Source organism: Rutilus rutilus (genome assembly GCF_951802725.1).
Source record: "Rutilus rutilus genome assembly, chromosome: 7".
Classification (NCBI taxonomy): domain Eukaryota; kingdom Metazoa; phylum Chordata; class Actinopteri; order Cypriniformes; family Leuciscidae; genus Rutilus; species Rutilus rutilus.
This window is the reverse complement of record NC_140221.1, coordinates 16,773,446-17,061,803: the sequence shown is the minus strand read 5'-3', so window position 1 is coordinate 17,061,803 and position 288,358 is coordinate 16,773,446. Positions and strand designations below refer to the sequence as shown.

The window sequence follows — 288,358 nt, the reverse complement described above, 5'->3', positions numbered from 1 at the left end:
AACAGACAGCATTCTGTATAAAGAAAGCTGGTTTCAGACAGACTTCTAAGGCATCATAACATCAGTAAATTACACCAAATTCAAAAGAACTTTATAAATATTGAATCTGCCCTATCCAAATTGGCAGTTTCAGCCCCTATATGGTCTACCAATGTGATCTTATTAGTGATCATAGGTGTTTGTATGTAAAGTGTGGTTGTAGCAGCACATATTTGTACATTTGCATAGACACTAAAAAGTAATGACATCTGACACCTGAATGGTATATTTTATGTATGAACATACACATACATATATGAATTCTTAATACTAGACTAATGGGTTGAATTTATTATATTCAAATCAATAAACAAATAAAAATTTATAATCAAAATTAAAATGTCAGTTTTTAAAAATGTATGTATATAATATATTTTTTTACAGAAATTACTGTCACTGTACATTACGCTACATTACATTTCTATTGTTTAAGAGTGATTAAGTTTAGGGTCTATACAGGTGCAAAATGTAGCTATACAAATACATTATATTTATAATATAAATATAATATCAGTGATGTTATTGTAAAAATACAAAGTTCTGTCATGAAACTATAGGTGGCACAGGCTGATAGGTCCTTAAAGGTGCAATGTGTGATATTTCTGAGGATCTATTGACAGAAATGCAATATAAGATCCATAACTATGTTTTCAGTGGTGTATAAAGACCTTACTTAATGAACCGTTATGTTTTTATTACCTTAGAATGAGTCATTTATATGTACATAACCGCGGCCACCCCTTCTATGAAGGTCGCCATATCGTGACGTCATGTTTCTACCGTAGCCGACAGCGAACAGACAGACGCGTTTCATCACTAACTTGAATGAGAAGCAGCAGAAAAAGACGCGGCTTCCTACGTCGGCCACCGTAGCCTCTCATTCGAGTTTGAAATTTCAAGGAAAGGCCGCGAATTATTGACCGATTGCAATTCGCAAATCTCACCACTAGATGCCGCTAAAAATCACACACTGCACCTTTAACTCAATCTGCTTGCAATCACAACATTCTCTATAGGGCACAGCTGATTGGTTCCTGCTGATACATCAGCAGCCAATGAGCTTGCAGCTCAACTTTCAAATACTTGCAGCACTCTTTCAGAAACCCTCCACCTTCCCCAGCTCCACCTGTATAGATCTGCTACGGGTAATTCATGTATGCTACATTATACAGCAGCAGAATGTCTTACTTGCTCACAGCAGCATGTTGTGTATGTATTGTCAGTAGTAAGTCCCGTACTTGCTCTGAAGCAGCAGCAACAGCAATAATCAACAAAGCAGCAGCAGCAATGATAAAAATCAACAGCAGAAGAAATAATCAACAGAAGCAGCAGCAGCAGCAGCAGCAATGATCTAAAGCAGCAACGTCAGCAATAGTCAACAGCAGCTCAGTGGATCTATTCCGCCAAGACCAAACATATTAACATTGACATATTTTGTCATATATTACAATGCCAAACACTCATATTGTCATGATACAACTAAAGGATGAAATTTTTTTGTTAATTGAAATAGATCTGGAATAAAATAAAACCCAAATATTAGATCAAAAACCCAATGAAAACTTGAAAAACTTAAATGAGAAATGTTGCCTTGGCAACTACTGAAATAAATTTAAGTTGAAATACTAAAACTACTAAAACTAAAACTGAAATAACAATAAATATAAGACATATAAACTAAACTAATGAAAATGACAAAAGCACAACAAAATTACTAAAACAAATTGACATAAACATGAAACCTGAAAGTATAAAAAAGACAAATTCAAACACACACGAATAGTTACAAAGTCACAGGAGAGAGGCTGTGTATCCTCTGAGACACTTTGCTGCATGGGCTGTTGGGTAATAGTCCTCAGTGTAGTTTGCACCAGGTTTGGCAAAAGGGTGCATTAAGGGTTAAAAAATGACACCCTACAGTCCAACCAATCATTTAACTACAAAGCAAATGATTGCAATTTACTATGCTTTAAATCATCTGAGACCATGTGGTTTATTGTTAAAGTGAAAATGATGTGTTGGGGTTGCCTGAATGTGTCACAATATTAGAGACGAAGACCAAGTTATCTGTGTATGGTTTAACAGCACCTTCCATAGCACACATAACTCATTCATTCCCCCGGTTCTCCTCTCTCTCTCTCCTTGGTTATGGCAGGGGGTAATAAAGGTATAATGACTGAACAACCTCAAACGCATTTTATCTCGGCACGTTCTGCGTTGCCTGTGAATGATTCGGTCATTAGTCCGAATGACAAGCCCGCCCGTGACTCTTCTCCTCTGATTTATTGACACAAATGTAAACTTTTACGCCACTCACTTTTAAATAGCCTACCCAAAGTTGACAGAAAGGGATTCTTCATCTGTATTTAAAAGTGTCCACCAGTGCAGCGCTATTACGTTGTGGAAGGTATCGGGGCAGTGTTTGAGCCCTGGTAAGTACGGAGCGGATTGATGGGGTGGAATGACTTCCCCGAGCACTAGGTGATGGATGAGAAGGGGGCTAGGCTGACAGATGATCTAACAGGTGTTCATAACCAGTTTGTAAGAGCTTTTTATTTATGAGGGGCCACAGACAGCCCTGCTGTGGAGCAGCCACACCAGCTGCAGTCACAGGCACCTCAGAGGCCAGATGCAGCGTTAGCCACCCTCAAATTCTGTCCAGAATCATAATTAGCCAATCATTTGCCAGGAGGGGTCACATGGGTGGCAGATGAAGAGGAGGGAGGGGTGGAATGGTTGGAGCGGTGGCATGCTGTCTGTTAATAATCAAAGTCGTGCAATGGTGCCTATGGCAGATTGCGGCCCCGTGACACAAAAGACGCCAATGCTATTGGGTTTGGAGCATATTGTCTCGATATGAATACTAAAGAGAAACAAATTAAGTTTTGTATGATCTCGGGCTTGCTGCATTCGAACCAGTCTTACCTTAATCTAAATGTTCTGCTTGGGTTTGAAAAAAAAATTAAAAATCAGTTTTTAAAGACACTTTTAGAAATTAATATGTTTATTTCGTAAGAGCGCATTAAAAATAGCTAAAAATGCAAGTAGAGACATTTATAATGTTACAGAAAAATTCTCTTTCAAATCAATTTTGTTCTTTTAAACTTTCCATAAATCACAGAATCCTGAAAAAATATCCATCAAGGTTTCCACAACTGTATTCAGCATTGATATGAATAAGAAATGCACCAAATCAGCATATTAGATAATGAAGTAATGGCTGTCAGGTTAATATATTGTGACTAATCTTATGAAAACTTTCACATAAGAGATTTTCAATGTGATTTCCTTCATTAAAAAAAAAATTGTGTATTGTAGTTGGGGTCTTAGAAACGGCAACTTTAGATAATAAATAATAAAAATTATAATAATAATTATATATACACACACACATAATATATATTATATATATTATAATAAATAATAAAATAAATACATTACAGAACAGAACAGTCACATTTTTGGAAAGTGCATGTTTATGTGGTCAAACAGGGATTCGGCTTCAATAATATCGGCCTGCTGGGATTTGATTTGATCAGAGGAACAGACGAAGAATATGAAGGTAAAATAACAAGGTCGTTTTGCAATTATTAACGCAAAAACATAAAACAGTAAAACTTAACAGAACAAAAGGGTTAAAGAAAGAATTAACATCAGTATGTGATGACTACATCGCATTCTCAGTGTGGGAGGGAGCCCTAGCGATGCAGGTATACTCTGTGGGGATATTCATGAAGCTCTAATGCATAGCACAGGAAAATGGATGACTGCACGGCCCGTGGTGACGTGTTTGTTCTATAAAGCATAGCCTGGAGGTGAGGGAGCGGAGCAGAGAGGGTGTCATGGCCGTGATGAATGGCCAGCTGGTAACATCTTCACTCTTGACCCCTGGCACGTTTGAATAAGCAGTGCATTAAAATGGAGATCTCTGGACCGCTTTTGTTTGTCGAGTAAAAGCATCCATGTTCAGAAGACACAGAGAGCGACGCTGGTAATTGAGATGCTGGGGAACACGGCGGAGAATATTATACAGAACTATTTTCAACATGGTGGATCTTGATGATATTATTGAAAGCTATAGAGCATTTGTGTTTTAAAAATGTGCACTAAAAATGTGCAGTTGTAAAAAACAAACAAAAAAAAAACATGGTTTTAATGTGAGTTTACAGTATTGGAAAACACAATTTTCTGTAAAAAAACAACAACAACATAATACTATATTTCTACAGTGCATGTGTACTATGAAGGTACCCAGCATGCAGTGCGGCATGAATAATTTATGCTGTGGAGTTTCTTGATTCTTGTTGGTTTTATCTGTGTTGTTGCTTAAAACTTTTTTTTGCTTCGCTTTCTGCAGTTTGTGTTGTTGGTTAATTTTGTAATGTTGGTTTATGTTGCATAAGTGTTTTTATTATTTGCTTAGTGTTACCATTGTTGTGTTTTGTATGTCAAGTATTGATATCTGTGCATCATTAAGTGAAGCTAATAAGATGATGTCATCTGTCAAAGAATCTCAGCAGTTGCTTCACTATTGTGAAAGATCCATCTACAAACAGTTATGAATTTTAAATAAGTTAGTGGTAAATATACATGCTTTAATAATACTAAAACAAAATCTTCATATTCATGCTAAGAATAGTTTGACTAAACATTCTAGCTTGTCATCATTTTAACAGATGTTGGGAACGCAAAAGTTTTGCAAACGAACACAAAGTTTCTCAGGGGAACGCAAAGGTTTTCGCCGGCGAACGCAAAGTTTCTCGGGGAACGCAAAGGTTTTCGCGGGCGAACGCAAAGTTTCTCAGGGGAACGCAAAGGTTTTCGCCGGCGAACGCAAAGTTTCTCAGGGGAACGCAAAGGTTTTCGCGGGCGAACGCAAAGTTTCTCAGGGGAACGCAAAAGGATTGACTCATTATTTCATTTGATGGTGGAAAAATAATATGAGATAGGAGGAAAAATAATGAGTCAATCCTTTTGCATTCCCTTAGAAACTTTGCGTTCGCCCGTGAAAACCTTTGCGTTCGCCCGCGAAAACCTTTGCGTTCCCCTGAGAAACTTTGCGTTCGCCGGCGAAAACCTTTGCGTTCCCCTGAGAAACTTTGCGTTCGCCCGTGAAAACCTTTGCGTTCGCCCGCGAAAACCTTTGCGTTCGCCCGCGAAAACCTTTGCGTTCCCCTGAGAAACTTTGCGTTCGCCGGCGAAAACCTTTGCGTTCCCCTGAGAAACTTTGCGTTCGCCCGCGAAAACCTTTGCGTTCCCCTGAGAAACTTTGCGTTCGCCCGTGAAAACCTTTGCGTTCGCCCGCGAAAACCTTTGCGTTCGCCCGCGAAAACCTTTGCGTTCCCCTGAGAAACTTTGCGTTCGCCGGCGAAAACCTTTGCGTTCCCCTGAGAAACTTTGCGTTCGCCCGCGAAAACCTTTGCGTTCCCCTGAGAAACTTTGCGTTCGCCCGCGAACGCAAAGTTTCTCGGGGAACGCAAAGGTTTTCGCCGGCGAACGCAAAGGTTTTCGCCGGCGAACGCAAAGGTTTTCACGGGCGAACGCAAAGTTTCTAAGGGAATGCCAAAGGATTGACTCATTATTTTTCCTCCTATCTCATATTATTTTTCCACCATCAAATGAAACATCCCTCTTCAAATAAGATAGGCAGCTGAATTGCAACTAAAACAATGAACAAATTATAGGATTCAAGCCGCTACGTTCACAGAACACACCAAAAAGAGAAAACACACAAACCAATATTAAGAAGGGATTCCAAAACATTGCAAATCCCATAATTAGCAGCTATTATAGAGAGTGTGGAAAAAACCTGCCAGTCTATTATAGCAGCTGAATGAAAAGCCATTTAGGATGGACCACCACCCACTTGTCAATCGGCCCTATTCATCCAAATCCCTAAGGGCTCGAGCGGGACTATGCCGAGGCCGTGAGGAAGATGGAGTGCTGCTGTAGCCGCCCCCATGCTGTCCTTCAGCGGGCCGGGCTGGAGTCTTCAGCATGGTGTTTCTCAGCAACACCACATGGGGGGTGAATAAAGCCACATGGGTCTATTGAAGGCAATAACAAGTGCCAAGCAGGGCCCTGACCCACAACACCCCACTCCACTGTCTAGGCCATCCTCGCTGCCCTGGGAAAGCCACGTGTCTGAATTGGAGCCATCTGCCTCAATTTGCCTAACATATTTGACCACAATGGCTGACCAGTTATCCCTTACAAAAGGGCTACAATAGGCCATCTTCAAACAAGCAGAAGAGCCTGTAGATGCACTGGGCTCCATTCACCTACACAGACCAACTGGACAGTGTGTCTCATGTCTGACGATCGGAACACACATCCTGCCACCAACATCTTGGCAGAGTCTCAAGAGACGTGGATAATTACCATCAACAGAAGAAAGGGAGTTTATCACTAGACACTTAAAATCCCTTTCTCCCTCAGGCTAAATCAGGATTAAATGAGTAATATGCTCCAGGGCCTCCTCTTCTGACACCGTTTTTTTTTTTTTTTCATCCGCTGTGTGTCAAAAGCGTCTGTTAGAGAAAAAAACACATATAACGTGTGAACAATGGCATGCCTAGGAATAATAATAGTAAATCATGCTGAGAAACAATGATCAATTACCTAAAAAAACCCTATGTTTATGTTATTAATATTTCTGTTTGAATTAATAATAAAGCTTAATAACTTATAGAACAGGGGGTTTTAAACTGGGGTTCAGGGACCCCCATAGGGCTGCAAGGGAATTCTAGTGGGTCGGTGGAAAAATGTAATTAAAATTGTAATATATAAATAAAAATAAGATGAAACAAAAATGTATTAATTATTAATACAATTAATTAATTATTAATATAAATAAATACAATCTAAAATGGAAGTATAGTGAGTAGTAAAAAAAATTATAATGCAATATAATAGAAATTAAATCTTAAATATTTTCCAAATAATATATTAAACATAATCATAAACATATTTTTTTTACAGTATAAATTGGGTCTGCCATGGGGAATTCTAGGGTAAACTGTAAAATAAATGATTAAAATAAACAAACAAACAAATAAATAAATAAATAAATAAATACATTAAATAAATGAATTAAAGAATAAATAAATAATCCAACAGTTGCATAGAGGGTAGAAAAAATATGAACAAATGTAACATAACGTTAGCCTCATAGCATAATTGCCTAAGTAATATTTAAAAAATAAAGGACTTAGGCAATTATGCTATGAGGCTAACGATAATTGTAACAAAATATTTTCCAAATAATATTTTACACATATTTATAATAATCTTTTTTGACAGTATGAATTGGGTCTTTATACATTTATACATGTGGACCCTCAGATAATTCTAGGGGGTCCGTGGACAATTTTTGAGTAAAAAAAGAAAAAAAGAAAGAAAAAAAGATTAAACTAAATAAATAAATTATTAAAACAAATAAATAAACCGAAAGAAAGAAAGAAAGAAAGAAAGAAAGAAAGAAAGAAAGAAAGAAAGAAAGAAAGAAAGAAAGAAAGAAAGAAAGAATGAATGAATGAATGAATGAATGAATGAATGAATGAATTACAAGCAATGTGATAATGTAGCAAATAAAATATTTTCCAAATAATATTTTACACATTTATAATATTAATTTTTCACAATATTTATTGGGACTTTATAGATGAAAATAAATAGCTGCCTTTTAAATTTTAGGATGGTGGTCCCTCACACAATGCTGATCATATTTAGGGGTCCGTAGCTAAATTATTGAAAAGCCCTGATATATAATATCTCAATAATATGATGAAATAATATAATAACATAGACCTGATTATCCTGACTATGATGTGCTGAGCTGTGTCTCAGCTGTGTATATCGTCTAACAGCAGGTAATGGCAATTGCTGTATATAACAAAAATCATAGCTCTCAGCATTTAGCCTGAGACTTCATGGTGACCAGCAGCTGAGAAGGGAGAGTCATTCAAGCTTGCTCTCTTTTGACATGGAGTCCTCAATTAAAGTCTGCTGAAGCAGACACAATCCTATTAGGGAGCATTGAGTGAGAAAAGAGGGCTGGCCCCTCCATTTGTGCTGCCAGAATAATTACCACGGAGTTGGTAAATTGTATGGAGGCCCCACACAGATACTACTAAATAGGTTGGTGAAAAATGATGTGGTTCTTCCACAACAAAACAGCATGATAACCCACATTAGAATCATATCTTGAGAAACACGTCTTCAATACCACAAGACAGAGACAGAACAAGATCTCGCTGCCATGGTGAAGAAAGTTACTTTATTACAATATTGTTACTCTTTAAAAAATAACTAATTGCATTACTACTTTTTATTATTTTTCTCACCTGGGCTGGGTTAGTTTTTTAAATAAAAAAAGACCCTTTCACAACAAAAGTGAAATTAATAAGATTCCGGCTGAAGAAAATGCAAATTAGCTGTACAGTAGAGGGTGCAGCTCAAACAAACCTTTCAGCTGTGCTTACAGAAGAAGTTAAAGTCTTCATTTTTGATCACCAAAATGACATATTTAAACATTCTTCATGCCTTAAAATAGCTTGAATGTAACTCTACACCCTAGCCTCATTTAGTATCACGGTTCTAAGAATATGCAAATTATCCCCGCCTCCACTCACTCACACCAGCTCAGAGATCCACTCGTTGACGATCACACATTGTCCTGATTGGTTACAAGGTAGTTTGTGACGTCAGAAACACCAGCGATTTCAAGCTGCATTTTTGAGATTGTCTTTGGTTCACTGTTTTAAAGAGAAAATACTCAGCAATGATGTTGACTTTGAATTTGGTGTTGAATTTGCACATGGTTTTAGGGCTGGGCGATAAAACGATAACGATATGTATCGCGATAGACACGTAATCAATATCAATAAAAAATGCGTTCAATAATTTTTTTTTTTCTTCGTCGGAAGAAACCAGAGGTTGCGAAGCAAGTTTGGTTGCATGAACAAAGGCGCTCTCTGGTAACCTAGCAACGTAGGGGGTGATACGCTATGTAACAGTATGGTTGCGCCATATCGTTGTCTCGTGTTGGATTCTTCAGTAACAGAACCGGCGTGGAGTGATAAGTGGAAAATGAGTGCCGCAGTGATTGTTGATAAAACAGGAAAAGTCGGCTCGCCAGTGTGGCAGTTTTTGGGATTTTATAAGTCTGACTGTAGTCAGACCAATGTCGTCTGCAAATTATGCAAGACCGTCGTCGGTTTCTCTATGTTTATATTTAACACTTTGCACTATTTTATTACACTTTATTAAGCATTTCTGTTTATTAATGCATTAATGTTAAGAGATAATTGTTAAGTGTTCATTGTGATTTTAGACTTATGTTTACATTTTAATTATTTGACTGTTTTCCATGGTTGTGTTGACATTTCTGCCTTTATAATTGAGGGGATTATAATCAGAGGAAGGTTAGTTTAAAATAAAAAATGTTTAAATGTAATATATTTGTCTCCTGGTCCTTATTTTAAATAGGTCATAAAAAGATCAATAATTATGATATCGACCGATATGAAACACTTGTATCGTGATACAGTTTTCAGCCATATCGCCCAGCCCTACATGGTTTGTCTTAAAGCATAATATAAACAACATTAAAAACTTGATTTTCACCACAGAGGGACTTTAATAATAAATAAATAAGTATATCTGTGTAATTTAACATTTAATTTTTACAGTTTTGCATAATATTCTGAGATTGCATTTCACTGTTTTTAATCATTTTGAAGAATACTGAATCTGTTTTGTGCAAGTGAGATGAGTGCGTGCAACTCATATTCTAGAACTACAATAACCATCATATTTAAACAGTAGTTTTTTTGTGCAGGCACTTCTTGTGTAAATACACAATATTGTTTCATTAAAGTGTTATGTTATGGTAAGTCTTGAAACAAATATGAACACAAACGACTATATTTACGTTGCAATTTTGCATGTAACGTCTCTTTTTCTTATTTTTATCCTTGGATTTTGTTCTTTTCTTTCTAAGTTACAGTTGAATAAATCAATATGGCTTTGCACTGTAAATGAATGCCTAAAAAAACTGTTTTGCCCAGCACCAGGAGCAAATGGATTGTTATTTAAAGCCAAGTACTTTTGTCAAGCTTCTGCAAATAGAATGATGGATGGCACTCGGAGCTTGTGCAAGTGAATGAATTGCTTCCTATTTAACCTCAACATCCACATTGTTAATGATTTTTCTGACTTGGATTTCAAAAAACATGGTGCTGCTCCATTGAAGTAAAATTAAAACTCCAGTATACCATGCTTTTCAGAACAGAGCACTCATTACGTGCAGCTAATGTATTGGCATAAAGCAAGAAACATCACGTCAAGTGCCGCAATTTGGCTTTTTTCTTATTCAGCCTGCTTTATTGCTATGGGCAATTTGTACCACTCAGCATGACAGTGTCAACTGAATCAAGATTAATTTATATGCAAAGGAACACTTAGCAAGCACTGCAGTAAGCAAACATATTGTCTCGATCGCTGAGCTGGAAAAGAGGCTTTGGAGGGAGAGACTGTGTCAGAATTAAGGAGCATCAAATGTAATTGCTAGAGCTGGTTAAAAGGCCAAAATGGCACAATTCTTTGCTAGGACTGAGAGTATAAGTTGTGTTGAAGGACTAAATGGAAAAGTAACCAAATAAATAAGGGAATGTTGTGACTAGCAAACACATCTTAGGCTTATTTGAAGCCGAAACAAACATGCTCTATCCAACTGTGAGTTCAATGATCATATAAAACAAAAGAAAGAAGAAAAAAAGAGATTTTCTTAAGCAGCATTTTTGACTTGTTTTCCAGTACAAACATTCTTAAATCAAGACACATTTACTTGAGAAGCAAAATGACTTAAGATATGAAGGAGCCGTTTACACAATACACATTTTTCAAATAAAAACGTAAAACCTTTTATGCGTTTTGGCCATTCATTTACACAACAACAGCGTTTTTGGGGGCCTGAAAACGTAAGCTTTTAAAAACGGGCTTCAAAGTAAAAGTAAACTACAAAACTACAATTTGTGAAAATGTCATGTACATTAGGATTACATGTTCAGTCTAAAGGCGTGTGTATTTCAAATAAGACTAAGGAAGTTCATTTTAAGATCTTACATAAAATATACCCAGTGAATGATACTGTTGCAAAATATATGGATGTTGTCAGTTCTTGCTCATTTTGTGGGAATAAGGATGAAACACTGATCCATTTATTTTTCCAATGTGAAAAAACTCAAAACTTCTGGAATAGGTTATATCTTCATATTGGCAAGCACCTTGATTCTTCCAAATCCTTTTGGTTAAAGGATATAATCTGTTACTATAAAGAAGATAAAGCTAGTACTTCAATTAAACTACATTGTCAAATTATTTATTTATTTTTTGGAATTTTTTTTATTCACAAGCAAAAATTCTCTAAATTCTCTAAATCGCAGCCTACTTTTCCGCATTTCTTAGTTGAAATTGATACATTTCTGAAGTCTCTAAGGTTAATTAAAAACAAGAAAAGTGACAGATTCTTGAAATGTTATGAAGATATTTTGGAAAATACCACTGATGCATAATGTAGGCTATATGTCTTTTTTGTTTATGTTAATTTTGTATGTGAAGCTTTACATATACTTGATATTATTTAATTCCTGTAGAATTTCTATTTGTTCTGTCTTTTATATCTGCTTGTTATCTGATACATATTCAATAAAAAAAAAAAAAAAAAAAAAAAAAAAAAGTCTATAGATGTAATGTTTCTTTACAAAGTGACATCGCCAACTACTGGCCTGGCATGAATAATACAGCGATTTTAGTCATTTTTGCGGACCCGTGCGAACTGTACGCAAAAAAAATTCTAAAACACAAAGGAAAAACTTACATAGCCTACATGGTTGTCTTGCAGACGTCAATATAATACTTATTTGCAGCTGTATCATACAAATAAATAGTTAAAAAATCATATATTGTTTTTTTTTTAGATTATGTCTCTCACAGTGGACATGCACCTACGATGACAATTTCAGACCCCTCCATGATTTCCAAGTGGGAGAACTTGCAAAATAGCAGGGTGTTCAAATACTTATTTTCCTCACTGTACATGTTGTACTGTACTATATGGTGTATGTATATGTTTTTTTTATATAATTTTTTTTTTCAAAAAAAAAAAAAACTTAATACCTTAGAACATTTTGCTTCTCAAGTAAATGTATCTTGATTTAAAAATGTTTATGTGTACTGGAAAGCAAAACAAAAACACTGAGTATAAATTCATTTTTTGCAGTGCACCATGTGTTTTTCTTCTGATGTTTACATATCGAGTTACTCTGAAAAAAAAAAAGATATTTCTAGCCAAATCTGTCCCACTGTCAAAACAAATGTAAAAAAAATGCTGAAAATATATATAGTAAGATCCATGCACTGTCAATAGAGCAAATATGACACTCACAGCTCCATGAAACCAACGGGGAATTCATGCAGAATGACTGAGGAGACGTCAGCAGACGCCGCTGGCATCTAAACACCGGGCTTCGGCAGCCACTGAGGGGAGGCAAGAGTCTTGTGATCTGCTTGAACATGTGCTCCATTTGCCAGCCTCAAATCCCCCGTCAAATTCACAATCCAGACAGACACCAGAACGTGACGTGAAGGTGCCAAGGGGCCTGCTTCCATTTACAAATATTTCACATAAACAAATTTTCAAATAGCTTTATTCTGAGCAGCCTTTCTGCTCTATTAGACGTAACACACAGCTGTCACAAACGCTCAGATACATCATCAACAACCACAGATAAGAGATATAGATTGAGAAGAAGCGCTCACCAAAACGTCCTTGGAGAACGTTGCTGCTTTTACACCCTGAACTCCGACCAATTTAAAGCTTTACGGATTCAAGCAAAGTAAACAAAACCTCACGTACCATCCTTCAGGCTATAATGGAAGACATCAAGAACATATCAATTTGACCCGCATAATCCTATAAGAACGAGGAACCTGTTTGTGGACAGCTGCATAAAATGTCCATAGACTTTTCTATTTATCAACAAATCAATATTTATGAAAGTATAAAGGAAAGTGTTTTTCCTAAAGAAATGTTGATTTTTTTGTTTTCTCCATTTTTAAACATCTTTTGCCTCCAGTAGCTCATTTTAAATGGCCCTAGATTGTGAGGAGTGAATTTAAAAAGTACCAGTATGGTACAAGAATAATAATTCTTGTAAATAAATAGATAAATAAAAAGTATTTTATGACAAATAATCTTAAAAATATGCATTTATATAATGTCTCATTGTTGGACAAGTACTTCAGAAGAATTTCATGTCAACTACCCTTGCATAACAAGTACAGATTTTTAATTAATTGAATTAATTAAAATAAATACATGTAATTAATTGAATTATTATTTCATAAGAAATCATTTTAAAACATACATTTATATAATATCTCACTGCAGGACAGGTCAACTTCAGAAGTATTTAATGTCATCTACCCAAGTACAGAAAAAAAATCATCTTTACTTTTCCTCTGTTTTGGATAATATTAACAAGTAATCGCCATCTGTCTACAACGGTTGTGCATTTTGACCTTGTCGCTGACATCCAGGAATGGCACGGCAAGACTGGTCTTGCTCGTCATGCTACCAGACATAATCTCACATAACAGTGCAATTATCAATTTCACAGTAATTATTCAGCACAACACACATGCCCAGCCTCATTTATGAGGTCATTTGCATAGCTGAGCAGTTTGTTTGTCCTTTTTAGGTTTGGTCTGTTTCACATTAGTGTTTGGGTTTCACGTGAGCATCTGTCGAGACGCTGTTCTTCTCAGGTGAGTGAATTTTCAGGTAGACTTGCGTCACACTGCACCCAATTACTCACAGAACACTCCGGCATTCCTAACGCTTGAAACACATGAGTCTTTTTGTCTCGTGTTCTCTTGGCAACAAACCTGTAGCTGGAGGTTTGCTAATAATCACTTGAGGCTGATTGATCATACATTCGCTGTGCAGTCTCTACCTCCACACCCTCTCTGGTTAGACCATCGATTCAAAGCAAGACCATTGGATTCCATTCTCTGCTGTAGGGCTGACCAATTAAGACTCTGACTGCACTGCATCAAGATCAATTCTATCTGGATGTGAAGTAAATAATGGGTTGGATGAGGGAGCAAAAGAGAAAACAGCACATTTTGATGCCTTATATGTCATTTCATTTTTAGTGTATTAAATTCAGGTATTTATTTTGGATTCCATATGTACCAAATCTACTAGATGGTTTTTGAAAGGCATGAAAGGTGCATTAGCATTGGCCACACTTTATGTTAGGTGTCCTTAAAGTCCCCCTGTTGGCAATACTTTTATCCCTTAAAACTCATCTTTGATCACCAAAATTACAAATTTATGCCTTAAAATAGCATAAATGTAACTCTACACCCATGCCTCATTTAGTATACAAGGTTCTATATATATGCAAATTAGCCCCGCCTCCACACATTGGCGTGATTGGTTACAAGGTAGTTTGTGAGGTCAGAAACACCAGCGATTTCAAACCGCGATTTTGGTTCACTGCGGTTTTAAGGAGACTGTGTTGACTGATGAATTTGCACATGGTTTGTCTTAAAGCATATATTAAAAACACCACATGACATATAAACAACATTAAAAGCTTGATTTTCACCACAGGGGGACTTTAATTAATACATACTTGCATCAAAAAATAATAAGTACTATGTACATATACAGTGAGGAAAATAAGTATTTGAACACCCTGCTATTTTGCAAGTTCTCCCACTTGGAAATCATGGAGGGGTCTGAAATTGTCATCGTAGGTGCATGTCCACTGTGAGAGACATAATCTAAAAAAAAAAATCCAGAAATCACAAAATATGATTTTTTAACTATTTATTTGTATGATACAGCTGCAAATAAGTATTTGAACACCTGTCTATCAGCTAGAATTCTGACCCTCAAAGACCTGTTAGTCTGCCTTTAAAATGTCCACCTCCACTTAGTGATGTATGTCTCGAGACCGGTCTTGGTCTCGAGACCGGTCTCGAGACCACTTTTACGTGGTCTCGGTCTTGTCACGGCCTTGACGGTCCTTGGTCTTGGTCTTGTCTTGGTCTCGGACCTCTCGGTCTTGTCTAGGTCTCGCTGTCTCAGACCGACATCGGACATAGTGGTCGGGGGATTTAGCAATAGGCCTACAATACTACAATATCCACGACGACACAACGTTCGATAATGCAATATTATTATCCGCAACGGAACAGATTGAAGCGCGCGTCCGAGTGAAGACAGTGCGGTGTGTGCGCGAGCCACACGAGAAAACACTTATCCGCGCCACTGATTGCAGCGGCAACGAGCACTTTGATCACTTGATTTAAAAAACACATATCAGTGACATGATGGGTTTTAACTTCATTCAGGAGATTTTGGGTAACTGCACAAATGACAGATGACGTTGAGCGCACCGCAAACGGTGTGTGTGTGTGTGTGTGTGTGTGTGTGTGTGTGTGTAACCATAGCGACAAAACGACCAACTTTCGGATCCTGCACTTAAGCCTATAATTTCATTTTTAAACATTTTATTATGTATTTAAAAGTTGCAGAATGGATTCATTTGGAGACTCCGAAATCGGCAGAGATAGGCAGGCATTTGCTTAGATGAATTTGTGTCTTTGATATCTCTCTCTGTGTGTGTGTGTGTGTGTGTGTGTGTGTGTGTGTGTGTGTGTGTGTGTTGTTTGATTACAGTATTGTATTTAGGATGGTGGTGTTAGACTAAATAAATGGTCTTTTAAATATCATCTGCATATCTCCGTTGTGTTGACTAAACATTAGGCCTAATCCAAGTTTATAATTGCATATCTTTAATTTGATGTTACAATTTCATCTACACATTAAGTATAATTTCAATTGGTTACATATTTCTTATTCTTTAGACAGTTGTTGGAGGAGCAAGATGGTGTTGGAGGTGTTTGATGTTTTGTCAGATGAACCAGTCAGTACCAGTCATGTCAGTCCTCAACAGTACACAAAAGTTAAGGGAGTCTCAATCCTCTAATAGTGCAGTAACAGCAGTCATGCAATTGCTACACATAGTTGATCTCACCCAGTCTGCAAAAACATTTACAGTGAGCTCACAGTCACACACATGACATGGTCTGTCTCTGTATAGTTCTGCCTGTGTAGTTTAAGTAATACCGTCTAATATGTATTGAATGTAAACTGCGGCTGAACCCTAGTATGCTTATGTTCTTGAATTCATAGTTATTGCTTAGCTTCAACACAACGACTTGGTCTTGGTCTTGACTTGGTCTGTCTTGGTCTTGGTCTTGGTCTTGTCTTGGTCTCGATACCCTCTGGTCTTGGTAGTGTCTTGGTCTCGGTTTAGGCGGTCTTGACTACAAGTCTACCTCCACTCCATTTATTATCCTAAATTAGATGCACCTGTTTGAGGTCGTTAGCTGCATAAAGACACCTGTCCACCCCATACAATCAGTAAGAATCCAACTACTAACATGGCCAAGACCAAACAGCTGTCCAAAGACACTAGAGACAAAATTGTACACCTCCACAAGGCTGGAAAGGGCTACGGGGAAATTGCCAAGCAGCTTGGTGAAAAAAGGTCCACTGTTGGAGCAATCATTAGAAAATGGAATAAGCTAAACATGACTGTCAATCTCCCTCGGACTGGGGCTCCATGCAAGATCTCACCTCGTGGGGTCTCAATGATCCTAAGAAAGGTGAGAAATCAGCCCAGAACTACACGGGAGGAGCTGGTCAATGACCTGAAAAGAGCTGGGACCACCGTTTCCAAGGTTACTGTTGGTAATACACTAAGAAGTCATGGTTTGAAATCATGCATGGCACGGAAGGTTCCCCTGCTTAAACCAGCACATGTCAAGGCCCGTCTTAAGTTTGCCAATGACCATTTGGATGATCCAGAGGAGTCATGGGAGAAAGTCATGTGGTCAGATGAGACCAAAATAGAACTTTTTGGTCATAATTCCACTAAACGTGTTTGGAGGAAGAAGAATGATGAGTACCATCCCAAGGACACCATCCCTACTGTGATGCTTTGGGGGTGTTTTTCTGCACATGGGACAGGGCGACTGCACTGTATTAAGGAGAGGATGACCGGGGCCATGTATTGCGAGATTTTGGGGAACAACCTCCTTCCCTCAGTTAGAGCATTGAAGATGGGTCGAGGCTGGGTCTTCCAACATGACAATGACCCGAAGCACACAGCCAAGATAACCAAGGAGTGGCTCTGTAAGAAGCATATCAAGGTTCTGGCGTGGCCTAGCCAGTCTCCAGACCTAAACCCAATAAAGAATCTTTGGAGGGAGCTCAAACTCCGTGTTTCTCAGCGACAGCCCAGAAACCTGACTGATCTAGAGAAGATCTGTGTGGAGGAGTGGGCCAAAATCCCTCCTGCAGTGTGTGCAAACCTGGTGAAAAACTACAGGAAACGTTTGACCTCTGTAATTGCAAACAAAGGCTACTGTACCAAATATTAACATTGATTTTCTCAGGTGTTCAAATACTTATTTGCAGCTGTATCATACAAATAAATAGTTAAAAAATCATACATTGTGATTTCTGGATTTTTTTTTTTAGATTATGTCTCTCACAGTGGACATGCACCTACGATGACAATTTCAGACCCCTCCATGATTTCTAAGTGGGAGAACTTGCAAAATAGCAGGGTGTTCAAATACTTATTTTCCTCACTGTATATATATTTGGTCGTATGGGTAGGTTTATGGGTTGGTTAAGGTGTAAGCAAGGGTCAACAGTGTAATTATATATGTAATTACAGAAATAAGTGCATTGTATCAATTTATTAATTCAAATGTTAGTACATATAGTTAAAGACACCAGAAATCAAGTGGGACCTGTTCAGGGACCATTGTAAATTGTAACATAACACATATAATTATTTCTAATAATAGAGGTGTAACAAAATATTGTGTCACAATATATCGCAATACAAAAATGCAACAATGTGTATAATTGGATAGCGACAATATGTATTGTGTGTATAGTTCACACAAAATGAAATGGTAAAGGTGCATCAAATAGCCTATGGAAAACACAGAAGGTCACACATTTGAACTTCAATGTTTAGTTATTAATAATAATGGTAACACTTTACAATAAGGTTCATTAGTTAACTACCTTAGTTACATGAACTAAGACTGAACAATACTTCTTCAGCATGTATTAATCTTAGTTAATATTAATTTTAACTGAGTATTATCACTATCATTATTAAAATCAGATTTGTCAACATTAGTTAATGCACTACTAAGCATGAACAAACAATGATAACATTATCAAAGATGAATAAATACTGTAACAAATGTATTGCTAATTGTTAGTTCATGTTAGTTAATACATTAACTAATGTTAACTAATTAACCTTATTGTAGAAGTGTTACCATAATATTAATAATAAATGAAAAATAAAATATATTATTTAACAAAATACAAAAACTTTTTCAATATATGTAGTCAGTCTAACATAATTATGCATTTTTAGCGAATTATGAATATTTCTATTCTGGTGTCACCATTGCCCTGTGCTTGAGGGAAAAGTCCAAACCTATCCCGGATGTAATACTAATATTACATAATACTAAATTCAGTATTTTAATGTTACCTGTCCATTATATGTCTAAGGCCTAAAAAACATACCATTTTAACCCTATTTTGGCTTTATTTAAAGTATTGTGAGAGTATCGACCCAAATTGTGACATGAGTGTATTGTTACACCCCTACATAATGATATTCTTCTGAATAAAATCGCAAACAACCTACGATCCAACAGTCCACATCATCTACATTCAGACTCAAATGATACTGGATGCCATTGAAATGCCATTGTAGAAATCATTAAAACCATTCATCTCGAATGCTGGCAACAAATCTATAACTGTTGATGTTATTCATTGCCCTTTTTTCTAAATCATTGATCATCAGCGTTTGTCTAATTGAAAAATAATAAACAATTACTCAGAGGCATATGGTAAGGTAATTGTTTTCTAATACTGTAAACATTAACAGCGAATCATACTTTCCAAAATGTATCGGTAATCATCTGCATAAAATCAATAGCAGGGGATGTAATTTGTATGATAATGATGGAGACTGTGATAACAAGTAGAGTTTGAGCAGGATTACCATCACAGAACTGTTCTTGTGTGAATTACAATACATTACTTCTGGACCTGTGTGTTTAATATGAGAGGAAGGTGATCAAAAACACACAACAAATCCAATTTCAAAAGAATTCTATCCTTGCTTCCTTCTTTTCTTTTTTAATTCCTGTCATTATTTTGAAAGGTCAAAAAGCAGACAAACACATCCAGGTTTATCAACAGGAAGTCTTTACCTCCTCCGACCAGACACATATTAAATGCTCCTGCCCTGAGAAGGTTAACAAATTGGCCTGTTACAAATTCCCAGTTTGAGACTATTGCCCAAAGAAAAGGACAGAAAATCATTTGGGTTAAGCCTATTAACTGCCTGCGGGTGAATGCTTGACAGATACAATCACATAGCGAGCAATTCTCAGAGTCGTGACGGAGGTTCTAAGGGAAATGAAGAAAAAAAAAAAAGTCTATGTTGAAATTGTGTCGTTACACTGTTGTCGCGTCGTTCAGGACCCAGGTGGTTAAGACGGTTGCATTTTTTATTATTCACAGGAAATCTCGAATTGATTCAGCACTAATCCTGATGAGAACAACAGCTGTTTGGAGCATTATCCATACACTGAAATGCATCTAAAGAACAACAAAAATTGGATTTAAAAATATGTTTGCCTGTGCAATTCCACACCACATTCAGCCAGAGGTAAGAGCATTGCTTGAGCGTAGCCAAAAGCACCCTCAATAGAGTTGTGACTGGCAAACAGCGTGGCATTTTCAATCTGGAAAACATTTGCTTAATTGAAGCATTGAGAATTAGTATATGAATGGATGCATTGTCAAGATAGGACTAATTACTACTCTGTTGGTGAATCACTCAAGAAGAACCCTTGTGCTGGGTGACATTTTGCATCAGAAATGTTAAAAGCCTTTTCACCTATTTACATTAATCATATCAAGAACTGTGGACAAGTACATGTTAATGCACTGCTATGTCCATTATGTATATTACCAACAAGAGCAAGAAAGGAAAGCGATGAGCAGCACAAATGAACAAGCCCGACTGCGAGAGGACATATAAACAGCCATTTTAGGCGCCCACTGCTTCAATTTTCCCCAAAAGCACTCAGACTATCTGGCTCGTGTCAGTCAGAACGTGAGTGACAGTCGAGGGGAGCTCAGGGTGGGTTTTGCTATTGCTTTGGATTTGCTGAGTCATAATTAAAACAGAACCAAATGGAATTGCGGAGAGGGAGGTCAACGGATTGGCAAGAAGAGGATGAGGCCAGACTGATAGGCACCAAATGAACAAATTATGATGGGCCCCATTCGCTGTGATGAGGTCAAATGCACGACTCCATTGGCTGACAGTTCAATTTCCTCCAAATGTCTCTCATTTCAAGATGAGTTAATTATGAGTGAAAAGTTATCAGTCGCTCACCTATTGAAAAGAGGGATTAAATGCATTTTTCTCAGCATTCTAATGTCAAACTGTTATTTCAGCTGGATAGAGGGTCAAACACAATAACGGTGCTGAGCGTAGCCGCTACAGGATCGCTGCACAACACATAGCAGTTTGCCTTGAAAAAAGGGACAAGAAAAACACTAAACCCTACTGCCGTGAATATTAATAATGCACTCCCCTGGTATATATTTTTATTGGTAACACTTTACTCCCAAAATAGTTAATGCATTAAAGAGCATTATATGTGTTACAGTATTTAACAGTATGTCTTTGTTAATAAAAATATAACTTTTAGTTCATGTCAGCTCAGGTTCATTAAATAGGCCTAATATTAACATGTACAGCTTTTGATTTGAATAATGTATTAGTAAATGTTGCAATAATTAGGATTAATAAATGCATTAGAAATACTTTTACTGTCAGTTCATGTTAATTCATGTACTGTAGTCTGTTATTTTAGTATTAATTATATATTGTTTTTATTCATATTTTGAGTTAGCTTTTTTATATTTAAATATTACTAATAATTAATTTTTTATTTTATTTTTCAGTTAGTAATTTTAGTGCTTTAATTTTAGTTGCCTTGATATTCATCTAATATTTGTTTTATTTTATTTCAGCTTTATTTCAATTACCAAAAATGTTTTAAAAGTTTTAGCTTTACTTAGTTGACGATCTTATAATAATTCTGACTTCAGTTAACTAAATTTAACAAATGGATGCTTCTTGTAAAGTGTTACCTTTTTATTCATCTTTTTGTTAAACAGCATTATAACTGGCTGTGTACACACCAAAATACTGCAGAAAGAGGTTCAATAGTTTAAGGCAGAGTTTGACCTCAAATGCCAGGCTGAGATTAAATTATGACACCGGGAGCATAGCTAATATTTTATCATTAGCGTGACTACATTTCATGATGGTATTAGGGGCCCAGTGAATGATCGTGCATACTAGAGAAGGACTATTAGAATGTTGTAAGTGTGTCCAACATTTTAGAGGAAGAGACACTAATGATCGTTTAGAATTGGAGGTCACCGACTCAGTGTGTCCATGGACCTCCTCAACTCGTTCCCAGATCCTAAAAACATTCATTACGGACCAAACTACTCTCAGATGATCTTGCTTCAATTTTTTTTTTTCGCGGCTGACAAAGCTCACTCCTGTGCAACCATCTCAGTTACTTAGTTGAAACCTTCTTCCACACCTTGAGCACTATAAAATTATGATTTTCCTCTAGAACAATACAAGAGGCGTAATCCACATTGCCACAACAGTAATTTCAGTGTCATACCGCTTTAAGCCATGAACACTGCCGTAATCATTTTCACCCTCTAAAAAGCCATAAAATACACTGTTATTTCAATAGACAGAAGAGACTCACACAAAAGAGAGATTTTACACAGCAAACAAACAATGAAGTTAGAACCATAACCACTCAAATATCCACCATTCAGCAATTCATCTTGGTAATAGAGACAGAAGCAGGGTAATGTGTGGTGGTCTTGAAGCGTGAGATTGAGGATTTCTCTGGCACAATGCATAATTCATGGCCCTGGCCAGCAATGTGTGTAAGATGAGAATTTCACAGCATGCTAAGAGTAATGGGGTTGTAAGAAGAGGTGGACTGTATTAAATTTCGTTGTATTTTCAAGTAGGCCTATCCCAGTTTTCGAGACAAAATTTCACTTCATAATTTGCAGAATCTAGGCTAGAAGACTGATATTTTTGTGTTTTCCTTTACAGTTCCTTTTACGTCCATCTTAATGTTTATTCTGTTTCTGGGGTGTTTCAGATGTGAAATTCAGGATGAAAGCGCATTGATAACAGGCTTTTAAACTCTCTAATGACGAAAAGCCTGAGTTAATTCGAGCTGCAGATTTAATTTGTTCAGAACAGGAAAAACAATATAAATCATTTTTAAAACCATTAGATGCTGACTTACATTAATAAAGTCATAATTTGGGCATTATGCTGGTTTGTTATGGAAGCAGCAGGGTGAGCTAGCGCAATTAGCATCGGTAATAGGGAGTTCAGGGTGCGGGAGATAGGCGGCAAGGACATGGTTGAGCAGGACGCTGGTCACAGAGGCCAGTTTTAGTCTGTCTGCGGTGTTGTGTGTATGTTTGTTTGTCTCGCTTTTGTTAATGACAGAAAATGGTTTAATTAAATGATTTTATTTAATCAGACACTGTTATATTACTTCATTGTTTGCTGGCGTGGTATTAGTCTGACAGAAAAATCCCATTGATCCTCATTTTCCAATGGCTGATCACATTATCAAAACAGCTTGAGTTAACCAGAGCAGAGGTGTAATGGTTATGCAAAAGATATCCTCTTTGTGAGAAAAAAACTTTGGGAACATTAGAACATAGTAAAATCCTTACAAATGTTTGTTGCCATTGTTTTAAATGAGAAGCTTTCAGGGATGCTCCGATCAGGATTTTTGCAGCCGTTACTGACTACCGATCTCTTGTCGTCATGATCGGCCGATACCAATACCAATTCCGTCCAGATCATTTAATCTTTATATAAGTGATATGTAAGCTCTCTGTTGACTGGCACTGTTAACCATTACACCATGAAGGCATTTTAAATTATTTCACATCTAAGTGGCATAGGCTACTTTAAAGTAATGGCGTATATCTCTAAATATATATATATATATATATATATATCAAGTACATGGTCTCATTTGATAGAAAACCTTTCAAATTTCAAAGAAAATAGATTTTGATCATGTTTGGAGGTTCTTATGTAACAAAACTGCTGAGAAACCCCCTTTTTGGGGGTGCAATTTATTGATTAATTTTGTTATATGCATGATTATACTTTTCAGAGGGCCGACATTTCTTTATTTAAAATACTTTTTTTTATTGATTTCATGTAATATTCAAATTTTCTGAGATTTTGAATTGGGGTTTTCATAAGCTGTAAGCCATAATTATCAAAATTATAACTTTTGCACGATATTCAAATTTTTCGAGTTTCATCTGTATGTGTAACGATTTGGCATGCTTGTCGTGGTTGTTACTAGAATCATGACACAGAATATCAAACAATAACTTCTTTAATGAACACAGAGAGAATACACAGGAGTATGCACTGAGAAATATCGCACTAACTACTCACATGAAAGATGAGAACCGACAGTGAATTGAACGAAACGGAGTATAAACACACAGAGAAACTTAATTATAGACATCTGAATGTAATCAGTAACCAAGGAGAATAATTAGGATGAAATCAAGACTAAACTGAAGCACAAGAAACAAATACACGGAGACGGAGACCTCACCACAGCCACAAGGGACAGAGGGACAGAGGTGACAACGGAGGACTGGCAGAACGGGGAGACACCGGAGGGAGCAAGGACCAAGATGGAACCAGAGGAAAGGAGGATCCTACTGGAGCCGAAAGGGTGGAGGGTTGAGGCACAGCCGGAGGCCCGGAAGTCCGCGGCGAAACCAGGGTGACGATGGACCAAGGTGGAGCCGGAGGGACGAGGGAGGGCAGAGCCAAGGTGGAGCCAACGGGCTGACAGGCCAAGGTGGAGTCCTGCGATGAAGCCAAGGGATCCGTCTCGCCAAACTTAGCTGGTGGAGAAGAGACCCGAAGCTGAGACAATGGAGCTGGAGGGAGACAGCAGCGAAGGTGAAGCTGAGGGGTTGTGTGAGACCAGCTGGTCAGGTGAGTCCAGCCTTGATAATGGAGATAATGGGGTGGGTAGGTGACTGGGAAGGACCGGGATGTCAAGGAGGTTACCTAAAGTGCTTTCAGGAGCAGGAACTAGTTCTGACCAAAAGTCAATGAGCCAGTGGACCTTAGCTGGTTCTTGAGAGGATTGACTCCAAGGTGCAGATTTTGAGATGGGCTCTGGCCTCAGGAGGGAAGCGGCCTCTGGCTCTGGCTACGGGACGGATGCGTTAGCTTGCTCTGGCTCTCGGGTGGGAGGCGCAGGGTGCGAACTACGGGGGAGCTAGGGGGAGCTCGGCTCCCCTTAATAAGACATGGGCTCCCCTGAAAACGTGATTTGTGAAATTTTGGGGGGTCTCAAAAAATATAGACAATGTGTTATTTTGACGTGCAATTTCAGTTTTGTGTAATGTGATCATCAAGGATTATTATGTGTAAAATAGCAAAAATATCATTCATTCATGCAGGGTGGTGATTTAAACCTACCGGTAATTCACTTCAATAAAGATAACTATGCATGCTATTCTTGTCATGAGCATCAAGGTGTGGTGGCGCTGCGGTGCAAATTCCACTCATGTTAACTCACAGATTCGTCGAAAAAAATATAAACGAGGCCATTGATCTGCGCGCAAAGTCCTTGAAATCCATTCTGTGTTAAGGTAAGGCATGTTATTCCCAAAATGTGTTGTGGCTGGGTTGTTATAGGTCTGCATGACTCTCGATGTCTTAGGCCTAATTGACCGGAGGAATTATGATATTCTTCTGTAGCCCGACGAATAATTTAACCGTTGTTCATGTGAACTCAAAGACAGCCTATTTATAGACTATTTGTTGGTGGATGTTTGCTGTTTGACCTATCGGGTCGATAAAGTGTAATAGGGTAAATCCTGTATAGTGATTTATCCTATATACTGTAGTGCTTGCATAAAGCAAGTAGTGCATACACTTGTGACTTGTAGCTGTTATATATATGACGTGAACAATCCATTCATTGCGTCTGTCACGTGACAGATGAACGAAAGACTCTGAAGGTAAAATAATTATTTATGTTCCTTGTAAATTATTTTTGACTGCATTATAATGATTTCTTAATTCAGAATATAATCAAGATTGCGTAGGTGGATGTGTTCGGGGGATTTGCCTGTTAAAAGTATAACATTTAAAGCCCCTTAGATGAACGAAATGGCTCGAGAAAAGATTCTTTCATTTTGAGGGACGAGATCAAACAAGAGAGTCAGTAAAATGATTCGAACTTCCCATCCTCGTATGGCACGCGCATAACCAATACCCCCCCCCCCCCCCCCCCCCCCCCTTGAAAAAAAAAACAAAACAAAAGTGGGCTCCCCCAAAAGACACGGTATAGTTCGAACACTGGGGAGGCGGCACACGCACGTGGTCCATGGAGGGTGTTGGCTCAGGGTCTGTATCCGTGGTGGGCTCGGGCGTCAAACTCAAGTCCGCGGTGGAAGATCTCTCTAACTGTCCCGGACACTCCAGGTTGAGACAACTAGTTCAGTCTGAAGCCGGGAGAGAGAGCTGCTGGTGATGGTATATGTACCGAGAAGTCAGAGTTAATGGTGATGATTCTCAACGACTCCCGAAGTGAGGGAGGCTCTGCATACCTGCAAGGTGTAATCGACAAACTCAGCGAAAGGTTGATAATCATCCCCGAAAATCAGCAACTGGCCGAGGGTGCCATCCATCCCGCTCCAGAAAAGTTCTTTCAGGGTCTCATCGTCCCAGTGCGCCTCATTGTAGAGTTGTAGATAGCCCTCCACATATTCCTCCAGTGTCCAGCCGTTCTGGAAGAAACAATCCTCTTCATCAGTTTAGCTCCGTTCTTCTGTCACGCTTGTCGTGGTAATTAGTTGATATTATGACGCAGAATATCAAACAATAACTTCTGAACTGAACACGGAGAGAATATACAGGAGAATGCACAAAGAAATATCGCACTAACTACTCACATGAAAGACTAGAACAGACAACGAACTGAACGAAAAAGGGAGTATAAACACACAGAGAAACTTAATGATAGACAGATGAATGTGATCAGTAACAAGGGAAACTAACTAGGATGAAATCAAGACTAACCTGAACTGAAGCACAATAAACAAACACAGGATAGAAAATGCAACTAAACAACTAAAAATCTTGACAAGATTACGTTCAGTTTTGGTTTAGTTTCAAGGTGTTCTGTTCCTGTTTTGCCTGCCTTAGTTCTCTAGTTAGTTTCCCTAGTTCCTACACCTGTTCAGTTTTATCCTTGATTACTCTCCCCATGTATTTAAGCCCTGTGATTTGTTCAGTTCTTAGTCCGGTGTCGTCAATGTTTTGTTCAGGAAAGTTTGGGAGAAGCACGTTCAGATTAATTAATTTTAATTAATGGTAGGCATGCTGTAAGAAGTGTATTTGTGCAGTATTCAGCAAATACTAGTAAACCATTCCATTATAAATACATCCTAAATCTCTGCAGTGTTAAAAAGCATACATGCATTGAATAGACATGAGCTCATTGTTTCCTACTCAGAATTTTCCCTTTATTTCCTTTAATACACTTGAACATAGAGCACGCAATGAGTTGCAGCCCATTAAAGCTATGCTTGATAAGTCAGAATATGTTGCAGAACGCTGGCCCCATCTACAGCACTTTCACAATGGTTTGGCGTCCATCAAACTCATTTTGAAAAATAGAGGCTGGCTGAATCTCCTCTGTGCGTGACATTCACCACTTATCGCTGCTTTTTATGAACTCATCGCTTAAACTAGCGAGCAATTCTTATAGATCACACTGGATCACTTCCAGGTGTTACTCAGCTTCCCAAAGCATTTGTAATAAATGATTCAAATGATTTAAAAACTGCATGTTTTATTAGATGTATATAGTCTATATTTATTAAATATGTATAGTCAAGAAGGAATTCTTGGAATGTGATTAGAAGCTGTTCAAACTATATAAAATAGGCCTATAGCATAGATTATATTAAGCCCCTTATGCCTAAAATTTGATTTATTTATTTCTGTCTCTTTATGAAGGTTGCCATATAATAGATCTTGAGTGCTGCATTTTTGAACAGATAAATGGTAAATTACAGAGAAGGTCATAAGAGACATACTTAGCACAAACTTCCTGGAAAATGCAGCAATTTCACCAACAGTGACTGTCTCATCAGCAACAATGCAAGGAGTCACCCACCCTAATTTGAAAATGGAAATGCAAATAGTGTGGTCTACCAAGGGGCCCTTCCATTTATTACTCTAAATAGGTTTCATTTAAAATTTGCATGGCATCAGCCTTATTTTGTAAATGTCGCGCCCTATGAATGCTCAGTGTTCTTTTTGGTAAGTTTGTGCTCCTTCTCATTAGTATGTAAATATAAAGTCAATCGGTCTTCTTCTTGACAGTAAACTGCACTTCTAGTGCAGTGTGTAATCAGCTTTGACTGCTATTCACCATTTATCATAAAATGCCAAATAATAAATAATGGGAAAGACAGTACACTCTGATAGCCCTGTTAACAGGGTGATATCCATTTAATTACATATCATCATTTGCATTTAAAAGGTAAATAATACAATAGGCTGTGCTTTAAAAACATTAAAAAGACTTTTCTGAGAATATAGAATCAAGGCCCCAATGCACCTCATTCAGAGGTATTGTTTCAATGAGTTTAATCCTTTGACGGTGACAATGCTTTTGGCAGCTGGGTTAATATATTATATATGTGTATAAGGCATATAATAGTCAACTTAAAAAATAAAATAAAAAGTTTAAAACACGTGCCAAGTATACATATAATCTTTGTATTTATGTTGATTTCACTGGGTTCTCACTTGTATACTTTTTTTTTTCAAAAAAATAAATACAAAATTTTATGAGAAAATTGAATGACGCTAACGTGTCATGAGGTGTAACCATCAAATAGAAAGTAATAACATATTCTCTTTACACCTTAAATATATATATGTTTGTATACATCTTAATCATCTTTATTTTTAATTTAAATGTTTTTAAATACACACACACACACACACACACACGTTTATATATATATATATATATATATATATATGTATGTGTGTGCGTGTATTTAAATATATGTGCGTGTGTGCGCGTGCGTGTGTGTATTTAAATACATATATATATATATATATATAAAAAAAATAATAATTGACAAATACTTCACGCAGATATCAACGTAAAGCCTTTTAATAAACGTGGAGAGTAACAAGCAGCAAATCAGGAGCAATAATACAACTCACACTAACCAAAGACGAGAACCAACAAGCAAAAGAACCAAATAGGTAGTAGGCCTATATATACAGGGACACTCAAGGAGAACTAAACCAGACACAGGTGGGGCTAATCAGAAACCAAGGCAACTAACAGGGAGTAATTAAGGTCAAACTGAACTGAAACAAAAGACACAGGAACAAAAACACAATAACACAGAACATAAAACTGACACAAACCGTATGATATACAACCTGTTTTTTTTTTTTACATAATTGTCCACCATTTATAACACAATTCTTCCCCGCCATTGATGGAAATTTTCAGCAATCCATGTTTTCACTATTATAGGCTAGGGGGCGCTATTACACATCTTCTGAAAGAGTATAGAATCTCCGGATCCATTCCAAAAACAACCGAAGAAGCAGCAGAATGTAAGCACATGTAAGCTAACGCGATCATCAAACATTAAACTGAATATAAATAAAAACCGCCTGACTTTACTAAATGAAATGTTGAACCCATGAAGATGTACAGGACTGTGCAAGCTTTTGGGGTGTTGATGGACACGATCTGCTCCATTTATGTTGTGGTCATCATTCTGAATCAGATCCAGACTAAGTCTTTGACAAAAATGCAATTTTCTCAGCTTTTTGTTCAGAATTTTGCTCTTTTTAAGAAACTTACCCGCATTCAAGTTGGTAAAAAAACATGCAAGCTAGAATGAAATGTTTTAGTTTGTTTAAAAGCAGAGACTCTCTTTCTTTTGATATAATATATGTTCAGATATTCATACAACAAAGTATTCTGGGGACCATTAAAGTTTTGTGAAAATGATTTAAAAAAAAATGCTGGCTCTGGCTGCAAATAATAATAAATAAATAAAAACGCTGGTAGGGAAAGAGTTAATAAGCAGTAAAGCAGTTGTTTTAAAATATATATATTACTGGTATTCCAATAAAGTTTTTTGTTTTCTTCATTACACTGTGACTTTTAAATGTTTTGCCCCTCAAAAATATCAATATGAATTTTAATTCAGAAATGTTAAAAACATGCTCATCATAGAAGAGTTGTATTCAAGTCGTTGTAAGTATGATTTTTGTTTATTGAATAAATTAATAGAGTCAACAAACATAAGCGTCATGTCACTGCAGTTGTACTTTGATATTGCAGAGGATTTTAAGTTTATTGCAACTTTAACAGGGCCTTTATTCAATGTCTCTTAAACCCTGAATAATGATCTATGTAATAAGTTGGTGAACTACAAATATTTGATGACAGACTGGTAATCACTCCTAGCAAAATGCTTGGCCAAATAACAATACATATACAGTGAAACAATGAGGGGTATTGGATGTTTCCTTGCATCTATTTTGCCATGAATCCTAATTAAGGTGGCATAAACCTGAGTGTGTGGTCGTCCCAGAAAAGTGACTGAGGTTTGATTGATAACGTGGAAACGGTGAGCTCAAGCTGCCAGAGTTTCTACACTTTCTTAAATTAATGGCCATCCCAACAACCTTAATAATGCAGCCCGGATGATACACCACCCCCAACTCTACCACCTCCCCCCAATTTCAATTTTCTAGAGGCATGGAAAATGGGAGAGATCATTCATTTATCTTGTAATAGCTGGATAATAGATCCATCACAATGGAACATCTGCACATCGCACACACAAACACACTGCCTCTAGCTTCATACACTTACACACACACACGCAGCACAAGTACTGACACTACACGTTAACACAGCCTCCCTCTTCCTCTTCCTCTCACAACCGCTGCCTGTTAAATCAATATCTCGAGAAGAATGAAGCCCACCTGAGTTTCAAAACAGCTGTTGATATATAGCTTTATATAGTGATACAGATATGAATGTGAGACATAAAATGTTTTATGGTCTCTGCAATGATGCACTAATAATGTTAAGGCACTAAATTGATGTTGGTTCAGAAATAAAAGTCAGTTCTGCTGACACAAAATGTGTGAATTTAAAACGTGAAATAGCTTTTTCAGATATTCAAAATTAGTTTTATTATACAGTATATATATATATAAATTTCATTTTCCATGCAAATTTACCCAACATTATGTGTAACAATAGGTAATATAAGCTTGCATTATGATCATAGATGTTGAGTTGGTTATCTTTTGGGCGTTGAAAGCTAGAATGGGTCTCCTGTAAAGTAAATGGTCCTGTCAGCAGGCCTGTCTGTGAGGAGGGAAAGCATTACGGGTTTCCTCAACCTGTCAGACTGGCCCAGCTTTCCCCATCAGCCTGCTGAATTAGCACAAAAACAATGGTGGTCTTCTTTCCTCAACCTGCCAAGCGTTCAAAACGCCCAGCAGAAAACATACTGAACAATTATAGTTCGACCGGCTGCTGCTGAGAGAGTATAGATTAATGTTACAATACAAGCTAATAAACTGTTTATTCAGTTCTGTTGTTATTATTGCTCATATCTGCGAAGGGTTAGTTCACCCAAAAATGTGCAATCATTTACCCTCATTAATATCCCTTGTGTTGTTCCAAACCCGTAACACTTTCATTCATCTTCGGAAAAACAAATGAAAACAAATGAATATTTTTCATAAAATCTGAGCCAGTTCTGTACTCTCCATTGACAGCTATGCAACTACCACTTTGAAGCTTCATAAAGTTCATAAAGAGATCGTAAAACCAAACTATATGAACTGAGCGATTTAGTCCAAATTTTCTGGAGACACGATCGATTTATATGATAAACAGATGGAATTTAGGCTTTTATTCACATTAAACATTTATCAGCGGACATAAACAGAAGCTCAACCAAACCTGCTTGACGTACGAGAACAAACCTCATTGGTTCTTTCGGAAGCTCCGACGTGCTGCGTAACACGAGAATGAACCTCATTGGTTCTTGAGGAAGCTCCAACATGCTGCGTAAAATGAAAATTAACCTCATGGCTCTTGCAGAAGCTCAAACGTGCTGCGTAACACGAGAATGAACCTCATTGGTTCTTGTGGAAGCTCAAACGTGTTGCGTAACACGAGAATGAACCTCATTGGCTCTTGCAGAAGCTCAAACGTGCTGCGTAACACGAGAATGAACCTCATTGGTTCTTGTGGAAGCTCAAACGTGTTGCGTAACACGAGATTGAACCTCATTGGTTCTTGAGGAAGCTCCAACATGCTGCGTAAAATGAAAATTAACCTCATGGCTCTTGCAGAAGCTCAAACGTGCTGCGTAACACGAGAATGAACCTCATTGGTTCTTGTGGAAGCTCAAACGTGTTGCGTAACACGAGAATGAACCTCACTGGTTCTTGTGGAAGCTCAAACGTGTTGCGTAACACGAGAATTAACCTCATTGGCTCTTGCAGAAGCTCAAACGTGCTGCGTAACACGAGAATGAACCTCATTGGTTCTTGTGGAAGCTCAAACGTGCTGCGTAACACGAGAATGAACCTCATTGGTTCTTGTGGAAGCTCAAACGTGTTGCGTAACACGAGAATTAACCTCATTGGCTCTTGTAGAAGCTCAAACGTGCTGCGTAACACGAGAATGAACCTCATTGGTTCTTGTGGAAGCTCAAACGTGCTGCGTAAAATGAAAATTAACCTCATTGGTTCTTGTGGAAGCTCAAACGTGCTGCGTAACACGAGAATGAACCTCATTAGTTCTTGCACGTCAAGGAAACATGCTTGAGCTTCCGTTTACCACAACTGGTGTGTGTTGATGAATGTTTATATGTGAATAAAAGCCTAAATTCAATCTGTTCATCATATAAAGTGAGTCTCTTCAGAAAATTTGGACTAAGCCACTCAACTCATATGGATTCGTTTTACGAGCTCTTTATGAACTTTTTGAAGCATCAAAGTGGTAGTTGCATAGCTGCCAACGGAGGGACAGAAATCACTCAGATTTTATTAAAAATATCTTCATTTGTGTTTTGAAGATGAACGAAAGTCTTACAGGTTTAATGACATGAGTGTGAGTAACGACAGAATTTTCATTTTTGGGTGAACTAATCCTTTAATAATAACTCCAATCCCCATAATATCCCATTATATTCATTTTAATATGATCAAGTCTCCATCTCGTCCCGATGACACAATATTCCTACACTTTTCTCATGTCCAATCCAAACAGATAATTGTGGGGTTGGCTTTTAGCACTTGGCCTAATGTTTAACACTGAAGTGCTCTTAGAGTCAACAGTCAAGCTCATTCATTCAATTAAGCAGGAGTGAACTATTGCACCTATTCACTCTGCACCAGTGGTTAATGAACATTTCCAAATGGCCATGACCAGGTGTTTAAGAAGACTAATGTACTAGGCATTAAGCATGAGCAGTTGTTTCCCGCAGATTGGCCAGCACTCACCTCAGGGAAATGACACTACTCTGTTTTTTTGTCCCCTCCGTGTTTACCTTTCACATTCGGCAGCAAACAAACCATGTGATGGTCTGTACACCCAAGCGGAGCATTATTCCTAATTAAATCCCTGGGATGTGTGCCATTAGCAAGATTCATGCTCAGCTTCAGGAGAGTTCATTCCGGCTGTTGACTATCCATTGATTATTCATACACAATCTGATTGGAGCCCATTAATGGAAGATAAAGTGGGAGGCAGATTCTGTGAGAGCAGGCAGCAGAATGATGGTGGTCCTATTGAATGCTTAGAGAGATGGAATGGGACAGAATGGGGGGCCTTAATATCAGTGAATTTACACCGCTGCTTCATAAATGGAGGGTGTGTTTTTGTTTTGACAGTTTGCTAAGTACTCCTAATATAGCATGCAAACATATTTCCCCCCTTAAATTTATAGATCAATTTCCTGTGAAATACAAAATATAACAAATTCATGTTATGTTATACATATAAATGTTTGTTACAGTAACTCTCAGCAATCCAAAAGTGTCTTAATTCATATCTTTAACCCAGCTACAGATAAAGCATGTCGTAGCATTTGAAAAATAACCATATCACTTTAAATTTACACCAGTTTGAATTGGTAGTCTAATGTAAAAATATAAAGTTAGGAAGTGACTTGATTTTTTTTTTTTTTTTTTTATAAATCTAAAATACTAATATTAAACATATTTACATTATATATAAACATTTGTTAATTAATTTGATTGTGTGTGTGTGTGTGTGTTTTGCCATGGTTTTGTCACTATTTTTTATTTATTTGTATATTCATCATATACTATTATTTATTTGCTAATATTTCTTCACCTTTTTTCTTTTAATATATATATATATATATATATATATATATATATATATATATAATTTATTTTTTTGTTATTGTTATAACTCATAAAGGACTTATAAAGGTCCAGGTTCTTTCTGTCTCTACCTTTGGGTTAATCATACAAACCTATATATATACAAATATATATGTGTGTGTGTGTGTGTGTGTGTGTGTGTGTGTGTGTGTGTGCTCACGTTTTGTGGTTATTCTACTATTCTATTTTTTTTTTTTTTTTTTTTTTTTTACCAATGTCAATGGATGGCTTAACAATGTAAAAAATAAAGTAAAGAAATATAAAATTCAGTTTTGTTGTGCCAAAGCTCTGTTTATTCAAAAAAGTTTCCCATAAACCCACACAATGCTCATGGTTTATGATGATTTATGTAAGTTAACATTATTTTCACCAATCTACTGGTCAATGGACCAACAATGGTAAAAAAAGAAAAATAATGAAACACTAAAATCAAACTAAGCTCTGTCTATCCAAACAAGTTTCCCATAATTCCATAAACCCAATACATGTTTAACACATTTATATGAATTTACTGCTTAATATATGTCTATTTTGTACTACTGTGACGATGGAACAGCAGGAACAGTTTGACAAGGGCTCCTCCAAATGGTAAATAAATGCTACTACAATTACATGCCGAGCATCTGAATTCCTGCACTGCTACATGAACGTGAATTTGTTACATACATTGAATGATTACTAAGGCAAATTTCTTTCAAAATGGCCAATTCAAAATGGAACACCAGACACGTTCAAATGGAGGATTAATTAAGGTTTTTGTTTTAGGTAAAACAGATCAACAAGGAAATAAGCTTGTTTAATAATGCATATAGGCCTATATATATATATATGTATGTGAAGAGTTCATATGCAAAAGCCTCTAAGTGCCATCTGAAATTTTCTTCTAGAATGATAATTTTTATCAAGCTTGTATATTTAAGTTCAGCAATTTCACTTAAATGGCAATGAAAATTACCTATTAATTGTCATTTAAGTGAAATGACTGAACTTAAATATACAAGCTTGATAAAAATTATCATTCTAGAAGTAAATTTCAGATGGCACTTAGCCTAGAGGCTTTTGCATCTGCACTCTTCATATATATATATATATATATATATATATATATATATATATACACGTGTGTGTGTGTTTAATACATGCAAACAAACAAAATCACTGCTCCACCAATAGATAGCAAAACTAACTCTTGACCCTAAATAATCAGACCTCAGCTCCAGTTTACCAGGACATTCAGATCTAATGAGATGAAACAGTGAGCCATGCTTGTTTGGACAGCAGTTTAGGTGGGATGGCCTGCATACATTCATCAGAGCAGAGGGTGCTTTATTGGGAATTCATTAATCACAACAGACCTAATTATAAATTGATCGCATGCTCATGCAAGATGAAGAGGCCTGTCTTGCATTTCTGATCAGCAGGGGAGGGCCAGCAGGGCCTAAGCATAGTAACTGACAGAGACTCAGAGATCTGCTTCTATCCGCTAACACAGAGCTGGATGAGAAACCTCCCCTCAGCACACCTGCCACATGCAGTCATTACAGAACAAACATCAGGAGTCCGGCCCTCGCTGCAGCGTCTAGGACTTGCCCACACCGACTCATTTGACAAATCTTACTAGAATCAATGACTTTTCTAGGTCCTTATTTGCTGATGCAAACTTCCCATTCATAACCTTAAGATGCAGTTTGCCACATATGTGCATTGTGCATTTGACACAACGTACGCTCATCTCCAGAATTTCCCTATGTCGCAGTAGCTTACTAATATTTGAATATCATACTAATACGTAAAATATATGGTAACACTTTACAATAAGATCTCGTTTGATTTGGTAACATTAAATGCATTAGCTAACATGAACTGAAATAGGCCTAGGCTATATTATGGGGGTTATCCGTTTCAGGTCTTTTGTATGTGCTTCGTTAAAGAGCTGTTTTTACTCAACATGCCTTCAAAGGGGCGAGCAAAGGTAAGCATAACAAATGCAGATTAATATCTAAACTTTTTTTTTTTCACTAACATTCGGATATTAAAACAGAATAAAACGCCAACAATTCAAATAATTGGCTATAGGGTAGCTGATTACCTTAATCCTTGTGCGTACTCAAGGACATTTTTGTCTTTTTCAGTTTTGTTTTTCCTCAGTTTTCATTTTTCCTGTGTTAATGCCAACTGCATACATTTTGGCAGAGCAGAGGTGCTTATTTTTATTGGACTTATACTATATCACCCTCATTTTCTTTAACAATCAGAGTTATATTAAAAATATCATTGCTCTTCCAAGCTTTATAATGGTAATGAATGGTGGTCCTGATTTTGAAGTCCAAAAAAGTGCATCCATCCATCATAAAAGTGCTCCACATAAAATAACTAGCTTCCGCCAGACAGCCTACGCAAGTCGGCTTGCGCCACAAGAGTAACCCGTGACACGATGTATGACCATAGACAGTAAAAGAAATGGACACAGCGACCCCATTGGATTCAATGGAGAAAAGTGAAGTCAATTAGAAGCTCTTACTTCCTGATGGCTGAGTGTACTGCGCAGACTCAAACTGAGCTTGACGACGTAGATGTGACGTGAGCAACCTGTCTGTCTTAGCTGTGCCAAGAGAAATCTGAATCGTTCCCTTCCGAAACTTGCAGAGACGGAGAGTGTGAGTAGGAGGTGTCCATGAGCTAGGAGCAGGAGAAACTTTTGCTAAGTATTCTGATAAATTATTTTGTCATTTTGCCTCCACGTCCCCCCGATTGCCCGCGAGCTTCTCCTCCTGTCCATACGGTAATTTCTCTATTGTGCGACAGAGAGTCGCATGGTTACGACGCAATCGTTAGCCTATTTTTACAAAAACTGCTTCTACGGGGCCATAACGTAAGACACAAGGTAATGGAGCCTTTTATACATTTTCGTGTTTCTTTAGAAATAAATAATGGACAAATGGAGTCTTTAAACGCCTCAGATGTGAAGTTATTCGCTGTCAAAGTGACGCCAAAATGAATGGGAGTCAATGGAATGCTAACAGCAGGTGATGGTCTGCTAATCAATGGCGGCGCCCGGGGAAGCTTCAGTTTTTTCCGAAACATTGTGTATGACGTAGGATGTAGGAGTATCGTAAGCTTTGACGCCTCTCGCGGTTCAAACAAATAGGGCTGTGCAACAAACTCAAGCTCCTCTTCTCTTAGATCGAAATCCTCCGACATTCCTCTTTAAAATTTCTCATTTTAGACTTCTAATTCGTGACTGGTGTTTTGTTTTGCTCTATCCTCTACGTTTCCGCCTTCGTCAATGCGTCATGCGTCGGGTCAAGTGTTACTCTTTCACTGTAAATCGTTGCGTACGGCCGTCTGTCAGTAGTTATTTTAGTTTATAATGTTTTAAATATGGATATTTTTCTTACACATACGCATCGCTTCACTTCAGAAGGCCTTTATTAACCCCGCAGAGCCGTGTGGAGCACTTTTATGATGGATGGATGCGCTTTTTTGGACTTCAAAATCAGGACTGCCATTCATTACCATTATAAAGCTTGGAAGAGCAATGATATTTTTTAATATAACTCTGATTGTGTTTGTCAAAGAAGAATGTCATATACATCTAGGATGGCTTGAGGGTGAGTAAATCATGGGCTAATTTCCATTTTTGGGTAAACTAACCCTTTAAGGACAAAAATGTCCCCTTTGAAACCCATTAAAACTGCAATTTTTAATCCCAGGGCTATTTAACTATAAAATGATGCAGTTTTTGTTAATAGGCTTTCATTCTGTTGGCAAGGCTTCAAAATTAAACATTTTACTATTTTTTACTATAAATGATGCAGCTATAGTGGACCAGAGTGTGGTTTGTGGATATTTAAAAAATTGTGTGTGTGTGCGTGTAATATTTGAGAGAGAAAAATCCTACTGTACTGCACTAGTACTGTACTATTTTATATTAAATAAGTTTCATAAATAATTTTCATCATGAACTTTGTCTGTACCACTTTTTAAACTTTTTTCAATAATCTGCCAAGGTTCTTCTTTAAAATGAGACCAAACTTAAGTCTGTGCTCCCAAGCTTAAAATTTTACATACATTTAAATTAACAATTATTAATTAATTAATTAAAAGGATAGTTCACCCAAAATGAAAATTCTGTGATCATTTACTCACCCTCAAGTGGTTACAAACCTCTATGAGTTTCTTTCTTCTGCTGAACACAAAAGAAGATATTTAGAAAAATATGGGTAACCAAACAGTTGATTGGCCCTATAATTTTTTTTTCCATACTATGGACGTCAATGGGGCCCATCGACCTTTTGGTTTAAGCACGGCCCCTCTCATATGCCTACCTGTGTACGAGAAGCAAGTATAGGTCTCTGCAGGACAGTAATAGGAGTTACCAGATGAGTGGGCGAGGCCATCAAACCAAATTTTTGAACTCCTTCCAGCGGTGAAAAGCTGAGACGCCAGTCCAAAAAAAAAACAAAAAAAAACCTTATAAGTTCACCTTATTGGTGCGTTAACACAATGTGCTAAATACGAGATTCCAACTATTAATAAGCGTTCACATCTTTATAGAACTCGTAATTACAACTTGTATCATGGGAATTTTCTGAGAGCTCCTACTTGAAGCACGTGACAGCTGCAGGTCGAGATGTGTTCTACTTGAAGTGACGTTGCGCAGGCCGATCGGTGTATGACATCAAAGTACAGCAAGAATGATTCTCTCCAATCACTCTCAAGGTACTTTGATGTCATACACACAGATACAGTAGGTCTGCACAGCATCACTTCAGGTAGAACACACCTATTTGGGTGCTGATGATACTGTTGCCATAGAAACGCATAATTGCATGTCCAAGGACGAGAACAGCTTTGAGTAGAATGACATGTGTGAACGCAGCATAATAGAGTGGTGCGGGTATGACGTCACTTTGTAGGCCAACCGGCAGTTAGCATCACACTGGTTCCTTCGAGAAAAACCCAGGGGGCCAATGTTTCAGAAAACACTGAAGCTTCCCCGGGCGCCGCCATTGATTAGCAGACCATCACCTGCTGTTAGCATTCCTTTGACTCCCATTCATTTTGGCATCACTTTGACAACGAATAACTTTACATCTGAGGCGTTTAAAGACTCCATTTGTCCATTATTTATTTCTAAAGAAACACGAAAATGTATAAAAGGCTCCATTACCTTGTAGCTTATGTTATGGCCCCGTAGAAGCAGTTTTTGTAAAAATAGACTAACGATTGCGTCATAACCACGCGACTCTCTGTCCCACAGTAGAGAGATTACCGTATGGACAGGAGGAGAAGCTCGCGCGCAATTGGGGGGACGTGGAGGCAAAATGACAAAATAATTCATCAGAATACTTAGCAAAAGTTTCTCCTGCTCCTAGCTCATGGACACCTCCTACTCACACTCTCCGTCTCTGCAAGTTTCGGAAGGGAATGATTCAGATTTCTCTTGGCACAGCTACTAGAAGACAGACGGGTTGCTCACGTCACATCTACGTCGTCAAGCTCAGTTTGAGTCTGCGCAGTACGCTCAGCCATCAGGAAGTGAGTGCTTCTAATTTACTTCACTTTTCTCAACTGTGTCCATTTTTTTTACTGTCTATGTGTAACCCCTCTCACTGGGTCCTTCACACCCCGCTCCGTGCGGGTCTCGAACCCGGGTCTCCGGCATGAGAGTCAGGCACTCTAACAAGGAGGCTAAAGACTGCAGCCTCTAGCATCTTTCGCTAGAGCGTCTATTGAGATCAGAGGAGTGAGGTTTACTCACACAGCAACTACTAGCTGGCCTCCGTTACACTCACCCCCCTAAACCTCACTCCCATCCGGGTCACGGCACCAATGTAACCCCTCTTACTGGGTCCTTCACACCCCGCTCCGTGCGGGTTTCGAACCCGGGTCTCCGGCATGAGAGTCAGGCACTCTAACAAGGAGGCTAAAGACTGCAGCCTCTAGCATCTTTCGCTAAAGCGTCTATTGAGATCAGAGGAGTGAGGTTTACTCACACAGCAACTACTAGCTGGCCTCCGTTACATATGGAAAAACCCAATATGATTTTTTCCCATCAAGTTTTTGATTATTGCAAAAAACAAGCTCTGTGATCAACAAGTTTATGATACTTACATTTTGCCCATCACAATGATTATCACAGATGAACACAACTTATATGAATTTTGAAGCCTAAATGCAGTCACCAGAAGTGAAAAACTAAGTTAACTACACCACGGTCCCACGATTTCAACGTCACCATCTCCAACAACTCAGTTTTTATCTCAGTTTTAAGACTTTTCCCCAGAAAGTCTGAGTTAGAATACTTTATAAGAGTACAATTATAAGCACAATGAGGCTGTAAAAGCATACTGAGCTTACCTGTTCGGCGTGATGACGTTTAATCTCCTCGACAGCCTCTCTAATCCCCTTTAGCCACTTGTTAGCAACCGCCTTTTTTTTTATTCTAGGATGGCATTACCAGGACCCTAGTTTTTTGAGGCAGTGCCACCTAGCCAATTCTACTCCATCAGAGGAGACCTGATTTAAACCTGAATAAAAACAGGTGTAAAGACCATTTTTTAATTATCTTTCCACCTTATTTTTAACGTAAGAACATGTCGGCCATTTAGGGGTTGGTTAGGAGAATATATCGAATAAATCTAGATAATTAAAACAGTAAATCATGCCTGAAAAATAATAACCTAAATACAGAATTGAACAGTAAGTGCTATAAAATAGTATAAACTGCAAGTGCATACAAAAATAACTTGGGTCCTAGAAATGTGGTTCAAATGGCGCTTTTCCACAGCTCGGTTCGGCTCCCTTTTTGAGGGTTTCCCCTGTGTACAGATCCTAGTACCTGGAACTTTTTAGTACCACCTCGGTTGAGGTTCCAAGCGAGCAGTATCGATCAAGCGGCGGCAACCTCCCGCGGTTTCTCTTGAAGCCAACACGGAAGTGACTTAAACTGCAATTCATCGACTGGCCGCTAGAGACAGGCTCCAAGAGACAGGCTCCAAAAGGGAGACAAATCTGGATCTCCCCCATGTTAAAATGCCCAACTTTACAGCAGAATTTTTTTTTTTTACAGCCTGGTACAAAAAGTGGTTTTGGTCTATACAGCTAATTCTGCCCTTCATGAAAACTGTGAGGGGAGTGAATTTTTTATAACTCATCCGTTTAAATTATATTAAGCCTTAAACTTCTGCATAATAAAGGGCGTGGCCACTTGAGTGACAGGTGGATTGCCACTGTTGTCATTAGCCGTTTGTCAGCTAATTCCATTGACTGTAGTAATAATGATAATAATTAATTCCAGCCACTAAACTTGGCATCTCTGCTGTGTTTGTGCTTTTTTCCGTATTATTTCACAATTATAATAATATGCTGGCAGTGGGTTAATTCTAACAGACCGTCCAAGAAGTCTGGGCACCCTTTTTTTGGTGAGTGAAATTCGAATATCATTTCATTTATTAATTTTATTTCAAATAATTTATTTATTATTTATAATTTTTGTTAAAACATTACACTCCAGAATCCGACAGACTGTGATTACCTGTAGGCTGAAACCATATAAAACAGTCTGAAACGTTGTCAAATAGCCTATGTTACGCCTGCATTTCATAAATAGCGAAACATTTACCAACACAGACTATATTGGAAGTTTGTTTTAATTGTTGACATGTTCTCAGAAATATGTGAAGGAGATAGGCCTGTAATTAGGCTACTCAAGAATAGACAGTATGGCTACAACGGAACAGAATGAGGACTGTGATGTCCACCACCTTTTTTAAGCTAAAATACATTTATTACGACCTTTGGGATTAGTAATGAATCAGCATAGTCTGGGGAATTAACGCTACAATATTTAACGTAAGCTATACGCTAACTATGTAAAGTGGTGATAACATTATATAATTAACGTTATGACAAGTAGGCCTAACGTTATAATTAGGAGACATCCAAATACACACTCATAAATTTGGGTTAACGTTAATTGATTTTAGTTGATTTGCTTCAAATTGTTTGTTTGAGATGCAAGTTATTAAGCAACGAATGACGTTAATTCTGACTCATGACAACTGTTTACGTTTATAAAGTTTAGTTAGTCATCTAGTGTTGCAAATGAACGTTACCACATGTATTAAAAGTGCTACAGCGTTTTAAACCTTGTGTAGAATAATACCAACTAGATGCGAAAGTTCGTCGAGACAAGTTGGCTTGGAAAAGTTTGGACGAGAAGTTTAAAGTAGTTTGAAGTATTACTTGATTTTGTCTTTCTCGATCCTTTTATAACAATTAAAAATATTTTGTTGCCGTCACATGAAAAACTATCAAATGATCAAATAATTGTTCTGGGTGGTTGCTAGGTGGTTGCCATTGTGTTCTGGGTGGTTGTTATGAGATAGATAGATTAGAAATATTACCGGTAGATAGAATGGAAAATGAGTCTCGCTGGATTAGAAATAGTAGGCTACATAGAATGGCAGCTAAATAAGTCTGATAGATAGATTAGATAGATAGATAGATAGATAGATAGATAGATAGATAGATAGATAGATAGATAGATAGATAGATAGATAGATAGATAGATAGATAGATAGATAGATAGATAGATAGATAGATAGATAGATAGATAGATAGATAGATAGATAGATAGATAGATAGATAGATAGATAGATAGATAGATAGATAGATAGATAGATAGATAGATAGATAGATAGATAGATAGATAGATAGATAAGGAAGAAAGAAAGAAAGAAAGAAAGAAAGAAAGAAAGAAAGAAAGAAAGAAAGAAAGAAAGAAAGAAAGAAAGAAAGAAAGAAAGAAAGAAAGAAAGAAAGAAAAAGAGAGCAAGAAAGAAAGAAAGAAAGCTTAAATGAGTCTCAATGAATTAGAAATTGTAGCCTACATAGAATGGCAGCTAATGGAGTCTAATTAGCCTCTTCAACTGTCAAAATTTGAGTTTAGTTTGGAGTTAGAAAGAAAGAAAGAAATATAAGATAGATAGATAGATAGATAGATAGATAGATAGATAGATAGATAGATAGATAGATAGATAGATAGATAGATAGATAGATAGATAGATAGATAGATAGATAGATAGATAGATAGATAGATAGATAGATAGATAGATAAGTTAGGAAGAAAGCAAGAAAGAAAGAGAGAAAGAAAGAAATCTTAAATGAGTCTCAATAAATTAGAAATAGTACATAGAATGGCAGCTGATGGAGTCTAATGAGCCTCTCCAACTGTCAAAATTTAAATTTATACAGTTGAAGTTTAAATAGCAGCTAGTCTTGGCTCAATTTGTACATTCCGCAATGAAAGTCTATGGGATTTTTCCAATTTTTGATCAGCAATTTTAGGTTAGTCTGATCGGTCTGAAAAGAGCAAGCAACTCGAGTCAGAACAGTTTGAAGGTTTAGTCTGAGTTTAGTGGTTGTAGCTTGAACAGTTTAGGAGGAGTAGCGTGGAGAAATTTTGGCTAAGAATAATAATAATAAGCTTAAATACAATATCAGTATGTTGGCTTTTTCAAGCCAACTTAATAACATATAATTAAATAGCCTAGTTATTTATCTCAAAAGTAAGCTGGAAACGTTCAAATCAGTTCAAAATATCTTCAAAATACCGCCAATATCTATCAGATGATGTCACCAACGTCTCCTCACTGACGTCACTCACTTCTAAAACTTGTCTGCCGCCATCTTGAGTACCTGATTCACGTCAGTCGCAAAGGAACTAGCTAGCTATGCCTTCAATGTGTTGTGCGGTGGGGTGCAACAACAAAAAAGGAGCCCCCAAAATATCCTTTTACAGGCTACCTCAGGACGAAAAAAGACGCCGTAATTTGCGGGTGGGACATGTCCCCACCACTTTTGAAACATCTCGTGGCACGAATGTACCACCAATACAAATAAACAAAACATCTCCAGTTAACTAGCAGAGCATTCATTTCGTTCGTTTGTTAAATAAGAGGCGAGCTAGCGCTGAAATGTGTTGTTTCTGAAATCAAGTGATCAAAGTGCTCGTTGCCGCTGCGATCAGTGGCGCGGATACTGTGTTTGTTTGTGGCTCGCGCACAGTCTTCACTCGGACGCGCGCTTCAATGTGGAGAGACTCTCTAACTGCACACAAACGTGTCCTTGCCTGATATACAACCACTGATAAACATAATCGGTTTTGATAAAAAAACTAAAAAAAAAACGATATGAGTGCGGATTAGAACCCAGAACCTCTGACACGCTTGGCAAAAGTTCTGCCCCTGGACCATTTAAATACACACTTAAAATAGTTGGATCAACATATAATATCATTGAATGCCAGGATTGGTAGTTCGGTAGCAGCAGACAGAGGCTGGAAGTACGCATCAGGTATCACGCAGGGATCACACCCTAACGATATTATTTTTTGAAAGTAGCATTTCTTTTCATGGCAGTCGAGGTGTGAAATGTTGTCTTTCGTAACCATTTACTGTATCCGTACGAAGCTGTAAATATAGCAAGCTAGCTAGTTAATGCTTGTCAGTACCATAGACAGTACTAGCAGAGAATGTCCGTAGACGGGCTCTGGTACTAGGTAGGTACTCAAGATGGCGGCAGTCAACTGGAAAAAGAGCGGATGATGTAAGAGGTCACGTGACTGATACTCATGTATAGACAACTTGATCACGTTGAGCTAGGCAGGCTTGGTTTCAGCAACCAGGCACCTCAGCTCCACTCACGTCCCGCCTCTTTTGCCCATTTTCAGTTACCCGGGAATGACACGCAGTGACGCACTGCCAAGATGGCGACGGCCGGTTCCGCCCACTTTAGGCTTCAAAAATGCTCTTCAGAAACCTACGGGTGATGTCACGGACACTATGTCCATATTTTTTTACAGTCTATGGTATCGATACTAAAATGTGACGTGCAAACACTGCAGATCTCTTGATTGGTCAGAGAGAATCGTTACTACCAGCGTCAAAAGAAATGGCAGTATCGTGGTAAGTCGACGAGATGGCGGCGCAACTATAACAATAAGTCTATAATCGCAAGCGGTACTAAACTGCAAACTGAGCCAAAGTAAAGTGAGCCCGAGTCGCACCACACAGTGGAAAAGCGCCAAAAGACTCTGGTGGCGGCCCTATATTGCAGGATCATGCTATTCCAGAAAGCACATCAATCGCCTTCTGATTGGTTAAACAAAGAATCCATTTTTATTTTACAGTTTAAAGAGATCACAGATACAGGGCAGTTATTTCAGATATCATTCAAAGACTACACTTATTTTCAGTATATTGTTCCATAAACAAAATTGCTTACAGTATTGTTCCATCCATTATTTAAAAAAAAATCTCAAGTAAAATTGAGTAACAATCAAAATACTGATAAAATGCATTTGCTTATAAACACAATGTTAAAAAATGCATTTGTTAGTTTAAAAAGTTTTAGTTTAGTTATTTTTCCAAGGAATAATTAGCGATTCGTATATTTTGCTATGGCGATACAGCGATAGGATGAGATAAGAGTAAGAAAGCAAAAGCAAATACATTTGTAAAGTCTTTGTTCAGCAGACCGACAGAAGGTCTGAACTACATTCCCATTTATGCAACAGTAATTTCAAGCAGTAAACATGGAACACAAATGTTTCTCTTTCATTTGAGTGGTTTTGGCTCACAGCACACAAATGAGACTCCGTCCCTCTTCAATCTCATCCTGCACCTTGTCGTTGGAGGTGGCGATCTCAGCCTGGGCTGAAAACATGGCACAGAGAAAAGTGAGAACAGTGCCTCCTATGGCTGTGTAGAAGGCCCAGCCCAGAGAACACAAGCCCACTTTGTATGGCGAAGCATCCTGGCCACAGTAGTCAACCACCTTCTTAGAGCCCCAGCCTGCAGGATAGAGCATCAGACCTAGAATGAGGAATAGACCTGCAAAGAGGAGAGCGGGAATGCTGTAATTACAAAGACAACCACTTCAAACAAACAAATAGAAACACATCCATTACATGAATGTCTAATAATGGCATGAAAACCTACACTTTTACATTTTCCAAAGAAAATAGGAGTGATGTTCTCGCCAGTACAATACTAGGATGTTGTCACATTTTAAAGAAGGATAGATTTAATAATTCATTTCAACAGTCCGCTTACATCAAAATTGACAACTATAATATAATATAATGTATTACGTTTTGTAAGTGTGTGTATGCAGTTATGTTGGCTGCCACCTTAAATGCTCGAGCTGGATTCTGACTGGCAATGTTTTTATCTTTCATAAAAAATAATTCTGAAAGTTATTTCAATATCATTAATCAGTCATTATTGTTAAGTCCATGGTGTGTCTACTTCTCAATTCTCATAGAATTTGAATGATGATTAAGGCAAGACGTGGACAAAAGTAAAACCCCCTTTTTCTATGCACTGGTCAATTTTTAGGTTTTGGGTTGGGTAGTCTTCTTTCAGACCATGTGACCAAAATACACAACTACATGTGTATTTTATTACACTTTTATATGTTTGCTTTCAATTAAAACGCATATAAGGCATGCATTGATCTAATCTCCACTTCGGTAGCACTAAAATTCACCAAATTTTTACAGAGGGGTTTGTTCATAGATCACTTGCTTGAATTATATATAATTTTATTATTTCAACAAATAAATGTGATTTGATTACATTGTATCACTTTATTCAATTTCTGTACCAGTAAAATGCTGTTAGACCTACCTGAAAAACCTGAAAAGCACTGTTTATCTTATTTGTATCTTTGCTCTATTGTATTTATTTGTGCTATTCGTTGTAGTTTTTGATTATTTGTTCTTATTTTCATTATTTTTATTTAACATTAGTCCTATGTTCCCCTAAACATAGCACATATGAACTGTGAAACACATATATTTATGGACTGAAAACTGAATGCTACCCTCATTTTTCTCTTTAAAGTTTAAACTTTCCTCAGAGACATGCTCATACAAAACTAGAAACTGAGATTTAGCCTTGTTTGTCCTGACAACAACCCTGTAGCCCTTTTGAACCGTGTGATAACATCATCAGAATATCTTTACAACATGAACGTTTTCCCTGTAATAACTAAGGGTGAGCCATGAGTCACGATTTCAATTCAATGTCATTTTGTGCCTCTAATGAGCTATGCGATTATGCTTTAAATAGATATTTGCCTTAAACTCTGTGATTTAATTGTAAGTACTGTTTAAAAGTCAAGGCAAGAACTCTAGCTGATCTAATCTTCATACCAAACAGAGCCAGTCACTGTGGACTTCTCTATTTTATTCCGTGATCTTACTCTAAATAGGCAAGTGAGATCCTGTCTCTGAAGTCATGCTGAAGTCACGCACTCACTATTCCCAAATTACTCAATCACCGTGTCGTAAATCTTTCAATTAAATTATACACGAGCTATGTAATTTGCTTGTGCCTGTTGTTGGTCTTGGTCTTCAATAAAATGAACCACAATATTTTTATTGTACCGCAATACTTTATTGTTCTAGTGTTTCCAGACATGACTGCAAGTAAGGTGCATTATCAAGACTGATCTGTTGGTATTGTGACTCAGAGTGCCCTGCCACAATAAACATTACAGCTCTGTTCCTTTGAGCTGGTTTGAGAAATGGTAACAAAAGGAGGTTGGATTCCTAGGGCTGTATTCACAAAGCATTCAAGCCGGCATGAAATGAAAATAATTTCTAGATTTTTTTTCTAAATCCATGCAATAGATTGTGAATGATTCATTCATGCATGTTTCATTTTTATTTTATTTACCTCATATCTTTTAATCAGAATGTCATCAGACTTCTCTCTAGTGACAAATGCCGGAATTCTCCAATTATTTAGTCGGCTTAAACTCATCCATCCAACTTGCTGTAAGAGCGGATTTATTTTAGCAAGCAAATCCCACATCTCAAAATCCGATAACAGCCAAAGGAAAGAATCAAGTCCCCACCCTATGTTTTCTACTTTGATAATCCATTACACCCCCTTGTACATCAAAATACAGAGGCAAAGATCTGTCCCTACTTCTGTTTCATTGCGACTTTAAAAGGATAGTTCTGTCATTAATTACTCACCCTCATGTCATTCCAAACCCGTAAGATTTTCGTTCATCTTCGGAACACAAATAAAGATCTTTTTGATGAAATCTGAGAGCTTTCTGTCCCTTCATAGACAGCTACGCAACTACCACTTTGACGCTTCAAAAAGTTCAAAGAGATAGTAAAACTAATTGTAACAAATGTATGTTGATTAGGGAAGAAGGAGGCGGGAACTGGCGAACATTTAAGACCATACTTTAATTATAAAATAAATAGACTGCCGCACACAAACAAAACATAATGTAAAATAGACCAGGCCTGGTCCTCTCTTGTCCTTCACTGTCGTCACCCCTCCTTTTATGCATCTGGATCTCCTCCTTGATAGATATGAAACGTGTGGCGTTCATTAGCAATCACAGCTCTCGACCTCGTCCTGCTTGCCACACCATATGAATTGAGCGGTTTAGTCCAAATTTTCGATCGATTTAATTGCTTTATATGATGAACAGCTTTATATATAGACTTTTATTTACATTTAAAAATTCATCAACTCACACATCACATCAGTTGTGGTAAACTGAAGCTCAAGGATGTTCGTTTGATGTGCGAGAACCAATGAGGTTCATTCTCGTGTTACGCAGCACGTTTGAGCTTCTGCAAGAACCAATGAGGTTCATTCTCATGTAACGCAGCACGTTTGAGCTCCCGCAAGAACCAATGAGGTTCATTCTTGTGTTACGCAGCATGTTTGAGCTTCTGCAAGAACCAATGAGGTTCATTCTCGTGTAACGCAGCACGTTTGAACTCCCGCAAGAACCAATGAGGTTCATTCTTGTGTTACGCAGCATGTTTGAGCTTCTGCAAGAACCAATGAGGTTCATTCTCATGTAACGCAGCACGTTTGAACTCCCGCAAGAACCAATGAGGTTCATTTTCGTGTTACGCAGCACGTTTGAGCTTCCTCAAGAACCAGTGAGGTTTGTTCTCGCACATCAAGCAGGTTCGGTTGAGCTTCTGTTTATGTTCGCTGATGAATGTTTAAATGGGAATAAATCCTAAATTTAATCTGTTCATAATAACGAGATCGAGTCTCTTCAGAAAATTTGGACTAAACCATTCAATTTATATGGATTAGTTTTACGATGTGTTCATGAACTTTTTGAAGCGTCAAAGTGGTAGTTGCATAGCTGTCAGTGGAGGGACAGAAAGCTCTCAGATTTCATCAAAAAGATCTTCATTTGTGTTCCAAAGATGAATGAAAGTCTTACAGGTTTGGAATGACATAAGGTTGAGTAATTAATGACAGAATTTTCATTTTTGGGTGAACTATCCCTTTAAGAATATAATCAACTACCATTTTCTTATTTTTTAAACTAAAAGAAGAATGTATATATTTTTCTTAAGGCTTTTATACATTTATTTGGTTGCAAGTAAGAAAGACACACTTATGTTTAAAATGTTTGAGATTTTCAAACATTGTGCCTCTGTATGGTGGAGATTTAAATCAGAAATAGGACAAGCTTAACAAGGTTTTATAAACATATTGGAGACACCAGAGAGACACTGAAGTAACATTTCCAATGCCGTAATATTTAGACTGTCTTTTCTGTAATAGGATGATGAGAGTCCTGAAGCTCATAATTAGATAGCATGGTCTTTGAGGTCACCAGAGGAATGTCAAACCCTTGAATCTGTGAGTTCAGAGCATTCTGTGGGGTAACTTGAGTGTCTCACTTAAACACACTCCCTAATTTTCTGTTTAATTGATTGTGGTTTTAAGCTAAAGATGGCCACCACAAAAGACTGCCAAGAATCTAGGAAAGCAGTGCTTCTGTATACTTTCTCATCTTACCTGCTATTCCCTGAAGCAGGCCACACACGTTGAATATGCTCTTCTTCAAGATACTCTGGAAGCACATGCTGAAAACCGAAAGGATGCCCACAACAGACAGGAGGAAGATTCCGATGACTAGAAATATAACAGTTGCCTGCCAGAAGCCACTGGCTATTTCCATAAAGTCTGTGGCGTAGGGCCCACACTGGACCACCTTCTGCTGTGCCATCTTGATGCAGCGGTTATATATACCCAGGGTGCGCTGGTCGCTGCGTTGAGAAGCGGTGATGGTGAAGTTGAATTCAGAACCATCTGGATTTCCCACGAGCCATTCAGCGCTCATAAATGCCACCAGTTCGGCAAATGCCACCACAATGCTCATCAAGGTCCATAACATAGAGCGGCATGTGACTATGACGTGACACATTCTGCAGAACCTTGATGCCGGCACTTGAGAGGAAACGCTTTCTTCTCTGTTGAGGTCAAGCAGCACGTCAGTGAAGGGCCATTGGTGTTATCATCACAGCTAAATCAGCCCCATATCTCTTCAAACTGCAACTCCTGAGAACTTGAACCATCTGGAAAGTATCCATGTACTGACACAGAATTAACAAATCTATGAAGAGAAATAAGGAACATTTGTTTAGAAAGTTATAATCAAGACCATAAATCTACATTGCTCAAGAGCTCTGAATCAGCAGCACACTGACCTCTGGAACAGAAACAAGGAAATGTGGTTTTGAATACATAAAGCTCTCTCTGTAAAATCTTGCACACAGCACACTCTAAAAAATTATTAAAAACTATAAATTGGGCCATTTTGGCAACCCAGCACTTGGTTGTTTTTACCCAGCTGGGTTAGGTCAAATTTTCAACCTAACATCCTGGGTGTGTTTTTTTCATAACTCATGAACAATTATTCTTTTAAAGTGTTTTTTTATTTTTTAATGAATTGTTTAAAGTGAAAAAAAGCAATCACCCTACTGCAAGGGAGAAGTTTAGGAGTGAAACTGTGAGGACTGAAACTGAGGTGGAAGACATGTTGGAGCCATAAACAACACAGTATTGAGAAACGCTGCATTAAGTCGGCATGAAATGGAAGTAGGGGTGGGCGATCTGACGATTCTATATCATGATCAATCTTGAAGATGTCCATGATCTTCTTCTAAGCGAATAGTAGAGATCATGATCTTTTATGTCCTCGCAATAATGTTAAAATACAGCAATGACTGCCTAGATGACTGTGCTGACTGGCCAAATTGTATCATGTGTCTCAATCATGTGTCTTTCATGCGTGGTGATGCATTAGAAAAACAATTCAACAGCAGTAGGGATGTGCGATGAATCAAATTTTAGTTTTGGTTTTGAAAACGTGATAATCAAGATACAATGACCACTGAACCGCATGCCGTTCATCCGTCAATCCGTCAAATTGCGAAAGAGACTGATCCCCAATCTCTCTGTGCGCGTTGTGAAATGGAGCTGAACACGGTCGAGCAAAGTATACTTGGAGTTTCAGGCGCGCACATAAATGGTCAGATATACACAAAAACATGTAAAATGTCCATCTTGGCGAGTATTTACATAAAGACAGTCAGTTATGTCTTAAGTAAATAAATAGTTGGGGAAAGAAATCAGATGTGTGTCATTGTATTAGATCCATGTATTCGGACTTAAAGCCTAATGCAAATACCTGCTGATATCTGTGTCATTAATGTTAAACAAAAGACAAAGACAAAATCACTCACTGCTCTTGACTGAATAACTTAAGTAGTTTTAATAAGAATCAATGTAGGCTATATTTAATTTAAACAGTGAAGACTACGCAGTGTTTTAAAGTTTAACTCAGAATTGAATAACTATTTTGACAACTGTTCCAGTCTGGATATTCTTGATAGTACATCCCAAAATTGAGAAGATCGCGATTCAGATCATAGATCGTGATTGTTTGTTATAAGCTTGTGATGTGAAATTTTGGGAAGATCGCCCACCCCTAAATGGAAAATTCTTCCTTATTGTGATGTATATTTGAGTAAAACAGCTTCTTGAATAAGTAGGGCATAATAAAATGTAGGGCAGGACTTGATTTTATCCATCGGGAATTAGGGCTGGATGATAAAATGATAACTAATTATTGCGATATAATGTTCCTTGACAAAATTATAATAAAATTTGATAAATGTTCGATAAAATGTTTATGCACAATGTATGTGTATGCCTGTTGCAGACTGTCGCACTGGTGCCAATACAATTTGCCATGAGTCATGTGACCACTAAAGACCACTGAGATATCCAGTGAAAAGCGCTGGAGTTTGGTGCAGAGTTGTCCCATTCAAACCATAAATCAAATGCCTCGTGATTTAAACTATAAAGCCAGAGGAAACAGCGCTGACACCATCAACAACACTTACGCTGAAAACATAGTGGGCTTTTCAATCCACAAATCACTATAGCAGTTTCTGTGCATTTGTTTTATACTAGGCTAAATGTCTCATAAAGTCAGAATATTATAATTTTACCCAATAAAGATTATTACAATTTTTACAGTATTTTTTATGAACATAAATGTACATCTGCATCCCAACTTAAGCTACTGCTATTGTCAAAAGACAAAAATATGTAATATCAATTGCTCACATGTTTGGCAAGTGTTTATCGTGTTTTGATGAGAAAACCACAAAGTCATGGCTTCTACAACTTTCACTAAGGAGCAAAAATCTGCCTTCAAACTAGATAGAAATAAAGATTTAACATTTATCATGATAATATCGATATTGACTGATATATATATATATATATATATATATATATATATATATATATATATATATATATATATATATTTATTTATTTATTTGCCATTTCACTCAGCCCTATCGGGAATTGATTGGATAAATGTGGTTTGCTATTGTTGTAATCTCATGTGAGTTACAGGTTGTCCTAACCCTCACACCAATAAACACGTCATCAGAGAAGAAAAGAGATGTTGTTATAAGAGGGAGGGGAAATTTAAATCAAGTATAAAGATGTACACGGATAAATAATTTATATTAAATACAGCAATAATCCATAAAAAAGTGTCAATTTTGTGAACAGGGGTGAACATTCTTCTACTTTCTCTAAAAATCTTACATTTTTTTATTAAATGAGATCGTATATTTACATTTAAGTGTTTGAGTCATTTCACACTGACTATCACAGCACATTGCTGCAAGCTATATGAAACTTTCACCTAGTCTGTGTTATGACAGGTCCTTACTGTGATACCACAAGATTGTGTAAGTAGCAAATGCCTGTTTGCACAGGCATGTAAGATGGTAAAATAAAGAATGTGAAAGAACAAACTCTACTTCTCAATGAAATCCTAATCTAAACACAAGAAAGGCATGACATTTCAGACTTAAAAAAACTCCTAAGTAAACTGAGGCTGAGTACATGATGACAGGTAAGGGTTTCCTTAAAGCCTTCAATGACAGTACTGTGAAGGCAGGCAGGTGATATATGAATTTAATAAATGAATGATTTTGTCAGGTTAGACGTTAGTCTTTTCACTTCGCATCAAGCACTGTTTTATCAGTTAAAATTTAAATGGTAGGCAATCACAACACCATGTCAAAGCTTGTTGTCCCAGGGAATCTCCAAATTCTTGTATACAGCTTCTGTATACAGCTTTTTTTGTTGCAATAGACTTGTGTATTCAGTCCTCAAGAATGATTGCTTGATTATCAAGCTGAATTGTGAGTTACCCAAGTGTTTACCTGAATGGCCAAAAATGTACAGATCTAAGAAACACAAAGAATGAGCTCAAGCTTAATTTAATCACACTCACACCGCATGATTTCCCCAAAAAAGGAGACGGCAAACCAAATAGGAAAGTGCCATGGATTCTTAAGGGGCCTGAAGAATGTCAGAGCCTGTTGCTGTGAGATGTGGACACAAAGGCTCTCCTGCTGGGGAATTAACATGGTCCTGAAAAGGGATGAAGAGGTTCTCTACCTCTGAATGAAGATGGAACCAAGTCCCTAGAAACGGTGACAGACTTTCAATGGCTCAATGGAGTTTCAAATGGCTATTTGACCAAATGCTGCCTTCAAAACAGTTCCAAAGCTGACATCCTTCACTGTATTCATCATCAAAAACCTTCACCCTATTCAACCTATGTAATTAGTTACTGGCTATCCTCTACTTTATCAATATGGTGTTTTCATTGGCAGATTCTCATACTTTTATTGTAGAACTCCCATAATACAGTGAATCCGGTACATCAATCGGTGGTATAATGGTGCATATACATTGGTATGGTACATCAACAAATGGTACATGTCCAAAAACATAATGGTATTGTCATGTTACCATACCCAAAAACCACAATAATCCCATGGTAGGCTACTTTTTGGTTGGTGAAATATTTATCCCAAAAACATTGTGTGCTATTGTACATATAAAACATGGTATTACCAAAGTGTCATGTTCAGAAAACCATATTTGTTTTATTGTACTGTTTGGTTAGAAGCCGGTCAAGCCACCTTTGATAACTTAATTTAATCTGAAATCTTAAAAAGTCTACCGGTGTCTCGTGTTATTGTCGAGAAGATCTTCTCATACCTCCAAACATTGAACACAGTCACGGTTAACCAAAGTTTGCCTAAAAGCACAAATTCAGAAAGCAGTTTTATTGATATTTAAGAGACTATGAGAGGCAGTAAATTCCTCTCGTTCACATCTCTCTTCGCTTGTTCTGTTTCTCTGAATGCTTTAGTAAAGTTGGACCATCCCACCACTACAGCTAAAAGTAAATGATCTCTTTTGTTCGGCGTGATTTTCGACGATGTCAAAACCAAGATGCGACACAATTGAATTGAGAACAATAACACGCTGTCCGAAAGACAAACATAAAATGTTTGTATACCCCTTACCTTAACATTGGTGAATTAACGGGCAGTTCGCTGATTAGTCTTTAACTTCCTGATGTTGGCGGATCTCTTCTGTTCTGACGCTACACGACACGAGCCAGAAGGGAAGAGCCACAGAAGAAACATGCAGCTTCACAATCAAACCTCTGGAGACTGGAATACATGGAAAATCATACAATATTCCATTGTTTAAAGTTCACGGATCCAAATTCGGTGTTAATCTCACATTAATGTCAGTTCTTGCCCACTTCAGCTACTTTCTCGTTGTTTCTACACCGCCTCCTTTACTGCAGCCCCTCGGGAAGTTTTTATTGCTCGGAATGCGCCTATGCGCCTATAGGTAGAGATGAGAGCACAGCTCACTGACATTTTTTATGATGTATCGTCGTTTTCTTTGCTGAAGATGTTTACATTTGTCTGGAGAATCTGATTAACTATATCAGTTCGAGATATTTTAAGAGACACCGTGCATTTATGGGGTGGTGGGATGGAAAGACACATTTTTACAGCTGGATGCTTTTGGCCCTGGGACTCTTTTAAAACACCTTTACACTCTCACAAATTTTGTTTAATTTGTCCACAATATCCAACATTGTAGCCTATATATTTCATCACCTGAGAACTCGTCAGTCTATGACAAACTTATTCTGAAACATTTTCTGTCATGAACATTTCTATACCAGCATCATCTACCACTCATCTCGCCACTTATCTCAAATATTGGATTCAATAGCATTCTTTGGAGGAAATTATGTTTTAAAAATATTTTGGAATGTCCAACATCCTTTTAAATTCACAATTAAATAGTCTTTTCACATTTTTTCACAAAATTACAGCCTACATGAAAATGATACATAAAAAGTATTCTAAATAGGCTACTTAGATTTTTTTTTTTTTTTTTTTTTTTTTTTTTTACATATTTCATCTCAATATCGTCAGTGTTTCTTACTAAACAAGGCTTACTTTTGAAGGAAAAAATAATAATCATGGAGAAAACTGCTTGGTTCCCTTACTTTACAAATGCAATGATTAAAATGTTTGTTGTGGTGCTATATGTTGCTGCAACTGCGGGACAGACAATTTAAATAATTTTACACAATAAATAGGCCTACTGAAAACGTTTATGTATTCCAGTCTTTGTTGAGTTCATAATAGTAGTAATAATTTTTATAATAAATAAAATAAAACAATACAAATAAAAAATACACAAATACAAATTAAAAAATCATGTATATATATATATATATATAAGGGATTTTAATAGTTTAAGTCTGTGTCTAGGTCAATGTGGTGAGGCAATAACATAGAAAAAGGGCTTTTGAAAATAATTAAGTATCTTCATATAACAAAAAGAAAGAAAAACCTTTATTTATTATTTTTAATATATTACAAATCAACCCTTGTGACATAATAAAGTCTAAAGATTTTTTTAAACGTCCAGCTGCAGTTATACAATTATACAAAATATTATCAATCTGTAATATTTAAATATTAATATTTTGAGGCCATTTTATTAATAAGATTCCATAAAAGGACAATGGGCCTATTGAAGTATGAATTAACAAAAGCATGTTGTAGTACTTCTGTGTCAACTCTAGAGAGCTCTATTGTGTCTTTTACTGTAAGTGAGTCAAGGTGACGAGTGTGGGATATAATACTGTGTATAAAGTGTGTAAAAAAAAAAAAAAGCCATGACAGTACACACTGTTCTCGAACAAAGTCCAGACTAACAGATGCTTTAATACTGTGTACAGCTGAATTATTTAGTAAAGCAAATGCCCTACTCTATTCTTTATTCTGTCACTATTACTCATTTTTATCTGTAACATATTTTAGTATTTTTATTTTGAACTAAAAAACAAGCTTAGTCCAAGATCAAGCCACTGAAAGAAAAGAAAAAAATAACTCTGATCAACACTTCACTGTGTCTCATCCTTACCTAATCTGCCCTGCAGAATTCGTGTCTGTCTTTTCCCACTCAAGTTTTTGGATGTAATCACGTTGAGAAATGCTGTATTGACTTGCCCGTGAGATAAATGTCTATATGAAGCAAAGGTGATACTTTGTACATCCCCTAGATGTAGTTTCCCAACCTTTTTTAATGAATTTAATTGCTCAAAATTGTCAAAAATGTATGTTTAAAATGATCCAAATATTTTATTTTGTAAATTTAATAAAACATAAATAGCATGATTTGCATGATTTAAGTACAAATTTTTTATTTTTAGCAAATAAATGGTAATGTAAATGAAGTTTCACTCTACAAACACAAACGTGTTTCTGTGTAGCCATCCTGGTTTGTTCTTAGAAACTAACTGTGACTTTCCCTGACTGTAAAACGTTTTAAAAGACATCTAGATTGAGGTGAAGCAGACTGGAGCAGTTTAATCTTCAGGGAAACTGAGGCTAGGACGGGCCACAGGGCTCATCAGTGTCCTCAAATTGAACTGGTTAGACATTTTGTCAATACCGACAACAGCTCTACTGGAAAGTAATGCATTCCAATCCCAATAGCCTATTTAGAAGAGGAACAAATCCATATCCAATACAAAACATTTATACAAAAGCCATTATGTGAGTCATTCTATAATTTAGGGTATACATTTCACATCAGCGTAAAAATGTGTCAAAACAATATGCTTTAAATAAATAAAACAGCCATTGGTTTCAGTTACATAGTTTATCAGTGTAACGTATCCGCTTACAAAGCTTAATCATTAAACACATGTTAATCATTAAACACGAAAAAAACATGTTTTCCCTGGTGAGTTTGTCAACTATGTTACAGACAAACTGTATGCCATTACACACACTGATTAAGTGATAAAATTCTCAGCAAAGTCACTAAGGAAAATATATATTATTATTTTTTACCATAAATCCAAAGATTAAAGATAATTTTGATCATTTTAAGAATGTTGTGCAAAATGCAAGTTCATGTGGATCCAAACTAATATTAAAAGCCATATCTAGATATTTAACACGTAAAAAATCTGACAGTTGACGCAAGTAACATAGACAGGTAACACAGTTGACCATTTCCCCATTTTGCATCATAACTTAAATGGCAGGCCTTTGTCTGGCCAATCAAATGTTATTTTCTTGATCAGATTAACCTAAATATTTTATATTTATTTGAAATAAAATGATATAAATATTGCAAACCATAACCCAACATAGGTGACGGGCAATTAATATACTCCTTGTCCCTGACAATAGGTCATTGGAGATAAAATACAGAAAAAAATAAGATATTTGCCATGGCTAGAGAATACCCATAATGCACTGTAAGGGTCGTGCTCATCAGAAGGTGAATCATACATCCATCCATCCATTTTCCAAACCGCTGGTCCAGTGTGGCTACAGCGTAATATCATACAGTTATAAATTCCTCTTTGATTGATTATTAAATTATTTAATAAGGTTTATACATGCAAGTTTCCATGACAGAGTTCAAAATATATATTTTCATCTTACTGCTGGAGTTGCCAGTTTGCTACGTTTCAAATGATTATTAAAAAGCAAGCATGCAATTATGCAAAAGCGTTCGTTTTCATTTACTCCTTCAAGTGGAAATATTAGTGGAGTAATATAGGGAATAATGAATGGATAAGGGGGCTATTTCGAACACAGCAACTGACATCACATAATTCTGGTCACATGGTTTTGGGATAAACCATATTTTAGTTTTCAGGGGGTGTTTGTTAGTAAAATAGTTGACAGATTTTTTTTGCGGACATTTAAAATGATATATTTTCTTATTGGAAAGAAAATTAAACTCAGTCTATTGTTCTAAGGTATTTAGATTGCATAAATAAATTCAATATAGGCTAGAAAATCTTGACTTTGCCCTTTTTTATTCATTATCTATAATTTGAACTAGACCCACTTACTTCAGAGAGCGGGCATCGAAAAATGTTTTAATTTAACGGACATTTCACACAGTTTCACAAGTCAACTGAAAAACAAGGTGCATAAAATATTGATACAATATAATGTGAGATTATACTAGGCCTATGCATTCTCTTAATGGATAAGATGTGATATTTCTGAAGAAAATTGTTAGGAAAAAGTAAAATTATCATCAATAAAGGACATGAAATGTAGGCTACACTTTTTCTTGAATATTTTTCATTAAATGATACATTTTCTTTACAAAAAGAACAGCTGGAACAAACTGGTTTATTGGAAAGCAGACAAGAGTGACTGGTGATGGAGGGTTTATTTTTATGTTGGAGAAATGTTGAAGGTTAAATAACTATGTACTATATACAGTTATACAGTTTACTGACCTCTTAATTTTAAAATTTTCCTTCATACTCTGATCTGCTTCTCCACAGGGTTTCACCCACCTGGATCCAGCTGTCGTCATGATCAAGACGATGTTCCTCTGCTTCTCCGGTACACTTTATAACTCTTTTAATTTCTTTTCTAATTTTCCTTGCTTTTATTTTGTGATTATTTAATGCCTTGCCTTTATACTTTAGCCATTATCATTAGAACAGCACTGCCTCTGGAGCACAGGCCTACAACTAAAACAGTTTATTTCCCCATGCCATCTCCACCTTAAATACCTAGAACACAATTACCTGTTTTTATCATTCATAATTCAGTACCTTCTGGCACCTTTGCCACCTGAGTGTTGGACAATAAATACATACTTGCATGTGAATACATATTTTTACATAATGCACACATTTGTACATAAGTGTTCTGACCTAGTATAGCCTATTACTTTATCGTTTTTTATTTATTTTTTATTCTTACTTTTCTTAATCTTACTTATTTAAATGTTCTTTCTATCCTCTTGTGTTATGTATGTATGTATGTACCCAGAGCTCCTGAAAACCAAATTCCTTGTGTGTTTGCGCACACTTGACGAATAAAGCTCATTCTGATTCTAAATGACATAAATTATATTCTAGTTCTGCTTCCAACCACAAGGTGTCCCTCTACCACAACTGAAGACTTGTATTAAGGTTGTCCAGGGTACTTGCACCACTCTAATGTGTTACTGACCTGAGTGCACACTGATATTCTAGACGTGTTTACTAGACGTGAACATTCTAAAAAGGGAATGAAATGGCTTCTTTTGGGAAGCTAACCTTCAAACCTAGTGTAAAAGGTTCAAGTTTAGGATTAAAGAAATGGTTCTCAACCAGGGGAGCAGATCTAAAATAAGACCAAACAAGCATTAAAATAAGCTATAAGCTAATATACTGTAAATATATACTTTGATTTGATGGTTCACTTTAGACATCCTACTAACTATAAGTAACTTGTCAACTACATGTCAACTGAGTATTAGTAGACTGTTAGGTTGTGGTTAGGTGTTAGAGTTCGGGTTAGTAGAATAATTTGACATGTAAGTTGCAAAGTTATTTATAGTCAGTAGAATGTCTGTTGGGGGACCAACAAAATGTTAGCAGATAGTAAGCAGAGTCTACTAATACTCTAATAACATTTAGTTGACATGTAAGTGCAAATTTGCTTATAGTCAACAGAATGTAGTTAACCATTGAAGGAAAGCCTAATTTTAATAGTGTGATTTCTAAGACCTGGAAAAGTACAATCTCACAACACAACTTATCCAGTAAATCACTAGAAAAGTCATGGGGCCTTCAAATGTTGTTTTAGACAATGGGGGTCTTTGGTGTCAAAAAGTTTGGGAAGTGGGAACCACTGAATTAAAGGTTCTTTCTTTCCCTCTTTGTTTCTGTTCCTCACTTGTTGCTAATGTACTTTACACAGGCGGCAGGGGTAAAACCAGGATATTATCGCATGTCCTACTCCTGTGACAAAGGAGGTCTGCTATGAATCATATTGCATACTGTAAACTTACTCAGACAGAATTCTGCCCTGGGCCCTGTGAATTTAAATGACGGACCTGCCTTGATGCAAATCACTCTGTGAGAGAAAGTTGTTGTTTCTCTGTTATACAACCTTGGTGTGTCACACTATCATTTTCTCGCTTTGTTTCTAAAGAACAATGCAGTCAGATATCTTTAAATAGTCTTTATTAACATTGGGAAATTTAAAACAGAACTTTCCCACATATAAATACAATCATACTGACAGTGATCTATGTATCATAATACCCATCAGCAGGATGGACTTTTTAAATATTACAATAATATTGTTATTGAAAATTGTAAGGAATTGAGTACATAATTGCATTTGGTAAGTCAACAAACAAAGGAAGATCCTCGTCTTCAAGAAAATCCTGAAAAATGTATAGATACGGGTTATTATAAGGCCAGTACGATCCGAAAGCATTACACTGGTCATTGGAGAAATCCGGAGTTTAACTATAGCGGGCCATAAATTCGTCTTTTCCACTGTTTGAGTACCTGACGGACGCACTGAGGTGGCTCGCACTAATCTGGCATACAAACGCTCGCACTAATATTGCTCAGTGTATATTACAGGCCTAAAGCATATGCCACATCTACGTCTCAGAGTCTGCTAAACGTCAAGAGCTTTTTAGGTCAGCGGTTGAGTATCCTGAAACTTTGACTGACCTAACATTGAGGCAGTTTCCATGAAGGGGAAGAGGCAAGCCAACAACATTTGGCTACAACATATGGCTCTGAATATCCAGTCTTAAAATACGACTGAAGATCCAGTCAGTGTAATTGTGTAGTGTCCTCAGCAGCATAAGAAACGTCCATTAACGCCAAACAGCCAGGCACGCGAAACCAGCACCTTTAAAGAGTAGGAGCCTATATGCAGCCATGTGTTTTTCGCAGGCTGCCTAATTTGGGATTTTGGGATTTTGGGATTGGGAATTCAAGGAAACATCAATAAAAGTACAGGAGTATTGTTGACAATAAAACTTGGTAGGTAGCAGTGGCACTGAAGAGAACGAACCCACCTCAAAAATACAAAATCAAGTGCAACCAATGGTTAATCATTCCGTGTAAGTGAGTGAAGGAGAGACCGACAGTCGAGGCGTCGACTCTCTCGGCCTGAATCGGATGCTGTGTATTTCATAAAAGGAGGAAAGTGGCATTAAAATCAAGTTTTGAGGCTAGAGGTTGAGGAGTCTAGCTGTCCTCTATGAGCTTAGCTAGGTTGTCTCTCAGCTCTGTCAGCTCGAAGATCTTTCCATCCAGAATCTCCAGCAGAGTTTTGAGGTTCTTGCGGAGGTTCTCTTGATCTACTTGACTTGACTCCAGACGCTGCTCCAGATCAACCAACTGTTCCTCAAGCTCCTTGTTCCGCAAATCCGTGTCCTGAAACACACCGTGTGGGCATTCATTACACGACAGCTATAAAACATGGACACAAGTATGCGTTCACAATAACGCCTTGTTGAATATTTAATTTCAAAACCATAATCACTAATAGAGAGTCCTTTGCTGCAATAACAATATATATTTATTATATTGATCATGCAAACACACACAAATCTTTTGTAGCACTATATATGTCTTTACAGTCACTTTTGATCAATTTAATGCGTCCTTACTGAATAAAAGTATCATTTTCTATAAAAAGATTATAATGACTGATCATATTTGTAATATTTCAATGACTGTTTCACTGTTCTTACAGACATTCCACCCTGCAAAAACTCATTTTCAGGAGATGGCACAAAAATATTATAAAACAAATTGTATTATAGGCTACTATTTGCTCATTCAATAGTATTTGTGTGGCGAAAGTGAAAATGATGTATTTGAGTGTGACCAAAAAAAGGAGCAAAATCCGAATGCAAGTGGTCATAGAAGATGCATTTGAAACGCATGAATGATATTACCAGGTGTAACGGTAATGTGTCTTGGCTGACCACTTGTGAAAACGCATATTAATACCAGGTTCTCTCTCGCTTGCTCGATTTCCGGGATATTGTATATAAATTGGGGGCGTCAGGGAGCCGCTATCAATATGTGGGAGACTCCCGGACCTTCCGAGAGAGGTGGGATGATGTCTGTTCTTACCTCTAATTTTTTAGTGAGTTCATCTTTCTGAGTTTGAAGCTGCTTTGCATTTTCTATTTCTTCTTTCAATCGCACCATTTCCTATGGAAAACAAGAAAGAAGTTTTAAATGGCTTAAGCATCTGGCAAAGCCAAAAAAATTATAATGAAAGAAGGATGTTAGTGATGTCATTGACCATGCAACATAACAAACAGTACCTCTTCTTTTGCCTTCAGTGTACACTCCAGCTCCTCTATTGTTTGGTTCAGCTCCGTTTTCTGGGATTTTATCACATTGGTTTGACTACTCTGACTTTCCAATTCAGAAACCTGCAGACCAAAAAAACAAACAAAACTAAAAAACAGTTCACAAATTTAGTTTAGGTTACAAAGACCTAAACTGAAGGGGAGTTCGCATTCACAACTTTGTCATAGACATTAGAAACACTAGGAAATTTACCAACAGTTTTAGCTTAGTTTACATAGGTCCTGGAGAGCCACTGTCCTGCAGAGTTTAGCTCCAACCCTGAGTAATCCTGAAGACATTGATTAGCTTGTTCAGATATGTTTGTTTAGGGTTGGAGCTAAACTCTGCAGGACAGTGGCTCTCCAGGACCGACGTTGCCCCTCCCTGGCTTAGTTCAAGACAACACTAGATATATTGAACCCAAGGTTGTCGTATGTTCATGATATTGGGTTACAAGGTCAACTCTCCCCTCCTCACCCGTTTGTGTAGCCTTTCGGCCTCCTCCTGATAAGCTGCAAGCTGCTGTTTCCATTGTTTGACGTTGGCTGTGGACTCCAGTAGAGCAGCTGTGAGCTTGGCATTGTTGCTTTTTAGTGTTGCAAGCTCTGCTTCCCAGTGTTTGTTGGTAGTCGGGCTGTAGACAAAAATGAAAAACAACGTTAAAATCAACCTTGCATATTATATATCCTTGACTGTTAATGTCCATTTTAAACTAAGGATTCAATCTATAGGCCAGGGTTTTTTCATGCCAAGAACCTTTAGATCCCCCTGTGAGGGAGTCACTTTCTAAAATATAAAGGCAGCTATAGGGTATATATCGTCCAAGTATAAAATTAATATACAGATATAAATACTTTCTTCTCAAATAAAATAATTGGCTTTTATATTGTCACTGTACTGAAGCAACAAAAAATATTAAAACAGTATCTCGAGAATACTTGCTTTGTATTAAGCTGACAGTGTTCCTTTTTTCCACCAACTATTAGACTAAAAAGAAGATGTATAACTGTTTAAAATAATCAAAGGTATAGACCTGTCAATAGAATAAAATAACTGTGATCAATTTAATTTATGACCAGTTTTTAAAGAGCAGAATGAAACAGTAGTGCAATCAAATTTCATATTAGGGGCCATATTTACCAACAGCTTGCACCAGCGCAAACCCTCTTTTGGCGTTAAAAAACTACTGTCAGGATTTAAGCTGAAAAGGCGTGGACAGGGTTATTTTGCCAGCTGACCTTATTCCAAATGCATTTTTAGGAGTTTCCCTTTCAGATTGAACATTTATGGGAGGAGAGTATTTAAATGAATCACGCAAAGTGATTAACTAAGGTTTGCGCTAGTCAATTTCCTGGTATTAGCGCCATTATTTACCATCCAGAAAAAGCATGTCTTAAACCAGACGCTGATTTGCACTGCTCTTAGTAGATTGCTTTGGTCATTATGGAAATTATGCGGCTACATCGGTGTTCTTTAATTTACACGTCGTCATTAGATCACGAGCAGAACTTTCCACTTCCATTTGTGCTTTTTTGGAATTGCGCTCTCACGCTAATCTGTCCTGTTTAGTAAATCTGGCCCTAAAATATCTGACACTACCACTCAAAAGTTTGGGGTCAGTAAGGTTTTATTTAAAAAAAAAACCTTTTATTCATCAAGAGAACATTAAATTGGTCAAAACGCACAGTAAAGACATTTATAATAATACTAAACTGTTCTTTTGAACATTCTATTCATCAAAGAATCTTGAAAAAAATGTATCACGGTTTCCGCAAAAATATTACACAGCACAATTATTGATAATAATAATAAGAAATGTTTCTTGAGGAGCAAATCAGCATATTAGAATGATTTCTGAAGGATCATGTGATACTGAAGACTGAAAATTCAGCTTTGACATTTAATATATTTAAATAGGAAAAAAATATATATTTAATTGTGATAATATTTCACAATATTTCTGTTTTTACTGTATTTTTGATCAAATAAAGGCAGCCTTGGTGAGAATATGAGACTTCTTCCCATTCTTAATGATTCTTTGACCAGGGGTGTCGAAACTCAATCCTGGAGGGCCACTGTCCCGCAGAGATTAGCTCAAACTGGCCTCAACACACCTGCCTGGAAGTTTCTAGTATGCCTTGTGAGATCCTGATTTTCTGGTTCAGGTGTGTTTAATTGGGGTTGGAGCTAAACTTTGCAGGACAGTGGCTGTTTCTCAATTTCAAGAACACAAAGAACGGACTTGTGGTCAAGAACACATCCGGGCACTTTCATGCGTCCTCTGTACTTGCGTTCTTGAGTATTGGGGCCCTATTTTAACGATCTAAGTGCATGGTCTAAAGCGCACGGCGCAAGTGCAATTACGTTGTGTCCGAATCCACTTTCGCTAGTTTAACGACGGGAAAAATGGTCGGTGCGCCCGGTGCATGGTCTAAAACGGTTGTCTCTATTCTCTTAATGAATAATGGGTGTGCTTTGGGCGTAACGTGCAACAAACCAATCAGAGTTTCATCTCCCATTCCCAAAAGCCAGTTGCGCTCGCGCCATGGTGGATTCACTATTTACCCTGCAGAATTTGACCGCGCAAGCAGACCATCTACAGCATTCCAGCCGGATTCCACCATTTCTTTATGTACACAATAATAATCTTTTACATTGTAATCCTTTTATTTTTAATATTTAGCATGTTTGTGTGCGCAGCAGCACATGTTCCTGTGTGTGTAATAAGCAGAGTGTATGCAAGTTGTGCACCTGCCTATAGGCGCACATTAAAAATAGCAAAATAGCAACGTGCCAACAATGCGCCTGAACACACCTCCTTTTTAGACCAGCACGCCCATGGGCGAACAAATGGGTGCAAATGCAGTTGCTATTTAAACAACGTGGCACACTTTGATAAAATGATAATTGCGTCGGGCTGAAACTAGCAAAAAACACTTGTTGCGCCTGTCGCCGCATTGCACCAGGTGTGTGATAGGGCCCTTGGAATTGAACTTCGATGATGAAGGACGAAAGATCAAACATATAGTGACCCTCCAGGAACTGAATTTGACACCCCTGGTCTAGACCATGAGGACTGTTAAGAGGACGTAGGAAGAATGTCATTTTAAACGTGACTGTAATTAAAGTTGGATACAAGGGTTTTTAATTCGACCATTCTGTGTTTTACCAAGACTTGGACGCAGTTCAAGAGCAATTAACAAGGGTTATTAAAAACTCTGCGATCCAGATTCAATGTCATTTGCATAAATATTCTAATAAAAAGATTGATGGAAAGTGACAAGCTGAAATAGATCAAAGCAGAATGCCTTCTAAAAGAGATCTCAAAAGTGTAAAGACAAAAGGAGGAGGCTAACTCTTCGGTTATATATTCCACCATTTCTCATCAGTCCATCTGTGTTCCTCATGTAGTGACAAAGAAATCAAGCATAAATTTGCAATGTGCTCTGATCATGTACTGACAAAAAAAAAAAAATCAAATGCTGAAACGGTGTTTCACAGTGCCAGCGAATACATAACCAACCCACATCTCCAAAAGACTATGAGGAATCCCATCCGCTGTCATCCTGTTTAACATCTCATCACACATCCCACCTCCTCTGCCTCCCTCCACGCACTCCACCGCCGCAGCTTAACCACTCAAACCGTCGCTCAGGACACGTGCGGAGAACCAGCACAGAGTCCTCAGCGCTGACGCCTACGCTGTACGGAGCGCCGCCAATTCCCTTTCATCTCCCCCAGTGCCACCACCTCTGCTGTGGCTGACGTGATCGACCCCCGCTCTGACAGACAACACCTCAACCCACACGCTCCGACTCCTACTGAAGCTGTGACACAACAGGCTGGAGACACACATGGCTATAAAGCGCCGCACACAAGGAGAAGAAATGTTCCTCTACAGGAGAAAGAGAGGAGAGAAGATCAGAGTGAAGTCTTGCAGCTTCAAGCTAAGAGAAACAGGGACTTCAGCCTGGTAAGTCAACATATGTTGTATATTACAGTATAGTACAGTTAAATGTTATTCAGTTTTGACTGAATGGGATTTGATTAATCCTAAAAGGCACTTTAATTAAATCGATAATTAAACACTGACTTTTAGATTTAATAATAGTAATTTTTAAGCCAAATAAAAAAGGAGTATTTGAACTTCATGGAAAATTTGTGCAGAACACATAAGAATCAGTTCAATGCAGTTTTATGCTGTTTTTTATGGACTTATTGGAAACAAACAGTTCAGTCAAAAAAACTGTAATTCATAGATTATCTGCATGTTATTTCATTCTCAGTCTATTCATGATGCATTTTTATGATGTATACTGTTTTCATGTAATAAATGATTTTTCTCTAAAAAAGTCTCTCTTATTCGTATATTAAAAAGTTGGACACTTACACTATAGGCTAACAAATGAATATCACTGGATTAGATGTGAAATATCAAACCAAGTGGTATTATTTTTTAAAGGGCCATTGTATATATGCAGGTGCACAGAAGCATATGGCTGTCCACATTACATAACTACAAAGAACAGCATAATGTCAGCGTGACTGTCCTTCAAGCCTACTGAATGTGAATCAATAAACAATCTCCATCTGATCGTTCCACCAACAGCCCAGTAATCAACATGCAAATCATTTCAATGGATCCACAATGCACCTCTGTTAAATGTATACCATTTAAGCCACCAATAAAATGGACTGTTTTCTTTACGCCACATGAAGAGCAGGTCGTAATGAAGTTTAAAGAGTATTGATTGGTGTACCGCACATTTTGGTGTGCGTATCATATTAAGCCCCACTGTAAATGTGATTCGCGACAACTGCCCAACCAGCCCCTCAACACTCACTTTAATGTGCTGCACAAGACTGTGGGTGAGAGAATTAGTGTTTGAAGAAATGCCTTCAATTCACTCACCACGTAATGACAGCCAAAGTAGAACAAATACACTCGACAGACTAATCTATGACCCATTGGGTCAGATTCACCACATTCATATACACGTTTTACACCTTCATCAAGTGCAGGAACAGTATTTTTAAGGGGAATTTTGAAGTCTTTAAGGGAACTAATAGCATTATTTACTTCAAAATCAGCCTCACTGAAGAATGAATTGCTGATTATTAATATAACTGACATATTTATAATATCAAAGTGGTATGAATCAGTCTAAAAGGACAATTTGCTTTACTGAGATCACTTACTCGTGTCAAACATTTTTGGAAAACAAGTTGGAAAACTTCAGCAAACTGAGAATTTGAAGTGGAATGACATTTAATAAATGTATTAAATGTGATGTCAGATTTACAGATATCAACCTTAGAAACACAACTTGATGCAAAAAAAGAAAAAGAAAAAAGAAAGACCATAAAACAAAGTCACAAAAAGATTCTCCCCAAAAAATTGGGGAGACATTTCCAAAAATGATTTCTCTACAAAGGATTTTAAAACATGACTAATAAAACAACATCACGAGAGTTCAGCTGACATAAGTATGCGGTCAAACTTTACATTAGGTGTCTTTACTATGCATTTAAATTAAACACAAAAAATATTGTCAGGTACAATGGACTTATTGTGTTGTATTGCAAAATGATTTTGCTGCCATTGTGGTGGGATACGGGTACGTTTAGGGACAGGATTGGAGGTATGGGTAGGTTAATGGGGTGGTTAAGGTGTAAGGCAAGGGTAATTATAGATGTAATTACATGCAGGTATTTGTTAAAATACAAGTACAATGTAAAAACATGTATGAACACAGTAAGTGCATTGTATCAAATGATTCATTTTAATGTTAGTACATATTAGTTAAAGACACGTAATATAAGGCGGGACCAAATATGCATATCTGTCTAAAAATAATAACAGAACTTCAGATTGAATTAGTTGCATCTACAGTCATTGTTGCATAAAAGTGCATTCATTATAAAACATTGTAGTCATGTCAAACAGCTGTGAAATGATGCTATCAGTAGGAGCAGACCCGGCAAGTTTTAAGCACGTGTCTGAAAAAAAAAGACAAAAAAAGACCATATGAATTTGTTCATAATATATGAATTCACATGGAAAAAACACAATCCTATTTGAGGTCACATTGTAAACAAAAAGGTTGTGTTGATTTAACAGTGGGTTTTCTGACACATTTTGCAACAGATGACACCGCCTCCATCTTCATAAGTCACATTTGCTCTGGGTTGAAAACGTGCCACTGTGTTATATAATTCTGACTTGTTTGGACATATTATTCTAGAGAAAAAAATAAAGTTATTGATGCTTCTAAAATTCATGACAATTATAAAACCATATAGCTGGAAGAGAACTACAGTGTGGGTGTTAAATGCGGTTCGGTCCACTGTGTATTTGCGTCCAATAATCGGTTAGTATTTTTCAAGTGGCAGGTGAGAGTGAAACATTAACCTGAGATTATGTAAGAAATGGTAGGATGCTATTTTTGAACCTGAAGCACTGGATTGCTCAACCAATTAAAATTCAAGCATCTAGAGAGCTGGTGAAATGAGCTCAAAATGTTGCCTTTGCAGTCAGACTAAAAAAAGTACATACTCATATGAACAAGTGTCTGAATGCTCATACTGAAAATAATTTGCTGAAGAGTGCTCAGGAAAAGTGCAATGAACCTATGACCGTTATTGCTAACTTTAACACAACTTTTACTTAAAAATGTTAGGCAACAAATAATCTAGGGATGCGTTGATATTAAAATTCTGGCTAATAAGCCAATACATTATTTAGTTTGGTTTAGTTATGACTGATAACCTATAAACAGCTGATATTAAAATTCAATATTATTTTGTCTAAATAAATGAAAAACTAAAACTAAAATCAACCAGTGCTACAAGTGAATTTAGACATCACAACATTATAATTTACAGTAGAAAAATGTATATTCTTTTTGATGTTTGCAATAGATTTAATATTGTTATTAAATTATTAGTGTTTTTAAAGATTAACTTTAAGTGAGTGTTTTGAGTAACTTTAAGATGGAGGCAAATCTAAAATGTAAAAATAGAGGAAATGAGCAATGCATGCAAAAAATTTAAAAAGAAGAAATTAAAGAAATAATTGTGATAAATTAACCAAAAATCTTGTCGGTTTTCTTTTTCTTTTTTTCCAATAGTCCACTTTAGACATTCTAACTACAAGTAACTTTGCAACTACATGTCAGCTAACTTTAATTAATTTGCAATACTGGTCAACTAACTCTCATTAGTTAGGTTATTACTAGTTATTACTAACTCGACTGTTAGGTAAGGGTTCAGGGCCGTAAGTGAAATCGAATTAACTGGTGTGACGTAATTTTGAACAAAATGAGGCCAAAACTAAGTTAATTTGAAGTTTGTATCAAGAGTTCAATACAGCTTGCCAAAGTGGAAAAGTTTGCTCCGGCTGGTAAACACCTTTGAACAGGGTTCGAAGTATGATTTCATCTTTGTGGGGGTCTCTTAAAAAAAAATAAAAAATAGTAGCCTATGAGCAGGCGCAGTGTAGCTTACTAATGTAAATAAATAAAAATGTTTAATAAAAAAGCGTTGCTAACACAATTCAATTTAAATAGTACATTTGGTTTAATTTGTCGTTTAATGAGGTCTAATTTACGTGAATAAATAAATCGATCCGACAATTTTAAGAGTGTATTTAAGTGGTCCAGTGGCAGAACTTTTGCCAAGCGTGTCAGAGGTTCTGGGTTCTAATCCGCACTCGTATAGTTTTTTTTTCTCATCAAAACAGATTATGTTTATCAGTAGCTGTATATCAGGCAAGGACACGTTTGTGTGCATTTTGTTTTGTAATTTCACCGGAACGAATAGAGAGTCTCCACAACGGATTGAAGCGCGTGTCCGAGTGAAGACTGTGCGCGAGCCACAAGAGAACACAGTATCCGCGCCACTGATCGCAGCGGCAACGAGCACTTTGAGAACTAAATGAATGCTCTGCTAGTTAACTGAAGATGTTTTATTTATTTGTATTGGTATATTAGTGCCGCGAGATGTTTCAAAAGTGGTGGGGACAATATCGACCTTAACAAAAAGTGGTGGGGACATGTCCCACCCGCAAATTACGCCTATGTTAAAATAACACTTGCCTGATGGGTTACGGTACTTCTAGATCGGACGTTGACGTCACTTCTGTGAGTTGAGAAAACTCAGTAAACGTCCTGGCAGAAAGCGAAGCGTAATTACGGATGTAGTGTGATGACGATCCGAGATCCCGCGAGATCCATGTGTTTGGCATCTTGTCCTATCTTTTAAGTCACACTACAGTAGTCTGAAGGAAAAAGTGCTTTATTTGTAATTTAAAATAATGGTGCTGATGATTTTTAGAGACCCCCACAGGTGTATTTACTGCTTTCATGGGAGCTCATCCTCTCTCTATGGGAGCTCAGCTCCCACTGGCTCCCACGTAATTCGAACCATGCCTTTGAACTACCATTGGTCCGTGGCGATTATGTAATAAGTAGGTGTGGCTCTGAGGCCCCGCCCTTTTTGACATGGAAATCTTATCCGGGTTCATTTCTTCTGTTCCGTCCGTCACTGTCGGAAGTCCGTGAGTAAAAACATGAACACATTGGAGAGCTGCTTTATAGTAGAAAATGAGTTTAAAAAAGTTTGCCAAAATGGAAAAGTTTGCTCTGGCTGGTAAACACCTTTGAACTACCTTTAGTCCGTGGCAATTACATAAAAGGTGGGTGTGGCTCTGAGGCTCCGCCTTCTTTGCTATGGAAATCTTATCCGGGTTCATTTCTTCTCTTCCGTCCGTCACTGTCGGACGAAGTTGTAATTCTAATCGAAAGCGAGACTGTTACTGTTTTTTCATGTTTAATACTATTATAGATCTATTGTGTAAAGTGCAGAAGTCATACAAACATATCCACATGATCAGGTGCTTTCTTAATTGCTGTTTTCTTACCACTGTCATTTTTGTTGTGTGTATATTCTAGTATTGAGAGTAAAGCGAGCAGCACATATTAACATTTCATCTAAACGCTGCTCTCAACAGTGTGGGCGGCGTCGGATGTTCGCTTACAGTATACCACTGACTATAGTCACAAACTTCTTTTTACCCCTAAGCGAATAAAGAAAAAGAACTTCACTGTGAGTATGTCGGGGCCCTTAGTAGAATAAGTTGACATGCATGCAAAGCTACTTTAGTCAGTACAATGTCTGATGGGGGACCATCAAAATAAAGTGTTATCAGATATTAAGCAGACAGTCTCTAATGAGAGTTAGTTGACATGTAGTTGCAAAGTTACTTATAGTTAGTAGAATGTCTAAAGTGGACTATCATGATGACGTGTTACCTCTTGTTGTACCAGGATTCTGATAGAGATTTTATATTAAGCCCCAGTTACCTGTGTGCAAGGGTCGGCGTGGTCGGGGAAAGGTCTGGTTGGAGCATAGAATTCGGTGACACGTCAGACAGAGTGACGTCATCACCAGTGCCGTTGATTCGACAGAGGTCCGCAGTGACGGGTGGAGTCAGGGGGGAATGAATGTCGGCAGGCGATTCCTGTGAAAAGCGATTAATCATGGGTTATTAATTTGTTGCACCCTCACATAGTTAATACATAATCTTCTTTTACATATATAATTGTTAAGCTGCTAATTAGAACAGGGGATTTAGGAAAACTAAATTTTTCTTAGAGACAATAGATTTCCCTTGGAGACTGAAATGCTGTGACCAGTCTTTGTGAACATCATTGTTCTGCACTGGTTAGACTGTACTGATAAGAATAAATCATAAATGGAAAATATGCTGATTGCAAAAAAAAAAAACTATTACGGATTTAGATGTATTAGACTATGTTCTCCTATTTTGAATAACAAGTTTTCCAAGCAAACTTCATTCCATGTAAACACTATACACTAAAACAACAGTTCAGAGTCCAGACTTTACAGGGCATACCTGAGAGGGCGAACTTGCCAGCTCCATCTTTTCTAGAGACTTCTCCTTGGCCATCCTAGCTGCTTCCTTGTACTCTGAAAATTTTTCTGCAAACTAATAAGAGAAAACAGGTTCAAGCCTTTAAACATGGGATTCACGTTCAGTTTGCTAACATTCCCATTAAGTTACAAATGTTAATTATGAATATTCTCTTAATCTTCAAAACATCTGATTATTAAATGCTTCATAAACCTTTTTTTTTTCTTGGTTATGCGAACATTAAGGGAACATTCTGTTTTATTATTTTGCAAACATTATGGGAACGTTACATTTGAATGTTCTCTGAATATTCTGAAATAAGTAGTAGCCTAACATTAAAAAAAAAAAAAAACATTAGTAAACTAAACGTTTCAGGTAAAAGCGTAAATAATAATTTTGTGCTAACTTTCTGAGAACATTATTAAAGGAGTGGTATAATGACCTTTTCACAAGATGTAAAATAAGTATTTGATGTCCCCAGAGTGTGTATGTGAAGTTTTAGCTCAAAATACCCCACAGATATTTTTATACAGCATGTTAAAGTTGTCACTTTTTGAGGGTGAGCAAAAACGCACTGTTTTTGTGTCTGTCCCTTTAATGCAAATGAGCTTCTGCTCAGTCACATAGGGCGGAGCTTCAAGAGCTTGTGTCCTTTTATCTCACACCAACATGCACTGAAAATTTCAAAAACTTTTAGCCTTTATGTTCAAACCGAAGTCAGAAAGATGGAGAGACTCAAGAAGAAGTGACTACATGTAGACAATATTTCTGAATGGTTAGTTGGTGAATTTATGTAGCTTATGTGTAGTTATCTTCTAGCCATTGATTAGCATATTCTGTCTTGATAATCTATAAATCACGTTCCCGGGGGCGGGTTTATGTAAATTTTAGGGTTAGTGATGTCACTAACCCGGGAGGAATGTCGTGTAGTCCCTATCAGCCATTTGTTGTAGTCCTTAAAAAGCTATTTCTTTAAAAGAAAATATATCCCTTTGCTTTGAACTTTGAGCATTGTAACTTTACAGATGTTGTTAACTAAAGTTAAAAAAGTGAAATCATATTCAACCACCCCTTTAAAGATGAAGATCATAACTGAAAGAACGTTTGTTCATAACTTTGAGAGAACCTTTCCAGTTGCCACAACGTTAGCAAAGGTTTTGAGAACGTTCCCTGTTTGCTGGGTTGGTAGTTTGGTGCTGGTCCAGCTGATGAAGCATATCAACCAGCATGATCTTTCTGGGTAAATCGTTCGACCAAAAAAAGTATTCCTGGTGAAGCTAGCTAAAAAAAAAATCCTGATGGGGACACCAGCACACCAAGCTGGAGACTTGCATACAAAATGCAATTTTTATTTATGCTGGTGACTATCAATGCTGTTCTTTTAATGTTGATTACAGAGACAGAAATAAGAAGATCATGTGTATGTGTTTAAATGGATTAACTATTTTAAAATGGATATGTGGTATCTCTTCTAAAAAAAAAAAGGAGCAATGGTCACAGTTCCCAATATAGACTGCTCCCATTAAAGCTTCCTGGGCTCTGGAAGGACTGAAGCATTTTCCTCTGAATATCCAGCAGGAAGATTTATGTACACTTTTAGGTCAGGGGCTATGGTGTTCCATTAACAAAAATCCAATGTTTAAAAATCTGATTTAGAGTGAATATACCCTAGACAGAAAGTTTGTAGTATCTTAAAGTTTGAGGCATTTGTAATTAAAGAGAGTTCATCCAAAGATAAAAAAAAAATACAGTTTACAATAAGGTTCCATTAGTTAACGCCAATGTTGGGGAAATTTAAAAGTAATGCTTTATAATATTGTGTCCCTAAAATTTAACTAATTCTGTTACTTAGTTATTTTTTATGGAAAGTAATGTTACAATACTTTTGTGTTAGGCTATATTTTCTCACCTGGACTGGGCATGCTTGTTAATTTTTGCAATAAAAAAGTTATATTTTTGGCAAATGTAAAGGACTTTCACACCAGAAGTGAAATGAATAAGCCTCAAGCTAAAGGAAATGCAGATTCACACCAGAGGGTGCAGCTCAAATAAACCTTTCAGCTTTGCAGCAAAACAGGACACAGAAGAAGAAAGTTCAACATTCTTACTTCAGCAATAAAAACAACAACAAAAATTAAACACAAATATAAGGTTTAACATCCTTACCCCACACCCCGCATTTTGGCAAGTGGGGCATAAATGACATACCCAAAATAAAAAGGTTGCTGCTCATAAGTCATTCTGAATAGACACATAGCCAACATATATTTAGAAAGCCAACACTTGAGAGTTTACAGTTCAAGACTTAGACTCAACGAACTTTATGAAGAGTTCATTACTCATTAATAACAGTCTATGGATGTATAAGCTCAAATAAAAAACAGTTAATAACTTAATGTATACAAATATGATGTGTCTGTGTTGTAGAAACTGTTGTAGAAACACAATGATGCTGAAGCCACAAGTCTGCTCATGCTTCATTTCAAATCTGAGGATGTTATCTCTAAAACTATGAATTGTAGGAAACATTTTATAAGACCGTGTCATGTGAGTTCTTAAAGAAGTCTAAGATGCTAATAAAAAAAAAAAATCACCCATTTGCAGTCTATTGTCAAATGTCTGGCGAGGAGAACTGTCCCATTCATGTTTCTATTGTTCTCACTCGACAAACCTTTCACAACTCTGCTGTGATTGAGACCTAATCTGCATTATTTTTTGTCATTATTCTTTTGTTTGTATTCAGCCATTATTATCTTTTATTCTGCCGTTACATGGCTTGCCCATCTATACCACTCTGATCCCACTTTACATTAATCCACCTATTATCTGAAGTCTTTCTGGAAAACAAACAAAAATAAGCATATTTTTTGGGACCTTATGTGAATTATTTTAACAAATTAGTGGCATATTTAAATACTGCAAGATTGCTTAATATTCTAAGTTTGCAATTCACTGTTTTTATATCTTTTAAGGAATACTTAATCCTTTTTTTGTGCCAGTGAGATGAGTAATGCGTGTTCACATTTAGTCTAGAACTACAATAATCATTATGTTTACACAGCGCACACAGCGCCTCTGCACCCGATTTCTCTCAACATGGAGACAAAAATGTGTCAGTCAATATATGGGGAAATAAAGTAACTTCTGTTACTTATTTGAAAAAGTAACTCAAATATTTTGTTGTTAATTTAAAAGTAATGCGTTACTTTAGTTACTTGACAAAAGTAATCCGATTACGTAATGCACATTACTTGTAATGAGTTACCCTCAACACTGGTTAACGTTAGTTAATGCAATAACTAAAATGAACTAACAATGAGCAATTCATTTGTTAGACTATTTATTATTTTTTGTTAATGTTGGTTAATACAAATACAACTGTTCATTGTTAGGTCATGTCAGCTCAAGTCCTCAAAATAATATGAACAGATACAACGTTTGATTTCAATAATGTATTGGTAAATGTTAAAATGAACTTTAAGAAAGATTCATAAATACTTTAAAAGTATTTTTCATTGTTAGTCCAATAAGACCATGTTAACTAATGTTAACAAATGGAACCTTATTGTAAGGTGTTACCAATAATCTTTTAATAATTTACTCACCTTCATGTCATATCAAAACTCTGTGACTTTATTCTGTGGAACATAATGGAAATTAAATTGTGCCAAAAATCATTATTGCATTATATTATTGTATTACACAAAATATTATTTAATACGACCGAATCAACCTGACTTAAGTAACATATAAATTACCATAGTAATTTTTAGTTATATATGTGACCCTGGATCACAAAATCAGTCACAAGTCGCACGGGTATATTTGTGGCAATAGTCAACAATACATTGTATGGGTCAAAATTATCGATTTTTCGATAAAGAATCATCATTTATGCCAAAAATCATCAGGATATTAAAGGGGTGGTTGATTATGATTTCACTTTTCTAACGTTAGTTAGTGTGTAATGTTGCTTCTTGAGCATAAACAACATCTGCAAAGTTATGACGCTCAAAGTTCAAAGCAAAGGGAGATATTTTCTTTTAAAGAAATTGCTTTTTAAGGACTACAACAAACGGCTGGTAGGGACTACACGACATTCCTCCCGGGTTAGTGACATCACCAACCCTAGAATTTACATAAACCCCGCCCCCGGGAACGCGATTTATAGATTATCATGACAGAATATGTTAATCAATGACTAGAAGATAGTTAACTCCACATCAGCTACATAAATTCATCAACTATCCATTCAGAAATGTTGTCTACATGTTGTCACTTCTTAAGTCTCTCCATGTTTGTCTGACTCCAGTTTGAACATAAAAGGCTAAACGTTTTTGAAAATTTCAGGACACAAGCTGTTGAAGCTCCGCCCTCTGTACTGGGAGCAGCAGCTCATTTGCATTTAAAGGGACAGATACAAAAACGGTGCGTTTTGGCTCACCCTCAAAAAGTGACAATTTTAACAAGCTATATAAAAATATTTGTGGGGTATTTTGAGCTAAAACTTCACATACACACTATGGGGATATCAAATACTTATTTTACATCTTGTGAAAAGGGCATTATACCACCCCTTTAAGTAAAGATCATGTTTCATGAAGATATTTTGTAAATTTCCTACCGTAAATATATAAAATATAAAATATTTATTTTTCTAAGTGGATGCAGCACAATCGAATAGTTGTATCTCGGCCAAATATTGTCATATTCTAACAAACCATACATCAATGGAAAACTTATTTATTTATATGTATACATCTCAATTTCAGGAAATGTACCCATGTGACTGGTTTTGTGATCCAGGGTAACATATATATTTTAAATTAAATTAAGTAGAAATAACGTGTTAATGTAACAACTGCACATTTAAACTTTGTACAGTGTTATTTTATGATACTGTTATGGTCCATTTGTGTGTGTGTGTTCCACAGAATAAAGTGAGAAAGATCAGGAACTACATGAGAGTGAGTAAATGAACACAACATTTTCAAAATGATAAATAAATAATAGTGAAAATACTGCAATAATTCACTTTGTATGAAGTAAATACAGCATATATAAAAGCAAAGGAAAGAGGAGAGTGAGAGGGAATGAAAAAGAAGGAGAGAAGAGGAAGACTAGATGAGGTGGTGAGCTCCTGACAGTGCATCATCATAATGCAGAGGAGCGAGAGATAGAGGGAGCGAAAGAGAGGAAAGCACTGCACAGAAGAAGCCTCCCACGCACAGATGACTGTACAGCTCCTCATTAGGGCACAGTGTGTAGGTGTTCCCCAGCTCAGGAACACAGGGGGTGGAAGAGAACGAAAGAAAGGGAGAGCAAGACCTCCAGAGACACGGGGAAGAAAATGAGAGAAAGGAGAGAGAAAGAATTCCACCCACCTTGGCCAGATGATGCTCAGAGGAGAAACCCAGCCCATACACTGTGTTGGCACGGCTGTCTGCCCACTGCCCAAACTTCTGAGACGTCTTTGTGAAGGTCATGTTCGGGGTGATAGTGCTGTTTATTATTGCCTGTGAGATGAAAAAGAAAACAACTCCTCAGAAAAGAATGTGAAAACACAAGTGCATGTTTTCAATCCGGCCTTGAAGCGTTTAAGATGAAGGCCCTTTGAGAGAGCAAAAAATAGGCAGAAATAGGGTCCATAACATGAGCTGATTGAAATATTAGGTTAACAGCCAGCATAAAATTGTGTGTGAAAGAGTGTGATCCATTAGTGCATCATCATGATCGTACAGATCTGTTGTCGGAGATGTGGCCTTGGAGTTAGTAAGTTCAAATATGGCCTTTGATATTCCTAGAGTTGTTATTGTTGTTAACTATAACTAAAACTAAAATATAAAAAAATCATTTTTGTTCATTGAAATAAAGCTGAAGTACTATATAAACTAAATATATAAATAAATATATGAAAAACTTAAACTTAAAAAACTGACTCAAGTTTAAGTTGGAGTACTAAAATGATTAAAACTGAAATAAAATAAATTAAAGCTAAATAGAAAACTAAAATTATAAGCTATTTCAAAATGAATAAATATAATAGTATATAAACAATATTAAAATAACTGAAATAAAAATTTCCTGACATCTTTCTAAAGAAAGAATTTCAGTTTTGTTTTGCACAGACATTTTGTTACAAAAAAAAATAGCAGAATTTAATTTAATTAATTTATTAGAAAAAAAGCATGATCAAATTACCTAACAATATATAAGCAATATCACACGAGTAGCCATTTGATTTCAGCATGAAATATATCAGCATGGCTGTGATTCGGCCACAGCTATGAGTTTGATATTGCGTTTACATACCAGTTTGACGGCGTCAAATGTGTTTAAATAAATAAGAAACAACAACGGAGTGTCTTTAAAAACCCTCTTTTGTGCAGAACTACTTCCTTCCGCCGTGGATCCAAATCTCAAGTTGACAGTTTGACAGTTGAGCCCAAGCCTCCGTTCTAAAACATCACTTTAGAACTTAGGAATGTTGAGTCGCTTCATTGAAGCTTATTGTATTATGTAGAGGAGAGTATTATGAGTGAGAGATCGACTAAGCGAATGCATTACCTGCATCTAGCTGATATTCTTCAGGTTAATCTTATATTCATAAACACAAAATCAGTTTGAATGTCTACTGAGGAAAAAAATTAATAAAATATAAAAATATAAAGTTGTGAATCCTAATTTCCCCCTTAGCTAAATCGATTAGCTCCAGGTAGATTAATAAGACCAATAATTGCTCGTTTGATATAGCCAAAATGAATTATACCTCATGTTTAACCACTACCTACATAAGAGCCAGCAGCAAATTCCCAAAGGATTGGCCGAGATAAAGGGCCCTATTTTAACGTTCTGAGCGCAAGGCGCAAGTGCACTTAGGGCGTGTCCGAATCCACTTTTGCTAGTTTAACGACAGGAAAATTGGTCGGTGCGCCCGGCACATGGTCTAAAAGGGTTGTCTCTATTCTCTTAATGAGTAATGGGTGTGTTTTGGGCGTAACATGCAATAAACCAATCAGAGTCTCATCTCCCATTCCCTTAAAAAGCCAGTTGTGCTCGCGCCATGGCGAATTCGCTATTTGCATGGCGGAATTTGCAAGCGGAATAACTGAACGCTTCTCTAGCCAGGAAACGCACATCCGTGCGAGCAGACCATCTACGGGGCAAAGTGTACTTGTGTTGTGGACCCGCCTATAGGGGCATATTACTAACATATAACTAGCATGTTAGTAATATGCGCCTATAGGCAGGTCAACCCAGTCTATTTCAGTTGCCTCAAAATAGCAACACGACAACAATGCGCCTGAACACACCTCATTTTCAGACCAGCACACCCATGGGCGCACAAATTGGCGTAAATGCATTTGCCATTTAAACAACGTGGCGCAGGACTTGAAAATGATAATTGCGTCGGGCTGAAACTAGCAAAAAACACTTGCGTCGCGCCTGGCGCATGATAGGGCCCAAAGCTGTTCTAACGTGAACGCTGAATGGCCGCTAACGTCTGGAGCTCGCATCTCCGAAAACCTCTAAACAAATTGTCAAATATGCGCTATGTTTATTTATAAGTCGCATATTTGAGGTCTAAATAACTATATTCTCACCTAATAAACTCTTAAAACTACATTCCGTGACACAACAACAGAAGTATTTGTAAAATGATGGTGGTTTGCCCGTCCGCCGTGACACTCTCTGTGAGAAATGCTGCAAGTGGAGTGATACAAACAGTGAAACAATTCCCGTGGTGATACTAGTAGAATATCGCATGGCTGGAAAAGGCTCTCAGCCAATCAGAACATAATATAATACAACAATCCGTGTGGATTTAATGCCAAGGCACAAGGATGGAGTTTAAAGTTAATCAGTGATCAGTTATGGAGTAAGTCAACAGCTCATATGCTGTTAAATCAGGGGTCTATCTTAAAAAAATATCAAAAATGTCTAAATGAGATGGTCAGAAATGGAGGCCTCACAAACACTTGCCTTCAGTACATCTCAGGATGTTTCCTGCGTTATAAGCCTGTGAAATGTTATTGATGAAATGACGACAGTCACTGCCAGTGAATGTGTTTGTGTGGGTGTGAAACCGAGAGCAAATAAGGAGGGAGGAAAGAGCGAGAAGGAGAAGCAGAGAGAGAGAGAGAGGAGAGAGATGCACTGTGAATGTTGCACAGATTCTGTGGATCTCACAATCATAATTTGAGCATCCAGAGATTTAGAAAGTCATCAAAATCCTCTCACAGAAATCACATTCTTAATAAGTACAGGATTTCTACAAAAAAAAAATATTTACCAATGAAATTACAAAGATTTCATATCATGGAGTTCCAATGGCAGATTTTTTTTTAACTTGTTTTTAGCATAAACCTCATATTTTTATCTATTTTTTTGCTCTATAGTTCTTCAAGATGGGGAATGTAAAACATGAAATGGATGGATGCACAAAGCATAGCAATCCACGAAGGCTGTGTGGATAAAAGGCCTCGAGCGCTCTCATACTCCCACACACTTCCAGAACAAGGCCAATTGGCCACATACAAACGTGTAATTTCAAGCGAGAAAATCGACAGTGGGCTACCACTGTCAGCTTCCTGTGTGTGTGTGCATGTGTATGTGTGTGTTACACACATGTTATACAATCATTGGAAGGATGAGTGCTGTTCCCTCTATTCTATACTTCCAGTATTCAGCATTTCCACGGATATTTAAGGTTGACCTACAGAGCACAACAGTAGGGTTCTGAAAGTAAAAATCCTATTCATTTTCAATTGCATATACAGTACAAATGCCTTTGTGGAAACCAGAAATAAATTTTAAGCAATGAATATCTGGTGAATTGCTACACATAATCCTGAAGAGAGATCCACCAATCATGAAGTTCCTGTTACCATAGTAATAGGAATCACAGGAATAGAGCAGAAAAGAGATAGTCCACATGCCCATAGTTAATTTTAGTTCTCAGTAGTCTGAAAAGCATCCTTTCAGCCAAATACTCAAATGTTTATTAACTATAAAACTGTGGTCAAAAAGATTTTCAAAATGGCCCAATTTCTCCATGTAACATTTAGAGATGACAATTATGACTAGATTTATATTATCACAATTTGGGGAGAAAAAAAAGTCTGGGTGGTGAAATGATTATTGAGCAGCAAATCAGCATATTAGAATGATTTCTGAAGGATCATGTGACACTGAAGACTGGAGTAACGATGCTGAAAATTTAGCCTTGCAATTAGAAAAAGAAAAAAAACATTTTAAAATATATTCACATAGAAAACTGTTATTATAAATTGTAATAATATTTCATAGTATTACTGTACTTACGGTATTATTGAATACCGTATAAATGTAGTCATGAGCATAAGAGACTCCTTTCAATAACATTAAGAATATCTTCCCAACCCCAAACTTTTGAACAGTAATATTTCTAAATTGCGCTCTATTCAGACACCTCTGTAACACTTTACAATAAGGTTTCATTAGTTAGCATTAGTTAATTACTTTAGTTAGCATGAACTAAGAACGAACAATACTTCTACAGCATTTATTAATCTTAGTTACTGTTAATTTCAACATTTACATTATTAAAATCAAAAGTTGTATTTGTTAACATTAGTTAATGGACTATGAACTAACTTGAACTAATAATGAATGACTGTATTTTTCATTAACATGGATTAATAAATACTGTAACAAATGTATTTATCATGGTTAGTTCATGTTAGTTAATACATTAACTAACAAATGAGGCCTTATTGTAAAGTGTTACCGACACCTCTAATAAGTGGTGAAACTGAGCTTTTAGCATAGCCTACATAAAGAAACTTTCAGTAGCAAATAGAATTTAACTTTCAGAACACCACAATGGGACACACCATGCACCCTATAGCAGCAAGTTTTGCATGGGTAAGCAGCTCATTACTTTCTTCAGAAAATGTCAAAATATTCCAATAATTAAGATATTTAGCAACTAGACTGAAGGTTTTCTAACAAATCCATGCTAGTGTTTGCTAATCTGCATCAGCGTGACTGATGTTTGCGCTGTGCCTAATGTACACATTAAGTGGGTTGAACCTAATGAAGTGATGAGCATGTGTATGTGTGGAAGACCAGCTCAGGAACTTCACAGTTTGAGCTCTTGTGTACGAGCTGCTCAGCTAGCAGAACGCTAAGTACGCTGGAGCTGGTATTTGTCTTTATTTTCAGATGCAGACGGATTGGCTCGACGAGAGCCCTAATCAGAGTCCACGCAGCCTGCTGTATAATCACTCACTTCAGGATTGTAATTGCATGTGAACAGCTGAAAGCTGTGCAGTGGGTGGACAGCAGCGAAGAACAGCGCTGAGGCTAACGTTGTTGTTGGAAGAAGCTGTCCGTTTCATGCCACTTTTGCAATCTGTCAGGGGTTAAAAGAGAGCAGGATGTCACTCGCAATAATAGCCTAGCTGTTAGCAACGCAATTTTGTTTCCGGCACATGGCATTTGCTCTTTTCCGATCATTTAATGTCACATCCGAAGCAACAAGATACTTATAAGTGCTTTTCACACTGCGCTTAACCTTGGGTTATCGTTATTCCAAACCAACCAATCATGTGCCTCATATTCACGTGCTTAGAACAACACGTGTTGTATAAACAGGTTATGTTTCAGCATTTGAGGAAAAAAATGACAAATGGTGCTGGAAAACACGAAGAGTTTAATTCTTACCTTTATAGTCTATTCAGTAAAACTTGATTGACAGTCGACAATATATAATATAAGTATGCACAATGCTTTATGTAAACAGGTGGCGTGCTGCGTTCGTCCAATTAATGACACTGGCGCACCACCATATTCAAATAAAAAATGCGAACCCGGGGTTTAGGAATATACAGTGGGAAATGTCAGCTTAAGAATACCAAGGATTAGTTGTTAACTACAGGTAAATTGTGTAAAAGCAATGAGATGTAATATGAAACGTGAAGCAAGATAACCCAGGAATATATTTACCAGGGGTTTAGAATGACCCAGGGTTAACTATTTCATGTATGAAAAGCCCTATATAGGAGTAAAAAAAAAAAGAAAAAAAAGAATCTTTTTAGTTAAGCTGTAGTTACACTGTACGCTACATTCAAAAAGTAGACTAATGCCCGGTTTCATAGACAAGGCTTAAACTAGTCCCAGACTAAAATGCATGTTTGAGCTGTTTTAACTGAAAGCAACTTGCTCTGACATTTCCTAAAATAAGTCAGTTCCATATTTTATTTTATGTTTTTTTTGAGGCACGTTTATCAAAGCAACTTAAATGTCCTAATTTAACTAAGGCCTAGTCATGGCTTAATCTAAGCCCTGTCTGTGAAACCAGGCCTAAATTTCATACTAAATTTAAATGTAATTTTAAACATATACCTCCCACTTTTACACACTAATTTACATAAATAAATTTAGGCTGCTAAAGAGTCACACATATGCTGCCATCATGATGAAGCAATAATGTTGCACAGTCAGGGACCTGATTGTATTAATCAGTCAATAATTTTTCAACCTGTTCATTTATATGAAACATTCAAACAAATACATTCTCTAAAAAAAAATGGACCTGATGGATTTGAAAACAGTGATGTAGTATGAAATACATCATACTATACACTACTACTAAAAACATAGCATGTAACTGGAAAAGCGTTACTATTTTGAAAATGGCTGAGCTCAGTAATGGCAGCCAAATTTTCTCAAACAAGAAAAAATGTAGAGCAGGACTGAATTTAGTCAATCTGAAATTGATTGGATCGTTATTGTTTGCTATTGCTGTGATCTCATGCGAGTGACAGGTTGTCCCACCCTCACGCCATGCTTGGTGACTTTAATAAATTGGCAAAAATGTAAGGAGGAAAGGGCTCAAAGAAGAGTCCAAACTAAAAGGAAACTGCATTTGATCAGATACTGTCAAGTGAAGTTATATCCAAGATAATGTGAATAGCACTCAGCGAATAGAGACCTTCCTGCTCGCTCTGCTATTGCCTATTATAGGTCAACGGTGGTTCAGATAAAGACCAGGCTTAAGTGACAAGTCTCTGTCATTCAGAATGACAGGTCCACAATCAGTTGAAGAAAGCCAGAATAAATTGCAGGGGTAGAGGGCGAAAACACAGGCATGGTCAGAACTTAAATATTATGTCAGGCTTAACATGAGCTCTTCAATCAATGTAGCATCCTGCTAATACCTTTAGCCACTGTGAGCATGACTTAAATTCCCTGAAGGGCTCAGAATGGACTTAAGATCAGACTCTAATTACAGCTGCTGTGTTGACCCCATTCCCTGTCCCAGTCTCATAAGGTACAGTAACATTTAAATACATAATAATGCAACTGTGGATCCCCGTATTTTGTAATACAACCACCTAATTTCTTAACAAAAAAAGGTACGGCGGCGGTGCCATGGGACAGAGATCATATCAGGTACTAAATGGTAAGCATTTTTATGTACTTGGTATTTAGACGATACTCCAAAGTAATTAAAACAATATCCTGGAATTACCATGGTACTTTTTTTTTTGCTAGTGTTGATAGTTACCTAAATCAAGCTAAGACTATTAGTTGTATATTTAAAAGGTTTCTGAGATGGCAAATGACAAATAAACTTATAAAAATAATTTAAAATGTCATGTGGTTTAACCATCAAGTAAAAAGCAATAACACATTTTCCTTACACCTTGAATATATAGACATCTTAATAATAATTTTCTAAAAATTGTAAAAATATTTTTACTAATTAATTTGGTAACACTTTACAATAAGGTTTAATTTGTTAACATTAATGTATTAACTAACATGAACCATGAGCAATACATTTATGTTTTTGTTCATCTTTATCAGTAAAAATACAGTCGTTCATTGTTTGTTCATGTTACTTCACAGTGCATTAACTAATGGTAACAAATACAACTTTTGATTTTAATAATGTATTAATAAATGTTGAAATTAACATTAACAAAGATTAAATGCTGAAGAAGGGCAGTTCATTTCCAGTTCATGTTAACTAATGTAGTTAACTAATGAAACCTTATTGTAAAGTGTTACCATTAATTTATTTAAATAAAGTAAATTAACTTACATATTTGGGAGTACCACCAAATGATTGGGAGTTCACAACTCGATTGTCATAAAATTTACAGTTTTAGGACTAACTAACCTTGACACACAGTCATAATGGTGGGGTCCTCTCAATTTCATTACTTTATTGAGACATTATTTTTTTTCTTTCCGTGCCCCAAAACATAAGAATTATGCTCGTCATAGAAGATGTGTATTCAAGTCATTGTACTAAAGACATTTAATATATACCGTAATTAATATTTGTGAAAAAATAGATCTGCACAAAAAATTGTCGTTGACCCTGTGGTATGTTTAAGTTCTACACAAAACTCAACATGGATCAAACAGGATTAACTGCTGAACAAACAGTGTGTGCTTGTGTTGGTGTCAACAGTCACAGTGCAAAGTGCATTGGCTCACATGTTATTTCTGTCTCTGAAACCAAAAGCTAAGGGGAGGGCTGAGCATCCCAACTCACAAGCACATTCAGACATACTGCGGGAGCTATTTTAAAATCCTCCTCTGCTAAAGTCGAGGAACCGTCAGGATAGGGTTATGACTGCACATGAAACACTCCATACAATGTTCATATAATGTTTTTTTACTTTTGATTTATAGGCTAATTGGGTCCAAGGGTTTGTGATTTGACATACAAAACCACATGACTGCTTTCTACAGTGAGATTTCAGGAGGATGGCGGAGACACATGGTCTGCAGTGGTCTGATGCGACGTATTGTGGACAATTACACCATCTGCATTAAAATAAATGGGTGAAACTATAAAAGCCTTAAAGTAATAGCCAACGGTAAGATGGATGGACTAACTCTAGCGGATGTAGAGTCGCTACCACTGTCTATTGATGTTTCCTGAAATATTGGGCCATTACATCCACTGTGTAAGGTTGCACAACAGTGACCAATTCAAGTGCATGCTGCTCTCCACAGGGAGAGCGAAATAATCCACTTCTATCCCAGAGAATATGTTTGATAGGAATCTCTAGCAGGTCGGTCCTCTGCACACTCAAATCTGCTGCTAATTCAACTGAATGCATCAAACACACATTATATTTTTGAGATTTGGAAAGCATTATCAGATGCTTTTCCTGAGCCAAAGACAATCCTTTAATCTCCACCATACTGAGAAGGACATAATATTATAGGACCTGTTTCCCTACATTCACAATGGATGCTTCCCTACAGTATACCAACGAACATGAGTTTAAAAAAAAAGACACACCACGTTACCTTTGATCCATCCAAGCTGATGATCCTGTACACGTTCCTGGTACTGTCATAGAAGTAAGATACAGTGACCGCATGTTTGCTGGTGGGCATCCAGTTCTTCTTAGTGCTGGGGTCTATCTGGAAGACGTGTGCCCGGGTGCTGTAGATGGGCTGTTCCCTGAAAGGTAGGAAAAAAAAGTGGTGAACCTCTTTGTGCCTGAGCACCGTTGTCTCTCCGATTCCGCCAGGCGCGCTGGAACGTCCCGGTAGACGGATCACCATTTCTTCAGCCTCCATCTTGCTGCTGATCACCACTGCTTGAACCCAGGTAGAAACCTGGGTCTTGCCTAAGCAGTCAGACACATTGGTGCCCTGCTAACAGTGCAAGGCGACCATTCAACGCCCTGCTGATATGGAAATGCCAGCTGTTTGGCTGGGGCAGTGTGGGACGGACACTAAATATAGTCAGGGTCGCAGTAATCTGTGCAGTCCCACCCCTACTGACCTGATCTTTGCTGTTGGAAGTTGGAAATATCGGGGCTCTTTTCCTAGACACCCTAGCTTAATTTGATAATCACACATAGACAAAGGTAACGTAATTAATAGATAAACTAATGTGCATTACTTCTTTTAGTCTAAGAGTATGGGTGGAATTTCATAAACACCCCAGCCAAGTTTTTCAATGCTACATTTTAAGGTTCCGATAATGACACAAAAGAATAAACTCTGCAAAAAGATAGTTGACACAAAAATCTAAATCGTGTCATCATTACCATTTCAAACAAGGTTTCTCAAAAGATTTTGTCCATACAATGAAAGTCAATGCGGTCGAAAACAACACTGGACGCCACTGACTTTCATTGTATGAACAAAAACAACACTGAGACATTTCTCAAAATATCTTCTTTTATGTTTCACAGAAGAAACAAAGTCATACAAGTGCAGGTTTGGAACAACATGAGGGACAGTAAATGATGACAATTTTCATTTTTGGGTGGACTATCCCTTTAAGCAATTAATCACCTTGGAGGCCATGCACAGAGAAAAACGAAGGTCAGTTTTGTGAATGTTATCTTCACTTTGGGCAACAAAAAGCATGTGGACCACAAGCAGGAAGGAATAATCACTCTAGAATAATAGGCAATCATTGCTAAAGAGAACAAAAGAAACCTGGAGCCCGAGTCAGATGAGCTCACTCTGAACTTTCTCATTCTTCTTAACACAATTACAGATTTATCCTCATTCAAAGTGATACATACATGTCATCAGCAATTCATCAGCAATTAGCATTCACATGGCAAAACTTCTCAGTAAGGTTCAATTAATGAGGTATAATAAACTAAAAATTATTTTTTTTACAGCATTTATTAATATCAGTTGCACTACAGAACATTAAGGTAAACATTAATACATTTTCATTATTGAGAGAGTACATAAAAAAAAAAAAAAAATTCAGTGTTCAAAATGGTCTTGCCATACCTTCATTTACTATGGAAAGTTTACAGTGATGATTTGGTTTTGTGGTAGATTTCAGATTCATTTCAAGCAGTAGCGAAGTAAAAAAAAAGAAAAAAAATCCAAAAAACAACAACAGCGCAAGTAACTTGCATAGAGTTTTATGTTTTAACCATAGAGATCGAGGTCTAATATTTTTAGTGTACCTGCTTTTATGTTAATGAAATTAAGGTAACGACAGGTAACGATGTGTAATGGATTTTCAAAAAAGAAAATTGTAGGACGGGTACTTGGTTCTATACATTTGATGTTGATTGGATTTTGAGATGTGGGCGTTGCAGTCAAGAGCGGAGGCAGATAAACATGAGCTAAATGATTGGAGAAGTCCTACATATGTCATGTCACCAGAGAGAAGTCTGTTGTTTTCACCGGAAGGTCCAGTTATAACATTTTGATTTAACATTTTCTTAAATGAAGCCCATGCACAGATGAGTTGTTCACAATAATAGAACCTATAAAAAGGTGGAATCTTGGAAACAATGAAATCAATTCATTGTTGATTCATGTATATTCATGAACTATTGTTAATTTATCATTTATAATTCATACAGACAATAAGTAGAAATTAACATTAACCAATATTTAAGTGCTGTGGTTCATGGTGATTGCTTGTTAGCTACTGCAAAGTTTAAAATATTCTAGCTGACCCCCTGAGTTTTTTAAGGCGACCATTATTTTTAGAACGTATCTCCTAATTATTTTCATGGCGTCGCATCATGCTTGTCGTGTGACACACCGCAGCCAGCGCCAGCCAAAGCTCAAAAGCACATTTGAATTTAGCAGCTGATCACGTGATGCACTGAACGCTCCAATCACAGCGGTGCTGGTACACGTCAAAGGGATAACAATATTAAAGTGCAGAACCTCATTGTAAAGTGTTACTGGACAAACTTACCAATATTCAAAAGATCCTTATAGGGACAACTAACAATTGCATCAGGCTCAAAATTACTGACAATCTCAGCTTTATCTCTGGATACAGATACGATTAGGAGGATTACATGGGAAGTTCACTAATGCCCTTCAAGTTTCAGGTAAAGAGAAATGCTTTGCTTCAAAATCCAAATCCAAACAAAGAGGGAAGCCCACTACAGTATAGCCTGCTCATTGACCCTTCCCCAACATACTACTTTAAAAGCAACTGGCCTCAAATCAATGTCAAAGGGCATATGTCTCCACTACTGTATGCTCATTCATCCGCAGATGGAGTTTTTCCATAGCATTCCCAAACCCTACACTCCTCTGACCCAATTCCACAGATAACACCCTTCAAATCCCAGAAAAAAATAAATCCCATTCAATCCCAATTTACTCTAATATTTAATCCATCTTATTAAAACATAGGATCAGAAGCGGGAAGTATAATGGGGGAAAGGGGGAAATATAACAAACACAGACGGTTTGTTGCTCCTATTCCCAGGATAATTAATCACCATATTCAATTACATTAGCGTGCTTCTAATCAGCTGCTGCTGGGCTGATGTGCAGGAATGAGAGAAATTGAGAAGGAAAAGGAAGGAAGAGGAGCAGGGATAGCTTAAGTGAGGCGAAGGAGAGAGAGAAATGCGGAGTATACGGAGAAGTGCTTACGCTGCACCGTGGAGGCGGAAGATCTCTGAAGAGCATCAAAGGCTTGTTGCATAATTAGCATTTAAATTCGATTAAAATGCAGTTGCATTCACCATACATGGGTGCTTCACATGACATCACATGCTTCCATATAGGTCATAACCATTTAAAATGTAGTAACTTAAAATGTTTACATTGTGAATGCAATCCATTAGCCGAGCTTATTGGGACATTTCCATCCGAATTTGTTTGTGTATATAACCCACACATACTTTTCTCTGTTCTCACTCAAACTTATGAAGTAATGAATTAAAGGCACCCTTAGGGAAAGAATGAAACTGTAAATAGACTGCTACATTATTGCAGCTGACTATTTTATTTCTGATTATGGTTAGAATGTATTTGCTTATGTACGCGTTTGGGTTCCATTTTCTATAATACATGTTCTCATATTGTTATAATTATGGTGTGGCAAACGTATTTGGTGTATATTAGAAAAAAAAATATATATATTTATCAAAGTAAAATCAAAATGTTTTAAATTGTAATAGCATTCTGTGTCGCTAAAACAAAATGTGAAATGCATTAATTAAATAACGTACTTAATAATAGATTTTTCTTTTTTTTTTATGCAGTACTGAAAATGTGTTGTGTCTTGTATATAAAAAAAAGGCTTTTTATATATTTGAGCAGTGTACTGTATCTGTCACACTATATGAAAGAAAAATAGGTTAAAACACAAACTATTCCAATATCTTGTGTTTTTTCCTTAGTAGCCAAACAGAATAAACGTTATGATTTTCATATCTTGTTTGCTAAGATTTTTCCATTTCATGTTTCATCAATTCATGGTTGAATGTCAACCACCCACACAGAAAACAGGATGGGGGAACAGCCTGAATTTAGAAAAGGAAAATGAAAACTAGATTTTATACCTAAATGTTTATGAACACACAAACCCTCAGAGCCATCTGAGAAAATGTGAATGTTACAAGCCATTATTAAACTATTTTGAACAGATTGGTAGTATCATCCATTGGATTCAACAGTCAAAAGTATATTGAAGCCAAGACTGTCCGATTTTGAATGTAAGTGATGTGGTCAATTATATAAGGAATCAAAAGCAGACAGTTCTGTATTAACATCAACACTGTTGATCTCACACCACCCACCTTCAACAACCCACCACCATTCAGAGCAAACAGTCTTTTTCATTTTCAACATCTGTCTTTCTGACCAAATAATAGAGCAACAATAAAGAAGACCAAACTTCTGCCACACTTCAAACTTGAGTGATCTGTAATAGCATGTACATATGGACATATGGATAATAAGCTATTTTGTTAGTTACATAACCTGGTAGCGTGGTCAAGTTTGACTTTGAAAAGGTGCAATCATACCATTCAAATCATCTGTCCTAATAAGCAAAATAAGCTAATTGGATCGCTTTTAATTTTGCAACAATGCACTGCTTATGAGAAAAATTTTGCATTCGTTCAGCAGCCATATTACTCCCACTACTGTCTTAACAACGGCTGTTCAGTAATGTTAGCAAACTGCATAACAACCAAACACTTTATAGCATGTAATAAATTGAATTGCGTGCCACTGAATTGAGTAGGAAGTGGGAATGGTTTTCTCCAGAGTAATATACTCCCAGAACAGCCATTGAATCTTTCAACGGTTATAATTTAATTAAGAATGAAGAAGAGGGGACTTAAAGCAATTCAAGTTTAAAAAAATATATTATTATTTATTAAATGGAAAATGCTTTGCCACCACAAGAAGGTCCACCTTTATGTAATAACACGTTTAAATGAAAAGATGATCACTTCCAGACATCAAAGACTACCCAGGGAACAATTTTGAGATTCTAAATAATATTTACATGCGGCGGGGTGCCAATGGAGAAGATTTTAGGTCATAGAGACCAGAACAAACTGCAAGCAGAAGACCCTTTCAGATTGAATAGCCATGTATGGGTCACCTTTATTTAAAATCTATATTTCAGATCCATCTCCAGCTGAGCTTTGGAAATTCCACTAGCACGTACAGATATATCAGATGTCATTGCCAATATTGGCTTCAAAATTGTATTGATGAGGCTGTGCCATGCAGCGGTGCTCTGCTGAAACGTAGATTACATAAGCATGACGAGATTAAAGGCCTTTGGCACTGCAGCACATCAGTATATGAAATTAGCTAATGTTCATTCTCATTCAGAGTACATGCTTGTTATCATCTGCCAAAAAAAATAATACACGCGGCTATCCAACAGACTGTGGTCTCAGTGGTCAAAAATGGTCGACCCAGTGAATGAAGAATAAACGATTAATTAAAAGTGTTTCCAAATAAATGAGTGTACACACTCACATAATAGTGTGGGTATGTAAAAGAAAAACTGTATCACAACATATTTGAACACATAACGCACATAAATATATTCAGCATTATAATACATTTTAATGCACAATATTAAGGACACTTAAGGCGTTCATGAACATGAATAACTGCCCTTATTCTTCCCTGTCCTCATAAGACCGGTGATAAAACCGTCAGGCTCTGCGCTGCCAATTCCTACAGTAGATACGTTTTGCTATGTACATGCAACTTACCCCATGTTGATGTTTTTCCCTGCCGAGACGAGATGCGATTTGTGCTATTTACAAGCAACTTACCCCATGTTGATGTTTTTTTTTCCCTCCTGAGACGAGATGCGTTTTGTTGATCACCGAGTTTCTTCTTCAGGCTGAATGTAGAGGCTTTGGATGCGGTGCGCGCGGTCAGTCACATTATGAGCAGCGGCATTCTGCGTCTCTCATTACGCGCTCTGTATGTAGGCTGTCAGATGCACTAAACGAATCCCACGGCGAATAGCCCACCAATACTGCCCAATTTTAGCTAGTTTGCAAAACGACGGGCTCACCTCGCATCTCTGCGGTTAGAATATGTGTTTTTGAACAGCGCGAGGTAACGGTGACGCTGGGGTGAATAAGAGCCGCTGCCTCTCTCTCAGTGGGCGTGTGTGTGTGGCTCTAAAGATGAATCTGCTGTCAGTCGATGGTCATAACACATACCACACAATATCCCACAACAACGCCCCCTGGCACGCTCTTCTCCCATTAAAAAACACTTGCCACTTTTTCATCATAGGATTTTATGTCAATCATCATAATTCACATTGATTACCCTATTTCCTTGTTATAATTGTATTGAAATGTAAATAAAATTGAATCCCAATTTTCGTTTAACACGTCTCTTAAAGGGATAGTTTACTCAAAATTGAAAATTCTGTTATCAATTTACTCGCCCTCACGTTGTTCCAAATCTGTATGAACTTCTTCCGTTGAACACAAAAGAAGATATTTTGAAGAATATGGGTACCAGTTGACAGCACCCACTGACTTTTTAGGGAACAAAATACTACGGAAGTCAATGGGGCCTGGTTACCAATACCAACGTTCTTTAAATCTTCTTTTGTGTTCAGCGGAGGAAAGAAATTCATTCAGGTTTGGAACAACATGAGGGTGAGTAAATTATGGCAGTGTTTTCATTTTGTGTGAACTATCCCTTTAAAACTATCAAAACATCTTATGAGAAATGAAGAGTTAGGCTAACCTTTTCATTTCTAACCCCCTTTAAACACTATTTCTTGTTTCCTCCGAGTGTAACCAGGGATTTTATACCTTTTATTTGGTGTTCTTGATTCTGGACATCTGTCTTTTTCTCTCTGTCTTCCTCACTTCTTGTCAATAACAAAACTAGCAAATGAGCTGTTGCACAGAATTATCACAGCCATAGGCAGCAGGCCGCAGGCTGATCACAGTCCTGCTGATATTCAGTACAACAGCATTGTAATGTTGCTTTTAAACAACAGTTCAAAAAGCAAGAGGTAATATCTGTGTTTCAGACAAAAAAATGTGGATGTTAGCTTTGTATATTTCTTCTCTGCCAATGAAAATTGTTCTGAAAGAAGCAAGCAAGCATCAAGCTTTCATCAAGAAACCCACCCAGTTTGAGAGTGAACCTAGCAGAGGAAAATGCCCCAAATTTCAGAAAACCCTCTCTTCACCCCAGGCAAATCCACTCCACTTTCATTTCCACTTGCATAGTCTGGAACACAGTGAACAAAGAATACAGTTAAAAGTGGAATGCAGTGAACAAAGAGCACAGTGAAGCGTAAAACACTGTGAATATAGAACACAGTGAAAACCGCCAATGCTACAGCTTTGGGAAAATGGCAATGCGAATGTACAAATATTTGTCACACTCACAACGACAACAAAGATATGAGTTTATATGCTTTTCAAACTGAGCAACTGCTGTAGTGTAGTTGTTATAAAGAAAGTAGTTAGCAAGTATAAAAAATATAGCCTACAACAATAATAAGAAAGAAAATAAATTATATTTAAAATGTTGAACTTTGAGATATGAGCTTTGTAATTTATGCTGTAGAAGTAATGTTCAAGTAATGTTTACCACAGGCCCATATTTACTCATAAATTGGAAAAATAAATAAATAATCCATACGAAATTTCCAAGGAAACCAATGACAGTTAGCCATCAGTGTTCACTTACATATTAACTTCACGGCAGAACACACACATATATATATATATATATATATATATATATATATATATATATATATATATATATATATATTAAACATAAACGATTTCATTAATTATATTTTAGTGTAGAATTAAAGACATGTTTTTCCTATCACCCCATGTATTGTCGCACGGGACTTTTGTTTTGAAAACACAGGCTCGCGTGCGCAATGACCCGGAAACAGAGGATAGGGTGTTTTGATATTTTTATACACGCTTGTGCTTCTCTCTCTTACTAAACCTGCCTTTCACACTGGTGAGTTTCTTCAGTTATTTTTACATAGAAGAATCATATACAGTTATTATAAACATTTTACATTTGGTCGTAAACAGTTAAAGTTAGCTAGCAAGCAAGCAAAGCTAGCAAATTGGCTATAATGTCTAGCGCTCGTCGGCTAACGTTAATCGGCTGTATGATATAATTTATTTTTTGTTACTTACTTTAGTGATCGTTTTGGGACACCACGAAGATGTTAAAATTTCTCAATTAAAATTTGATCACGAGCCACTGTAAATGCAGTGATTTTCCACTGTCATTTGCTTGGGTGTCGTTAACTTTACAACGGACATTGTAACAATTAAAACCACAGATAAAATGGTTAGAATAACAACTAGACTACAATCTGTTTTCACACTGTTGTCAGACATCTGTTTATTTGTTGTGATATTGTTTGTGAAAGTGCAGGCAGTAGATTTTTGCTCTGGCTGAGGAGGAGGATGTTCCCTCGAGCTTATGTCTTCTCCCATAAAGATGGGCTATCTGATCATTTATTCCAGCACTTTCTACCTCACACTGTGTCTCAGCAACAGAGAACCGAAGGCCATCTGAATGTAACAAAGTTAGTGGATATTCATCAGTGAAATGACATTGGTTGTGTGTTTGAAATTCTTCAGATATTCTGTGAATTCATTTGATTAATTCATTGTCTATCACCTTAGCTTCAGTGGTCCACCAGTGAATGTTCCTCGTTTGATTCCAACTTACCAACCAGTGGAACTGCCAGATGTCCATTGCAGTCCAAATAGAGTAACAGGAAGCAACAGAAAGTGAGCAGCACTGTGGCATTTTGAACACGTGACCACAAACCACTGGAAATTCTTGTTGCTAATCTGTATTTCAATCAATGGGACGTTTTAAATTCTCTGCCTTAAGCAGCATGTCTTTTACTGTGCCAGGAGAAGGAGACACAATCCCAGTGAGAATGACCTGAAGAAACAGCGCTTCAGTTCTCCGGGTCCTAGCAACCAGCCTGCCAGAAATGCCAACTTTGCCTCCCAACCGGTGGCTGGACCAGTGACGGGCAAAGACACGTGTAATTCTTATATCAGTGTCCCCGCATACTCATCTCCCACCTCTAAACCAGGAGGCTGTGTGCCGTCTTTGAGAGAGGGATCCCATCAGAGCACCTTAAACCCATCGTCAGTCAATGATAAGGTGAATATGCAGATAAAAGCCATAAATTCTGACTGACTTACACACTTAAAACTAAAGGCATTAGGTTTGACTTTATTGGCATTAATGCTTCCATGAAGAACCTTTAAGAACCTTTCCATGAAACCTTTCCATTGCACAAAAAGTTATTTATAGTGAAAAGAGTTCTTTAGATTATTAAAATGTTCTCTACACTGTTGACTGAAAGGTTCTTTTGGAAACCCAGAATGGTTCTTCAATGGCATCACTGTGAAAACCCTCTTTTGGAACCTTTATTTTTAAGAGTCTAGTCATATTACCTTTATTTGAGGCAAAGTGTAGAATAGAGAAGTACATTTATTTTTTACAATATTATATTTGTTGTTCTTTGCCCACAGCTAAGTCAGCAGATTCTCGAGCTGTTTCATGCTTGTGAGCAACAGAGTGATGATCTGGAGAAGAAGGAAAATTGTCGAGCAGTGCTGCAGAGGGACATCCAGACAATCTTCCCAGGTACATTACACTCATTTTTGCAGAAATTATGATTGGGATCTTCTCTAGTCATAGCGTTATGTGCGTTCTTCAGGAAATTGAGCTACTTTTCTCTACTTTTGGTATAGGTGCACGAGTCTTCTTGGGCGGGTCATCTCTAAATGGCTTTGGTAGTCGCACCAGTGATGCTGATCTTTGTCTTGTCTTTGAAGAAGGAACTGTAAGTGTATTCTAGAGGACGAATGCTTTGCGTTTTTATTCTGTACAAATGGTTTCTATACTAATTGTTCGGGCTTTACTGTCTTAGATTTAACTCTCTACATACTCCTCCGTAGGGAAACAACAGAACAGATGCGGTATATGTTCTTAGTCTTGTGAGGAAATTGTTTTACCAGCTGTGTAAGTGTTTTTCCATGAATTTATCTACATTAGTTTCACGGTCTATTCACAATGGCTTTGTTACGTTCCCTAATATGACATGATTGCTGTTTCACAGCTTACATTGAGAGGCCTCAGCTCATCAGAGCCAAAGTGCCCATTCTAAAGTTCAGGGACAGAGTCAGGTAAGTCCTTTAAACTTTTGTGTTGTATACATTACCGTTTAAACAATAGTTTTTAAAGAAATGTGTACTTTCATTTAGCAAGGATGTATTAAATGGATAAAACGTGACAGTAAAAACCTTTATATTTACAAAAGATTTCTATTTCAAATAAATACTGTTCTTTTAAACTTTGTATTCATCAAAGAATACTGAAAATACCACCACCACCAACAAAAAAACTAAGCATATTAAGCACAAATATAAAACATTGATAATAAAAGAAATGTTTCTTGAGCACCAAATCAGCATATTAGAATGATTTCTGATGGACATGTATGGAAGCTTGTTTCCGCCACAGACTTCAGACTTTTTTTTTTTTTTCGCAATTTCGAGTTTATATCTCGCAATTCGGACTTTATAACTCGCAATTGCAACTTTATATCATGCGACTGTGAGATAAAAAGTCGCAATTACTTTTTAGATTTTTTTATTCAGTGGTGGAAACCAGCTTCCATAAATCATGTGCTACTGAATACATTTTTTAAATCTAATTAAATTGAATACGGTTATTGTACAGTGTAATAATAGTTAACCGTTTTACTGTTCTATTGTATTTTTGAACAAATAAATGCAGCCTTGTTGAGCATAAGAGGAACATTTAAAAAGTCTTACTTAACCCAAACTTTTGAACAGTAGTGTACTACATACAAAGAATGACAAAGACAAATGTAGCAGACAAACTTGTTTGCTGGGAAGTCATTAAAGACAATGTTATCTGAAAAAAAATAGTTCAATACAACAGCTAACCACAGTTTTTCTGAAATTCTTTTGCATACCAGTGGTGTGGAGTTTGACTTGAACTTCAACAACACTGTTGGTATCAGAAACACCTTCTTACTGCGGACGTATGCCTATGGTAAGTTCAGAATTGTGTCTAATTGAGATCTTTGTGAACATTTTTAATTGTTTCTGGTTTCGTATTTATTTCAGTCGAAAAACGTGTCCGTCCTATCATCCTTGTAATAAAGAAATGGGCCAATCACCACTGCATCAATGATGCCAGCCGAGGAACGCTGAGCAGCTACACACTGGTTCTTATGATCCTGCACTACCTTCAGAGTAAGTCTTTTTTGGGAGGGATTGTTAAGATCTAATGCACTAAACTATTATTATGAGTACCAAATCTGCAAACTTAGAAGCTTTCTTATGTTATGCTTTTGTTCTGTTCTAAATGTTTCTACCTCATATAGCCCTTCCCGAACCTGTCATTCCATGCCTCCAAAGGGATTATCCAGTGAGCAAATTATCTAATAAATTAATGAATGAATGAATTATGCATACATTTTTTTTCCTGCTTTTTAAATTCTTGCTGAAACCACTTCTTGCAGGAATGCTTCAACCCTAAGATGGACATTCATCTTGTGCCGAATGGACCAAGCAATATTCCGGCCTTTGTGTCTAAAAACCAGTCATCACTGGGAGACTTGCTCTTGGGTTTTCTGAAGTACTATGCCACTGTCTTCAAGTAAGTAACATTATTGATTTCATAGAACAAGTCAAACCTATATTTAGGGCAAAACAAGAAAACATTCTAAAAATATCCTTCACTAGTAAGTAGGGGTGGAACGGTACATGTATTCGTATTGAACCGAAACGGTACGGGCGTCACGGTTCGGTGCATAAATTTATACGGAGAATACACAGTATAAAAATAAATAAAATTTGCGTGCAAATTAATTAATGTAATGAGAGAGAGAGTGAGAGAGTGAGTGTGTGAGGCGCGGGCGCGATCGAACAGTGGAAACATAAAAACATACTCCGTCATTTTGTTTATACAGGACATCATTCAAACTGCAAAGTGTTTAAGTTACTGTTAATTAAAATTAAAATTTTCAATTCATTTGTACAATTACCAAACATATGTCAAGGTCTTTTTGTCTTTTTATTAATTTAATTAATAAACTAATTATATAAAGCTATTGTCAGTGCACTACAAATAAACTGGTTCTATGCCTTTATTAAATAAAACTTATTTAAAAAATACAAGGCTTAAGTAATTTATTTTCCTTTGGTGGTACAGCCTGAGACATGCACAAGCCTTCTGCATTTTTGTTTTGCTTTTCCCTCCATTGTACCGAACGTGTACCGAACCGTGATGTCTGAACCAAGGTACGAACCGAACCGTGACTTCTGTGTACTGTTCCTCCCCTACTAGTAAGCTATTAAATGCATGTGGAAATTAGTTTTAGTTCACGCATTTTGTATCCCATCTGATTTACTTTGTCGTCTTTGAATTTTTTGTGCAATTGCATAATAAGTGTCAATCAAATGCGTAATATTTCTTTTCTAGTTTACATAGCAGGTTAGATTCACCTGTTATAGACCGGGGCCAATGCTGCTAACAAAAGCTAACCTAAATCTAAGCCACCTGCAAGGCTCCTGTTTCATGTCACTTTGCTAGATTGACAACAGCAGGTGAACCTCTGCCTTTCCCTGGTCCAGATGGCCTGCTCTAATGTTCATAACACTTGATATGTGCATGTGCTTCTTTGAATAAACAAGTCTGAATGCATTGACATTGACAAGCATGTCTTTACGGTTCATTGTGATGTTTCCACAGATGGGATAAGTGTATGATCTCTGTGCGTGAGGCAAAAACTTTCCCCAAGAACCGCTGCCGAGAATGGAGAGATAAGTTTGTCTGTGTAGAAGGTACACATTCTTTGTACATCATGCACTGAAAGAATATGCAAGTACAACAGTGGTTTATTGTTATTAATGTTTCTTTATCCCTTAGAACATGAATATTTATACTTTGTTTCAGAGCCATTTGATCGTACAAACACAGCCAGAGCCGTTCATGAGAAAATTAAGTTTGATGCCATTAAAGCAGAATTTACAGAGGTAAGCCTCCTTATGTCAGTGTTAAAATATAAATATATGTATAATATTAAAATATAATACATTTTTAATTATACATTTTTAAAACATATGATAAACTAAATTTGGTAAAGTCGCAAATATAAGCATGTCAGTGTTATACGGTATAATATTTCATGTATTATGCCATATGTAGTTCTATAAAGGTTTCTCAAAGAGTGAAATGCGTTTATGCTCCATAATGCATGTTCTGTTTTAAGAAAGCAAAAGATGTCTCGAGGAATGGGGAAATAATGAACTGGAATGTGTAGTTACATTTGCAAAAATATTTTTCCGATCTTATTCATGAACAAACCTTTTGCAACAGCATTGAGTTCATGTTTGGTAATGTAAGCTCATTTATTGGTCATTTACAGTCCTACCAGGTTCTGCAGCTGAGAAAAGATCTCAACTGCATCCTGCCCCTCAAAAACACAAGACCAAAAAGATAGCAAGACTTTAGGCTGCCCCCAGATAAGTAAGAATGAACATACAGAATGGATTAAACCTGGAGTCGCCGAATACCATCCTGACATTGTGAGAAGAAATGCTTTACTCTTTTACACAGGCTTTTGGATATACTGGACCTTTTGGAATGTGTTGAGCCAAATCCAATAAGCTGACGGGGATATAATCAGGTCGACCCTGAGCATCAGTGTCTATGTTTGAGATGTACATGTCATGTAACGTCAGAGACTGAGCAATATCTTTTTCCCATATGGAATACAGTTTATATTCATTAAATAAATGTACTGTTGCAAAACATTTATTTTGTGAGCAATGTTTGGTTTATTAGCCACCAGTATAATCATTTTTCAGCTCACTGAAATAAATTAAAGCAGAAAAATAGTCTAATCTTGCTTTATGCACAACTTTTCTGTCTTTCTGACCTTTGGTTTCCTCAAAAAAAACCAAATTGTTGATTAAAAAAAAAAAAAAGTTCCTGGCAAATGACTACTTTTACCTGAACATTTACAGTGTTGGGTTTTCTGTTTATGTTCTGTCATGTTTGTATGTACAGTATTTTAAATGTTTATTTAAATAATTAAAATGTCACTATGGAATTGTATTTTGCCTTTTGTCTCTAATTTAGTGTTCTTCTATTTCTCTTTTTTTTTTTGCTATTGTTAAATTCAAATAGAGAAATGAGAAAGCGATTTTATGTAGAACTGGTAAAACTACATTTCCTTATTTTAAGGTAAATTCTTTTTATGACCAAATCAGAATACATATTCAATGTGTTCAGAGAATTGTATTGGTCAACTGAGTACTTTTGAACTGGATAGGTTTCTGCGTGGAGCAGTTTAGTAGCTTGCAGTAACACTTTCAACAGCAAGTAAATGTGATTTATGTTTTGAATGTAGTGCAGCATCCATTAATGGGTTATTATTCTCGATTCATAGCATGATATGAGTTTAAGAACGTTGATATGGCTCCTTGGGGGGTTAGAGAGTAAAATTAGCACAGCCAAAGGAAACTGACACTACGGTGGCCTGAGTCCTCCACTCCTGTCCCTCATGGACATGGCGGTGTTCTCTGCGTGTCATATTACAGGGGACACCACCACTGTAGTTTCATGCAAGCTTTACTGTTCTGGACATGGTCAACGATGTGCTACTGCTTAGAAGTTGACAAAGGAAATGAATTATATTGGGCAATATCCTTAACTCGGGCTTCAAAGGACGGGGACAACGGCGACTGTTTTCCAAGTGCGCAGCCTTGAGTACAGGAATATTTGTAATCTATTTACAGCAGCCGCTGAGTAAGACGAACTGCACCCAACGAGACATGATCCCAACACGAAGCTGTACTAGCCAAGACCGTTTATTATTTTAAAATAACACCAACATATTTCGATTATCAAAATGGATCGTGCTGTGAAAGGGGAATGTGAGGGGGCAGAGCCAGAGATGGGGGAATTGCAGGACGTGGGGCCAGGAATAATCAAACTCGACGACGAAGATGAGATTGAGGAACTTCATAAAAGGTAGTTTGCCACGGGCGCTTTATAGTTATACAATTTTGCGATTAATGATGTTTTCTCCTAGGTCTTTATATGAATGTTCTTTCCCTCATTGTCACCACCTAATTTGAGGGATTAACACCCAAAAAGTTACACAAAAATACTCTTTTTGCATATGTATTAAATACGATTATTTATTTTTGTAAATACAATATATTCGCAAACACCATTTAAGTAGCCACAAAAAAGTTTGCAAACTTATTTATTTTGATAAAAATTATATATGTTCAGTTTTTGATAGGTGTTGATAAATCCACTATGTAATAAGCAGATATTCTATCTTCTGCATGCTTCCTTCGACTAATTGTTTTCACCTTCAAACATAACTGATGCTTTTAAGGGATATAGTTTACCCCAACATTTTTATTCTGTCATCATTTACTCACCCTCAAGTTGTTCTAAACCTGTATGAATTTCTGTCTTCTGCTGAACACAAAAGAAGATATTTTGAAGAATATTGGCAACCAAATAGTTGATGGGCCCCATTGACTTCCATAGTATGGGGGAAAAAAAATACTATGGAAGTCAATGAGGCCCATAAACTGTTTAGTTACCGACAATCTTCAAAATATATTTTCATGGTTTAGAACAACTTGAGGGTGAGTAAATGATGACTGAATTTTCATATTTGGGTGAACTATCCCTTTAACTTCCAAACATCATTAGTTAAGCACTAAACATACAAAGTTACAATATCTGCCATAGACTGCAGTATTCTATACTACATTGCTTTGTTGAACCATACCTGTTTCTAAATCTTTTTGTTTAGTTTAAAGGAAGTTATGCAGGATCCATCAGTGAAGCCTAAACTCCAGTGTCTGATGGTTGACCCATCCTTCTCTATGGTGACGGTACAGAGCGAGGACAGTGGGATAGTATGGGAGACGGCTTCCAGTAGATGCTCAACTCCATGGGCTTCAGAAGGAAGCTCTCCATCTGAACAATACAGCATGGAAGGTTCTGGAACACAGGGGAATATTGTGATCATAATGGATGAAGACAGAATAAAGAGGAAAAAAACAAGCAGCAGAGGCAAGCTTGGTGACAGGTTTAAAAAGCCAAGCTCCAGACTGCCAAAAAGTCGGATAGGTGAGGAAAGACCGGCAATGATTGAGGTGTCAGTGCCGAATATCAGGTCTGAAAGCAATGAGGATAGTATGTCTGCTGGAAGCAAGGATCAAGATCTTTTTAGTTTGATATCAGATGGTTTTGAAATACTCAATATTGTTGTACCATCAAAGCTTTCTACAGTAGATGAGGAAGATAGCACTGAACTGGTGGAGAATTTAGCCTACTTGGATGATACCCCAAAGATAAAATCCAAACATAAGCATGAACCTGTAGCTACAAACAGTTGTCCTGTGAAGATAGACATTGAGGAAATAAATGAAAGCTTGAAGGATTCATCCCAGATCTTTGCTGACAAACAGCTCAGAAAGGATGAAACTCATATGGACTACCTTGAAAAATTCACACTGTTAGATGAGCAGGCACCTAGTGATGGCACTACACTGATGGAAAAACTTGAACCAGAAGTGACTGTCCAGCCGGAGGAACCTCAAGAGAAACTCGAGGAACCAAAAGTAGTTGAAGCTGTTGATGATGATTCCTTTGTATTCATCAGTGATGTTGAAATTGCAGATGAGCATCTTGACGAAGTGTTTTATGGAAATAATTTGAATGCAGAGCCTCCCAAAGAGTGTGAGGGCAGAGTTGGAAGTACAGCAAAAGAGAGCTCTAAATCTCTTAAAGAGAGTGGATCAGTCTTATTTGGGAGTCAGGAATGCATCCTCACACCTGTATACCTCCCTACCGGACCACCAAAGATCATAGATCTTGTCCTTCTTGAGGAACCACGAGCAATGTCCTTCCATTACTCAGACCTTTATGAGGACACAGTAGGAGACCGGAAGAAAGAAGACGACTTCTCAGATACGGAGAGTGTTGTTTCAGAACGGTCTTTCAAAAGGAGATACTCTGATTCTGATGATGCAGATGGATATCTGGAGAAATTCATACTGAAGGATGAAACACCAGTGGTTGCTAATGTACCTGAGGCCAAAGAGAAGGAAGATGGGGGGAAATTAGCATGGTCACAAAGTAAATTTGAACTCACTGGATGTTTAGATAGAGCACAAGAAGAAAATGATGAAGTAACTGTCGATCAACCATGTGTGCAAGATAAAATTGAAGGTGAAGCACAGTGTGAGTCCACAGGGTGTTGTTCAGAGGGACACTGTGCTCCAGAAATCCAACCAGAGGTGGAAATTATCATTACAGGAACGGTCACATCAGACGACCTGGTTGCGAAGCATAGTAGGGAAAATGAAAAGCAATGTGATGTCACTGTCATTATCAAGGACAGTATCACAAGTAAAGGTGACCTCAGTGACACACAACCTCAAATGGATCAAGTCCTTGAGCCAGAATGCAAAATCACAAGTGACGTAGATCGCAGTGGACAGGAACAAATAAATCTGACTGCTCATATTCAAGTGCCTGGGGGTTTAGCGCATGAAGATGTTATTAAAACTAAAGATGAATTTAAAATTATGTCTGTAACAAAGAGCTCTGAGAAAATTCAGTCCGATATACCACATGCTGTTGAAAACATTGGTGTTTCTGAGGGCAGTGTGGATAGACGTCATGAAGTAGCTGATGCCACTGCTGACATTCAGGAAACAAGTACTATTACTAAAAATGATGAAGGAGAGAATAATAAAACCAAGATACAATGCAAAATTTTAGAGCAAAATCTTACCTCAGAGGTCGATAAACTCATTACTGAAATATTAAAAAGAGAAGAACCAGAAATAATTTCTCAGAGGGTTGTCATTCTCAAAGAACCTCTGTTAGATAAAACAGAACCTCCAAAAACTGAAGAACCTTCAAAAGTAGAGAAAGAAGTCAAGCCTTTAGAAGAGACTGAAACAATTACAACAGATGCTACTGAAGTTAAACTTTCTGCAAAATCTTTAGAAAATGACTCTCAAGTCCATGAAAATGGAGAAATACTTGCTGTGATTGAGAATAAAGTGAGTGAAGGTATAATTCCCAAGAAGGAAAAACAAGAGCAAGTAATTGACAAAATTGGTGCAGCGCAAGAGGTTGAGGCTCATATTGGTACAACAGATGTGTTAACAGAAATTGAAATAAAGCCAGAGTCTAAATTTACTCCTATTCAGAGCTCATTAGAGCAGTCACATCCAAGTGGAACAGATACAGCAAACATTGAGCTTCAGACTAAACCTGAGATTACAAGCGAGGAGAAAATGTATCCCAAATTACACAATGAATTCATAGCAGCAAACAAGAAAGCCAAAGAGGGCACAGGTACAGATAGGCCTACAAATGAGGCACCATTGCTTGAGCAAAGGCTGGAAAAGCAAAAAGAACATGTTGACATACCAAAGATTGAAGAACCTGTGGTTACAGAAAAACATGAAAAAGTTGAGGAAATCAAGGTGGATGTTACAGAGGAAGTAAATGAGAAGGTTGACACCACAAATGAGCCTGTTCAGGACGAGATACCTTCTGAGAAAAGAGTGACAACAGAGATGAATCAAATGATTAATTCAAGGCAAGAATATAGCATATTGTTAGCTAATGACATGGAGGCATTTGCTCGAGAAAGCACGGAAGAGATAAAAGTAGCAGACAACGTAGAGGACTTATCAAAAGTAAGACTTTCAGCTGTTGTACCAACAAAGGAGGAACAGGTAGAAGAATATAGTGAAATAAATGATGTGACCGTAATAACCAGAGAGATCCCAGTGAAAGAATCAGCCATTAGTCGGACAGATATTGAGAATAAGATGTTACCTCTAACATCAACAAAAAAGAAAACACAAATTGAAGATATAACAGACCTACCAGAGCCCATTTCACCTCCTCCAGTTGATGAAGATGACCCCTCAGCAATGAGAGTCTCACCTTTAGAGCCAGAGGATAGTGACAAAATGTATGAAGATATACATAGAGGAGGAAGCCTAAGTAGGGATAAAGGTGTCTTCTCACAATTGCGAAGTTTTACACCTCAAGAGGACCTGTCGGCCTTGAGCTGCGACCCAGATGTGCAGCAGGAAATTGCAGAGGAACTTGGTTATGAGATGGTCACCGAACAAGAGGCAAGACAGTCTGAACAAGCTCTAGCTGAGGATGGGCACTGTGAACAAGTTCGACTGTCAGATCAAACTCTGGAAAAAGGCTTTGAATTTGTTGAGGATTTGGATATTGCACAAATGGCGGAATATGAACATCAAGAGGACCTTGAAATTCAACCAATGGATGCGTTCTGCCTTGTTTGCCGTTGTCCAGTACTGCTGAGTGAGGCTGAGCATCAAAACCATGAGATGGCCTCTTTGGATGAGGCCTATGACAGTGTTAAGGTAAGTTAAGCTCCCTGTGCTTTGAAAGAGTGTGCTAAGACATGATTTCCTGACATCAGCTTGACATCTGATCTTTCACTGCTGGCCTGTTTGGAGAGCTTGTCACTGATTACCAATGTGTTTACAGAAGGACTCATCCAGTGTCTAATATAACCAAATGATAAAAACACATATTCAGTTGTAAAAACCATTTAATTTAAAACCATATTTGTTGACTTCACAAGAATATTTGAGTATAAGTCAGGTTGAGACAATGAGAGATTGTTTACTTTATTGGCCTTTGACAGCATTCATAACAGATGAGTCAGAACCGACTGACTCATAGCAAGAGCTGAAAGTAGACAGCTGTTTCCATGATGTAGTTTATTCCAGGACTGCACCAATGTGATTTGATATTTGCAAGTAGGAAAAATACAAAGGAAAAAAATTAAATAATATTTGCAAGTATGAAAGAAATAGGAGTTTGTGCTCAACCGTTCAATATAAATGTTAATTAATTTGTGTAATTTGCATTGTGTTCTGCACCTCAAAATATTTCATGTTGTCTGTCTTATGTAACTTTCTATGTGATTTTTTTCAGAATCAGCTGAGTGAACTGATATCAGTTTTACAAGGAAGATCAGAGAATATTGAAGACTTTGTATCTGAGCTTGAACTGGCATACAACACAGTGGAGGTATTTGCATTATTATGCATTCATTTACACATACGGAACATATCCTGCACCGAATGTTGTTTTAGCTCTGTGGACTATAAAGACAATCCCATAGACTTATATTTGGGTCAATGACATGACATGCATATTTTTTGTGTCCAAGTGCATTATTTCCTTATAAATAATGTGATAAATTCATGACATATATCACTTTATTCTATAAAATCTATTTAGTTTGCATTAATTTTTAGTACATTATAAAATATTATTATTTATGTTTTGGTTTCTTAACCCCCTCAAATGTTAGGTCGATTACATCGATTACAGTGTATCTAATACCAATAATATCAATATATTACACTGTAGCCTATTCCAGTTCCTATGTTCCGAATGTGATGATGTGATTTATTCAGATTTTGATCAATTTACTATTTTTACTTCAATAGAGACTGATGACTAAAACACTTGTATTTGTATTTAATTTTTTATATGTAATTGAAATGAAAAAATGTTTGATCCCTGTCATTATTAATGTTGTCAGGTGACATAACTTGTATTCATCAGGTGGTACAACCATGTAAATTCTTGATTTAAACCAACTAATTGGTCAAAGTGAACAAATGGCTGAAAACTAGATTGTAAATAGTATTTAATGCATTTACCGGTATACTTATATGATTATTTTTCTGTCTTAAAAGTAAAATTGGATGCTAAAGATACTAAATACCTGGCCACTTAAAATGAAATAATTATAAATTAATATGAATAAAAACAACCATAAAATAGTAATGAGTTAGGCACTGTAGACACTCTGGGTTACTTAAGATTTCACAGGAATATATATATATATATATATATATTTTTTTTTACAAATATTTGGTTGTACCACCTGAGCAAATGAATTTTAACACATAACATGTTATTTAACAAATTAAACGCATTGTTCCGAACTCAAAAATATGCATTGCATCAATTTTGCATGAATAAGCATTACATCAAAATTACAAATAAAAAAAGGAAAAAAGTCACATCTAGAGACCAAAAGATCATACACATCAGGTCAAAATGGTTGTGACTGCCCTAGAAAATGAGTAGCAATGTCCTGGCAACCACCCACAGAATCTTAGCATCATGAAGGTGAATATTGCTCTCCCAAAAATCTGGAGTGAGAGTTTTGTAGTGCTTACGTTAGTGCACTGTCAGCTTGGGGATGCTATTAAAGTGAGAAAGGTTACTGAGAACTAATGTGTAGCTTTATTGTGCTGTTCCCGCAGGAGAACTTTAATGATTGTGAGAAGATCATAAAGGAGCACAATGAGGATGTGGTGAAGCTGGTGATGGATCAGTATAATGAGATGTCTCAGGCCATGGAGGAGGAGAAAAAGGCCAAACTGGAGCAGCTGTACGACCAGATTGTGTCGTTCCAGGAGAATATCGACAAGGCCAAGGAGACTATGGAGATGACGGCTAAGGAGGAGGAAGAGACGGACCCACTCAAGTTTCTCTCTGTGAGGCTTTCCTCATTTGTGTGTTAGTTACTCGCTTAAAGTAGGTCACGCATTAAGATTAGTATTAATGTATTGATTTTGTCCAAGGCCATAGTTGCTTTGGGAAGCATTTTTAAAGTGCTTAGCTAAGATTTGTTAAGAGAGATGAACTATCTAGAATGGAATATTTTAGTCTAATCAAGCTATTTTTTCACCCCTTTTCAGTCATCAAAAGATATCAATATGAGGTAACTGAATGGCTTGAATTTATGTTGCATCCAGTGGCTTTCCTAACATCAAACGCTAATTACAATACTTCAAAAATGATCTGCATATTAAGTTAATCTGAATAGAAGCTTGATGAAGCTTGTTTTAGTTGCCTTGTTGAGTTTGGTGTGTTAAAAACAATGTTTAAATCAAGTGTTTGTAGCCTTTAAATGAATTTTTACACATGAAAATGTGTAATTTATTAATTCCATTTATTTTTTAATTAGGTTGAATACAGCTTTGGAATCCACCATGTCACTTGAACTTGGTCCACGAGGGCTGCTGGTTTTTGAGGACTATGCCAAGGGCAAATCAGGCAATGAGAGGAAAAACAGACAAGCCATTCCAGGTGCGCCTCAGCTAAGATTTCCATTGCAGATAAACACCCTTCACGTTTTGCTGACTTGAATTATCACTCATTTTGTAGTGCCTCAAAACCCACATCTCCAGCCTCAAGAGGCCAATTCTGCAACCAGCACTTCTGTCACTGTGTATTGGAGAGTCAATGAGGATGACATCATTGACTGCTTCCAAGTCTACTGCATGGAAGAGCCACAAGGAGGTAAGACTAGAGGGGAGAGCAGGGTTTTAACATCCGTACTGAAAACAGATAATACACTACAGTTCAAAAGTTCTGGGTTGGTAAGATTTTTTTTAAAGAAGTCTCTAATGTTTTTTCCTGTGATGGCAAAGTTGAATTTTCAGCAGCCATTTTCAAGATTCTGTGATGAATATATATATAAAAAATAGTATTATCTTAAATAAAAATAAATTAGTAACATAAATGTTTTTACTGTCACTTATAATCAATTTAATGCATTCATGCTGAATGAAAGTATTCATTTCTTTAAAAAAAAAAAAAAAATTCTTACTGACCCCAAACTTTTGATTTGAATGTTATATATAGTCAGTGCTGGGTAGTAACTGATTATATGTAATCTGGATTACATAATCTGATTCCTAAAATGAAATGTTTGTAATTAGATTATATTACATTTTAAAATACATGTAATCAGACTACAGTTACTTTTTGTTGATTACATTTACAAATCATAATTAAATGATTCTTCCTAATTCTCATTCAAAAAAAATCCTATACATACAACCGGCACATCCGGGAACTTAACTGTCAATTTCGTAACCGCCCCTTTTTAGGGGAAAACAAACCAGAGTTCCCATAGACTTCAATACAAAATAGCTGCACAAAACAACGTCCGTACACAGCCGGCAGACGCGTATAACTTCAGAAATCACTTAGATGAAATATGTCGAGTAATTATATGTCCAACCTGTCTTTCATAGGGCGTGAACGATAAATTTAACTTAATTTGGGCAATTTAAAAACATGTCCCTTTCATTCTACCAGCGTCAAATCTAACAACCCCACCCAGTGGCCAGAAGTGTCTTACCCGGACATTTACTCGTACCTCATCGAGTCACCAGGTAGCCAGTGAATGATTTTACTTCGGTTTTAAGCAATAAACACTTTAAATGTATATATTATGTCTTTATATTTAGAGTAGCTATTTAGAGTAACTACTGAGTGCACTTTTCTGTCCAGCCATACAACTAGCCTGATTTAGCTTTAGATAGCATATCCGTAAATCATGATATTTCCATAACAACAAGATATGGATGACGATGGCAGGCAGAGATTGGCATAAATACATGGAAATGTAAGGAATACAAAGGAATAAATTTCAATTTGGGGTTTTTACAAATATTATTGGTGCACCCAACCACACAACAACTCTTTGGCATGTTTGTAAGGGTTAGTACACGTCCTAAATCTGATACTGTGTATATGGCGGTCGCCGGTTTGTTTTCCCCTAAAAGTGGGCGTGAACCTTTTCAGAGACGTTCTATGACGCTACGCCGGTTGTGCGTATTGCTTGTAAACTGTATGTTCGGAAAGTCTTCTATTTTGGAATAGTCTTCTAGTTTTGTGGAATTGCACACACAAGAATGGCCGCTAGTTAGGCAGCTATAATTACATGGACAATTGAGAGGCTACACAGCATAAACAATTAGAATATTTTATTATTAAGTACATTATTTTTATTTTTATTTAACATTTTCAAGATTTAATTCATTATTAGCTTTTCAATAATTTATGAAAACCTGACGTATTTTTAATGCATTTCACATTGTTGCTAACAAAAAGTGGAATACATTTTTCTTTTGCTCTTTGCATTATTATATCAATATGCTACAAGATTATTATATTCAAAATCAATGTGATAAATGAGTTAGCTCAAAAGTAATCAGAAAGTAATCAGATTATATTACCGAAAATGTGTAATGTAATAGATTATGTTACTAACTGCAGTTTTCATCATGTAATTTGTATTCAGTAATGGATTACAGTTTGTAAGTAATCTACCCAGCACTGTATATATTATAGAATGGCATATATTCTTAATATTCTTTTAGAATATTATAGAATATTCTTTGTCAGTTACTATTACTGTTACTATTATCAGTATAAAACATCCTTGCAATTGTGGGTTAAATGCTTAAACTGTTAAAATCATTTACTCACCATCATGTCACCAAATCTATATTACTTACTTTCTTCTGTGGAACATAAAAGAAGATATTTAGAAAAAGTCAATCGGTCCAATGTTTTGAACCGCTCTGACTTTCATTTTATGGATAAAATCAGTTGAAACATTGTTCGAAATATAGTTCACAAACTATCCCTTTAACATTCACACAATTTTTTTTTCAATCAGACAGTACTACAAACACTTATAAGTATGTAAAAGTATGTCAAAGGGATACTCAGATGAGCCACATGCTTCAGTTAAAGTGTGTTAAATGTAATTGAATCTGCAGCTATCTCAGAGGAGTACAGGGTGACTGTGAAGGAGAGCTACTGTAATCTAGAAGAGCTGGAACCGGATAAGTGTTATAAAGTGTGGGTGATGGCGGTGAACTACACAGGCTGCAGCATGCCGAGTGAGAGACTGCCCTTCAGAACCGGTTAGTTACTCTCTGTGCAAATCCCCTCTGACTCGCATGATGTTTGTGAGAGCAAGAGATCATGCTGTGTGTCATAATATATCAATACATAATGAGATGACCATGTAGAGCCTCTTTACAAGATCTCTGACATGGAATGAGAATTCCACAGTGTATGTGTTTTCAAGCCAGATTAAATATGGTTCACATATTCACATTTAGCTAAATAAACTTGGGATTATCTGTTAGTCAGTGTCTGAAAAGTAACTCAGCTCACCGTGTTCTCTCTAGCCCCCTCTGTCCCGGTGATCCAGACAGAACAGTGCACAGTGCTGTGGGACACGGCCACGCTGCATTGGAGCGCCGTTCAGCCCAGTGCTGTAGACTGCTTCACACTGGAGTATTGCCGCCAGTATGCATGTGAGAGAGAGGGACTCAGGTACAGTTAACAGCACTAGGGGTCAAGAGAAAACCATCTTTTTTTCATGTTTTGTTAATTAGTGTTATAATTAGTTTTTTTTTATTTTTTAAAGTTTAAAGTTCCCATGAAATTATAAAAAAGAAAAAAAAGATTTATTTTATTTTATTTTATTTTATTATCCCACCTTACAAAAAGCGCAATGTGCTCTGATTGGTCGGCTGGACCAGTGTGTTGTGATTGGTCAACCACTTTGAGCAGGTTTTGGAAATTTTGTATGCCCTTTACCATAACCATGGCTGTCTAAATCCGAAATCGCCCCCTAAACCCTCATTCACTATTACCTACATTAGCCCACTAATACTGTTCACATGAAGGAGTGAATGAAAAGGAGTGAGCGAATCCGGACAGCCGTTGAGCGAACATCGGCCTCGTTATTGCGGTGCAATGTGGGATTGAATAAGTGCACTCAATAACGTTCACTATGCTTTCGGACACCACTACAAATGACTGTCCCCTCAAATAACGCCCTATTTGAGGGTATATGGGCGATTTCGGATTCAGTCCATGAGTTTCAACAGGCCTCGCCCATTTTTTTTGCATATGCTTTGGCCGGGAATTATTTAAAAGAGGGATACTGTGATGTGTATGTTTTTGGAAGAAAACTCAAGACTACAATCGAGGCGTTTCAGAGATAGTTCTTACTGATGTAGAAAATAACTCCCTTGGAGTGGACTTTGTGCTTTGTAACTTTGCAGACTGTTTTTATGCTCAAACAGCAATAAACAGAGTAAATAAAGTTGAAAATGTAAAAAAGCTTAATAGGACCTATTTAATCAAAAAAATTAACAAGCAGCCATTTCTTTCAGATATTTCGTCACATTAGTGAAGAAAAATTGGTCACAATTTCCAGTTTATTCAGACTTTATTGGTGAAATGTATATTTAATTTTTTTTTTACACCAAACGTGTACTTGTCTTCTCTATGGTATTAAATATACTCATCAGTTGCCATCAGTATGCCATTTAATGTTAATATTTAATGTAGCATATTTCACTAAGAGCTTGTTCACTGAATCCATTTTCCCATGATTCCTCAAGGGTGCACATCAGAGCATTACAGAGGGTAAAACTGCACTTATTGAAAACAGTCTCTCCATACACAGATCCATATCAGGGATAAAAGGCTATGAGCAGAGGGTCCTCCTTCAGCCCAATGAAAATTACCTCTTCTACATCAAATCAGTGAATGCCGGAGGAGCCAGTGAGCAGAGCGAGGCGGCCCTTATCTCAACCAGAGGTCAGATTCACATCTATTACATCATCAGTCTGACACATGTGCCTGTTGCTCGGCGAGTTTTCATGGGGCGAAATCCAGTCATCGCAATTGGAATCCATGCAAATTTTGTGTGAGGGTGAAAGATTTCCCGATTTTTAAAGGATTCGCAAACACCTTTAGACAAACACCTTTAGTTAGTTGGACAGCATCACAATTGTAACAACATTCTTGCATTTTATCTGTGGTGTTTTTTTGGTGACTAGTGAATGTTGTTACTTGTTAAGGTACAAGGTTCCGCTTCCTCAGTGAAACGGCCAACTCAGTGCTGGAGGTTTCAGAGGACAGGAACTCGGTAGAATACCCACAAGACACCTACAGTAAAATGTCCTCAATCATTGAGTAAGTACCTCAGTGCAATAGTTATCATTACAAATATACAACTGTAGATACGTAGTTTTATGCAGAACAAACAACCGTTTATTGTCAGATTGCTGTTAATGTTTTGGTTTCAGATTTGTGATCCACCACATACTGTTTCACAAATGTCTTAAGTTGCAGCAAATGCAATGTTCTCTTTTTTTTTTGTACTTGTTCCTAGATGTCCAGCTGTTATGGGTGAGCTTTTGCCTTCTCTTGGATATTACTACTGGGAGACAGAGGTGTCAAGGTGCAAAGCCTACCGCATCGGTGTCGCATATCAAACTGTATCACTAACCAGCACACTGGGGGAGAACAGGGCCTCCTGGTGTCTGCACTGTGTACCTACATCTATAAGGTATACCATTCATGTGATGTAGTTGCATGTATTTGTTCATGTGTTTCATTATTCCAAAAAGGGTTAGAAACAAAGGTCATTCTGACCAGTAACATTTAAAAGTCTTTCCAGCTGAATTATTATTATTATTTTTAATCTGCTCTTTTCAGTTTAAATAAACTGGTTTATTAAATATTTAAATAACTTAAGTATCTTATATAAGCTGGTAGGACATTTGGAGCTGCATTCCAAACTGTGGAAACACTGTAATTAAGGCTTTTTGGCAGTCAGGGAGGTAAATTAACTTGAGCCTTCAAATAATTAAATTAAATCTGTTCTCTCATTAAAAAAGTTCTCTCAGTCTTCCATTAAATGAAAAAAGTCTTGTGTAGGCCTACTTCTAAAAATCCCAGGTCCACTACTATGAAGGTACTGTATATTGATGTTAGAGGGTCCTGTCAAATCCCAGCCATTGGGAGTACATCTGCACAAAATGTGAGCACAATAGATGCTTTTCAATCAAATCAGATTTTTTTTTTTTATTGACAACACTGTGTAAAGTGTTGAACTTTAAAGGTAAAATAAGTCATTTTCCCCAAAGGTTCATACTTAAAAAAGTGACATACCTGTACATCTGAGATAAAGACTGCAGACATTTCCGTGGCCTAGAAAAAAAGCTATTTTATTCTACATAACTGGTGAGATCACATGACCAGTTGAATATCAGTAGTGTCCCTATTATCAGACATTTTGATTCTGGAATAAATGGATGACCAAAAAAAAAAAAAAAAAAAATCAGAAAAGGTTATTGATGGAATCAGTGTTCACATTGCATATCCACTACCATTCAAAATATATATATTTTTTATGTTTTTGAGAGAAGTTGTTCTCAAGGCTGCATTTATTTGATCAAAAATACAGTAAAAACTGTAATGTTGTGTTGTGTTACTGTCATTTATTTCTGTGTTGGCAAAACTGAACATTACTCCAGTCTTCACTGTCATATGATCCTTCAGAAATCATTCTAATACTGTATGCTGATTTGTTCCATGATGCAACAATTTTTTATTTCAGGATTCTTTGATGAATAGAAAGTTTATTATTTGATATATTGAATGTGTTGTATTAACCCGTGTTCTCTCCAGCTGCAGATTTGAACTACTTCATGACCGTGTGGAGTCTGACATCTTTGTTGTGGACATGCCTGCGCGGATCGGCACTCTGCTGGACTACAGCCAGGGTCGGCTCTTCTTCTTCAATGCTCAGAACGGGCAGCTCTTGGGCACTTTTCAGCACACTTTCACAGAGCCCTGCCACCCTGTGTTTGTCCTTGAGCAGCCGGGGAAGCTAGAGCTGAAAATGACCATGGAGGTGCCGGAGTTTGTTAAGCACTGCTAGTTTACATGACTCAAGTCTCAGCGCTCTGGGTTTGGTTGTGCGACAGTAAATGAATCAAGTGAATCTTTCTTAATAGGAAATGAAACCATATTGTGCTGTCACGTGAAAAGTTGCTCAGTTTATTGATATGGTGTGACGGAAGAGATTATGAGAAATGTTACGTTTTGTGAAAGGAAGGACTGTTTTTGAAGCTGTGCTTTTAAATCCCTCCAGAAACTAGTTTTGTGGAGCTGTTGCGTTGTTTTTGTATATATTAAACAGAAAGTGCATGCGACCAGTTTTGTTGCTTGTCATATATGATGCACCCCTGCACACTTGATGTGCAGACATTTATATTCAGTGTCAGTGTATTTATTTTTGGAAGCTACAGAGAAACAGATTTTGGCAAAGCTAATAATAGACTTTAATAGATGAATTCTCCCTCATATATTTCTGTGGCCTAGTTTATTTTCATGATTTGGTAGGAAAAAGGTTATTTCCCTTCAGTTTCTATTTAAAATTGTTGCTGGATCTCACTTACTCAAAAACTAACCAAAGGTAAAAGTGCAGTAAAGTGAATAGACTGATTTTAGTTTTCACTTACAATGGATAATTTGAGTATCATGGGTGTATTTTTTAATTTATTTATTGTCTTTTTTCACTCTGAAAGCTACGCTATCAAGTCAAAATCAACACTTGCATAAGAGAAAATAAGTTATAACCATATTTGTTATCTTTAATGGCTGCATACTGTAGGGATTGCACTTTGTTTTGTAAATTATTCTTTCAAATTTTTCAATTTCAGTGTTGTTGAATAAGTTAGTAGTGGTATAAATTAGTCTACTTGTGTATTTATTTGTATTTCTGAGAATGACTGGATTGATTTAAAAGTTTAACCATTAGAAATGTTTTAATAAACAAAGAATTAAGCTCATCGATGAATTAAGATTATACATGAATTATATATACTGTATATCGTTCAATACCGTTCAAAAGTTTTTTATGTTTTTGAAATGTCTCTTATGTTTAACTTATTTGATCAAAATTACAGCAAAATTCATAATATTGTGAAATATTATTACAATTTAAAATAACCATTTTCTATTTTAATATATTAACATGGCAAAGCAGTCATTTCTCCAGTCTTCAATGTCACATGATCCTTCAGAAATCATTCTAAAATGCTGATTTGCTGCTCAAAAAACATTTCTTATTAGTATCAGTGTTGAAAACAGTTGTGCTGGTAATTTTATTGGGAAAGTGTGATGTTTTTTTCCAGGATTTTTTTGATGAAAATAAAACTATAAAGAACAGCATTTCTTTGATTGTAAAGATGTATAAATAAAAGTATTAAAAAAATCATACTGACCCCATATATATATATATATATATATATATATATATATATATATATATATATATATATATTGTCTGCGTTATATTATTAACCCCTCTCATCTCCAGCTGCATGTCATAGATGAAATTTAAATTTCTTTAATTTGGTAAAGACTGAGGGGAAAAGGGACAGCAAATCTCCTCCTGACCTTTCCATTTTGTTGAGGGAATGTGAATATTTGGGGAGTGGTGAGTTGTAATAGCTTCCATGTGACATCCAAACAGCAGCCCTACAGCTGTCTCTCTATTTAAATGATAAATGAACGGAAAGTTGCGCAATATGTCAGTATTGTTCATTCAAAGAGCACAAATGAGTTCCTAAGTTACGTCAGGATGTTCTTTCCACTATACAAATAAAAAATATTGAGGGTTTTACATTTGGTGTAAACAACTAAATGTATCAGCATAATAAGATAAACATGTTAACTTGTCTATTTCAAAGAATTTTACTTTCTTGCACTTATATATACATATATTTGAACATTGCTGTACACTGATATATTTCGAAATATACAATTTCTTGACAGACAATGAATAATGATTACATCAAAAATAAAGTCACGTGAGATGGCATGACACAGCACTGGACTTCTAAGGCATTCCTTGCTTGTACAAAACCTCCCGAGGAATTTGAGGAACAATAAATGTATACACAGTACACACAATCAGATTTCAAGATCCCTTTGCATCAAAAGTCAAGAATGTGAAGGATACATAATCAAATGAGAGAAATGGAAAGATCAGTTCAAATAAGAGAAAGTTATGCTGTGATGAGGCACAATGCCGATACATGCATTATATTTCACCTGCCATATGCACTAAAGTAACTGTTGTGAACCTTTAAGATGTAAACATTTTAAATCCTAATCTGATTTTAAACAACACTATGATGAAATAAACCGTAAAGCTTATAATATACCTGTAATTGTGTTCGGGCAGGATTGAAAAAATAAAACACCATAAAACTTATACATAAAGCCTTTGCATTTAGAAAGCAAGCTTGTGCATTCAAAGTTCCCTATACAATTATTATTTGAAGAGAAAGCCAAAGACAGCCAGGAGCAAGAGCAATGCAACTGAACTAAAAGCTACATATCAATTGTCAGCATTTCCCTTTTTAGAATTTATGTAGTTGCCACACGTGCTAATGATTCTTATATACATTAGATGATGACTGCCCATTTAACAAGCCCTTTATGGTGTTGTATTACAAAATCCGACACTCAAACCAAGTTAACCAACATTTCAGCAACTTCATTATGAAAAACTAGCATTCATTTATTATGACCTCATCAGTGTGTTAGATTTTAAATATGATTTGGAAATTATTTCAATTTCCATGGGGAAAAAAATAAATAATGGTAAAGTCAGTGCTTAGATAGGGTTTTCAGGTTGAGCTCCTCTCGCTGGCCATGGCCGAGGGTTTGACCTCGTGTCTGTGCGGTCTGTGCTGCGGGCTGCTGCGAAGATTGTCATCCATCTGTGACAAAGACATATAAAGATAAGACTCACAGGACAAGTGTCAATTCCAAAAGATGTGTAAGAAGATGTTTATAGGTTATGAGATTAATTACATGACCAAAAGTATGCGGACACCCTCTTGTTTGTATCTCAGCAGCATTACTAGCAGGTTAATCAAATTACGAATACAGCCATACACTAAAAACAAAACAAAACAAAACAAAAAACTGTGAAATTTACGGTAAACAAACATTAGCTGTGTTTGGCAGAACTTTACTGTAAAAATACGGTATTAACATTTTAAGTTCCCATTCAAATGGGAACTCGCACTGCGTCCTCTAAAGGACACTATGGGGAACGCCTCCAGTGTGATCGTGTGTCTGAAGCACGCGTTTAAACGCGACAATGTCATTGGCCGACAACAGTCCGTGATGTCACTAAAGGTGTGACCTTGAATATAAATCTTATATAGACCTTGGGTGGTGGCCGTAGGGATTAGTGTGACTGACATTTCTGTGGCAGACCTGAGTACGGGAATCTGACTTGTCACAGCCAATTATAGGCAGTCATTCCCTCAGCATTTGGGCATTTGTTCCCCATAGTGTCCTAGAGGATGCAGTGCGAGTTCCCATTCGAGGGAATGTCTCAGGTTACGCATGTAACCATGGTTCCCTGAGAAGTGGAACGAGGCACTGCGTCTCATTGCCATGCATCAGGCCTGCCTGTCTACGTCTCCTTCAGACAAACATTTGGTGTCGTCTAATACAGGTGACCTTTTATGTACACGGTTGCATAGACGGTTGACGTCATGGATTGTCGTCGACATATGACATTGTCGCGTTTAAACACATGCTTCAGATACCGGTCACGTTTGAGGCATTCCCTATAGGCGGATCTTTTGTGACGTCATTGTTTATGTTTGCCGCGTTGCATCACGGGAATCGTGTGGCAGGAAACACCGCTAGATACCTGTAATTTGATTGTTTTGCACGTTTGGAGGAGGATTTAGAGAAGATGATGGTTCACTCTTGCTGTGTGGTCGATTGTACGGCTCGTTGGGGGCCTGATAAAAAGTTTTTTCGAATTCCCTCCGAAAAGGATCGCGAAAAACGAAAGAAATGGTTGCGTGCAATTAGGCGATTGAACCTGGACGCTCCGAAGCCTGGATTCCTAACGTTACTGATCGAGTTTGTGAGGCTCATTTTGTTCATGGTAGGCCTGAGTCTTAGTGACTATGTATTTATAGAAGATTGAATAAAATAAAAAATAATAAAACTGAGTCAAATCAACCGAGTCATATGTTTTCGCGTTCTGATTCAGGTGTCCCAAACCGCGATCCACAGCACCCAGACTACCGTATTTTCCGCACTATAAGCAGAGGCGCACCTTCAATGAATGGCCTATTTTGTAACTGTTTTCATATATAGGGCGCACCGGGTTATAAGGCGCATAGAATAGAAGATACTGCAGTCAAACGTTTGACTGGGTTTGCGTTATGCAGTGGTCACCAACCTTTTCAAGCCTATAAGATCACATCCGAGTCCAAATGTAAACCAAGATCTTCCACTTGCAAAAAAATATGAAAAAAACAAGTGGCCGAGCTGTAAAACCTTGTTTATACTCGACGCGTCCGCATGAGCGCGAAGGTAATAAAAAAAATAATATCCGTCTGCTCGGGCAGATTCGGCTTAACAGCGCGCGCGCCTCCGCATCCGCAGATGCACGACTTTGAGCCGAATCTGCCCGAGCAGACGGATATTAGTACATCTCATCATCACCCAGTTTGCGCGTCTAAATCAGTTGTATGGTCTGGTGTTCAGTCTAAAACAAAACAGTTGCGTCAAGTATAAATGCCTCGTCTGTTTGGGGAGCTGCACGCACAGTCAACGGAGATCTCATATGGGCTTTGAATAACTTCGATTTTGTCACCAATACAAATTTTGAGCTTCTCTCCAAACCTCCTCCGGTCTTCAGATGTTAAAGTGCTTATATATTGTGGATTTTGCCCGCTAACTCTCTTGAAAGTGCTCGTCGCGTCTTTACAGCCCGCAATACTGTTTGATTTGTTGCCACACAACCACTCGCGCATGCGTACAAAGATGTCAACAAAGATCCTCCTATAGCAGTGGTTCTCAACTCCAGTCCTCGGGACCCACTGCTCTGCACATTTTGTATGTCTCCCTTATTTAACACACCTGAATCAGATCATCAGCTCATTAGGAGAGACTCAATGAACTGAACTGAGTGTGTCAGATAAGAGAGACATACAAAATGTGCAGAGCAGCGGGTCCTGAGGACTGGAGTTGAGAACCACTGCCCTATAGTGTCCTAGAGGACGCAGTGTCTCGTTCCCCTTCTCAGGAAACCATAAATTCGTAACCTGAGACGTTTTACAGACTAAACAAAGACTAAAAAAAAATATATTTCCTTAGCTAAAACAATGTTAATTCACCCCAAAATTTTCAATTAGATCTATTACAGTCTTTTCCTGTCATAATTGTGAATATGTACACATATATATAATACACATCATACACATTTTATATCTCATGACAAACATTTTCAGCAGAATGCTGAATGACTTTTCTGTTTCAGCATGAAATGCCCCTGTGTAAAGAGCAAGTGAATAAACAGTTCTAGTTGGACGCCTTTAACTGGCCTGGACTAGCCCTGAACCCCACTGAACACCTTTAGGATGAACTGGGACATAAACTGTGAGCCAGACCACATCACTCAATATTTGTGTCTGACATCACTTATGCTCTTGTATATAAAATTCCAAATAGGAGAAAATACCAACATGCATGTTTCAATACATAGTGGAAAAACTGTTTGGGCATCCACATACTTTTGACCACGTACTGTAATTTCTAATGACATTCAATTCAGAAGTGAATGAGCAGATCTAGCCAAGACCTTTTCAATAAGGTTGGACTCTTTGTTAACAAGTTGTGTCAGTTTCTGGAGGTTTGCATCGACAGGATCATGGGTAGCCGTTGGTGAACCTAGCGAGAGGGCAGAGATAAAGAAAAGAAAAGACGAAAGGACACTGATTCTGGAGAAAAGCAGATGTTTTTACGCATATGGGAGAAAGATTAGTAGAATCAGAGTGCAGCCAAAGAGACATAGCAAATCACTTAAAATAAGTGACCATGCTGTTATTAAACCGTCTTTCAGCATCTGCTTTGAGCCAAATGTCTCGGGTTGAAAGCAATGGACAGGTGATGAATCATGAACGTCTGGTTAAATGATTTCATTCTATTTGATTCAACAGCAAACAAATGGAAGTTGAGATAAACAAATAAAAAGAAGAGAGCAGAGCAGGACCAATACTATTGTTTTGTGTTATTAATATAGTACTATAGGGGCTGTGACTACTTACAGTCCATTCTCTTCTCAGTGGTGGCATCGATAAAGTAGTTTTTAAGGATGGTGTTGCAGAACTGGCAGAGGTTATCAAGTTGGTTCAGGTGCTTCTGAAGCTGCCCACTGGGCAGAGGGGCTTTAATAAGAGGGGCAATGTGGCCAAATACAAAGGCGTCCAGGCTTGTAGGCCTAGCAAATAGAAAACATGGTGAAGTTCAGGCTGACAAGCAAAGATGATAACATTTAACTAAGTTATACACTACAATACAAAAGTTTGGGGTCAGTAGGATACAAAAATACAGTAAAAACAGTTATATTGTGAAATATTATTTCAATTTAAAATAATTGTTTTGTAGGTCATGACTTCCAACACCATAACACTAAAGGCCCCAATATACTTTGAGTGGAATAGAAGAAAGTTAAAATATGAATTGAGAGCTGCTGTATAGTAGAAATTGAATTCTTATTCAAATTGAAAGCAAAACTGACACTGTTTTTCATGTTTAAAGGGGTCTTATTATGCCATTTCACTTTTTCAACTTTAGTTAAGTGTGTAATGTTGCTGTTTGAGCATAAAAAAATAAAAATAAAAAAAAGGTTACGAAGCTCAAAGTCCACTCCAAAGGGAGATACTTTATTTAACAGAATCCACTTTCCAAAAACTACAGCGAACGACTCGTTTTGACTACAACGCGTTTTTTCCGGATCCTATGAAGTCACAATGTTCCTCATATAAATAATCTCAGCCCGCGGAATACGCAAAAAAAGGGGACAAGGCCTGGTTGAGCTGCGTTAGAGAAGACAGTGTTGTCGCCATGTCAAAGAGATCCTGTTTTTTCCATCCTGTTTCCAAAACTCATTAGTTTGACCTTCCTAAGGCTGACGAACTTAAGAGTGGTTCAAATTTATTTTAAACACTGTTCCTGAACATTATAACCCCAACATTTCTCTGTGTGCTGCACATTTTACGGAGGACAGCTTCCAGAAATTAAGAGAGTATAATGCACAAAAGCTTCTCCTGAAACAGATCAGTTTACACTTTGTCAGGACAATCTGTTGCTTGTGGATCACAACTTGTAAGTATTATTATGTATAGTTGCGTTTTCTATTAACAGTTCCAATTATAAGTTTAATGTTGTTGTCTCAATGTAAACAAAGGGAAAAGCGGTTTGGCTCCACTCGCCTGATAGCCAACATTAGTGTTGATATTGGGTTTACTTTAGCTTTTGTAAGCTTTTGCTGTTGTAAGACTGTTCACCGCCCCTTAGGAAAATTATTCATGGTTTTGTTTGTTACCATTCTTAAGTCTGAATCAAGCTTGAATTGGTTTGAAACTGACGCCATCCTTAATATTTACAATCTGAGTAGAGCTCGCGGTTATGAAGGGGCGTGACATTTCCCGAACACGTCAATCACAAGGTGAACGCGATTTCACCAAGTACCACATGTTCCTGGATCAAAATCTTTGTTGATCCTGGAACAACTTTCCAATCAACCAATCAGATTTGAGGGACAAGTTTACAGTTTATGTCAAGTTTAGGCTTAGAACCAGGGTGAGGTGCTTCAACATCAGTGTTATTCACCTATCACTTCCCTCTGATTTTAGGGAAAAGATATGGGTAGGGTTAGGTTTAGGGGAAGGACAAAATTTTGGGACAGGAATATTATTTCAGGATCAACAAAATATGTTGATCCAGGAACATGTCTTACTTGGCAAAATCACAGTGACCCAATCACAACACATTGGGCCAGCTAACCAATCAAAGCACATTTCATATTTCAGAAGGAGGGGCTTAATCGAAACGGGAAATAAACGACGTGTTTGCGCCAAGCGGCAACCTCCCCGTCTCTCTCTTGAAACCAACACGGAAGTGAGTTAAACTGCAATTCGTTGACTGGCCGCTTGAGGCTGGTGTCAAAAGTGAGTCAAATCTGTATCTCCCCCATGTTAAAATGCCAAATTTTACAGCAGAAAAAAACGTGTTTACAGCCTGGTGTCTGTATGTGGCTTTGGTCTATACAGCTAATTTTGCCCTTCATGACAGCTGTGAGGGGGGTGAATTTTTTTATAACTCATCCGTTTAAATTATATTAAGCCTTAAAATTTCTGCATAATTAAGGGTGTCCACTTTTGAGTGACAGGTGGATTCCCGCTGCTGTGGTCATTAGTCATCATTAGCCGTTTGTCTGCTGTTTGTTAGCCGTCACGTTACCTCAGCTCATTGCCTGACTGTAAAAATAAATCAATCCGGGAGTGACGCGCTGCCAGGATGGCGACGGTCGGCCACGCCCACTTTAGGCTTCAAAAACGGTCTTCAGAAACCTACGGGTGACGTCACGGACACTACGTCCATATTTTTTTACAGTCTATGGTTTGCGCCAGACTGGGGAGAGAGGTGCTGTAATAATGTAAAATGTGTGAAAAATAATGTGTGTTTTTTTAACAATCAAGCATGAAAGCATATTCTAGTACACCCCCAAAACAAAATCAAGAGATTTTGCATAATAGGACGCCTTTAATACTGCAAAGCTGCTTGCTTTAAAGCAATCTATTGTATAAAGTGCTATAAAAATAAACGTGACATTACTGACCAAATTGCAGAGCACGTGCAAACATATCTACATCGCTATAATCGGATGCTTTCTTAACAGCTGCCTTCTGACCACTGTGATTTTTGTTATGTGTATATTTTGTTATATGAAGAGAAAAGCATGGAGCACATATTAACATATTCATCTAAACGCCGCTCTAAGCAGCGTCGGGATGTTCACTAACAGTACAACGCTGCTCAGGTATTTTGAACTTCTTTTTTACCTCTAAGCGAAGATTGAAAAAGAACTTAGCTGTGAGTAAATCAGGGCCTTAAGACATTTCTCAAAATATCGTCTTTTATGTTCCATGAAAGTCAAACGGTAAGAAAGAAAGGCGAGTAAATGATGACAATTTTCATTTTTGGGTGAACTATTCCTTTAAAGAGCTGATAAATAATATAGGATAAAAGAAATGAAAAACTCACGTGTCTCCAAAGAAGAAGCGGAAGTTCCCAAGTCTGTGGGAGAGCAAATTCAGGCACTCTTTGGCTTCACTGTAGATCTAAAAGAAAATCTATTACTAACCATACCATTTTTATATTCATCATTATGATGGAATAACTACAATAGCACATTCATTGTGTGACATATTTAATGATCCTCTGGTTTCTACAATCCACAGATTTACTCATGAGGGCTGAGAGAGAAACTGTTTTCCATCTCACAACGCAACCACAGACATTTCCATTTCACCATGGCATTGAAAAGGGATAGATGAATCCAATGCTATGCATGAGACTCAGTAACTGAGGTAAGAATTATGATTGTATAATTATGGATCTGTTTTCCCATACCTTTCCCTCCACCTCTGTGATGTTCAGCAACGGCGACTCTGCTTTGGTCAGTAAGATGCGAGACAAAGCCAAACTGGCCTGTCGACCCGGTACAAAGAAGTTGAGGGGGAACGGGGAATGTGACGTAAACCAGGGCCGGGTCAGGTTAGCATAGTTCTCTGCGTCCACCCAGAATGTGTGCAGCTACACGTTAAAAACACAAATCAACATTTAATTCATACAATCATCATTATGAGGATCAGGAATTTTAAATCAGTATGTGAATTGTAGATATAATACCAGTGCTGGCAGCAGCTTTTCCTCCAGTAGTGCGATGTAAGCCATTGTATCTGCCCCTTGCTTAGCTGTCAACTCATAGTCGGCATTGAAACTCTGTGTGGATTACGGGAAATTTTTATTGACGCTTTATTTATTATTATTTCTTTTTTACTGCTGACCTTCATTATAATTATACTTTACCATTGTATTTTTACCTTTATTAAAATATTTTGAATGGTGTCGCAAATATACCATGCATTCTTTTTTTCCCTTTTTTTTTCAATTTTTGTTAATTGTTATCTGGGTGGGGGGAGGGGGGATATGCTGATACTTTTTATAATTCACACTTGTATATTCCAAAATATCTTATATCTCTCTGAAAAACTCGATTCCGATTAGTTAGTTGTGAAATTCTGTGGTCAAATATTTTTTAATGCCCAAATATAGACAATAAACTGTAGCTAATCACATACACTGCCGTTCACAAGTTTGGGGTCAGTAAGATTTTTACTTTTATTCATCAAGGACACATTAAATTGATCAAAAGTGACAGTAAAGACATTTATAATGTTACAAAAGATTCTATTTCAAATAAATGTTGTTCTTTTGAACTTTCTATTCATCAAAGAATCCAGGGAAATAAAATGTATGACGGTCTCCACAAAAATCTGAACTGTTTTCAACACTGATAATAATCATACATGTTTCTTGATCATCAAATCATCATATTAGAATGATTTCTGAGGGATCATGTGACACTGAAGACTGGAGTAATGATGCTGAAAATTCAGCTTTGATCACAGGAATAAATTACACTTTACTATATATTCACATAGAAAACAGCTGATTTACACTGGAATAATATTTCACAATTTTTACTGTATTTTTAATCAAATAAACACAGCTTTGGTGAGCAGAAGAGACTCTTTTAAAAACATTAAAAATCTTAGCGACCCCAAACTTGTGAACGGCAGTGTATAAATACATTGAAATAAATATTTTATGTTAATGTATGTATGTATGAATGTATTAGGTAAAGTTGTGTAATAAAGTACAGTCAGCTTGTTAAAATAAATTACGCGTCGGGGTCCTGGATTCATCAGAGTTCTTCTGACTGCGACAATGACTGACAAACTGTAAGATATCTCCGCTTATGTTACACAAAAAGAAGCAAATCTGTAAACAGATATTAATTTCTACCTGTTTTCGTAGGAAGTTTAGAATTTGTGTTGGTTCTGTGACTGTGGATCCCTCATAATATAGTTGTGGCACAGATGCTGTGGAAAGAGAAATGTACAGCTGCAGCTTAACATTAGAAAAAGCTGCTCACCCCATTACGCACTTCAGCAATGTTTGGCATTCACAAGATTATATTTGGAAAACTATGGATGCGCGTGGCTACATTCCAGACTTTCCCAAACATTAAATATGCTCTCACACAATGACTACTACAAAAAATCCTTTATCTGACCTGTAATAGTCCTCCACGTCCAGTCAACAGACTTTACAGCAAGCTTTGCGCCAGCAAACTTTGCATAAGCCTATAAAAGAACATTAAAAACATGTCAGATGAATAGATGACTGATTTACGGTTAAATATTGATAATCATCATCGTTAGCGCTATATAGTGGAACTAGGACTTTTATTATGCATTTTTGCAAAGTGTTATCAGAACGCAGGATTTAAGCAGCTGCAAAAACAAACAAGAAAAGCTGTAGGCCTACTCCAGCACAAAACACAAGCACTGTATAATCTCTATTCTAAGTGAAAAGCGAGTAAAAAGATCCCATACCCTTCAGATCCTATCAGCATTATTCCTCTGACCTTCAAGAAATAAAAACCGGAGCTGTGCGATACATATTAGCTTACTATCATCAACCATTCAAACCAGTGCAGTGCAATGCAGTCGAGATTCTTTCTGCATGACAGCTACAGTAACGGATGCATCAGTTTACAACTGAACTGGCGTATTCATTTAGCGACAATTTCATTTATCAAAGTGATTTGACAGTGCTGGATAAAGCTATCCGGACCCTAGGACAGGTTTCTCCAAAAAGGCATCGGCATTCTTGATTAAATATTGCATTGTGAATATGTATTTAAAACAAGCGTTAACATAACCCGTGTAGTTACCAGCACGACGAGGGAGTCTGTGTGCACTGACGGCAGATCCCAGTCGCCTCCCCAGCAGAGCAGCTGCAGCTCCATGGGTTCCGCCATGTTTGTGTGCAGTATGAACAGCATCCCAGGGTGCTAGGTGACAACTTTTACCCTGCAAATGTTTGATGAAATACATTTATGGATCGTGGAAACCGAAAAAGTTGGGCTGACTTCCTTACAAACAAACAATAAACAAATATTATTTTATTTTATACTTTTTTTTTACAACAAAAATATATTAATAAAACTAAATAAATAAATAGAGATAAAGTCTCATACATGAGAAATATGTGACACGAAATAAAAAGTCTAGGTAAATATTTCTTGTGAACAGAATATTTTTTATTTTGCACCCTTAAAATCAAAATGTAATTTTGTAAAATTATAATGCAAAAAAGGTTGAATATATTTTTGCATATTTAGGTTAAGCTAACCTGGAGGAGTTACATGAATCACAAAACTATTGTATAGTCGAGAGTATAAAAGGTATTTTAAAGTCAGCATGAAATGGAAGTTGGCTTCTTGAACATAAAAATGTAGGTTAGGACTGATTGGATTGTTGACAGGTTATCCCAGTAAACGCGTCCAGAGAACATAAGAGATGTCATTGCAGGTGAGATGTGAAGTTATTTTGGGTAATATCAGGGCACATTATTTTATTTTTACTATTTTTTAAATAAAAATGTGAATAGATGAATAATTTTTAATAAATACTGCAATATTCCATAAAAAAAAGAGAACGAGAAATCAGACCGATTTTTCAAACTACTGCGGTGGAGCCCTGCGCTTCAGCCAATCACAGACAGGTCTGACTCGGGTGCAAAACCAATCAAAACTTCCAGTTCGGCTGGGGGGCGGGGCGTTCAAACCGCGCTTTGACATTCTATCACTGACACTATTTCAAAATTAGCTGAAATGAAGCATTTATAATTATGTAACTGTGTACTTAGTTTTTGATAAAGTAAAATTCAGATCATTGATCACAAACTATAATCACTATTATTTCTTTACTTAAAGGTAGGCTACACTATTTAACTTTTGGTGCTCTAGAGACATGCAGTTTTGTTAACAGACAGATCATGTACAGTACATGACATATAAACCAGCAGCTAACAGTAGCAAGTCACACTAAGCAACAGCCGGTTTCTTTTCTGACAGTCAGCATTATTTAAATCTCTACTTAAGATTAAATATGAATATGAAAAAGTTTAAATGCACTTACATAACAGCAAAAAGTAAAAAACTGCTGGGAAAAATATCTAAAATCTGTCTTGCTAGATAAGTGCATGGATCATTATATAGATCAGTGCTCCCAGCACATTTTTGTTAGAATAAGAAAGAAAAAAAAAGAGAATTTAATTTAAGTTTTTTTTATTTTTTATTGGCACTTTTTTATTCGTACTGTTATAAATCTTTCTCTTTTTTTATTTATCGGACCTCTCACTTAACCTTCTTTGCTTTCAATTATGAAATGATTCAAATGAAAACATTCAAACGATCTTGCCTGGACTTACTTTTCAAAATTAGCAATAAAACAATCGCTCTTGATAACAGGGAAAGCAAGTATGTTTGATAGCATACCGTCAAACACTACAATTTATGAGTTTAATATCATGTTTTGCTCCAAAATCACAATACATGTCAGTCGTGTTTGAAATTACTTCTGTGGTTTCATGTTGTTTCTTAACACAGAGTGAGAATATTATTTTATTAAATTCTATGATACAAGCATTGCATTAAAGGGTTAGTTCACCCAAAAATGAAAATTAGCCCATGATTTACTCAGCCTCAAGTCCTCCTAGGTGTACATGACATTCTTCTTTCAGACGAATACAATCAGAGTTATATTAAAAAATGTCCTGGCTCTTCCAAGCTTTATAATGGGAATGAATGGCTGGAAAAAATTTGAAATTTTGTTTTACTCCACACGGCTCCATGGGTTAATGAAAGGCCTTCGGAAGCGAAGCCATGGGGTTTTTGTAAGAAAAAGACTTATTTATAACTTTATAATCTAGAATAACTAGCTTCCACCAGATGACCGTACGCATACTACGCAATTCGACTTGCCCCACAAGAGTAACCTGTGGCACATGTATGACGAAGCATGTAGGAGTATTGTAAGCATTTTTTTGGGCTTCAAAATCTCTCCCCCCCATTCACTACCATTATAAAGCTTGGAAGAGCCAGGATATTTTCAAATATAACTCTGATTGTGTTCGTCTGAAAGAAGAGAGTCATACACACCCTCTTGAGGGTGAGTAAATCATGGTATAATTTTAATTTTTGGGTGAACTTGCTTAGACCTATACCACCAGCAGCCATGTTCCAAACACCAGCTTGACCACTGGTGTGAGCTTGTTTTTTCTTTTCTACTTTTACAAAATTGAATTATAACTTGTGCTTACAGATTTATTTTGAGAGGCTGCAGAATACAATAGCCTATACAGGCAATTGTAGAGTTAATGTTGTAAACTCTTTCATTCATATGAAGCTAAAGCTTTAATTGATTTTCCATAACTCATCTGCCGTAACACTCAGACTGGCAAGACTCAGTAGGGATGTCAAGCCAGATTATTCCTGTAAATGTTTTTTTTTTTTTTTTTTTGGCAGGACAGATTGTTTGGTTAAAGGCAATCGGATTGTTAAAGGGATAGTTCATCTAAAAATGGAAATTCCTTCATCATTTACTCGCCCTCAAGTTGTTCTAAACATGTATGAATTTCTTTCTTCTGCTGAGCACAAAATAAGATATTTTGAAGAATAGGGTCGCCAAACAGTTGAATTCCCCTTTGACTTCCATAGTATGAATTTATATATATATATATATATATATATATATATATATATATATATATATATATAATGGAAGTCAATGGGCCCATCAACTGTTTGGTAATCCATATTCTTCAAAATATTTTCTTATGTGTTCAGCAGAAGAAAGAAATTCATACAAGTTTGGAACAACTTGAGGGTGAGAAAATTATGACAATTTTTGGATGAAATATGGGTGAACTTTAAAGTATGCCATGATTATTTCTGTGTAAACATCCTCAGTTGCCACTTTTAAAATGAAAATAATAAATGTAAAATCAAGAACAAACTTCCTTTAACCATCTGTACACACGGACTGACCAAAAACCAAAGCATATCCTCCTATTATTTACCATTATTAACAAAGAGCTTTTTGGGAAGGTTTTGACCTGACATCCTTACAGCAATATGGCTACATTCCGGTAAAAGCACAGAAGCGTTCTGGAGGAGGTGCTTGGTCACACCTTATATAGAGAGACACATCTGAAAAAAATCACTTGAGCACCAGTCTGGTTCTCGTTGATCTGCAGGGAACAGACATTTCTGTTTTGACGGCTACTGGTCAAGCCTGAATTAGGGGTCAGAGCAGAAACGACTTTTCCAGGAATAAGGGTGGAACACTTTAACTGGATTTGTGACAAAATAAATCCACAATGGGTATTTGGACAAGAATCATATTCAGTTTACAGTTAATTTTACAACTCCTTGATACAGTGAAAACTCAAGGAATTGGTAAGTCCTTAAACCTTATATTTAACCGTTTGTACACTGTAAAAAATTATATGATCAATAAGTTATGACAACATATGTTTTTACATTGCTTTAACTCATCACAAACTTATGCAAGATTCAGCTCCTTTTAAGTCAGTTTAATGTAATTTTAGTTTAAATGACTTAAACATCCAAGTTGATTAGGCTATACTTAAAAATTTAAGGCAGCATCTTTTTTTTACAGTGCAAGTTAAACTGAATTTCTTTAAGATTCTAGCCATTTTATTTTTGCCTCATTTATATATTTATAGTATTATTTATAATGATTAAATTTCACAAATAATTACAAAGAATCGTCAAGTGATTCGTCATTGAATTAAATGTGATGTTGTAGTAGAAAGTGTTCATTCACTCCATAAATGTCATAAATTGTCTGGAATTCCCCCAGCATGCAGTGTGATGAACAAATCTGAAAGATCTGAACACTATATAAAATGACCATTAGTCACACACAGGTCAAATCTACCAATGACCTCATTGGATACTTTCCTGAGCTTTCCTGCACAGAGAAAATGCAAACAAGTGCAATGACATTTATGACGCTCTTAAAACCATTTTTTTTAAAGTCCCCATGAAATCAAAATCAAAATTCTTTGGCTTTTAGTATGAATATGTTAGCCTTACTATTATCTATAAGGTAGTCTGCTCCAAAACAATGACACAATTCACATTTAGAAGATACAAACATTCAAAACATACATATTCCACCAATATGGATCAATGATTTTGATGACATCACTCTGCACTTCAGCTTCTCATTATATTTTCTGTCCAATCAAATGCTCTCTAAAGCGACCTGCCCCCTACACTATGAATATACATTGAAGCTGCAGCTAAAATTGTTCACTTGTTCACACATTTGCTATTTTCTACATGGTGAATGGCACATAGTGCACTATAGGGGATAGGGTCCGGTCCAGAGACACGATAGCACAGAGCGGATCATATGCGAGAGTCGGCGCATACCAGAAAACGCATCGACCCATTTGAATTCTGCACAGAATGCTGTATTTTAAAGTGACATGGAGGAGATTATGAGGAGAATTGGTTAGATATTAGGAGGAAACTGCAGCTTTACCGAGCTCAACGGCTCTGGCCGGGCTGTGATATAAATGAAACGCTATTGGCTTTTTTAAAAAAGAGAAGGAGCTTATCGATATGTCCCGCCTTGTCTTCCTGTTTCAGTGGAAATTACGTCAACAACACATTGAATAATGCTGTGCATTTCAAGGAACTTTATAACTATTATTATTTATAACTTTAAATAATCTGAAGAACCTTTTCCCAAGAAGAACCTTTTGTACAATTGAAAGTTCTATGGATGTTAAAGGTTCTTCATGGAACCATAGCCTATGAATTTGTGTACGAGTGAACACAAATTAATCAAAAAGCATCAGGACCAAATGCAAAATGTAACAAAAATGCACATTTTGCAGTTTATGATCTTCTGGTGTCACCGGATTGCTTACCTGACCTTCTGCAAGGAGGAATAAGGGCAAAGAATATGGACAACGTTTTTATCCTTGCGAGCCTGCAGCTGCAGAACAAAGCTCCAACACGTGTCTTCCGCATCTTCAATGCTGCAGATAACACAGATTATTTTGATTTCACTGTTCATGGGAAACTCAACAAAGGTTTGTCTGATCAGAGCTCACCAATGTGCTTTGTGTTCAATGGCTCAATAAATACTTGACGTGTACACCAAACACTCTTTCTGTTGACAGTCGTTTTGAAATATCTGAAAAGCAACGGAAAGGTTGGGACAACAAATTTCAGTAAAGTGCCACTGACAGATGGACAACACCACCACATACTGCTCCACTTCAGTGGGCTGCAGCAGGGCACCCCCACCACGGCTCTCTATGTGGACTGCAGACTGGTGGAGAGAGTGCAGGACGTGCCGCTGGCCTTTAAATCACTGCCACAGGGCCCAAAACGAGTCACACTGAAGACCCTGCTAACCTCAAGCCAGGTAAACCAAAAATATTGAACAAATAATAGAATTGTTATGATGAGTTTATACACGCATACAGCAAGTATAATCTATGAATAAACATGTAGGCTACCTGTGTCACAGGATAAGCTGTCGGACCTCAGACTCGTGCTCGATGAGTCTATCGAGAATGTCGTGGAACTTCAGGACTGCAGTGAAGATAGAGAAACACTGCAACTACTAGGTGCAACTTGTACTAGGCTAGTAGTCTTATACAGCTATGATTTTGTTAAAGGGTTGGTTTTCCCAAAAGTGAAAATGATGTCATTAATTACTCAAACCCTTAAGACTTTCGTTCATGTTTTTAATGAAATCTGAGAGCTTTCATTCCCTCCATTGGCAACTAACCCGTAGTAAAGGCATCATAAAAGTAATCCATGAGACCCAAGTGGTTTAATCTCAATTTTATGAAGCGACACAAGTGCTTTGTGCAAAAAACACAATTGACCAGTTTATTTATACAAAATATTAATCTCCAACGCACATTCACGATAGCGAGAGCAGAGCAGACTTGCGCGTCGACACAACACACATGCGCGCATGTTCACGAGAGCAACACGTTGTTGCGTGAACGTGCATTAGAGATGAATATTTTGTGAATAAGGTGGTAAATAATTTTTTTTTGCACAAACAAAGCTCTTGCGTCGCTTCATAAAATAGAGGTTAAACCACTGGAGTCACGTGGATTACTTTAATAATGTCTTCTTTACTACCTTTCTGGGGCTTTAAAGTAGTACAGGCTGTCAAAGGAGGGAGAGAAAGCTCTCAAATTTTAGCAAAAAGATCTTCAGTTTTGTTCCGAATATGAACGGATTTTTGGAATGACATGAGGGTGAGTAATTAATGGCAGAACTTTCATTTTTGGGTGAACCAACCCTTTAATAATTGATTATTTGCTTCTAGTACAGAAAACATCATTATGTTACATTTCTGCAGGAACAACCTCAAAGATGGAAACTGGCCCAATGTTTGAGCTCATGCGAATGATCCAAGAGTTGAAACAGAAGGTGGATCAGCAGGTAACTTTAAATTGTGTGGGAAAATAGTTCCTTAAAGGGAGAGTTCACCCAAAAAGAAAAATTCTCTAATCATGTAATTACTTTCATGTCGTTTAAACCCGTTTGACTTTTTTTTTTCTCTGTGGGAGAAATATTGATGTGTCGGATTCATGAACGAATTGCTTTTTCGAGTCTGATCTTTTCACTGACTTAGTTGATCCTGTCAACAGAACTCCTCGTTCACAGCATTAGTGACCAGAAAAATGATTAAAAATGTTCTACAAAAGGGTAAATAAATGACGACAGACTTTTCATTTTTGGGTGAACTATCCCCTATAGTTTCTTCAGGAGAATAATGAGCATGTGTTTTCATAACAGACCAGAGAAACTGCTGACCTGAGAAAGACTATCTTGGAGTGTGTTCCATGCAATGGTAAGATTTTTTTTTTTCTATGAAGAAATGAAACCGTTATAATGAGAAAACATTAAAAATCATGTCTGTGCTCAGTCAAGTACAAGTCAATTAGTAGAAGCTTTTAATGAAGATGTTGAAGTAGTCAGACAGGTGAACTCAAGTGTTGTGTTAATATTCAAATGCATTAGGAACGGAACACACAGTAAGCCACCTACAAAATAAACCACGGTCCAAGTGTGGACCAGGGGTCTGTTTTACGCCAGCCATGTGTATAGAAAAAGCTGAAGGTGTGAGCTGTGCACCCTGTCCTGAGGGCTACACTGGAGATGGAGTCCAATGTGATGATATAGATGAGGTTAGATTTAAGATTCAGACTTTTTTTTTTTTTTTTTATGTTATTGGTATACCCAAACATTAGTCAGAATTTAATAATATGAACAAACTAAACAAAACCTCAATTTGTTCGTTATTATACATATATTATTTATGACTTTCTTGAAACAAGTTTTGCTGTCTATATTGTTCATCTATCCACACATCATTTCCTGTATAAGTATATCTACTAGCTCAGACTGTTTAACACATCTGACAAGGTTTGCTACTTAATTGATGAACAATAAAACTCAGTCAGGAACACATAATGATTTATTAACATTTCATCAGGGTTTCAATAGGGGTTTTATTAGATTAAGTATTGTCATGTAGGTTCTAAGGTAATTTTCCTGTTGTTTTATTGAACTTTTCACAGATCGCTGTGCAACTGTGTGACTTAAACGTCATTATACTACGTACTAAGCATTTTTTGCTGAACACCATAAATCAAGCTAACCTTATTCACTGTTCAATTTTAGTGCCAGTTCAACCAATGTTTCTCTGGTGTACGGTGTATTAACACTGCACCAGGGTTCAGATGCGAGATGTGTCCACGAGGTTTCTCTGGCCCAGAGATCCAGGGTGTGGGCGTTGACTACGCTCAGGCAAACAAACAAGTGCGTATTTGGAACAATTCAAAGCTTAATTTAATTTTTATTTACCACTATGTGCAAATGTATATGTGTATAGAATATGTACACTACCATTCAAACGTTTGGGGTCAGAACGTTTTTTTAATTTAAATAAATGAATATTGTTATACAGCAGGGATGCATTCAATTGATGTAAATTGACAGTAAAGACAAAAAAATAATCTTCTATTCTATTCCATTTCTATTCATCATTGAATCCTAAAAAAAAAAAAAATTTCAACATTGAGCACCAGCATATTATACTGATTTCTGAAGGATCATGTGACACTGAAGACTGAAGTAATGATGCTGAAAAATGAGCTTTGCCATCACAGGCATAAATTGTATTTTAAAATGTATTAAAATAGAAAACAGTTATTTTAAATTATGATAATATTTCACAGTATTACTGTTTTACTGTGTTTTTGATCAAATAAATGCACATTGTGAGCATAAGAGACTTCTTTCAAAACTTACAAAAATCTTATCGACCCCAAATGTATGTGTAGATCTCCTTTATTTAATATTGTAATAAGATATTTAAAAGCACCCCCATATATAAGGATTTTAATACTGTGATATACATTATGTCATGATACTGAATGATTACTGTATTATAAACCATATTTACATGTTACTCCAATTGCATGTCCAAAAAACAGTATTGCAATGATACTCATAGAGACATTTTTTATAATTTCTAATAAAAAAAGTAGTGATGTTAGTGCCATACAGTGATTAACAGCAGATTTATCCTTTTTTATCAGATCTGTAATGATATTGATGAGTGCCAGGTGGACAACGGTGGCTGCACACCCAATTCATACTGCCATAACACAGTGGTAAGATAATAGCCTAACTATCACCCATTATACTAATGTGGCCTGTGGAAAGCACAGTAAATATTGTCAAATGTGAACATTTTGCTTTCTTGTAGGGTGCGTTTCACTGTGGGAACTGCAAGACCGGATTCACGGGTGACCAGAAAACTGGCTGCAAAAGCACTGGCCTGGGCACTGGCCCTCCTGTATCTGACAGGCTGTGTGGGAACGGCCAGCCAAATCCATGTGACATCAACGCAGAGTGTGTTGTGGAGAGAGATGGGAGCATCAGCTGTGTGGTGAGACATCAAGCATTCAGACAGATGTTTTATTTAATATCATGCTTAAGCAGTTGTAATTTCCATGCTTTTGATCCATTTAACACGCTTCAATATCTTGTTGCTTTTAGTGCAAAGTTGCCTGGGCAGGAAACGGCTATGTCTGTGGAAAAGACACAGACATTGACGCCTATCCAGATAACAAACTTCAATGCAGAGATGGAACCTGCAAGAAGGTGATATTCATACTCATATTCATGTTATTTCTGTTAGAAATTTACAATAATGTTCAGTTTGTTAGCATTAGTTAATGCTTTAGATATCATTAACTGACAACTTTTAACAATTATCAATCCAGATCTGCAAATATATACTACCATACAATAGTTTGGCATCAGTAAGATTTGTTGTTGTTTTTGAAAGAAATATCTTATGCTCACCAAAACTGCATTTATTTATTTAAATGTTTTGATCAATTTAAATGTTTTGACTGAATTCATTGAAAAAATCATAATTTCTGTCAAAAAATCGTACTGATCCCAAACTTTTCAATGAAAATGAATAACGTTTAATAACGATTGTGCAACTTGAAATTATTACAATTTTGCATCATTCAATTAACATTAACCAAACTTAAGAAATGCTGAAATGTATTGTATTAATTAATTAACCTTATTGTAAAGTGTTTACCAGTTCATCTTATTTTTCATTTTCAGGATAACTGCAAGTTTGTTCCAAATTCGGGCCAAGAAGATGCAGACAGAGATGGGAAGGGAGACGCCTGTGATGAGGATGCAGATAGTGATGGCATCCTTAATGATCAGGTACAGATAACACATCATTTCATTATGACCAATTATTTTCTTGAACTGAAAAGCTCCCATCAGTCCCTGCATGAATGTATTCCTTCAGGACAACTGCTGGTTGGTACCTAACATAGACCAGAAGAACAGCGATAAAGATCTTCATGGCGACGCTTGTGATAATTGCAAAAACGTGGAAAACCAGGACCAGCGGGACACAGACAAGGACGGACTGGGAGATGCCTGTGATGATGACATAGATGGGGATGGTAATTTAATTCAGCTTATATTTAGTCAAAGATCAACTTTTCCATACTTTTTGCTCACATTTTTCCATGTGCCATCCGGCTGTTATGTGGCCGAAGACTTTTTGTTGTTGCAGAAATGTTTTGAATATCCTTTTCACCCTTTGGGCCTGTTTTTGATCTGGATTTTCCTGTGCTTAGATCAATTTTATGAGGAGAAACAGAAGCTTCTGTGCTTTTAAAGCTCAAATTAGAGAGCTCTTTAGCTTGCTCGGGTCATGTAAAACTGAAGTGACATGTAGCTGTATAAACAGGGTCTATAAGGCACCACACTGAAAATATTGTTTCAAATGAACAATTATTTGTTCCAGTCTGAAAAGTGTAAAATCAAGCCCAGGCAGCTCTTGACATTTACGGTCTGCTCATCAAGGCAGAAATCCAGACACTTGACTTGATTCTTTATAGCTTGGTCATGTCTCCTTTAAGCAACCACATTTCCACCAAGAACCTGAGCCGAGCCAAGAGCTGCTGACGCGTGGAAACAATTCCACAGAAGTCTTTCTGAAACACTGCCACCCTGTGACATAACCCAACAAATCGTACACAAAGACATCACTGTACCCAACTCTATAACACCGCAATACATTTGCTCCATTCAGTGACATTTTCGACAGAACGTCTCTGTTTACCTTTGTATGATACTTTATTTTATACTCATCTGTTGATAAACTACTAAATGCATCCTTGTACTTTCTGTACTTCTGATAGGCTTGAAGAACATCTTGGATAACTGTCAGACGGTTCCAAACCCAGACCAGAAGGACAAAGATCATGATGGCGTTGGTGATGCATGTGACAGCTGCCCTGAAATGCCAAACCCCAACCAGGTGCCAAACAACATTATTACTACCTGTCTCTTATTCTATTCTATTCTATTCTATTCTATTCTATTCTATTCTATTCTATTCTATTCTATTCTATTCTATTCTATTCTATTCTGTGTATTTTAATTATTGGACATTTGAGGATGCAAGGTTTCCCCTATTTTTATATTTCATATTACTTTTTGTATAATTCTAACTTAAAACCTAATTTAAAAGGATAGCACTAGACTATGGCAAGTATTTATTTTTAAAAAGAACTGTTTCTTGAAGAACGCTTGCCTATCTTTATTTTAGGCACTTTATCAACTGTTCATCTCAAAATTAATACTTATCCATTTTTCATATCAGGCTCATAATAGTTCATTTAAAAAAATATTTGAAATTCAATAAACGTTAACTGAAAAAAATCAAATTTCATCTAGTTTCCCAGGCAAAATGTCGCATTTTAATTTAGTTTAACTTAATGCACTAAAATAACTAAAACTGAAATAAAAGGGAGAAATTAATAAAAAATGTCTGGATTACGTATGTAACCCTGATTCCCTGAGAAGCGGAACGAGACACAACACCATAGAGTTGACGATATGGGGAACGCCCTCAGCTTCAATGGTGTCTGAACACTTGTACCAAACAAACCAAATTTATTGGCTGACAGCAGTCTATGATGTCAAGGCGCCTACAAAATACGTCATCAACTCTTTTGTCTGAAGGATGTGGTGTTGACAGGCTCGTCCCCCTTCTCAGGGAACCAGGGTTACATAAGTAACCTAGACGTTCCCTTTCAAAGTGGAACTTCGACGTGGCGTCATGGAGTTGACGCTATGGGGAACCAGCACCCACTCCGCCATGCTTTGGATATGCAATAACAAACAGAACTGAGAGAATTTTGTGAAAAACCTATCATAATTTCCATTCAACCTGCTCTACCCTAAAGTGTATCTTGAGAGCAGCTCATGAAAGGGGGCATGACCCTCCTGATGATCCTCCTGTGTTTGATTACCGTTAAACCTAGTTTTGGAAATATATCCTCGTCTCCGTCTGCCTTCCTGCAACCACCCGTGACACCTCCAAGGGGGAGCCTTATCCTTACTCCTACTTGGGGAAGGAGGGAAATGAAAGCAAGGCATAATGCAGCATGCCCATAATTTTCATTACCCAGACTTTAGACCCCAAGGAAGCCACAGGGGAGCTAGGCCCTACTTAAAAACCCCAGTGTAACTGGGGGAAAGCAACTCATACCCTGCCTTGTTAAAAGGTACTTTACCTAAGATCCGCTACAGCTAGCGTTTTGTGGCTCAACCCTAATATAACGTTTCTCTAGAAACGAGTCGAATAGCTGGCCCTGGTGACAATTCGTTCCATCTCTGTCACCACCACTTCTACCAAAGAGGCAGGACATCCTCAGACATAACCAGTCAGAGAGTTTCACGGTAGAAACATTGTAATGTCTAATGGTTGGCTCTTTCTGCTCAATTCCTATTTAGTGACAGATGCTCATAAGCGTGAGTCAATCAGGAATGCAACAGTTCACATTTCTCTTTGACTCACCAGCACTGCTAAGTGTACTGGAAGGAGATTTACTAAAAAGACCAATAACCACAATTTAAAAAGAGGGTCGTCGTAAGGATTACCACGACCACTTGCAAATTTATTACTACTAAACCAGTACATGATGAATTAACACAAGTTCTCATCATCTCATCGTGGTCAAGCAGCCACGCCATCCTTCTGACTCTGTCTCCAAGAGAGCTCTTAGAGGAAGCCAAGGGTTTGGACTTGGTCTTCCGGAGACTAAACCTCCTAAAGGCAGCGGACTGCGCTCTCGCCTCCGTAAATCTCTTTACCACCGTCTCAACGGAGGTGCCAAAGAATCCGGAGTGCGAGATCGGGGCATCAAAGAGGAAAGACTTTTTGACAGATTGAGCCACAAGTGTCTCTCCATAACTGAACCGTTGTCCAAATCTTTCATATTTGTTCTGTAAATTTACATGCTAAATAAAGTACATTTAGCATGTGCCATGAGCTCCTGTGGATTTTAACTGAAATTGGTAAGATTAATTGTTTCCAGAGCTGCAACTTAATTTTTTTGAGAAATCAACTTAAAAATGTGCCTTTGTATTACAAATTATGAAGTTCCTGCAGTTTGTTGGTTGAACATAATTTTATTCCAAGTTTTTTTGTTAAACCAACACATTACTGGCATAAAAACAGACAATGGAAATGATACAAACACAATACAACGCAGATTCGAAGGAACTAGCTGTTGCGTAAATGTGTGGGCCGGTCAAATTAGCAAAAAAGGTCCATTGTCAAAAGCATAGAGATGTAGGAAGCACTGTTCACACAGAAATGATTTGTATGCACGGATTCCGACTGGATGTCGCCGATGAAATTTCGCCAATTAATGGTAAATGTGACCGCTCCTTAATGTGCACTATTCAATTTCTTTTTTTCTTCTGTATGTTGTATATTTCATTTTTAATATTACTATTTTAATCCTGTCTTCGGTTTTCTTTCAATCAGTCTGATGTTGACGATGATCTTGTAGGAGACACTTGTGACACAAACATTGACAGGTAGAGTCTGCTTTACTTTTTACCTTGACGGTCAATATAAAACAAGTTTATAACTCAGGTCTTTGTTCCAGTGATGGAGATGGTCATCAGAACACCAAAGACAACTGCCCCAACGTCATTAACAGCTCACAGCTGGACACCGATAAGGATGGGCTCGGGGACGAGTGTGATGATGACGATGATAATGATGGCATCTTGGATAATAAAGATAACTGTAGACTGGTGCCAAACCCAGACCAGAAGGATGAAAACAGTACGCACAGCAACATTTTCTTAGTAGGATGCCATAACACAAGTTATTCAAGCAAAATGTTTCTGGTCTACTGACATTTATTTGTTTTTAAGTGTCCAAATAACTTTTGGGGCCACTGCATCATAATGTGCTTCACAAATTTATATTGGACTTAATCAAAAAATCAGACCACTGATAAAAAGATAAATCAGGAAAATATCTTTCTTCCATTTTGACAGATGATGGGGTGGGTGACATCTGCGCTGGAGACCTGGACAAAGACCACGTGATAGACAAGATCGACATCTGCCCTGAGAATGCAGAGATCACTCTGACCGACTTCAGGGAATATCAGACCGTGGTTCTGGATCCAGAAGGAGAGGCTCAGATCGACCCCAACTGGGTTGTTCTTAATCAGGGAATGGAGATTGTCCAAACCATGAACAGTGACCCAGGACTAGCTGTTGGTGAGCTTATTTGACCCAAACCATTCAAAAACAAGAAAATAATATCAACACCAATCCTGCATGTGCCTGCCTGGACCAGCATGGAAATTCATACTGGTCTTACTGGTCATCATTTACTCATCCTCATGCCGTCTTAGATGTATACGACTTTCTTTCTTTTGTGGAGCACAAACAAAGATTTTTAGACAAATAATCCATCTCTGAGTCCATATAATGCAAGAGGATAGGACCCTTAAAGCTGACACTTCAAAAACCATGCAAAACGAGCACGATGGTAACCCATACGACCCCAGTGGCCTTCTGATAGGTGACAGCATTTTCACTATGCCAGCACATTGTGAAGGTTGATGTTAGCAAGCATTGTGACGATCACACAAGGACCGTCACAATATGCTGAAGTTTACTTTAAGTGCAAATTCATGGATGCACATATGAAGACATTGAATCAGAAGACATTGAATCGTTCACTATGGTCGTACATGGATTACCGCCATGTTCGTTTTCTGTGGTTTTCGAAGCGTCAACTTTGAGGGTCCCATCCACTTGCATCATATGGACTCACAGAACTGGATTACTTTTTCTAAAAAATCTTTGTGTGTGTTCCACAGAAGAAAGTGGTTGAACTTTAGTATTTTGAAAATCTGGGTCAGAACATGACACAATCTTACCACTCACTACAGGATACACAGCATTCAGCGGAGTGGACTTTGAGGGAACCTTCCACGTGAATACAGCGACCGATGACGACTACGCGGGCTTCATCTTTGGCTACCAGGATTCCTCCAGCTTCTATGTGGTGATGTGGAAGCAGACGGAGCAGACATACTGGCAGGCGGTGCCATTTCGAGCTGTGGCTGAGCCTGGCATTCAGCTTAAGGTCCCGGGCGCTCTACATCTCTATTACTGTCTGTCTGAATGCTCAGCGTGTGCTTTTACCATTACCGCTGCTCCGCTGAGGCCTCGGCAAATCTCGAAAAGTGCTTTTGGCCAAACTCTGAAGTGTGCAAAAATACTTAACTCATGTTAAATCTGAAACCAAATCATTATTTTGCACTTCAAGTAAGTCGCAATTAGATTTGATTATTCGACTGAAGACATTCATCAATATATTGTGCATTTCTAGGCTGTAAAGTCTAAAACTGGGCCTGGAGAGTTCTTGAGGAATTCACTGTGGCATACTGGAGATACAAATGACCAGGTGCGTTTGCTGTGGAAAGACCCTCGTAATGTGGGCTGGAAGGACAAGGTGTCGTACCGCTGGAATCTTATGCACAGACCCCAAGTGGGATACATCAGGTTAGATGCTGTAAATATTGGAGACTTCAGAATTTACTGGAGAAACAATTCACTGAAGCAAAGCAACATGTTTTTGGTTTTTCTCTGTTTTGGCACAGAGTTAAGTTCTATGAAGGTACCGACTTGATTGCGGACTCTGGAGTTGTTATTGACACCAGCATGAGAGGGGGACGTCTCGGTGTGTTCTGCTTTTCACAGGAAAATATCATCTGGTCCAACCTGAGATATCGCTGTAACGGTGAGTGCAGTGCTCAAACAATATTGGAGGAACAGGTTGTATTTTCAGCGTATCTTAATTTATGTCTTTTGGCATTAACAGACACAATCCCTGAAGACTATACAGAGGAACAAGGCCAGCAGTAATGAAACTAAGCTGGGAAGAAAGAGGAGAGCACTATAAGTGGTAAAACACCACGTTTACTACACAAGAATGCTTTTCAGCCAAAAAGAGCAAAGCCTGTGCGCTATGACACTAAACACTCACTTCAATATCAATAAAGTGAATAAATAAATGCACATTTTCAGGATTTGTGCTTGGACTTTCTGGAGATTGTCATTGAGCTGTAATATTTAAGTGATAGTTCACCCAAAACTGACAAGTTTGTCATCATATGCTCACTGTTGTGTTGCTCCAACCTTTATGAAAAAGAAAAAGAAAAGTTTGGAGTCAGTAAGAAATCATTTTTTAAAGAAATGAATACTTTTATTCAGCAAGGATGCATTCAATTGATCAAGTTTGACATTAAAAACATTTATAAAAGATTTCTATTTCAAACAAATGCTAAACTTCCTATTCATCAAAGAACCCTAAAAAATTATCAGTTTCTACAATAATATTAAGCAGTATAATGCTTTTCAACATTGATAATAAGAAATGTTTCTGGAGCAGCAAATCAGCATATTAAAATGATTTCTGAAGAATCATGTGACACTGAAGACTGGAGTAATGATGCTGAAAATGTAGCTTTGCCATCAGGAATAAATGAGTTATTTTACATTTTAAAAATCTTACCCTTGGTTTCACAGACAAGGCTTGAAGGAATAGTCCACTTTAAAAGGAAAATGTATTTACTCACCCTCAAATTGTTTCAAACCTGAATTGAAACGGTAACCAGACAGTTGATGGACCCCAGTGACTTCCATAGCAGATGGAATAAGTAAAAAAATACACTGTAAAAAATCCAACTTGCAAATTGTTAACTCAGTTTAAAATTTTAAGTTGAGTGGGCAAATTTTTTACTGCAATGTTGAGTTTACTTATAAAAACTATTTAACTGCAAGTGCACTACTATTTTGTCCAATAAACACAAACAATTAAGTTGAGAAAACTTAATATTTTGATTTCATAGTTCGAACGTTTAACTTCCCGTCATCGCGCATGCGCAGTCTGTCTCGCTGTACGTTACTTGGGGTTTCCTCCTCCAACCACGCTATCGAAGGGACTGGATTTCATCTGATTGCGGTAAGTTTTCTTTAAGCTTTATGAATGAAAATAGGCTATAAATTGTACACATATGTTGATAAAATATAGTATTATGTTAAAATATATATTTTGTGGTGACGATAAGTTTCTATTGTTAGAGATTATCCACGTAGCACATTGCTACTTAACGTGCTAAAGTTACCCAGACTAACGTTAGAGTGAGGAAACATGCTTGAAAAAGAAGGACAAGGACGTGCATGGTGTTTAAAAGATGTTAAAAATGTTAAGCTCAGTAAGTCGTGAATAAAGACTTAAATGCGGTGCTTGCGCTGATTGAGAGACATTCTGCCGCTATTGCGATTTAATAATGACATACACATACAATTATGTCAATAACAAAAAACAAAACAAAAAAAGTATTCAAGTAAACACAGTCGGCAATGTCTTAAGTGAACATAACCAATTTGGTGAAACCTAGATGTTTCAGTATTAGATCCATGAGCTCTTAAAGTGACCGCAGTCCGTTCAATTTAATTTCAAGTTTATTTGTCACGTATACAAATTTCAGTTACAATTTGTACATGCTTAGGTTGAGGCTCAGTCATTCTACAGTAGTGCAATATAATTAAATACAATACAATTTAGAGAAAAAATGTAGAAGCCTATGCAAAACTAATGTGTTATGTTAAAAATATGTATGTTAGCTTTGCATATCAAATAATAGAATGGGTAGTATGTGTGCGGTATGTTTTAAAGTGAATAGGATAAAAATATTGTGTATCCTTAAATATTAGGCTAAATCCTTAATGTTAATCAATTAACAAAAGACAAAATCGCTGTAAATACAGTGAAACCTATGCATTGATTCTTTTTCCATTTGATTATTCATTTTCTGTATTATTTTTGCTTCATGTTAAATTAACTACTAACTGTAACTGATTTTGTTGTTGTTGTTTTGTTTAATAAAATTATGTATCTTTGTTCTGTTGTATTTGTCCTTTTTAGACTAAAGAACAGCAGTACAGTGACAAGATCCTTGGATGTGCTAAAACAGTGGCCTTTATTTTTTAAAAGATCAGGTGAGTTGAACTGAATTTACTTACTGTTTCTTACTGTTTCAACAATGTTTTTTTTTTTTGTTTTTTTAGGGTCTCTGCTGAGTATTACAGTATCACACAAACTGATCCGAAGAGCACCTTTTTCTCTTAGTTAAATGAATACACATCTAGTTGTACAGAGCAAGTGGTGGAGATGAAGATCCTCACTTGATCATCAAGTAATTATTTTGCATGTGATCATATCTCTCTGGTTAAAGGCTGAATGGTGCCATCTCTTTTTCAAGGTAATTCCCATGCTTCACTTTGTATATAACTTGTTCCATATTTGTTTTTCTGTCTTTCAGACACAGAAACTCCAATGTGCTTCCTCAAAGAAAGTCTACAACTCTTAAAGGTCTGCCTTTGTTTATGAGGGAAAAGTCTGGAAACATCCTGAAGACTTGCCTGGTAAGAAGATCATCAGCATATACACTCACACCTGATATATTTAACCTATTTACCAGATGCTGTTAAGAGATAGGTTTTGTGTGATATACAAAACTTATCATCAACAGACAAAGTCATGGTAAAAATTACTTTATTAAATAATTGTAGTTGAAACTTTCTCAGTGATCAGTTTGACTTCATCTGATAGCACAAATTCAACAAGCTGTTATTTTACCAAAGCAAAGACAGTGGAAAATTACTGCTTCACAACACTGTCCGGAGACATTCCCTCTGATATCTAACCTGTTAAAACAATACAGTGCACAATCATAAGGTTAAACAGTAATGTAGCAATAGCAGAGTAAATAAAATTAATATAATATGAAAGAATATGAATATAGGAGATATAAACAAGAAAAGGCAGCATGAAAGTAATCCATGTGACTCTAGTGATTTAAACCCATCTTCACTGATGCAATATGTTTTGGGTGATGAACAGAATGTGTGCCTTAATACATGTACGATTTTGGGTGACCTAAAATAACTAAACTAAAACTAAAAAAAGCATTAAATCAGAATGGCCGTGGATTCTGCTGTGGACGAATGCCACAGGCAATCACATCAGTGCTGATATGGCATTGTTTGGAGTTGGGAAAATGTTTTCCGTTTATCAGTTTTAGCTCTATGGCTGAATTTGAACATGCTTAAAAAACATGACCACCTTTACTTTTCAAGTGAAGTTACATGAGCAGACCTTTAGGAACACTCTGTGGTCTAACATAATTCAATACAATAAAAAAATGACCCTAATTTTATGCTGATTTATTTTCTACTGCAGGACACAGAGCCAGAAGACATTCACAAGGGGAGAAGATGAGGACCTTAACTATCGTTGAAGATGATGTTGCCACTGTCCACTCAAACCCAAATATAAGGTGCCTCTCTGTAGTACTATAAGAGCAGTTTTGGCCAGATAATGTGCAAGACCTTTGCCACAGTTGTTACTCTCCTCTTTGGCTTGATTTATGGCCCCAATGTTAACTATTCTAAAGCATTAAAATACACCAGTAGTAACTGGTTAAGAAAAAAATTGTTTAGTTTGTTTAGAAAAAAAAAACGTTTATTTATCTTGACCTAAAGTGCTCCGCAAGGCTGATTTTTTTTTTTTTTGCATAGTCCTTCAAAAGATTGTCCAAGTAGCTGCAATCCATATGGATAATTGTAAGGTTGAGCATTTATTTATTCCAGTTTGTACTCTAATTTTGTGCATAGTGTTTTTTTTTTTTTTTTTAAATAAATCTTGAAGAGTGGAATAGAACTTCATCACCTTAAAATATGTGTACCTAATGCAAATAGAAAATGTGTTGTTTTGCAGAATATTTGTCAATAAATAAGTTCTGTAATGATAGCAATGTCTTTTGTATTGTGTTGTATTTACAGTATGGTTTACTCCCTGCATTTGGATTCTTAATGTGAAGGCTGTACAAGTATCTGGGTGAGATATTTGAAAAAGTTGAATCAACTTAAAAAAGTAAAAAAGTTGAATCAACTTAAAAAAGTTAAAAATTGAATCAACTTAAAAAAGTGAAGCAACCAGCTGCAAAGCTTTTTTGAGTTTACTGAACTTCAGGACCTCTGTAGTTGTGCTTACTCGTTTCTTTGAGTTGGACTGGTAGTTGGATGAACTTCGACCACTGAAGTTGAGTAAACTCAAAAATGCTTTGCAGCTGGTTGCTTCACTTTTTTAAGTTTACTCAACTTTTTATTTTTTACAGTGTACTATGGAAGTCACTGGGATACATCAACTGTTTGGTTACCAACATTCTTCAAAATATCTGCGATCAGTGGAAGAAAGACATTCATTCAGGTTTCAAGTTGATCCCAAACATTTTATTTTCCATACTGCAATAGTTCATACTAGTGACCATGGATGTAAACTAAAAATCCTGCAATTGGTCCATACAACTGGTCTGCTCTATTTTAAGCCTTCTGTAGTCATTGTGAGAGGAACTGACTGAAATTTAACATTGATTTAAGCTCAATGAAGGTAGTTTGAACATAACATTAAACCTTCAATTGTATACACAAGTCATATTTTCATAGTAGTGTTAGTTAGTTACTTTTTTATCCACCACCAAATGACAAAATTCTGGTTTTCATGTATAAAAACATTAAATAAAGCGATAGACAACAGTATTTTATTAATTTGTATTTTTTTATTGAAAGAACTGGAAATACCAATAAAAACACTAAAAAGAATATGGGTTTGATCCTGCAACAGTTAAACTCATTTGACCCTTCATGAAACGTGTTGAAATAATGAGAAAAAGTAAATAATAATAATACAAATCGAGGCATATAAATGAGGAAAAGAATTGTTTTAAACTTACTGTACATATTTTTTTGGATTATAATGTTTTCATGCGAAATTAGTGAGAACAGCACAAAGCGCAAGATTCCTTTTGTTTGCAATACTATGAGTACACCTAGTGGTCATCTTTACAAAGGACTATTTACATAAAGCACACATTGCAATTAAATGTCACGTTTATGTTCAGCATATTTGTAAATAAAGGAAAGCATAATGTTTAATCCAGACAAACACGGTTAAACCAAATACCGAGCACCAAATTATTCACAGGTTACATAAAACAGTATGCTTATAGCTTGATGCAGCTGTAACATGTAGTGTTTAAGGCAATCATTTTCTCGATTTCACTCAAAACGTACAAAAACATCATCGGACAGATTTCTTTAGGGCATTTAACAGAAGTTATTCAGAAAGTAACAAAGACTCAGTCATCTTGAAGAGATTTTGGTTTGTCTGTTTGGTCAAAACATTTAGGGCAGCTACGACTGCTACACAGGAAATAACCATAAAATGTCAAATAATTCCAGTTCTAGATTGTATTTTCTTCATCAACGACAACGCCAACCACTTTTTTTTTCTACCAGGGAGCATCAGGAATGCTACAGTGCGTCTAATATGGGCAGCACCTGTAACTATGTAAACCGAACACCACAATCAAGAAACACAAACATGCACTTATAGCAACAAAAACCTCTGAAAGATTAAATACAATAGCTGTAACAATGCTTTAGAAGTATAAAATATGGTATAAATGTGTTCTTTGACAAATGGCATGCTTGTTAGCCTAGTGCATGAGCTGAGATATAATATTACAGGACATCCATGGTCTAAAGCACCATTTAAATTGGGAAAGCAAGTAAGAAAAACAATTTATAGTTTCAATGTTGCTGTGGGCCACACATATAACAATCTGTTTGACAGTTTAGGTTTTTTGGGGCATAATGTTGTGGCCTGTTCATTTCAAATCATTGTACAAACCTTAACTGGGAATGGCAGTCACATGCTCTACTTAGAATGGTATGATTCACTGGAAATACCCTATGCTAAATATGTAGCTCTCATCACTACCTGAGATTGAAGATGAAACCGAAAGATAGGAAACTTCAGGAATGTTGCAGACTTATTTGGAATTATTGTTTTGGCGCAGTCTTAAAAAGAAGCTATGAGGGTGCTTTCATAAATACAGCAACAAGACCTCTCATATGAGTACATCTATTTACATGCATGTACTGGAATAAACCTTGCACTGTCATTTCTCAGCTGGTCTGTTCCCATGAGTGCAACCATCATGCAACTGATAGACGGTGTAGTCCCGTGGTCTTGGCAAGGCAGCAGTTTCCTACCTAATCATAATTTCTATTTAATAAATAGGTACATTTACTCAAATGAAAAGTCTTGGTACCTTAGTAAAACACCCTCGTAGTGAAATACAATAGCTATAGAAAACACAACAAACCTTAAGAAATATTACATTAAAAAATGCAGACAAACTCTTGAATGAAAATCAGAGATGGTTTTTGGATTTGCATAGAATTCTTCAGCTACCAAAAGAAAAGCGTAACAAGCAAGACACTTACAGGTGATGTGTGCGAGCCTGAGCAATGCTTTGTTTTCATACCTTCATGTTATGAGGTAAACAAGAGCCCTACATCAGTATGGGAGCAACCATAACATGATTTCTGTAACAAATATCCATGGAAATGTATTTAAAAAGCAGCTGTTGAGCCTTTACTATACTAAAACTAAGAAAACAAATAAAAAAGACAAAACTCACTCTCTCTCTCTCTCTCTCTCTCTCACACACACACACACAACACAGTAGTTGTAAATGGACAGTGGTGATACTGGATCATGTGTGAAGGGTTTCTAGGCTTGGAATCTCTTTGGGAAGAGCATTGGAACCACCAGGGTCCACATGTACAGAAATAAACAGACCCAACAAGATGCCATCTTGATCCAGAACACTGACCAGCTCCCCTCCAGCAGTCTCTCGATCTTTGCATTGTCATAACTGCGAAGAGAGAAGATCATATTAATATTAATAATACACAGTGACCTCTGGCAATCTGGTGTTCCTCATAACTGCATATTGGGCTTCAATTAGGTCACAGGAATTTGATGGTAAAATTGGAGTACAAAATTACAACTCAAATAAATACAATTATCTGACTACATTAATTAAAAAAAATACAGTTATTTTGTAAAAAAACAAAATTGCATTACAGTAAAAAAAAAAATAAAATAAAAAAATGTATTAGTACAATTTCAAACTTTAATTCAAACTTATTCAAGTTTGGATTCAGACACTGAATCCCAAACTTCTGAACGCCAGTGTGTGTGTATATGTATATGTATATATAAATGCATAAACTTCTGAACGCCAGTGTGTTTGTATATATGTGTGGATTGGTACGATTTTTTATGTTTTCAAAATAAGTCTCTTCTGCTCACCAAGGATTTGATTTCAGATTTTAACACATTTATTTCATTAAAAATAGAGGAAAAAACAGCAATATTGTGAAATATTATTACATTTTAAAATAACTGTTTTCTGTTTGAATATATTTTAAAATATGGTTTATTCCTGTGATGGCAAAGCTGCATTTTCAGCATCATTACTCCAGTCTTTTCTACCAGGAAAGTTCAAAAGAACAGCATTTATCTGATATAGAAAGCTTTTGGAACATTCTACACTACCGTTCAAAAGTTTGGGGTCAGTAACAAATTTTTTTTTTTTGGAAAGAAAATTAAAGAAATTATTACTTTAATTCAGCAAGGATGCATTAAATTGATCAAAAGTGACAGTAAAGACATTTATAATGTTACTAAAGATTTTATTTAAAATAAATCCTGTTGTTTTGAACTTTCTATTCATTCAAAGAATCCTGAAGTGCACAACTGGTTTCAACATTGATAATAATAATAATAAATATTTCTTGAGCAGCATATTAGAATGATTTCTGAAGGATCATATGACACTGAAGACTGGAGAAATTATGATAAAAAAAAAAAAATCTACTTTGCATCACAAGAATAAATTACATTTTAAAATAATTATAATCAAATAAAAAACAGTTATTTTAAATTGTAATATTACAGTTTGTTTTGTATTTTTAATCAAATACATGCAACCTTGGTAAGCATAAGAGACTTCTTTTAAAAACTTACTGATACCAAACTTTTGAACGGCAGCATATGTAGACAATAATTGAACCCAATGAACATACTTCACTTTCTAATTATTCACCCTTTCTTTGAGGAATAGAAACCTTCCTTATTAAAATAACTCAAAATAGGCAAAATGACATTAAGAGATACAAAATAAAAAAAACATTTGTATGTACTTACTGAAACCAGTTGGTTACAGTCATCATGACGTAGAGGGAGCCGAGAAAGAAAACAAAATGGAAGTACCAGTAGCTGTAGATTGTACCATCTTTCTCATCATACTTCACACTCTGCCCTCCTGCGGTCTTCTCATCATCATAATCTTCTGGAAAATATGTATATATATATATATATAAAATACCTGTTTTAAGAAACCTGTAGTAATTCTTCTTCACCACCTAGAGGCTCCATCTACCCTTTTTTACTGTGTAAACCATCCAAATTAAAATTGAAAATGGGTTATTCCTAAATCTTCAAGTGATCTCGTAAATACTAAAAGAGGTGTTGGTTGAAATAAGCATCTTGCCTGTATCATCAACACAGCAGAAGCAGCAGCGGGCTCTCTGAAAAAAAAAAATGAAAAAAGAAGAGATGGCATGATTGATGATTTAGTTTGATGTAATGTTGTATGAAACACAGCAGAGAGAAACAAAGGTGAGCAAACGTTCACCTCATTTTCAGGCATGTCGTTCCTGTACACTTGCAAGGCTGCTGAACTCCTCTTGGTGGTGGAGATCAAACTGGAGGGAAAGAGTATTTTTATGTCAACTCAAATGGCATCAGACACATGGGGGCAGTGTTCTTTTTAAACCGTCAAATGTAAAAGCAGAACATTCCCAAGACTACAACTCATCAAGACAGAACCAGACGAAAAAATAAAGCTTCAAAGCTTTGTTTGCCTCACGAAAAACTGGAAATATGGCAAAAGCATTTTGACTGGAGACACCACAATGAATCACTGGGCTGATAACTAACACGGATCGCTGTGAATCACGTATGTGTGTGTAAATATGGCTTTGGTGGAGCTAAAGAGAGAGCTTCAGCAGACATGTCTGCAGTTAATGAGAAACACATGTGCGTTCACGTCTTGACAGTTTGAGAGCTTCTAATCTTCACTCCCTTCCTACCAGACTACCTGCTTTTAAATCTAAATTAACATCTTGTCATAGCCAGATAATTATGTGTTTCTATTCCTCCTGGGTTAGTTTTTGGGATCACCCATTTAAATGACATGTTATGGGGATTTGCATACAGACTAAAAACATCTGAGCATATTTAAAGGGACAGTTACATACATGCAACACACTGCCGTCTATGCATCTTCACGTCTTTCCAAATTGTATTATATTTTTTCTTCAGTGGAGCACAAGGTTTGGTTTGATTATGATGAGATGAGTTGAATTGAGATGAGTTGGTCACATGTGTTGAATGACTTCTCTAGGCTTGTGAGATTTTACTTTGTTATAGAAGTTTACCAGTGTGATTACCTAAATGTTCTTTTCATGTATTCTCGAATGTCTGTATTTGATCTTAATGCAGTAACAGTGCTTGCTCATTTAGCCCGGCTTCCAGAAATGAAATATGGAACGATTTTTTGTTTTGTTTTGTTAAGAAAGGTCTTCAACATGTGTCAATACACACATCTGTTTTTCTAGGGTACCCTGACGACTATAAGTCACAGGGGTCATTGAAGTCTATAGTTCAAGGGAACCTTTCTCAGTTAAAACCTTACTGTCCAGTTAGACTAAAGTGTAGCTCTCCTTGAGAGAAAGAACGCATTATCTTGATGTTTTGAGACGACTCTCCAGTTCATAGTTGGAGCCTGACCAAATTCAACCTTGGAAAAGCTGTGTGTCGGTGTGTGTGTTAGTCTTCTTGGTTACATGTTAAGGAACCACTGGCATTATTGGAGATTGACTGAGTTGTTGTTCTGGACATGCTGGCGGCCAGCAACCCAAATCTGAGAACTGGAAGGTCACGGCGTGCCAAACTTCATGGTCCGAGTGTCAGCTGGATAATCGATGGAGATATGCTTCAGTCTATCTGTATATGTGTGGAAAATTACTATGTTTATCTATTTCTTAGCCAATGAGAATCATTCAACCTGAAGCAAGGACGTAGCTTAGACCTTGGTGAGGGGTATAACAGCTGTGATCTTTGTAACTGTAAGCGGGGCGGCCTACAAACGTGTGAGTCTTGAAGCTGACGAAACTGCAAACTATCTTCAGTAAATCTTTTCTTTAATTTATTATAATTCTGACTCCGGGTCTTCATTCATCATATCTGGCTCTTTGACTGTAAAACCCCTTACAGAATAGTGTATGAGTCATATGCACTATAATATCTTTTATTATACTTTTATGGTGTTTTGTTTTAGAATGCAGTTTAGATTAGGACCATCACTATATCAGATTTTCAGAACTTAGAAGAAAAGGTTATATAGAACCTTAAAGGAAGGGTTTTGGTCAAGCGCTTCATTTATATAGAACATTTTAGGATTTTAGGATCAGATTTGTACGGTATCGGTATCAATATTTATTTATTTATTTTAAATAACACAGTTATCACCAATACCAGTATAGATCTCTATTTTTGTTTCACATTTTTTAATGAATTATTCCTTTAAGGTGAGGCTGAGAAAACAAAATAGTCATTGCTCATACCAAGAGTACAGTATACAGCCGAACAGTATGACCGTTCCGATGCCCGTCACTATGTTGGTGTCGCTCTTCAGTCCCGATTTAAAGGGAAGAACGCAGACGGTGACATTGTCTTCCCCCAACGCTGAAAGACACAGAGCACAGGACTGATTTTAATAAGATGCATTACTGCAGCCTCTGTGTACTGTCCACACCACAGACCGCTGAGAGACACACCCAGGACAGAGTGAGAGACTGTGTTTGAGTGTGAAAGCGAGAGTATTTTTACTCACTTTCAATGGGTTTGCTGGCGAGCGCTGAGAAGGTGAGGTACATGACGTAGACGGTGATGATCGCGGGCTGCAACAGACCTGAGGTGGGTTGGACTGTGTGGAGAACCGAGCAAAACATCAGATTTATTGGTAAATAGCAGCACATACAGATTTGTACTGTCTGTTTGAGTGTTTATGCTTATTCACACATCATGGTTTGGGTGTTGGTTAGAAGATTATGTTCACCAAGGCTGCATTTATTTGATCAAAAATACTGTAAAAACAGTAAATATTATTCAAATTTAAAATACCTTTTCTATTTTAATATATTTATTTATTCCTGTAATGGCAAAGCTACATACTGCATACAGAAACATTTATTATTATTATTATCAATGTTGAAAACATTTGTGCTGCTTCATGTTTTTGTGGAAATACATCATTGCTGAACAAAACTATTACTTCAGTTTAAAAAAAAAAATCGAAATTTTGAATCCACAAGATCGAGAGTATATTTAATTGGTCATGCTTATTTTCTCTATTTTAACATTTAGATCACCTTTGCTCAGTGTTTAATAACACTTTAATGTAATCTTTATATCCTCTCCATCCATTTTCATACTGTACATTATAATGCTGTGATGTCTATAATCACTTTTAGCATTTAAAACGGTTGATTTTAGTTTTGAGTTTCATTTTTAATTTAGACAAAGTATGATATACTTTTAATAATGGCCATTTATTGGTTATTGGCCATAACCTAAAATAAATGAATAAATATAAGCTTAGGATGGTATTTACATTTGTTACCAAAGATATTCATTTAGACTTGGCTCAGTTTGTAAAAACAAACAGCAAATGCTTTTACAATAATACAATCACAAGTTTAGCAGGCAACACCATGAATAAATGTTTAGATTATGTATGGTTACAAATGTATAACCATTACACTTAAGCATCACATGTTTTTGAATGACTCTGATGTGAAAGAATAGCTTACCGACCCTGTTTGAGCATGTAATGTCTTAACATGGAGCTAAGCTCTGCAAACTTCATCCACAGTCTGTGGTAACTGATAAAATGTCACAAATGCAATAAAAAATACCAACCTTAAACAACATTTTACTTAAAGCAAGATGGCCATATTCATCCGCAGTCGCGCAGAGCCGAAGCACAACCAAAACAAAGTTCTTCCGCAAAATGCACGCAGTTCTGTTTTTTAACTGCGAGAGGGCCAAAAGTTACAAAGTGTATCTTTAAATGACTTGCTTGCTCAGTTTCACCTTCTTTAACGTTGGTCTGTTTAGTGAGAATCCATGATAACTGATTGAATAAACCTCTCCGGCTTGCACACACATGGGAAAAGCTCCAGCTCCAGGCACTATGAATAAACTTGTTTGCCTGACATCAAACAAACATCTGCTTTTTAGTACAAAAAGTAGGTCACTGAAGCCCAAGCATCTTGGTAAACTCACAGGTCTGAATGCAGGGCGAGATGGCCAGCAGGGACACGATGAAGCACAGGCCACAGTTGACTCCCAGGAAGAGCTTGTTGAGGAAGCAGGCCTCTGGGTGCGTGTAGAACCTGATCATGAACACCATGGCTCCCACTGCCATGGAGAACAGCACCAGTGTGACAAAAGCCAGTGCTGCATACCACATTTTATTATATTTGGCTCCTGAGCTCCTGTGGGGGGACACATTGGAGACGGTTCAAAGGAATGCTCATGGGTTCAAAACAACTTCAGCTTTTGTGGCATGATGAAAACAATTTTGTCCCTCTGTCTATAAAAAAAATTGCAGTCAGATTTTTTGGTAACACTTTATTTTACAGTGCCCTTATTACACGTTACATGTAGTTACTATAGTAATAACTATAAATTGTGCATAATTACATGCAACTAACCCTAAATATAATCCTAACCCAACTCTATAGTAAGTACATGTGGTTCATTATTATTACTCTGTACTTAAGTGTATAATTACACTGTAATACTGACATTTTAAGGTGTCGTTGTTACAATGTAATTAGACATTTAAGTACTGAGTAATATTAAGTAACTACATGTACTTACTATAGGGATAGGGTAGGATTAGGTTTTGGTTAAAGGGTTAGTTGCATGTAATTATGCATAATTTATAGTTATTACTATAGTAACTACATGTAACATGTAACAATGACACGGTAAAATAAAGTGTTACCAAATAAAGTGTAACTCACTTTTTAAGGTGTCCCTGTTACAGTGTAATTATATATTTAAGTACTGAGTAATACTAATTAACAACATTTACTTACTATAAGGTTTGGGTTAAGAATAGGGTTTGGTTTAGGGTTAATTATGCATAATGTGCTATTACTACAATAAGTACGTGTAACATGTGAAACAAGCCAAGGACACTGTAAAATAAAGTGTTACCAAAATTGCAATTACGAAAAAAAGTACTTAAAATGGAGGTACAAGGAGGTAATAAACATTAAAATAAACAACATTATAAATCTTAAAAGTCTCTAAACATGTTAAAATTAGACAAGTGTGTTAGAATTGCATAATGTCTGTTATATGAAGTCTTTCAACTTCATTATCGTGATAATGTACATAATGGGCCAGATTTTGCCGACAGGAGTAGAAAATCTACTGACGACGACGCGCAAATTAAAGAACACAGATGCAGCTGGATTGTTTCCATAATGACCAACGTTAATTCCTTTCATAAGACAAAATCTCTTCACTGTAGACATTCCTTCAGATCTAGATCTCAAATCCAGGTAGGGGTAGGCATTACTCCAGTCTTCAGTGTCACATGACATTTGAATTTGATTTTATGACTTTTATACATTGTACTTAATGTCTTTACTGTCAATTTTGATCAATTTATTATATCCTTGCTGAATAAAAGTATTAATTACTAAAATCTTACTGTATATTGCTACTAAATATCTTCAACAAAGAGAATTTGTCCACTTAACCAGGTGGTTCGTGGGTGTGCCATCTGAGGCTGAGGCTAAGGTGGACCAGTGAGCAACTAGAGATCCTGATGTTCTTCTCACTAATGGCCTGTAACTGTTGTGTTCCTTCAGCTGTTAAACCAAGATTGCCCCAAGAGACTTTTACTGAAATTCATCAACTGTAAGTCACTTTGGATAAAGAGACACTGTTAAATGACAAGTTATTCTCAGCGGTAGAATGCTTTTATCATAAATGTACCATATCCGTGCATGATAACTATGATTGAGTGAGCAGTGAAGATACGTGAAGGCGTGGGGTGAAGGAATGTTTCAGTAATTCACATAAGAAGTGTTGACAGCAGTGACTTCCATCTGCTGGGCAGCCCTCCAGCGTCTGCTTCATTTCAACATCTCCATGAGGAAATACTGGATCTGTCTCTTCTTATATTATATTATATTATATTATATTATATTATATATATATATATATATATATATATATATATATATATATATATATATACACACACACACACATATATAAAGACTGTATTATATAATTTCTGCAGGCTAAATGACAGCTTTTCTGAATTTTCACAACCTAAAATTAATATTATTTTATTACAAAAAGTATACACTACTGTTTGGGGTCATTAAGATTTTTGTAAATAAATGAAAGAAATATGAAAATGATCAAAAGTGACAGTAAAGACATTTATTATATTGCATATTTCATAAAAATAAATATTTTAAATAGTATATATTTCACAAAGATACTGTTCTTTTAAACGTTCTGTTCATTAAAGAATCCTGATAATGTGATATCATATTATTTCATTTATTCATTTTTATTTCTTATTTTGTATAACATAATAAGTGCGCATTAAAACTTTCCCCAATTTCCTCAACATTTCTACATACTGTATTTGTTTCTTCAAGAAACAAATACAGTATGTAGAAATGTGTATATATAATGAAGAAACAAAATACAGTGTGTAGAAATGTGTATATATAATGAAGAAACAAAATACAGTGTGTAGAAATGATTAAATAAATTGGGAAAGTTTTAGTGCACACTTCTTATGTTATACAAAATAAGAAATACAATTCATATATGAAATCATATGAAAGATATGGTCAAAAGTGTTTGAATGTTTTTGAAATAAGTCTCTTATGCTCATCAAGGCTGTATTTATTTGGTCAAAAATACAGAAAAAAACTAATATTGTGAAATATTCTTACAATTTAAATTAATAGTTTTAATATACTTTAAAATATATAAAAAAAATCATCAGCCATTACTCAAGTCTTCAGTCACATGATCCTTTAGAAATCATATATATATATAATATTATATAATATTATATAAAAATTATATATAAATAAAATAATAAATTATATTATATATACAATTATATATATTATATTATATTAATTCATATATATATATATATATATATATATATATATATATATATATATATATATATATATAAACCAGACAAAATCTAACTTTAAAGACTTTTTAAGTTTTCAGAATAATTTTTTTAATAATATATATATTTATATATAAATTATAATTTTTATCTACATCTGAATCATAAATGTCCCCAAAGGGCGGTTTTGTCAAATTAAAGTTACTTCTTGGGACATATTTGACGTATTACAAAATTCCCTGTGACAGTCTGGAGTGTTTCTGCCCTTTTGTGCTGAGGCTTCCATTTGTTGAGCAAAGAGGAAACTATGATGCACATTGAGCTCTACCATGGGTTTCCTGTCACAGACTGGAGAGCAGCCAAGAACCTACTTATTCTCTTTCTCCTCCCTATAATGTCAACAGCAAAACACAAGGCCATACTCTACCGCCACAACACACATTATTTATGAACACACCCAGAGAGCTCTGCTTTAAAAAAAAACTTTTGAAAAAAAACGTGACTGTCTCAAAGCTGAAATGTTTCATGTCTTGAAAACTCCAACTGAAACAAAACGCTCTGGTTCTTGGAACGAGAACTCTAAGCAACGCTTTAACTGTTACTGGTATGAAACCTGCTCTTCATGTTGTTGAAGCTGGAGGTTGTGGTAGTGAATCAGCACACCAAATGCCCCAACCATCCATGTGATTTGTACTTCACACTTTGTCCTCCACAGTGCCAGTGATTAAAATAAGAAGCAAGAACAGTAACACTTTCCCCAAATCTTTCAACCTGGTGTTAAAAGGTCCCCATTTGCTATAGCAGCACAATGTTAGGACCACCCTGGCTGGCAACTATGCAACCTATCTGACAGTGGAAATAACGGCATCAGATTGCACTATAGTCTCCATTCCCAGACCTAATGATTTCCAGTTGCAGGGATTCAAATTACATACCAAAAGAAACAGTTGGATACGATGATGGAAAGTACTGGAGCCTAATAAATTTTCCACTTGGTGAATGAAAAGAGCAAAAGAAAGGAAAAACAGACTGTTATTTGGACATTCTCACCAGTTTTGATTCCATCTGTGGGCAAACTGGACGAGAAGCATCAACTGGATGATGAGGAAGAGAAAACCTCCAGCGGCCCCCACATAACGCCAGACTGAGAGAGAGGAAGAGAGAGAGAGAGAGAGAGAGAGAGAGAGAGAGAGAGAGAGAGAGAGAGAGAGAGAGAGAGAGAGAGATGAGTCAAAGGTCTTTCCCTCTGGCTGATACTGTATGACAAAACAAACAATGCTTTCTGCTAAACGCCAGGTACTAAAACACATCAGGAAGCACGAATCATTTAACGAGACACCAAACAGCGATAATCGCTTGGACTTGAGCTAATAAACAGTAAAAGCATACATTATCTTCTCTTGCACACTGACCTTTGAGGGTAACACATGTTATGCAAAAAAAAAAAAAAAAGTACCAAGCAATTTAAGGTAATAGTTTATAATATAATCCAATACTGTTTTTAAATGTAACATATAAGGTACAAAGTAAATTTATGACAATCATTCAGTGCCATGGTATTATCATCTGTACCATCTGATTACAATAATATGGTACTGTCTCAGTATGTTTATTAAAGGATTTGAGATATACGTCCATTAAATAAAGTGTGCTAATTCAAGGATATCACTAAAATGATAACATCTGTTCTCTTAATATGATTTGCATAATGTTCTTGTGTCACATTCCTCTAAAATTCCTTCAATAAAATGTTTCAATAAAATCTAACAAGCCTCTTTAGGGTGCACGTATGAAAACAGATCATACTAAACCTTCTAGAAACGTGTCTTGATTCGGGAGAAAGAATCCGCCAGCACAGCAGGCCAGCAAAGCCACAAACTTAAAGAACCAGAACCTACAAAGAAACAGGAGAAACTGTTACAGGCTTAAGACATAATATGCTGAACGAAGGGAAAATATTTATAAGGTCTGAAAACAATATTAAGTGTGATATTATCTAGAAAACATGTCTAAAAAATAAAACACTTGTACTAAAGCTTGAAATAAATCATTAAAATGATCTAGAAAATAATATTTATCTGCTTTACTATCACAGAAATAAATTACATTTTAAAATGCATTAAAATAGAAAACTGTTATTTTATCTGTAATATTTCAAATATATGCAGCCTTAGAGCAGCATAAGAGACCTCTTTAAAACAAAATGTTAATGTTTGAACGGTAGTGTATATAGACACTAAATATATGTCTTGAAAATGATACTTTTCCTACAGTGTCTTTCTGGGATTTTGAATCTTTCCATCTAGTATAAGACTTCCTGTTTACCCTTGTTAGTATGTCATCATAGGGTGGTTTCAGGAAGATCTAAATGAGGTTTTTATTAAGAGATTTGTGCCTGTTTTTTCTAAAGGCTTGCATGAATGTGCAGAGCAGGTTGGAGCTGGATAAAACACTGAGTTCAGCCATATACTTCCTCACCCAGCATTTGCATACAACACAAAGATCTGATTATTGCAACATGAAGTGCTCTCATGTGGGGCCAAACCATCCCATTCATAGGGGTAAAGCTCGTCTCCGAGCGCCATTTCCTCTGGACAGAGTTTTAGATTAATACCTCTATTCAGGGCTTTGGTTGTGGGGGAATAATGGAGCAATAGGAGTAGAGTACAGATGGAGGCAGAAGGCCAAACAATACACACGGTGGTCCCTATAGCTCCTGTGAACCTGGACCGAGAGGGGCCAACGGAGCAAAGCAGAGGAGGAACAAGCACAGTTTCCAGTGTAAATACCACTTCAAAAGTGTCTGGGTGGACCGCTTACCCGTTGTGAACAGCTGCCCGGCATCCTGTGCTGCTTCGCACACGAATGGTGAACACAGAGAAGAAGAAGAAAAAGCAAGCCATGCCGAAACAGACTTTATATACGGCCGAATAGCCCACTAGGGTACTGCAGTTCTCCCCCGCATTGAGCTGATGACACATTTCTGTGTAAAAAGGAATCTGAGAAAAGAGCAAAACAATACAGGGATAAAATTACATTTTGAGCAACAGAATAGATGCAGTCGCCTCAGGGCAAGGCTAAAGTTAAACATAATCTGATCTGTGTGCACACACCCATACACGCCGGAAGTCGAAAGATCAACTTATATACTCACCCTAAATACTAAAAGAAATAACATTGTTTTCAATCAAAGACTGATTATGTTTTTAATACAAGTAAAAAGTCCTAGAATAACAAGACAAACAAATAAAAAATATTTCTGTTCAAAAGTTTTTTCATTAAATGGATCAAAAGTGATAGTAAAACATTTATAATGGTACAAAATATTTCTATTTCAAATAAATGCTGTTCTTCCAAACTTTCTATTCAAAGAATTCTGAAAACAATTATCACAGTTTCAGCTTTACCATCACAAGAATAAATTACATTTTAAAATATATATTTAAAAAAATATATAACACACACACTAACAGCTATATATATATATATATATATATATGTCACACACACATATATATTCTTCTTTTTTTTAATTCTTTTTTTCTGTTTGGATTCACTTTAATTATAAATGTTTCACAATATTAATGTTTTTATTTTTAATTAAATAAATGTAGCATTGGTGAGCATTAGAGACTTTCCAAACATTTTTAAAAATCTTACTGATATAGTATTCAAATTCATACTCCAAAGTACTGAACACTATAGTATTACTATTGTACATGTCCAAAAACATGGAATTACCTTTTTTTTATTTTTTTTTTATGTAAGTGTATTAACTTCTCAGAGACCAGCTAAGACGTCAGTCAAATTCGAACCAGTATTTATGGTTCTCTTTTGTGGTTTTGAAGGGAAAGCTGGCACAAACTACAGGCACTGGTCAATTCCTAAAATATATTTAGGTTCCCAACAGTCTACAGTTTGTAGACCTGTTATAATGCTGGATTGCACTGCTATTATTATAACATGGACCATCATATAATATAAGGTTGTTGTTAAGGTGTTCCTCTGTCAGCAATGCACCATTTCCTATCCCATTTGCTCTATCCGTGTGTTGTAACCACGAAAGACCACCAGGGGGGGATTTGATGTGCTCTTAAATTTGAAACTACTATTTGTGAAAAAGCTTCAACAGCTGTAAATCTTTTTGTGTCTTGGCACCTCAGTGGCCGTTCTTTTGTGCCTCACCGAGAGGCAGCGTTTTTTATAACTGCACTGGTCTTTTTTAGTGTCGGGGTTTTTATACTCATGGCATTTACTCAGTAAGCATTCATTGTGGTGCTGAGAACAAAAAGAGAGCTTGAGCTCATGTTACACACTCAGCCTTTAAGTGCATTTCAACAGCTTTCAGTTACCTTTTTTTGGATAGTTACAGAACAATCAAAATGCAGAAAGAGTTTAGCTGTGTTTGTTAGATGTTATGATGGAGCATTGATACTCAGTCTTACATTCCTTTCATGCTTTGAAGCAGAAGAGTCATGTAGCTCTCCTTTGTGTTTATTTGAATAGCATGGGCCTGCCTGCAAATAAACCCTTGATCCCTCTATTGACCTTTTCTTTACTGAATTAATGAATACATGCGTATATATGCTGTCCCTACAAATGCTGTAAATGTCCCCTAAGGTTTTAAAAAGATCTATCCAGGTAGTAGAGGACATGATGTTCTTCTATTAGTAAGGTAAGCATTTATTTATCTAGCAAGAAAATCGAAGAAATAGAAAAAAGAAATAGACTTCAGAAACAGCTATGATGGTGTCCTAGTGGTTAGAAGTCTAACACAAAAGTCACAAAAGTCTGAAGTTTGAATCCAGATTTACTTTGTGGGTTTTTTTTTTTTTTTGCATCTTTATAGAACAGCTGGTCAGTAATGACACTGCTCTAAGTTTCACAAACCACACTTATGCAAAACTTCCTCATTTTAAGGCAGATATCATCTGAGTTCAGTAGGTGAGTCAGCTGTTGATTCAGTATCTGTTCTACTGAATTCAGACTGATTCAAACCAGTAAATCCACAGTGGTAAGCCTTAATGAATAATTAAAGGCTCATAAAAGCAGTGTTATTACCAATAAGTAAAACTAAAATTTTAAATTCTGTTCCTGAAATAAAATTAGGGATGCTCATAATTAACTGGATTTTTAAAGATATATTAAAATGTTTGCTGCAAGGTTAAAAATACACCACACAAATACAATTGTGTTTTTGAGAGAAGAAAAAACAGATAAGTCGCATAGAAGTCTGGGAATCATTTGGAAATAATGTAAAATACCGTTAAATAAAGCAAAATGTTTACAAACATTATAAGAACTATAAACATAGCTATAGGCTATTTTAGTTCCCCTCCACAACAAATCCTATACATTTAACAGTATTCAGAACGGAACATAAAAAATATTTAAAAAAAAAATAGCTATATAAACGTCAAGCAAACACAAATTCATTTAAAGTGAAACAGAAACCGATGTTGGGCTCACGTAGCCTATACCTCCCTTATTCGGCACAAATCCAAATGTTTCCATATTCGTAATGTACTTTAATGTTAAACTATTATTTATTATACAGTATATAAACATAACACAACGTAGAAGTGATTTGCTTTTGAATCTGACTCCACTCATGGTATATAAATGTGTCTACAACAAAACATGTTTTTGCTATTAAATTCGAACCGAATTCAGTAATAAATTAACTCATTGCATCGTCTGAGCAAGAAAATGACATGTCAAACCCACACAGACTCTACGGCCGCAGACCTCCACTGAAAATACCGCAGATTTTCAATGCCTGTCATTCACAAAGTTAGAAACATCCCTGGCCCTATTGTGTGTTCACTTTTTAATGTTTTGGTTAAGTAACTTGACAATTCTTTTAGTTACCAACAAGAGCGCAGCACTCTCACCTCAGATTAACACATTTAAACCCATTTTACACTATTCTGCAGATTTTACCCCCGAAACAGCCCACAAAATATGAATGAAGTACACCAAACCAGTAGGTTTATATGACTCGCCACCCACTGCTGCTGACCTGAGACCAGATTTAATGGTCTTTATATATGAGGGAACCTGATACTAAAAAATGCAAACTTAGAAGCTCTGAACAAAGACTCACATGTTCTCGCATTGCCGTCTCCACGGTGGGGGACATCATGATGACACAGGTCACCGTGACCAGCATGAAGAAGAGGGCGTACATGAAGCGTGTCGAGGTGGACTGTTTGATCTTGGGACAGCAGCCGCAGCACAGGGAGCAGGCGGCCGATCCACAGCAGCAGGCCAGCTGCAGAAAAACATCAGAAGAGTGAGCGGGACACATGCAGGTGCTTAATAATAATCCTTCACAAACCATTACAATGATTTGCAATTAAACAATGGATTTTAAAGCACATTTGCACATTTAAAAGTATAAAAAAGGCAGTGTTACTGTAAACCAATGACAAAGACAAAACAATCTTTTTAAGATAAAGAACCAATGTACTGAGGAAACTGAGGAAAATCATTGGAAGGGACTCTGAACATCTTATTGGCCGGCATCTCCTTTAGCAGCACAAATGCCTCATTCCTATTGGCTGTAAGGAATAGTAGAGCTGGGCTGTTGTTACTATGAAGCAGCTTAAATCACATGACGCAAGATACAGACATAACAAGAGGCTCTGAGATCAGAATGAGGGGATGCAGTATCAACAAACGTCCCTGGAAATCGCTTAATCTCTTCATTTACAGTTTGCAGACAAGATCATGCAAGCAGAGAAAGAGAGGATAGAGATATGACATGCTTTTTATGTTTATAGGATGTTATAAATACATAAAATGTATAAAAATAAAAAGGTCTTAAAGTATATATTCATAATATTTCTAAAATAGCTTCAATCATTTGGTGCTTTTCACATCATCATCATTTCACAACTCGAACAAATTATTTATATTATAATGTTTAAAACTATAACTTAAAATATAATTAGGGATGCATTTATATTATAATGTTTAAAATAATAACTTAAAATATAATTAGGGATGCATTTATATTATAATGTTTAAAACTATAACTTAAAATATAATTAGGGATGCATTTAGGCTATACTGTAATGTTTAAAATAATGACTTAAATATAATTAGGGATGCATTTATATTATAATGTTTAAAATAATAACTTAAAAATATAATTAGGGATGCATTTATATTATAATGTTTAAAACTATAACTTAAAATATAATTAGGGATGCATTTAGCCTATATTATAATGTTTAAATTAATAACTTAAATATAATTAGGGATGCACCAATATGAAAAAATTGGCCGATACTGATAATTCTTTATATTTGAAAGCCGATAACCGATATATTGTCAGATAAATCTAAAAACCAGTGCGCATCTGAAGTGTCTCAGCTAAAGTAAATAATCCATTATTTATCGGCTTTAATATATCAGCCAAATTTTCTTATCGGGCCGATAATGATAATATGAAAAATAAACATATAGGCTATCAGCCGATACCGATATGGTGGCTGTCGCTGATATATTGTGCATGCCTAAATACAGTATAATATAATGTAAATGTGTAATATAGGTATTTTTATTTAGGTTTCTAGATCATACCATTTATATGACTTTTTCTGTTGGCATTCTCCTATGGTTATTTTAATAATAATTATAATATTATGTGATGTAACATATTTTATAAAGTACAAAATCATCTACCCAAAAGTGAGTTTTTTTAATACAAATATTTTATTGCATGATTTGTCAATATTAAAGAAATCATTCATATTTTTTATTTGGTGTTATCCAAAAATGCACACTAATTTATATACTTGTTGGGAATGGGATCTTTATTTTCAACAACCTAAAAGTTAAGAAATCAAGACAGTAATGCTGATATTCCTCTAGAAAGCACTAGAAGCCTAAAGGTTCATGAATTTGACAGTAAACGGCACATCAAAGGCAGGCACACTATCTCCAAAAATCCGGAGGACACGTCCCCCTCTCCAGACAGCAGGTGGTCAGCACGTACGACCCCGACCAATGACAGACCCATTTCTCCACAGCACCGCGGAGTCCCAGTCATTGGTCAACACCGGTCGAGTGGTGGGACAGCGCTCTACATCCTCTCGCAAACAAACCATCCCCCACATCTCCTGCCCCGGAGACAGTTCTCAACCCCCTACAAAGAGCCCTTCTCTTACCCTCTCCCGCAACCAGCAGGGGTCTGGGTGAAAGGTGACAGACTACTGGTAAGGACAATAACCTATGGACATTGTTTTCCTAACAATTCGAGCTGCGAATTTTCCAAGCTCCACAGAAGTGTGTGGAGGACCTTTATGAAACTGCATCCAAAAGTTGGAAGAACATTGTGTTGTAGCAAACAGATTCTAGGTTAGTTTGTAGTCCCGCTGTGTTTACACCCTGCAGAAAAGCTGACCATAAAATAAAAATCTAAATCTATTAGAGAACTGCTGGCTGCTAAAAACAGTTACTTTTACTTCCTTTAATGACATAAACAAATAGTTAGGCAGTCAAACATGTGCAATGAGTTTGGACTCTACAAAGACAGTAGTATGATTTTTGGGAAAAAAGCTAACTCAAACACTGGCTAGATCAGGGTGCTATAATTTCCACGGTGTGGAAAACATGGATCAAATTGCAGAGAAATGGAATTATCACAGAATTTCCTATTTTAAAAAAAATCGAAGGGTGTGTTCACACTTGTAGTTCGGTTGGCTTGGTTCGTTTGGTCTGGACCAAAAAAAAAGGCATGGGGATACATAGGGGTGGAAGATGTCTGCCGAGAGCGACTGAAGAAAAAGATAAAAAGAAGTATACTGCGTGGGAATGATGTCAGCTTGTATGATGTGCTGCCTATTTTGAGACGGAACTTACTGAACATCCAAAACTATGCTGTGTGCCGGGCTAAATGTGCTCGTTGTACGCGAGTAGCCTGAGAACTCGTGAAGAGCTTATAAAATGTGTCAGGGATCCCTCCGTCACACACAACAAATGAAGATCTGCTGCGAGGAGACGCGGTTCTGATGCCTGTACCGAACTGTGATGGGCAACATTCACGACTATGACAAGAAAAAAACAGATGCGTGAGTTTTGTTTTGTTTTTGGTTCGTTTACATGTCTTTGGTCTGCGTTGCATTCATATTTCTTTCAAACCGCACCAGAGTTTGTTTAGAAGTGGAACGAGACCCATCTTTTTAGCCGTCTCGGTCCGCTTGTTTGGTGTGCACCAGGGTTCGGGATGGCAGCCTTCACACTTATTCAAATTAACCGCACTAACAGAGTGATAGCACCAGGGTTCGGTTTAATCGAATCAAACATGCCAAGTGTGAACACAACACACCCCATTTAAGCCCCCCATAATTTGTTTAAATATGCTGATTCTTTGCTGTAGTTCAATAATTGTCAAATAAAAGGATGAGCACAGAACCATGTCCCCGTTTGGAAAAATTCCAATTGATTATAGTTTTTTTTTAACTCTGTCCCCGCCATTGACGGAATTTTCCGCCATTCCGGCAATCCATGTTTTTGCTGTTATGCATATCCTGAAAGAGTACAGCATCTCCAGATCAAAACACAGGCGAAAAAAAAAAAAGCAGAAGTAATTACCCATTACCTAATGTAATTTAGAATTTTTTTATCAAACAGTACATTTTGATACAACTTTTAATAGGAAATAAAATTTATTATTTATTTATTTTTTGGCTTAAAGTATTGCGATAGTATCGTGAATTGTATTGAACCTTGATTGAGTGTATAATTATACCGTTACTTGTCAGCCAAACAAATAATCGAACACAGTTTAAAGTGATCCTTGGTGCATGTTGCAAATGGCCAAGAACATTAAGACACAGTATTTCACTGAGCTCAAGTACTATCATGTCGAAACTCAGAGGACAATTAATCTATAGTCTCCATGTCATGAATAGCTGCTTTGTGGGTCTGTTAGCCAGGCAATTGTACAGCTGAGGCAAAAATGTATTACTTCACTGTTTGAAGTGTACACAAAAAAGTGCTCTTTTTCCCCGTGTGAAGAGTACCCATAGTAACACTGAAGAGTCAAACCTTCCCAACTAGAATCACATGGCACAACGTTGATGGATGGATGCCGATTGCTTGACAGCTTTTTCAATTGCAAATACAGAGTAACCCAAAGGCTCATGGGACAAGAGTAAACACCCTCTAAGATGGTAATGGGGGGAGAGTGATAGAGATGCATAAAGGCAGTGTGGAAGGGTGAGAATGTCTCACTGCTACCCAAAAAGTCAATACAGTCCTGCCACAAATGGCACCTTTCAGTTTACTAGAAGAAGAAAAAAAATCACTATAGCTGAGATTTGAGGAACGTGTGAAAATCCACATAAATTGTTCCTATAGTATAATGCACATTTTGTTTTGGCCTATTATGGTGATGGTTCATGTGATTGGTGTTATTTCATGGCTTTTCATCAGTGAAAACCAAGTAACGCTTTGGAGACGCTACACAGTCATTGGAGTTCTCATGAGGGAGTTCAGACAAATTAGATCTTACAAAGTTCTCATGTGGGAGTTCACAGAAATCAGATCTTACAAAGTTCTCATGTGGGAGTTCTGACAATTCAGATCTTACAAAGTTATGTCAAGGCCTGATCAAGAACAGTGTGCCACTCAATTAATTACAAACAGAAAACGAGGTAATGACCCTTCCAGTGCAAAGCTGCACCAGTACTGTCTAAAGCCATGAATGTTTACACAGAACAATATTACTGGGCAATAAAACCAGCTTTTTTATGCAGAATGCATCATTCCGACTGATTCATAGGACAGTCATCCATGACTCAAATCCACACATCTGAAGGAGAAATCAGTTAGATTTACACAACATTTCCCAGCAGGACAAGACAAAAAGACAAATTCGAAAGACAAAAACCTTTTCAAACGGCTTGAACACAACAAAATGCCACAAAACATCATGATATCTCTGTCCACTTTCAACCACTTCAAGAGATAGTCAAAAACTCGTTCGACCGGATTGCTTTCACAGTGTAAACGCTCATGTGGTCAAATGCGTTCGAATCGCCACAAAAGACCGCTTTCTCTACTGCATAAACATTATGGGAAGCACGCTAGCCGGACGGGATTTAAACTTTGTCGGCTGAAGACCCAAGTTTGGTTTGAATATGAAAAATGTACCAAGCACAATGTTCTCTCACCATTCCTGATTTCTAACACACATTTCGGCGTGGTCTTGCGGCTGTCAGAGCAGAAACGTATGCTGCCGCTCTCCGTGTGTTCTTCTGTTTTCTGCGGTCGTGTTCATATGCAAATTGTACAAGCTTATTTTGTCTCCTTTGTCTAAGCTTAAATTAGACAAAGCTTAAGCTTATTTTGTCCATAATCAAAAGGTCTAAAAAAGCCCAAACATTTACCCCCTCCCCTCAATGAAATCAGGACAGAAGTGGTTGAAAGTGGACAAAAGCAACGGATTAAAACACCAGGTAATAGACAGTAGTAATCACTTTGTGTGGTTTTATCATTATGTTATTGTACGTTGGTGTGGATGCTAGTTATCCGTATCTTTAGAGTTTTTGTTCTTAATGCGAACAAGTCTATCATGTTAAAGGAGAAAAACAAGGGCTTGACTAGGCTATACTTTAGTGCTATCAACAAAAGAAGTGTAAAATCATTTTGAAAAGGTACCATGAAACTGACAAGTAAATAGTGTACAGTGGAAGTACAAGTTGACCAAACCCACAACACAATGAAATGAACAGAAATGAAGCAATGCTCTCCTGATCTTATGAGAATTACTGTATTAATTGACAGTTCACCCAAAAATGTGTCATAAGTTAGACTTTTTGTCATAAGTTAGGCCTACTCATTCTAATGTTGTTCCAACTGGCTTTCTTTTTTGTTCATTACAGTGAAAAAGTCAGTAGGCCCCAATTATGTTTTGGACCCCATTCACTTTCATTGTATTGACAAAAACAGTAAAAAAAAAAAAACACTCTTCAAAATAGATTTTTATGTGTTCCGAACAAAGTCAGTCATACACGTTTGGAACAACATGAGGATGAGTAAATAATGACATTATTGCGTGACCTATCGCTTTAAGTTATGGACAACACAGCTAAATGATACTGTCCAACCTGTGTGTGTTATGCCACTTTAATTGCTTTGATATTATGACAGTATCATGATTTCAACCATTTAACTGAAGGCGCATTGAATTTGGTGTTGTCTTGTGAGGTTGCTTAATGCTCATTTGAATACGGAATCTACAAATGTTAATAAACGCTGCTGTTGTCGTTGCCATAAAGAGAGAATACATTAGTGTCAAAGTTGAATCAACAGTTAAACTAAGCGGGTTATCTAATGATAGCAATTAGTTAACAAACACTGAGACTACGCGATGCCAATCCCCCCCGACTCCACACATTTGTGGGGCCACTGGCTCCTGACAAGCTTAGCACTAATGAGACAACACTATTGATGCTGAACACTGACTGCAAGGCTCTCTCTTTTTACTGCTAATCTTATGCAAACAAGCAGCCACATGGATCCAACCAGGAAATGAAAAGACCACCCGCGGACGCCACCACGTACAAAGGGGCTACAAGACCCTCAGAGAAATTAGTACACTGAGAATGTGAAGTAGACAATTACATTATCAGTATCACTCATTTTCCATATCTAGACCTGAAGGGCTTCCTGGTGGAGTGTCCTCCAATACCATCTGTTTTATTTTCGGTTAATTTGATCAAATTTCACTTACAAATGTGGCTCGTTTGGAAACAAGGACCGACAGGGAGTCAGGGACATATTTGTTCTGACCAGAATGTTAAAGGGATACTCCACTTTAAAATGAAAATTCTGTCATCATATACTCACCCTCATGTTGTTTCAATCCTTTATGAATTTCTTTCTTCTGCTGAACAGAAAGGAAGATATTTAGAAGAATGTCAGTAACCAGACAGTTTCTGGTCTCATTGACTTCCATAGTATATATTTTTCCTACTATGGAAGTCAATGAGACCAGAAACTGTCTGGTTACTGACATTCTTCTAAATATCTTCCTTTCTGTTCAGCAGAAGACAGAAATTCATACAGGTTTGAAACAACATGAGGGTGAGTATATGATGACAGAATTTTCATTTTAAAGTGGAGTAGGCTATCCCTTTAAATGAGGACAAAAGGAGCATGAAACATGATCAATCATACAGTGATGACATAATTTCCTGACCGTTAGAAAAAGTCATGATACATGAATTCTGGTTGGATAACACTGACACCACAGTTGATGGAAACATATTATCTTATAAAGTCAGAGAAAACCATCACCCTGCTGATAAAACTTAAATCAGCCTAAGATGGTTTGCTAGTTTCATGTGGGTTGTGCTGGTCTTTCAGCCAAGCCAAACTGGCGTTTAGCTGAAAAATGACACAAAACCATCTCAAACCAGGCAACAGACCAGTTCGACCAGGCTGGGAGACCATCAAAGCGTCTTAGGCTGGTTTAAGCATTTTCCCCATCAACAGCATCTTCATAGTCGGGTTTGTAATAAATAAATAATTAGTTCTGTTAAATAAATACTGGACTAAAATAAGGAGTTCATGAAAATATGTTTTATATCCATGCAAAAATGATGTAAAGCAAATTTGCTACCGAGAACTCATGGCTGTTAACTGATACACAGAACAAACAAGGATGACACTAAAAAGCTGCTTGTGTAGCCTATTTGAAACTGACAATACAACAATCAAACATTTTAAAAGAACGGAACTTTTAATATTAAACTTTTTCTAAAGCATATGTGTACATCAGCATCAAATGCTATAGAAAATAATTTAAATAGGACAAACCGAGTGTTCCGCTAGGTTCACGAGTCACGACGGTGATGTTTCTACATGCTGTACAGTAAATGCATCACTCACCTGAGACACACAACACGCGGTACACATGCTGACAGCGAGGCAAATCCTCCTTTACACACACTAATCCAGTTGAAATGTTTTGCTCGTGAGATACGCGACCGTGGTTCGTGTCTACTGTGCTCTCGCGCTCCCGCGATCAGTCCCGTACGCGCGCCGCTGCTCACAATAGACTGTGTGGCGTGTGTGCGAGCATGAGCTGTCGGAGACTAGTGCGTGGCTGCGTCACTGCGTGCGGAAGTCTGTGAGATGATGACCGAGATTAATCCGAAATCACAAATGCGTGTTTGGTTACATTGGTGCTTTGTTGTTTAAACCAATTTAGTATTGATGATATTGCATCCAAATCAAATAATGTCCTCACTGTATATCACTTCCGCTATCGTCATAATGTGAGGTTTCGCATTTCCCTTGAACACAATGACAAAGAAATGTACGTTATTTAAAGGCGCTATTGTAGCCCGACCGGACCACATTTTTCTAGGGAACAGGAACACGTTTAAACTATGTATTGTTATTCTAATTTTGGATGTCGTTGTTTTAGATCATTTCAAAAATGTGGGTTTGCTGTATTGTTTACATGTTGTATACCGGTTGATGGGTGGGAGTTTACGAAAATTAACCATGGTTTTACTACAAATAAAACCAAAAAAACATGGTTACCATAGTTAAACCATGGTAACCACAAATGAACCATGGTTTTGCTACACTAACCATAGTTTAACAATTGTAGTAAAACTGTGTACTAAATGTGGTTATACAAATAATCAATCTGCCAAAAAAAAAAAAAAAAAACATGGTTAGGCTGCTACACTTTTACCACAATAAAACCCATGGTTAATTTTCGTAAGGGTTTGGATTTGCTCATACAATCGTTTTCCAGTTGGCTGGCAGTGACAGCAAAACAATGCCTCTCCTAACTGTGTTTGACACCGTGTGTAAAGTATGCAAGTTGCAGACAACATCTGTTTTCAACAGTAAGCGATTGGGTTCAGTAAACTACATGTAGGTTGATATATATATATATGTATTTAATTGATGTAATACTAATGGGATTTAAATGGTGTTTGGTTATAGAAATGCTAACTGTAAATCTTAAACTCTCAACATATCACAATGTGTTGGTGAAGTGTAGCCAGTTCTCCAGAGCAGAGAGAAGATACAGGCAGGTCTGTGACACAACAGCACCTCACTCAGGACTACTGATGCAGTTTCAAAACAAGCCAAACTGCCTCAAAGAACTCTGGACAGACCAATCTGTAAACCATTAAAGGTACAGCGGAGGATTTTTTACTTCCGGGTGGATCACCTATACTATTGGTCCTCCTAATTGTCAATCATTCTGGTGAATCAATCAAACTTATTCAAAAAGTGGAGAGGGCGGGTCTTATCTAAAATTCGGAAAGATCCTCCGCTATACCTTTAACTAGACATTAAATCCTTAAAAGCATAGCTTATTAAAATTAGTTTTAATTTTTATTATAAAACTATTGTATTTTTTTTTATAATTAGGACTAAAAAATTAAAATGTATTGTATATGCTTTTTGTAAATGCTAAAATGATTACTGAATATACTTAGTGACATAAATGGGGGTGATGTGCATAACTAATTAAAACAGACAACAGGAAAAACTACATTTTTCTATAATTTAATATTTATAGTACATAAAAAAATAACTGAAAAACCGAATGACACATAAATACGTTCCTTTCCATTCATGCAGGACCGGTGGAAGAAAACAGCATCCAAATCACTCAGAACACCAGTTTCTTTTTAAGGGTACCTAAGAAATGGATTAGAAATAAAATAAAAAAACATTATTTACCATGTGGGACACCATTTTCCATTATATCTCAGTGTAATCTAAACAGAGCAACAATTTCCATTTATCTGTTGATCTTTATATGTTAAGCAGCACTGGAATTGATTATTCTGAACAAATAAGCATTTCCCTTGGAACACTGTCTGATATAAACAACACGGATATTTCCATTAAAGAAACAAACACGCTATCAGATGCATTTATCAAGTGTTTGTGCATGTTTTTTTCACCCTGTTCAATACTGTCACGTTTTCTCTTGATTCCAATCATCAGGTTTTCTTTTTCTTTCAGGACTTCTGTTGAGGAGTTTGGTCTGGGAAGCTGCGGTCCCGGGGTTGGTCCTGGCCTATTGCTGAAATACCTCATCTTCAAAGCCTGAAACGAAAGTATACATTCGTTCACACTCTCTAAATGTAGATTAGCTCTAAGCATTAAGATTAAGTTGATTAAACTGCAACCCGGTTATTGGCACCTGTGAAGCTGTAGTGCGTGTGCAGGGGTTAAAGGTGAATAACCCCTTCAGGAGCTCCAGAAGGTCATCGCCAGCTGCGCTGAAAATGTGCTCCAGTGGCGTGCCAGGAAATAGTTTAAATGACACATAGTCTGGGAGATTGGACATCCCCTGAAACAACAACCGGCACAAATCAATGATTCTACCTCATTTAGACACACAGATTTCTCAAAGCCTCAAAGATTGGACATGAAACATTAATGATATGTACTTTTATAGTATCTCAAGTAAATGCCCAGTCACACCAAGAACGATAAAGATATAGGTAGCACCTTATTTTACATTCCTGTTCTCCATGTACATATTATGTACTTATAGTTATTACAATCACTGGGTAATAATAGGTACTTACCCTGAACCTACCCCTAAACCTAACCTTAACCCATGTGGTTACCTTATTTTAACCAGTCCTTTCTTAGGTAACTACACTGTAAGTACATGCAAATGCATAAAATAAAGTAATCAAGGTATATTTTAAAAAATCGTTCTAAATTTAAAAGAGCAGCAGAGTCCAGACCACAACTATAATGATAACAAAATGATAAAGAACAAAAAATCAGATTTTTTTCACCTGATGAATGATAAAACATTGACAGCCAATCATAATCTATCTTGCTTTAAAGAGCTTGAGCATTGACAACATAACTGCACCTTAACAAATAAACAATGTAATTGTGAGATGGTGTGGATGCTAAATAGTTATCGTTATAGGTGTGAACAGGCCTTGATGCTTTGCTTTCACGTGGAAATGAAGCTGAAGTAAAACGCTCTCATTACAACTCACAGGCCACGTGTCCTCTGTTGGTGTTCCCAAAGCTTCGAATATCTTCGTCAGCTGGTCCAAGTCTGAATCTCCAGCCAAAAATGGCAACTAAAATACAAGAACAAATCATTCTTAAAGTCACCATTAAATCAAAATGACCAATTCTTGTTTTTTTATGGTATATTGCTGTATTATGAATGATCTATCCATGCACATTATTATGTTTTTTTTAATTTCATGTTCATAATTTTTCATTTGGTTCCTCGTAATCTTTAACCATAATAACTTCCCCTCCCTCTTGCAGCAACATCTCTTCTGTTCTCTGATGATGTGTTTACTGGCGCGAGGGCGGGACAACCTGTCACTCACATGACATCACAGCAATAGCGAACCACAACAATCCAATCAATTAAGTCCCGCCCCACATTTTTTCTTCTTTAACCCTCTGGGCTTCTTCAAGCAAAAATGCACGAAAACGTTTACGTTTTGAATTTTTATTATTTTTTGCTTCATCGGAGGGGGATGAAACTTGGTGACTTTTGTTATATTATCTATGTGAACACACATCAAGGAGATGATTCAGATATGTTAAAGGGTCGTAAAAAAAAAGTCACACTTAGCTTCGTTCGTGCAAAAATGACCGACCATAGGAAATGAATGGGAAATACGAAAAAAAATAGGAAAACTCTGAGAAACTTTTGGTGGTACAAAAAGTACCCCCCCCACACACACACACAACAAATTTTGCTCCAAACTATATAAAAACTATATAATCATAACCCCAAAACTGTAGCAAGGAGAGTCAAAAGGTAGGTATCGTTTGAAAGAACTCTTTTTAAATTGTTTGAAAATATAAATTAGATTACATTTGGACATAGTCCTGCCTAGAAACTGCTGATAAAAGACAAAATATATATATAATTCTTATTATGATTTTGCATATCTTTCTTATTTGTCATGGAATAACTCAGGAAGGAAATAAGGTAGGAGGAAAATTCTTTTGCATCTGGATACATTTTTTTTTTTTTTGGGATAAAGGAATCAAAAGTTACAGCATTTGTAAAAGAGATAGCCTTTTTGTAAAGTCTTTGACGCCCCTCATGGGCAATTGTTTCTCCATGAAGAATATCTTGTCATAAAAGCAATAAATTATGTTAATTTTGGGCTCATTTTAATTGTAATAATATTCTGTAAAAAATGAAGTGCCATTTTCAATGATCTGTGAATGTTTCATGAGCTGTATGATGTTTTTGGCACATTGCAGTACATTATTTTATAGATTATGAAAAAAAGAAATTCTATTTATCAGCAAATAACTCAGCAATACTTAAGATTTTTTCAAAGTGGATACATTCACTGTAAAGTTCAGACTCTAAGCTTTCAAATGACATCAACTTTGTGTTAATCAAGGCAAAACAAATTACAAATATGGTAATGAATATTTTCGCAGCTAGGTGGCGCCTGCTGGTGGCACACTCAGTTTTAGAGGGATTACTCATCACTCGTTAGGAGTTAATAAATGTGATTAGATGCATTAAAAAGCTGAGATCCTAAGCTTGAAAATGATATATTTTTGATATGTGTTGTTCCATTCAGTGGTTGCTTAGTAATTTGATTACTTCTTCCGGGATTAATTTCTTTCCGAATGGGAATCAATAAATAAAATAAATAAATAAATAAATCAATAAAATCAATAAATAAAAAAGCTATAGGCAGCCTATAGGCGGTTACAGGACATTACACACATTTATATATTCATTTATATACACATTTATAAGTCACTAGATGGCGCTCTTCTCCCTTGAATTTTTTTTTTTTAGGCCTGCACTCTATTTTGATGTGAAATATTGCATTTATATAAAAATGATAAATTGATATAATTAATGCAAAGTATCATAAAAATCTTTAAAAATTCTAAATAATAATAAAACAATATTATTGAACAAAAATATATTTCATTGGTTTTCCTGGAAAAAAAAAGTAAAATTTTAAGGCTTCGTACGTTTTTGCACGAAAGGAAGCCAAGTGTAGCACATTAATGAAGAAGCCCAGAGGGTTAAGAAGCCGTTTTACTCGGATGTAACGTCAAAATAGAGAAGAACTATAGCAACTTCCATGTTGACTTTTAAATACATGTTAATGGTCTGATTGGTTTTCAAAAGAGCCAAATGGCTTTACAAACACTGTACAAAGATCCTCACCCTGAGTAAAAGTTCAGCAAGAATGCAGCCAACTGCCCACATGTCCACACCCACACCGTACATCCTGGCACCGAAGAGCAGCTCTGGGGCACGATACCATCTGAGAAGTACCACACAACATGAAAAAAAAAATCTAACAATAGCATAATAAAGAAGATCCAAGTAATATAGTAAATGTTAACACGTCAGAATTATCAGAGATTTCTACAAACCTTGTAACAACTTGATGTGTATACACTCTGTTCGGGCTTCCAAATGCTTTGGCTAAGCCAAAATCAGCAAGCTTCAGGACTCCATTCTCATCCAGTAGCAAATTATTGGGTTTCAGATCCTGAAAAAAAATGATGATGACTGAAGGCGCCAGTTTTATACAGGAACTTCAGTTTTGGGAGCAAGTCAAGTAGTTCAACACTACCATTCAAAAGTTTGGGGTTGGTAAGTTTTTCTTATGTTTTTGAAAGAAGTCTCTTAAGCTTACGGAAGCTTGTTTCCACCACTGATTAAAAAATGAAAAATTTATTGACTTTTGTTTGTCAGAATTCACAACTGTGAGATATAAAGTCCGTATTGCCAAATATGACCTTCAATTCTGAGAAATAGTCAAATGTGAGCTAACTTTCTTCTCAGAATCAGACTTTGTAACTTGCGATTGCGATTTTATATCTCACAATAGTGAGAGTTTATGTAGTCAGAAAAGTCAGAATTGTGAGATGTAAACTTACCCTGGTAATCCAGAGTTCTCACGAGAGCACAAGTTGAATTTGCTCAGCGAGTCACTCTGGTGTCGAGTAATGATGCTCATTAAATATGCCCCTCGATCTGAGCTGCACCAATCACATCGGGTTATCTGATATAGGCGGGCCAGAGGCGAGATGACGACAGCGCTGCGACGTGGAAGTCATTAGTAAACATTGCAAGATGGCTATGGATGAACACCATTTGCTTGAAACGGCTTTGGACGCTTCAATGAAAGATTTAGACTTTTTCTCTAAAAAAGGAGCGCTCGAATCGTTCCTTTGCAAGAAGGGCGTTTTTGCTGTTTTGCTGACCGGATACGGTAAGAGTCTAATCTACCAGTTAGCTCCGCTGGTAGCTAAGCGATAACTTGTTGTGATTGGTCGTAGTGTTATCCAATTGCGTGCAGTGAGATTTTCAAATGCATGCCTGGTGCCGCCCTTCGAGCTTGCCGATTTTCATTAGTCGACGCCAGACTAATCTTTTAGATTTAGGTCTGGATTTCCAGGCTAATGTAAACTTACAATTTGCGAGAAAAAAGTCAGATTTATGTGAGAAAGGTCGCAAAAAAAACTTTATTTTAACTATTTATTTTATTCTGTGGTAGAAACAAGTTTCCTTTAGAAACAAGGCGACATTTATTTGATAAAAAAACTTTTTTTTTTTTTTTTAAATATTATCTAAATTTAGAATAACTGTTTTTTGTGTCTATTTCAAAAATTCTATTTGAATATATATTAAATTTAGTTTATTCCAAAGCTGAAATGTTCAGCATCATTACTCCAGTCTTCAGTGTCACATGATCCTTCAGAAATCATTCTAATATGCTGAGAAAAATTTCTTATTATTATCAATTATGTAAACAGTTGTGCTGCTTAGTTTTTTTTTTTTTTTCAGGATTTGTTTACGAGCAAAGGGTTTAAAAGAACAGCATTTATTTGAAATATAAATCTTTTGCAACATCAATTTATAAATGTTTTCAGTGTCACTTTTGATAAATTTAATGCATATTTGCCTAACAAAAGTATGAATTTCTTTCTATTAAAAAAAAAATAATAAAAAAAAAAAAACCTCTTACTGACCCCAAACTTTTGAACGCTACTGTTCATAATTAAAACCAGAGCAGATTTCTCAGCGCCTCACCCTGTGCAGGATCCAATGATCATGCATGTATTCCAAACCTTGTAATGTCATTAGAATGTATGCCTTTATATTGGCTGGCGTCAACACAAGACTGGTGTCCTTTATGATCACCTGAAACAGACCATAATACAACAATGTATTTATATTATTCATTGTAATAGCACTGATCAAACAAATGATAGGGCTAAAAAACATCATGCTTGTTTTTGTGTTGACATTGACTTTAATTCTTAATTGGTTTTGCTCTGTGATAGGTTTGTTGTTAAAATGACTGAAATGAACAATATACGTCCAAGTGCATTCCTCTGCCGTCACCTCAAGATCTGTCTCCATGAAGTCAAAGACAAGACTGATATTAGATTTGTGTCCAAAAGCATCCAGGAGCTGAAAGCAAAAACGGGTTCATTGATGTCAGTATTATGCCATAATTAACAACAGCACATCGAAGATTTATTTACATATAGATATGACTTACACCAATAATGTTGGGATGACTGAGCTCTTGCAACAACTTAATCTCTCGAAGAGCTGTTCTGTTGATGCCTGGATAACAGAAGAAAATATTTAAGACTCAAATTAAACTGGTGTGTGTGAATATGTATATATATATATATATATATACACACACACACACACACACGTATTAAAGATTAAGATTGATCCAAAGCGCACCATCTTTCGCCTCGGTTCTGTGTCCCACTTTTATCTGTAAAAAAGAAATTCAGAAGATTGATAAAAACAAAACAAAATGGAAACTCTGTACAATAAGGTCTCATTTGTTAACATTAGTTAATTGCCATCTAACAATAAGCAGCACTTTTTAAAAACATTTATTCTGTTTTGTTAATAAAAATATAATTGTTCATTGTGTTCATGTTAGTTCACAGTGCATTAACATTCATGTATTGGTAAATGTTACAGTTAACATTAATTAAGATTATAAATACAGCATTGTTTATTATTAGTTTATGTTAATTAATGTTAACACATGAAACTTTAGTGTTAAGCGTTACCAACAAAATCTACAATAAAATATTCAACTACCCAATGCAAAATAACAAGCGAAATATGATCAAAAGTAATGGTTTTGCCGCAATAATGGGTAAGACACTTCTTACCTTTTTAATAGCAACAATGGTGTTTGTGGTTTTGTCTCTTGCCTTGTACACAGTTGCAAACTGCAAAACAATGGTACAACATTATCTGTGAGCAGTAGGACACATTGATAAAACTGAAGATTAATATGCAGCTGCTGCAGATGCAGGCTGTTCTGTTCTATTCGACCGAACAACAGCTCAGAAATATCAAAGTTATGTCGTTTACCTGTCCTTCACCCAGAAAGTCCAGCTTTTCATAGCGCTTCGATCTAGACTTTACATCTAATGACATGATATCAACTGCAAAACTGTTCTTTGTGAAAGCAAACTTCGTCCTGTATTAAAGAGCACCTTACACTTCCGGGTCAAATAAAAGTCCCACAAGTGGAAACGGACATTTAAACAGCTTGGACGTGTTTATTAGCCAATTTTTTATTTATTTTTTATTTTTCTGCATGGTTTGGTCATCATATTTTAATAACATAATATTCATTTTGATAATTTAGTTATAAAAAATAATAATAATAAATAAATAAAAACCTTTTTATATAGTTAAAATGTTGTGACTAATATTACAGAATATATAATAAATGGACAATGATTTTAGGCAGTATTTTAATTGTATTTATATACAGAAGACCCTTTTGCCATTTTGCAGTTTATTAAGGGCGCCGACCCTCACAGAGAATCACTTATATAAAGACCTCTGTTGGAAAATATTTTCAGCGAGAATCTATTGACGAATTGTTTCAAAAGCAAATCCTTAATTATAAATCCAATTTCCTTGCTTGCCTTAATGACACATTTAATTTTAAATGGTTGCTTTCATAATTTAAACACAAATCGATGTTGCGCATTACGACATTAATAGACACATTCCTGCAGAGGGCGCTGTCGTCAAAGCAAAAACACGCTCGAGCGTCTCTTTTCCTTCACACTACATGCCTATTTACAAGAAACTACATATTAATAGTATAGAATTTAAATCATAATCTAATCTAAATAATGTCCTGTTATGTGTGAATATCGAGTGAAATATTATTTTCTCCTGTTTCTTTGCATTAGGCTATTTTTTCTTTCTATTTATAGAGCAATTTTTACTCATAGCCTAATTTTACATGTCTGAACGTCTGATTCCAATGAGGATATGTTCTTCCATTTTTGTAGATTTGTAGAAGTGATCTGTCTTCAGTGGTCTTTTAATTCTTCTAATTAATTCAGTATTCTATTTGTAGTAGCCTTTTCTATTCAGATACAAACACAGCATTCAACACTGTCAGCAACAGGCACAACAAAGCCTATTTCGATTTTAGCTCACAGTGAATATTCAAACAGTCCAGCAGTGAAAGCATTATTATCCTTTAAATAACACAATCAATATGAATCTTCACAAAGAATTTTGATATATTGATCATTCTAGTGCGTTTAGGTAGAGAAGTTTAACAACGTCTGTAGCGTAATTATTACACAATTGTTCTTCTAAAACATATCCCCCCCAATACCTTTTTGTTTGACTTGTTTACTTTACGCCTTCTGTCTCCATCAGAAGTTTCCCATCTCAACAGGAAGTGGTTAGCGCAAGCTGTTCTTATGAAGACGCCCACTTCCTTTGACTTTGATAAACACATTTGTGGTTGGGTGCACTAACCCCATCAGATAAATTTTCTTAACTGCTGCTAAACCCAATGTCCTCAAATTACAGATTGACTTCTGATTGTTTTACAATGAAAATAAAGCATCCAGTAGTGAAGTACTGAGTTTTTTGATTGGTGAGAATAAAATCTTATAGTTAAATGATGTTGAACTAGTCATTCATTTGCTCGTTTTGTATCAGCTGCATCAGACTGGCCTCATTTGAAATGAGTGATGCAGCACATTTGTTTTCTTTATGCGCTTTGATTATAAAGCAAAATATCTGTAACCAAAGAAAAAAAAAAGTCATTGGAATCTAATATGTTTGATTTAAATGTATGTGCACACATTTATTGAAAGCAGCAATGAACAACGTAGATATAACACATAGGTCCATTGTCACCACAAGTTTAAGTCATCGTCTTCTCTGCGGAGCGTATGATTATTCATTTCAAAACTTCTAGATTTAATGATGAGAAACTACAATGTGAAGAACAGGTGAGCAAGGTTAGATAATAGTGAAACCCTGCAAATTAAAGCCATTAAAAAGGTTTTGTCATGGGCTGATATTGACATGTAGTTATTTTTTTACAATCCAAATCTAGTTTGTGAAACCTTAAACCATATAGTTAACAAGTGAAAATGAAATTATGCAAACTGTTTTATGTCCAAGTTGTTCCAAGACATTTGCTTATATTGTCAAAACTCATCTTAATAAGGTTAAAAATATACATTTCTCAAAAGCATAAAATAAGATGCAAACTTGCTCACAGTCTTGGTTTCGATCTTTAAAATATCTATTTACAAGCTACTACAAGACTTTAGCAGCATAAAGGCACAATCCTGGACATGTTCAGCAACCAAAAGCTGTTGCTTCTTGAGACTATGCAACATGTCTGCTCAAGTGCTGCGGAAGAACTAACAATAAAACCACATATTAGTGTGAGAAACAAACTGCATATGAAAACCTCTCACCTACCGCTCTCTTCACAGATCTGAGGACTAACATTCGGTCTTTGTGTCTTTAAGACAAGAAATAGCCTAGACTAGCCTACTCTATACGCCTATTCATTATAAATGATTCAGGCAATATCTTGATCACAATATAGGCTAATTTCCATTATTCATTATGGGGGTTATATGCAATATATATATATATATATATATATATATATATATATATATATATATATATATTAATTAATGACTCAACATCATGTCACCTGTAAGACTTCGTTCAACTTCGGAGCACAAATGAAGATCTTTCTGATTAAATTAAATGAAACGCGCGTTCACGAGAGCATCACATTCACAACGCATGCGACGAGAGCTGACGCAAGATTCATATTTTGTAGATAAAGTGGTAGCCTAAATTATAATTTTTTTCCGCGTACAAAGCACTCGCGTCGCCTCATAAAATTGAGGTTAAACCACTGCAGTCGATTACTTTAATTATTAATTATTACTCTTAATGAATTATTCTACCTTTATGGGGTTTGAAAGTGGTAGTTTCATGGCTGTCAACGAAGGGACAGAAAGCTCTCAGATTTCATCAAAAACATTTGTGTTCCGAAGATGAACGAAGCTTCATCTTCGATAGCTCTTTGATACCAATCTTTCATTTGAAAGCCGTTTCTAGCATCTGTAAAACCGCATTCTTCCATCTTAAAAATATATATAAATTATGACTATGCTTTCAATGAAAAATGCGGAACAGTTAGTTCATGCGTTGTTGACCTCAAGGCTATTACTGTAATGCTTTACTGGGTGGTTGCCCTGCACGCTTAATAAACAAACTACAGCTGGTCCAAAACGCAGCAGCTCAAGTTCTTACTAGAACCAGGAAGTATGACCATATTAGCCCGGTTCTGTTAACACTGCATTGGCTCCCTAACATTGTATACATTTAAAAATATTGCTGACTACTTACAAAGCACTAAATGGTTTAGCTCTCCACTACTTGAGCGAGCTCTTAACGCATTATAGTCCTTCACGTCTACTGCGATCTCAAAATTCCGGCCAGTTGATAATACCTATCAAAATCGACTGCTGGCGGTAGATCCTTTTCCTAATTAGCAACTTTGGAACAGTCTTCCTTACATTGTCCGGGAAGCAGACACACTCTGTCAGTTTAAATCTAAAAACGCATCTCTTTTACCTGGCATTCATATAGAACATTATACATTTCTATTATTCAAATCAGTTAAATGATTATTAGGCTGCACAGATTAGGTCAGCCGGAACTGGGAACACTTCCTATAACACCTGATGTACTCGTTACATCATAGGAAGAATGGCATCTATGCTAATGTTAGTCTTTCTGTTTATTCCGAGGTTTACTGAAGTCAACCGGATCTGGGCCGTATCCAGATCAGATGGTGGACTTGCGCCTGGACCTATCCATGACGCATCCCTGAAGTGCAGCCTCATCAGCCCTGTGAAGGCCTCATCGACACGACAGCCATCGGCACTGATCCTCAACAAACTCGTCTCCATACCGGCGTGACTCCGACTTCCAACCAGATGGAACTGGATAATATTCTGAATGTTCTGATCCAATCTGACTTCTGACCTGTAATGCTGCCTGAATCATAATCATACACTGTTCGCTCGTTGGCCAGAGGAGAACTGGCCTGACTGAGCCTGGGTTCTCCCAAGGTTTTTTTCTCCATTCTGTCACCTGATGGAGTTTTGGTTCCTTGCCACTGTTGCCTTGGCTTTTGGCTTGCTTAGCTGTGGACATATAATATTTAACAATATTATTGATCTGCCTTACTTAAGGTGGACGATGACGCAATGTTCTTCTAGAAACAAACTTTGTTGTGTTATTTTCATGTTATCACTGTGAAGCTGCTTTGATACAATCTGTATTGTAAAAAGCGCTATATAAAAGACATGAGGGTGCTTCGCATGCTATCGGAAATGTCATACTTCCCACTGCCGCATTAAGTGCTTTGTGTTGGAAACAATAGGAATATGGAGGACACCAGGTTTATTCTTGCTTATTTATAAGGAAAATCTTATTACAGCCAAAATTATATTTAGCATCCCATTCATTGACAACCATAAATATTCACCACGCAATAGGCTAGTCAGCTTGCTGAAGATTCTGGAATTTCGGTCATTTTCGCTGTGTAAAACATAATACGCTTCAAATGATTATATGTAAATGTACTGCTTTAACGACAAGTCGATGTAGCTGGTGTGGAAAAACCTAATAAATAGGCTACCAGTCACAGCAGCAATCGTTCTCCCCTTCGCCATATTTAAAGTTAAGGTCCCGCCCAACTCGGGAACTTGGGTATCAAAATAATCCCAGAGCTTCCCAGTGGTAAATACAATTTGAGAGGGTGATATTGTCCAATTTTTAACTATGGAAACCAATTTTTGGGTGAACTAACCCTTTAACCCTTTCTCCAATAAGCGCATGCAATGAGACCTGTTTTCCTGCTTGTTCATGTGACGTTCGGCATAAAGCCGAAAAACAGAGTAGTCCATATGCACATCACACAAACCTCTAAACTCTTTACATGTGGTATCCATGGCAACCTTGAATTGAATCTCTTTGAATAATCGACAGCTTCATTGATTTTCAAGGTTGACCAATGAGAACTATTTACTAACACAGTCGAGACATTGATTGGCCGTCAAGGGAGCAGATGCTGACCTCTATATTGAAGAGGTCTCAGAGAGCGTCATTACATTCTCTCTCAATCAATACACAGCTCAGATGTAAACACCAATCCTGTCTAAAGGCCAAAAGAGGTGAATAATGTGGGGGATGAGTGATGACAGTTCACTTCACAACTAAAAATGCTTTCTTTAAATCAAATATAGCCTTAGTATTTGCTACTATTTACTTTTATATGCAAGTTGGCAAGCTGTGTCAAGTGAAAGAATATTTCGGTCTGCCAAATATAGTCGTTTTGAGAGAAAATAATCAAATAAAAAGGGTGTATACATGAGCTGCTTAATCTATAACAATTTGGATTGCATGATATATAATGAATTTGCTCATTGATTATAAAGATGAACAAGTTATAGGCTACTAAATGGATGGATGTTGAAAATCAATTAGTGTTTGCTTAAACATAAAGAAACCAACAATGAAAATGTCAAGGACAAATGAAGATTTATATGATAGTAGCTAAATATATATAATACCTGAACAAAAGAATTTACATAAAAATAAGGACTTATTACACTTTAAGTAAGTAAGTAAGTAAATAAATAAATAAAGTTTTATGGTACAAGCAAACAGATAAAATTATAAAAATTTTAAGACAGAAGGAAACAGAAAAACAATTAATTGTTTTACACTACAAAAAAAAAAATAATAAATAAAATAAACATTTTGCGCTACAAGCAGGCATAATTAAAAAAAAAAAAAAAAATCGTTTAATGGTACAAGCAAACAAAAAAATACATATTTTAAGATACAGGCAAACAGAAATAAATAAATAATTAATTCATTAATTAATATACCTTTTACAATACAAATAAATAAATACAAATGAATAAATATTTTGTGTTACAAGCAAACATAAATAAATAAATATTTTAAGATACAGGCAAACAGAAATAAATAAATAAATAAATAATTCATTAATTAATATACCTTTTACAATACAAATAAATAAATAAATACAAATTAATAAATATTTTGTGTTACAAGCAAACATAAATAAATAAATATTTTGGAATAAACGCAAACAGATAAAATAAATCAATCCACATTTTGCGCTACAAGCATATAGATAAATACAAATAAATTAGTATATACATATTTTGAGCTACAAGCAAACAGAAAATTAATCAATAATTTATTGCTAATAATTAATCATTCATTCATAAACGTTTTGTGCAAAAAATAAACAAATGATTAAAAACAAATAAATATGTTGTGCTACAGGCAAACAAATAAATAAATAAATAAACAAACACTTTGCGCAACAAGTAGAGGGCGCTGTAGAGCAGTCAGCAGGGCAAGTCAGAGCATTTGCTGAGAGCTGAGCACACCGATCATTATCAAAAACTACTGCGGGAGTCTAACAAGACTCACATCACACTCGCTTAACTCCGATCAAACACGTCCAGAACCAGAAACGCCAGAGTCTGCATATCCCTGGATATTTGCCCTGCACGACCGCTCGGGTCCGGCGTGTCATCTAAAGCAGGACTTTGGAAATTATTAAGGATCGTAAGAGCAGATTTGTTTTCTCCGCAGTGGGAAGGCTCGATCCACCCCCGAGTCTGATGATTTGAGAGGGAAGCAATGCAGCGCTGTGACTGTGACTGTACACCATATTCCCGCTTCAATCCACACTTCATCTGAATCTGCAGACGCACTCCACTGATCGACCGCGAATACAACACTCTTCATGTCTGTTTTTCTGTTTTCAAAAACAAATCTCACCCGAGATTGCGACTGACGCCATTTTAAAGCGATAAAAAGCCGTTTGCTTGAGTTTGAGGGATTGTAAAGTGCTTGTCATAATCTAGTGTATGGATTTACTCTCGTAGACTTCAGCAGCAGCAGCAGCTTCAGAAATGGGTGAGTTTACCTCTTCCCTCCTTAAACCACCACACTTCAACGTGCAGTTTTTATTTATTTATTATAATCCCATTTATTTACGTTTCTGTGGAATTGCAGCTGTAATTGAACTGACATGATTAAAACGATGGGGTTGTTTTGAATTAGGTAACGCACTTAAAAACTGCAGAGCTCCATTTTAACCTGAAGAAAAAAAAGTGGACTATCGCTTGTCTGCCTTTACATGGCACACTCTAGTATATTGGTTTAATTTGACCTCAGTAACCAACGTATTCATCAGTTCTTATGGAAATCATTGTTGGGTAACAGAGTAAGTTACAGAAGGTGAATGTTTATCTAACTCACCCTGAAGGACAGCAGCATTTGCGACAGTGGGAGAAATATACCCATTGCTGTGTGATTTTGATCTATACATATAGTGGCATATTCAAACGAAGAGACATTATTCAGCGTAATTTACTGTAATCGTGGCCATGCATCAGTTTCCCGCTGATAGAGAGTAGGCGTGTGTTTGCACTGTCAAGCGCCTATAGTAATTTCCACTATAAGCCACCGTGTAGGCTTGCTTTCCATGTCACTTGTGTTCTTACTCATTAAATACTTGCATGTGTCTCAAAACCTTGCGGGCTGCCTACCCAGACAGCGTTTGTGGGCATTTGAACGTCATGTGCTGCCCCAAGATGCTGTCAAGAATGAGTCTCACTACTAGGTTTTGAGACACATCAGCGTTTTGCGTGTAATGGGTAGCAATGATGAAACTGTTGATCTAAGTGTTTGGTTTCCTATCTGATCTGTCATGAGGTTTGCATGGGCAAATTAACCTTTGCTGACATTTACCAAGATCAGATATTGTTCAGAACCTGAATTTAAGGGATTGCTGTATTTATTAATGTTCTTCATACTCAGCCTATCTGAGCTTTGATTAGTATCCTGCCCATCATTTGATTGGCTGAAATCCTTGCCTAATTGCAGAAAGAGGAGGAGCTATGACAAGGTGATTTGGTGGGTTTTCTCAGCATCTTTGACTCCAAAATCGCATACTGTCTTGAGTAGGTACTTATTCTGAATAATAACGACCACTAAAAAAGTATGCGTGTAGCATGTAATCCATACGTACTACATTTCACCATGTTGTCATCATCATGTGACCTTCCAGCATCAGTTGCGTCGCTTCACCTCTATTCATGAATCCTTTCCCGTGGCCTCATGGAATAGTAAAGTGTGTATCGTAAGCATACTTCAGCATCTCGCCGGAAGAAGTATGGCATCCGGGTACTTTTTTGCCTTCTCATTTATAAGTACTGTGAATTCAGACATAGGCCTACTTCTTTTGTCACATACTGTTTTTCGCCTACTATTTAGTAGGGAAGTATGCGATTTTTAGATAGAGCCAGAATGTTCTCTAGGGGAAATTAAAGTCACCACGAAATAAAAATGGACAAATCTTATTTTTATATGGAATAATGCAGTGTTTATTATAAATGATTGATCAGTGCACATCATTATTGTTGTTTTTTTGCTCTTGTAATCTTTAATCAGAATGACTTATCTTCCTCTCTCAACGACATCTATTCTTTCTGACACGGCGGGAAAATAGTCCATCACCTCCATAAACCTGTCACTCACATGATATGTTTTGAATATCACACCTTAAAGGGATAGTTCACCCTAAAATTAAAATTCTGCCTAAAAGATGTCTCAATATTTTTTAGCGCAATTTTCCACCGGACAAAATTGCGATTGTTAACTCATGATTTCTGTTCTGTCTGTGCGCACCAATCTTGCACTTCTATCTACTCCTCAACCAGACCACCTAGAGACTTCGGGTTTTCGGCATTATGTTAAGGAAGGTCTAATCTCGGGAACGCACAAAAAAAAATCCAGGAAAAGATTTTGGATTTCCTGGAAATTCCAGAAAAAATTCATTTTTTTGCAAATTTCTCGGCAACCATAATAGCTATCGAGTTGAAACAAATTGCAATCGATAGCTTCTAAAATTTACAATAATATTAGAAAAAAAGATTTGATCAAAAATCTTTCCTTTATGCTTCAAAAATTGAATTTTGAGTGTTGTGATCCCATGACGTGAGAAAATTGCGCTAAAACACTCACTGAGTTTTTATTACTTGTTTGTCTATACCATGGAAATCATTGGTAACCAAAACTGATTAGTTACCAGCATTCTTCAAATTGTATCATTTTTATTTACCACAGCAGCAAGTTAATGATGACTGAATTTTCATTTAATTTTCAAATGCATAGAGACATGCTTTCAATATTTATGCTCGAATATTGAACTTCTGAAGAGGAAGATGGCATTTAGCCTAAATCAATGCTTTGGTTGCGTCAGAGTTTGGTCAGAAGCTTTGGTTAAACCTTTATCCTCGCTGAGGCCTTATGAAATGGTTGAACTGAATTGAAGGTCTGTGGTCAGAATCAGAAATGGAGGTTGTGGAGTTTTGGTACAATACAAAATGTTGATTTGAGTGCAGTAGTTCTGGCTATGAGTATATCACTGTATAGTTGTTTCAAAATGGAAGAGAAACTGTTCTGAAAGTCTTCATCGTTTCATAGAAAGCCAATGGAAAAACCCAGGTCAAATGAGGAGACCGATCCATTTATCAAAACACAAACACATCTACTTATGGAGCGCTTGCCTACAAAAAGATTCCAGAAAACCTATTGTATCTGTATACAGAGTATACGATTACACAAAAGAACCACAGTATTTGAGCAAAGGATAAATCCAAAGTGATGTTTATGTGTGTGAATGGAGCTCCCTCTGTTCCTGGCTATGGCTAGTTGCATTGGAGGACAGCCAAGTCCTGACAGGAGACAAAGGAAAGAGGGAGATATCCAAGGACATATCTAATTTTTGGCAGCCGTTCCAAACCAAATATCAGAACAAGAACACCTTTTGGCAGGGAGCTACAGGGGGAGGAGGGCCGTTTCATTTTTTTGCTTTTTTTTTTTTACTACAGCCACTTTGTTTTCACTGCGGTCGAAATTCTGATCTCTCCTCAGTTTAAAATTGACGTTTTGGCCGAAATCCATTTGCTTTTGTCATCGCAGAAAACGAGACAAGGGCGGCTGGTTTTCTGCGAATTCAAGTGGGATTGGCTGCACATTTGGAAACTCTGCTGGAGAAGGATGGTGTTCAGATGTTTCAGTTACTCTGGATGGTTGGCACCAGGGATTGAGATGACGGAGAATTAGCCAATTGTCAGCAGTTTAATTCCGAATGTTAATCCGTCCATTTTGAAATGTGCCCAATCCTTAAATTGGACAAAAAACAGTAAACCTTATCTATTAGTATAGTATTATTTGAATATGTTTCATACCTATGCCAGTTGTGATTTGAACCACACTGAGGTAAACCCTTAATTTAGCTGTTTCTGAAAGGTTGGCGCACACCAAAAGATCTTATCAGATTTTCAAAATGTGAGAGACCACAAACATGACGATAAAAAAATAAATAGATTTAACAGTTTTGTTCCACTAGTGTGTGAAGTGCTGCGATGTGACCAGGAATGCACACCACAAACTAACAGAGTGCCATCTGTGAACATCTCGCAAAATCTCTCACGGTCAAACGTGAGTAAACAAACATGGCGGATGACAGGCAAGAAGAAATGGTGGTAGTGTTGCCTTCGAATGCTTTTTACAGAAAATGCAAAATGCAAAAAAAAAGGTTTGGATGAAGTCGTGTTATGCTTCAATCTTCTGTCAGCTCGCTTTCTGATTGGGTATTGTTTCGTTTCACGTGACAATCTACAGAGTGCGTGCGTGTTTGTCTTTGGGGTCCCCCCTCCACAACAGGATGATCGGAAATATTCAACATGGTGGATATTTATGATTTGAGATTGGTGGGGCCCCGACGTTCTTCCCGAGCAGATTCAAGCACACTTAACACACCTCACACCACAGGAATATTTGATAAGATAATCTGTAGAACCATAAAGATTATCGTGATTTGAACTAGGATTGTCGGAAGGGGAGAATTGGCCCAAAATCTTGTAGTGTGTAGGTGCCTTTAACAGGTAAAATCACAAAAGGGTGGTAGATCACATTTTAACAGCAGCTCTCATCTGTTGAAAACACTGCAAACTAGCAGCAACTAATAGAGTCCTGCAGGAATGACGTATTTTTGTAGGCCAAAACCCAGAAATTAGTTGTTTAACACAAGCTCAAAATATTTTCACTTTTTAGTCTACGACATAAAAATACATCAGTAATACCCCTTTGTGATTTTTGGGTTTCCTTGTCTTGAAAAAGGCAAATAGTGGTTAAATGGGACAACAAAGATTGTCGGGTACATTAAACATCATCACGCTGAACAGGTAAACTCATCTACTACTAATCTGCTTTTACAGCCTTATTGTGTTTAAAATCACGCTCTTGCAAACTCTTCTAACTCAAACTTTGAGGAATTAAAAAAATAAAATAAAGACAGAAAGAGTTGTCGGAAGCTTAATGGTGGTGACGCTGAAGTCTTGGGTGATGCTAACTTTTGGGTTGGACTACAAATATACGTCATCACTGCAGCGCTTCATTACGATTAGCCTACCTCCAAAGTGACCCTTCACTAAGACCTGCCCACCCAACGCTATCTCACGACCAATTCGTACGAATTCGTACGAATTATAAAAAGTTGGCTAATTCGTACGACCTCACTCGTGCAAATTTGTACGATTTGTCTATGGGTAGGTTTAGGGGCGGGGTCAGGGGTAGGTCATTCGTATGAATTCATACGAATTGGCCAATTCGTAAAATATGTACGATTTTGAAAAAACGAGTCAGGTCGTATGAATTCGTACGAATAAGCCACCTCGTAGAATTTGTACGTTTTCCCGTGAGATCGTTTTCGTTTTCCACCTTCATTACTGTTGACGCTAGGCTGCCTTAAGGCCCGTTCACACCAAGAACGATAACTATAAAGATAACTATATTAGCGTCCACACCAGTGGCCGTGGCCGATATCGTTCTGTTTATTCTAAGCATGTGCTTGTCTGTCACTTTAAATGTTCGAGCTCGTTACAGCAGGATGGATTCTGATTGGCTGTCAATGTTTTTATCGTTCATCAGCTGGATAAAAATCGTTCTGAAAGCGATTCCAACGATATCGTTTCTCTGTGCCATTATCATTAAAGCCATTCTTTAATATTGAGAATGATTTTTTTGAACTATATCTTTATAGTTATCGTCCTTGGTGTGAACAGGCCCTTACACAGCATTCCATGGGAAAAAACAGGACATTAACATGTGATTTTTCAGTAAAATATGCTCATGAAATAAATGGATATTATTCTGAGGGCTGGAATGAAGTGTGACATTGCTAAGGATTTTTATCTGCTGTTTTTTTCACACAAAAATGAGAATCATTTACTTACCCTCATGTTGTTACAAATGTATGACATTATGTTCACCTTCGAAAAGGAAACATTTTATGATATCTGAGAGGTTTCTGACCCTCTCCATTCCATCAAAACTTTGTCTTTTCAAGAAGTTCATATAGAGATCATAAAGGTAATCCACTTGAATCAAGTGGTTTAATAATCAAGTGGCCTTCTGAATTGCTTTGTATGATGAACATTTATTCAAAATTTGTATTTTTCAATTCACATTTAACCACTGATCAATGCGCACAAAGAAAGTCAGATATAATGAACAGAAGCTGAAACATGCAGAATGAGTTTTTTTTTCTTGTGCATCAGTCAAGTATGGTCAAGCTTTTGATTATCATATTGTATGTGCTCTATTTATGTGCATTGATCAGTGTTTACATTTAAATAAAATCCTAAATTAAATCTGTTCATCATATAAAGAGGTTGTGTCTCTTCAGAAGACTTGGATTAAACTGCTTTGTCTTTATAAACATTTTAATGTGTGGAACTTTTGTTTGTTTGGACATTCAATGGAGGGACAAAAAGGATGAGAGAATATTAAAACTGATTTAATTTGTGTTTAGAAAATGAATGAAAGTTCATGAGTTACATTGACAAGAATTTCTATGCAAGTGAATGGAGGGAGATTGACTCCCTTCTGAAGAATGTTTATACCCCATCCATTCATAGTCCGCAATTTTGGTTATGAGTAAGGGTGGATCGATTACGAAAATACATCAATTTGCATGGAATGCATCGCACTGTTTACATTCATCCCTAATCGCCAGTAATGTTTCACACAAAACAAAAACCTCTAGAGCAGATGCTATTGGCTATGGCTAGTATGGCATCTCTGCTTAATACGGTTGCATTCATAGTTTGACACCTGCACATTTTCAGGATTCACAACCGCATTCCCGACAAACCCGCGTTGAATCAACAGAACCGAACTGGACAAATGTCTACAGTACCACGTCATATAATGTGAGAACCACACTGTGACTGAACTGTATAATCATGACAGGTTTAGTTTACTCAGAGAGATGGATAAATGATTTGTTCATCTGCAGATCCATCAGAGCTGCGTGGTTACAAACGTACCCTGTGCACTTGGTTACAAAACATTTAAAGTCCTTGTTGGTTGTTTAAAGCAGAGATGTTCACATGTCTTTCATCTAAAGTCAGAGTCAAGTCTGAAGTCTTTATCACTGGAGTCTGAGTCAAGTCCTGGAGTCTTTATCACTGGAGTCTGAGTCAAGTCCTGGAGTCTTTTGCCACGAGGGCGGTCTTCAGGATTACTATAAACTTTAATGCAGGTGTTCAAGAAAGTAGCTGGTGGTCAGTACAAAGCGTGTGTCAAACTGCTCCTGGAGAGCCACTGTCCTTTAGTGAGTTTAGCTCCAACCAGCTCCAAAGGTGTTCTTCGCTACTTCGATCCCTTGAGTTTGTCTTGAAAAGGCATCTGTTGAATGAAAAACAAACAACTTCAGTAATGATATGTAGACTCTTCTGTATACCTCGTGTAATATAGGCTACTAGCAATACAAGTAACAGAATAGTGGGATTTTGCACAGAGCATGTTTGTGGTGGGAGTTTGCAAGAGAGATAGTGTGTGAGTGAGGGGATGTTGTGTGTGTGTGAGAGAGAGGCTACTACGTCTAAACTAATCTGGATACATTTGAAAACGCATCTTTTTCTTTTTTCTTTTGTCCTGAGGAAATTGAGCTTTGTAAATACCGGTATGTTTCTGCTATGTGCTATTAACTTTCACAGTGTTACTAAAGATACACGTTACTTTGTACAATCTTAATTACATTCCTGTAGAGATGACAGAAAATGTGCTCATTATGGCTGTCCTGGAGCAAAATGAGGGCGATTGTGTTTTAGACCATACAATGAATGGCGATTGAGTTTCACCTGAACGCATCAATAAGTGGTGAGATATGCTGCTAATAAAATGATTGTGCAAGAAGAATAACGAGACAAATTTATTATGTCTGGTTTCTCAGTATCATCTCTGTGCGCTTTTATTACATTTTATGGTTGCAATGCACAGTAAGATGATTTGAGCGTCTTCCGACATTTCAGTGTGGATAAGAAACTTCTGGAAAACATGTGAAAACGCGAGTGTTGACGGAGAGCATTTTGAAATGTGTTTAGATTTGTGTAGATGTAGTAGGGGTGTAACGGTTCAAATTGCTCACGGTTCGGTTCGTATCACGGTTTTAGGTTCACGGTTTCGGTACGGTTCGGTATGTGCTGTGGAATACTGGATACTAATACTATACTAGTTTTCAGGTACAGAAATTGAATAAAGTAATCAAATATAAAATAACATTGCATATCTGACTGTATAAATTAAAGATTAATCCTTATTAACGTTACAAAAGCTATTCAATCAAGAGCATTGAAGGATTTCCATGTCTTTTGTTAACATTTGATTAACATGAACGACACAGACAGCAGGCATATTAGGCTGCTGTCACTTTAAGAGATACAGTAGCTAATGCACGGATCCAAAATACTGATACTGTTACATATGCGCTGTCTAAGACAAAGTTTACAAAGAGTGACCGTTTTGTTCACGTTCTTTTGATCATCATTGCTGTTGTAATGTATTATCGGGGAGCCAGCATGTGCATCCATCGACAGAAACATACATTAGCGGAACTGTCTGTTTTACACGCTGTTATTTTTAACAAACCATGTTTATAGATGCGTCATCAGATTTTGAGATGAACCGCAGTGCAAGTGCATGTCGGTACAGTTCGATTTTCTTTTTCTTTTCTTTTTTACCAAGAACCCCTAAGACGTAGCCACAGAGAGTGTTCATAACTGATTTGATGTATGAAATTGATAACTGATTTCTTACCTCTGCAAAAACTCCAGCGTTGCTCCTTGGCCTGCTGGGTACGAGATGTTCAGGCAGTTGTAAGAGGCAAACATCAACCCAACAGCAACACTGAGGATGGTGAAGTGGCTATTAACAGATAACAAATACTATTGCTGCCAAAGAACTTTCTTTTTAACATACAGTTTACACAAGAGAAGGGATCTGTGACTTTTTGTGGCAAACTGACCCCAAAGAACATCAATTCCAGCAAATATGAAATATTTTATTATCTTTAAATGGTGCAACTCTCCCCCTTTCACCTTGCCCTTGATATCAGCAACTCACAACAACTTATCCACAGAGAGAGGGTGAGAGAGAGAGAGAGAAACATGGGACTGCATGGGACATGTTAATTCAGAAATCTGCAAAAATCCAAAGAAAAGTGTATTGAACCCTGTCAGTGTCTGTGCTCTCTGTGTGTGCGCTTTAATGAAGGGAGTGCATTCATTTAGAATGGTGATTAAACTGACTAGTACTACCATTGCACCTTACACCTTCCTACCAAGACAGAACATGAATTACATGAATTCAATTTCAAAATCGCTGGTAGCCCTTCGGGCAGGCACTCTTTAAATTTTGGTTATCCGAAATTAATTTAACTTGCCCGAATAAAAGTGTCAGTGACTTTCGCAGTTTTCTCCACTGCGCACCCGATCGTCACATTACAATTATTCAAATTCTCAGTGTTAACTGTTAAGCATGATGATATGGTAACATGTTGCACTGAAGTAGGCTGCTTTTAAATGAACATTTATTTAAATGCAAAATTGAATTTCCTTAATAGCCTAAACAGACTTTACACTGTTTCCGTCACTGTAACTTCCCGAACCCAAACACAAGAAATGAAATGCTTTCAGCCCAAGAAAAGACTGGATTGGATATAGGCTTTATTAAGTTATTGTCACATACATAAAGCGCTTCACAGCCGTTACACATCACATACCAACACTTGATTAGTGCCATTAGACTACTTCAATAAAACTCCCACGCGGTACTTGACTTTCCTTCCTTTTGTTTAATTTTTAATTCAGTAAATTCAGAAAATTAGTCTAGTAAAACTTTAGACACGTTTATATTTCCAATAATTATGTTGGAAAATTCTTATCAGAATAATTTCTGTTAAGCTTGTGTATATTTTTAGGTAAAACTGTTAAGTTATTAAAGGGATACTTCAGGATTTAGCATTAAGCTTTGTATTAGTAGAAAACCTGTAGTATTTTCGAATTACCATGTTTTCCACCCTCATATCCCCCTGAGAGGAGAGATTTATGTATTTTTTGTCTGGAAAAAATCCTCCGATGACGCAAAAATCGTCATTTTGCGTCATCGGAGGATTTTCTGGCCAGAGGCTAAAGACTACAGCCAGTAGATGGCGTTGTTCCGCATGTTTTCTCACTCACAGAATGTACACACAGTCAGCCGTCTTTCTTTGGAAGCTAAGCTAGCAGGCTCTTGTTCTGTGGAGAAAGCTGAATAGTAGGAGAAAGCTGAGTAAGTATGGGTAACCATCCTCCTTTTCCCGGACATGTCCGGCGGGCGAGGATCGTTCAAAATGTCCGGGATTCAGCTTTTGCTTTCTGCGGTCGCTATTCCTTGTTTACATACATGCACACCTTTTGTTTCAATCTAACTGAATTCATTCCAATCGGTGAATCTGAATGTAGTGTTTACATGAACGCTAAACAAGTGATCGGTTGATGTGCGTTTTAACATTGCTAAGAAAATTCCCGCACCTCCGTTGCGAGACCGGCGCGTCTCAGTAATGACGCCACCGGCCTCGCGCCGTTCTCCCGCGGCCGTCAGCCTCGTCCTGCTCACCACAGTAAACATAATGAATGGCGACTGTAGAACGCAAAAGCCGAATCCCGGACATTTTGGGCGATCCCGAAATCCCAGGCAGACTCGTCACGGAGACTCACTGGTAGCCTAACCTTGTTTTCAACTGCGCTGTCTTACCGGTAGGCGTGGCCTCCTAGGGCAGCGAAGCAAGTGCATTCTGGGAGTTGTTGTCTTTCATCCACATAAGCCAAAAATACATTTTCTGGCTTTTCTCAGTCTAGAAAGCTCCAAATTAAAAAATTTCTTCACATTTCTTCTACATAAATGACCTATTTTAAATACACATTCATCTTCCCAGAGGTGAAGTATCCCTTTAAGCAATACCTCATGTAGGTTTTTTTTCATTTGTTTTACATACTGTCCTCTAGGAGGTGCTATATGCATGTTATCCTTGATTTGTTTCACCTTCGTTGCGTTTTACAGTGAAATGAGAGTTCCGTGTCTTTAATAAAATCAACACATTAATGGTTTACCTCTCATCCACCCGTGACCCACCTGCAATTGTTTAGTATATTCTATTTTATTATTTGGTCTGCCGAACCTGCGGATAATATAGCCGCGATCCACTCATCACTAACACATACACACACGGGCAAGTAGCCTACGTTAGCATCGGCTAAACTTCACTGCGAACAAATCCGCATGATCAAAAACATCCGTGATCTTATTTTTTCTTTAGATAACAAGTCAAGAGAGTGAACAATGCAAATCAAGGTAGGAATTTTATTTCACTATTTAATTGTCACAATTTTAAATTTAAATTTTTTGACACGAAGAAATACCTTTTATTATTTACTCGCGAGCTGTTTGAGAGGCGGCTTTATGTGCGTACCACTTACATAGATCAGTGGTGCACGTGCTTTTGCGAAACCTGCAGGAATTAGTCAAATTATGCACAATACAAGCACTATTCAACCAGAGCGAATGAGACGACTGAGACGGGTGTGTGTCAAACTGTAAATTCGCCGTCAGAGAGAAGAGAGAGTGACAACGCGCAGCTTGTATCGATACTGCAGAAAAGGAATATTGGAACCATGCCGGATATTTTAGTATCAATACATATCAAAATATCGATATTTTTGACAACACTATATTACACTGGGCATGCGTATTTACAGCATATTTCTGTAATTTTACAGATAATTTCAAAATACATGAAAAATCTGACAAGTAAAGCAGTTAAATTAAAGAGTTTTTGTACAGTAGTGTACTATGACCTCAGTAAATATGTAAATTAAGTAACAAAAAGTTCTTTCAATTATATTCACATTGTATATTTTTTGGATAATTTCCATAATTTAATCCACAACTACAATCCACAGATCCTCATAGATTTACTTTAGAAAAGTGCAAACTGGTGGGAATGGTGAACGGAAGCAGTTGCTGATGAAGGATTGTTAGGCGACGACCAGTTAAGTCACAGTCTGCCGCCAATAAAAACAGTACTCTGTGTAGTAACTAACAACAAAGAATGCAAGTTGATTTTTTATTTTTTTGATTATACAAGGCAATTGTGATTTAATTTGCAGGCCTACTTGTATCGGTTCTTTTTGAGGTCATTGGATTGTAAAATCTTTTCAACCGTGCCCCTCATGTCACTTTAGCACCTTGTCCCATTAGGGTTGTCTGTTGAGGCAGCCCAGCCATTCAGGAAACTAGATTTCTTAACTGGCCTTGAAATTAACATCATGGTCAGCCTTTCACTGTGTGACTGTGTCTGGTCAAGGCGCTGGAAAAGAAAGCATGCTTTTTTAGACAGCAGACACATTTGGTTTAATTCTGTTTCAATCCTGGCAACCTCACCAGCTACCAGTGAGTGTTTATTTACGTCCCACCATTGATGTAGAAATTATTTGTGTAGCCGCCCGAAGCTACGGCACATAGAGTGTGTAATTCAGCCGTGTCATGACAATTGATGTCTGCCTTGAACAAATATGGCCGGGATTGTGAAGTTTCCCTTCGTTTGTAGAACTGTGCCACTTCTGAGGGGTCTATTGATGTTAGCCAGAGTAGACGCCTTATTTGATTTAACACAAACGAAAATCAGACTGTGAGGGAGAAGTACAGTCCGTTCAATATGGTGTGCTGCTGTGTGCATGGGTGTTCGCTCGTTCAAGCTGACAAAACACAAAAAATATGTCTTTCCAAAAAAAATCGTTAATAGAAACTCCATTGTACTTCTGTCCTTCACTGTATTTCTTGGCAATAACAATTATGCTGGAATTGGATTATATCCAGTATTTACCATATTTATTTTCAATAATTTTGCTTTGCATAAAATTAAGCAACATTGTAAATATTGCAGTGATTAATGTGCGTTTTATTTGTTCCTTAAAGTTGCAATTAAACAAAAGTAGTGCTAGATCTTTTCTTCCTTATTGTGATACATCTGTGTGTAATGGATTGTAGACAAAAAGCAGGGTGGGGACATTATCTATTGGTTGTTGATTGGATTTTGAGATGTGGGCATTGTATTAAAAATTAACGCAAGCTTGTGGGATTTCAATGGCGTAAATGATTGGCGAAGTCCGCCATTTGTCACTAGTGAGAAGTCTGTTGTTTTCTCCACAAGATCCAGTTATGAAATTTTGATTAAAATGTCTCAGCAAAAAAGAAAGAAAGCTATGCATGATGGAATTGTTCATTATTGATCATTATCCTTCTTTGCTTTGATTAGTAACAAACACACAGTCAGTTTGAATACGTTCCTTTGCAAACTGTTCATTTCAGTGAAAAGATTCAAAACTGATTCAACAAATAATTTAGGTCATCATCCGGAAAAGTCTCAGCATGGCATGTTTTATACAGTGGGTACGGAAAGTATTCAGACCCCCTTACATTTTTCACTCTTTGTTATATTGCAGCCATTTGCTAAAATCATTTAAGTTCATTTTTTTTTTCTCATTATTGTACACACAGCACCTCATATTGACAGAAAAACACAGAATTGTTGACATTTTTGCACATTTATTAAAAAAGAAAAACTGAAATATCACATGGTCCTAAGTATTCAGACCCTTTGCTGTGACACTCATATATTTAACTCAGGTGCTGTCCATTTCTTCTGATCATCCTTGAGATGGTTCTACACCTTCATTTGAGTCCAGCTGTGTTTGATTATACTGATTGGACTTGATTAGGAAAGCCACACACCTGTCTATATAAGACCTTACAGCTCACAGTGCATGTCAGAGCAAATGAGAATCATGAGGTCAAAGGAACTGCCCGAAGAGCTCAGAGACAGAATTGTGGCAAGGCACAGATCTGGCCAAGGTTACAAAAAAAATTCTACTGCACTTAAGGTTCCTAAGAGCACAGTGGCCTCCATAATCCTTAAATGGAAGACGTTTGGGACGACCAGAACCCTTCTATCGGGGGAGAAGAGCCTTGGTGAGAGAGGTAAAGAAGAACCCAAAGATCACTGTGGCTGAGCTCCAGAGATGCAGTCGGGAGATGGGAGAAAGTTGTAGTAAGTCAACCATCACTGCAGCCATCCACCAGTCTGGGCTTTATGGCAAAGTGGCCCGACGGAAGCCTCTCCTCAGTGCAAGACACATGAAAGCACACCTGAAGGACTCCAAGATGGTGATAGATGGTGATTCTCTGGTCTGATGAGACCAAGATAGAACTTTTTGGCCTTAATTCTAAGCGGTATGTGTGGAGAAAACCAGGCACTGCTCATCACCTGTCCAATACAGTCTCAACAGTGAAGCATGGTGGTGGCAGCATCATGCTGTGGGGGTGTTTTTCAGCTGCAGGGACAGGACGACTGGTTGCAATCGAGGGAAAGATGAATGCGGCCAAGTACAGGGATATCCTGGACGAAAACCTTCTCCAGAGTGGTCTGGACCTCAGACTGGGCCGAAGGTTCACCTTCCAACAAGACAATGACCCTAAGCACACAGCTAAAATAACGAAGGAGCGGCTTCACAACAACTCCGTGACTGTTCTTGAATGGCCCAGCCAGAGCCCTGACTTAAACCCAATTGAGCATCTCTGGAGAGACCTGAAAATGGCTGTCCACCAACGTTTACCATCCAACCTGACAGAACTGGAGAGGATCTGCAAGGAGGAATGGCAGAGGATACCCAAATCCAGGTGTGAAAAACTTGTTGCATCTTTCCCAAAAAGACTCATGGCTGTATTAGATCAAAAGGGTGCTTCTACTAAATACTGAGCAAAGGGTCTGAATACTTAGGACCATGTGATATTTCAGTTTTTCTTTTTTAATAAATGTGCAAAAATGTCAACAATTCTGTGTTTTTCTGTCAATATGGGGTGCTGTGTGTACAATAATGAGGGAAAAAAAGAACTTAAATGATTTTAGCAAATGGCTGCAATAGGCTATAACAAAGAGTGAAAAAATTTAAGGGGGTCTGAATACTTTCCGTACCCACTGTATATTAAAATGTTTTAAAGAAAAATATAGTTGCTTATTTAGCGCTATCGCACAGCCCTAATACTGACTCCCCAATGATTAGAGCATAAAAAGACACAAACTGAAGGCCTCTATTGGCTCGTTTCCACCGAGCGAGACAGGACAGTACAGTACAGTACGATTTGGGATGGTAAACCCTGATCCGGCTTGCGTTTCCACCCCCAACAGTACCCTGACTTGATAGACGTGGTGTATGCTGGAAACTAGCGATCAACGTCATTCTCGTACGAAGAAGAAAGCGACACAGTAAACAACAATGGAGGACATAGAGCAGATCTTGTTCTTGCTTCTCGGCGGTGGCTGTTTGTCACAAGACAAAAAAAACATTGTGTTGCAAGTGCAAACGTATTGTGTTTCAACTGTATATTAAAAAATGGCGCCTCTTGTGTTGACATTCTCCTTGTAGCACGTGCAAGTGACGATTCTCTGTTAACCAATCAACATTCTGCAGTGAGTCTAGCTCCACCCTTTAGGTGCCGGACTACTGTGCTAGGTACCCCAACGGAAGGGTACCGAAAAAGTGACGGTTCGGTATTTTGGTACCATTCACAACTTCTGACTATCGAAATGGAAATAAATGCGTACCATTCTGTACTGTACTGTGCCATACCACTCTGTGGAAACAAGCCATTAGTGACCATTTAATGGACACAAATACTCAATGGATATAGGATAAGAATGAAGACCGATGGGCTGCAGGAAACTAATAGAACAATTATTGTAAACAATTGAGAATTAAAGTATGTTTATTATCTCAAAGGAGTTTTAATTGTAACTGGATCCCTTTGGTGTCTTATCAAAAAGAAGATGATAAAGCTGCTTAGAGTTTCCTCTGTTTACCACCAGACCTCAACAAAGTGTGAGCACATGGTTGTTTGGCAAGGCTATTTGTGAGTCTACCTCAAGCCTGCTCTCTGTTCATGGCCTTAAAAGGGACGGGGACAGAAAGGAATCCTCTCACCACCGCACACAGTCTTGACACCCGACTACAGATTGTGTCCGTTCAAAAAAAGTCCTTAGAGCACAGGCTTTTAAAGAAGCCCAGAACATAGTTAGGCTACATCTCACTTGTTAACAAAATATACTGTCATATTAAAATCAGGGATCAAGAGTAAGGTTTTATTTTGCTTGCCCTGCCAACATCTTCACTGGCACATTTTTATTTGAACACAAGTTTAAAATAAAATATATATTCCAAATAAAAATAAGCAATTTCTTATTGATATAGGCTAATATATCACATACAGCTTTAATGAAATTATATACACCGCTCCATAAAGGTAGTTGAAAATGGCCTTTTGTTGAAAAACAATAACATTTATTTTAATCAAAATTACCAGGATTACCAGGACTATCACAAGTCTAGCTACATAACTTTACCTTGAAGACTAAATTTAAATTGTTACATTTGCTACAGAAATGTTCAATACATCACACAAAACCAGTTTCTATAAGGCATACAAATGTTGTATAGTACGATTTAGTGATACCACTGACCTGACCTGACAGGGCGAGTGGCAGTTCTTTCAACCAGCCCCTAGGTTGTTAAACCCTGATTACAGTTTATTTTTGTAATTTTCAGCAACTATTGAAACACATTTGATTGATTTATAGTCATAACCCAGTTGAGCTGATTTTGTTGAGCTGAGCTAGATGAATTCGTTCAGATAATTGCCCCCTGATGCTCTGATCATCTTAATTGAGATGCATCAGAAAAGAGGGCAGATCAGTATGCAAAGCCCCTTGAGTATGAGCGTCTGAATATATGCCCCCCTTTGAGTCTGCCACAGGCAGTGCTGCTGACACAGAACTGCTTTATGTGTTGTAGTTACCCACGGTCTGCCCCGGGCGTATTTGTGATAATAATAAACCTGTTTATGAGCCGACTGTTTTCTTACACAATTAGTGTGCAGTTAGCGTACCCGCTATACCAGACAGGGCTCTCTGTTACATAAACTGGGTGTTGGGGATTAGTATTGTGTAAGAGGCATTCTTTTTGTGAGTGTATGGATTAGACTTACACAACCAGGAATCACACTGAGTCAAGAAATCTCCAGCCTTGATTATTGACTGACTATGTGAACAACCGTACTTACTTGCGGAAGTGAATGCCAACAGTTTAATACGTATTGTGTGGATCTTTTTGAAAAAAGTAATGCTAGTGACTTGAGACAAACCTGTTTCGAGTGGTTGTACTGTAGGTTGATGGATATTTGTTCTGGATAGTTGCTAGGTGATTGCTAGGCTGTTCTGGCGGGTTCCTAGGTGGTTGCTAGGGTGTTTTGTTTGGACACTTATAGTAAAGAATAGGGATGTGCGAGACTAGTCGATTAAATGATACTGCTAGTCCACTTGAAAAATACTAGTTGTTTACCTTTTTTTGCACATTTAATGTTTTGTCATGTTAATGCTACATTTTAAAATGAACATATTATTTTGATAAGGGTATATCTGGAGCGAAAAACAAAATCATTTCATTTTAGATGAAGATAGCCTGTTTTGCATGCGCTGGTTTTCTCTTTGGCACTCAGAGAAATGTCCACTCACAAGCAATGTGTTTTTGAAATTCAAAACGTTGCTTCATATTAAAAGTAACAAAGCACAAAGTTTGCAATTATTGGATGGCAGGCGAGCTACAAATGTTTAGTGAAATTTTGTTCACGCTGCGCATCAACAGAAAACAGCACAGACTAAAAGATTTTAGATTTAAGAGACCATATCATTATTGATTAAAATCAAGAAATTAATATTGTCAATCCAGAGCTAGTGTCCACATGGCTGACATATTTAGCTGTTGTAGCTTATCCACGTTGTGTGCATGAAATATACGCTGAACACAGTCAAAACATGCCATCTGAGAAGCGTTGATTAAACATCTGTTTCGGTCGCTGATTTCGGCCGGGCCCTGACCCTCCTAAACTGTTTCGGCCCAAACCTGAAAATAGCTAATTTGGCCGAATATTTTCGGTAGCTGAAAATTTGGTGCATCCCTAATCGTGAGATATCCAAAACTGTAAGAAATAAAGTGGCAATTATTCAAAATGTAGTGGCAATTCCAAGAAATAAAGTCCCAACTGTAAAATACTGTATAAAGTCACAATTGTAATCGCAATTACCTTTTTATATATATTTTTTTTACTTTAAGTCAGCTTCCATACTGAACCATGTTTGTACAGAACAGTATTAAGGCCTTAAAGAGGAGTGACAACTGTTTTTAGTTGCAGTGTGTACGTGGCCGTTATGAATTGGCGTCACATTTTTTAGTTGGTTCGCCAAATAGCTAGAACACCCAAGATGCATCGGGACACTACTCAGAGGTATAGACAAGTAAGATAAACAACTGGGTTTCATTGAGGATTTCATTGAATGGCTGTGTTTGAGTCGGCACGGGCTGGAATGAGAAACATGCTATTTTGACTGTCATGATATGATGGATAGATTGAGCTGTTTAGTCTAGCGTGGATCCAGGCTGTCTTGCGATAGCTGGCGTTGTTTTCAGTAGCCTCTCATCTGTCACCTGTCTGGCAGTTGAAAGGGTAAATGACACTGAGCTCTGTCTGACAACAAGCCAAGAGCAGATGAGAGACTGAGCTCGATGCTCCGAACCCTGTCTATATACATCAATACTGACATCATGCGGCTGATGCTTGGGGAATGGAGAGTTTGTGTTGATCTCCTCTCCAAAATAGAAACTGCTTATTTCAAGGATTAGTTTTAAATTTGCCATGGTCCACCATTCCTGGCTATTGTCAACTTTGTTTTGTCAGGCTTAACTGTGTCTGTGTGTGTCTCTCCGGGCCTTGACATAGGTATGACGTAACATCCGTATGTCATCAGTCTAAGCCAATCAGAATGCGTTTTCGAATTATTTTTAGATCTAGTTGTGCAATCAACAGATTGTGTCATTTAATTTGTTAATCGTGGTTTGTTTGGACTGAAATAATTGTATATGTTGAAAGCCGGTATCCCCCCCAAAATTATGCTAAATTCATTCAATGCCCAATTTGATGTGTGCTGTGGAGGTGTTATATTCAACCCTAATTGGGCTTTTCCAGGTCTGTGGTCCCTCAGTTTGTGGTTTGTTTGATGTCTGGAAAGTGTTTATCACTGGGCCAGAGGCCTCATTTGTTGACTTTCACACCGTGACTAGGCTTACTCAACTGACCACTAAAGCAAATGAGCTGGTCAGCAATGTAATTATGGTGTCAGGGAGTTTGCCTGGAGCCAGCAGTACAACCGTTTCGGGTTGAAGACTGTGTGCTTAAACCCCCGATCCTGATTAATTGGTGGTTTATCAAAGACAGATTTGTCTTGTTCAGTAATTCACCTTGCCCACTTAAATAGGATTTACAGTACTGAGGAAGTATTTCATCACCAGCCCTGACATACTTAAGTGTTTAAAATTTATATTTAAATTTGATCAATAAACTGCCAATTCTTTTCATGTAATGGCAAATAACTGATAAATGGCTGATTTCAAAATGATATAGCCTACTATTGTGTCTAAATAAATGTCAAAACATTTCAGTTAAAACTAAAATCAGTGGTTTAAATCTAAATTTTGGCATCTTAGCATTATAATGTGCAGTATTAAAAATTGATATTCTTTTTTAAGTTTTGCTACAGATTAAGAAAAAGGTTTTTGAATGAAATTAACCCCTGGTTTCACAGACAAGGCTTAAGACTAGTCCCAGACTAAAATGCATGTTTAAGCGGTTTTAACTGAGGGCAACTTACTCTGACATATCTTAAAATATGCCACTGCCATTGTTTTGTCTCAAGATGCACACCAGTAATGTGTTTTCTAAAGCACGTTTATAAAAGCTACTTAAATGCCCTAATTGAACTAAGCTTAATCCTGGCTTAATCAAAGCCCTGTCTGTGGAACCGGGCCTATGTGTTTTTCAAGATTAAGTGGGCGTTGGATGATGTCAAAAGTCATGTAAAAACAGGAAACAAAGAGGATCAATATAACAAAATCTTTAATATCATCCAATAGCCTATCTTATATGGTTCAGATTAGGGATGCACCGATATGAAAATTTTGGTTGTTACCGATAATTCTTTATATTTAAAAGCCGATACCCGATATATTGGCCTATAAATCTAAATCCAGATTCTTTTTGAGAGCCTGATTAAAAAAAATCTATTCTCACCATTAAAAGCCATGTCCCAAGCACACAATTATAATGTTATCATAATTTTATGTAGGCAATATGACACCTGAGGTTCACATGTTTTTTGAAGTGATTTAAATTATATTTTAAGCAATTTAAAACCATCATGGCGACCAGTGAGCATCTGAAGTGTCTCAGCTGAAGGAAATAATCCATATTTAGATAATTCATGCATCTCTAATTAAAAATAATTAAAAGGTTTTTTGGTATTTATTAATACACATCTATGTTTACCTCATTGGACTTATGAGATTAGCCTGGAGCGGGCTACTCAGCACAATGTAACAGAAATAGAAACCTAAAGTGCTAACAATACGTCTTGGTACTTGTTAGAACAGCAGAAACTGATTAACCCTGAAAAAAAGAAAAGAAAAGGGATTTAGCCATGTTACGACACGTTAGTGAGAATGTGATGTGTAAATGATTTGATACAAACTTTTTACCGGTTTAATAGGATTTAGCATGTCTCATATATGAATGTTTATAGTTTTAATCAACTAATAATTTGCTCTTTTTTGACTCTACTTTCAGTTTCACCTGGGAAAAACTCCACCTTATCGAGATTTATAAGATTCCGGGAGCAGTAAAGCCAAAAGCCATCCCTCACTGATTAAACTCAATCACCCGGACCGGTGCCCAACTGTCCTTTTGGGTCCCTGTTTCTTGATTCTTGGACCAAGCTTTGAGATTATCAATGGAGCAAAGAGACCTTAATCGGACGGCCCGGCCCAAAGGAAACGAGGAGTTCTTCTCCACTGTTACCACCATAAACAGAGCAGACCTCAGTGAGGTGGGTCTCCTCGCCAGTCCAATGAAGAGCCTCCCATTACCTGGAGAGCAACAGGACCATGAAGAGGACGAAGACCTCGGTCTGGGGAAGGACATGGATGTCACTTCCAATGCGGACAGTGAGAGGTGGGGGCAGGCAGATGGGCTGGAGGAGCAGGAATTCTCCATCAAGGAGGCCAGTTTCTCCGAAGGCAGCTTGAAGTTGAAGATCCAAACGACCAAGCGGGCCAAGAAGCCTCCAAAGAACCTGGAGAACTACATCTGTCCTCCTGAGATCCGCATCACCATCAAGCAGCCAGGAGAGCCGAAGACCGCCAAGCAAGCCAAGAGTGGCAAGGGAGGGAAAGAGGAAGATAAAGGACCACCCAGAAAAAGGGTTAGTGTAACCGTCACTCTTTAGAAATGCAGTTGTTTTCTTGTGTCATGTGATCACTTTGTTGTGCTGATGTGATATGGTATTACAGCAATAGCTAGTATGGACCGTAGTCCGATTAGATGCAATATTGAATTTGACTGCAGTGCAATTGAGCCATGGTCAGCTGATAAAACATAAAAAAATAAGTCTTTCCTATGGAAGCCTTTAGACATTTTTTCGTTTGCGTTTTTTTTTTTTTTTCATTAACAAAATAGTTATTTTGTGCATTTATAATGTGAATCTGGGCATCATTATGAACAGGAAATAATTAAGATGAATACCTTTTGATTTAAACTTACAATTCTGAGAAAGTGTGAATTAGGGATGCACAATATATCGGCCGCCATAACATCATTATCGGCCCGATATATTAAAAAGCCGATAAATAATGTATTATTTCCTTCAGCCGAGACACTTCAGATGCTCACTGTTTGCCATGATGTTTTTGATATGTTCGAAATATGATGGGAATCACTTAAAAAAAGGAACATACAGTTAAGTGCAACATGTGCTTTCATATAGACTGTCATGTAGGCTACATAAAATTATGAGAACATTATAATTGTGTGCTTGGGACATGGGTTTTAATGGTGAGACTTTTGTATTTGTAATCAGGCTCTCAATAACTATATAAAAAATTGGATTTCGATTTATCGAAATGAATCCATTTAAGAATTATCAGTATCGGCCAAAATGTTCATATAGGTGCATCCCAAGAGTAAATAGCAAAATATTGGGCCTCATTCATGAAGCATTAGAAAAACTAATTTCTGTATAAATCATTCGTTAGTTGAAATTCTTGTGTAAATTTGCAAATGTTTCGAGTTACATATCCCTTTGTATGAATTTTACTTCTGTTTCCGTCTCTCCCATCCTTGTTTGTGTCAAATTAACTATGGCATCTGACTAAGATTCTTAAGCAAGCTACTATAATAACTAACAACTTAGACATTTTATCATGCCAATTACATCTTTACAGCTCATATTCTCAATTTTGTGAACATTGCATTTGACATGTCCTTTTCATTGAACAATCCACATGGTATTTGAAGTCTGTGCTCTTCTCTTTAAAAAAGAAAAATCACATTTGTGCTGGGCTTAGATAATACAATTGCATTTTCTGGGCTTTCGGCTTTTTGGCTACTTGTCAAATGAAGTGTGTCCAGCGTGTGCTGTAGAGTAACGTAACAGCTAGTCATTAACCTTTTGTGGCATTTAGACTCAGCGAGTTCATTGACTTATGTGTAATCCAGATATCTTTAGTGTAAAGGGCCTTTTTTGAATATTTGAGACTGTTTTAGATTTGGGATAAGAGAATTATATGAGTAGAGTGATTTTTGGACATGGTACCATGGTAATTTCATGTTTTTTTTCCAGCATGCTTCATGGTACAGTAGTACACAGCTATTCTTTGAAGTCTCTTAGAGTACCATGTAAATACTAGGAATGTGCTAAACTACCGTTTTCAAAATCAACTAGTTGTGACTCCCGGCCTAGGCCACAAGGTAGACCTGTATAATTAGGCTGGTTTTGAGTTTATAATACAGAAGATGGGTTAGTTCACCCAAAAATGTTTATTTCTCTCATGTTGCTCCAAACCCATAATACTTTCATTCATCTTTGAGCCACAAATGAAAATATTTTAACGAAACCTGAGAGATTTCTGCCTCTCCATTGAAAGTCGATGACTGACTGAATTTTCATTTTTGGATGATCTAAACATTGAATACAACAAGAACTCAATAATCATGGAGCGAGATTCTCAAAAAATATGGCCAATATGTCTGTCTGTGGTGGAGTATGAGTATAGCTGTAGTGCATACATTCAGAAAATGGTGCAAAACATAGCATGTTGCCAGTGTGACATAGGCTATCCTAAGTAAATGATCAGATGTTTGATACCATCAGTGTACCATGATCCTGCTACTTGTTTTAAGGAGAGCTACAGAGGTTTCTGCCAAAGTTCATGAAAATGTGAGACTCTAAAATGGCTCCTTTTAGTAAACACTTCCAGCTCACCACAGCGTGCTGCATCAAGTTTTTAAAACAGATATGTCGCATTTTCCCCGTCTTCGCAGAAGAATGAAGGATTGTGGGAGAGAATGGGAGGAGAGGCTGGTGATCCCACAGCCAGAGTCTGTAATTTGACCATAATTAGGGAGAAAAAAAATCTGTGCTTACTGAATCAGAGAAGGAACTGCCAGCATCAGCATCTTTCAGCAAACGCACCGCAGGCTCAAATTGATTGTGTTTCGTGTGGAATCTCTGGCGTTGAAACGCACTCATATCTTTTAATCTTTACAGTAATCTCTCAGGGTATGAATTATTTGTACTGTAATGGAAGACCAGCTCCTGCTGTTTCGTGTGATGTGCATTTAAAAGCCCATCCACGTCTGCCAAACGCATTTGACTTGATCCCAGCAATTGATGGTTTGATTATTGGCCTTGAATTTTGTATGTGGCTGCATGTTATCTGATTTCCCCAGGGATTTCTCTTCGCCTGGAGAGGAAGGACATTGTTGCCACAAAGCCAAAGCCAAGGGGTCTCGAATTTCTCTTATTTTCGGGCTGGGAAACTTAGCCTTCGTCCACCCCACAGAGATGAAATTTTCTAAAGCGGCAGATACACACAGCTGAGAGGTTGATGGAGAAATCAATGGAAAACCAAGAAAGGCTCAAAGAGCAACAGCGAACTGAGGCGGGAAGCCTGGAGTGCAGCTGTCTCTTTCTGGCAATCTCCACATTGACCACAGACAGAGGGTCAAAAGGGGCAGAAGGAAGAACAGAAGAGGTGGCCTCACTCCACCGTCTAAAGTGTAGCCGTGTCTATAGAAAACCGCTCCAAAAAGGCAAAGAAAAGTGACCGCCCATCCCCCAAACACACACTACAGATGGAATCCCATTCAATTCGAGAAGGGACAGTGCCACAAACTGCCCATTCTGTCCTTGCCGTTTGGAGCTTATAGGCGTCATGCCCAGCACCTCTTCTCATCTCTCGGTTACAAGCAGCGTGGGGTCAGGGGTTAGTGCGTAATTGAAACCGCCACGGACTCGCTGAGAATAGGGCTTACATCAGCCCACTCGGACCGCGACAGCTGCTCGCTGCGTCTTCCATTCGTAGCAACAACCTTTCCCCCCCTGCTAGTGTAATCAGAACGCCAGGGCAATGGCAGTTTAGACAAACCGGCACTCTGATGAATTAACTCGAGCTCCTCACATGGATTAGACGTCCTCTTCCACTCACTCCACTTGATGACCTGTTTTGCACTTTAAGTGTTGTCGTGGGCTGCGGTGCTGGAAAATTAGTTTAATGCAGCAGAATTTTTCTGCACCCACACAATAGTGTGACCACACAGCCAGAAATAGATCGCAGCCTTCTCGCTGGCATTGTAAAAGCACAGAGTCTGGATGTGCAATTAGGCGGTCTGAATATGCAGAGGTCAGGACACGTTGTGTTTGGCATCTCCATTAAGACTTAACCCATTGGTTTCGCAAATGGCACCTATTATTTATTTTTCCTTTTTTACCAAACTGTGAAGAAAAACATTCAGTTTGAATTCACATTTTCTGTTCAAACACTCTGAACAAATTTAAAAGGCTAGTACAAATGTTTCTGGATGATTATAGGGATCGCCTACTTTTTTGTATTTTGCATTTTTCCTGTTCACTTTCTTCACTGGGATTTCAAAAAAGTCCTCAATAAAGAATTCTAAACCTTGAATTAATAATTATACTTCCATTAAAATGTGTAATGAAATATAATTTAAACTATTTTTGTTTGTCAAAAGTTTTTAAAAGTGGCAGTATACTATAACATATAATATAAAACTATACAATATAGGCCTAAATAACAAAAATATTGATCTATAGACCTTTATTATTCAGTGTAGTTTAAAAATATATACTGTGTGTGTGTGTATGTGTATATATATACAGTGCTATGCATAAGTGAATACACCCATGCTAAAGTTGACTAAAAAGAGGAATAAAAAATCATATTTGGGAAATTGAACTTAATGCCTTAATTTAAAAAAATTAGGAAAAATCCAACCTTTAAGGACACCAATTTTCTTTGTGAATAAATAATGTATCGTAAATAAATAAATGTTCTTCTTTAAAATACATGGTGCATAAGTGAGTACACCCCTATGTTAAATTCCCATAGAGGCAGGCAGATTTTTATTTTTAAGTATTTAAAAAAAAAAAAAATTTAGGATACTATGCATCCTGATAAAGTTCCCTTGGCCTTTGGAATTAGAATAGCCCCACATCATCACATAGCCTTCACCATACCTAGAGATTGGCATGGTTTTATTTCAGTTAGCCTAAAAGCTAGTTTGATTTGCATTGAGAGATGATCTTATGGAAAGTACCCCATGCCAATCTCTAGGTATGGTGAAGGCTATGTGATGATGTGGGGCTATTTTAATTCCAAAGGCCAAGGGAACTTTATCAGGATGCATAGTATCCTAAAAAAAAAAAAAAAAAAAAAAAATCTCCCTGCCTCTATGGGAATTTAACATAGGGGTGTACTCACTTATGCACCATGTATTTTAAGGAAGAACATTTATTTATTTACGATACATTATTCATTCACAAAGAAAATTGGTGTCCTTAAAGGTTGGATTTTTCCTATTTTTTTAAATTAAGGCATTAAGTTCAATTTCCAAAATATGATTTTTTATTCCTCTTTTTAGTCTACTTTAGCATGGGTGTATTCACTTATGCATTGCACTGTATGTATATATATATATATATATAGATATATATATATATATATATATTTATTTATTTATTTATTTATTTATTTATTTTAAAATTGCTTAAATGTCTATATCTATCTATCTATCTCTATCTATATATTATAATAATTGTTTATGATTGTAGTGAGACTGATTTTATTACACAATTGCTGATGAATACATGCTTTACTGGAGTGGCAAGTTTGGTGTGGTTCTCGTTTCTATGGTAACAGTGACTTCACTGATTGGTGGATTCAAGGCGCTGCCCATTTTAGGATTGAGGATAATGTAGTTCTTCGCAGGGAATTTGGCAGTTACACGGAATATTTTAAAGATGAAGTTGATATCACACTGACCTTTGGCTTCTACAGAAGCACCTGCTAAGCTCTGAGCTTATGATAGGTCTACCATACATTTTTGATAAAAATCTATTTCTTAATGGAGATTGTTACTTCTGGAACTTAAATACATTTTATATAGCATGCACATTGTGTGGTAGTAGATGTTCGGTTGTCCACTGAAGCGCAGTTGACTTTAAGTCTATAATGTATTTGTATCCAGTATCACCCCTGTGGTTTAACACAGTAGTGAGTTCATTGTGATGACAAGCCCGATAGAAGGTGGATCAATGCGTGAGCGTGCGCTCTCTGAGGGCCAGACGGCAGCGATCTTTGCCCCGTCACTGCTCCATGTTTGACGACAACACTTTGATTGTCAGCCATTTCCGCCGGAGCGGGCATGCTCATTGGTGCGTGTTCGTCAGGGGAGAGAGCGAGCCACTCGAGCCTTGACTTGACAAGGGGGCCGAGAGGATCGTTTTCCCTGTCAAGACAAACTTGTGGGGCCGAACGCTTCCTTCGCGTCTCTACCTTGTATTGTCCCCCTGATTGTTCATATTTGGTTTGCATTTGCTTGAAAAAAAAAAAAACGCATCCATAATCAGGTTGAAGGATGACTTCCTCTTGGAGCAACGATAGCGGAGGGGATAAGAGGTTTAAAAACGGTGGATTGTGTAGCAGGGTAAATGCAGCTTTTGTGTAGTAATGATTGGGGAGTCTGGCAGGGAGCAGATGGGCTAGCTCTCTGTCTCATTGTGTCTGGCTCTTTCTTTTTTTCATTTTGGCTGAACTAATATGCCAGATGGTGGCAAAGAGGAAAGGCCAACAAGTGAGCCGGGGCATATGGGGAGCCTGGTTAAAATGGGACCCTACTGTGGCGGGGGATGGGCTGGAGACGTGTGATACAATAGCAGGTAATTAAGGGAAGGACTTGACTTCGCCACTAAGCCTTTGTGCGCAGCAAAATATTTTTCAGAGAACCTGCAGTCAGCCTCAGACAACACTGTTGTACATCAAATTATTCCACTGATTTCGCTCAATCAGCCGTGATTATTTTTTCAGCGTTCACATCTGTGTTTGGGCCTTCATTAGGTCTTTTGGATAATAGTCCATTGACACGGTCACAATATTCTCATTATTTTTTCAGCACGGCCCATTCGCGAAATATACACTACTGGTCAGAAGTTTGGAATAATTACGATTTTTTTAAAATGTTTTTAAAAGTAGTCTCGTGTCCAAGGCAGTAAAACAGTTAAAACAATTGATAAAAATTCTATTTAAATATATATATATTTTTTAAATGTCATTTATTTTTGTGATGGCAAAGCTGAATTTTCAGCATCATTACTCCAGTCTTCATTGCACATGATTCTTCAGAAATCATTCTAATATGCTGATTTGCTGCTCTATTTTTTGTATCCATTATTATTGGGGCTTAATTACTAATAATGTTTTTTTATTATTATTAATGTTGAAAACATTTACGCTGCTTGGTAATTTTGTGGAAAACATGATGACCAAATCACTTGAGCACCAAATCAGCATATTAGAACAATTTCTAAAGGATCATGCTGAAAACCATTATTTTAAATAATTGTACTAATATTTCACAATATTAATGTTTTTACTGTATTTTTGTTTGAATAAATGCAGTCTTGGTTAGAATAAGAGACCTATTTCAAAAACATAAAAAGAAATATCGTAATTATTCCAAACTTTTGACCTGTAGTGTGTGTACGTTCAGTAATCAGTTTGACTTTTGTGTGGACAATTATAGTGTCTGGAGATCCAGTAATAGCCTTATCAGGCTCAAGGGTGTGTGTGTGTGTTAGGCCTATATTAAACTCTGGGTTAAACCCTCTGTTTGAGTTCCTCTCACTCTGTTCAATATGTATCACTTCAGTACCTCAACGTCCACACCATAGACTGTAAAAAAAGATGGACGACACCCCTTCACTCTCTTCCATTGGTGAAAACTGAAGCTGCCAAAGTCCTAATATGGCGCTGACATCTTGCGCAGATTTGGGACCTGCTTCTGTGCAGTAGTGAACGCGGGACGTCCCCCGAGTCTGCGCAGTAGTGAGCAGGAAGTAAAGCCGCGATATCAGAGTCCCGCCCTCACTCTCGCAGAAACCGTTAGTAGCCTACAGTTTACTGTTGAACAACTCATTATGTCAGTGTGACATAAACAGTTATGGACATGTAGAAATTAAAGCTGAAGCTCCAATCTCCTCCCGAAAATCCCCAATAAAGTCTGTTGGTGCCTCAGTGACTACTTCGTTTAGAGAAGCTGTCAATCACAGCTGTCAATCATGTTGTCACATTCCCGTTTTTATAGCATCAAATAACTAAGACCAAACTTATTTTAAAAAACGAACACTTACATTTACATCAGCGTTAAAAAAAAACTACCTAAAATGACAGAAAACATCTTTGGAAAAAATTAATTTGAAGTGTAATTTGATTGTTTCGTTTCCATCGCGTTCGTTAGACTTCATAGGGAGGCGGGGCTTCATTTTCAGGACTTGTGCGGCACGCTTAGTCCACACACACACACACACACACGGGCTCATCACTCAGGGTTACAGCCCATCAACTCTGTGTATACAAGCTAGCGCTCGTCCACCCGCCAAAAGTCCGGCCTTTATTCCCAAATGCATAGCTCACCCAAGTGATCTACTGCCACGGACGGATCCAACTGACATATGCATCATATTTTCTTTTGGCCTGTGTGTCCCAACCATAGTTGCCAGTGAAGTAGAGTCAACAGTAATCACATCAAAAGAAATACAGACTCACATAAACTGGCGTGTTGTTTGGTTTTCCTTGGTTTACTGCCAGCATCACCTTTCAGCTGCGTTCGTCTATCTCGCCATCGGCAGGAGCTGAATTCAGGTTTAAATCCATTTAAGTATCTGTGAGGTGTGATAAGGAAGCCCCTTTTAAGAGTGTCCAAACCCTAGCCCTCCCGTTGGCTGCTGGTTTTTATGTACTAATGGCATTGGCCACTCTCTTATCTGTCTGTCACACAAGCCCTGCTCCGAAAGCTTCATTACCCAGCGCCCGTGGAGTCATCCTTTAATACGGGACTGTAATCATTAGGAGCCGGTCCAGTGTATTCACCGGAAAATTAATTCGGCATCTCTCGCTGAAGTCGATAGGTGACTCCCTCAGCCTCTTGATGTGAGGTATTTATAACAAGCTGTTTGTCATTGAGGGAGTGTCGATGGTGACCAGGGAGGAAATTGTGGGCAGTTGAGCAGTCAAATAAAAGTGACCTTTGTGTGTAGGAGACTGTCAGAACAAGAAAAAAAGTCCCTGAATGTGGTTTTACTTCCTTTATTTAGTACTCTAGGGACAGTCTAATCGGTGTATGAATATGAGTGGGATGCAGTTGTTGATATTTTTATCATTTTGTATCATCAGTTTTTACTGGTACTTGTTAAAGCAAAAATTACTACTGCTATTGCAAGTACTTTTCAAAAACCATAATCCTAAGTATAAGGGCTGTCAATTGATTAAACATATTGAAATTAATTACGTGATCTGTCGATCATTAAATCAAATTAATGACAATTAATTGTGTATTTCAAGATCTGCTAAGAAAAGCCCCCTAATGAAAATAATTAAAAGACTTACTCTGAATTACTCTGCCTTTTAGAAGACAAAATATTGTTTGTTTTATTTCCATGTCATTGAACATAAGCTGGTTGCTGCAGTTTACAGCAATCCATTTTGCAGTGGAGTTTGTCAATCTGTTTTCACACAGAATGTAGGCTATTCTTGCACTATTTTTCAGCATTTTTGTTGCTTTTGTACACGTTAGATGGACTTCTTTAGCCATTGCATCATGCCTTGCCGTTTTCTTGGTGTTTCACACCTTGAACAACACATTTCTACAATGCCGTTTTTGTTCTGTTGTGCTTCATCCATCTGTTGAATGCAAGAACGAGTCCTGCGTGACCAGAATTTGCAAAAATATGGTCTGTATGTAGGTTATATGTTAAGCATAAATTACTTTGTTGGTACGTATTTTCCTTATTTTCACCCTGCACAAAGTGTTAATGTTACATTTAATGTTTTTATTGCTTAAAAAAAAGAAGAACAAATGAACATGATCAATCCTAGTATTAAACATACTTCACAGCCGTACAATAAAACGGACCAGGAATTCCTGTAGACTTATAATGAAGGAGGGACTTAAAGGGATATTTCACCCCAAAATGTCAATGGGGTCCATCAACTCTATGGTTAACCACATTCTTTAAAATATCTTCTTTTGTGTTCAACATAAGAAAGAAACTCATAAAGATTTGGAACAACTTGAGGCAAGGTAAGTAATGGCAAAATTTTCATTTTTGGGTGAACTAGGCTATCCCTTTAAGTCATATCTAGAGACTAGAATATCATAGAGACTCAGAGGTCAGATATTTTTACTTGGGTCAGTAAGCAACTGCCCACAACACCCCAGCAATCACCTAGCAATGCCCTAGCAACCACTCAGAACACCCTAACCATTATGACAGCAAACTTTCACAATGGTTTAAGATAGGGCTGCACGATTTGGGGAAAATGTCATATTGCGATAATTGAGGTCAATATTGCGATTACGATTGCGAAATGCGATATAATAAACAAATGGTTTCATGAGTCAACTTGCTTGGTTCTAAAGGAAAATAAATGCACACACAGATTAGTGATAATCAGCCTAAAGAAAAAAGTTCTTTAGTCAAGAGCAGTGAGTGTTTTTCTCTGTTCCCTTTGTTCTTTGATTAACTTTAGCAACAGATTTTTTTTTTTTATTGCATTTTAACAAGAACAAAACATAATTTACATACAGAGTACATATAACCATACATGTCAGGGGTAAAAAATAAAAAAAATAAAAAAATAAAATAACTTCGGCGACAGATATAATTAGTGGCTACTGTGCACTGTCCCTTTAAGACCAGCCGCTGTCAGAGACGCGGATCTCACACGCGCCTCATTCTTTCACGAGTCATCACAACTCTTCATGTTCATCATAAGACTACTCTTATGTTATGAAGACACTCGACAAAAAGACATTTTGGCATAATTGTGTGTGTTATTGTTCGTTCAAGCTCGAAAGAGAACTGTATTCTGTCATGCTGTTTTGTGCGCAAGCACGATATTAGCGCGAGTCTTTCTGTCTGTCACAGTCAGCGCGTTCATTTTGGCATACATGTGTGTTGTTCGTTCTACCCGAAAGAGAACTTGATACTGGCGCGCGTCTATCTGTGTGTGTGTGTGTGTGTGTGTCAGGAGGACATTCACAGGCAGCTCGTTCTTTTATGTCTTATCGCGCATGAATGGTTTAAAAGCATTTGCATTAATAAGTGCGCTAATTTGTTTTAATATAAAATCGCAGCATTTTGCGTCATATAATCGCGTAGGCTTGACATCGCGATTGCGATTGCGATACGATTAATCGTGCAGCACTAGTTTAAGATCAGTTTTAACTACAGCTCTATTCATATTTTATGAGAAATGACCCAGTCATTTGATAACAAAATCTTTGATGTGAGTTAAGGATGTGGTCACATTTACCTGTTGTTCAGTGAATTTTTGCGCGTAAAATCCAGTCATTTCAATGGGAATCTACTCGTTCAGGAATTCTGCGTGAGGGCGAAAGAATTTCACACACAAATTTTGCATCAGGTTCAGTTGGCTATGCGAACTTGCCACGTTGACCAACAGAAAGCTGCTTGGTTTGAAAGTGACTTCTGTCTGAGTTGTGCTTCATACATCGCTACACTATGGACAGTAATCACTAATCAGTTGACCCTTTTTCGTGAAATTTTGCCGAAATTTAACATGAAACAGCAGCTTTAGTATTTTTATTTTGCTAAGTTTATGACATCTCACTGTGGTGGTTTGATCCCAGGTGAAACTATTTGAGATTACTCTTCTTACCAGCTGCTTGCTAGTGGTCCCTGTCTTTGTTTTTTTGGCCCACTGGGCTGGAAGGACTGGGGTATTTTTCTTTTTTTCTTTGGAGAGGTGTGGGGGTTGGGTTTGGGCTGAGTCTATATGATTTACTGCAGCTGAAAGACCAGCTGCCCCTCTGTGTCTGTTCAAGCTAACCCTCCTCCTCCTCAGCCAGCTCAGGCACTCTGCCATTGCATGTGTTCATCCCAGACCCGAGGGCAGTGGACATCGCTACCGGTCTTTAATAAAGCAATCAGCATCAGGACTGCTGCTCAGACAAATGACATTCATGTATTAGGAGTGCAGTTTTGGTAATGAAATCTGTGTCTTTGACAAGACTTTGAGTAGATAGCGCTCTTTTAACCTGGGGTGAACTGTTGGGACGGTAGGCCACTCTGGGGGATGGGTTGAGTGTGTGTGAGGGGGAGAGAAAAATACCAATTTCAGCCTGGTGCAAATTATTTGACAGCATGAATCAGTCAGCAGCCTTGTGCGGAAATGAAAATTGGGGCCCGTTTAGCTAACTAAGCTACACCAATTTGGACAAGCACCAAACTGAACTTTTACTTGCTCAATATATTTCAGCTAAATTCTACATCTACAAAAGTCTGAATAGACTGAGTTGAGTCCACTTGGAACCCAGAGTGATTGTGTTGTGTGTTTTAGTACTTAACAATGGCTTCAGGTGTTAGGCTATTTTGATTAGCTTGAACAAGATGCAACTTTGAATCAGGCATTGCAAACCACTTTCAAAACAGCTGGTGGGAGAATGATCTTTTAATTGACACATCAAATCTGGGAATAATTGCATCAAGTGTACACTGTAATGCTGACGCATTGGACGCATCGTTTTGATGTAAACATCTCTGCAAAACATCTTCATCTCTGCAAGCGCTGAGATTAACATGCAATTTGGGAATGCAGTGTGCGCTAGGATCACTTTATTTAAATTCACATTTGGATAATTTCCAACAATTATGTGGACAGAAGTTTATAGCATTACTATTACTTCAAGTAGGCTAAATGTTTTACGTCTAAGGGGTTTTCGGCTGATAAAAAAAAGTTTGGGAACCCCTGGTGTAAGTAGTTGAATGCTTTAGAAATACTGAAACCCTTTGCATTCATACTAGTAAAGCTGGGTTGACTCTGACAGACAGACGCAGGTCAGGGTTTAGACAACTGGAATCTCCCCCCTGGTGAGACCTTTACATTTTGGTTGGTGGTTTCTATAAACAGACTGTTGCTAGCCACATCTAATCCACGAATATTTCTGTTATGAGCGCTATGCCTAGCTTACATACAAAGAATATCATTTACCCCCATGTCTGTATGTGGTACTCCGTTTCAAGGCATCTCATGGCACACTCACAATCCCTCTGTTGTGCGAATGCCAGTGCTGTGGGTGGACTGTATACATATGTTCTCCTTAAAATGTAAGCAAGCGTCACCTTACACTGCAGTATCATCCTGTTTCTCAACTTTAATGTTACGAAGTTGGTAATGTAGTCATTTAGGTTGCTTCACATTTGGAAAGGTTTAAATTCTTTATGCTAAATGCAAATTATAAAATCTTAACTAACTAGCATGGACAGGTTGTGTGACATGAACACACTTGAAAATTCATTATTATTAATACAGCTATGTGAGGTAAAAGAAAATATGACCTAGTCTACCTTAAATACAGTTATTTTGTATTGAGGATAAATGTGGTTAGTGCCGATCATTATGTTTTGTGTATTGAATGTGTTGCTGAGAGCATGGACCCATCAAAATTTTGTTTTCGTGATATAAATAATTTTGATACGGTGTTAAATCACCACTTGACGTCAAATATCAAATTTGGATCCTGAAGCAAAACCAGTTGAGGACCACTGCTGTTGATCATTCAGAGCTACAATCACACCATGTGTCATTTGTTCATTCTCAAGCCTTGTAAATTAGGTGAAATCTTTTTTTTGCTTTCTTTTTTTGGCCTCTAGACTTGATTGCAAATTGAAGTCTGTTTATCATGATTGGAGGGGGGCAGACAGGACCTCTGAGCTGCATGTCAGCAGTTTACCTTAAATGAATGTTTTAGGATAAGCAGATCTGTAGTTTGTTAGTTAATTGATTAGCATAATTTGCAACTGATTGGCGGCCAGTAGCTGAGGGCAAAGTTTCTTGCTTGATGGTAGAGTTGGACCGCGATTTTAGTTGCTTTCCAATTGCTGTTCTAAAGTGGCCACAAATACATATAATTCTGTTTAATAGTTTAAATTAAACTAAATTAAACCTAACCCATTCTGTTTAAATGTTTTATTGGCAAGTTTTTAAATGACTAAAATTAACTAGTTATGAATGAATACTTTGCCCAAAAACTGTCATCATTTATTCACCCTCAGTTTGTTCCAAACCCGTATGGCTATTTCTTCTGTAGAACACAAAAGGAGATGTTAGAGACGCAATATTCTCACTACTCTTTTTCATGCTGTGAAAACATATAGCGACATATAACTATCAAACTTCACCAAAAGGGGGTTTTGGAATCATAGTTGCCAACAAACTGTCAAATCGAGTTTGAATATGCGGATGTATGAATGGGATTTGAGAGCTAAAGATGTTGGAGTTTAAGAACAGTCTGTTCCCAACACAAAGCTATCATATGGCTTCAGAACACTACTGTACTTTTTTTTTCTATGGAAAAGAGCAGTGTCAAATTTGTCCTTTTGTTTTTCCACAGAAGAAAGCCAAATGAGTTTGGGATTTTTTTTTTTTTTGTGAAGAATTTTCATGTTTGACCAAACTATCCTTTTAAAGGAATAAAAAGTAAAGTGAAGAACATCAAAGTGCTCACACTGTTATATCCCATACTGAACTGTTCCTTTATTCCTTTACTAATAGAGCATGAGGGTTAAAAGTAGCCTACTCTAGATCAGCACTGTTTATTATCACTGCTCCGTGGAACAAAAAACCCTGTTTAGCCGCAGTTTCCGTTAATATTGCCCAGATGTCAAATTACAGTTTCGGGACCAGAGAAGTGCCCAAGGAATGTGGGAGGGCACAGGGTTACGGACTGTAATGTTATTGGTGTTTTCAGGAGGAGTGGATTTATTTCACACAGATCACCGCTTTTCACGCTGTCTCAATGGGGTTTGTGTTCAGTCGGTGAGGCAACAGTGGATATGGTCTCCAGGTTTTAAATTAACAAATTAAACTAGCTGTATCCTGTCGTATAAAGGGAAATGAACTCACAAACCCACCAATCGAACCCTCCTGAGAGCTGTGGCGTGCAGGTGCGATTGTGAATCTAGACTATACAAAGATCCACGTTGACCATGTTGCCTGTTTATGAGGTTTATGTGGTATTACTACCATTAGTAGTACGAGTACACCCTCCCTGCCCCTGAGTTTGAACCAGTGATAGAAAAGCACTGTGTAAAAGGGCACTCCATCCTCCTAAAGCCACCACACTTGAGTGCTCTGTGCACACTTTTGTGTTACTCGAGACTTAAGTCCCTCTTCATTGATCCTGATCCCGTCTTGAACCCTGTAATCTCCTGATGTCAGCCAGCTTATAAGGCTTCCCACATTGGACTTTGCTCTGAGGGAACTTTGCCTGAGTTTGTTATGAAGTAGCCCATTATCCCATATCAGCCCATTGGGCTCTCAAAATAACAGGAAGTGACCCACACCACCTGGATGAGAAAACATTAGCAGTCCAACCGGACCTCATCATCCTCCGCATTAAGGGGCATCCAGACTGACAACAGTCCGATTGCAGGAGTTCGCAAAGTTACTCTTGGTTGCTATAGTTGCCGCTTCAACTTGACTGCTATGTTAAGATGAGTTTCAGAAGTATGCTACTTCTGTACATTTAAGTTAATTTAATTTAATGTTAATAGTTTGATACCAGTTTTCCTACAGTATCAATAGTACTGGCCGTACTGATTTTTTTTTTTTACTCAAAACAGACGGCTGCTTTTCAAAGCTCGCAGTTGCATGAGTATGTTGTAAACACGGTCAGAAATATCTTAAGTGGATGTTAACAGATAGAAAATAGATCTGTCCATTTAGACCTGCTGCTATCTGTTTCATTGTTAATATTAATCAGACATCGCCCTGCCACAAGTGCCGCAGTCATCTACATCACTCATAAATCACAATAACTGATCAAATAAGTCTTTGGCCGCCAAAAAAATTTCAATGCAGGAAAAACCCGGACAATAATAATGACAGCAGGTAAATTTGGATGCTTTGAGTCACTTTGGTCACTTTAAGACCACTTTAAGACCGTTTCTTTCTCAACTGTTTACGTTCACTTAAAGGTATAGTGGAGGATTTTCCCGAATTTTAGAAAAGAACCGCCCTCTCCACTTTTTGAAAAAATGCACATGCGCAACACTCTACCTGCTCCCGAGAGGGAACGCCTATTAAACGTGTGCACGAGAGAGCATGCACGAGCTAATCATAGCTTACATTAACTTTTACTAGCAGTGATTTTAAATGGATTTCTCCAAATAGCATGCCAAACTTTACCTGTCAAGTAGAAACTTCGCGACTGAGGCATCAGTGGGAAGCCCAACCTGTGTTTTGAGCGCACGCCGTCGTGTGAATCGCGTGCACGAGCACGTACGACGGCCTTACGTAAACATATCACCAGAATGATTGACACTTTGGAGGACCAATAGTCTTGATGATCCACCCGGAAAAAGAAAATCCTCCGCTATACCTTTAAGACATAAATTACTGTGTTTACTTGCAAATACATGGTCACTTTGACGCATACGTAGGTATGTATATTTAACCATTCAAGCCCAATCTCTACTGGCTGACTAATTTCTACCAGTTAATCGTGTATACCAATATATAGCCCACCCCTACTTGAGATGTTAATTGACTTAATTGAGAAATACTCTAGGCTACATGCCATTGTTTTAATTTAATTTGTTAATATTTGCATTTAACTTTTTAGAGTGTGTTCAGTAGCACATTCGTTTTGTGGCATTTAAGTAATGGTACCTGAAATCATATTGAGAACTGTGAAATTTGACTGGAATTGATGCTAAAATCGACTACTAATTATTAATGTGAGAACAGCTGCGCTGTCCAGCTGTATTAGGTGGCAGATCACATGAGTTTCACTGACTTCATTGGTATTTGCCTCATTTAATGCTGCTCACGTGTTGCTCAGCATTATTGTACCACCAGTGGTCTCTGTTGCTCGTCACCTCAAATCACTCTCTCTCACTGAAAATGAATGACTTACGATTACTGTTGTTGACTGTGTATCGATACAGATGTATATAGTGTCCCCTGGTGTTTGGAGGGCCCTTTTAACTCCCTGCAGTGGATTTGTTTGCTTCTCACTGCATCAGTTCTCTGTGAGTGGCAAGGCCTGACCTCAAAGCTCAGCACACTGACTCTCAAGATAGATCTGAAAAAAAAAAAAAAACTGTGTCAGTATTCTGGGGCGTCTCATGAATGTGACCCTCAGTGCGCTAATAGCTGGCTGTCCTGCCAGTGCAGCAGTAATCATTCCCAGGTTTTGTTTATAAGCTTCAGTGTTAGTATAAAACCTATACTGCAGGTTTATTTATTTACATTTACACTTACATTTAAATCCATTCATTTGACCCTAGCCAAGCGCTTTTCGAATAAGGTATTATATAGACTTTGTCGTTGCTGACGCCATGCTCCACAGTTGCATGATTACATGTATTTACATTGTACTACATGTACATGTACTTTAGCTGCTTTGTTTGCCAAACAAAACCAAATGACACAAATGACACCATATTTGCTAACATTATAAGCCATTACTGCCCTGAAGAAATGAGCGAATATGATAGCAAACATTTGCAGAAGAGTATGTTTAGGTGTCTCTTCTGTGTAACAGCGGTTTGTTAATTGGGTCCCCTGTAAGAAGCTGAGGCCTGTATGCTGTGAAAGTGTGTTTCCTGCCTGTGCTGATGCCTGCAGGGCAGCTGCCTTTGGTAACCACAGGTTCTCCTGTGAGAGCCTTTGATTTGGTCAATAAAGTGAGCCTGGTGATTTCAGAGAGCCTCTCGTGTGTATGTTGGTTAGGATTATGAAGGTTTGGGAAACCTCACGTCTGGTGAGCAAGAATGTAGCAGTTAACTGTCTGTGCTCTTTTTGTTCTGTTTGTACCTAAACAATGCAAATGTTAACTTCCTACACAAGAAACAAAGATTATCTTCTGACAGTTGAGGTTACGGTTTAATAGTTTACTTTTAGTACCTAGTTATTAATTTAAATCCTGGTTTACTTTTTTTTTTTTTTTTTTGTAGACTTTTAAATGGTTAGAGCACCCCTTGTGTACGTAGACAAGAAGAACAAAACTCATTGGTTCTCGTTTATCAAGCAAGCATGTTTGAGCTCTATGTGTGTTGATCGTTCTTTATATGTGAATATAAGCCTAAATGAATTATTTTCATTATATAAAGCAGACTCATGTCTCTTCAGAAGGTTTGAATAAGAATAAGGGTTCAAATGGATTGTGTTTACAATGTCTTTATGAACCTTTTGAATGATCAAAGTTATGATGGAATAGACTTTCAATGGATGGACAGAAACCTCTTAGGTTTCTTTAGAAGTATATCCATTTGTGTTTTGAAGATGAACGAGTTTGGTACGACAAGAGGGTGAGCAAATGATGACAGATTTGTCATTTTAGAGGGAGAACATTCCCTTCAATTCTGCATTGTCAGTGATCAGGTTTTTGTGTTATCATGCTGTTGTCAACTGGAATGTTTTTCAGTCATGCTAGCATGTGATTATCGGGTTCATTAAATGGTGTTTTGTATTGTCTCAATTAGTGCTTACTAAATGAATACTGTAAAGCGCTGTCACCTCTTTTATTGGAGTTTGTTTTCACCAGGGAACTTAAAACTGCATGGGGGTACGGTTGGAAATGTACTGAATAAATGAGTGATATTGGGTCTTGGCGAGTGGACAGTATAGCCACGGGGGCCATGTGGCATATTGACTTTCATTAGATCTCACTCGACGTGCAATTGAGTTTGTCAGTGAAATGCGATCAGACCCATCAGCTGTCTGCTGGAGATGCTCCCTGTCCCTGCCGCTGACATGTTAGCGGACCCAGATACCTTATCACAAAGCAACTCTTCATTTCGCTTCCTCTCTTACCCTCTCCCAGCTTGACAGACCCATGAAATTTAGTAATTGATTGTGCCAGCCAGACAGGGTCATCTCAGGCTGGGATATGTGGATTATATTATTTTTTACATTTTATTGTTACCTGCATGAAAATGTACTGTAATTCTACTATTGTACAGCTATGGTGTCTGATGGTAGTAGTTTGAAACCATGGTACTGGATGACATGAACCATATTATTAATTATTATTATTATTACGTTTCTGGACTGTATTATAATTCTGTGCAATATTATGGACAATTAACCTGATCATTTCTTCAAAATCAGTTACATTGTTGGTTGTACATATTTGGATTCAGTCTTACCTATTTTTCACATGTTGGTTTACACATGGAGGAGGATATCGTTGTCTGTTGCCCCTTACTTCCATAGTGTTTTTAAGATTGTATGAATCCGTTAGTCTATTTAGGAATGTGTTGCGAGACCTTTTCCATTTCGACAAAATGTGTCTTGTGTGAATGCGCAAAGTAACGTGTCTGATCTGACATGACCCTTATGACTAGGGGTGTCCCCGACTATGGATTTTCATAGTCGAATCAGAATCGTCAAGTCTTGCCTATAGTCGACTAATAGTCGAATCATGTGTATGGGGGCGGGGCTTTAACATTTCAAAGCCGCGATGTACAGAAAATCACACAAAGATATAGAAGAAAATGTATAAAAACATTTTGGATCAATAAAACTTAGAAATAACATAAATAACTCCAGAAAGGCCACACTGCAGACAGGATTTACATTTCACGTGCAAATCAAATTAAATCGGCTAAATTACCTGTGCGAGCAGGCTCTAAGTACAGCACAACATCGATGCACCGAAAAAATAAACAATTAATTTACTAAGTTAAATTAGAACAGAATATACCTTTCTAATAAATAAAAATACAAAACGAAATAAATCAGAATCAAGTCACAAGATGAGGAGCAAATGTGTGCAAAATGCTTAAAGTGCAGGGGAACATATATTCAAATCACAAGCCACAAATAGTTAGATTAAATAACCCTGACAGATCAATAAATAAAATTAAAATAAAGAAATTATTAAAATAACGATAGTAGCCAGAATTTTCAACTTTGTCTTTTTAACTGCAGAAACAGCAATAAATGCTAAACTGGAGTGGCAGTCTTTTTAGCTAAAAATGTTCACAGCATCCAAAAATCAAATTAGAACCGGCTGAAAAGTTTTGAAATCACTTGTACCCTATACCTGATCGAGAGAACAAATCCAGTCTTTCACTCTGTCTGTGTCCGTTGGAGTCTTACACTTAACGTGAAAAACGTTTAACGACTTAATCTCCTAAAATAGTTAAATTAAAATATGAAAACGCTTTACTATAGGGGGAACGCATTGCGTTCATATTCTGGGTTCATCTGCTTATCTGCACATAGTATGGTTTCTTAATAAAGTGTGTACTCTGTGTACATACATTAAGCCACGTTAAAGTGCCTTTTAAGCGTTTTAAAAGCTTTTTTCACGTTAAGCATTTTAGAATGTCTTGTTAACGTTGGCCGGCAGAAGTGCGATCATGGTTTTCCTGATGCTAAATCCAGCCTTGGAGAATATCCTTTCTGATGGTGTACATCCACACTTTAGATTTTCTTATCCCAGACATTGTTAAAGATTTAAATCCTCGCCGCCAAGACGCTCCTCTGTCGGTCACGGATTGAAAGTGAAACTTAAATCTGTCACGGGGTGTTTGGATTTATTCACGCACGTTAAAAAATATTTCTTAAAAGCTTCTTTCTTTGCACATTTTTATATACAGCATTATCATAATAGGCTGAATATTAACGTATTGACAGAAAACCGGTAGTTCTATGTGAAATCAGACATTGAGCGCTCTCGTATAGCCAAAGTGGCATGATGATCCTCGTTTCATAACACCTCTGCGAAGATTCGACCGTGAGATCGGTAGTCGAATCAGGCTCCTCCTATCAAAGCGTTGAATCTTCAACTATTCGGGGTCACCCCTACTTATGACCGATTAGTCTTTAATCGTTCAGCCAACCCACTTACTAGTTGATTAAGAGAAAATTGACTTTTGCACATTGTTACTGACATGCTGTCCCCTCAATATCAACTGTTTTTGTTACTTATTATGCCAGACAAATATAATGTATAGTGACCAAAACATGAGACATTTTGAACTGGCCTATAAAAGCAGCCTCTGTCTCTCAGATGGTGTAACCCTTCCTTTGGTCAGGGGGGGAAATGAATACTCTCATTGAAGTACTTAATATGCAGGATTTGTCCTCAAAGATGAACAATTACTGTGGAGGCCTGAGAAGGGCCAAAAGCATGGTGGACAAATGAAGAGAATGTTGTTTGTGTTGGGTATTTTGTTAGTGTGACACCAGGAGTGACCCTTCAGAGTATTCAGTGTCAGTCTAATTGTGAAGATAAAACAGGGAGAGCAAACCAATGCAGTGGCCCTCTCAAACAGCCCAGAGCAATGAAAGAGCCTCTTTATTCCACAGGCCGCGCTCCGCTCATGAGAAACTACAGCCATGCCTGTGAACCTAGACTCGGGGCGATCAAAGTATCTCATGCTGATGAGCCTTGCTGTGGCTTCCAAATCAAATCATGTCGTTTAACATGCCCATGGACTCATGACCAGTGTGAAGATGATATTATCCCAGTGGATGGTAATGTTTGACCACACACACCGTGGGAGCTGTGGGCGAGCTGCTAACCGTAGCTTTTCACCGGGAATGGTTTGGGTGTCCTTGCAAATCCTCCAGTCTCTTGTGGGATTAGGGACACTAAACCCCTTTCCCCCCTCTCCTCTTTTCACAGGGCTGTGTCTCACTCTCTGTGGAATGCTACTTTACCATGACCTTTCACCCACACGCTCAATGCATTGGGGTGGTGGGGGAGGCGTGTGTGTGGGTGCGTACTGGGAAGAAGGTGGCTCGTAATTGATGTGTGTTCAGGTGAAAGTACAGTAAACCGACAGCATGTTCTACTGATCTTTTGAGGGTCTGGGAAGGGAATGGATGTCACCATAGTAACTGAAATTTTAGTGTATGTTGTGCATGGCAAAAAACGGTCATCTTTGTGCAAAGTAACACAGTTGCATATTTTAAGACACTTTTAATTTCAGAATTCGAATAGTTACTTTAACATGTAAAGTGCACTTGCTTGAATTTGATAGGGTTTCATCTAGTATGCTTTTTTATTTTTGAATAATTGAATTCACATGTTTCTAGGTTGAAAAGGGGATTGAGTTATTTGCTACATTCCTTTCTCGGATCCAAGTGACAGCAAACAAGTGAAGATCCTGCTCATTAAACAAATGTTCAGCCTAAAATAGTCTCAGCCTCAGACGGCACACCCACAGACCGCCTACTGTCCGTTCACTGACTGTCTAATCCTTGTTGCATACAAAACTGGCAAGAGTTTGCTAAAAGTGCCAGTTCTTATCTGATTGGTTGGTGTTGCAAAACTTCCGGGGTTTTTAAATCAGTTGGCCTGGGAATGAAGTTATTTAAGGTAACTGAAATACCAGGATAACATTATGAATGCTGCTAAGAAAGAGCTTATCTCTGGATGTGCTTAGTTTACCAGGTTAGTGGCATCAAATCTTTGAAAGATATTCTTTTTGAGTTTTGTTTCAGGCAATTAGTAGCAAGTAAATGAGATGTCCTCCAGCAGTTCTGTGTGTTATATTTTTGAAATAATTGGTACTTTTATGAAATTCTAATTAAAGGAATAATTCACTGCTTTCAAAATGGGCTTTATACTGCATAGACAACCAGGTTTTATTTTAAAGGTGAAAAAATTCAGAAAATGGTGCAAAATGGCTAGAGAAACCTAGCCTAATTCAGTTTTGATTTTGGTGCTGTCCCTCTGTTGATCCATCTGTCTGTGGGCCGATTTGTAGCTTTTACAAAAAGGGCTGTCAAACACATTTTGCATCATTTGGCAGACTTTAGCTGACAAATAAATGGGAATGTCTGGGTGCAGTTAACAAATTGTTCATTTACATATACTATGTTGTAACAATAATGGTTGAAAATAGGCAAACTTATCCTTTAAAGTCTAAACCTATTTTCACTAGTTTTTCTGTACAGCTAGTTGTGGACTAGTCTCTAAAAATTGGAAACACTTCAGGAGTTTCGAAATCGTCACCTGATTGGTTGAATTCTAAAGGATTTCTGGGAGACGAAATTAGCATGCAAGTACAGAAGTGTTCTCTTTCGCATCTTCTTGCGCTTAAAGAATGGTTTAAAAATCACATTCAAATAAAAAAAATTTATTTTATAAAAAGTATTCGATTCCTGACCTTAAGAATCCGATTTCAGAATTGGAATCGATTTTCTATTCCCAACCCTGCTAACAACGAACTATAAAATATTGAATTCATGCTGTTGCATGTTAATAAACGTGTGTATGGTAACTATGGGGCTATGTGAAATATATTTGTAATTTTTCCCAATATTGTCGATGATCGTCTGGTAACTGACTGTTATAACCGACATTGCGATACTTTGCGAGACATTGTCAATATACGATAATATCCTCATATCGGCCAGCTCTGTTATAGCTACGTCGTCGTTACATTTTCACACCCCTAAACATTCCCCTGAACAAAACAAACTGTGATTGGTTGCTTTAGACGGCCTCTGGGTGGTCCTTGGCCAATGAAAGCTGCTATGGAGTCCAGACCTACTGCCATCAATCTGAAGGTCTGGCTACGCGAGACTAGTTGTGGACTGACGTTGTGCTGTCATTTGAGTGTTTTCCATTATTGTCTATTGTTATGGGATCGACTATTTCATATAACCCCACCCCTAAACAGCATGTCGGACAAACATATTGCAATGTATTGCTATATAAGCTGTGCACTCAATGAACTGAAGCACTTATGAACAACTATTTTTATCGAGCAGATTTGTAATTTGGCAACTAAAAAGTCTTTAGGCTTCTAAATATTTCATTTTAGGAGTCAATGGCTCCCTAGTAATATTTTTAGTCTAGAGCTCTAATAGTGGATCAGACTTTGCTGTTGTTCAGTTAAATGTTTAGCTACATGAGTCTAAAAAGCATTATCTTGTCAAGTCTAGTGTAGTGTCATCTGTCATTACTGCTTTTTCAAGGTTATTTCCTCTGTTTGTCAGCTAACATTCATTCATTCTATGGAAACATAATTATGAAATGTGATGAGCAGTTGGCCTGTGGGTCATCATTTGAAGGCACTTAAACTATGACTGTGCAGCTTTAGCATCGATCTGCTCTTACGTTAATGCGCTTTTGAGAAGTTGAGGACATTGATTTTATCACTGTGTTATACTTTCCCTTCAGATCATTTGTACCTGCATAGATGTGTTTTGTGGAGGCAGGTTTAAGCTCTGATTTGCTTAGCATTTTCTCCTCTTGTCCTGTATTCCAGTGCACAGGTGCTTTTTTTGGTTTGCTTTTTTTGGGTTAGATCGATATCGAGTGGAAAAACAGCTGCCTGGGAGCCAAGTGCTCACTGTCACAAAGCAGCCATTGTTCAGTAACTTCAGGATTGAAACTAAGCAATCCTTTTTATTGGTTTAAACTATTGTGCCCCAGTTTTCTCCATTCTCCCTGTTTGGTCTGGAGTAATACTGGCAAGTGTTTTTTTGTGTGTTTTTTTTAAACTACAGTTTTGAAAAGCATTACTCTTAGGAATGTGTCTGTCTGGATTTGTCAGATGCCCAATGAAATGTGTGACATAGTCATTCTAGTCTTTATCAATTGTACATGCCAAATTTAAACCCAATAAGGAGCAGGTGTGGATTGCATAAACATTTATAGGACATTTTATTTTTTAGAACAGGTGTAGAATATTTAATCAAAAGTCATTTGATCCCATAAAGCAAGAAGTTTATGAGAACGTGAGGTCTTGTGAGTGTATTAATTTTGTAGCTCTTGAATACAATGCAAAAATTGAGTGAGGAAAAAATCATTCAGACTACCGTATTTTAAAACATTGGCACCGAAGTAACTATATACCTGCTATGTGATCAGACGCAACCCTCTAGAACAGTGTTTCCCAACCTCTGTGCAATTATCAATTTACGCCTGGATGTGGGTTTTTACAAATAATTAACCAATGAAAAGTGTCAAAAAGAGCTTGTGACGACACCGCGTAACTCCATTGGCTCCTCAAACTGTCGGCGAAACCTCAGTTACTCCTCTATGTAGAATGAAGTGCTGCACAGTGCACGCACTTTGGAGATAGAGCGCTGAATGTTTGCAATGCAAAGATAAATAAAGAAGTTATTTTTGATTAAGTACAGCGTTTTCTTTACTCAAGAAACATTGTTTATAAAGGCTAATGTTTTTTTGTATTTGAAGAGCAAAGAGTCTGGTATTTGCCATCTAGTTGTAGCCAATATACTGTTTTATCCTGTGCATAGCGCTTTATCTTTTATATAATGAGATTTTGGCCAAATGTATTCAACAACAAGAAAAACTGAGCGCCCATTTAGATACAATAAACTTTATAACCTGTAAGTTGATGAAAACGTAATGCGATGCACTTACTGCCTCAGATGCAGCTGTTCTAATGACGGACAAAACGCATATCTCTGTCATTCGCTGGTCAAAAACTAGATTTGATATTGATTTTCATAAAATGTTAATATTATAAAGACACGTGCAAGTGTCTGACCATATATAAAGCCACAATACAAACTTTGACACAGTGTTTATTTGAGAAAATACGAGGTTTCTGCTCGACTGAGACGATATGTAAATTTGTTGTTTTATCAAACAACATCATACAGCAACCTATATGACCTTATTGTGTTCCTACCTGACTTAAGCTTAAAGGTATAACGGAGGATTTTCCCGAATTTTAGAAAAGAACCGCCCTCTCCACTTTTTGAAAAAATGCACATGAGCAACACTCTACCTGCTCCTGAGAGGGAACGCCTATTAAACGTGTGCACGAGAGACATGCACGAGCTAATCATAGCTTACATTAACTTTTACTAGCAGTGATTTTAAATGGATTTCTCCAAATAGCATGCCAAACTTTACCTGTCGAGTAGAAACTTCGCGACTGAGGCATCAGTGGGAAGCCCAACCTGTGTTTTGAGCGCACACCACCGTGTGAGTCGTGTGCACGAGCACGTACGACGGCCTTACGTAAACATATCACCAGAATGATTGACACTTAGGAGGACCAATAGTCTTGATGATCCACCCGGAAAAAGAAAATCCTCCGCTATACCTTTAAGTTGAGTACTACTTTTAATATAATATCCGGTTTTAATATGCCATTTGAAGCAACGCATGTTTGTGCAATTTTGTTATTTTAGTGCTCAGTGGTGTGCCGTGGGATTTTTTTTTTTTTTTACTTATCAAAACCGTGCCAAAACACGAGTCTATAACTGGATTTCTTCAAACTAGATTCTATAAAGTACCATTTTTGATTGAAAAGAATCTCACCTCCAGAAACTGATGTTCTTATTATTCTCTCACTGGAGTGATCCCACAGGGGCAGTACATGAAAAAAAAAAAAAGAAGGTAGCTTTAAATTGCTCTCTATGATACTTCTGCAATCACGTTGTGTTAATTACACAGTGCTTGGCTTGTGGTGAAGAACACATTCCATCAAGTCTGTGCGTTTGTTTTTTTTCATCCTGACATTTTGGTGCCTGAAGCACTTCCACAAACTGAAATAACCCAGAATCACACAGACCTTGGATCATTTCCTTTTCTTAAAATGGCTGCCTGGCCCTTTCTGCCTGTGGGGCTTTTTGGGTTTTGGTTAAATGACTTTTAAGAAATGTATATCAGTCAATGCTTGTTTGTGTGAAACTTTTTAAGTTGACCTCCATTCTTCATATTTGAAGCATTTTAATTGCATTTCATGATATTTCTTTACCAGATCATTCCTTGATCCAATTGATGAATGTACCCTGCTAAATCAATTAATTTGTTGGTACCGTGTGTGTGTGTGTGTGTGTGTGTGTGTGTGTATATATATATATATATATATATATATAAAATGTATGCATATAAATGTATGAATATAACCTTGCACTGAATATTTTTTGCTAGATTTATTAGCTTGCTTGAACTCAAGGCACAAATCCACTATTAATCCAAGCCATCATCTTATTTTTCTACAAAAATCATTGATTTTATTGGGCCTATTTGTCTGTCATGGTCTTGGCAGTGAGGACTTGTCTCAGAACATCTGCTTGAGTCATTTAAATGCAAAACCATTGAAGACCCAGGTGAAATGAGCCAGCAGCAGCCGAACGTATTATTACCCGCATTATTGCCAGAAAATTGAGGTAATTTCACACACAAAAGAAATGTAACGTTTCATTATATGCATTTCTTCCACCAATCATGTGGGTGTTTTCGAAAGGGGTTTTGATGTGTAGTGCAAATGTGTCTTGTTCCAACTACAGTGGCTCAAATGTTGTATACTGACAGACGACCAACCAGTTTCGTTGTAGTTCTGCCTTTCTTACAATATTTAGAGATGACTTTGCTTGAGGAGCAACTGAAGTTGTCAAGATGAGTTTCAAAATAATCTTATCACACAGCTGAAGTTCTAAGCCGTGCAATGTCTTACTCTTGTTCCCAGCACTTGAATGAGAGCCCGCCACTCGAGAGGTCATGAATGGAGGGGCTGTGAATGTGCGGAGGGAACAGACTTTCAGGCTTACTGGCCCAATATTAGCCCACCACTGTCCAACCTGTGACATGTATCAGGCCAGACGCACCTTGAGACGCCGTGGCCCACGGGCCTGCTAAATGGATCTCTTTATTCTAGCAGTGGCAGGGGGGCATTTTTGTCTATTTGGTATCAGGGTCCAGAGTTTCTTTCCCCCCCCCTTGTCATCTCTCCTGAGGCTGCACTTACCACCACCACCCCCCATCCTTAAGTGCCGCTCGTTGGGAAGCGAACACAAAGGGGTGTTAGTATTCATTTTGTTTGTTTGCTCTGGACCTGTCAGCCTGTCACACAAAGCAGGCCAGATCAGAGCGGGCTGCTCCGCTCTCAATGGAACCCGAGGGGGTCCGCTCAGGAGAATGGGAGGGGGACATCTCTTCCCCAGCGTTGTTCCCACAGGGTAGGGTGGTCCACTGCCGAAAAGGGGGGGGGGGTAGCGGAGGGGGTACGAGGGCAGGGCAGGGGTTTACTGGGGCAGAAAGGAGGGTGTAGTTGTTTCAAAGCCAAGGGAGGCATGTGAGGATCATATCAATCACTCGCAGTTTTTGGAGGGAATAGTTATGAAAGAAAAGGATAGTTTGAGGGGGAGGGCGGGAGGGGAGGCTTCGTCTCCCTGTTCATGTCTCTGCTCTGTCCTTTCTCCTTAGTATATCTCCCTCTCCTCTCTCCCTCTCTCGGCCTCTTTGTGCCGAGGCCTTTCTGGACATCTGCCCAGACCTATACACAGGAAAAAATGAAACACTCAAGCCACCAGGCGTTTTGCCAAATAAAGGGCTGCAAAGAACTAGTCTCTGTGTGTGTGTGTGTGTGTGTGTGTGTGTGTGTGTGTGTGTGTGTGTGTGTGTGTGTGTGTGTGTGTGTGTGTGTGTGTGTGTGTAAGAGAGAGAGAGACGCAAGAGATGTCAAGGGTGCTTTTATTCTCGAGAGTTGGTAGTTTATTATTATTTTTTGGAGGCATCTTGTTCTTTATTGGAGCTTAGTCTGTAACCCAAAGTTCAGTTTCTAAAATCACAAAATATGTCTGACATAAATGCGACTTGTATAATGTTCTTTTATAAAGGTTTTTATCTATTACGAAGATTTAATTCGAGGGGTGGTATCGACAAACACGTAGGCCTATCATAGTCCTACGTAGGCGAAGATCGAATGCAAGGATCTGTTACACATGCATTTTATTTTTCAACTGTTAAGATTTAATTAAGACATAATCAGCTATGGCCCGGTTCCACAGACAGTGCTTAGATTAAGCCAGGATTATGCCTTTCTTCATTTAGGGCATTTAAGTAGCTTTTTAAAACGTGCTTTAGAAAAATACATTACTGGTGTAAATCTTGAGACAAAACAATGGTACTGACATATTTTAAGATATGTCAATGTAAGTTACTTTCAGATAAAACAGCTCAAACGCATTTTAGTCTGGGACTAGGCTTAAGCTTTGTCTGTGTAACTGAGGGAAAGTGTAGTAGTGTACCCTCTAAGATGGATATTTTGACATCATTTTGTGTGAATTTGTCCGTTCGAGCGCAAGATGACATGAAAGACGACCCAATTCAGCATTCGTGTGCTGTCTGAGACGTGGCTTTATTGTCGCACGTTCTGGATGTGCGCACAAAACTTCTCACACACCGCAAGAGTACCAAATTGAGTTCTTTCACGTCTTCTTGCATTTGCGCTTTAAGTTGGCAAGTCTTAAAAACACGTGCAAATGATAAACTTTGTGACGTTGCACCCACGTTATTTACCCACTAATTATTTTGACTAGTTTTGTACCAAGGCAATGATCTGAAGAGAAAACGCAAAAGTGATCACTTTTTATTCTACGTTTAGATGAGCGTTATGGGGGGGAAATATGCGTGCATATGGTGACGCAAAAGTGTGTGAAATTCAATGTAGTATGCACTCCAGGCGGCTAGGTGGCAATGTGAAGCACTGATCGGTGCCTTCACTGTTTCGCAGACTTTTGCGTTTTTACCGTTTAGACGGAATCGCGACGGTGGAGCGTTTTTAAGATTTCCACTCTGGAGGGTGGTTTCACTTTTTTGCGTTTTTAAGCCCCAAAAACGCCGTCGCCGTCTAAACGAAAGGCACATCTGATAAAATATTTTTACGTTTTCACCCGCGAGCGTTCTCGTGTAAACAGGGCCTAAGTACTAATGTACTAAGACAGTGATGTTAAAAGATCAAACTCAGTATATGCCTTATTGATGATGCATACTACATTCAGGCAAGCAGCTGAGTTCAGAATATAAATGCAGTGTGCTGAAATATGTTAAGCATTTTCCCATAAAAAAAAAACATTCCAAAGAAACTGCTTATTGTGGCTTAATGCCTTAAGACAGTGATATTGGAGGACAAAATTCTGTATAAACCTTATTAATAAAACATAGGCTACTATGTACACTTAAGTAAAATAACCCAGGATATAAAATGCATAGTGCATAAGTTTCATGTTAAGCATTTCCCATGAGGAAAACTCTTAATGTGCAAATTTTGTGTTGCATTCATATTCTGGACTCATCTTCTTGCCTGCATATAGTATGCATCATCTATAAGGTTTATAGTGAATTTGATCTTTTAATATCTTAGTATAGTGATAGATCCCAGAACCTGCAGTTTTTCACATATATTTGTTTTTCTTCTTCTGATAGATGATCGAAATATTTGTGGCTTGAAACAGAGAAAATTGACAGGCATGTGCAGCGGTTCTGTGGATGTTTTGCCCTCCAGGTCTCTAGACTGGTCACGTGACTGAAAACTATGAATTGAAGTCATCCCTGCAAACTGCTGTTAGAAGCTTCGGTTGCCATAGAAACGATCTGTGTCCTGAGTGCGCTCTTGGGACTGTACATGCCCATTGGCTTTACCAACTTTACAATTTTTTTTTGCTATTTAAGGATGTGAAAACAACATTTATAGGGGAGTTCATGTCAGGTTGCATTGCTGATTCGAAATATGTTATTTAAATGTGAGTTTGGGAAGCAGTTTTTGACATTTCAATATTTCCCCATTCAAGTAGATAGGAGTTGGGTCTTGATGTCCAAAATAGCTGCATTGTAAATATGGCCACCGACGAGTGAACTGACTTTCCTTGAAAGGGACTTTGGTATTGACCATGTATGCACAACATATCATTACCATATCGGTAATGAATTTGTATTAATATATATTAATTTTTATAATTTTTTGTTTAAAATATACTTTTTTTCATTTATCTGTTGATATTGGATTTTTAATGTGCTGGTCATTTCCTGTATTGTTGCATTTATATTACCTTTGCCATCATCTAATACTAACTTAGTTACTCTTTAAAAATACTACCAATTCCACAATTAAATGTAATTTTAAGTAAATCTCAAAATGAATATCCAATTTCATGTATATTATAATGTTGAAATTCACTTGTAGCCTTTAAAATGGTTGATTTAATTTGTAGTTTTACTTTTAATGTAGGCCTATTTAGATACAATTTTCATATTAAACTAACCATAACCATAAACTTGGCTTGTCAGCATTGGCCAGAATTCCGGGGCATCCCTAGTATCGGCATATGCTTCCGGATTCAGTGCATGTTGTTGTAATACATTTGGCAAAATGCAATATATAGCAATGCAGATCATGTATAATGAACAGAAAAATATTGTTTAAAAATTTTTTTAAGTAATGATGCAATACTGTGAGAAAAAGATAATTCAGTGTGTGAAGTCCTAGAAGTTTTCTTGCGTTGTGATACATGACTTTCTGCATGGCTGAAGTTGCTGATTTACTGTCTGTCTTATTAATGGTGTTTAGTCTGGCTGTATCTGATATGGCAGGTAAGCAGAGGACGTCCATCTATATACTGATCAAGAACCTTTCACCTTCCCAGATTAAAAGCTAACTCCAAACCAGCAGAAAACGTTCAGCTCAAATCAGCATAAAACGGCCACTTACAGTAAAAGTCTTGGCTTTTCATTGTTGATAATGGAAGTGAGCAAGGTATGGTTTTCATCAGGCCTTTGCCCCTCAGTCTCCCCCCAGCCCTCTACCGCCGCACCGCTCTCTCATTCCTGTGGTGCATTCTACAAACACGAGAAATGCCAAATGGAATTCTTCATCTGGATAAGGGGATTTAGTGAGGTGATCTATTGTAAACAGTCTGAGACTGATTGATTTTCTGAAAGCACTGGGTGACGACATAATGACCCCTGGCTATATGCCACAAATTGTGTCAACTGCATGATGCTGAAATACATCAAAATGTAAGGTCACAGTGCAATTACTACAGCTCATACTTTGGTTTAGGAGGTTTTCAAAACCCTTCACCCGAAGTATTAAACTTCAGAGCGTAATTAGTCTTGCACTGTTTGTGCTACGAATGGGAATGATGCCTCAAATCGTGTACTTGGTTGAGATGTGTGCTATTTCAAAAGATAAGGACCACTAAGATGTAAGATATTTTAAAATGATTGTTATTAAAATAAATTAATACTTTTATTCGGCAAGGATGCATTAAATTGATCAAAAGTGACAGTAAAAACATTTATAATTTTACAGATTTTTCTTTTCTGTTTTGATCAAACAATGTATGTTTCCACAAAAATGTTTAGCAGCACAACTGCTTTCAACATTGATAAGAAATGTTTCTTAAACATAAAATCAGCATATGTGAATGATTTCTGAAGGATCATGTGACTGAGTAATGTGTAAATGACTGCTGAAAATTCAGCTCTAATTGTAAAATATATTAAAATAGAAAAAAGTTCTTTTAAATTGTAATTATATTTCATGATATTACTTATTTTTGATCAAATAAATGCTGCATTGGTGCTGCATCACAAGAGACGTCTTTCATAAAAATGACAAAATCTTACCGATCCCAACCTTTGGAATGGTAGTGTACTTTTGTAAGCGATAATGTGATTTTCACTTACAGTATCGGACAATAAAACAGGTGAAAAATATCTGATACATTATCAGCTACCCAAAACACCCTGGCAACTGCCTGGCATAATGCAAACAACCACTCAGTACCACTTAGCAACACCCTAGCTGTAACGTTTGGTTTGGTTTTCAGTTTCCGTTTCCAAGGACTTTTAGTTTGTATTTCCTTGTTTTCCTTGGTTTAGTTTTTTTTCCCCTTTGTTCTGCCAGTTTGTTTCTACAGTTACTGATTATGTTGTTCACCTGTGTCTTGTTGAGTTCCTTGTTATTCTGTGTATTTAGTTCCCTTGGTTTGCTCAGTTCATTGTCCTGTATTGTCTTACCCATGTCTTAAGCTGTTATACGTTGATTTTCACGGTTGTGTGTTACGGTTTATGTTTTTGTTTGCAATAAAATTCTTTCCAAGGCAAGATCCACTTCTCTTTGTCTTTGCCTCACCTGCATCATGACACTAGCATCATGATAGTGTTTTTTACAGACAAGCACCACTCATATTTCTACTGAAAAGGAAAAAATCTTTGCAGATTTGCAGTAAATGCATCACGCAAGTCTAAAAAGTTAGAATACTTGTATATAAAATGTGTACTATATATATATATATATATATATATATATATATATATATATGTATATGTGTGTGTGTGTGTGTATATGTATACATATATATATATATATATATATATATATATATATATATATATATATGTATATATGTGTGTATATATATATATATATATATATATATATATATATATATATGTATATATATATGTGTGTGTGTATATATATATATATATATATATATATGTGTGTATATATATATATATATATATATATGTGTGTATATATATATATATATATATATATATATATATAAACTGTCAAGCATTAAAGCTTAGATGTAATTAATTTGCCTTGGTATTGTAAAGCATATTTCTTAAACTTTAGCAGTAAACAAACCTCATTTATGCCACATATGGAGGTTAGTCATAAACCATAGAGTCGAGTTGCAGACTGAACGCAGCTGTGGAAAGACATTAGTCACGGAGCTATATGATTCCTGCTAATGACCCCTGCTGACTGTTCTCATTAGTGCAGGTGGAGGATACTTCATTTTACTGATGTCCTGCTTGCCATGTTGCTTCATTTTTTTTAAGAAGGGACTAAAACCCCCTTTCTCTCTGTTAATATTTAGATTTAAATTAGCAGTTTCTTTATAGCATTCATGCAGGACTAGTGAATCTGCACATTTCTTGCAGGTGATGGAAGGTGTCTAGCAATGAAGCAACTAGACCTTAAGAGCTGGCACACTCCGCTACTTAATAAATCCATTGGTAAATGTCTGTTTATTGTCAGTCTATCTGTCATTGTGACTCTGCTCCTCTCCACACAATGTCCATAAACCAGTAAAGTAGCACTCAATGGATTTCTTATTATCACTTGAGCTGAAGTTCATAGCGGCTTGGCTTCGAAAGCAACCATTAAACGACACAGATGTTCCTTGAATCTGAGCTTCTTCAGTTGTTGGCGTCTGGCACATGGCAGGATGGCATCAAAATGCTGCTACGTCCTATTATCCTCTATTCAGCCTCTGAACCGCCACAAATGTTTCATTATCAATTCACGTATTCATGCTGCATCTCTGCTGCAAACTGGGCACTCTATTTAGTTTGTGCCAGATGCATTGTTAAAGCCGCGGCTTAACGTATCCGTTGACGTTTTATAATGGGTCTCAGAATGAGCCCATCTTTTCCTCTTCATTCTTCATCATCCAGATGGGTCTTCTCTGAAGATAGAGGAACTTGCTCATATTGTGACGAGTCAAAAAAAATACCAATCGTTGATATTGTGGCAACCAATAGACACGCTCGGGGAGGAGGGTGGTCCGGATACCTTCTTTTATCATATCTCTGAAGATGCTGGCAGTTTTATCTCTTATATGTTAGCGGCAGATTGAGCGCTCTGCCGTTGCTGCCTACGGTCTGTTAATCAGTCAGGGCGGATGAGTTCAGAGGGCCTGGTGGGACTGCTCATAATTAATTATTCCCCACATCAACAAACACACAGCGTGACTGGAACTTTAAAGCCAATTGCCATGATTACGGAGGCTAATAGTATTAAAAGCCAAATTAAGAGATGAGAGAGTACAGCAGTGTAGCCAATGAGAGAGAGAAGGGCTCGTTTGTGTTTGCCCCTCTCCACCAATCAATCTAATTCATCATTAAAAGTTGAGAGAGTGAGAGAGTGCGAAATTGAAATGGCTGCTAATTGTTTCTCTTGTCAAACAGCTCATTTTCATGCTAATTCTGAGTATTAGCAAAGAGTGATGGTGTTAAACGCAAACCATTCCCTAACTAGACGTTCATTGAGGGTCGCAATATTACGATTATTTTATTTTTTTTAAGAAGTAGATCCTTAAGTTTTCTTGTTTTTTAAATGTTATGTCAAATGTTAAGTCAACATGAAATCATAATTTACCCTATTTATTTTCTTAATGCATGTTCCTGGTTGTTTTGTGAATGATTCATGAAAAATGTGTTTCTTCGCAATTTGTTTTCAAAATATGATCACTTATCAAATACTTTTTTCTCATGATGTCACAGATAGTGTGGTCTCATGGATTATGCCAATATCCAAATAGCTGTTTGGCCATTTTTTTGTTTGTTTTTTTGCCAACTCTAGTATGCAATGATGGAAATTACCTTCTTTTTTTTCTTTTTTTTTTTTTTTATAACCCAGCGGTCCAACACACTTTCCTGGAAGTTTCTTGCAGAGATGGTCTTATTATTGGGAGATACGAGGATCCATGGCTCTTACCATTGGAAAAAACCTCACCGCTAACTTGGATCACGTGTGCCGTGATAACCAATCACATTACAGCCTTGATGTCATTGAATTTCGTTCAGAGTTGTGGGACAGTCAATCACTGTTTGCAGATAGTATAGAAACGAATGAGAAGTGCCATAAACTGAATCATACCTGTTGCACAGTTGTCCGTGACTTCTCTTATAAAACTGAATTTTTTCGGTTTAAACTCTAAAAATAGATCAATTCAAAATGAATGTTCAAGAGCAAATATGTTGAAGATTAGTGGACAGGCTGACGATTAATTAAATTTAATGACGATTTCCTCACAAAAGCGGTTTATTCAGCGTAGTAAAGCCTCTCCTCCATTGACATCCTTTCATTTTATTTTGTTTTTTACAGGCCTCTTGTCTCCTTCCCTGCTTACCGCAGCGTTAGCTAGCATTACACTTTTTCCGGCTAAGGTTGCAGGCTTGCCTTCAAGTGGCTTTGTTTCTAATAAGTCTGAAGATCTTGATTAGCTGGTTTCATGTGTGTTTAATAAGGGTTGGAGCTAAACTCTGCAGGACAGTGGCCCTCCAGGAGCAGGTTTGGACACCACTGGAATATCCTATTTAATTCAGAAATGTATCATTATGAAAGTAGAATGGGTTGCATATTAAAGTTCATTTTGCATTGATATCAATTTTATGCTTAGCCTAAGCACTAAAATGCCACTTTACTTATTGATCTTTAACACATTCAAGCCTAAGAAACAGCAAAGTATACTTCAATACTACATCATGTGCCCATATGGAGACAATAAGGGAAAAACCACTGTAAACCTATACAGGCTGCTTGTATAAAGTGCATTATATCAAAATTATATTGATATATAATTGATATATTGAATTATATCTATTGATATATCATGAGACTTAATTAAAATTGCTATTACAATTACAAAGCTTTTATGAGGCACTTAACACACTCTTGATCACATCATAAAAGCTTTTAGATTTGTGATATGCATGTACGTTGTAATCCACTGTGTCAAACTAGTGGGCATTTTGACTGTCCGAGGATGGATTTAAAGATGCCTCAAGTCCTGTAACTAGAGCTAGATTTTCCAGATCAGGTGATTGACACTCTATCCAGGTTTGTGTTGTCATCAATCGGGTGTCACATTACCCATGGCCACCATGGCATGAGGGATGTCTAACAACTCAGCGCTGGCTTTCACTAACCAATTCAGAAAGTGTTACTGAGACCGTGTTACAAAGGCTGTAATTTGACCAATTAGCCCCGTGGCTAGCACACTGTCGTTTGGTCAGAAAACAAAGCTGACCTGCTGTCATGTTAATCGAACTATAAAAGCTTGTGGGATTGCAGGGATGACATGAACGAAAGAAATGACCCCTTCACAATATTGCATTTGTGGTGTGCCGGTTGCAATTTGTGTAGCAGCGCTGCTTCTACAAGCTGTTATTGCATCGTTTGTCAAAGTTTGGATGTGTCCAAACTTCCAGAGTCACGCCAAGCTGTGTTGATCCAGCATCAGACTTGTGGACTGCTCATCTGTCAGTCTGAAAGGCAAACAGTGAGCTCTTGCATCAGGACAGGCAGGATTTAGTGGAGGGTAGAGCAAGTTTGGCCGGGTATCAGTCGGGCAAAGTTGCATGTTTGGCTCGCTGCATTTCTGTCTATTTTCAGTGGCTCTGACTCACAGTATCCCATGGTTACCAAACACATAAGAGGCCAATGAGGTTTTGGCTGGCCAATTACCATGGCGGTGATGGAGGGGGAAAAAATGAAGAGAACAACAAGAGCAAGCAAGAAATGGAAGAGGGAAAAAGGGGGTATCGAGGGCTCCACGAGGATGCCAAACCTAGCTTATTATTATGCAAGAGACTCTGTAATCTCGGCTGCCTTCTCCCTGTCTGTTTATCTGGTCTGAGACTGACTCGTCTCCTGCAGTTCTGGGCTTTGAGTGCAATGGTGTCCGCCAGGATTTGGTGCCTACTGCGCCAGACTGCCCAGTGGCCCTGCCAGAACTGCTGCTCTGTTTACAACAGATAGGAAGTGCTCATTAGAGGGCTCATAAGTCATTTATGACTGCAGAGATTTTTATTATCTGGTGAGGGACTCACTTGTCAACACATTGACACAATATGGTATGGTGTATTTACACTGAGCAATGGCATATTTGTAACGTACGACTGCTGAACACCATCTCCAGTTTCATTATTTTCTTTTTCTGATTTTAATTCATTTGAATTGTGGGTTTGACACTTGTTATTTGAAAGGGAACTCTATTTACGTGTCATATTCATGTCAGAATACAAACTGGAAATTTTTTATTCTGGTGAAAGAAATGGAATATGACAGGCAAACGATAAAGATGATGGATATTGAGGTTCCCAATGAGTATTTAGAATAGTATTTGCATCATCAATGGCGAGGTTACACCATATACACCTTTTTTTATTTTTTTTATAATGCCATTTAGGCAAATTAAAGGGCGGCCAGGAGACTTGGCATTCAGCAGCAGAGACTGTATCCTGTGGGCCGGGGGAGACCGCAAATTCCTCATAGGATTACAGGATTAGGAATCTGAAAGGTGATGCAGTTTCTCACAGATGGGGGAAATAAAAAGGACAAGGCTGGCAGAGGAGTGATCCCTCATTAATGTCTGCTTCCCTCTAATTAAAAACTACTGATTGAATGATATTGGAGAGGATTAGGCTGAGGGATGACTCCTGAAACACACACGCACACATGCAAGTCAAAAGCATGCTAGGATATTTTAGGTGAGGGCTGTGCACGGCAGATAAAAGTCTTGCCTGCCTTCTTTCAGGAGCTGGTTAAGAGTTAAGTGATGCATTACTCTTGGCTGATTAGAGGAGGAACAAAAAGCTCTTCCAAATAGTGTGAAAGGTTGGCCGGCGGTCACCATTATAAAGTTTGCCAGTGGACTCCATAATTGTCTGTGGTCATTTAACCTGTCAAAGGTAGCTCCCGTTGTTCTCAGATTGGTTTTAAGGGAAATAAATTTAAAAGACAACCAAACTGCTGTTCTCTTTCCTCCTTATCTATCTGTACTTTAAAGATTTGGGTTTTATTTTGGTCACTTTTGGAACAACTATTCATAAAAGAGTGGAGAACGGGAAAATGAGGGGGTAAAGAGAGAGAAACTGGATTGGGAAATGGTGCAAGTCAGGTTGTAGCTCCCATTGCCAGACTCAATGGGTTGGCACTAACTAACTTAAACAATTAGTAGTACATCAAAACACCTTTAGAAACGGCTTAGAAAACGACCCACAAAACCTTGTACCATGGTAGCGAGTGTTTCAGAGGCAAGTACACCCCTCACATTTTCTTCAGTAAACGAAAAAATCTAGCTAATTAGTAAAAAAAAGTCATTAGTCAGTTATACCTAAAGTGAATAATAGGGTTGTAACGGTATGAGATTTTCACGGTATGATAATCGTCTCAGAAAATATCACGGTTTCATGATATACGGTATTAAACAATCATTATTATTATTTTAATCATCTGCTACAATGGCTCTTAAATGAATGAAAACAGATAGGGTTTTTTGGTTGAACATATGGTTTATTAAAACAAACTTTTTGGTATGAGTCTACCTTTTGAAAAAATAAGAAAGAAAAAATTAATTCCCAATTGAACAAACATATCTAATCAATTGAATTCATAAAACCTTAACTTATTTTTATTCTTAATTTATTAATTATTATTTCAGATAATTATAAGATAGTAGAGTCTTATAAAATGTATTTCCTCAGAAATTCTGGGTAACTTGTCTGATATAATTTGTCTGGATTCTATGATTTAATACAAATACATTATTGAAAATGCAATCAGATGAAATGTAACAACTTTTGTTTGTCTGGATAGGTTTACTAAATTAAAACAGACAAAAAACTATATTTCTTAATGTTTAAATACACTTTATTATTGTTGTTGTTATAACTAAGCTATATTCTATTGTACAATAGTAACATTTCTTTAAGCTAAATCGAACTTTTATTTTGACAGGTTGTACTAAACACCTATGAGTTTCAGTCAGAGTGTATTTGATGATGATTCTTTTAAATAAAAGCAGAGCAGCTCTGGATATGTTCATGTGTTCACGTCCTCATATTTGAGTGAGACAGCAGACGCTTTAAACACCATGAGCGTCACACATACTTGTACTAGGCGAAATGGCGCTGCTCATTCACACAGAACAAGCAGAATATAGTTTTACAGTATAGCATTGTTTTCCGCTGTATATTAATAGACACACTCATAGCGATTTGGATTAATTTACCATTTAGAAATTTAAATATGTTCGACATATTTCCTCCTTTTGCAGCCACTCTTCGTCCATTTTTCTAGACACAGCTGACCTGTTGAAGTTTCCGAATGCCTTCCTACAGTTGCGTAATAAAAGCGGGCTTCCCACACAAAAAAACGTACATGTCTCATTAGTATGAGAGAAAAAAAAAAACAGATTTTAACTGTCGGTCTCGGGTCGAGCTCGGACATATCTTTATGCCTGTCGGACTCGGGTCGGGTTGGGTTACTGCTCTGTCGGACGCGGGCCGGGCTCGGACAGAAAAATTCCCGATCAGCACTCTAAACAGGATATCCATCTTCGAGGATAATCCCGCGTTCGTTTTTCAGATGACAAAAGTGTTTGTTTTCGGCGGGGGGAAAGGAGATTCGAATTCGCAGCCTCTGTCTGCTGCACATGTATTGGGTGGAGTCTAAGCAGTCAAGTGAAAAGAAGTTGCATATGCGCAGATGAGATCTGGTTTAATTTTTTTTTTTTTTTTTTTTAAACCGTGGATTAGCAAATGTTTACGATATGATAATCGTACATGCCAATATCGTGATAAATCGCCATACCGGTATACCGTTACAACCCTAGTGAATAAGATTTTGTGTCAAATAAGAGATGCAGTTGTGAGCTTTTACAATGTGCTTTTTCTTTGGTTTCTTTGTAGTTCAGCTCAGTTCAGCTCACTTTCACTGTTATTTTAAGATGGGCCTTTCATAACTCCAGAATGTCATCTTCCAAGGGAACTTACTTATACTCTTCTAAACTCTTTTACCACATTTGTCTTTCCATGCATTTCTTTAGTTTATGTCAGAAATTCTGTGACCCAAACAAACCAGACTCCAGGAGACTAAATCATCTTTTACTGATGTAATCAGACTTGTCAGTGCCAAAGTAACATAACTTATTCCTACCACTTTCTTAAAGCTCTTTAAGCTTTAAACAATTAAAGACTCTTTGTACCATGATTCTCAATTGGTTCTTTTGTTGTTATTTTTTCTTCATTTATTTTATGCAGTAACCTAAGTAGGTACAATTTGTATTTTCTAAAGTTACATTTTGCATTTAGTCTTTTTGGTGTCTTTCCTGTTGTGAGCCTGTTGAAAACACTGGGACCCCAGATGTAAACTAATCTGAAACCGCAGCATAGACTGTCTTAGCCTCAGCTGCAGAGCTCTGAAATGGAAGTTGACCTGCTGAAAAACAAAACTGTGGTTAAACTTCATTACCGCCTGTAGCTGTTGGCTTTGAAAACAGGATGGCTTTACAGAACATATCCTAGTATCAAGTGCTGATCTTGCAATACGTTATTTCTAACAGACCAAACCACAAGTCTCAAAGGCTTGCACAATTGTACACAGTATTATATGCTTTCAGTAGGTGTGGCCCACAAGCTGAGAACTTGGCAGCAAAACAGTAGTTGTTATCAGTAACAACATGTAGGTTCCTAGTTAGTTTTTTGTTTTTTTGTATGAGGTGTGAATGTTTCTCTGTTAATCTACCTTGTGTTAGAGAATGAAAAGCATGTGTTTAATAATATTATCTTGACATAACGTTTGTCTGTTTTCTAAATTCTTCCTTTTGTTTTTAAATTTCAGACCTATGAGAGGCCTTATAAACTTGTGAATAAAACTGGCAACGTGATGATGGAGAGCACAAAACCAAAGCATGAGTCTAAAAGCAATGACATTCACCACCTTGACTGGACAAAGCCGTTGGATACTGTTGGAGATCAAGAACAACACAGGACAGAACCAGAATCAAAAAGAGAATCAGCATGCACCAACAAGAACCCTTTGTCAGAACCCAACACATCATTCTCGAAAACGCAAGTTAAAAAGGGCACAGGCAGTTCATCTGGGGGCTTTGCATCTGCCATGTCTTCCCCAAGCACTGACACACTAGCATCATCTCCAGTTGATACATTAATGAGTACTCCAGCTGACTCAAGTCTTTTCTCTTTTAGCAAAGACAGAGGCTTGCAGGTAGTCACTGAGCAGGTTTTTGGGAACATCAAACGTAAATATGGTAGGAAAGACCCAATGAAGGTCCCAACCACGCATAATTTAGGCCTTCAGTGGGTCAAAAAGATGGACAGAGATACTGAAAACCAAGGAAGTACTAAGGAAAGACAACCATACAAAACTGATAAAAATGAATTTGAGACTGAGGAGCCTGAGAAGTCAAGCAGTAGGACAGATGAGAGTAAGACAACATCAAGCTGTGGCCTTCACGCAGATGAATCTATGAGTAAAAAGCGAAGAAATAGAAAAGTAGTTGAAGATAACTTATCTGATTCACAAACCACACAGCAAGTTGAGAAGACTGATAAAACAGACCAAGGGAGCACAAAACCTAAAATGACAAAGAAAATAGATTTCATTGCACCAAAACAATTCGGTGTAAATTTACGAGAGAGTGAGGAAGACAGTGCTGGGACAATGACTGATGATGTTGAGATGTTTCAGAATAGACAGAGGAAAACACCAGCTGGGAGACCAAGATCAATGATTGATGCCGACAAGCAAACAGAGGGTAGGCTATCAAAGGTCAAGGACAGGTGGTCTTATTTAAAGTCCCAGAACTCCTCTCCTCATAAAGACGTGAATCAATCTCTGTCCATTGAAGATCCACCCTCTGCCTTCCCTATTACCCCATCCAGCCCACTCTACACAAACACAAACAGTTTGACAGTCATTACTCCAGTGAAAAAGAAACGTGGACGGCCCAAGAAACAGCCGTTACTTACTGTGGAGACAATTCACGAAGGAACCGCAACAAGCCCAGTTAGCCCTATCACTCAAAATTCATCCAGCACTTCAAAAAGGAGGAGGAAGCATAATATGTCAAAATTAGTGCAGTTGGCCTTCAACAAATCCCCTCCTGCACAACAGTTAAAACTCAAGAAATCAGGTCAAGAAGGTGTCCTTAAAAAGAGGGCAACTAAGAAAATGAAACTGGTCAAGATGCAGAGCATTTTGAATGAACTTTTGTCCACTTCTAATCCTGGCAGTCTTGCCTTGAAGTCCAATGTTCCGGTTTCAAATGCCATGACGACCGTGGCATCGACAATCGAGGCCCGTTTTGGCAAGCAAATCAATGTCAGCAAGCGTGGGACTATTTACATAGGCAAAAAACGGGGAAGGAAGCCCAGAATTGATCTTCAAGCCCAGCAAAATGAGCACAAAGCCAGTGATAAGCACTCGTTGCCTATTTCAAGTCCCTTCGAGAACCCTCTAGTGCCTTCTAATACATCATCCATAACCGGAATGCCTTCTCCCAGGGTCATGCAGTCCCTCTCTTCTCACTCTGCAGCAGGTGGGACAGCTCACCCTGCCACCACAGATACCAGCCAGCATGACCTGAAGACAATGCCAAATCTACAGCCTATCAGTGCATTGCCCACGAAAACGCATAAGGGCTTGCTCAGTAGTAACTGGAAGCTGTCTCCCCCAAGACTAATGGCCAACTCACCATCCCACCTGTCTGAAGTGGCTTCCATCAAAGAAGTCACCCTGTCTCCAGTTAGCGAGTCCCACAGTGAAGAGACAATCCCTAGCGATAGTGGAATTGGCACCGACAACAACAGTACATCTGACCAGACCGAGAAAGGCCCGGCATCCCGTCGGAGATACTCGTTTGATCTTTGCAGTTTTGATGCCACTGAGGCAGCTGTTATAGAGGCAAAGAGCAAAGCAGTGAGGGGGCACTACCAGAAGCGTGTCACTGCGGTCGCTGTGGAAAATTTCTTTGCTCAAGAGAGCCTGAAGAAGCAGAAGCATAGGAGGAAACGCAAGGCCCTCCAGAGCCAGGACGACCTGCAGTTTTTGGCTGACCTCGAGGAGCTGGTTAGCAAATTCCAGGTCTTCCGAATCTCTCACCGCAGCTACAAATTCTACCATGAGAATTCCTATCCCAGCATCTTCCGTCTCAACTTTGACCACTATTATCCTATGCCATACTATCCCTACGACCCTGTGCACTATCTTCGCAGGAGCTCTGATAAGTCAAAGAGGAGGCGTGGTCGGCCAGCCAAGTCAAACGAGCCAATATCAAAGATGCCTTTTATTCAAGGGTTTGGCTGCCCAGTGCCTGGTGGCAATTACTATGCACCCTACGCGATGCCTTACACATCCATGCCTCTTGCCACAAGTATGATAAACATGGGCTATTATGGTCAGTACCCTTCTCCCTTTTACTTATCTCATGCACTTGGACCTTCAGCCTCTCCTCTCATGAGGCCACCAGTCCCTCCACCAAAGTTCCACCCTGGTGCGTCCTCCAGTCTCACTGCTCCTAGCAGACATCGAGCAAAGAATATGCCACATGAGATGCCTTCATCTAGAATGAGCGACTCCCATCACCCTTCGAGCAGCTGTTTGGGAAGTGTCTGTCTCCACAAACGCAAGCACAAGCACAAGTACAAACATAAAGAGGATCAGTACGTCCCACAGAGGGAGGATCTCGGGGGGCTCTTCAGTGGAACCCAGAGTCCTGCCTTTCTCAGCCTCTTGAATGAGAGACTCGAGAATAACTCTCTGTCCAAACTGAAGGACAAGCAAAGAGGCAAGCAAAGCACAGATGCTTCGCCAAAAGCTTCCAGGAACTACTTTGAAGTAGACACGCTCTCATCATTATCCTTATCTGACTCTCAGCATTGTAAACGCACTCGAGGAGAGACACTAAACAACTTCCTTAACATCTGCACTAGACAACCACATGAGCGCCTGCGAGCCAGCCAGGACCAGACGCTGGACTCCTTCAAGGGGCAGCACTTAGAGGATGATGATTCTGGCGTTCACATCAGGAGGCATAGCTTGGAGAACTTTGCTGCATACAGAGGAGGAAGCATGGCGTCTTTCCAAGGAGGTAGAGAAGAGAGTGCCGAGCAGATGTACCAGTCCAACACAACTGTAGCAGGTAAAAATATATCTGTCTCCATGAAATGCATTCAGACAAATGCAAGATCCATACAAAATATTGATTCACTTGTTTATTTTTATAAATGAACATTATTTTGCTTTACCAAGCAGTGATTAGTTGGATACAAGTGAAATCATGTTCTGCTATTAGTACAAAATCTAGAGAAACAAATGTGCTTTCTGAACACTTTGTATTCTGTTCTCAGTACATCTGGCAAGCAAAGTGTAATGCATGGATGGAGACAACTATAATTCACAAATTTCTCTTTCCTCCCTTTTCGCCCCTGCCTGCCAATGTTTTTTTCTTAGAGATATATTATTCACACGTTTTGATTTATATTCTACAGACATGCAATAAAAAACCTTGCCTCTTGTTAAAAGAGCTGGAGAGAAGCCAGAGGTTTAATGAATCCAGTCTACTCCACTGAAGGGGAATTGCAAGCCCAAGGCACAGTTAGATTACATTTTCACTCCCCTAGGGGAACTATGAGGATGACTCACATTCTGCCTGCTACCACCCACCTCCATGAATTTACCCGATGCTTCAAAGAGCTAGTTTGTTGTACTTAAACAGAGAAATATGACATACATCCCACCTAAGTGTACATCTGTGTTGATCTCAAAGCGCAGATTTAGATAAGCATGTTTTGTCAGAATTGCCTTTTTATGGCAGTCACATTTTTTGCCAGTGGCATTATGGCTATCATGCAATAAAAGCAGCAAAATGAGGCTTTAAATATGCTCAAATTTGCATTTAAGGTCACATCTCATTTACGATTAATTAGTTATATTTGCTATGGAATCATGGCATGACGACAGCACCTTTTTGATAAGGCGGCTATTAATCATTGTGATGGGAGTGTCTAGTTTGGAGAAGATGTTTTTTCCATATTTTAAACATATAAGGATTATATCATGTTGCCTAACTTTACTATGTCCCAATTAAAGAAAGCTATCTATCTATCTATCCATCTATCTATCTAACAAAGAATACGATTATATATAGGGCTAAATAAATGTATCCATTAGAAATATCACCCTTTCACAGGCTCTTGAAAGTAATTCATAATACATCAGTGAGCACATGTGGTATGGATTGAAATTCTGATGGAGCTCTCAATGTACAGATCTTTCAGCTCTCTAAACCCTCTTTAACGTAAAACCTAATGCCACTAATTTGCTAGCACAGGAATTACACCAAGGATTTCCATTTGATCGTACTGGTATACTTTCATCTTTCTTTACACTGCAAGCAAGAAAACCCCTATTAAAACCTTTACAAATGCCAGTGCATGATGAGTTTTCAAGCAGGTCTACACCCACATTTGCTTAACAAGGATTTTGTGTATTAAATGAGTAGCTTGCCTTGACAATCGACTAGAGAATTTGCAGGGGCAAAAATGTGATCTTACACCACTGTATTTTTAAAAAATCATTTACCTTTGAACTGTGGAATTCGGTTGCCATGGCAACAGGAAGTAGGCCTCCACTACCGTGTAGAGCGGAGCTGTGGGGACAGCGGCGAGGCAAGTCCATAAATTGCTGCCACTAATGAAAACATTGTGCACAGGATGCAGGTAGAGATTTCAGGGAATAAATGAGTTGTGACACTCCCTTTGAAAATGAATGTCTCTGTCCAATGATTTGTTGGCACTTGGGAAGACTCTGCAAGTTTCCCAGTGATAAACTGAGGCCAGAGAAGGAAGGGCTCATGTTTAGTCAGGCACACATTTTACTTTATTGAAACCAAATGGGCTGAAGGAGCCCGTGCACAGCTGGTTAGTGACCCATGCACATTTTTTTCCAGTTTTGTTTTGTTCTAACTCGCATCCTAAATAGCCCTGTTGACTGTTTAGAAAGTGTGGTTGTCATTTGATTTAACATTGCATTTTAATGCTATAATGAGAAGATTCCAAGAAGGAGAATTAAGAAGGAGTGTATCCTGTTTTTGGGTTTGCACAGGTGCACTCTTAAGTGAGTCTTAAGAGAAACCTGGAAATCCATAGGCATAGAGTGCCCTGATCTCAAACATCTTCCACAATTACAGCTCTTGTTTGTTTTCATGGAAACCTACCAGATGGAGTGGCAATCAACAAGAAAAGAGAAAAAGAGACCTCTCCAGAGATATGAAAAGAGTGCAGGAGAGATCTTAGATGTGGAACACACATTTTAGGCAGCTTTAGGCTGTCTGAACTCATTTCAAACAAGGCTGCCAGAAACCCAGCATTTCCTCTGGTCTGGGCTTCCTTCCAAAGCTCCAACGTGAAGTGTAGAGGCAGTAAATTAATCACAAATGTATCTGAGGCCTCGTAGTTTATTACTCACATTTACAGACGCATCTATTCATTGTGAATGTGAACACTGACTATATTCACTGATTGACTGATAAGTAGGAGGTTCCTGATGTTTCCTTATTATGTGCATGGATGCAGTTATCCACATGTCAAGTGTTAAGTGAGCTGTTGCTTCACAGTCCTCTCCTCTCATGGGGTATTTTTCACGTGTTCGCTTATTAACGCTTCACTCTGTTAGACTGACAGCTGATAATGATAAACTGCATGACTCAACAAGCTTGGCTGTATCAATTGCTATCAGATCTGTATATGCAGGAATATTTATACACCAGCTAATACAAATTAGAATGTTGACACATTGGATTGTCACATCATTAAGCACAGAAGAAAGTTTATCTCTCTCAGTCTGGCTGCATACGTCATGACTCACTCAGGGGGTCTTAAGTTTACTTTATAAATATCACCGCTTCAGCTAGCGAGATGATGTGCAATTCAATTATATTATAACAAACGACTGGCCAAATGTTTACCAGACTGGCCTAGCACATTTTTCACAATCAGTGTCTCATAGCTAGGGATGGGAACCGTAAAGAATGTAATGATTCCAGTTCTGATTCCTCTTATTGATTCCAGTTCCATTAATGATTATTTTAGTACTTTTAGGGACTAAATATTTAGATTAAATAAATGCAATTCTATAGCCAAATGATGAGAGAATTTCAATAATAAGTTATTTCAAAACCATTCTTGCAAAAGGTCTTTCAATTATCTTTTTAATGTCTTTTTTAAAAGACAGGTGGTGTAAATGCAAACCCATAATTGGCCTTAACTATGTATTAAATCAAATACAAAAAAAAGAATATGAAAAAATACTGGCAAGACATGGTGTATGTTTAACTACACATTGTCAAATGAAAAACCAATCGGTACTACACCAATTAAAATCAAACTGGTTGTGCTGTATATTTGTTTTGTTGATTCAGAAGCGGTGTTGCTGTGCAACTGAGTAAGGTAGTGCAGGAAACTCGGCCCATAGTATTTTAGTACTCGTTCCAGAAGCGAGAACCGTTAACAAACGTCATTTAATTCTGATATTTTTGCAACTGGTTGTGAATAAGCTGTTGCTCGTCCTTTTCATTGATTTGTTTTGTTTCTTGTCCTTTCATCTCCAGACCACAGTTCATACAAGAGGAGGTACAAGGGCAACGAAGTGGACGATATCCAGTGCGACATGCGAAAAATGTGTGCCTTCTCCAAGATCCTCACCACCAAGAAAAACCTGGATCACGTCAACAAGATTCTAAAAGTCAAGAGACTTCAGAGGCAGGCCAAGACAGGGAACAACATGGTGAAGAGACGCCGAGGGAGGCCAAGGAAGCAGCCGCTTTCTCTCGAGGAGGGATTGCTGGGTCAGATGCCAGTTCTTGAAAAGTGTGTGGACCTTCCTGGGAAGAGGAACCTTCACACCGGTCTGGTGCCTGCTCAGCTTGAGTTCTCCAATCATGACTCCATCACAGACGCCATCGAGTCAGTGGTACACATGGCCAGATCCCAAACCAACCCGCAATCCATGCAGGGAGGCAAGCACTGGCACAAAGTTCAGCCGGAGCTCCAAATGGAGCGTCCAAACCGCAGAGGAAGAGGGTACAGGAAAGAAGCAGCTACTCTCACCTCTCATTAGCGAGGTTATGACAGTGCACTGTGAGTTAGCCTTGTGCTTGGGTCTTTGTATCGTTTCTTCGGTTTGTTTTGATCTGAATTCTACTGACACATTTTAATGGGCATTCGCTGAGAATTTGGATCATGGTTGTGGTCTAAAGAGCTCCGCTTTCAGTATGTACAATTCTATCTCATACTTTATTATTGGTCTCAAGGAGACAAACTGAACTTTTATTCTCCCAAAGCCCATAACCATGAGGATGTTGAAAATATGGCTTTAGCCATAATCTACCAGCACATGTAAATGAACTTAAATGACAGTACTGTGCACTTTTTCCTTTCTTGTTTTTTATTTCGCTCAAGCACAAAGCACAGATCTTCTGGCAGAGGTTGATTTCACTGGTAACTCACCGCTAACACACGCTTACATACGCTTGCCTGCGCTCAGGTGTGTTTCAGGCATGAACTAATGGCAATACTTTCGGATGAAACCCTTTTCAGTGATGTTTTGATGGCTATCGTTTCACTGTACATAGCATCGTATTCTACTAACATTTCAAATTCAAAGTATTTTAGATCTACCTATACTGTCAGCATATCAAATCAAAAACCATATAAAGTTTGAAATCTTTTTGTTCCGTTTTTAACCAAATAGAAGTAGAAAGCTTGTTCAAATGGAGAAACATATTTAGTCGTGTAATCTTAACGAAGTGGAATCACTGCAGATCGAAGGCTTGTTGACGACACAGGACATCAAAACGCACCCCAGTAGTTCACAACAGGCTCGATGGAAAAATGCTACGGTTGCATTTAAAACCAACAAAGCACTTATTTCTTTTCTTTCTGGTTTGTAGAACAAGTTTGAGTGGGCTGAAGTTTTAGTGTCAGCGTTGGTTTTTCGCTTTAAATAATAGTGAGCACCTGGGTGATATTTTCATGATCTGACTGGAAAACAAGTTCTTTATTCGAATGGCCTTCTCCAGAGACTCTTTGAGAATGTGCCTGCTCTTGTTAACTAAACAATAGTATGTCTATATACCTGTCAGTATTAGATATCTCCATGACCAAAGTTTCAGTGTAGTTGTGCATCATAGGATAGATTGGTTTCAGTTTAGCTGCTTGTGTATATTCCTCTGAATGGTGTGGTGGTGTGCTTATTTTTGGATTAGTCTGTCATTTGGATTGGAAAAATACAATACAGAATGTACACTGAAGACTATATAGGTGATCGTCTTGAACATAGGACATCACAAATGAATCAAATATATGTCCTACGCGGTTTTCGAAACAAATTACACTGATATACGTAAGCGACAGAATAGATTTGAATGTGGTCCTAATTTGAATAGCTTTCCATTTGTTATTGATTTCTTAGTTTTTACATATGTGCCTTATGTTTGTCTATAAATCCATAACATGTTCAGGTACTGGGAACAATTAATGGCAAGGTATCAGTCTAGAATGTACATAATGGAGTTTGCTGCCCTGGTTGTAATGTGTTCATTTCGATGTGATCATTTTCACAGGTCTTGCTACAGTATAATAGGCTTCATTCTGTCTATATACATATACGTATATACAGTTCAGTGACCAGGCAGCACATCTAGTACACCTAAAGAAACTCAAAATATCTCTATAACCAAACCCACGCAGGGTTTTTTAAATGAATACATGCTTATTTACTATGCATCAGGTTATTGCTGTGAATCCACTGACATGACTTTTAGCATGTAAGCTTTTGTAAGCTTTCTGTTTAATGAAGTGGTCTTACCGAAAAATTTGAAATCTGAACCGCTCAAAAGAATAGTGCTAAAACTGACTATCATTTCTTTTGCAATTCTAGTCATTGTCTAGAGGAGGAAAATCAGCCTCTAAGCAGTGCAGCCTTAATCAAAAATGAAATTCAACAAATTGTCCCCTGTAAATAGTCTACCTTCTGTAGGTTGCTGTATAGCTGCGTGAATCATGCCTAAGAATCATGTCAATATGTTGCACTCACAGTTGTCCAAAGCAGGACACATGTAGTGGCTTAACATGCCATGTGGTGTTATGAACCATTCTGTCCTCGTGATAACTTGCAGTGCATTAAAGCTCAAAGAAGTAATATATGCCGGCAGCTATTTGCCTCAGCCAGTTGTACTGGACCTTTTGTAGGATGTGTCCATTTGCGCTGGTTCCGCTAAACACCTGCGAACATTGCCAAAAATGTTGACCATTTATTAGTGCTTTAAGCACCGAAAGCTATGTTTTAAAACGAAATGTACACCGTAGCAGTTTTCTGAAACATTATAGATAATAGGTTAATCAAACGTGGCTTTGGTAACAAGGCCTGGCAGCTCAAATATGCTCGGCTTCGGTTTTAAAATGCCAGATATATTTTCTCCACCAGCTGATAATTGGTGCCTTGTGAAGTGAAGTGTATTTTTTTATGTTCCTGCTCCTAAACGTCAATAGCGACTTTGTGTCGAGTAAATGTTTCTGAGGTCACCGAGAGAATGTCATCCACTCAAATGTACTATTGTATTTTTAGTTTGTATTGCTATTAATGAAGTTATAATACAAATGAAGTGTTAATCGAAAGTAATATTCCTAACGAGGACACAACAGAAGCTCTTATCGCTGTCTAAATTTGAATTCATACATATGGTGTTATGACCATTTTGATCATTTGATTTCTCTCTCTGCATGCTCTATTTCATTGTATGCATATCAATTTTGAAAAAGTCAAGAAGATGATCTTATACATTGTTTGATATGTTTTTTTGTAATGGATTTTAAATTCATAAAGCATTTTGTACATTGTATGGATATTAAAAACAGCAAATAATGGACGTATATAGAGAAGAATAAATACTGATATACACGAACATATGCATTGTACATAGAATGTATGTATACACATTCATGTTTTGTGTAACTGTGTATACAGACATGTTTATAAATACAAGTACTACCCTGTACATATGTACATACATATAAGCTTGCATGTGTTTGGTCATGTTTGCCGTTCATGATCTTGTAGTTTTATTTTTTTATTTCTTTTTCTTACTGTAAAGCTCATTTTGTGCAGCCATCTCTGGTGAGCAGTATTGAGCACTTAAAATACAGTTGATCTTGTTCATGTCATTCATTGTGCAAAAAAATAAAATAAATGAATTTATCGAGAGCTCACTTCTGTTTCTTTGCCTTTTTTTTTTTTTTTTTTTTGTGCATAGTTCTTGACATTCCAGCCATGACCCGTTTGTATTTATTAAGGAATATTTTGCACCTTCAAACAGAATGTAAACTAATGTAAAAAGTTCAAAACCATTCAAAAGTTTGGTGCAGTTATTTTTTTTAAAGAAATAATACTTATATTCAACAAGGATGCAATACATTGATCAAAAGTGACAGTAAAGACTTTTACATTGTTACAAAAATATAGATATTTCAATTAAATGCTGTTCTTTTTAACTTTCTATACATCAAAGAATTCTGAAAAAGAAAAAAGAAATCACTGTTTTCACAAAAATATTAACCAGCACAACTGTTTTCAACATTGATAATAATAAGAAATGTTTCTTGAGCAGCACATCATCATATTAGAATGATTTCTGAAGGATCATGTGACACTGAAGACTGGAGTAATGATGCTGAAAATTCTGCTTTACTATCACATGAATAAATCACATTTTAATATATTTTACTGTATATTTTTGAGTGAAATTTGTGTGATTTATACATTCTGTCCTGCTAATATTTTTCCTAATATGAGGGACTCTCAATCCTTGATTCAAACTACATTCTAATTGTAGGATATTGTATATCTTTCCAGAATCTACAGTGGGTACGGAAAGTATTCAGACCCCCTTCAATTTTTCACTCTTTGTTATATTGCAGCCATTTGCTAAAATCATTTAAGTATTTTTTTTTTCCTCAATATTGTACACACAGCACCCCATAATGACAGAAAAACACAGAATTGTTGACATTTTTGCACATTTATTAAAAAAGAAAAACTGAAATATCACATGGTCCTAAGTATTCAGACCCTTTGCTGTGACACTCATATATTTAACTCAGGTGCTGTCCATTTCTTCTGATCATCCTTGAGATGGTTCTACACCTTCATTTGAGTCCAGCTGTGTTTGATTATACTGATTGGACTTGATTAGGAAAGCCACACACCTGTCTACATAAGACCTTACAGCTCACAGTGCATGTCAGAGCAAATGAGAATCATGAGGTCAAAGGAACTGCCTGAAGAGCTCAGAGACAGAACTGTGGCAAGGCACAGATCTGGCCAAGGTTACAAAAAATTTCTGCTGCACTTAAGGTTCCTAAGAGCACAGTGTCCTACACATAATCCTTAAATGGAAGACGTTTGGGACGACCAGAACCCTTCCTAGAGCTGGCCGTCCGGCCAAACTGAGCTATCGGGGGAGAAGAGCCTTGGTGAGAGAGGTAAAGAAGAACCCAAAGATCACTGTGGCTGAGCTCCAGAGATGCAGTCGGGAGATGGGAGAAAGTTGTAGTAAGTCAACCATCACTGCAGCCATCCACCAGTCGGGGCTTTATGGCAGAGTGGCCCGACGGAAGCCTCTCCTCAGTGCAAGACACATGAAAGCACACCTGAAGGACTCCAAGATGGTGATAAATAAGATTCTCTGGTCTGATGAGACCAAGATAGAACTTTTTGGCCTTAATTCTAAGCGGTATGTGTGGAGAAAACCAGGCACTGCTCATCACCTGTCCAATACAGTCTCAACAGTGAAGCATGGTGGTGGCAGCATCATGCTGTGGGGGTGTTTTTCAGCTGCAGGGACAGGACGACTGGTTGCAATCGAGGGAAAGATGAATGCGGCCAAGTACAGGGATATCCTGGACGAAAACCTTCTCCAGAGTGCTCTGGACCTCAGACTGGGCCGAAGGTTCACCTTCCAACAAGACAATGACCCTAAGCACACAGCTAAAATAACGAAGGAGCGGCTTCACAACAACTCCGTGACTGTTCTTGAATGGCCCAGCCAGAGCCCTGACTTAAACCCAATTGAGCATCTCTGGAGAGACCTGAAAATGGCTGTCCACCAACGTTTACCATCCAACCTGACAGAACTGGAGAGGATCTGCAAGGAGGAATGGCAGAGGATACCCAAATCCAGGTGTGAAAAACTTGTTGCATCTTTCCCAAAAAGACTGTATTAGATCAAAAGGGTGCTTCTACTAAATACTGAGCAAAGGGTCTGAATACTTAGGACCATGTGATATTTCAGTTTTTCTTTTTTAATAAATGTGCAAAAATGTCAACAATTCTGTGTTTTTCTGTCAATATGGGGTGCTGTGTGTACAATAATGAGGGAAAAAAATGAACTTAAATGATTTTAGCAAATGGCTGCAATATAACCAAAGAGTGAAAAATTTAAGGGGGTCTGAATACTTTCCATACCCACTGTAAGTGTCTGTCATGCTGATGAGGCTTACAGTAACCTACAGTAAACCAGGAAGAAGTCCTGTTATTAACCTGAAGATTCTTTTATTTCTTAATAAAATCCCTTGGTGAATGTAGGAGGTCTCTCACAAAGATATTTCAACATCATTTCCCAGAAGGAAACAATCCTTTGTTAATTCCCAGAGCATGGACAAGAATGTGTCAGATTCTTGTTTACACTACAGCATTTCTTATTGTAAAAAAAAAAAAAAAAAAAAAAAACCTTTTATGAAGCTTTATTGGTGTATAGTAATACTGATGTAAAACCTTATACTGGATCAGTTTACCTCTTGCTTCCTTCATATACCTCAAATTGTGTGACCGAACTCTATTACATGTGTCACTATTAAGATCTCTTTGCCAAATCAGTCTCAGATTCTCACAGTTCCTGTTCTAAATCCTTATAAACCTTTGATTAAAAATGAGATTCCTTCTGAGAAGGCCTTAGTAATTTGTAAAACTCTACAAAAACATTGTTTCTTTGTCCAATGTGAAGTGATACCTCCAAAAAAATTCTAAACTAAATATTTCAGAAAAACCATAAGAGCCAGGTGAGTTTCCAGATTTCAAATACACAATATCAGCTCTGATTCTTGAGTTATTAGTGCATCCAATAAATGTATTTCACTGGAGGATAAAATGGGTAATATAATACTAAACAAAAAGCATTTCAACTCATTCTAATTATAACTAGATTCTGATGTAGCCTATATAATTTGGAATAAAACTGATCAAATACCCTTTTAATTTCTTTGTCAGGGGTAAGCTCCTTATTTCCCTCCCTAATTGCAGGTATGACATCAAATGTATTATGTTACTTTGTCTGTATTCTAATGCCTTTTCCAAGTAACCAGTTTGCTTTTCTAGATGCCTGATTCGAGTTCCAAATTAAAGGACTGAGTCAGAGTCAGGGCGATTGCATGACGCTGCGCAAGCACAGAAAACATATAAGGTGGTGATCGCGCATAATTTTAAATAAATAATAAATAATCCATTATTTAATAATCCACTTTAATATATCCGCCAAACTTATCAGGCCGATAACGATAACATTATAAACATATATCGGCTGATACCGATATGGTTGCCGATATATCTTGCATCCCTAAAAGTAAATCTCCCAAGATCGTTCCTTTTGGATATAAACACTTTGAAATTGACCATATTTATAAAATGAGATTTTCTATATGCATAATAATTGACCATCACAACCTTGAACTTCATTCACCACTTCAAAAAAGGAAAGCCATGTAAGCTAGAATAGAAGAATAGAATGAGGCATTTATATAGCGCTTTCATATGTACTACTGTACACCCAAAGCGCTTTACAATCATATCAGGGAATCTCTCCTCAACCCCCACCAGTGTGCAGCATCCACTTGGATGATGCGACGGCAGCCACAGTACAACGGCGCCAGTGCGCTCACCACACACCAGCTACAGGTGGAGAGGAGAGAGAGTGATAGAGCCAATTCAATGTAAGGGGATTATTAGGAGGCCATGATTGGTAAGGGCCAATGGGTGGAATGTGGCCAGGGCACCGGGGTTACACCCCTACTCTTTACGAGAAGTGCCATGGGATTTTTAATGACCACAGAGAGTCAGGACCTCGGTTTAACGTCTCATCCGAAGGACGGTGCTCTTTGACAGTATAGTGTCCCCGTCACTACACTGGGGTGTTAGGACCCACACAGACCACAGGGTGAGCTAACCTGTTCAATACCTGTTAAATTGACAATCTAGAAAGAATAATGGTATAATTGGAATAATGTTTTCAACTGTAGCTTAATGCTGTCAATAGAATAAAATGATTATTAATGATTAATGGCATGTTTTGTAATTAATGTGTTGTACTTCGCTACAATAAATCTGCATGTAAATGCAGTCGTATGCGTCATTCCCCTAGTTCTTCAGCTCTTCACCGTGGTGCTAGAACACCATCATGTCACATTTTCGCTGGAAGAATCTAAGCGACTCACGTTAGCGCACTTTAGTGATTCTTTTCGAAAACTAAGGGAATGTTTTTAGCACATATTTAGCTTTGATACCTGGATAGTGCTCACAAGCACTATCCAGTGTGTTTGGAATTGTCCACCTTAGGCTGGATCTCTTCAACCCCCGATGCATGTGTGCACTGCCGGCAGCTCCATCGTTCCGCACTCGAGCGTTGTGTAGTGTGTGTTCGGCGGGGCAGTGGTCCGCTCCTGTCTTCGGGTGCTAATCCAGAAGCGGCAATCGCCATTTTTGAAGGCTACGGAGAGTTGGGACGATCGTTTGGTGGCCGAGGAATGTTGGTGTAGTGTTCAAGACAAGGTTCCTCTGGCTGCTCTGAGTCTGAGCCGAACTTTGACTGTCAGGGGTGATGATTCTGGATTCGGGCGAGGAATACTGACTCCTGTAAAAACAGTGGTGAGAACTCACCTGTCAATCTATCCAGATTTGGTAGAAGTGACCCTGCAAGATAGCGGGTGCAAGTAAGTTTAAGTATGTTGTCAATAAAAGAAATGAGTGTTCAGCATACAAGGCATAAAGTTGTTGATTTGTCAAAACAATCAAAATGCATTAGAACTGCTAACCTCACAGTCAAGCTGTGTGCCGACAGAGGAGGAAAAGCAGTGATATGCAATATACAGCAATGTTTGCAAAAGGATGCAGGGGTCTGCTCAGGCGAACTGCTCCTGGGTGCAGACAGCAGGGAACAAGCAGTTACAAACACATGTACTTGTTTTAAATTTACGAGCTCTGGGATTCCTGATTAATCTCAAAAGGGGCTCGCTGGCCCAGAGTCAGCGGATGTTATATCCCGGTCTGGAGATGGATTCAGAGCCGAAGAGAGGGCAGAGGATTTTCACAGCTGTCTGGCTCAGTTTCGACTGGGGAGGTGCACACGTTTTATTCTTACAGTATTGAGACTGCTGGGGCTCATTGCCTCAATAGCGGTAGTATGGCCGGGTCACCTTTGTGCGTGGGTTCTGGCGCTCGGCGTTCGGTAGCATGCTGTAAGCCACACGACATTTAAGCATGCGTCGATAGTGCCATTGTGCGTTCAGGCCCTGATCTCCTGTGAATCTGAATCTGTTGATCGAAGGAATCCCCTGGGCAGGGTTACGACGTGTAGTAAGTGAGGACAAATGCATCACAACACGGACGAGGAACTCTGTAAGCGTGTGCACCCTTGAATAGTGGCGCAGATTTGGTATCGGTTTCGGCAGGGCCGATGTGGATCTTTTTATGTCTGCAGAAAACACGCGGCACCTGCTCTTTTCTTGATTATGGACAGGAGCGCCCCGCTGGGGGTGGATGCCCTGTCGCATGTATCGCTCAGGACTCTGTACTCGCTGTACGCAGAAGGCTCTGTCTGTGATTTTGGTGGCTTCTTGCTGGCCAGCGAAGACATGGTACGCAAGCAACATGATGTTGTTGTTAAGGACTCCATGGTGACTTTCCCTATGCAGGGACCTGATGTCCAAGGCAGGAGCACCTTTGGTCTCTAGGGGCCTACCTGTAGAGCGGGAGAATCTGATTATAACTACAATACATATAGCGCTTGGTGCGGACAAAGGTCTTTATCGCTGTATCAGTGCCTGAATGAGGTGATACTGATTTATTTTTCTTTTTTTAAAGGAAAGTAACTCCCATTCCACTCTGGAATTTAATTGGATGGCCTTTTCGGCTTGTCGTGAGGGCATTAATGGTGCTGCGCTAAAGCGCGCACATGCTTGCCTTTCGGTTCCTTAAAGGCCCAGGTATACTTCATTTTCCACATTCCGCTCCATCTCGCCCACAGTCGAGAGTGCGAGCCTTTCAAAGTATACTCCTTTGGCCACGTTTGTGGAAAGACGCATTTGGTGCGTGTGCTTTATCTAGTGGGTTTTGTTTTCAAGTGCTCTCTCTCCTCTCCAACTATAGCTGGTGTGTGGTGAGTGTACTGGCACCGTTGAAATTTGGCTACCGTCGCATCGTATACAAGTCATGTCTATTCGTCATGTCGGAAGTGCACCCTGTAAAATCTCCTGAAAAGACAGGAGACTTGATTTGTGCCCTGTGCGAGTTGTACGCATGCAGGCACTTTGAGCAAGATGCAGGCTATGCACTCGTCTGAGCAGCTTTTAATCATGTTCTCCTACTTGAGAAGTGGGAACTCCAGTGGGAAGCTGCTATCTAAGCGACGGCTTTCGCATTGGATTGTCGAAATCTATGTCTATAGCATATACGGAGTTGGTTCTGTCTGCAGGGGTGTGCGCACTCTACGAGGGGCATGGAAACGTCATGGGCATGGTTAAAGACTTTCGTGAGGCTGCCAGTTGGGCTTATGAGTTATGCATATAACTATTGTTACCAGAAGGAGGGAAACGAGGTACAACACCTCTGAGCCCTGTGCAGTCGGAGGCTTGGTTAAGAGCTGAACTGAACAAAGGGGATGATGCATGTGACTGCATTTAAATGCTGTGGGCAAGTAACGTCATGCGTCATTGGCCTTTTAGGCACAAATAAACGTTTTCTTCAGCAAATGGCACAAGAGCGCGATATCCCATATTCATTGTTGTACCTCTTTTCCCTCCTTCTTGAAACAGTAGTTATAAGCATAACTCAACATTTTGTATGAATCAGTTGAATGAATGCTTCAATGACTCATTCATCAAGATAGCGATTTGCCGCCACCTAGTGGCTGTTTTAATTTTACAGGCCTAATTAAAAGTATAATTTATTATTCCCCCCTCAGAATTCTATATTTAAAACTTATAGGTGATATTTCATAAAAAAAAAAAAATATATATATATATATAAGCAAAGTTTACTATAAAACCAGTATAATTAATGCATTACAATTGTGAATTTATCTTCAACTGTTTTATCGTCAACATTTTTCTTAGAACTTAGAACTTGACTTGACTTGACTTGACTTGACTTGATCCTTTGCAGGACTCGACTTGACTTGCTTAAATGTCAGCTTATATACCCAGGATTAATTGTTAACCCCAGGTAAATGATGAGCAATATGAAACGTGAAGTAAGATTTCAAGTGTGAATAGCCCTTGTTTTAAAAACATAAAAAAATCGTAATAACCCCAAACTTTTGAACTGTAGTGTAACTGCATTGATTTCTAAATGGTGGTTGTTGTTTTCACTTCACAAAATCAATTTTCCCTTAATGTTTGTTCTTTTTACCTTTCAAATCTAGCAAGGTTGTCTTCTATACATGTAATTGGTGTCAGTGTGCAGTTTAGGAGAGGGAATCCCTGCTCATCAAGCTCTACACCTCATTCCCTCTCACTGCATTATTACAACTCTGCATAGTAGAGATAAACGGATTGGCCCAAATCCCAGCCGTTGGTTGGTGAAGGCAAAGTGAAAAGCATCTAACCATAGGCCTATGCCTCTGTAAAAAATTCCTGTTGCCATGGCAGCTGGGTGAACTGCCCAAATATTCCAGGGCTCCACTTGGCTAGAATAAAATGCCTCAAGTCAGGCTGGTGAATGCGTACGTCTACAACGCCGCAACATTTCGTCAATATTATGTGCAGTGCGGAAATTTTGAGACTGTAAATTCTGTTGAAAAGTCATAATTGTTCTTTGAAATCGAAAACAGATGACAGGGGTCTGGCTAGAGGTAATGGGGTGCAGATGATAACGAGTTGTTTGTGTGAATCATGTTGGCGTGACTCATCTGTGGCACTACTGCTATGCGTCGCTCACAGCGCAGCCATGTTACCCCTAATTATGTGAGTTAGGGCTTGACATACCTATAAAAAGAGAAAATAAACAAGCCAATGTCATCGTCTGTCCCCTAACTGTACTTCACTGGATGTGCTTGCTGTCAACATCTTGACATTGACATGCTGCAAAATGTCAGCTAGCCTAATGTGCTATTAGGAATTAGACTTCAGGATTTGTTCCAACTGATCTTCTTGCATAATAAAACATAGCAAAATAATTCATTTTCACCTTGATTTCAAAGGTGATTAATCCCATATTGGAATATTTTCACATGTAAATATATTCTAATGTCCAAAAGTATATTGCTATTAGATATATATACATTTTTGTTATTTGGATTCCCTAATTAATAATTGAATTATATTTACATTTTGCATTTACATTAAATTAATTTAGGTTTGAAAATGTACAGTATTTTGAAGCGCCACTTGCATTTTGTAATATTTTGGCATTTCAAGGTTTAAACAATTTCAATTTGCAAAATATACCGTATTTCCTTAAGATGCGCATGTTTACAACATATAATGTATGCAATAAACAGTCAGTAAGTATCTGTAAATAATGGTATAATTAAAGTAAATTGTGGCTCTGTATATAATCCTTCTTCGCTGCAGATGGTCAAAACTGTTAAATGTGACCCATTGCCTCTCATTATTATTATGTGACTTTTTTTTCTAGTTTGAAATGCATGCATTTCTTTAGATTCGAGACTTTGGACAGAAAAGGTCTTCCTGCATTCACATATTGCATCAAACCGATTGAAAATCCCTGAAGAAAGAAGAAATATTCTATAGCAAATCACTTCCTCTCCATCTGCCTGTAATTACCTCAGCTTGAATGTAGCCACCCCTCCCTCTTGACTCCCTCCCATCTACTATTATTCCTCAAAGCACCACTTACTATTTGGGTTACGCTTCACAATGTGCATATATGTCGCAGGATGCAAAGGATGCTATTTTTTATGATTGGCAACTGGCAGGGTAGCAGCTGCAGTTGCTACGGTGACAGCCTGACTTGCAGCAATTTGGATAGCGAATGAAGCTGTTAGTGTTTTGAGGACTACGTGACGAGGGTTTTAAAACACATTCGCCCCAGAACCCGTCAGCAGCCCCCTCACTCAGGATTTTTGATTTACATGTCAGAGCAGAGTCAGAATATGATACTGTCTTTCTATCCCGTGAATGAGAAATCTTGATTTATAGGGATGAATGCTTAAAATTTCAATGAAGACCGTTTCATACCACAGGTAATGTGCGAAGATGAATGAAATCAAAAGGCTCATGTTCATGAAAGACATGAGATTAGGTGTGTTTGATAGCTTAAAGCCTATCAGATTGAGTCTCAAACTGCCAAATTAGACCCCAAACATAGTTTCATAAGGCCCGCCAAGCATTAATATTTGATACTTAAATCTAGTCATTGTTTTAATAATAAAATAAGGTTACACTTTATTTTAAGGTGTCACTGTTACATACTTATACATTTAAGTATTGAGTAATATTAATTAACAACATGTACTTAGTATAGGTTCAGGAAAAAAAGGTACAAAAGCTGTCACTGGGACAGTACCCTTCAAAAGGGTTCTAATATGTACCATTTAGGTACTAATATGTACACGTTTGGTACCAATATGTACCTTTGAGGGACTTAAATGCACTCTTTAGGTACAAAGGTGTACCTTTTGAAAAGGTACCGCCACAGTGACAGCTTTTGTACCTTTTTTTCTGAGAGTGTATAGGATTAGGATTTGGTTGAGGGTTAGTTGCATGTACAGTAATTATGCATAATTTACTGTTATTACTATGGTGAGTACATGTAACACAAGGACACTGTAAATAAAGTGCTACCAAAAATAATGCAATGATAAAAAGTTTACACTGTCTGACCCACATTTAATGTTAGTCCTATAGTTTGGTAACTGTATATTATCAGTTTATTAGTATTTTTAGTTTGTTAATAACATACAATTATAAAATATTAGTATGTAAAAATATACCATTTGGGATATTAAATAATTTATTATTAGGGTTTGAGGTTACATTTTTTATTTGTTTGTTAGTTTCATTCCTTATTATTTTCTTTATGCAATTTAATGCCCAGCTATTTTTAAAGTAATATCCTATCATTTTGGTTCCCCATCATTTTCTATCTTTAATAATAATAAAAATAAAACAATCGAGGTTATTTATATATTTATAAATATTCCAAATTATGGAATATTAATTAATTATTCTAATTATTATTATTCCATTAATATATATATTTATTAGCTTAAAATTCAGGATATCATAATATTATCATTTTATATTATTAGTTAAAAAATATTTTTGAATGCACTACATGTAACTGTGCTGATAACTGAATATTGTTAAATCTAATTTGTAAAACCATTTGTATGTGTAACAAGTGTTCCTCTGGTTCCCTAATGGAAAACCTAAGTGGCCCCCAGGTGATTTGAGTTATAAATATAAAACCGTGAAGATTTTCAAATATTCCTCCTTTAAAACTGTTCAGAAATCCCTCATCCCTTTTGCACTCTGCTTATGTAAGGAACCATCAATCATACTTTCACTCTTTTCCTTGTGCTATTTTTCCTGCAAGACGCAGTGACTTGAACTTGAGATTTACTTTCTTGTAACTTTTTCCCCCCCTTGTTTCTCCAAGTCTTTGATTGCTCTTCCTGAGAGCTACTTACAGGAAAACTCTCCCAGCAGAGCACTCAGGTTACTGTTTAGTAAAAAGGCGCTTTTATTCGCAGTAATTAGTGAGGCTAACTCAAGGCTCGGAGCAAAGCACGCAAGTCTCCTTCTCCGGCGCTCTCTTTCCAAACATACAGAGAGGATCTGAAAGGTTAGGTCCTCAGACGCCGAGGTGAGACATTTTTCCTACGGCACAGCTCTTAAAACATTAGAACTACACTGTTATGTTAGTGTCCGTGTCTGTTTTGTTTTGGAAACACTTCACTCTCCAAGCTTTTCATACGTTTGCATGGGACTCACTTGTTTTTAGGATGACTATGCAGTGGCCACTCCATATGATCTCACATATCAAATGATAATAACCATGTGTCAATAATACAGGATTCAAGCACTAAAGATGTGGAATCGATGCTAGGAAGAAGTGGCTGATGCCACGGCAGAGCTGGTGAGAGTTCACTAGCACTGAGCAAGGCACTTAACACCCGATTGCTAGAGGCAAACTGACCCTTAGTCGCTCTGGAGAATTAATTGAATCTGAAACAGTGGATGACTGTGACATTATGTAACGCCACTGAAGTCAGAAATGGAAGAAGGTAATATGTTACTGTTTATGTTGCTTAGGTTCCATCACAGTGATGAGTGTTGATTTTATTTTGTTCTCTTCACTTCAGGGCAGTGTTTTCTTCTTCTCTTTATTGTTTTGGATTCAAGTGCTCTTTGAGCAAATACATTATATAACCCTCTAGGTTTTTTTCCATGTAGCCTACTTTCTTTTCTTTTCTTTTTTACTAACACTATTAAAGGAATATCCCGGGAGCATTACAAGTTGAGCTCAATCGACAGAATTTGTGGAATAATGATTACTACAAAAATATAATTGAACCTTTCCATCGCTTTATTTAAGAAAAACAAAAATATGGGTTACAGCGAGGCACCTGTAATGGAAATGAATTAATCCAATACCTAAGTGAACTGTAATACTTGCCGTTTTAGTATAGCCACAAACAATACACGTTAAGATGATTAGGTATCACTTTTTTTCGATAGTCCACTTTAGACATTTTACTAACTATAAGTAACTTTGCTACTACATGTCAACTACCAGTCATTAGAGTATTGGTAGACTATCTGCTTAATATCTGCTAACACTTTATTTTGATGGTCCAGACATTCTACATAAGAAACAACAAGTACATGTCAACTTAGTCTGCTAACCCTAAACCAGGGTTTAGGTTAAATTAAACCAGGTAAATTAAATTACTAAATATGACAAAATATAACACATCTGGTTAGACTTTATGCTGTGAGGCATTTTATTTGTCTAACAGTCAACTAATACTTTAGTGAGTTAGTTGACATTAAAAGTTGAGTTAAAGGGTTAGTTCACCCAAAAATGAAAGTTCTGTCAGTAATTACTCACCCTCATGTTGTTCCAACCGCGTAAGACCTTCGTTCATCTTCGGAACACAAATTAAGATATTTTTGATGAAATCTGAGCCATGTCTCACTCCTCCATAGGCTTCCAGTGTGACCGAAACTTGCTGGCCCAGAAAAGTTATTAAAGAGATCGATAATATAGTCCAAGTGACTCCAGTGGCTCAATCTTAAGTATATCAAGCGACGAGAATACTTTTTGTGCGCAAAAACAAACAAAAATAACGACTTTATTCCACTTTTCATTTCCTTCTCTCTGGGCCTCGTAGTGTGTTTGCGCTGCGCGTCTGTGTTGCACGTCATCACGCATCACACACATGACCGGCGTCGGCCAATAGTGAGCCTACGTGGTGACGTGTAACACAGACGCGCTGCGCAAAAACACTACGCGAACCAACTAGAGGTCCAGAGAGAAGGAAATGAATAGTGGAATAAAGTCGTTATTTTTGTTTGTTTTTGCGCACAAAAAGTATTCTCGTCGCTTGATATACTTAAGATTGAGCCACTGGAGTCACTTGGACTATATTAACGATCTCTTTAATAACTTTTCTGGGCCAGCAAGTTTCGGTCACATAGAAGCCTATGGAGGAGTGAGACATGGCTCAGATTTCATCAAAAATAGCTTAATTTGTGTTCCGAAGATGAACGAAGGTCTTACGCGTTGGAACAACATGAGGGTGAGTAATTACTGACAGAATTTTAATTTTTGGGTGAACTAACCCTTTAAAGCAACACCAAAGCATTTTTCCTCTTCGGTCCCTCTACAGGTTGGAAGCGGAATTGTCCATTACCGTCGCACGCACGCTATTTGTTTATCCAGCACCGGCTTTGGAAATAACGATGTCCACAGACAAGGTAGAGTATGTTGCATGATTTTTTGAAAGGATCAGAAACGGCAATTTTTTATATAGGCTCCACCTATCGGCTATTAGTAACGCTTGCCATAAAGCAAGTCAAATTAGTAGTTTCTTATGTCTCATTCGGACTACAGATCTGCTACCCGATCTGGCAAACTTGCATAGTGCGGTTATAGCCGATAGAGGGTCGCAAAGCGAATGCAGAAGTGTCGTTCGCCCTGTTACGAGTTGATGAACCACTGAAACGATTTTGGAAACATTATTTTAAGGTACAAAATAATCTTTGGTGTTGCTTTAATTGACATGTTGTCGCAAAGTTACTTGTTAGAATGTCTAAATTGGACTATCGAAATAAAGTATAACCAATCATTTTAGTGTGAAAAAATCCTTACTAACCTTTAATGTGTAAAGTTATAGCCAATTTTGCAACTTTACATCCAAATTTTACAACCGTTTTTTAATACTCCAATAACTGGCCCAATTCACCCCAGTTTTTGCAGTAATGCTGGGCATGAAAGTGCATAAGGAAAATAATAAGCGCTGAATCAAACAAACGAATAAAATATGTAACCTGAAACCCCTAAAGATCTAAAACTTGACACATTAATGAAAAGAGTCTTCTGTCTACCCGTCAGATTTTTTTTTTTTTTTTTTTTTATCCATACCCAAACTGTTCCTGACTATTCACAGCTGGTTTCATTTTCCCGCTCCTTGAGAAACTGCACTCCTGTGCCCCAGCAATAGCACATTATTGTAAACATATAATTTCATAGTGAAAGCAGCTCAGGTTGTTGGCTTTTTGCCGCCATTTCATTTAGAGTAAAACTGGGGATGTTGCCAACATCTGGTCTGTGTCAATGTTAAGGGTTTTCAACCATTTGCCCCTCAAACTGCCATGTGTGAGGATACAACGCAGGGTTTTGTGATTAATCAGAGGCACCGCGGTAATCGTGAAGGCACTATGTTCTGTGCAATGGAAAGTAGGCCAGATTAGAAGGTGTAGAGGTACTGTAAGTGTTTATTCATTTCAGGTTTACATGTTACATTGAGTCAAATTACTATATATGACAAAATATAACACATCTGGTTAGACTTTATGCTGTGAGCCATTTTATTTGGCATTTATTTCAAATTTAGTTATGCTATTTGTTACATTTTAAGAATGTGAAGCATTTATTTTTATGTAATGCACTGTTTGCATATATATATAATGTTATAATGCTATAATGTTTGCAAATGACATGAGGATGATTAAATGTTGCATTTTTATTTTTGTGTGGCTGGCATGCAGAACCTGATTTCAGTGCAACATTAACATTGTTGACCCCGAAACAACATTCCAATCAACCAATCAGATTTGAGGGACAAGTTTACAGTTTTGGTCAAGTTTAGACTTACAACCAGGGTAAAAAAAAAAAAAAAAAAACCTTTTTTTGTTATCACATCTTGTCATCTTTTGTCAAATCAATTTAGATAATTATTGTGGTTCAGATTACATAACATTTTGAGTTTCTATTGATTAAATCAATTTTCAACATCAGTGTTCTTCACCTCATCTCCCTCTGAATTTAGAGATAATGTTATGAGTAGGGTTAGGTTTAGGGGTTGAGTTATTTCAGATATATGTTTTTCCAGGATCAACATAATATGTTGACACAGGAACATGTCTAACTCTGCAAAATCAGGACCTGATGACAGCATCATACATTGCAGCAGGCTAGGTGATGTTTGAAACCCATCAGATCTCACAGACAGGTCAGTAACTTGCATGTTGGTGAACGTGATTTCACCAAGTACCACATGTTCCTTTTTGTCCAACTTTGTTGATCCTGGAACAACTTTCCAATCGACCAATCAGATTTGAGGGACAAGTTTACAGTTTATGTTATAAGTTTAGGCTTAGAACCAGGGTGAGGTGCTTCAGCATCAGTGTTATTCACCTATCACTCTGATTTTAGGGAAACGTTATGGGTAGGGTTAGGTTTAGGGGTAGGGATAGGGAAAGGACTACATTTTGGGACAGGATTGTTATTCCAGGAACATGTCTTACTTGGCAAAATCACAGTGACCCTTTGATGTTAAAGTCTTAAAGGAACACACCAACTTTTTGGGACTTTAGCTTATTCACTGTATCCCCCAGAGTTAGATAAGTCCATACATACCCTTCTCATCTCCGTGCGTGCCGTAACTCTGTATGACTCACCCACCGCTAGCCTAGCTTAGCACAAAGACTGGAGGTAAACGGCTCCAGCTAGCATACCGCTCCCAATAAGTGACAAAATAACGACAACATTTTCCTATTTACATGTTGTGATTTGTATAGTCACAGCGTGTACAAATAACAAGGTCACATGAGACACACACAGCCATCTTCTAACCGTATACATACTGGGAACTATATTCTCAGAAGGCGAAGCACTGCATGCTACTTGGGCGGAGTGCTACTTTTTTTCATTGCCATAAACTCTACACAACTGTCATGCCTTGTGGTTATCTTTTGTTTATCAGTAGATGTTGAGAAGAGAATTGTCGGCACTGCAACCAATGGGGAATCTTAAACAAATAGTTACTGTCTCTTATAGTGACTTTGACAAGTAAACAGCAGATGTGTTTTTAGAGGCGTCATGCTAGATGCTTTTTAGAAATCACTGGAGAGAAAATCCTTCAAATACTGGACTAATAGGCAAAATATATGACATTAAATATTTGAATATAGCCTAGCATCTGGAGAAGCATTTCAGCATTTACTTGTATAAATGTGTGATTGCATGTTATATATTATGTTAAATGTGAAATATTGTAAAAGATCAACCGGTAATATTCCTGTATAAGCATTTCTGTAGAGGATGACACTAGCAGCGCCAAGGTCATGGCTTCGACTTCAATGGAACTGAAAAAATGCAATGTAATGCCAAATTCACAAGTGTAAAATAAAATGTAATTTGCAAGATCACATGCCGAAGGAGCAACATTTTTAGTGCTGTTCTAAATTTGAATGGAAAAGTATTATTGATAAAGGTGTTGTTCTGGTCAGTACTATCAGCTCTTGTCTGAGCATCTCACCTGAGCTTTTGTTTTTAAAAAAAAGAAAAGAAAATATTGCAATCACTATGTAATTTTTTCCGCACAAGATGGCAAAGTATGTTATTATTATTATTATTGTAAACCTTGCTGTGTGAGTTATGGCACAGAACATTCACTCCCTTTGGAGAATTCACTGGCTGTGTTCCATGGCAGCTGGAAGCCATCACAAACTCCAATTACTGTCTGTCTGTGTCAACATCTGGAAACCACTTCTGCTCCTTTGGCTGTCTGTATCCTAGTGTGAGTAAGGTAGTTGGCCATATATAGCCAACCTATTGTATATGGAATGTAGGGACAGTGCTCTAGGCGGGAGAGCGTAGATGTCGCTGCACTCGCGCTTGACATTGACCGATGACTTGACAGATCCTTCAATGATAGTATGAAGGACCATAGCATGAATTACAGGGATTTGTGAACTGTCACCTGTGGTTTATGTAGTCTTCGGGACCTGACCTGAAAGAACTTTATTCTCACTATTAGGTATTTCCTATCACTAAATCTGGATGATTTAGCTCTAGACTTTTGATAAAGGCGTTTTATAGTTCAGGAATCACTTTACATGACTCTCACTTGTTTTTACAAGGAATATTCGACCAGGTTCTTTTATAATAAAACAAAATGAGAACATCACGTCAGAATTTCTCCCTCAGGTCTGTTTCATTTTTATCTTCTCGTGAGTTCATACTCGCCTGCACTGCACCGGTTGTGTTGTACCTTCAAGAAACTATAAAGATGGAACCGTTGTCACTTGTAATTTCAGTGTGACGCACGTGCAAATAAAGCCAGTCAGGATTATTCATTCTCTGGTAGGCCTGCAGCTCAACTAGGCTACTACTTTCGGGCAATACGTAATTGTTTGGGCACGTGGTCTGACTGTCTGCAATGTAGCGCTGGCACTCACACTAGAGGAATTCACATTTTGATGTGCAGCTCCATTTTGCAGACATGACAAAAAAGCTGCAGAATTTATATCCTCATTTCCTACTCAAAAATAATTATCGGTTATTTTAAGACAGTTGGCAAAATTCTCTTTAGTATTATAGACTATATTACTAGGAAGAAGCGCATGTTTTCCTCATTTCGTGATACTTAAATTGCCTCGAAATTAGACAGAGCAGTTTACCCCCACATGTGTTTTCAATTCAGTTAACTGTAATGGTTTTGAGCACACACACACACACACACACAAATCTGGATTCAGGCATTTTCTTCAATTAATTGATTTTCAGCACAAGTCAGACATGAGAAAGATTTGATTGGTTGAAGTCCAGCGCATGATAAATGTAAATGACGAGTAAGTTAAGTTTATTATGAATTAACCACAATCTCCCATTGTTTGCACAATTGTTTGGACAATATTGCATTTGCTCTTAAAACTGGTCTTCCATATGGAAATCTCATCACATTGCCTGCCAAACCCTCTCTTACAAAAAGAAAACTTGCATTCCTGTTATTGAGTGTCATGATGTTTCAAGTTCAATTGCCGTTAGTTGGATTAAAATAATACACAGATGGAGAGATGAATGGTCTTATAGTGCTGTTCTCCTGAGGCATCACTGATTTGGCACTACAGGTCAGTTAATTTGTTAAAAACTCACTGAATAGATAGTAATCAGGAAAATCTATAATTAATTTGAATACTCTTTGGCTTAAATTTAAGAAATGCATTAACCGTCAGTGAAGAAAGTTAAAGCAAAGTGCAATCTTTCTTAATTTCCTTCCAAATAGTATTGTAATAAAATTAGTGTTCTTTTCTTAAACAGCATTTTGTGTTATTCGGCTTTAGACATAAAAACACAACTTGCATGATCACAGCATTTAAAAAAGTGGAACTCTTCTGCCCTCTTGTGTTCAATGGGAGCATTGGTCATCATCTGTCCTGCCTGGAGGTGGAGCTGTGCATCTTGTTTTAAAGAGGAAATGAATGCAACTTTACCATTAATTCAACCAAATATTTGGCACTTAAAACTGAGCAAACCTAGTCAGTGGACAGACTGCTTTTTAAATAGGATACTGGCAGTCCTCATTCCCACAGGTACAAGAATCAACAGTAATTGCAGTGAATTGTTTTTTATTACAGTTGTGATTCATACCAGAGAGAAAGAACATTGCCAAGGGCACTTGAGGATGTCTCATTATGTGAGTAATTTGTTTGTGGCCATTTATTTGTATACTATCACCACTGTGCAGTCCTAATAACAGGAAACAAAAACAAAAACAAAAAACAATTTTTTTTTTTTGAAAGATGAAAAAAATAAAAATAAAATAAAATCATTCTAGGCCTGCTTTCATAAGATATGGCCCTCTTCTTCTATTTTTTTTAATCCACAACATTAAAACCACCTGCCTAATATTGTGGTTCCCCGTGTGCTGCCAAAACAGCTGTGATGCGCTAGATACTGAAAGTGACCTGTGGTGTCTGGCACAAAGACATTAGCAGCAGATTCTTTAAGCCCTGCGAGTTGCAAGGTGGGGTTTCCATGGATCGGATTTGTTGGTCCAGCACATCCCATAGATACTCAATTGGATTGATATGTGGGGGATTTGGAAGCCAGGACAACACCTTGAACTTGTTTCTCAATGTTCTTTGACAATGTTCCTCAAACCATTCCTGAAAATGTTTTGCAGTGTGGCAGAATGCAATATATCCTGCTGAAAGAGGCATGGTCTGCACCAATCTTTAGGTGGTACAAATCTAGGTTTCCCAGCAGACATTGCCCAGAGCACTGGATGTCCTTCCTTGCACCTCTTGGTACCACTGCATACCGGGTACACCCCACAAGACTTACTGTTTTGGAGATGCCCTGACCCAGTCATCTAGCCATCACTATTTGGCCCTTGTCAAAGTCATTTCGATTTTTCGCTTTTCAATTTTTGCTTGAGTGCATGATTAGAATTGTTCAGCGTGCGATAGTTGTCCAATGTCCATCAAAGGCATTTATGATTGACCTTTTCAGTTCTTACATAAACACCATTAACAGACAATGACATAACAGTATCATATCTTTACTGCATTGGTATAGTACTTATGAAGCCACCCAAATGTGTCCTGTGTACGATTCTTTATTTTGTTTTAAATAATGGTCAAAAATGTCTTTTAATGTAAATGGTTATCAGAGAGCACAGAATAAATAGGTACATTTTTCAAAAGCTAAAGATCTACTACACTAAATAGAAAATATAATACATTCCCAAATCACAATTTTGCAGGTGTTTCTGTCAATCACCTTTACTGTGACAGTGGGGACACCTCTTGAATAAAATATCATTTTAACCTAATGCTGATTTTTACTCTGTAGTGATTTTACTCATGATAAAGATGATTCAGCTACCATTCACCCTATATCATTGTTTTAAATGGTATGACTCTGCTGAAAACCACAGAATATACCAGCATGCATTCCAGTAGTGCTGATCTAGTTGGTGGAGCAGAAAAGTCATGCCATTCACAAGCAAAGATGAGCTGGTCAACCACCAGCAGCACTCCTGCTTCTAATGCGGGACCAGCAACCAGCATCCCATGCTGGTCCCAGCATGCAACATACAACATACCTTTTGCTATTTTTCATGCAGGCAAAGAAACATTCAAATTAAATTATTCAGAAAACAAGTGTATCCAATATCATAAATTCTATTTTTTCCCCCAGTATAAATAGACTTGGCATACAATTTAATATAAACACACTTAATCTGTGCTAAAATGTCTTATATAATATGGTTAAAAAATATCTTGGCTTGTTGAACAATTCTTTGAAGTTAACTGTTGGATCCAATTGAATGGAAAATAATATAATACAATTGCTAGTAGGAAAGAAGATGTTTGTCATGAGAATAAACACTACATGAAGCTAAGCTATCTCTCATTTTAAACATAGGCTAACAGCTGGGATTGGTATTAAACCTATTGGGCCATTAAAAAAAAAAAAAAAAAAACCTGTCTATTGTTTGACTTAATGTTTTCACATTCCACAGATATCAGAGAATAGAGAACAGTCCACTATTGATTGCAAGTTCCTGAGACACTTGTAGTATTTAAAGGGATAGGGTAGGCAATTTCAGAGAGGCTAGCAATAGCAAGCTAGCTTTGAAAGCATAAGATCCCACCCTCCCTTCAGAGCATCTCCAAAGCCACGCCTCCTCCAAAACACACAAACTCACACAGAAAAAGCAGAGTCTGCAACCCAGCTAGAATTTTTTTGTTCTAAAAATGTCTTAAGAACATTTTCCTGCAGTATTCCAGTAATGTTTTCAGCGGGAAGTTTTATTGTTGTTCCCAGAATGTTCTCCTAAAAGGTAGGATAACATTCTCTAAAACTTTCTATATGTTTAGTGATAACATTTTGTTAGAACATTATTCGCTAACGTTCTCATAAACGTTTTAGCGTGAAGTTTTACCTTCTAAAAGGTAGGAGAACATTCTCTAAAAACATTCTAAAAATGTTTAGTGATAACATTGTTTGAACATTATCCCCCCCATGCATACCTGTTTTTAGCAGGAAGTTTTATATTTGTACACAGAATGTTCTCTTAAAAGATAGCATAGCATTCTCTAAAACATTCTATATGTTTAGTGATAACATTGTTAGACCATTGTCAAGTCAAGTTGTCACCTTAATTTATATAGCGCTTTTTACAATACAGATTGTTTCAAAGCAGCTTTACAGTGATAACAGGAAAATAATGTAACAAAGTTTGTTTTGGCTGTACAGAAGATCTAGAAGAAAATAGCATCATAGTCCAGCTTAAGTAAGTTGTCTACCTTAACATTCTCAAAAAGTTTTATCTTTGTTCTCAGAATGTTCTCCTAAACATAAAAATCTTATCTATAACATTGTTAAAACATAATCTGACCATAACTTCTAAAAATAAAACATCAAAATCTAACAGGTTTATAAATGGCAATCACATAAATTATTCAGAATTCTACCCACAATAAATGCCCAACATCACACATTGAAGAATACAGTAAAGTCCAGCATCTGCGTCTTAATGCAGTGTTTGCTCAGAGTGCTCATCATTGTGTTTGCTTGTCTTGGTCCTGGCAGAAAAATAATACAGTTGTCTGTTTTACTGATGTTCTACTGTTCTTCTCTTAAAATTTTCCATCTGCTCCCTGTTAGCAGCATAGAGCTTTATTCTCTGTGTGCAGGGTAAAGTTTTTCCTCATAGCCTATAACAGAGGAGCATGCAACAGTGTAAACAGAAAGAATACAAATACATATTACATCTTAAGATCACAAACAATATTGACATTGAAAACTAAATGAGCCAGCCTAATTAGTAATCAAAAATTATGTAATTTATTAAATGTATAGATGAGCTACTTCACGAGTATCTATTAAAACATCTACTCTATCCATTATATATGTTAATAACACAAGAGGCTAAAGTTTGTGAACAAACTTTGATGTTGGCTTGAGAAGCCTGATTCGAACTCAGGTTGCCTTGTGCACAGCTTCTGTCATACCACCGCACACAAGGCTATTTTTCTGAACGACACAACAGTTTATTTTATTTTCATCAGCTATTTTGTCTTTGTGTCGTTACATGTCTTACAGATTTCTGCTCGTTTTAAATCAGATAGGCTACATATAAAGTAGCAGTATAAAATGCATTGCGTCAGAATCACGACTGAACGCTTGTACAGCTGATCAAACAGCGAACACGGCGGCTAACGCAATGTCTCATTCCCGCTTCTCAGGGAACCGAGGTTACGATAGTAACCGGAGACGTTCCCTTTCGAGAGCGGTAACTCTACATTGTGTAGCAACGCTGCGGGAACTGTATTAAATCCTGCTGTGAGAGTAGTGAAGATAAGCCCGGAGAAACGAGGTCAAGCTACACCAGCCACGGAAGAGACAGACAGTCAGCCAATAGCCGTGCCGCTAGGAGTGCTCGCATCGCATCTGATAGGTGGAACTAGACCAATGAGACATCAGCTCGACCCTATACAAATTTGCATATCCAAATGCAATGAAAGCAAAGGCTGCACTGATCCAGGGCAGACACAACACAATAAGCACTCAAACACAGTGAGGGTTAAACACAGTGCCAACGGCGGTAGCGGTGACATCTGTATTAACACTAGTAGCCGTATACACAGAGTTAACAGCATAGCGGTAACCACTGCATAGTTGGTTACAATAGTTCACAATACATGAGTAAGAAACTTAACTCACCGAAAGCACTTGGAATGCCACAGATAGTACATCCAGCTTGTAAAATCTGGCGAAGGTGTTCTGAGAAGACCAGCCAGCAGCAAGACATAAATCCTGGATAGACATCCCCCTAAACCAGGCCCATGAAGAGGCAACCGCCCTCGTCGAATGAGCTCTGATGTTAAGGGCACATCATTCTCTGTCAGCAATGAAGGATATACATGTGATGAATGCAGGGAGATAGTCAGGCTGACGGAGAAGATTTCAGAACTAGAGACACGCATCCAAACTTTAATCGAGGATAGTAAGAATGCAAGGGCTTTAGATACTGCTTTGGATGCGACAAGCTTAGTGAACTCTGTATATTGTTCGGTTCCGGCTGTAGAGCCCGTGCAGCAGGGCAACTGGGTGACCGTGAGACGCTTTAGTCGCTGGACAAAACACAGCTCTTCCGTTCCGATTACAACATTAAACAGATTCTCTCCACTCAGTGAAGCACCCACTGAGAATCCTGTTGAATGTGCCCTAGTTATTGGTGATTCTATTACACGGAACGTGTTCGACTTCGCCAGTCGGAGATCACCAAAATTAATATTAAAGAGGTGTGTGAACTCGCTCTGGCCCCCTTCATGTTTGCTGGAGTGATGAGATACTTAGTAGACTGTGCTCATTCAATGGCTGGCTGTCTAAGTGGTGTTTGCAAAATAATATAGAATTCATAGACAATTGGAAAAGTTTTTGGGGCAGACCTGACCTGTTGAAAAGAGATGGTATTCATCCCTCCTGGGATGGTGCTGCTCTGAGAAGTCTTGTTTTCAGGGCCGGAGTGGGGCCACTTTTCAGCCCGGGAGTTTCAGGCACTTTTTCCATGGTGGAATTCCAAATTAGCACTTTTTCCAAATTGGATAAATTAAGCAACAGTTCAGCTCTTACTATTGTGTAGTTTGTATTAATACCATGGTTCAACAAATAATGTAAAGGTTAAATAATAATTCACTTAGACTTTATAAGAAGCAATTGCGACTTTATTTCACGCAATTCTGACTTTATCTTGCAATTCTGACTTTATAGCACACAATTGCGACTTTATTTCACGCAGGTCTGACTTTATATCTCGCAATTCTGACTTTATAACACGCAATTGCTACTTTATTTCACACAATTCTGACTTTATATCTCGCAATTCTGACTCTATAACACGCAATTGCGACTTTATTTCACGCAATTCTGACTTTATATCTCAGATGTAAACTCGCAATTGTGAGATAAAAAGTCGCAATTATCTTTTAAAATGTTTTATTCTGTGGCGGAAACAAGCTTCCATACCTCCTGGCCTCTTCCTCCCATCCATCCTCCCTGACGCGTACCGTTACGGTAGGGCCGGCCCAGTTATCGGTAGGCGCCGGCGGTGCCGCGGTAGCCTACCTGAGAAAATGTTTTGGAAAAGACGGGCTATGGACCCAACCAACTCTATAGGAGGGGAGGGGAGAACTCCCTCACATGGTACAACCCATGCAGAGGCTGCGCGCTGCGGTGTCAGAATGCGAAATGTGTGTAACTAACGTGACAAATGTAAAAAAAAAAAAAAAAAAACTCGACCGGCCCAAAAGTGAAGCGCCCCACCGGAAATTCTCCCGATTCTCCCGATTACCCTCCCCGGGCCTGCTTGTTTTAAATATAATTCTTTTGAAGTGTTGGTGCTTAATGTAACACTATCTAGTGTAAATGATAAATCATGTTTGAGATTTGTGCTGGCTACTGTATACAGGCCACCAGGGCACCATACAGACTTTATCAAAGAATTTGCTGATTTTCTATCAGAGTTAGTACTGGCTGCAGATAAAGTCCTAATTGTTGGTGATTTTAATATACATGTAGATACCGAAAAAGATGCATTGGGATTGGCATTTTAAGACATTCTGAACTCTATTGGAGTTAGACAACACGTGTCAGGACCTACTCATTGTCGTAATCATACTCTAGATCTAATCAATGACAATAACATGGAATCAATGTTGATGCCATTGAAATTCTACAGCTGAGCGATGACATCTCAGATCATTATCTAGTCTTGTATATACTTAATTTAGCCAAGGCTGCAAAGCCGACTCCGTGATAAATAATCTTCCTGATCAGTTTCATCTCGTCAGCATTCCAGATAGCCTAGAAGAACTCGATATTGCGACATAAATGTTTGACTCTCTCTTTTCCATCACCTTAGACACAGTTGCTCCTTTGCGCTTAAAGAAGATTAAAGGAAATAGTTCAACGCCGTGGTACAACGAGCACACTCAGGCCCTTAAGAGAGCAGCCAGAAAAATGGAGCGCAACTGGAAGAAAACAAAACTAGAGTTTTTTCGCATTTCATGGAAAGAGAGCACGATTGCATACAGAGAGGCCTTAAAGCTGCTAGATCTGCTTATTTTTCAACCCTATTAAAAGAAAATAAACCCCAGACGTTTCCAAGCAGCACAGCAGTAATGACTTTATGAACTTCTTTAATAACAAGATAATATCAGGGATAAAATTATAACTATGCAGCCATCTACTACAGTATCGCATCAAGCAGTGTATTGTAGTTTCCTTGAGGAAAAATTTGATTCATTCATTGCTATAGGAGAGGAAGAATTTTCTAAACTCGTTAAATCATCTAAATCAACAAACATGTATGTTAGACCCTATACTGACTAAGCTACTGACAGAGATGCTTCCAGATGTCATAGATCCTCTTCTTAATATCATTAATTCATCTTTGTCATTAGGGTACGTACCAAAAACTTTTAAGCTGGCTATGATTAAACCGCTTGTTAAAAAAACGCAACTTGATCCTACAGAATTAGTCAATTACAGGCCGATCTCGAATCTACCTTTTATGTCAAAGATACTAGAAAAGGCTGTATCCTCACAACTATGTTCCTTTTTAGAAAGAAATGATATCTGCAAGGATTTTCAGTCAGGATTTAGACCATACCATAGTTCTGAGACAGCTCTCATTAGAGTCACAACCGATTTGCTCTTATCATCCGATCGTGGTTGTATCTCGCTATTAGTGTTACTCGATCAAAGTGCTACATTTGATACTATTGAGCCATTTGATACGCCAGACATTGTCCCATTGGTGCTGTTGGAGTGGAGTTTGGATGTGTGGCTAGCGCTTTCCAACACGTCAACTGGCTCATCAGAACAATCCGGTTCGGCTACGCGACCCAATTTGTCAGGTGGTACAGCGGTCTGCTTTTCACCTCAGTACGAGGCGAGAATGCGCAGAGATTGCAGTTATTCTAGCGAAAGACGCGATAGAGCCTGTCCCTCCAGCTGAGATGAAAAAAGGGTTCTACAGCTCTTACTTCATCGTACCCAACAAAGGAGGCGGGTTGAGACCAATCCTAGATCTGCGAGTAGCTGCGATCGTGCTCTATACAGACTCCTGTTCAAGATGCTCACGCAGAGACACATGCTGACATATGTCCGACACCAAGATTTGGTTCGTGGTGATAGACCTGAAGGATGAAAGACCTTTCACGTCTCGATCCTTCATCAGCACAGGCCATTCCTGCTGTCTGCTTTAGAAGGACGGGTATCAGTACAAGGTCCTACCTTTCGGGTTGTCCCTGTTTCCACGCGTCTTCACGAAAGTCGCAGAGGCATTGAGGGAAGTGGGCATTCATATCCTCAACTACCTCGACGTGGCTAATCAGGTCCTCAAGCACCTAGTCTGGTTGGGACTTTGGGTCAACTGGGAAAGGAGCAAGCTCTCCCCTGTGCAGAGCATCTCTTTTCTCGGTGTGGAGTTGGACTTGATTGCCATGACAACACGTCTTTCACAAAATCGTACTCAGTTAGTGCAGAACTGCTTGAACCTCTTCAAGCGCAAGACAGTGGTACCATATCGCGTGGCCATCACGCCGATTTGTCTTTGCACTTTCAACCCTTGGTTGGACGTTGCGTTTCTACAGGCAGGAGTTTCCTCAGAGGTGTTTGGGCTCCCAAGAGCGGCCCTCCAGTGTCAGTCTCAACACAATGTCTCGTTCCCTCCATCAGGGAACCGAGGTTACAACAGTAACTGAGACTATTTTGGGTATTTCATTTATGACCACCGGAGAAGGTGTTAATCAGATACACTACTGTTCAAAAGTTTGGGTTCAGTAATGCATCCTTTCTGAAAATGACTTTTTATCAGCAAGGATGCATTAAATTGATGAAAATTATAAATAATTTATATTCTTTCAGAACTTTAATGATCAAAGAATCCTGAAAAAATGTATCATGGCTTCTACAAAAATATATTGGTATGAAGGATCATATGAGACTGAAGAAAATTCACCTTTGCCATCACAGGAATAAATTACATTTTGAAATATATTAAAACAATTTTTACTGTATTTTTTAATCAAATATATGCAGCCTTGGTGAGAATAAGGGACATATTTTAAAAACTATAAGAAAAAACTTACCAACTCCAAACATTTGAATGGTAGTACTAATATAGCTCCAACATGAAGAGAGCTGAGCTGCTGGTCTCCTGTTTGACAGTTATGTCTCACAAATGCTCTTGAACAGCTAATAAATATAACAGCCAGTGGCCTGAACAACAGAGGTCCTTTTGTTTTATTCCAACTAAGCTGATTATCAAGCTACAATTTGCCTCAAGTATGTGTTAATCCATATTTGTTCTATGTGATCTGCTTATTAAATATTGAGACTAATTTGTGTTTGTTTTAGTTATTCAGTAACTGCATAATAAAAACAATGATCAACAATTTATATCAATCACCCAATGCATATCTCATAAGCCATAAAGTGTTATTTTTATGGCTTTTAGCAGAAAATCAGACTCAGAGTGACAAAGTTAAATTGGTGACACTGCTCAAGTGAACTGTGCTCAAGTAACCTGCTAAAGGAACGCAGAGAGAATTTAGAAGGAATGAGAGGAGGCTCTATCACTCATTTGCATCAGCGCTACATGAATAGAGGTGGAGCAGCGCATGCAGCCCAGCACTATAAAACCATCAGAGTAGTGGCTTTATGGACCATCAGAGCGTTGACTTCATTGCTTCTATAACTGGCTTCATATATGCCTGTTCCACAACTAACTAAGGTAGATCTCTCTCTCTCTCTCTCTCTCTGTCTCTCGCTCTCTAAATTAGTATTATGGTATCTATAGAATTATGAAATAATAAATACATTAATAATATTTAAATCTTTATTTGAAGGCTGGCCAACATCTCTGCAGAACTTCTACTTCACATTGTTCCAGTGCTCAAAACACAAAGGTGAGATGTTTCCTGTTTTTTTCTTTTGTAAAGGAAAATCCGGTCATGCTCGAGCCAGAATGTAAACAAACCCCTGCAAAGAATATGAATCCTAAGCCTTTTTTTTTTCCATCAGCATCATTATTATAACAATGAAATCTGTTGATATTTACAGGAGCTGCAACCACTCATGGCAAATACAGTCCGTGAAACTACAGAGGAGAAGAAACAGCAGCCGCAGGGACCCGAGACGCCAATTTCACATCAGAAGTTTAAAGCAAAGCTCACCCAATGGCTCTCTTACATTACTGGGGATATGGCTGCGTTTGGTGAATGGATGAAAGGTACAAGAGTAAGCTAGTTTAGATCTCAATAAGGAGCCAAATTTAGAAAGAAGGAAAAACAACAACATTAATTCCGCTAGTGAATAGTTAGTAGGAGATTGTTTGCACAAAAGTAATTTAGAAAATTATCAATTGATCTTTAGGGAGTTGTATAATGAGTGATCCACACCCAACTGAAAAACAA

At 37.4% G+C, this 288,358-nt stretch overlaps 10 protein-coding genes and 1 long non-coding RNA gene across 21 annotated transcripts in view; 6 read left to right on the top strand and 5 right to left on the bottom strand.

The window, feature by feature from the left end:
• Positions 1 to 45,029: 45,029 nt before the first annotated feature.
• lhfpl2b (LHFPL tetraspan subfamily member 2b) lies at positions 45,030 to 55,074 on the bottom strand. 2 transcript variants are annotated; one of them, XM_084414648.1, is made up of 4 exons: positions 54,860 to 55,074; positions 54,637 to 54,786; positions 49,739 to 50,336; positions 45,030 to 45,766 (listed from the first exon to the last, which is right to left on the bottom strand). In XM_084414648.1, exons 3-4 carry the CDS (start codon positions 50,145 to 50,147, stop codon positions 45,510 to 45,512), a joined length of 666 nt encoding a protein of 221 aa, XP_084270774.1. In that variant the 5' UTR covers positions 50,148 to 50,336; positions 54,637 to 54,786; positions 54,860 to 55,074; the 3' UTR covers positions 45,030 to 45,509. The 2 variants fall into 2 exon arrangements, with proteins under 2 accessions (XP_084270774.1, XP_084270773.1); XM_084414647.1 differs by having other exon boundaries at positions 54,637 to 54,976.
• A 5,544-nt stretch (positions 55,075 to 60,618) lies between these two features.
• On the bottom strand, positions 60,619 to 93,176 carry homer1b (homer scaffold protein 1b). Of its 3 annotated transcripts, none has more exons than XM_084414057.1 (9): positions 92,796 to 93,176; positions 87,055 to 87,211; positions 78,120 to 78,251; positions 72,718 to 72,810; positions 72,164 to 72,321; positions 63,279 to 63,435; positions 62,774 to 62,884; positions 62,577 to 62,657; positions 60,620 to 61,868 (listed from the first exon to the last, which is right to left on the bottom strand). In XM_084414057.1, the coding sequence occupies exons 1-9, from the start codon at positions 92,798 to 92,800 to the stop codon at positions 61,680 to 61,682; spliced, it is 1,083 nt and encodes a 360-aa protein (XP_084270183.1). In that variant the 5' UTR covers positions 92,801 to 93,176; the 3' UTR covers positions 60,620 to 61,679. The 3 variants fall into 3 exon arrangements, with proteins under 3 accessions (XP_084270182.1, XP_084270183.1, XP_084270184.1); XM_084414058.1 differs by lacking the exon at positions 92,796 to 93,176 and adding an exon at positions 92,733 to 92,743; XM_084414056.1 differs by lacking the exon at positions 92,796 to 93,176 and having other exon boundaries at positions 60,619 to 61,868; positions 87,055 to 90,671.
• Positions 93,177 to 94,883: 1,707 nt separating this feature from the next.
• tent2 (terminal nucleotidyltransferase 2) lies at positions 94,884 to 101,162 on the top strand. 4 transcript variants are annotated; one of them, XM_084413358.1, is made up of 16 exons: positions 94,884 to 94,986; positions 95,416 to 95,569; positions 95,670 to 95,777; positions 95,907 to 96,165; positions 96,540 to 96,654; positions 96,762 to 96,853; positions 96,969 to 97,032; positions 97,130 to 97,196; positions 98,015 to 98,091; positions 98,166 to 98,294; positions 98,426 to 98,469; positions 98,564 to 98,700; positions 99,796 to 99,887; positions 100,000 to 100,079; positions 100,472 to 100,572; positions 100,663 to 101,162. In XM_084413358.1, exons 2-15 carry the CDS (start codon positions 95,448 to 95,450, stop codon positions 100,544 to 100,546), a joined length of 1,461 nt encoding a protein of 486 aa, XP_084269484.1. In that variant the 5' UTR covers positions 94,884 to 94,986; positions 95,416 to 95,447; the 3' UTR covers positions 100,547 to 100,572; positions 100,663 to 101,162. The 4 variants fall into 4 exon arrangements, with proteins under 4 accessions (XP_084269484.1, XP_084269482.1, XP_084269485.1 ...); XM_084413359.1 differs by having other exon boundaries at positions 94,896 to 94,986; positions 95,411 to 95,569; XM_084413356.1 differs by having other exon boundaries at positions 94,886 to 94,986; positions 100,472 to 101,162.
• Positions 101,163 to 101,557: 395 nt separating this feature from the next.
• On the top strand, positions 101,558 to 116,000 carry cmya5 (cardiomyopathy associated 5). Its single transcript, XM_084413251.1, has 13 exons — positions 101,558 to 102,081; positions 102,887 to 106,505; positions 107,086 to 107,181; positions 108,435 to 108,668; positions 108,873 to 108,895; positions 109,142 to 109,263; positions 109,342 to 109,476; positions 111,753 to 111,899; positions 112,170 to 112,317; positions 113,462 to 113,595; positions 113,859 to 113,973; positions 114,173 to 114,349; positions 115,474 to 116,000. The coding sequence occupies exons 1-13, from the start codon at positions 101,960 to 101,962 to the stop codon at positions 115,724 to 115,726; spliced, it is 5,325 nt and encodes a 1,774-aa protein (XP_084269377.1). The 5' UTR covers positions 101,558 to 101,959; the 3' UTR covers positions 115,727 to 116,000.
• A 1,378-nt stretch (positions 116,001 to 117,378) lies between these two features.
• mtx3 (metaxin 3) lies at positions 117,379 to 127,808 on the bottom strand. 2 transcript variants are annotated; one of them, XM_084412894.1, is made up of 9 exons: positions 127,706 to 127,805; positions 127,043 to 127,112; positions 126,772 to 126,848; positions 125,593 to 125,685; positions 125,314 to 125,496; positions 124,945 to 125,021; positions 121,944 to 122,116; positions 121,478 to 121,566; positions 117,379 to 118,580 (listed from the first exon to the last, which is right to left on the bottom strand). In XM_084412894.1, exons 1-9 carry the CDS (start codon positions 127,790 to 127,792, stop codon positions 118,488 to 118,490), a joined length of 942 nt encoding a protein of 313 aa, XP_084269020.1. In that variant the 5' UTR covers positions 127,793 to 127,805; the 3' UTR covers positions 117,379 to 118,487. The 2 variants fall into 2 exon arrangements, with proteins under 2 accessions (XP_084269020.1, XP_084269021.1); XM_084412895.1 differs by lacking the exon at positions 121,478 to 121,566 and having other exon boundaries at positions 117,530 to 118,580; positions 127,706 to 127,808.
• Positions 127,809 to 131,118: 3,310 nt separating this feature from the next.
• On the top strand, positions 131,119 to 144,326 carry thbs4a (thrombospondin 4a). The gene is made up of 21 exons (XM_084415223.1): positions 131,119 to 131,275; positions 132,751 to 132,948; positions 133,039 to 133,286; positions 133,392 to 133,491; positions 134,244 to 134,326; positions 134,684 to 134,738; positions 134,909 to 135,075; positions 135,572 to 135,709; positions 136,492 to 136,566; positions 136,662 to 136,844; positions 136,955 to 137,059; positions 137,540 to 137,647; positions 137,736 to 137,895; positions 138,640 to 138,758; positions 141,279 to 141,331; positions 141,403 to 141,584; positions 141,803 to 142,030; positions 142,711 to 142,907; positions 143,154 to 143,326; positions 143,425 to 143,564; positions 143,646 to 144,326. The coding sequence occupies exons 1-21, from the start codon at positions 131,197 to 131,199 to the stop codon at positions 143,687 to 143,689; spliced, it is 2,835 nt and encodes a 944-aa protein (XP_084271349.1). The 5' UTR covers positions 131,119 to 131,196; the 3' UTR covers positions 143,690 to 144,326.
• A 414-nt stretch (positions 144,327 to 144,740) lies between these two features.
• LOC311294382 lies at positions 144,741 to 147,640 on the top strand. 2 transcript variants are annotated; one of them, XR_014628051.1, is made up of 5 exons: positions 144,742 to 144,788; positions 145,755 to 145,828; positions 145,898 to 146,025; positions 146,152 to 146,254; positions 147,072 to 147,640. It is a non-coding gene; the product is annotated as an uncharacterized lncRNA (long non-coding RNA). The 2 variants fall into 2 exon arrangements; XR_014628052.1 differs by lacking the exon at positions 145,898 to 146,025 and having other exon boundaries at positions 144,741 to 144,788; positions 147,072 to 147,639.
• Positions 147,641 to 148,429: 789 nt separating this feature from the next.
• On the bottom strand, positions 148,430 to 173,258 carry serinc5 (serine incorporator 5). 2 transcript variants are annotated; one of them, XM_084415221.1, is made up of 12 exons: positions 172,975 to 173,258; positions 165,173 to 165,340; positions 161,887 to 162,065; positions 160,878 to 160,960; positions 160,117 to 160,210; positions 156,159 to 156,370; positions 154,705 to 154,797; positions 154,436 to 154,556; positions 152,443 to 152,512; positions 152,299 to 152,335; positions 151,953 to 152,094; positions 148,430 to 150,615 (listed from the first exon to the last, which is right to left on the bottom strand). In XM_084415221.1, the coding sequence occupies exons 1-12, from the start codon at positions 172,999 to 173,001 to the stop codon at positions 150,471 to 150,473; spliced, it is 1,371 nt and encodes a 456-aa protein (XP_084271347.1). In that variant the 5' UTR covers positions 173,002 to 173,258; the 3' UTR covers positions 148,430 to 150,470. The 2 variants fall into 2 exon arrangements, with proteins under 2 accessions (XP_084271347.1, XP_084271346.1); XM_084415220.1 differs by having other exon boundaries at positions 151,953 to 152,097; positions 172,975 to 173,256.
• Positions 173,259 to 174,605: 1,347 nt separating this feature from the next.
• Positions 174,606 to 182,810, bottom strand: cdk7 (cyclin-dependent kinase 7). Of its 2 annotated transcripts, none has more exons than XM_084414054.1 (12): positions 182,748 to 182,810; positions 181,267 to 181,326; positions 180,821 to 180,854; positions 180,624 to 180,691; positions 180,464 to 180,532; positions 180,149 to 180,259; positions 178,483 to 178,601; positions 178,271 to 178,370; positions 176,091 to 176,177; positions 175,268 to 175,417; positions 175,026 to 175,170; positions 174,606 to 174,756 (listed from the first exon to the last, which is right to left on the bottom strand). In XM_084414054.1, exons 5-12 carry the CDS (start codon positions 180,479 to 180,481, stop codon positions 174,728 to 174,730), a joined length of 759 nt encoding a protein of 252 aa, XP_084270180.1. In that variant the 5' UTR covers positions 180,482 to 180,532; positions 180,624 to 180,691; positions 180,821 to 180,854; positions 181,267 to 181,326; positions 182,748 to 182,810; the 3' UTR covers positions 174,606 to 174,727. The 2 variants fall into 2 exon arrangements, with proteins under 2 accessions (XP_084270180.1, XP_084270181.1); XM_084414055.1 differs by having other exon boundaries at positions 181,472 to 182,786.
• A 5,025-nt stretch (positions 182,811 to 187,835) lies between these two features.
• On the top strand, positions 187,836 to 260,332 carry setbp1 (SET binding protein 1). Its single transcript, XM_084415217.1, has 4 exons — positions 187,836 to 188,431; positions 208,694 to 209,327; positions 249,885 to 253,206; positions 256,675 to 260,332. The coding sequence occupies exons 2-4, from the start codon at positions 208,857 to 208,859 to the stop codon at positions 257,181 to 257,183; spliced, it is 4,302 nt and encodes a 1,433-aa protein (XP_084271343.1). The 5' UTR covers positions 187,836 to 188,431; positions 208,694 to 208,856; the 3' UTR covers positions 257,184 to 260,332.
• A 27,068-nt stretch (positions 260,333 to 287,400) lies between these two features.
• Positions 287,401 to 288,358, top strand: part of slc14a2 (solute carrier family 14 member 2) — a 5,633-nt gene continuing 4,675 nt past the window's right edge. Inside the window, exons 1-3 of the mRNA XM_084415146.1 lie at positions 287,401 to 287,676; positions 287,792 to 287,851; positions 288,006 to 288,174. Of these exons, the coding sequence (XP_084271272.1) occupies positions 287,653 to 287,676; positions 287,792 to 287,851; positions 288,006 to 288,174 (253 nt within the window). The 5' untranslated portion in view covers positions 287,401 to 287,652. The remainder of the gene's footprint in view (positions 287,677 to 287,791; positions 287,852 to 288,005; positions 288,175 to 288,358) is intronic.

Excerpts from the sequence above, each read along its gene's own strand:
- lhfpl2b (XM_084414648.1), bottom strand. The coding sequence starts at position 50,147 with ATGTGTCACGTCATAGTCACATGCCGCTCTATGTTATGGACCTTGATG. Across the intron at positions 45,767-49,738 it reads CCTGCTTCAGGGAATAGCAG|GTCTATTCCTCATTCTAGGT; the intron begins GTAAGATGAGAA and ends TCCTCTTTGCAG.
- homer1b (XM_084414056.1), bottom strand. The coding sequence starts at position 87,330 with ATGGAGGCTGAAGAAATGGTGATCCGTCTACCGGGACGTTCCAGCGCG. Across the intron at positions 72,811-78,119 it reads CTGAGCATCATCTGGCCAAG|TTTGCAGAAAAATTTTCAGA; the intron begins GTGGGTGGAATT and ends TTCTCTTATTAG. Across the intron at positions 72,322-72,717 it reads TGGCAAGTTCGCCCTCTCAG|GAATCGCCTGCCGACATTCA; the intron begins GTATGCCCTGTA and ends CGCTTTTCACAG.
- tent2 (XM_084413358.1), top strand. The coding sequence starts at position 95,448 with ATGTTCCCTCGAGCTTATGTCTTCTCCCATAAAGATGGGCTATCTGAT. Across the intron at positions 96,655-96,761 it reads CATCCAGACAATCTTCCCAG|GTGCACGAGTCTTCTTGGGC; the intron begins GTACATTACACT and ends CTTTTGGTATAG. Across the intron at positions 98,470-98,563 it reads GCCTCCAAAGGGATTATCCA|GAATGCTTCAACCCTAAGAT; the intron begins GTGAGCAAATTA and ends CACTTCTTGCAG.
- cmya5 (XM_084413251.1), top strand. The coding sequence starts at position 101,960 with ATGGATCGTGCTGTGAAAGGGGAATGTGAGGGGGCAGAGCCAGAGATG. Across the intron at positions 108,896-109,141 it reads TCAAAAGATATCAATATGAG|GTTGAATACAGCTTTGGAAT; the intron begins GTAACTGAATGG and ends TTTTTTAATTAG. Across the intron at positions 111,900-112,169 it reads GAGACTGCCCTTCAGAACCG|CCCCCTCTGTCCCGGTGATC; the intron begins GTTAGTTACTCT and ends TGTTCTCTCTAG.
- mtx3 (XM_084412894.1), bottom strand. The coding sequence starts at position 127,792 with ATGGCGGAACCCATGGAGCTGCAGCTGCTCTGCTGGGGAGGCGACTGG. Across the intron at positions 126,849-127,042 it reads GACGTGGAGGACTATTACAG|CATCTGTGCCACAACTATAT; the intron begins GTCAGATAAAGG and ends CTCTTTCCACAG. Across the intron at positions 125,022-125,313 it reads TCACAGAGGTGGAGGGAAAG|ATCTACAGTGAAGCCAAAGA; the intron begins GTATGGGAAAAC and ends ATTTTCTTTTAG.
- thbs4a (XM_084415223.1), top strand. The coding sequence starts at position 131,197 with ATGGGTATTTGGACAAGAATCATATTCAGTTTACAGTTAATTTTACAA. Across the intron at positions 137,060-137,539 it reads GAGATGGAACCTGCAAGAAG|GATAACTGCAAGTTTGTTCC; the intron begins GTGATATTCATA and ends TTTCATTTTCAG. Across the intron at positions 143,327-143,424 it reads CCCCAAGTGGGATACATCAG|AGTTAAGTTCTATGAAGGTA; the intron begins GTTAGATGCTGT and ends GTTTTGGCACAG.
- serinc5 (XM_084415220.1), bottom strand. The coding sequence starts at position 173,001 with ATGTGTACCGCGTGTTGTGTGTCTCAG. Across the intron at positions 152,513-154,435 it reads GGCTGTATACTGTACTCTTG|TTTGATCTCCACCACCAAGA; the intron begins GTATGAGCAATG and ends CTTTCCCTCCAG. Across the intron at positions 152,336-152,442 it reads ACGACATGCCTGAAAATGAG|AGAGCCCGCTGCTGCTTCTG; the intron begins GTGAACGTTTGC and ends TTTTTTTTTCAG.
- cdk7 (XM_084414055.1), bottom strand. The coding sequence starts at position 181,537 with ATGTCATTAGATGTAAAGTCTAGATCGAAGCGCTATGAAAAGCTGGAC. Across the intron at positions 178,602-180,148 it reads ATCATTGGATCCTGCACAGG|GATCTGAAACCCAATAATTT; the intron begins GTGAGGCGCTGA and ends ATTTTTTTTCAG. Across the intron at positions 174,757-175,025 it reads ACGTGACAGTATTGAACAGG|GTACCCTTAAAAAGAAACTG; the intron begins GTGAAAAAAACA and ends TCCATTTCTTAG.
- setbp1 (XM_084415217.1), top strand. The coding sequence starts at position 208,857 with ATGGAGCAAAGAGACCTTAATCGGACGGCCCGGCCCAAAGGAAACGAG. Across the intron at positions 209,328-249,884 it reads AAGGACCACCCAGAAAAAGG|ACCTATGAGAGGCCTTATAA; the intron begins GTTAGTGTAACC and ends TTTAAATTTCAG. Across the intron at positions 253,207-256,674 it reads GTCCAACACAACTGTAGCAG|ACCACAGTTCATACAAGAGG; the intron begins GTAAAAATATAT and ends TTTCATCTCCAG.